Source organism: Manacus candei, unplaced genomic scaffold (genome assembly GCF_025592945.1).
Source record: "Manacus candei isolate 608988 ecotype Guabito, Panama unplaced genomic scaffold, ASM2559294v1 h1tg000002l, whole genome shotgun sequence".
Classification (NCBI taxonomy): domain Eukaryota; kingdom Metazoa; phylum Chordata; class Aves; order Passeriformes; family Pipridae; genus Manacus; species Manacus candei.
Genome location: NW_026138050.1, coordinates 15,286,393 through 15,542,216, shown reverse-complemented (window position 1 = coordinate 15,542,216; position 255,824 = coordinate 15,286,393). Strand labels below are relative to the sequence as shown.

The window sequence follows — 255,824 nt, the reverse complement described above, 5'->3', positions numbered from 1 at the left end:
CTGTGTGGGCAGTTGAGGGGTGCTGAGATAGCCAATGTTCAGGAGACCTGTAGAGATGATGCAGGGACCAAAAGCTGAGTGGAGACCTTTGGCTTCCCTTCATCTCTCTGTAAGATGGAACTGCCAGTCTTATCAACACGTTTATTTGCAGGCAGATCTTTTCCAGAGGCTGCAGAAGCATCTCTGCCTTTGTTCTCCAGGTGGGCCAGGGCAGGGGCAGCCCCACACTGCCCTTGCTCACTGGGGGGATTCCTGGACTGGGGCAGCTGAGGGGCTTGATGCTCCCCCAGTGCCCAGCCTGTGCCTGAGGGAAGCACAGGACAGGTATCCCAGCCCTGCATGGGCAGGTCAGCACCCCAAAATCATGGAATATCCCAAGCTAGAAGGGACTCACAAGGACCACAAGTCCAATTCCTGCACAGGGCACCCCAACCATCCTACCATGGCTGGTGGGGCTCCTCTGCCTATTATGGTGTAAAACGTGTTGGGATCCCCTGGGAAAAGGGGGAAGTTGGGCTTAACAGGATGCACTGGCTCCACCACGGTGGGTGTTTGAGTGAGACCTGTCACCAGCCACACCATGGAGTGTTAGTGTGGGCACTCGGTGACACCTCTGGACACCACGGTGTCCCTGCACTCTGGTGCCAGTGAGGTACCCCAGGGTGGCCACACAGCTCAGCCACAGAGACCTGCTGGGTGATTTCATCCCCGAGCTCTTCAGCCTCACTGAGCAGCAGTTGGATCCTCAGAGCACCCGAAATGCCTCTGCACACCCGTGTGTGGGCAGTTGAGTTCAGCCCCTTCTGTCATGCACAGGATTATTGATGAGTGTGAGCAGTGGGACTGCACAGCCCTGAGGGAAAGGAGAAGGAGGAGGAGGAGGAGGAGGAGGAGGGGAGTCACTGCAGTTTGTGTGGGCTTTGACATCACATCTACAGGGCATGACACAAACAGCTGCTGACACCCAGCTCTGCTGGCAGGATGGGGGAGATCCTGGCTGGAATTATATCACCAGCATGGCCCTGGGTATCTGGAGAATAAATGTAAAAGGTTAACTTTGCCTAGTTGGGAAGTGATTTGATGTAGTAGATGATGTCAGTGTGTCCTGTTAGGAATCACAGTCATGGAATGGTTTGGGCTGGAAGGGATCTTAAAGCCTGTCATGCCATGGGCAGGGACACCTTCCACTAGCCCAGGTTGCTCCAAGCCCCGTCCAACCTGGCCTTGGACACTTCCAGGGATCCAGGGGCAGCCACAGCTTCTCTGGGCAACCTGTGCCAGGGCCTCCCCACCCTCACAGCCAACAATTCCTTCCCAATATCCCATCTAACCCTGCCCTCTGGCAGTGGGAAGCCATTCCCCCTTGGCCTGTCCCAACAGGCCCTTGTCCCCAGTCCCTCTCCAGCTCTCCTGGAGCCCCTTTAAGCCCTGGAAGGGGCTCTCAGGTCTCCCTGGAGCCTTCTCTTCTCCAGGTGAACACCCCCAGCTCTTCCAGCCAGTCAGAAAGTCATTCCTGGGAATGACTGTGCTGTAGAACTGAGAGCCTGGCTGAAGGCGAGGGGAATGTCATCCCTGCTCTGCCCTGAGCAAACTTCATCACAGAAAACAATCATTTTCAGGCACTGTAACTCCACACTGTTTCCCTGCTCCTCCTCCCCCTGCCATGCCTCCTAAAAGGACTCATTCCATGTTTTTTCCTGGAGCTGGCTGGCCTGTGGCTACCTGGGCCATCCTGAGCCTTTTTTGATGATACAAACCTTGCATTCCTCCAGCTGCAAAGATTCTCCACCCATCATGACTTTCCACCATAGAGAGGAGCATCAGCCACTTCTCCAGTGCCTCAGACTTGCACAGCCAGGACCCAACAAGTAAGGCCATGTGGATCCTCGTGGATTATGGATGTGAATCCTCACAGATTGTGGGTGTGAATCCTCATGGATTGCACTGTATGTCAGTGTAGACAGCTCTGTATCTCTGCAGTAAGTGAGCTCGCCTGGCCCTGACTGTGAGCTCTGTGCCATGGGACACCCTGTGGGGTGGGGGAGGCTGGGAGCTGACCTGGAGCACACCCAGCTGGCCAAGCACAGGGACACACACCCAGGGTCGGCAGGGACTGGAGGATGCACAAGGACACTTCCCATTGTGCTCTGGCAGCCAGTGCTGGAGCCAGCAGCTCCTGCCTGAGGCACCTCAGGTGAGAGGGAGGAAAGGTTGGTGTGTTCCACATCCCAAAGGTCTTCCAGTCCTCGTTTCCCAAGACATGAAGCTTGGATGAATGCTTCCCTTCATCCTCATCTCTGCTCCAACTCCACCCTGCCATGGGACTGGCAAGTGGCTCCTTCCTGGTGCCTGCCCTCAACACACCTGTTTTCAGCCTGAGCAGCAAGGAGGTCCTGATGGCTCTCAAAGGGCAGGACAGAAAGTCATATGATCCATCACCTACTTGGGAGGAAGTCTTCCTCCACGAGTCCTTGAGCTGTTGCAATGGAAGGCTTTTTGCAGCAAGGCAGGTGCAAAGAAAGGTAACTCTTGACTAAATATATAATATATATGTATTACATAAGAGTGGTGAGGCCCTGGCACAGGTTGCCCAGAGAAGCTGTGGCTGCTCCTGGATCTTTGGAAGTGTCCAAGGTCAGGTTGGACAGGGCTTGGGGCAACCTGGGCTAGCGGAAGGTGTCTCTGGAGATGATCTTTAAGGTCCCTTCCAACCCAAACCAGTCTGTGACTCTGGGATTATCTATGTGTGTATCTAGAACTGAGCAGTGATATTTTTTTAGCCAGAAGGGACCTCAAAAGGAAGTGGAAGATGTACTGCATGTACCTGTGGGCAGCACAGAGGACATTTGAGGGAACAGTATTGTACAAACCCAGAAGAGTTTTGCTTTCGTTGTCACATTTATCACACATTTAGCACAAGGGAAGTAAGACACAGAATTTGAGAGGAATAGTTTTGCATTGCAGGGGTCCAGCAGCTGTCACCAGCATGGGGTCTCACAGCAGGCAGGTGGTCCTGCTCACTGACTGACCTGTGCTGTCACCTTCAGTGGGACAGGTGAGGTGATGGACATGAATGATCCTGCTGTAACTGTGCCAGGACATGTTCTGTGTCCTCTATTTCCTTTATGGGGGGGTTGGGACACTCAAACCCCTCCCTGTTGGAGGGAGAGGTACTGATCCCCTCTCCTCAGGGAGGATTATCTGATCCAAAACACCAAAGTGATCCTTGAGACTGAGTCTGTGGCCTAGAATGGTCACTTGGGCTCCACACTGTAGGGAAGTGGGGGATCGGGGTGGCTCTGGGGTGCTGGAGCTGTGGGGATGTCCATGGGCCTCTGGGGGTATTAGGAATTCCCTGGAGTCCTGGGGGAATTCTCACTAGAGCAGGAGAGTCGTCAGCACTCCCTGTGAGGAATCTGGGAGCCCTGGGAGTAACAGGGTCTCCTTGGGGGAATCTGGAAGTCCTGGGAGTATCAGGCATCCCTGTGCACGTGGTGTGTGCCCAGGAGGTGTCACAGCCCCCAGTTCCTCCTAAGCACTGCACAGGTGTGCAGGGGCACCTTGGAGTTCTGAGGCAGCCCAGCCAGTCTGTCATCAGTGCCAGGAGACCCCAGGGAGGGGAGGCACCCCCAGGGTCACTCACCTGGGGGGTGGGCTCGCTGATATCCTTGGGCACAGGATGTGTCACTGGGGGCCAGGGGCCACCTCCCTGTCCACAGTGCCACCAGGGTCAGCCAGGCTGAGCAGCAGCAGTTGGTGCAGAAGGGTCACTCCAGCCTGTGGCACTTTGGGGCAGGAGCACTTCTGGGTGGGGGGTGACAGGGACCCCCCAGTCACAGGGCCAGGACCCCAAGGCCATTGGAAGGAAGGACAGGTCTCAGCCCCCTCCACCAATCCCACTGTCCCCCTACTGCCACTGATAACCCTCAAGGGCCCCCATCAACCCCAGTCCCTTCACTGTTTACCTTCCCAGTGACCCCCCAAGCCCTGCTGACTCTCCAGCTCCCCCAGTGCCCCCCAACCTGCCCCAGTGACCCCTCCAGGGCCTCCCAGTGATGACCCACAGGATCCCACTGGTTCCTCACAGCCTATGACTGCCCTGCCACTTTATTCCTCACTTGCTGTCCCACCCCAAGCTGATGTTGACCCGAGGAAAGAGGTGGATGTGGGTTTGGCCAGGGCCTGGGGGCTGAGCCAGGTGCCTGACATGGGGTCTGTGCCTGCCTGATCTCCTCTGACTGCAGGACAGTTTTCCCCTGTGTTTGCCATGGCCCTGTTGGTCAAGTCCCTCCCAGAGCACTTATGAGGGGTCTGGCTGTCCCCAAACAGAGCAGGAGGGCTCTGGCCTGTCCCTCCACCTCACAAACATGGGCTGTACGGGACTCACACAGCTCAGGAGGGGCTTCTGTCCCAGACCCTCCCCTTACCTACCTCAGGGCTGGTTCAACCATTCCTATCCCCAAAGCAGTTACTAAAATACTTCGAATCATAGAATATCTTAGGTTGGAAGGGATCCATAGGGATCACTGACTCCAGCTCCCTGCTCCCAATGGGCCACTCTTCCCAGTACGAAGTGCCCCAGGTACGTGGGGCCAGTGGGGGCTGGAAGAATCCCCCTCAGAAGGGGCTGAAGGCAGAGAAATGAGGGGTAAAAAGGATTTTTGGCAGCAGTGTCTCTTCTGCCACCCTCCCTAGTCAGGGAAGTGGGGTGACACAGACGAAAACTTAATTTTCACTGGAAACCTGTCAGAACTGGTTGGTAGAAGAGTCTGGTAGAGTGGGAGAGGAGAACTGTGTGTGTGAGAGGAGCTCAGTGTGACACCCCTCCTCGGGGCAGCCTGCTCCAAAATCCCTGGGACCCACAGCATGTCTCCTGTCCCTCCAAGGCCACACTGTCCTGCTGCCAGGTCTGTCAGGTCAGATTAAAGGTGGGGAAGGGGCTTGGAGATCACCAGGACCCAGCAATAACACTCACCAAAGGCCAAAGGAACTCCCACAGGAGGAGCACCTGATGTGGACTGAGCAGTAATCAGTAAATGAGAGAAGCTGAGGCAATGCAGAATAAAGACTCTTTTATAGAACAGAGAAAGCAGGTGCAGCCGTGTTTGCTGAAGGAGGAAATCAGCTCCCAGCCATCAGTGGTGCTTGTGGGGATCTTCTTTCAGGGGTGGCATGATTTCTCCAGTCTCTAAAATCCTGTCCCCCTGAGGGATGAGAGCGTGGTGAGCAGTCCCTCCTGCACCCAGCCCCTCCCTACACAGCCCAGCCCTTCAGGGAACCTGCAACTTCCCCACTCCCAGACAAAAATCTCACTGCAGCTCACTCAGAACACTCTCCTCACCCAACAATCCCAGGATACGGGAATAATATCCCAGCCAAACTACCTGAACCTGCACCTGCTTTACCACAGAACAGCAGCCAAACATTTTGAGACTGTCTTGTTTTAAAAATGTATATTGGACTCATAGCACTGCATAACCCCCTTCAGCACAGCACAGGGTTCAGTGAGTCCAAACCCAGGGCCTGGTGACTATGGAGAGACACATAATCCCTAAAAAATCAACCTGCTGCCCAAGTGCTGCCTGTTCCAGCTCCAGGCACTGTCCTGGCCCACTGGGCTGACCTAAATTGACTGAAAAACTAGGCTGAAGACAGAGGACAACAGCCTGACCTTCAGTATGTTGCTACGTGGTTGTTAGGGATGGAACTTGTTAGAACTGCCAAAAATGTGCAGCTGTCAGAAAGGGCAGAGCTGATTTTCTAGGAGAGTGTTTGCCCTCTGACTTGTTACACCAATCAGTAACAGCTCAGAGCAGCCTGAAAAGAAACCAAGCAATATGACCCTCTCTGCTTAAAAAAACTCACCCCAAACTGAGGTGACACAACTCTTTGGGGACCCCTGAGCATGGGGGACCTGCAGGGACACCTGGGACCAAGCCAGAACCAACATTCCCAGTGCTGACAATGAGGAGAAGCAGAACCACTCTGTCATTCCACGTGTTCATAACCACAGAGGCTTTAAACACCCATTCCCAAAGGAAATGTTTGTGTTTTCCTCCCCATGGGCCATGTCAGCCAGGTACTGTCAGCCAGGTACTCCAAAGTCTGCAGCTAGAGAGGAGGTCCCACCGAAACAGGGACTGTCTGCTCCGAGGACAAGATGAGAACTGCCCAAAAACACCGTTCCTGTGCTGCTCCAGGACAGGCTGCCCACAGAACACCCCACAGCCCTCCAGAGTCTCTACTAGGAATTTCTCAGCTGCTGCACAAACTTGCACTTCTCCCCATGGAACCCCTTCCCATCTGCCTGACAAAGCTGGAAGACAAAACAAGTGTTAACAGACTTACTGGGAATATCCGTGGATTTGCCATGACCATTCCATGAGGCTTTTTCTGGAAGTGGGGGGGAGAGAGGGGAAGGGGAAAGAAAAGAGTGTTACTTGGAGGGAGTACAAGTCTTTCCCATTCCCCACACCAGCAGCTGCCCTGGTTATACCCATGGTCACCACTCCTCCAGGAAAGCAACAACTCAGACACAGCTTTCCAGCTCACAGGAGGCAGCACAGGCAAAGCTGGGCACTGCCATAAATCACAGAATCATGGTGTGATTTGGGTTGGAAGGGACCTTAAAGCCCATCTCCTTCCTTCCCCTGCCATAGGCAGGGACACCTTCCACTAGACCAGGTTGCTCCAAAACCCATCCAACCTGGCCTTGGACACTTCCAGGGATCCAGAGGCAGCCACAGCTTCTCTGGGCAACCTGTGCCAGGGCCTCCCCACCCTCACAGCCAACAATTCCTTCCCAATATCCCATCTATCCCTGCCCTCTGGCAGTGGGAAGTCATTCCCCCTTGGCCTGTCCCTCCATCCCTTGTCCCAAGTCCCTCTCCAGCTCTCCTGGAGCCCCTTTAGGCACTGGAAGGGGCTCTCAGGTCTCCCTGGAGCCTTCTCTTCTCCAGGTGAACCCCCCAGCTGTCCCAGCCTGGCTCCAGAGCAGAGGGGCTCCAGCCCTCGGAGCACCTTTGCTCCAACAGCTCCATGTCCTTTGTGTACTGGGAACCCCAGAACTGGAGGCAGCACTGCAGGTGGAGTCTCACCAGAGCGATTTTTTATCATAAAGTATCACCAAAAATACATATATTTGTGCCACCTAAGCAAGGACACACGAGAGGTGGACAGGCCACGGGAGGTCACCTCAGCCTGCAGCCCAGCGTAGGCAGCACGTTCACACCCCCCGTGTGGGATCAGCCCTCACACCACCCCCGAGCTCACTGCGGGGTTTAACCCGCGCCCCCCGCGCCCCCGCGCCCCGCACCATGACGTGGTACTTCACGTAGTAGGTGACGAGCCAGGCGGGGATCAGCACCCGCACCAGGATGAACCCGCCGGTCTGGTAGGCCTTGTACACCTGCGGGGACAGCGGCGGGTCAGGCGGGGACAGCGGGCCCTGGCCGGGACAGGTGGCCCCCGTCCCCCTCACCTGCTGCCGCCAGAGCCCCCCGGGCCGCAGGAAGCGCTCCCAGAACGCGGCCACCGGGCCGAGCTTGCGCGGGGGCAGGACGGGCTCCCGCTCGCTCAGCTCCTGGTCCCGCAGCCACTGGCGCCGCAGGGCCCGGAGCTGCTGCAGCCGCAGCTTCTCATCCTCCGTGTAGCCGCCCATGGCCCGGCCCCGCTCGGCTCGGCGCAGCCCCGGCCCCGCTCGCTGCCCGCCCGGCCGCGGGCGCCCCGTCCTTGTCGGCGGCGCTCGAGTGAGAGCGGGGGCGCAGCGCGATGACGAGCGCGGGGGAGGCGCCGAGCGGAGCGGCGGGAGGGACCGGGGAGTTCTGCGGGGAACTGGGGGAGCTGCGGTTGTGCAGCCTGGGAGAGAGAAGCTTTGGGGTGACCTGCGGGGAACCTGCAGGAAAGATGGGGCAGGACTATGCACAAGAGCACGTATTGACAGGACAAGGGGGAGTGGGTCCAAAATGAAAAAGAACAGGTTTGGATTGGATATTAGGAAGAAATTCTTCCCTGTGAGGGTGGAGAGGCCCTGGCACAGGTTGCCCAGAAAAGCTGTAGCTGCCCCTGGATCCCTGGAAGTGTCCAAGGCCAGGTTGGATGGGGCTTGGAGCAACCTGGGCTCGTGGAAGGTGTCCATGCCCATGGCAGGGGGTGGAACGAGATGGGTCCTTCCAACCCAACCTATCCCCCTGATCCCATTGATCCCACTGATTAATCCCACTGATCAATCCCACTGATCCCACTGATCAGTCCCACTGATCCCATCGATCCCACTGATCAATCCCATCGATCCCACTGATCAATCCCGCTGATCGATCCCATCGATCCCAATGATCGATCCCACTGATCGATCCCGCTGATCGATCCCATCGATCCCAATGCCCCCCCCCACAGTGTCCCCAGGCCCGGGTCGGTCCCGGCGCGGGCGCGGCGGGGCCGTGGCGCCCCCTGCCGGCGGGGGCCGCTCAGCCGGGGCAGCCCCGGGCTGTGACCGGAGGGTCGCGGGTTCGAGGCCCCGCTCGGGCCGTTCCGCTCCTCCCTCCGGCGGCTCCTCCCCCGGGCCCTCCCGCCACGCGAGCCCGGCTCTGCCCGGCCCTGCCCGGCTCTGCGCCGCCGGGGCCATGGCCGGGCCCGAGCCGGGGCTGCGGCTCCGCTTCCAGCGGCGGTTCCTGGCGGCGCGGCCGCTCCGGTCGCTGCCCTGGCCGGTACTGGGGGACGGACCGGGCGGGCGGGGCGGGGGACGCGGCAGCGCTGCTTTGTTGGTTTGCTTATTTATTTATCCCGATTTAGGAGCTGGAACAAAACCTGCGGGCTGCGCCGGACTCGCCCCTGCTCCGGGATATCCTGCACCAGGTGGGGACCCCCGGCTGCCGCCGCGTGTGCCCCCAGAGCCGCCGGAGTCGCTCGGAAATGCAGCGATCCGGGCCCGCAGCGCTTCGCTGGGCCCCGCACAGCTGCGGGTTCCCTTCCCTGCCGCCTATTTGGCTGTGCTTGGATCGAAATTGAGACCCGCGTGCCCGAGCGCTGATGTGGTGGATGCCCAGCTGGCCCTGGATGCTCCGGGATACAGGGAATGCTGGTGCCTAAACTGTCCCTGGGGATGGGGAAAAAGCAAATCAGGCAGCAAGCCCAAAAGGAAAGAGGGACGAGAAAAGCAAAAGAAGGAGGGGAGCAAACTGGACTATTCCCATTCAGTTTTGCTCTTTACTCTGAAAGGGAAGATTTTTGCTGCCACAAAAGGTAAGAAATCTGCTGCCCCAGATCTGTAAACTCACAAACCAATCAGAAATCATCAAATTTCAATTTCTGGCTCAGCATCACTTGTACAGACTAAATCCCAATGCATTTCATGGCACCCAGAGCCAATTAATGGTCCTTCTCTGGCCCTCAGTGCCTTTCCTAATCCCTCCCTGGTAACTGGTTTCCGTGGCTGTTCCTGTTTCAGACCATCCTCCACCCTCTGTGTGTGAAATATCCCCCCTCAACAAAGTACAGGAGGTGCTTTCTAACTGAGCTCATCAAAAAGGTACTGCTTGCTTTTCACTCTTCTTTTTTCCCCTGAAAATATCCCATGTAATAACAAACCACAACAGTCAATGTAAATATTAGGGCCAACAATGTATTAAAGGGGACTTAATGTGCAAGTGTTTTTTGTTTTCATGACAATGTGACCCCCAGAGGTGCCCTTTTCTTCCCACAGCACGAATCCACAGCAGCTGAACCCCTGGATGAACTGTATAATACACTGGCAGATGTTTTAAAAGAAGAAGAATCTACTCAGTGTTACAAAAACTACTTACTGGTAAGCATTGATGCTGCACTGTTCTGAATCACATTTAGTAATCTGAACTAAGCAATAATTGGCTTTAAAAATAACCCTTCAGAAGCCTGGAGTGCTTCCTGCCTTTTCCCAGGTGCCAATATTGATTGTGAAGTGTAAACCTGTTGTCTGTGCTGATCCATCTTTGCCTTCTTGTGTGTCCTCCAGCCCACAGGAGACTGTGTGACCCTTTCTGAGAGCACAGCCATGATCTCTGGGGGCACCACGGGGCTCGTCACGTGGGAGGCTGCCCTGCACCTCGCCGGGTGGGCAGGGGGGAACCCCGAGGTGTTCAGGGCCAGGTAATGGCACAGCACGGGTGGGAAGGGGGAAAAATCCATACAGAATCATGGCACGGGTTGGGGTGGAAGGGACCTTAAAAATTGTCTCATTCTGTTCTTCTGCCACGGGCAGGGACACCTTCCACTAGCCCAGGTTGCTCCAAACCCCGTCCAGCCTGGCCTTGGACACTTCCAGGGATCCAGGGGCAGCCACAGCTTCTCTGGGCAACCTGTGCCAGGGCCTCCCCACCCTCACAGGGAAGAATTTCCTCCCAGTATCTCATCTAACCCTGCCCTCTGGCAGTGGGAAGCCATTCCCCCTTGGTCTGTCCCTCCATCCCTTGTCCCAAGTCCCTCTCCAGCTCTCCTGGAGCCCCTTTAGGCACTGGAAGGTGCTCTCAGCTCTCCCTGGAGCCTTCTCTTCTCCAGGTGAACATCCCCAGCTCTCCCAGCCTGGCTCCAGAGCAGAGGGGCTCCAGCCCCCTGTTACTGTGAGCTATGAAACTATAGTTTAATACTAGACAATATTTATAATAGTAATATTTAATTATAGGCAATATATGCACCCAAAATAAGTGAAATCACACCCTTTTGCTGCTGGGTAACTGCTGCTCTTGTGTGTTCTGCAAGTCAAGCTGTAACTCAGGACCTTGTAGTTCTGTCAGGACAGGGGTTAAGATCAAAACCCTGGCACTGTGCAGCCTGACTTGTTTTGAAATTCAGCTGTTCAGTTTTCAGTAATTTAACTGATGCACTTCACTCCTTGCTGGGATCCATCTCACCAGTGTTAGAGGATCCATGTGCAGGTCTGATCACACGTCTGGGCTTTATTTATAAACAGGCGAGAGGAACAAGCACTTTTGAGGAAAGATAATTTAAAATACTGACTCCCAGAGGAACTGTGCTGCCCAGTGTCTCTTTCTCTGTCCTGACTATGAAAAGAGCCAGTTCAGGGGGAGGCAGATGCAGATGGCTAAAACCAGGTGGGAATGTCTCTCATCCCCACGCTGGGAATGCTTTGTACCATATGCAAAAGCAGCACTTCAGGTAATTAATTTATGCTGACCCTCAGCATTTCCCAGCTCTCCAGTTGTTTGAGATAAAGGTTAGGTTGTGAATGGTTTACTCAAAAATTATTGAAATTATCTGCAGCTCATTTTACCTTTAATTTTACTTTCAGTATTTTGATTTCCAACTTAATGTAGAGCCCTAATAGTACTTCTTTTACTCTGTTTTCCCTCAGGACAGTCTTGGAATTAGGAAGTGGGATTGGCTTCACTGGAATTGCCATCTGTAAGACCTGCCAACCCAAGACATACATATTTAGTGACTGCCACCCCTGTGTTCTCAGACAGCTGGGAGAGAACATCCGTCTCAATGGCTTCGAAGTGACCTGGTGTATCCAAACAGAGCCCCAAGGGCAGGAGGTGGAAGCAAAGAACTGCCAAAGCCCAGAACTGATGGTTGCAGAACTTGACTGGGGCTCAGTGACAGAGGAGCAGCTGGTGGGTCTCCAGCCTGACGTCGTCATCGCAGCAGGTTCGTCACCCCCGCGCCGGGGGTGGGACCCTGCAGGAGGGAGCAGAGTGGAGGGACAGGGGTGCAGAACTCAGAGCCCTGGCAGGCTCTCGAGGGATGACATCATAAAAAAAACCCCAAAAAAACAACCACAGCCCTGTTTTGGACTTGCCCATATATAAATCTGGAGGGTTTATAGAAAATCTGATCTTGGAAAATCGAGTGATAGTAAAATGTCTCAGCTGTAGCTACAGGGTTTTACTCCCTGATTTGGAGCTTGGCAAAGCAAAAATTACCTGAGAGTCCAGGTGAGCAAATGACTTTGTCATCCAAGGTATAACAAGGTGTGAATGTGAATTCTGTAAGATGAAGCCACTGTGTGTTACCCAATGCCAACAGCACTGTTCAGTGCCCAAACCAGCCCAGGCTGGACTCTGAAGACAAGAACTAAGGGAGATTTAGATCTATCTACTCTTTGCTGTCACTCATTACTGCACTAGGAGATTTAGTACTGCATGTTGGATCACAAGTAAGTGCTGTGTCTGTCAGTGGTACAGACACCTCAACACTTCCACACAGCAACCTCTGGGGATCAGCATTTCGTACCCCTTGGTGCCCACTCTCACCTCCCATCACTATTTCTGCTCTCCAGGAAATGACTCAGGATTCAAATTGCTGCAAGTCCTCTGCCATCAGCCTCTAAAACACCCATTTTTAATAAGGCAGGTTTGTTTTGCCAAGGGCAGTAGCAACAGCACCAACACTCAGTGTTCCTGCTGTCTCCCTTAGGATGGGCCTAAATAAAATATCTGACAATCCATTTACAAAAAGGAGCACGGATTTTTAGTGATTTTGGAGTGATAGTAGGGATGAGGGCATAGCACATAAACCAGAGGCATTTCTGAAGATCTCTCCTTGGGAATTTTTAACCCACGAATAAAAAAAAAACATATTCTCCTGCACTGTGAATATTTTATATTTTTGGTTTGCAGTTCTCATTCTGCTTTTTGCTCAATCCTCAATAAATATTGTATGCTTCCCCCCCCCTTTTTTTTTTCAGATGTGGTGTATGATCCAGAGATAATTTTAGCCCTCATTGGGATGCTACAGAAACTCTCCACCTCGAGAGCAGACAGAAAAGCTCCCGAGGTCTTCATTGCCTTCACACTCCGTAACCCAGACACGTACCACCTGTTCCAGGCTCAGCTGGGTAGGGGCCTCTTTCATCAAGTGTTCAATAGTTTTGCCTCTTTCCCCATCACTTATTCTGTGGTAGAGATGAACAGGAGCGTTTTTTGGTGAGGAGCATTGTCCAGTAGTGGGATTGTTATCCTAGAGCTGGATTTAAGTGCTTTTCCTCATGGATTTGATCAGGAGATTGGAACTTACCTTTAGGTACATCCTGGCTATCACAGCTCACATCTGTAAGGGATGAATTGCAAGTGTGGTGGGCTCAAAAGGGAGGAAACTAAACAGGGTTAAGCTTAAAGGAGGGAAACCATCTGTGCTGCTCTGTCACAGTGATAAATAACAGGGATGCAGCCTAAACCCTTCACCTTATCTTACCATTCTTGGAGGGTTAAAAGCCAACTAGAGATTAAATAAAATGGGATTTCTCTTCATGTACTCTTCTATCTTTTGCAGTCTGTCATCTGCTCAGCAACTGGTTAATTCACAAAATGATGCTGAGAGAGGCATTACTGGTATCTTTTAAAAACACTCAAAGCATTTGCCTGTAGCTTTCTTTCACAGCATGGTAAAGATCTCTTCCTACAGAACTTGTCATGCAACTTGTGCTCTTCATTTTATTAAGCCTAAATATGATTCCCAGTGTTTCTCTTCACAGATAAAGTCGGGATCAGGTGGCAGATTATTCCAGCCCACGGCAGCAGTAATTTTCTCTATGATGTGCAGCCAAATGTAACTATTCTCCAGCTATTTATATAGGCTTGGCAAATAGAATTGGAATTTTGAGACCAACAGGAGCTATGTCATCCTTGCAACAAGATTATCCTGAGTTCTGGAAGCACACACCAGAGGTGCTGGACTGTACACACGGGCTGTTGTCTCTTCCTGTAATTTCCAGCATGTCTGCAAAGAAGCTGCTGCCCCTGAAAAGTGAGTGAACCTCAAACAATACAAAAAAATTTAAGCCCTAATCATACTGCACTTTAATTCTGTAGAAGACAACAGAATTCAAGTGTATTTTTTTAACTGTGTTTTGGTTTGTTAACACTGGAGGCAAACCTGCAGGATCATGGGATCAGGATCTCCCATGGACAAGGGAGCAAGACAATGGTTCAGAGTAAAAAATATTTTTAAATATTAAAATCAGCTGTAATTGTCTACTCTGGTTTTTTTATACTTGTTTGCATATACTGGCAGTGTGGTCAGTCTTAAAAATGAACCAGTAAACGAGCAGTGACTGATACCTCCAGAGCTGTGGGATGTCCCAGGCTCACACACTGCTGTAAGAGCAGGGGTCAGGCTCTGCTGGAAATCAGGGGCATCTTTACCCTGCAGTGATGACAAAAATCACAACTGAGGTACATTCCTCTCACTTAAGAGCTGCCACTTTCACTCCTGGCTGCTGGGACCTTCCTGTCAGGCTGGCCAGGAAATAAAAAAGGAATCATACTGCACAGCAATGCTCCAGGGATCCTGCAAGGAGGAAACACTGAGCTCACCTGCTCAGAAACCTTCCAGTGTCCATTCATCATTCTCCTCTTGGTCCTGAAGCAGAAGATCAAATGCTGCTCATTCTCCTCTTTAGACTTTCTTTTTCTCTATCTGGTTTTAAAAGCTACTTACAGGAAAATGAACAAAAACTTCAGCCTCCTCCTTCCGTAGCAATGGAGAGAAAATGGGTGGTAGGTAACTTGAAACCTGAAGAATCATCTTAATTCTTCAAGCTGAAAGAAGCCACAACTGCTGGGATTAAGCAGAAGTTACCCCAGCCCAGGTTTTAGCTCCCTGTCCCCAAAAAGGAAGAACTCAAAGGTATTATTTCTAGAGGAAAGGCAAACTGGCAGCCCAGACAGGAGCTCCCTTTCACAAAATTCAAGTCACTCCAAGGTTCTGTACAGATGGCTCATTTTACATCTAAAATTTTTATTACAGGAAGATGAAACCTCTCTGAAGCTTTTGGCATTACTGTTTAATTAGAGAAGTGCCTTATTTATCTCCACGTGCACAGGATTGGCTAAAGGGGAACAGCAAAACCCCCAGACAGGATTTTGACTGAAAACAGTAGGAAAGATACATTAAAATATTGGCAAATAAATCTTTATGAACCATTCTTCAGTCAAGAAGCTGGAGGTTTTGCCAAACTCCTGCAGTAAAGCAACTCGACTCTTTTATTTTCACCTTCTTCCTTCTGAAAAAAGCAGATTTTTGATGATTACTCAGTCAGAGGGTTTAAAAATGCTGGTGCAGAACCCACTGTCACCACCTCCCACCCCTGAACTGGGAGCTTTGAGGAGCAGTAACCACATGATAAAACCAAGCACTTCTGTTCCTTAAATGACTGACATCTATTTTATAGCCAAAAAGGTGATGAAAAAAACTTGGAACCATTCAGTCTGCATATACTGATCTTAACAATAAAAAGCTGAAGGGTGCACCTGAGTGAGCACTCACAAAGTGCCTTTGATTACATTACACATATATTTGGGGTTTATTTTTCCCTGTTCTATTCATCTGTTCAAAAAGAGATAAATTTGATGTTCTTTCTCAAGGTGAATGGGCACATTCACTTCAGACTACAAGGGGAGCACTCACTGCAAGGTCTGTTTTCCTCTGAGTACCCAGTAAAGCTGTCACACCCCAGCAGCTGCACTTCCACATTCCTGCACACACTGTGAAAAGGAAAACAACTTTGAAACAAAACGGTTCTGTCTCAATAAAATCCTACAAGAGGATATTCAGTGTGTGTCTAGGGAAGACCAGGCAACATTAACTGGTTGAGTAAACAAAACCCCCATGTATCCTCAGTTAAATTTCAGGATAATTTTGATTGGAAAAGACCAAGATCATCAAGTCCAACCTTTGACCAGCTGAAATAAAACAATTCAAATAAAAGGCATTTCCCACTTCGCAAAAAAACCACACCCAATTCACCTACTAAGGTGCTGAGTGTACAGCAGGTAAAAGTGGTAACAGTTTCTATCTGTATTCAAGTATCTTCACCAAAAAGTGACCTCTGAGCAGCACAGGTGGATGTGCAGCTCCAGCTGCCCCTGCAGCTCTGCTCTCACACAGGAAGCTCGAACTGGAAAGGAAGAGGAGTGTGCAGACACGTGTTCCAAGGTGAAGTAGTTAAAAACTACAACTGCAGACAATACAAAGTGTTTATTTACTGTTTATCGAATCTCTGCAGTCCAGGAATGTATCAGCTTTGCCACCCTCCTTCCCCACAGTCACTCCTTGTGCCCCAGCAAGGGCAGCACAGTCTGGTCCCAGCTCTCGTCCCAGCGCAGCTCCTGGGCCGCCCTGAGGTTCTGCCTGAAGCTGTGGAGTTTGCCTTCCAGGGGTGGAAATTCCAAGAAAAGCATCTGTAATATAAAGGGCAAAACCACAAAGATACCATCAGGTTCCATTTCAGGCTCATTGCAGCCTCCCCAGCATTAACCCTCAACTACAAAGCTGCAGTGAGACTGTTCTTGGGTCTGGCCCCAGAAACAGAACAATGACAACATTTTCAGTGCTTTTGCCAGCTTCAGATTCACATTTAAACACAAGAGAGGCAAATAATGTTCACCAGGCCAAGCAGTGCCTTCTGAGAAAGCAAAAAATGCAGACAGTCAGCTGTGAAAGGGCTGCCCACGTGGTGGCACCTTTGGGGTCATACCTGGGGGCAGAAATGAGTCAAAGCCTTTACCTTCAGTTGTTCTGCGAGTTCACTCGAGTCCCTGAATATCAGACCATTTTCATTGTGTTTCACAAGTTCATGTAAACTGTGAAAAGAAGTCACAGAAGGAAATAATGAGACAAAAAGCAGCAAGTGGGACACTTAAAATGTTGTACAGTGACAGCCAAAGGGGCCACCCCAGGATATCTGTAACACTATCACTGATATGAGCCCCACACCTGACATAATGGGATGGAGAAGGCAGTTTAAAATCTTTTAATTTAAAGACTGTTTCTCCTTTCTGTGTCAGACTAAATCTACCACAACTGTACCAAAGGGCCCTCACTGTGTGCCACTCAACTGGACATACATGAAAAATCAGGGCAATAATCTACTTTAAAACTAACCCACAAGGAAAATTTTTCCATGATCCATCATGAAATGTTCACAGAGAAGTTACCTTCCTTTATAAAGCTACTGTTTTCCCAAAGGACCATGAATTCCAAGACTGCCTATGCATACACTCACCCCTTCACTGAACAGAAGGAAGCTTTTTTAAAATTAAATATTTGGAAACGAAGGATAACAGGGATTTTTTAAGGCAAGTGGTTGCATGACATGCTCTGACCTTTGGAGAAACTAGTGTCATTCTTAAAAATTTATAACAACCTTGATTTTTAACTTACTGAATTTAAAAAAATGGCATAATACAGCAATCTCATTTGACTCCTGCAGTAGCTGCTGAACTCGTGCTTTGTAAGAGTATTTTTTATGTGAATCACTTGATCTGTAACAGAACAAGGTCTTACCATTCAAAATATATTGCACACACAGGTAAACAGCAGCCAAACATATCCACCACCTTCATGGGTAAATCCAAACCACTGGATGATTTATGGAGACACACCCCCAGGTCTGCTGAGCCTGAAAAGCAAACAAAACAGTCTGAATTCTCTGAGAGCAGCTCTTCTGTCCTGCTGCAAACCTTTATTTCTGTGCTGCTTTGGGTGGTGCAGGGTAAACCCAAGCCCCCTCCAGCCACCCAGACTGACTCTGTTTCAAGCACTCAGGGGAAAAAAAAAAGCACAATGTATTTTGTGATTAAAATTAGTCAGGTTTTAGAAACATAATAAGTGAGTGCATATTAAATTAAAGGAGATTTTAAAGTTTCATGCATCTTAAAACAGCCTTTCTACCTCTTAATCTGCTAAGAATGGATAAGTGAAGGAAAACTCCAGCACAAACCAGACAGGATATGCTACTTGGCTCACTGGTGACCTCTCCCAGTTCAAGTCATCTCAAAATAGAGAAATTACAGTGTGATTTTATACTCATTATGTTCATTATTTGAAAAGGACCAAATAAACACAGTGTTTTAAAGCCATATAAATTGTCAGGCTCTAATCCTGCAGAATGGAGATCAAGTTAAACATGTGTTTTACTACTTTATTACTCCCACTTTATGCTGTTACAATGAACATGCTGAGGGAATAACATTCCAATGACAAGTTAATTAAAAATTTCAGCTACTTTTGGTTGCTTAGTGAAAAGCTTTTTTGATTTCATTTACAGGAGTGACCCTGAAAATAATCTGGAACGTGCACAGGCAGCTGTATTTCAGCACAGAAGAAACAAAGAGTGCAAAGAACAGGCTAAAACAGCAACAGGTACCAAGCCAACTTTTTGGGATAACAGTGAATAGCCAGAGAAATTCAACATTTCTGCTGGAATGAGTCAAAGCCACGAGTCTCCTGTCACCAACCAAGCACTCACTGCTATATTCTACCAGGTTCTGTGCACAATCTGTATCAGTTCTCTGCCCCTGTGCCAAGTTGGTTTTCACACATTCTCCAGCCTGTTTCATCACCCACTATTTACCAAGCAAAAGAGGGTAATCCTCAGCTTCCAGCCACGGGGTACAGATCTGGATATGTTTAAAGTGCAGTTTCTCTATCAGTCCATTGTAGTAGTCTTTTAGAGGTCCTTTACCTGTTTAAAACAGAAAAGAAAAATATTTAGTAGTTTTTCATCAAGCTGACTGAAAACAGTGTGGTCTGTGAATTTTATTGCACAGCTGCTGAGCTCCTGTTGCATCAGGTACGTCCAAAAGGACACCACACATGATCCTCCAAAAGACACAGAAACATCCAAGTCCCTTTCAAAGTGATGTGTACCTAGAGTTTAAACTGTTCTGAACATGGAGTAGTGCAGAACTGTAGTAGGGACAGGGAGTAGAGAGGGAGGTCAAGAGCTTCTCCTCTGAAAATGTGCCATGATTACATCGTGTGAGTTCAGCTATAAATTCAACTATAAATTACCATTCTTATAACCAGACCTAAAGACAACAGTCTCTTCTCAACATCAGAAGAGTCAGCACAGAACAAAAGTGAAAATGAATGTTCTGTATGAGCACTGAAAGAACTGCAACACAAACAGCCCCCTTACCTGTTATCACACACACCAGAGCTGGAAGCTTGGCTCCCTCATCAATAAACCTCTCGTAGTCTGGAGAAGATAAAACACTGCTTGGAGGCCACAAATACACAGATGGTTGGTTTAACAGTGGTCACAGTGTATTAATTATTTAGCTTCCTACTGCAAGTAATTTCTTTACAGGCATGTACTTAGTAAAACAGTAGTAAATTCAGCAATGTTAAAATTTACAAACTTGTACAGAAATAAATCATGCTCTGTTTATGCAGCAAGCATTTGTTCAACTGCCCCACAATCAGCTGCTTCAATAGATCAATTTACAATTGCCAGCTGCAAAGCCTACAAAATAAGACAAAGTATTCCCTTCCTTCCTATTAGCAGATGCCTATGGAGAGTATCTGTAATAGCTCAAGAAATAAAACTGCAATTTAGAAGCTAGTTAGAGATTTAATTCTCCCTGACAACTCCTCCAATTGAATCCAGATGTTGCCCTTCTGTATTTCAATTACTACTCTTAAACCAGTGCTACTTAATCAAATACAGCTGCATTTTCACCTGAATAGGGTTTAGCAAAACCCTTTTTAAGTGTCCAGAAAACAACCCTTGGAAAAATGAGATTAATTCCTTCATACCCACCTTCTAAAGCTTTTAAAAGGACAGAGAAGTCTTCATCCTCTGAAAGAGAAGGCTTTATTAGTGACATCCATATTTGTATCGTTTATGATGAATTACTGTCTTTAAATAACAACAATCAGACTCATCTCACCAACATGATTTACTACAGACCATGCTTTTCCTTTTAAAATCTGCTAATTTGTTTTCATAAACAGAAGTCTATAACCACAGACACTGTTTATTTGCTTCCCGTGCTGGCAATGTGGCAGACAGACCACTCACATCTTCAAAGCTATCAAGTTACAATTTTCTAGTTTCTAAAACTAAAGAATTGAGTTTTAAAAACTGCCCTGACAATTCAAAGATAAAGACAATTCTGCCAATTCTGCCCCTGGTTACTAGCAATGGAATTTTTTTGCCTCTGTATGAAGAAGGGAACAGAAAATGGAAACAAGTGACATAATGATGTAACACACATTATCAGAAATCATGGAATCACAGACTGGTTTGGGTTGGAAGGGACTTTAAAACTCATCTTGTCCCAAGCCCTACCATGGGCAGGAATGCCTTCCATTAGACCAGGGTGCTCAATAAGGAGTAAATATTTTAATTTCTTAAACTATTTTATGCCACCCTGCAAGATTGTATGTCTAGAATGAAAGCAAAAGAAGAAGTAGGAAATCTCTTCTAACCATCCTTAAAGCTGAGCCTCTAGACTGTAGCTCTATAATTAAAATATAACTTTAAAAAATCATTGATTTTTAGCATTCTATATGTTATACCACATTTAGTTGTGTATGATACAACACTTAGTTGAATCATATACACCTTGTCTTCCATTTTTTCCTGGCAAGTGAAGGAAAAACATAACTTCAGATGTGAGGAAGTACAAACAGCCTTAGTTTTAGATGAAAAATGCAGTGTTTCCCCACCTGTCCAGCTGGTGCTGCTGATGAGAAGAGCTGGCCGGCCCCTGGACTCCACCACACGTCCATCCCTGCCAGCCCTCTCTGTGAAGGCACATCTCTCAGCACTGGGATCCACAGGCTCTGCACTATGGAGACACAACTTCCTGAGGATGGGCTACGCACACGGCCAACAGCAGCAGCAAACTCTGCTTCAGTGGCAGGAATTTCCAAACATTTTGTTTCAGATTTGCTGCTCAACTTCTCTAGAAACGGAGGCATCCCAGTACAGAGCTATGGAGAAATACCAGACCAGGAGAGGCCATTTTTCCTGCCTCCTACTGCTACAGACACGATTCCATCTTCCAGCAGAGTGTTTTCCCTAACAAGCTGAGCAAACAGCCAGCCTCCCTTTCCAGCTCTGTCTCACAGCACAGAGCATGGAGGCCAACAGCACATTTATTGCATTCAACTCAGACCCTCCACACTCTGAGATGGGCATTTCAAAAACACCCTCTACACACTATGGATTTCACTTCTTTTTCAAGCATTAGTTTGCTAAAGTAACTCCCTGGTCAATCTGCTACAGGTGACACCCTGCACACGGGCAGAGGGGAACATGCAGCACTCAAACCAAGACCCTGAAGGCTCTCACAGTAAGTAAGGAAGAGGTGCCATTAAGGAAGCATCCAACCACTGTCATTTAGGTCCATTTGAACCAGACAACTGCTGAGTTCCACCCTAGAGATACTCTGTCACAGATTGCCTCAGTGCTTGTGCCAACTTCTTTAGAAACAAAACACTTCTACTTCACACACCAAGTCTTGTGTCAGCACAGTTCAGTGATTTCACATCTGACCCTGTGACCCTGAGCCAACCTGCACAGCACTGGCTGCTCCGAGCCCACTGTGCCTCTGGGGCTCAGAGCCTGGGCCCCCACACAAGTGCCCGTGGTCACCACGTGCCCCAGGTCCCTGGCACTGCGGGAGGGACTGGCAGCACAGCTGCACTCCCAGCCCACAGCTGCACTCCCAGCCCACAGCTGCACTCCCACCTACCCTGCTCGGAAGGGCTCGTAGTCCTGGGCAAGTTTCATGTACAGACGGTGCCGGAGGTCCAGCGGTGTTTCCTTGAAGTAAGAAGCTGGTCTGTCATACAGAGTTACTGCCCTGTGAGGAGACATGGGAACAGCTTAAACAGGATACAGACACAACAACATGTACCTGGCTCAGTGACAGGCTGAACGTGGAATGCAGAAAGTAATTAAGTAAATCAATACTGCAAAGTAATTCGGTTTTTGACTCTTACATCTGTCTGTATGCCTGAAGTTTGCTGGAATACCCCAGGGTGGACACAACCATCCTGTAACAGAGCCCCTTTCATGGTGCCTATTCTAGGGGTGAAATGCACCTGTACAAACTGCAGACATCACTGTCCTGAATTTCAAACTTACTCTGTAACTGCCCCTGAGCAACCCTGATCTTAAAGCCCCCTGACTGCAAATGTAAAGCTGTCAGGGCAGACTAATCATTAAAAATCCCAGTGATTATTCCCATTCTATTGGCAGCCTGGCAGCAAACCTCCCTGACACCTGGACTGCCACCTCCCAGTCAACTGGGTGTTAATTAAGAAGGGTAATGAAGACTCCTGAATGCCCACACTCCACTGGCTCATTACAAAACAGAGCTAATAAGTTTCAGTGGAGTTGCTTTTGTAGGATCCCCCTGAATCCTGAATCCTCAGGGATCTGTTTTCATTTCACTTTGCACACACAGAGTAATTTGTGACTTACTTTATGTTGCAATTCATCCAGAGATCTTCTCTCATTGCATCAGTGACACACAAGTTATAGTCAGACAGGCGCCCAAAAAGCTTTTCATACCTGACAAAAATTAAAAGTCAGTTAGAAACCACAGGCAGGCAATTGCTTTAACTGCCCAGTGTCCATGACAAGTGAAAGCCAAAGAAAACCAAAAAAAACCCAACTGCCCCCAAAACTGAAATTTAATTACCAATTATTCCCAGTTATTGATGGACTCCTGGTGCTGAAGCAATATCAGTTTATGAGAAGGGCTACAGCAGGACTCCAACACCCACACTAGAAAGCCTTTAAAGCTTTTAACTGCACACAACCAATTAGATTCAGCAAGAAGCAGCTTTTTAAGGGAGAGCTGGAGTGTAAAGCAGCATTAGAGAATAAAAACCTCAGTACCTATAAAGAAATCTAATAACAAGATCAAAGTTTGCATATGCACATAAAAGCAACCCGCCTACTTCAAACCACCCCCTACGTGTCCAACAAAGGCAATTTCAAAACATGTGTTCTGAAATAGCAACCAGTTCAGCACAGCAAAGCCCAGCAATCCCTCTCACAAACAACCCTTTGCCAATTACATTCTCCCCACTGGTTTCCATTCTGAATCCCACCCAGGTATGTAATTTGAAGGAGGAGAAGTGGCTGTACAAACCATTTTGCAATCTGCACTAGCGGGTGGTTCCTCCCATGACTCAGGCTCATTATGGTGTATCCATAGTTGTGCCAATCAATTATCAGTTTGCTCCTCCAGAACAGACCTGCCACCCAGGCAACAGCTATACTGGGTAAGCCCGGGGGATTCTGCTCAAAAATAAACCAGAAACAGCACAAGAGCGTGGTCAAGTGACAAACACAAAGCAACTACCAGAAAAAAATCCAATTATTGAAATTACATTGCTTTAAAGGAGCTTAATGACCAGAGACTATTTGTATTCACCTATTAAGACTGGTAGGCCCTTCGAATTTCACCTTGGATCAGGATCAAAATCCCCCTCCAATAAACACAGCAACATTTCTAGTGAGATTTATTCTTTACTACTGCCCATGCCAATGAAGTTTAAAAGCCCATCAATTAACAGGAAGAGCAAACCTGAGTCGCTAACAAGAAAATCAAGGTTTGGAGGCAAAAAACCACTTTGATATGGGTTTACACCATTGGTGAAGCCAGTTCAGCTCTCAAATAACTAGAACAATGTCTGAGACTTCTAAAAATGCCTTGTGAAGTAGCACTATTTGTTTTTATTAAAATTAGTCCCCCACAAAACATACCTGAAGAAGAATATAGGAGGGCTGATCTATCCTCAGCAGTGTATACAGTAACTGCACCGACTGCACAAGGACCTTTACGACATACTGGAAAAGCTTTGGACCCACTGCAAAATGACAGGAAAACTGGTAAGAATAGTACAGCTCTCCCCACAGAAATGTGTGCATTAAACAGAGCCAGCCAGCTCTGCAGAGAAAGGGTTAAAATAAAGGTATTCTGTAAAAATGGAAACATGTTTAATATCTTTATCCATGAACTGCATTAACTGATTGAGCAACCCCTCAGCAAGTCTGGAGATGGCACAAGGTTGAGTGAGAGTGTTGATCTGCTTAATGGTTGGAAAGCTCTGCTGAGGGATCTGGGCAGGATGGACCATGAGAGGAAAGACTTTGAGGAATTGGAGCGTGTCCAGGGAAGGGAACGGAGCTGGGAAGGGGCTGGAGCAGCAGGAGGGGCTGAGGGAGCTGGGGGGGCTCAGCCTGGAGAAAAGGAGGCTCAGGGGGGACCTTCTGGCTCTGCAACCCCCTGACAGAAGGGGGGAGCTGGGGGGGGGTCGGGCTCTGCTCCCAGGGAACAAGGGACAGGAGGAGAGGAAACAGCCTCAAGTTGTGCCAGGGGAGGTTTAGATTGAATATTGGGAAAATTCCTTCACGGAAAGGGCTGTCAGGCCCTGGCACAGCTGCTCAGGGCAGTGGTGGAGTCATTGCCCCCGGAAGGATTTAAAAGCCGTATAGATGTGGCACTTGGGGACATGAGTTAGTGGTGGCTTTGGGAATGCTGGGGGAAGAATTGGACTCGATGATCTTAGAGGGTTTTTCCAACCTACAGAGTTTTTTGATTCTGTTCTATGATCATTACAAACCTAAGTAAATACAAATGGGAATTTACAGGGACCATGAGGTATTTTGTATAGAAAGAAGTCATAGAATCTCAGAACGGTTTAGTTGGAGGGACCTTAAAGTTCATCCAGTGCCAGCCCCTGCCATGGGCAGGGACACCTTCCACTAGCCCAGGTTGCTCCAAGCCCCGTCCAGCCTGGCCTTGGACACTTCCAGGGATGGGGCAGCCACAGCTTCTCTGGGCAACAGTGATAAACACGCAAGCTGGGAGGGGAAAAGGGAAAACAAAAGCATTTCCACATTTCGCTCTGCATCCGAACGGCACCAAGTGCCCCGCTACCAGCAGGTGTTTAATTTCTAGCGGGAGATGGAGAGGAGGGAGATTAGGGTGTGCAGCTCTGAGCGCGGCGGGGCTGGACCCGCACACGCTCCGGCCGCTCCGGGGGGTTTAGTGTTCCACCCAAAGCTCGTTCCTCGCTCGCTCCGCTCCCCCCGCACACCCCCGGCCCCTCACGCACCTCGCAGCCCGCGCAGCTCGGCCACGGGCACCAGGCGGATGTGGGCGCTCCGCAGCACGTCCCGATGCGGCCGGCTCTCTGCGGGGGGACAGCGCGGTCAGCGGCGCGGTCAGCGGCGCGGCCCCCCCGGCCGGCTCTCTGCGGGGGGACAGCGCGGTCACCAGCGCGGTCAGCGGCGCGGCCCCCCGACCCGCCTGGCCCCGCCGCCCCCCACTCACGGAGGTAGCCCAGCAGCGAGACCTCGCGCCCGTGCCGGGCCAGCGCCAGCGCGTGGTACTGCATCCGCGGGCTGCGGCCCACGTCCCCCAGCACCGCCACGCACACTCGGCCCGCGCCGCCCGCCCGCCGCCGCCACAGCAGCGGCAGCAGCAGCAGAGCCGCCGCTGCCGCCGCGCCCGTCACCCCCGGCCACAGCCACGGGCCCAGCGCCGCCATCTTGGGCACCGGCACCCGCGGGGAGGGCGGGAATGGCGCGGGGAGGGCGCCCCCTGGCGGCGCGGAGGCGCCGCGCTCTGAGGGCCCCGCGCTGGGGCGGCGGGAGCCACGGGCGGGTTAATTAGAGAGTTACAGACGGGGGTTAACTCATTACAGCGAGGTCTAATTAATTACAGCGATACCGGACAGCCCTCCGCAACGTGGGGTTTCCCAGCAAATTTTAGATCATCCCGCAGTCGGGGGTGATTTCAGCACAGCTCCATCACTATTCAAAGTGTGTGTTTTCTGTAGCTCAAATTCAGCTAAACCCTAAAGAGATCTTCACTGGATCTGAGTCACTTCCCTCAGTTTGTTGTCTCAAGCCCTGATCCTACCAGTAAAGTAGTGCCAGTACCTACCAGGTACTAAATCCCTGCATCCCACTGGGTTTTCATACATGTAGGTAATAAGCATTTTCCAGCTGTTTTCAGTTTGCTGATCCCTGTCTTCTGGTGGAAATACAGATCCCAAGAGCAAACAGAAGCCTCCTGACGGAAACATTTGCTCCATTATCTTACCAAGGCCCCGTGGAAGTGACTGAACTCCACGGTGAAAAATCGTTAAGTTGTGCATAAGTTTAAAACTAAGTCAGTTGTAGTGGCCAGGGATCCAATACAACGTGTCGCACAAGGCAGAGAACAAATGGTATTTCTTCATTACAAATAAATTTAAAGACACAAATGAAGGATGCTGGTGAGCAGTGACAGGACCCAGGGAACAGCTGGAGCTGTGTCAGGGCAGGGTCAGGTTGGATCTCAGGAAAAGGTTCTTCCCCCAGAGGGTGGTTGGCACTGACCAGGCTCCCCAGGGCAGTGGGCACAGCCCCAGGGCTGCCAGAGCTCAAGGAGTGTTTGGACATTGCTCTGAGGGCCAGGGTGGGATTGTTGGGGTGTCTGTGCAGGGTCAGGAGTTGGATTGGATGATCCTTGTGGGTCCCTACCAGCTCAGCATATTCCATGATTCTATGACTCTCTCTGCCTTCCCTCATGGCCACCCATCTGAATGGTATCGTGCTATTCCAGTTATGCTTCTTCGACCCCTTTGACAAAACCAGCTGTTCGATGTTACATTTCCACTGTAACTCCCCCTTATTGTCAACCAGCAAGTACATGGTAACAATGAAACCACTGTTCCCTCTTAAAGCAAGAACTAATCACAAGTGTGGGCAGACTGGTTCCACAAGATAGCAAAGACTGGAATATTTGCTCGAGGATCCTGTTCAGAATGCATCTGTTTCTAACTGAGAAAGCATAGGATCATGGACTCTCCTGAGTTGGAAGGGACCCACAAGGATCACTAGTCCAACTCCTGGCCCTGCACAGACACCCCAACAATCCCACCCCGTCCCTGAGAGTGTTGACCAAACACTCCTTGAGCTCTGGCAGGTTTGGGGCTGTGACAACTGCCCTGGGGAGCCTGGTCAGCTCCTTGAGCTCTGTCAGGTTTGGGGCTGTAAAAAAGCCTCACTGTCCCATGCTCTCTCACATTTTAACACCATTTTAATGCAAAATGCAAATTACTTTTCTCTTTACTTCCTTGAATAAAGTGCAAATATCCTGTCCTGTGATGGAATGAGGGACTGGATTCCTGCAGGCTGTCAGGCACAACAGCCCCAGTTCCATACAGCCCTATTTCCTGGCAGGTTATCAAACTACTTAAAATCACAAATGTATGAGCTTTCTGAATACAGTGACTTGAGTTTATGAAGGTACAGTGCAATAAAAGTCCTTTTGGCCTACCTAATCTTCAGAGCACTTAGCTGGAGAAAGATAAATATTTCGAGTACAGTCATCTCTTCTGGCTGAGGCTCTGGAAACACGAATGCACTTATGAGAAAGACATTTTGAGAGAGAACTGATTTTTGCCTGTAAAATTTTTCCTATTTGTTGAATAACAGTTGTGTTTTTCAAAAGAATTTCCTGTCTTTTCTTCCTGTAACATTTCAGAATGTTTTGCAGTCTACCCTAGAAATAGCCTATTTAAGCTCCATTCCCAGTCCTCCTCCACTTGATGGACTGCTGTGAGTGCAATAGAGACAGAGCAGCCAAAATCCCTCTGACTGGTGGAACTTCATTCATTCCAGGAGTCTCCAACTCAAATGTCTTAAGCAAACCTCACAAAAACCCGCTGCTCCTTTGCTACTTCTATTGACATGTAATATATGTAGTACAAACCTTTTTAAAAATTGCATTTTCTGAATTTGCACTGAAAAGATTAACACAGAACATCTCATTAATAAATATTTGCACCAATCACAGCTGCACTGTGAGAGTATGGATTAACAGTGCTCACAAACACAACCAGGGTTCAGAGCACAGAAACTGTGCTGTATCATCATGAGATAAATTATTGCCATTTTTAACAGCAAGGTAATTTACTTCTTGTGTTTGTTCTCCTGTTTTCTCAAGTTATAAAGTGTAACTCCTGCTACAACAGAGACGAAAGGAGCTTGTTGCAGAATAGCCTCAATTTGGAAGCAATTGTAGGTGGCCTGAAATGCCAGTGCAGGTAGCCCAGTGCTGAGCCCACAGCCTGTTTTGGTGCTGCCGAGACTCTCCTGGGCCTTGTTCACTGCCCTGAAGATGAAAAGCCTGTGGTGTTTCACAGGTAGGACTGGCCCTGATGTTCCTCTAATGACCACCATGCTCCAAAATATGAAATTCATTTTATTCTCTTCAGTACCTGCTGGTATTAGTATCAGGTGATGGCTTTAGAGCCTGACTTAGACTAAGACCTACATTAGGTTTAGGGCTGCGTTTTCATACCAAAGCTCAGGACAGCTCAGCTGCTGAGATTCTTTCAGCCCAGTGTGGTCACAAGGTGTTTGCGCAGCACCTGCACATACTTGTACTTTAGACCCTGTATTTTGGGGAGGTGAATGTGCAATGCTTGAAATGGAGACTTGTTATTTTTAATGACAGGTAGTTATTTCCATCAGTGACGAAATCATGTGTCACCTCAAACAAACACTGAAATTCTGGCAATGCCACCCTTCCCTCTTCGAAAAGCTCTGCAAAAACAAGTCACTCATACTCCACTTACACTTAATATTAGTGAAGTGGAAGGAGCTGCTTTAGAGAGGAAATTAACTGCAAAGTAAATTCACTATATGGAGAGGAAAGACTATTGAGTTTTCAAATACTGCTTTGTTTTCACTCCACTTTGCAAGAAGTTTCTGTTCCCTGTGGATTTCAAAGGCAGCTTTTGGCCTGTGGGTTCTACACCCCATGTTGTGATCTTGACCTCTCTTGAAAGCTGCAGAAAAGACAGGGTGAGTTTGGGAATGGGGTGAAGCCTCCTGCTGGAACCCTTAGTTCCCTGCGAAAAGTTGAAGGCCAAGCATGATCCTGAGTGAACTCCTGCAGTACTCTACTCATGCATTACACAGAGCTGAGTTTAGACCATGGAAACCACATGTAGTCCACCCTGGAGTTCCACGGGACAGCTCGTTCGCAGCTGGAAACACGAGCATGACACCTGCAGCTCTCCACAGCTGAATGAAAGTGGAGGCATAGTAACCCATTTGCTAAGACATCAATTCAGTGGCTTGTGCTATGGGAGTTTCGTGGTTAATTTGTGAAATAAAAGTACATTTTTCCACCTGCAAGGTACCTGAGACAGCAGCAAGCTTACCTGTACCAGGTACAGTTACCCTGAGAGAGCTGAGGCATTATTCCCCTTTTGGCACTGGCCATGGAAATATCAGCTTCTCCACCTGGAATACGACCTCGGGCTTGTGGCTCCACTGCCCTGCCCCCCCAGGCACAGGGGTGATACCTGCCTTTGGAGCACAACATCTACAGAATCAAGCACCTGAAGAAAGCTGGAGAGGGAATTTTGATGAGGTGACAGGACAAGGGGGAATGGCTTCCCACTGCCAGAGGGCTGGGCTAGATGGGATATTGGGGAAAAATTCCTCCCTGTGAGGGTGGTGAGGCCCTGGCACAGGTTGCCCAGAGAAGCTGTGGCTGCCCCATCCCTGGAGTGTCCAAGGCCAGGTTGGACGGGGCTTGGAGCAACCTGGGCTGGTGGAACGAGGTAGGCTTTAAGGTTCCTTCCAATCCAAACCATCCCATAATTCTAAGATTTGCTTTTTTTAATCATGTATTTGACTCAGACATTTACTGAAAGAGAAAAATCCCAGGTTTGTAAACTACTGCTCATTTTCATGCTAACTCTGTCAATGTGTACCACAGGATCTAGCCACTGAAGTTACAGTAGGAAAACCCATATCTGCCCAAACCATCCCCTTGGTGTAGTTGTTTTTCCCCTCTGGAAAATAGACAGTATCCTAATCCTCTGAACGAGGACGATGGAACTGCAGTGGCTGTAAGGGCCGTATGTGCTGTGTTGTGTGTGAGACACGGGAGTGTCAGAGCTGGTGGGGACAAAGAGCCAGACCCTCGGAGTGCTGTCCCAGTCTGTCTCCCTCAGGGATCTCTATCCTGGTCCGTGTCCCTCAGGGGTCTCTCTATCCCGGACCATCTCTCTCAGGGGTCTCTGTCCCGGTCCGTGTCCCTCAGGGGTCTCTCTATCCCGGTCCGTGTCCCTCAGGGGTCTCTGTCCTGGTCCGTGTCCCTCAGGGGTCTCTATCCCGGACCATCTCCCTCAGGGGTCTCTGTCCTGGTCCGTGTCCCTCAGGGGTCTCTCTATCCCAGACCATCTCCCTCAGGGGTCTCTATCCCGGACCATCTCCCTCAGGGATCTCTATCCCAGACCATCTCCCTCAGGGGTCTCTATCCCGGACCATCTCCCTCAGGGATCTCTGTCCCGGTCCGTGTCCCTCAGGGGTCTCTATCCCGGTCCGTGTCCCTCAGGGATCTGTCTCTATCCCGGACCATCTCCCTCAGGGGTCTCTGTCCCGGTCCGTGTCCCTCAGGGGTCTCTCTATCCCGGACCATCTCCCTCAGGGGTCTCTCTATCCCGGACCATCTCCCTCAGGGGTCTCTATCCCGGACCATCTCCCTCAGGGATCAATGTCCCGACCCTGCACCGACCCCCGCCCGTTCCCGCCGCCCGCCAGGGGGCGCTGCCGGCGCCGCCCGCCGAGCGCCCGCCAAGATGGCGGCGTGTGGGGCGGCGGGGGCCGCGGGCGGGGGGCCCGGGCGGGCGGCGGGGCCGGCGGAGGCCGGGCCTGGCCTGGCCCCGGGCCGGGGGTCGGGCCGGGCGGGGGTCGGTGCGGTCCTGGCGCTGGCGGTGCTCGGCTGGCTGCAGGTGGCCCGCGGCGCCGGGTGAGTGTCCGGGCGCCGCCTGCCCCGGGGCGGGGCCTTCCCCGGCTCCCGAGGCCGGGCTGGTGGTGCGGTGCTGAGCGGGACAGACCCCCCGAACCGCGGTGATCACCCCGGGGACACGGGGGAAGCACGGCCGGGATGTCAGCGGGGCCGTGCCCCCTCCGAGCCGCTCCCGTCCCCCCCGCTCGCAGCTTTGGCAGCCGCGTGTTCTCGTTGCAGGAGCCCCCCCGGCGACCCCGCGCTCCAGCCCTACTCCCCGGGCCGGCACGGCCCCCGGCACGGCCACCGGCACGTCCGGGACTGCCAGCCCCGCAGGTACGGCAATGTCACACACGAGGCGTGGCCCGGCGACAACAGCACGGCCGGCCCGGTGGCCGCCACCAGGACGTTCGTCTCGTACTTCCCCCCCGAGGGCAGCGGCCGCAAGGCGCTCTACGGGCACTTCACGTTCGTGAGGAACCCCCTGCGGACCCTCTCGGTGCTGGAGCCGGGCGGCGCCGGCGGCTGCCGGGAGCAGCGCAGAGCCACCGTGCAGGAGACAGCCCAGCTCGGGAACTGTCTGGTGGCCCAGAACGGCGGGTACTTCAACATGGAAACCGGAGAGTGCCTGGGGAACGTTGTGAGCGATGGGAAGCTGGTGAGGAACTCTGGAGGGCTACAGAACGCTCAGTTTGGCATCCGGAAGGATGGCACCATGGTGTTCGGGTAAGAGCTGGGGCTGTGTGGAGAGCGCTCTCCACGCTGAAGGCTTTTGGGCATCACTGGGGCATGAAGTTCATCCCAGGCACTGCCTCCTTGGCCTCTCCCAGCTGCAGTAGAAGCACACTTTGAATGCTGAAGTTAGGGATGTTTTACCTGTACCCCATGCAGCTATCTCTCCTAGAATGAAAGGAAGCTGGATAAGTTACTGTGATGATCTCTAACTGGTTAGGTTCCAGTGTCTCCTCTCCCAACATACAGCAAGGACACTTGATGGTGATTGAAGTGGGGGCACTCTGTCCTCCCCAAGAGAAGAGACAGAGTGGACTCTGAGTCTGCTCTGGCTGCAGCACAGAAAGGCTGGGCTTGGAAAGAACCTCAGGAGGAGCCCCATCCAGCACAGGTTGGCTGGAGCAGGCTGCTCAGGCCGTGTCCAGTTGGGTTTTGAACATCTCTGAGGATGGAGATTCCACATCCTCTCTGGGCAAATCTGTTTTCTGAACACTTCAGGGATGGTGACTCCACCACTGCCCTGGGCAGCTGTGCCAGGGCCTGACCACCCTTTTCATGAAGTTTTCCCAATATCCATCTAAACCTGCGCTGGCACAACTTGAGGCCGTTTCCTCTCCTCCTGTCCCTTGTTCCCTGGGAGCAGAGCCTGACACCCCCCCGGCCCCATCTCCCCCCTCCTGTCAGGGAGTTGCAGAGGACAGGAAGGTCCCCCCTGAGCCTCCTTTTCTCCAGGTTGAGCCCCCCCAGCTCCCTCAGCTGCTCCTGCTGCTCCAGCCCCTTCCCCAGCTCCGTTCCCTTCCCTGCACACGCTCCAGCCCCTGTGTCTGTCCTGTCTGTGGGTCCCAGAACTGCCCCCGGGGCTGGAGGTGCCTCAGCAGTGCCAGCACAGGGATGGGCACTGCCCTGGGCCTGCTGGTTCAGCCACACTGTGGCTGGTACAAGGTAGGTGCCAGTGGCTTTGTTGCCCACCTTGTGTGTGACACTCCCCAAGCAGCTGGAGACAGAACCCTCAGAAGAGGAACAGCTGGCAAAGGAACTGTAGTGCTCCCTGGAATGAAAGGCCCCAGGAGCTGCAGCAAGCCTAAAGGGCCCAGAAGGGCTCCCAGGGTCCTTCTGATGGTCTCAGAAGATGGAGCAGCAGCCTGGAAGCTGCTGCAGCTGCTGGCTGCATTCCCCACCCTTCTGGCAGCTCCCACCCAGGCCTCAGCGAGGGTCCCTGCAAAGCCAAACTGACTGTGCCAAGCCAGGGCTTTATCCTGCAGCTGTTCTCTGAGAGCCCTGAGCACCAAGGCCTTCACTTCTGTGGCACAGGGGCTGCCTGAGGTGGTGACATGTCTTCAGTGAGGGGGCTTCTGCTGAGGGGACCAACAACAACTGCAAGGTCGCTGTTGGTCCTTAACCTCAGCTCTGCCCTGCTCTCTCCTGCTCTGGCAGAGTGTCCCTGTTAGTGGTGCTTTGTGGCTCCCAAACCATGACCCCAGAAATAGTTTGAGTGTAAATAATTTGGGCTGTCAGGGCAGTGGGGAAAGTAATTCACCCTTCAGTCTTTCACTGCATCGTGACCAGCAGGATGGAGCACAGGGCACACTGTTACCCCCACCCTGCAGAGCTGCTGCCCCTTTCTGGGCTGATGGGGGTTTTCAGGCTTTAAAATGCCCAAGCTGTTGTGTGGTTTGATCCATTTTCAGCCGTGTTCATGTTGTCTTTGTGTTCCTTTCTCATGGGGAGAGGGAGTTCTTTTTGCATGTTTTTCATTCAGGTATTTGCAATTACACTTTTTTACAAAGCAAAAAGCTTTGTTTGCCCACAGTCATGGATACTAAACAATTAAAAGTTGAGCATCCAGTTCCCACAGGACATCAAAAGAGTCAGTTTTAAACCCAAAAGCACAGGCAGAGCTTACAGCCAGAGCTCAGCTGTCCAGCCACAGCCCCTCCTCCTGTCTCTCCTGTTACAAACATCACCCAGCACCAGGCTCTGGTGAGGCAGGTGTTACTCATCACCCTGATCCTTGAGAGAGGAATATCCCTTGGGAAGCACCCCATGGTGACACACAACACCCGAGCGTGGAAGTGGCAGCGGGACAGTGCTTTCACTGCCTGGCTGGTCGGTGACAGGATTTGCTTCTGGAGGAGCAGAGGGAGCTCTTCCCAGATGGAGGGGAGCAGGTAGCACCCAGCTGAGTCTTCTCCTCCGTGCAGCTGCAGGAGGCTGGATGCTGTAGCTCCAAATCCTCTGCAGAGCTGTTTGGTGTCACAGTTGTGGAGGATGGAAGCTGACAGGCAGCAAGATGTTACAGCTGCTTCCACAGATCCCTGAGTCTTTGGCAGTGGCTCTGGCCTTGTGTTCTGCCAGATGCTTTCTGCCCTTGTTATCCTGGCTCAGGTCCACTGGCTGCATTGCTGGCAGGAGTTGTTTCAGGCACAGTGGCCTGGGACCATCATGAGCTGTGGGTTTGTGCAGAAGAGCAGAGAACAGAGGCCACTTTGGCTGCTAAAGTGATGTTTCACACTTCTTGGCCTCTGGTTTTGGATGTATCTACCCTTCATTCCAACACCTTCTCCCCCTCTCCCTGCTGCTGGCAACAGGAGAGGCTTTTACATGACACTGCTGTGACCGTGGGTAACCCCTCCTGCTCTCTCTTTCCTAGTTACCTGTCTGAGGAGGATGTCTTGGATCAAACAAACCCTTTTGTGCAGCTTGTGAGTGGGGTGGTTTGGCTCCTCAGAGATGGAGAAGTTTACATCAATGAGAGCCGGGACGCCGAGTGTGGGGACACTCAAACCACAGGTAAACCCTGGGGAGCCTGGCCATGGACTGTCCTTCCCACGGGGCTCTTGGAAGGAGGGGTACTTTCATGGAATCATGGAATGGTTTGGGTTGGAAGAGACCTTAGAGACCATCTTGTTCCAGCCTCCCTTCCAATATGCTGGGATTCTCCAAGCCCTGTCCAACCTGGCCTTGGACACTTCCAGGGATGGGGCAGCCACAGCTTCTCTGGGCAACCTGTGCCAGGGCCTCACCACCCTCACAGGGAAGAATTTCTTCCTATTATCCAATCTAACCTGTGAAGAGAAACTCAGAGAAGTTGCCTCTTACAGGAGTTTAAAACTGAGGGCTGGTGAATCCCTTGCTTTGTGCCAGACAAAAGCTCAATCAAGAGCACTTCTCTGGGGCTTGGATGAACAGGAGGAGCCCAGGCTGTGCTCTCACTGGTTCAGTTCAGATGAGCCCCTTGCTGGGAGCTGTTTTGCAGACAGAGGTGTGTGACCAGCCCATTCTGGCCCAGCTGGGGTGTGAATTGTTCCATCTCCTGCACAGGCACCTTCGACAAGTTCATCAGCGTGATCTCAGCCAGGACTGCGGTGGGACACGACCGCCAGGGCCGGCTGGTCCTGGTCCATGTGGATGGACAGACAGAATCCAGGGGGTAAGGGCTTGGGGAAGGTCTGAAATGCCTGAACTGGAGTGAGTCTGCAGCTGCCAGGGATATGTTTTAAGGTAGAGACTCACAGAGCTCAAGGGAGCCAGGGAGGGCTCACACAGCCCCCAGACAGCGAGTCAAGGGGGCTGGGATGGGAGAGCTGCTCCTTCCACCGAGGAGAGGGACAGACTTCTACCACAGCAGCTTCATTGAAGTCAATCAACAAATCACCTTTGCTTTGCAGGGTCAACTTGTGGGAAATGGCAGAATTCCTGAAGCAGCAGGGAGTCATCAATGCCATCAACCTGGATGGTGGAGGCTCTGCCACGCTGGTCTTGAACGGGACCCTCGCCAACTACCCCTCTGAGCACTGGTAGGTGCTGGTGGCTCGTTCCCAGGGCTGCACAGGTGGCCCTGCAGCTCCTGGTGGGATGCAGAGCCCAGTCCTGCCCCCAGCTCAACCAGGAGGGCACAGCAAAGGCAGGTGACAGGATCTGGGGGAGAGAGAGGCTCTAAAGTTTTAGGCAATTGAGTGACTCCATATTTTTTGCACTCAGTCATCCAGGATTAAAGCTGAGCTGGTTTCAGACAGGCAGCAAAGCTGTGACTGAGTGGCCTGATGTGGGAATCGGATAAGGCAGCAGCTCTTAGACTGGAGATCCAGAGCTGCACTTTCATGGGAATTAGCAAAGATCTGTCAGCAGCTTATGGAAGAGAACCACTACCTTGGAGACCCTGCCGTGCCTCAGGGCAGAACCTAAAGAACATTTTACTTTAAATTCAGCTTTTTAGTCATCTCTGACTGTAAACATGGAGGGATTTAACACTCAGTTACCATAACTGCAATGATATAATTTATATCAAAACAAATAACATCCAGGGAAGGCGTGCTGGATGCCAAAACTGGGGAAGCTGAGACCGCTTAAAGGGAGATTTTGTTTGTTGCTTCTGTAAATCCATGTTTGAAATTACTCCTATCCAATGGGGATTTAATGGTTAGTTAAAACACCAGCTCAAATCTAGTTTTGTGTTTGTATTTTCCTGTTGTTAACATTCTTGTTGGCCAGTGTGAACGGGGCTGCCACCTGTGGGTTATATCCCCGGTTCTGGGCGGGGCTGGGGCAGCACAGTGTGTGCACAGCTCACCTGTCCCCTCCTGTCCCCAGCTCCTTTGACAGCACGTGGCGCTGCCCCCGGCGCGTCTCCACCGTGGTGTGTGTGCACCAGCCGGGCTGTGCCCCCCCCGACTGCAGCGGGCACGGGCTGTGCCAGGCCGGGCACTGCCGCTGCTCCGGGCCCTTCTGGACGGGCCCTGCCTGCGACAGCCTGGACTGCGGCCCTGCCAACTGCAGCCTGCACGGCCTCTGCACCCCCTGTGAGTCTGGGGCAGGGGCTGTGGGTGCTGCCCCGGGCGCTGGGAATGTCCTGGGCCTGGCTGGGGGTTGGGGCTGCCCTCCCCCTGCCCTGCAGTGGCTGGAGCAGCAGTGGGGATAAGCAGAACATGTTGCCTTCAGGAGCCAGCAGGGCTGGGCTGGGCTCAGGCCTGGGAACTGGGCCTGAAATAAGCCTTGATGTCAAGCTCTGGGCCTCAGTTTCCCTTCCTGCCCCGGAGTTGCTTCAGGTGTTTTTAAGGCAGGGCAGTGTATTATGGTGTGTGGCAGCAGTTCGTCCTACCCTGTCTCTTTACTGTTCCTACTTTACTTGTCTCTCCCACTTCATGATTTTTATCACTGTGCCATTGCCACTTCTTCATAAATTCATTTCAAAGCCAGGGACTGCTGAAATGTCCACCCTCCCCTCTGTGCTGCTCAGTCCCGTTCTCCTCTCCCTGTGCTCTGGTTCAGCTCTCATTCAGGTGTGCACCAGTGCAGTGACTGGGCAGAGCTTGGTGGGTGCAGGGCTGCAGCAGCTGACCTAGAGTTGATCCCAGGGACTCCCCTCAGCAGGGATTCTGCTGCCTTTGACAGCTGCAGTGGGTGAACCCACCCTGGGTGTGAGTGCAGGGTTCCTCTTCTGGGCATCTCCTGGCAGGGGTAAGGGGGCACCTCGAGAGGCAGAGGCTCCTAATTTTGGGTCCCTGCTGTTTCCAAGTGGTTTTTTGTTGTCATTAATGGCTGTTCCATGTGTTTGCACAGCTGGATGCCTGTGTGACCCCGGCTGGACTGGCAGCAACTGCACAGAAGGTAAACACTCAGTGCTGCTGCACTCTGCTCCTCACAGCCAGGGAGAGGGGACTGGGGCTACTCCCCAAGAGGGAGCAGGGAAGGGAGAGGCCAAACACACCCCAAGCTGTGGCTGTGCTGGGGTGTGTCACTGTGTAGGGAGGGCCCTGATGACGTCCCTGCTTGTCTCTGCAGCCTGTGCTCCTGGTTTCTATGGGGAATCTTGCAGCCAGAAGTGCCAGTGCCAGCACGGTGGCTCCTGTGACCCTGTGCACGGAGCCTGTTCCTGCCCCCCTGGGTTCTATGGCACCAGCTGTGAGCATGGTAAGGGCTGCTCTGAAGGGCCACCTGGGCTGGGAGAGGGTTTTATGTCACTTCTGAGCCACCTCTTGCATGCAAAACAAGAGAGAGGTCTGCCAGGGGGGCTCAGGCCTGAATGTCACAGCTGGAGTGTCACCAGCTGGCTCCCAGCTCTTCCTATCCTACCCAAGTGGGCTAAAAAGGAAAGCAAGGAGCAGAGAGGAAGGAGGAGTTTCCTTCATCAACAGAAAATTGTGGATTTCTGTTTAGTCTCAGCCCCAAAGCTCCCGAGTGTAGAACAGGATCATCCACTGCTCCAGGGTGTTGCACCAGGCCCTGCCTGTAGCCCAGGCTTCAGGTGATCCAGGTCAGTGCCTGTGGAGTGCTCCAGAGGCTGTTGTGCCATCCCACCTTCCCAGTGTGGCTGTCCCTGTGCCAGTGCTGACAGGGCTGGTGCTGTTCTCCCTTGTGTCACCACTCCAGCTTCTCTGAGGCACTTGGGGCCCTGTGGATCCCAGTGAACAAGTTAATTACAGCAGAGTGTAAACTCCACGTGTGCCTCATTCCATGAGGGATGGTGTTCCAGCCTGGGAATGCTCAAGCAGCTCCATCCCAGAGGAGTTGCCCAGAGAAGCTGTGGCTGCCCCATCCCTGGGAGTGTCCAAGGCCAGGTTGGACGGGGCTTGGAGCAACTTAGTGGAAGGTGTCCCTGCCCATGGCAGGGGGTGGGACAAGATGAGCTTTAAGGTCTCTCCCAGCCCAGACCATTCTAGGATTCTGTGATCCCTGAAACTTCCCCCTGACACACAAAATGGCAGCAGAGAACTCCCAGCGTGGTGCTCCCAGGCTGCTGCAGGCTCAGCTGAGCTGGAGGAGCTGCAGCCACAGCCTGGATGGTTCCAGAGCAAGTGGAGCTTTGGCAATGACCAACCTCTTCGTGTCAACTCCCCAGAGTGTCCCCTGGGCTGGTTTGGGCCCAACTGCCAGAGCCAGTGTGTGTGTGAGCACTCGTGTCCCTGCGACCCTCGGACCGGCAGCTGCAACACCACCCACGACAGGGCACTGCAGGAGGAGCTGCTCAGAGGTACCTGCAGGGCCTGGGGGTTGTCAAAAACAGTTGAAAGAACAGCCTTAGTGCATAACATTGGTTTAATCACCAGCTCTGCTTAAGCTTGCTCTTTTTTCAGTGGAATTTTACACCCTCCTCCCCAACACTGCCTTTCTTCCCTCTTTGTTTTCCAGCTGGACAGTGTGTGGCTTCCCAGAATAAGGAAAGGAGCAAAGAAAGATTCTCTCTGTCAGAGTAAGTGGGTGGTACACACTGTGTGCCTCAGAGGCTGTCACAGAGCACGGGAGGGGCTCAGCCTGGAGAAAAGGAGGCTCAGGGGGGACCTTCTGGCTCTGCAACTCCCTGACAGGAGGGGGGAGCTGGGGGGGGTCGGGCTCTGCTCCCAGGGAACAAGGGACAGGAGGAGAGGGAATGGCCTCAAGTTGTGCCAGTGGAGATTTGGATATTGGGGAAATTTCTTCATGGAATGGGTGGTGACAGCTGCCCAGAGCAGTCACCATCTCTGGAGAGGGATTTAAAAGCCTGTGGCTGTAACAGTTGGGAACATGGGTTAGTGGTGGCCTTGGCAGCACCAGGGGACTTGATTATCTTAGAGGGCTTTTCCAACCTAAAGGATTCCCTGATTTTCTCCTGCCTGAGAGCAGGACCACAAACTTGGGAAGGCAGAGAAGGGAGGACAGTTCTTGACAAATCCTTTGCACCCTGGGAACACGTGACACAGGCCGAGATGTTGCCTATGTGGGTTTTTCTTGTCCCCCAGGAGCACGTGGCTGTCCCTGAGCTGTGGCCTGGCCCTGCTGCTGGCACTCAGCGCCCTGGGGAACGTGGGGCTGGTGCTGAGGGCGCGGTGGGAGCGGCAGCGCGGGGACTATCGGTACCACCCCCTGAGGGACATCAACGGGGAGGCCACACCCCCCCCCAGTGCTGCTGCCTGGGAGCCAGAGGACACTCGGGAGCCAGAGGACACTCAGGACTCACTTTAGAGTCCCGGATGGGAAGAGAGGAGGTGCTTCACTGTGCCCCCTGCACAGCCCCTCCGCACTGACAGGGGCACTGTGCCTGAGGTGACCCAGCTCAGCCACGGCTCCCTCTCCTCTGCTGCTCCAGCCCCAGCCCCCAGGGCTGCATCCCCAGTGGCCCTGATGGGATGCAGGGCACTGGGTAAGGGAATCAATCCCACGGTGGCAGCAGGAAAGGATATGGGCTGGTTCCTTCCTAACCCTGAGGGACACGGGTGAGCAGTGCCAGCCACAGGCACCTCAGGAAGGTCCCTGCCCACCTGGGCAGTGCTGAGTGTTTTTAAGACTCAGCAAGGTAAACTGCCTCTAGCACAAAACTGGGTTAAGGAAGCTGGTGCCTAAGGGTGTTAGAGTCTATGTCTGCCCTTCCCTGGTGAGCTCAGATTTTAATCAGAAAAGTGACAAAACATTTTAAAGTGCTGAAGCAGGTGCAGTGCCCAGTGAAACCAGAGCCCTCCTCCTGGCCCAGAAGTGTGTGATGGGTGCTGCATTTTGGGGAGGCTCTTGCAGCTCAGCAACAGGAAAAGCCTTGTCAGGTCACAAGTTCCATTGGTGCATCTCTTGTAGCCCCAGCAGCTGATGGGCTCTGGGGGCTCAGGGAGTGTCACCAGCCAGGGAAGGGGACAGACAGGGACAGCCTGGCATGGCTGGCTGGACATGGCCTGGGCTGCTCTGCCCCAGCTGGACTCTCCTCAGAGGGACCACAACCAGCAAGTTCTTCAAGCCCTCCCAGATCCCAAACACCTCCTCTGGAAATCCAGAACCCCTTCTTGCACAATTAAACTGAAACAGTGTTAGAGTTTGCTTCCACTGAGGGAAAGCCAGCCTTTAACGTGCCCCTTGGATGCTGCAGAGGGGTTAGAGCCTGTCTGAGCCCCAACACTCACAGTTTTATGCACTCACTCCCTTTTTACCTCTCCATGTAAAGGATGTGTAATTTCTGTGCCACTGTTGGCATCAGATCAGCCTGTAACCAGAAGACTCTATTTTTCTATGATTTACAGAAGATTATTTGAAAATGAATAAAGTCTATTAGTGCTACCTGCCTGAAACTCAGATTCCTGATGTCCAGCTGCAGAAGGAGCCGTGATCCTTTCCCAGTTAACCTCAGCCTCCCATTGCAACCCTGGGGCCTTTTATTTTAAATAACAGCCACACTGCAGGATGTGCTGTCCCAGCCCACTCTGGGCTAGGAAACTAAACAACAATGCTGGTTCTGCAGGCAAAAAGTGACCATTTTAGTTCAAGAGCAGGAATAAGTGACCACAAGCCAGCCTTACCTCTGCTTCTGGGGGAAAGAGCAGCACTCAGGCTTAAATTTTCAGTTTCCCCCAGTCTGAACAATTGCATCAAACAATTCCACGTGTTCTTAGAGATGCTGTTTTATTTCCAACATACCCAAAGGTACAGCTCTAGTGGGACCCACAGACAGTCACTGAAGTACATTTGTTGTCAGGGAACACGTTACAGGGCCCTGCAGTTTGCAGAGGGCTCTTAAAGGAGGTTTGGCTGAGAAAAATGAGGATTTCAGTAAATAAAACCAAAGCCAGCTGCAAGGGAGAGAAAGTAAGTAAAATAATTAATGCCCATTTAACTTACACATGTCACTAAGAACTTGGAAGTGGGTGTGGGTGTCACTAAAAGCCTGTGCATGTGACACAATTCCAATTTTGCCTTCCAAGAGAGAAATAATCGGGTGTGAGGATCGTGACAAAGGTGTTGGAGGAATATTAAAGCTGAATCCATGCAGGAATCTTTGAGAAGTGCTGTCAGTTAAGAGTCTAATAGCTGCTCCTTGCATTAATTGCTCACAGTATAAACATCTGGGATATGAAGCAGTGTGTGCCTTTTGAAAGGAGGGATTCCCTGCCTGGAGCTCGGCTGGCCTGGCCCTCAGCACTTCCCACCTCAGCAGGGTGGACAGCCGGGCTCAGCACTTCCCACCGGGAATTCCAAGCTCAGGAAGTGGTACAGATTTGGGACGAGCGGATTATGACTTTTTTCAAACCAAACTGGGATTAGAAATTCTTATTCCAAGTTGGTTTTTCCCTGTTCCTGAAAGGGAACTGGTTGGACGCGGCAGCAAACGCTCCCAGCGGCACTCCGGGCTCCCTCCCCTGGGCACGGCTGGGAATTCCCTTTCCCAAGAGCAGTGAGCGAGTCCAGGAGCTGAGGAGCTAGAGAGGAGCCCTCGGTGCCGGGTCCCAGCTCTCCCGGGCCCCGGGAAGCGCCGGAGCCGCCCCTGGAGCCCCGGAGGCTCCTCCTCTGCTGCAGCCCTTCTCACACCCGAGAGGCAGCGAAGGTTCAGTCAGAATGGCCCAGGACTGCAGTCCCACCGTGCCCTGAGCGATCCAACATCCATCCCCGTGCTCCATGTCTGCCTTTCCCAGTCGTGCTGGGACAGACACCAGGAAAAGGGGCGGACCTGGAGGAATCACTGAGAACAAAAGGTTTCACCTCTGGCCATATTTAACTGTAAACTATGGCCCAGCCCTCTGCACCCCAGCACAGGAGACACGGCAGCAGCTCTGAGGTAGGTGTTGTGTTTGCATATGGAACATCTGAAACAGGGAGGCCCCGATTTACTGGGGGCTGGTTTTTAATTACCTGAACACGGCCCAAGCTCACTGGCTTTGCTGCTGGGGAGGGAGCAGGGAGGGCCTTGCTGCATCTCCAGTCAGCACCCAAACCAGGCTATTTCCCAAGGTTTTGCCTTAGGAGAGGATCCAGAGGATCCAGAACTCCTCCCAGCCTCAACTCACAGGAAGCTGCTGTGAAGAAAACTCTGATTTTCTAAAGCACACTGATGTCATTTGAGGGGAAAAAGGTGATGCAGAAGAATTCCATCTCTGGCATTGGCAGTTCACAAGGTCAGGTTTAAAAAGCACAGCACAGCACCAGCCACAACATCCAGGCTGTTGCTCCCTTTCTCCTGTTAACGTTCAGGAAAAAAATATTGGATTATTCAAATTGGTTTCAAAGTAAATGGGTAGGTGGGATAACCCAGGCAGCTTTGCCAAGGGAGAGGTCACAAGCTGCTTCCCAAACACACCTGTGCCGTGATCTCATGGACAGAGAAGCAGCACTGACAAGGAACACGAGGAAAAACTAGGATTGGGATGTCCCTGGAGCCAGGAAGACTCCGTGGGACCAGCCCTTCAGGCCTCCCTGGCTCCTCCAGAGACCTGCCAGAGGTGCCAAGTTCCAGGTGCCTCACTGACAAGAGTTAAACACCCAAAACTTGTAGCGTGGGGAGAAAACAGCACATCCCACATTTCAAAATAAAATTTAAAAATATCCCAGTGCAAAGGAAGAGATTCTTAACCAGAGGAAACCACAGGAAACAGGAAGGTTGCCACCGTGGGACGTGAGCAACAATGTAAAAACTGAGCCCCAAGAAGGTGAAATCCTGAACCAGCACAGGGAGGATGGGCTGGGTTTGCTCCTGGGCTTTGGGGGTTGGTTTAAACTCTGTTTCTAGCATCAGAATGAATTATGGATAAAGGATTTTCCATGAGGGATACACACATGCACTTTTACTGTCAAAACTCCTGATTTTCCAGAGGAAAGGTGATACTTGTCCCACTCTCTCAGACTCCATTTATGCTGAAATGCTGGAGACAGAAGTTTCACTTGTGTGGGACAAATGCTAAAAGTCCACGGAACAACTGGGGAATCCTTGGAAATCAGAACTTCCCTGAGCCCTGCAAGGTGGGAGAGTGATTCCCTTGGCTCCAATCCTTTAAAAAAAGAAAATCACCAAACAACTCAAACACATCAAGTTCTCACCTCCAACTGTTCAGAATATTTGGGCTCCTTTGGCAGCACCTGGTGCTTCCAACCCAGGAATTAAACCAGCAGGGTGGGAAGGAAGGACTGCCCAGATTCCATCAGTGTGAACAAGAACTTGGGGAGTATTTGATGCCTGTTCTCATCCTGTGGCCACGGGAACAAGAACAGGGATAACTTCACTCCCCAGCCCGACCACGCGAACCACCAGTGGAGACGAGGGACAAACACGGGATTTTTGGGGTGCAGGAAGACAGTGAATCTTCATGACAACTCCTGAACTCAATCCTGGCTTCTTAATCCTAAGAAACAGTCCAAAAAGCACTGGAGTCTCCCTTTCCCTTGCAGGGAAGGTGACACAGCCCTCACCCCAGTGTTCTGCACGGTGCAGCCCTTTTTGCAAGAACATCCAGGGATCACAAAGATTGGGATTTAAGTAGAAAGACTTCTTGGGATTGAAGACAACCAGTTATTCCTTTCTAAAATCAAAGTTCATCCCATTAAAAAAGGTGGCTGGATTTAATAAATAGTCATTTCTGACATTATAAATAAGTTAAAAATTAATTTAAAATAAGCTAGCATTGAATAAATAGGCTTCAGTAAGTGCTTACATACATACAGGCCTCTTTGAAAGGTTTCAAGTGAGCTCATGTTTTAAAGAAGCAAGTTCTGCAGGAACTGTAAGCAAGTTACTGCCAGAAAATCTTGTGCCTTCAGGAAATCAAATATTGCTTTGCTTAGCCCTTTAGAATTGGATTCAGTTCCCATCCACTCAGGGATGGGACAGACCTACTCATTATTGCTGTAAACCTGAGGAGAAAGAACAATAGTTTACCTTTAGGAAGATGCCACTTGCTGGAGGCAGATTCCCTGCCTGGACTTTCCAGAAAACTGTTTTGACTTTGTCTCAGCAGGGTTACAAAAATCCACCACATTTCCCAGTAACATCCTGCCAGACCAGGAGAGGTTTTTGGTTCGACCTGGAAGTGATTTCTGAACTCTCCTACCTGTACCAAGGTGTCCTTCCAAGGCCCGGCCCCTGGAATGCCCAACTCGAGTGTCTGGTGGAGCCCTGTGGGCACCCAGGAAACTCCAGGAGTTTTGCTACCCAGGAATAACCAAAAGGTCCAACAGGTAAGGCAACATCAGCCTCCTCTGCCACACATGGGAAGGACCGATGGGAGAAGCCCTTTGGAGCGATCCCTGCCAACTGACATCCAGCCAAAATCCATCCAAGAGACCCCTGAGGAGCAGCAGCTGCTCCAGAACTCCAAACCCACCACTGGAATTCCAGGTCCTGTGGTTTAAGCAGCTCCCAGAGGCCTCTCTGTGTCCAAATGGCTGCGACACAACTGCCCCAAGGCTCAGCCCTGGAGCTCTTTGGTTTGGGGCTCAGAGCAGCTCCGGGGGCAGGAAGGCCCAGGAGGTCTTTCCCTGCAGCCTTGGCTCTGCTATCTGGAAAGGTGGGAGCTGCTCTGGGACTGGCTGGAAGATGTCGTGACTCCACTCAGCTGGGAAAAGCCGCTGTTGCAAGATTCCAGGCTCGACATGGATCCCCTGGGATGGGACAAAGCAGATGGGCTGTTAGGAAGGCAGCAATTAATGGAGAACTATTCCCCTGACAGATCAGCTTACCCTCTATAGTGCTTGCACAAGTGCTTTTTGTCCCATCATTTTCCACTTGCTCTCTAAGAATCTCCGTGTCATCATGAAAAATTCATTAGAGATATTTTTTCCCAGTTACAGATATTATTCCTTGTCCCTGGGTGTTGTTCTGGGGAAGGGGACAGAGCTGGAGCCTCTGCAGAGCTGTTTTTGCTGCCCCTGAGCAGAAAGGAAAACTCCAGTGCATCCCAAATGCAGCAGCCACTGTGAGCCCAAGGACTGCAGGCTGCTGAACACCAGAGTCCCAACTCCAGAGTGCCCAGCCATTGTTGCCAGCTCCTGCCAAAAGCAGGCTGGGCTCAGTTAATGCAGGAAGAGCACCAAGGAACATGTTTGCATGACTGGAGGGAGGTGTTTGCTGCTGCTCTGACTCCACAGGATCTGGCCAGGTCACCACCTGCAAGTCTGCTCTGCCCAACATTTCCTCCAGCTCCAGGGAAAGGTCAAGGACTCGCAAAGAATTCAGATTAACAGGTGACTGGGAAGTGCTTTCAGCACTAAAGGAGGAGGCCAAGCACAGTGTCCCAAGGCTGACTGTTCACCTGCTCAGAAGTGCTCTCTGAGTCACTGCAGACATCCTTCTCTGCCAGACAGAATATCTGGGGAATACCCAGCTGATATCTGAGTTACTCCAAAAGTAACTTCTCAAAATCTTCCCAACTAAGATAAACCTCCTGAGTCAAAAACCTCCTGCTCTTCTGGCAGCTGCAAGCAAGACCTGAAGCACAAATTCCTCAGGTGGACACACAGCCAAGGGGGCCCTTAATACCTACAGCACTAAAGGAGATTGATTGTGCAAAATGCCACCGAGTTTGTGTCAAAGTTATCCCCAGTGACACGCACCCAGCGGAGGTCACGGGGATCCAAACGTTTAACTCACACACAGCCCTCTCATTTGGCTTCTCCAGTGCAACTCATGTAGTAAATACCCCCTAAATGTCCCACCTGAAGTCCTTGGAGGCCAACACCTCGTAGTAGTAGATGAGTTTGCACTTGTGGCCGGAGCCCTGCAGGGAGGCCAGGACATCGTCCACGCGGGGCAGGCTGGAGCTGGAGCAGGGAGGGGGGCCGTGCATCTTCCACTGCAGGATGTAAAACCCTGGCCAGCGCGTCACGTGGGACCCCTGGAGAGAGGGAGGGACACCAGTGACCACGGGGAGTCCTGGGAAATGGCTGAATGACCCAGTGAAGTCAAAGAACCCCGATGGAGCTGATGGCTCTGGGCACAGGTGTCACCACTTTTACCTGCCTGAGACACTCCCCTGCAGTGCCAGCAAAAAAAGGTTCTTTTCCATTAGGTTTTTATCGTGGAGTCTCTTTCCAATGGTTCACTCTAAAGCAGCCCTGGGACAGCAGCCACTTTCACAAGGAACCCAGAGAATGATCACAGAATCATGGAATGGTTTGGGCTGAAAGGACCTTAAAGCTCATCCAGTGTCAGCCCCTGCCATGGACAGGGACACCTTCCACTAGCCCAGGTTGCTCCAAGCCCTGTCCAACCTGGCCTTGGACACTTCCAGGGATCCAGAGGCAGCCACAGCTTCTGTGGGCAACCTGTGCCAGGGCCTCACAGCCAAGAATTTCTTCCCAATATCCCATCTAACCCTGCCCTCTGGCAGTGGGAAGCGATTGTCCCTTGTCTTGTCCTTCCAAGCCCTTGTCCAAAGTCTCTCTCCAGCTGTCCTGGAGCCCCTTTAGGCACTGGAAGGGGTTCTCAGGTCATCAATTCCTTCCCCACCAGCAGCTCATTTTGGAGTTTGCAGGACTGTGAGATCCTTGCCAGCCCCCAGACCCCTCTGACCTGGATGCTCTCCCCAGACCCCTCTGACCTGGATGCTCTCCCCAGACCCTCTGACCTGGATGCTCTCCCCAGACCCTCTGACCTGGATGCTCTCCCCAGACCCTCTGACCTGGATGCTCTCCCCAGACCCTCTGACCTGGATGCTCTCCCCAGACCCTCTGACCTGGATGCTCTCCCCAGACCCTCTGACCTGGATGCTCTCCCCAGACCCTCTGACCTGGATGCTCTCCCCAGACCCCTCTGACCTGGATGCTCTCCCCCTCCCGGCAGACCAGCGGTGACTCCACACGGCTGAAATCCACGCCCAGCACCCAGGTCCTGTCGATGAGCTGCACGTTGTCCCCAGCACAGGGACCTGGTAACGTGGATTCTTTGTGACTTGGCTCAGGAGCTCGTTTGGAGTGGAAGAGGCTGAACACCACGTCCCCCTTCAGGATGTCGAAGTCCCAGGTGATGACAGATTCCCCTTCCAGAATCTCCACGACTATCTAAAGCAGGGAGCAGAACAAGCCCATTGCAGAGCCAATGTGCTCCTCCCCACCCCGTGGAGCACACACAGTCCTTCAGCTGGCTGATGGCCTCGATTCCCAAGGAGGATACAGACCATTCCCATTCCCAGTCTCCTACCACAGTACATCTGCTCAAGCGTTTTCACCCTGTCTCTTCCCATATTAGAGTTCCTTGTAAATCAGTTACTAGTTCTAGGAAAACCTCTGTGGAAAAGAGGCATAGGACACAGCAAAGAGCCAAATCAGACTCACTGCCCATCAGTGAGAACAGAGGCCTGATTTGACACTCAGGTGGCTCCTTTTTGGGACATTCTGTTCCTGCTGAATCTCATCAGGCTGTTCCCAGTGCACACCTTCTTATATTGCCCCCATTGCCCTCCCAGCCACACTGCTGAGACCTGAACTGCCACAAGGGAAATGGAGGGACCTTTAATTCTCCCAGGAGGAGGAGAAAGAGAGTGTATCTTACAGAAGATCAGGCCATAGCAAAGACAAGTGACACTGCTTCTTAAAGTGCTGTTCTTAACTCCCACACTTACAGCTAACACCCCTAACATCATCCTTCCAGGAACAGCACTGCTGCCCAGCCACCTCCTGCTCACCCTGGGGGAGCCTCACAGAAGGAACCTACCCCTGTCCCAGTTCAGCACCTTCTGAGCCCAGGAATTGGGGTCTGTACCTCGTGTGGAGCTCCTCTGAGGACACTTGCAGAATGGTAGATGGTTTCTGTCCACAGCCGGATGTGATCAGAGTTCTCTGGCTCGTCCTCGGTTTGGTACAGTGACTTGGGGACAAGGCCACCTTCTGGGACAGTGCACTGGGTAGAGGACACACAGACAGGAGGGTTCATGGTATTCCAGCTGGAAAGTACAAGTCACCTGTCCCAGGAACACTTGCCATGTGTCAGACACAGAATAACACCCTCAGCTGGGCTGGGACTGCACAGGGGGACTGAGTTTACTGGAACTATCCAGGTTTATCTCAGCCCCATTTACAGTTGACCTCTAATCCCCTTCTCCAGGACAGCATGCCCAGGGCAGCACCACCACTTCAGGGTGGTCTCCTGGGCCCAAATTACCTGCCCTGTGCCCAGAGCAGGGGTATCCCAGCCAGCACAGAGGTTTAACCCCTTCCAGAAGGCAGTGGAAGGCCAGGGTGGTGAGGAAGAGGGAATCAACTCCAGATTTCACCTGCACAGCAGCAAAGAACACTCACCATGCAGTCTCCTCCCAGGAAGTCTGGGATCACCTCTTTATCCACATAGTCCACCAGCCCTCCTGAGCCCTGGTAGTTATTCCCACTGTAAATGAGGAACTTCTGCCGTGTGTTCTCATTGATAAAGGGACTGACCTGAAAGAAAAAGAGGACAGAAGACATCACTGCCACTGAGGGAAGTCAGAAAGAACGTTTGCACCATCTCATAAGGATGCTTTAGGCTCTAGACTGGAAGGTCTCAGCAGCAGGAATGCAGTCCAACAGGAGCTCTGAAATGCTAAAGTACTTCCCCAAAGAAAGGGGTACCAAATGGGAAGTGAACTCTAACTGGGGCATATTGGGATATACTGTCATCTCACAACATTTTCTACTTCATGTAAAATAAGTTTGCTGTCACTGCCTCACACACAAACCTCACGAGGAATTTAATGACCATGTTCTCACATTACAGCAGGCACCAGGCAGAACCATATTGATTATTTACTGCTGATTACTCTTCAGTGTCCTCCAGCATGAGATTAAAAAACATCCATCTTCCCATCCATATGACAACCCACCAAGTCTGAGCTCCCACTGCGTGAAGGGTTGCAATTTAGGTCTGACACCCTGTCCTGACAGATGACAATCACTGGGACCAAGTGAGCTCCAGGCACACCAGGCTGGGCTCTGCAGCAACACTGTGGCCTCTTCAGGAGTTCAGCCTGGAGCTACCTGGAGGCTTTTCCCTCCCTGACTCTGGCTGGTTTAGCTATTTGTACATGCACAGCCCTTTATGACCCTGCAGCCCAGCTTTCACCCACCAGGGTCCAGAGCACAGGGAACACCCGGGGGGCTCTCACGATGAGGAGCCTCCCCAGGGTTTCGGGGTAATTGTCCTCCACCACCTCGATGATCCTGAGCAGGGCCTTCACCCCGGGCCGCCAGAGGTGCCGCATGTTGAGCCCTTCCAAGTCCACCAGGCATGTCCAGGATCTAAAACAAACCCACAGGAAAAGGCCTGTCAGAACTGCAGCCAACAGTGGCTGCTCAGTTCAGGATCCACAGAGCACCAGTAACATCATAGCCCGTGCAGGATCCAGGGGAGCCCACGGGGGAGACCAGCAGTTCCAACAAAAAGCAGATCAACACCCAGGCAGGAGACACCTGAATCCAGGTGAGCTTCAGGTAAAACAGACACCCAGACTTAAGTGCAAGAACATACAATGTCACTCTAGAAGGGGTGAAAGTGTGCAGGCCTATTGCTAAAAATAATTTTAAAATGTATTTTAAATGGAAGTGAAATATGGCAGACAAGTTCCTATATAGAAAAAACACTATAATTACAAAGATATGGATTAAAATCACCAAGACAGGAAGATTAAATTTATCTGAAATGGGATATAAAAAGATATAAGGAAGGACTAATTCTTGCTTTCATATGAAACTGTAGAATTTGTCTGCATTTTAGTCATATAAATATATATATATACACACATAGTGTTCCCCAAAGAGCCTGTAACAGACACACTCACTGTGTGTCTGCACTTCAACCCTAAGGACATCAATCCCAGTCATCCCAAACCTCCACACATTCTTCACCATGTCAGTGAACCTCTGTAAGGGATTCAGCAAAACCACCAATACTGACGTGATGGGGCGGCCAAAGATATTGGTGTTTTCCTCACATCTCTTCTGTCCTTCCTCGTTAATGGACAGAACCTGGAATCAAGGACAGCACAGACAAGGATTAGCCCGAGTATGGCTGAGGAACCAGGATAGCCTGGAGATCTTATTTTAAAAAACACAGAACCCAGAAGTACAGCAGAGGGCAGGGTTAGATGGGATATTGGGAAGAAATTCAGGGTGGTGAGGCCCTGGCACAGGTTGCCCACAGAAGCTGTGGCTGCCCCATCCCTGAGAGTGTCCAAGGCCAGGTTGGATGGGGTTTGGAGCAACCTGGTCTAGTGGAAGGTGTCCCTGCCCATGGCAGGGGGTGGGAGTGAGATGAGCTTTGAGGTCCCTTCCAACCCAAACCATTCCATGATTCTGCTCCACTATGACAGGACTTTTAACCCCCCGAGGGACACAGAGCTCCTCAGGTGAGACATGAAGGCACAACTCACGTGTCTCAGCAGTGACTCCTCTCCCAGAGCTTTCACCAAACCCTTCGTGTCCATCTGGCCAAGCCGAAGGATGTAGAGTGGCCGCCCATCTTCAAAACAAACAGGGGGGTTTCAAGAGGGAAGCACCCCAGTCTCCAGTCTATCTATCACTCTAGAACCTTTTATAAAAGCCCCTTTGAATATTTTAGAAGGATAAAAAAAATCAGATTCAAGGCAGCTTTATCAAAGAGATGCTGCTTTGCACTGACCAGTCTGCCTGAACTGAGCCAAGAAAATAAAATTACAGCAAACCAGAGTGGCTGTTTACAGGCACTGAGCTGCTTTGGTAACTATTGAAGTGTCAACACAACTTTCTCCAAACCCCCAGGTTACTGGTGAGGTCCCATCACCAGACCGTGCTGCAGTATCAGCGTCAGCTCCTCACCTTTGTCCTGGTAGTGCCACCCCCCCGTGTAGTACTCCTGCAGGAGGGCAGGGGGCCTCCAGGACTGCAGGATATAATCCACCTGGTACTGCTTGCGCCAGGACAGCGACTGGCAGAGCATCTCCCGGGCCTTGTCGATGTTGAAGTCCCGAGCCCGCAGGAAGCGCAGGATGTGCTCATCCTTGGGGATCTGGGGGAGGAGAAAGGCCCAGGGTGAGGACTGGCGTGTTCCATGGGCCCTGCAGAGGAGGCTGCAGAGTGCACACCACTTTTTAATCTCTTAAAACTGAGGCATTAAAGCAAACACACCCACATTCCTTCTCCCTCCTAAACTAACCCAGCTGAGAGCAGCAGAGGTGCCAGGAGCACAAGGGAAGGGACTGACTCTCTGTCTGTGGGAAGCCTTTCCCTGATCCAATTCCCAGAAGCCCCAGCAAACCCCAGGCTGGCTGATGTTTGCCTCGGCTGTTTATCCACAAGGACAACCACAATGCCACGTGAAAGTCAGGGAGCTGCACTTCACCTGCCCAGGGCAAACCAGCACAGGATGGCAGCCAGTCACAGGTAACACACTGACCACACCAAGCACGGGCTGTTTGGAGGGGGATCAGACTGTGCAGTCTGAATGATCCCACCAGCACCAATTCCAGCTCCTGTGCAGGCCCTGCAGCTGGTGTTTGAACTGGAAAGCTGCCAAATGCTTCCCAAGGCTTCCCCGCCCCACCACACCACACTCTTGCTCCAAATCAACCAAACTACAATACCCCCTCTCTTTATCACTCATCCCAACACTATCAGTAATTGTGGCATCACAGGCACAAAAGCTTTCCCAAAGCAAGCCTCTAGAATGGCTTATTCCAACCTCTTCCCGGATCTCCCATGTTCCCTTTAGCTGAAAAATCAAGGGAAACTTGCCAGTAAAGCCAAGCAGCAGGAATTACAGTGACCCTGATGGATTCCACAGAAGCACCAGATCTCACTAACAGCCTGTCAGCTGCAATCCCAGCTGGATTAGAGCTCCATGTGCTGCTGGATTCTCAGTTGCTCCCCCAGCTCCCCCAAAAGTTTCCATTAAAAATTCAAGCTCTGTGGATTAGGGACTGTCTCCTCCAGAGCACCCACACTGCTTAACACAACACAAGCACTCCAAGCCCTGCTGTAACACAACATAGCATGTTCAGGAGTCAAAGCTCCTTTGTTTGCCCACTGCCACGCTCAGGAAAACAGAAATCAGGACAGAAGGAAGGCTGGCAGCAGTGTCAGGCAGGAGCCATCCTGGTTTCACAAGCTAAGAACTGACTCACCCAAAGAATGGGGCAGAGTTCAGGCAGCCTAAACTAAACCCAAAGCACCTAAGGAGCAGGTGGGAGATTAACACTGTTCAGCAGGTTCTAACACTGCATCTGTCTGGCATGGAAAGGGAAGGGCAGCCTTCCCAAACAGGATCTCAGGAGTATTTAGAGGAATGCCCCCAACATTTTTTCTGCATCGCAGCAAGATTAAAGACAGCAGTTTTCATCAGATGATTTATGTCTGTGTTCCTGCTGCTCAGAGGCACCTGTTACTCAGCACACATCAGCCCAAACACCCACAACAGCCCCTGCATCTCCTGCAGGGCCCAGGAGAGGGGATGGCTGGGGGAAGGTTTGTTACTTTTCATGTTTCAAACCTCCTCTGTTCGTTCACAGCTTCAGGCAGGAGGCAAATCCAGTGCTTCTGTTTGGACCAAAGGCAGGAAGCTCTGAGGGGACTTATTCCACAGTGGAATTAGTCTTTTATCCTTGTCCAAGCAAAGCAGTAACTCCCACATGCAAGAAAATGAAGTTTTAATTTCAGCCTGGTGTGAAACTATGGGCACTGTTCTACATGGTGCAAAGCCATGATTAGGAGCTTTAAGGAGCTGCAATTTTAACACCATTTCAGTTTGTTCCTTCAGCTCCTCAAATTCTTAAAGCAATAATAAATCTGATTCTAAAGGTAATGCCTGCTTTGGAAGGAGCAGGGAAGGGAGAGTGAAATAGGACAGAAAGGACAAAAATAAGAAGGGCCATTTTCCAAGAAACAGGAGATCTATTTTTTGATATTTTTTGACAGAGGAATAAGGACATCCCTGCTCTGAATTAAAGGAACAGACTGTCACAGCAAGGTAACAGCCTCTCCAGGGAAAACCCAAGGCTTGGCAAACCAAGCTCCTGGTTTTGTACTGTTCTGACAGGGAATCAGGGGAAGCAAACAGGGCAGCAGTGTGAGGGGGTTGAGGATGAATTTTCAATAGCCAGCACCTTCCTTCCTACATGCTCAAGCTCCCCTGGGGACAGAGCTCCCAAAGCCCACCCGAGGGTATGAGAGCTCAGCAATCAGCTGTACCTGGCCCAGGCTCCCTGCACAGCACATCCCACCCAGCTCCAAGCACCCCAAGGGGCAGCTGTTCCACACTCTCCTCATGTGCCCTCACTTTTTGCTTCTCCAGCTTCCACTCCCCAGCCTTTGACACGGAGGGGAAAAAACAACCCAGAGAACAAAACAGGCCCATGTTTGGATGGTGCCTGTTCCAGCTGAAAGCAGGATCCTTGCAGATCCCAGGGATGGATAAAGCCTCCCTGTCCTGCTCCCATCTAGGGCTCGTTTTCAGTGGATACCCAGTAGGTGAGATATCTCCTACCACACCACAGCCCACACTGTTTTACTGGACAGGTCTCCATGGACCTGAAAAGCCTCATGTCCTGTATTTCAGAGCACAGTTATACCTGGGGACTGATCCCTGCCTGCCCCTTGTTTAGTGTCCACTTGTCAAGCACCTTTTATCTGTCAAGAGGCTGAATCAGGGGAGACACAGATCACAACCAATATTCAGCAGAGGCCCTTTTATTAGTGAAGCTGTTATTGTGTTTACTCCCAGGCAGAATATCACACTACCATGACAGCAGCTTGCAGGGAGGTGTTACAGTGCTTCAAGGGGCCCTTTGCTCCATCAGGTGTGTGTATATATATACATACATATAAATATGTATGTAGTCTCTACCTGCCCCCAGCAGCCACCATGCTCCTGGACATGATCCCCCTTATACAACATGTTATTGATGTTCCTGGACACCAGTGGCCTTGGAGAGCTTTGGAAGATGTTTTGTGTTCTGAATTTGTCAGCTTTTACAGATTCAACAGTGTTGTTGATGTCTGGACCTTATCAGCTGCTGGGAGACTCTCACACTGCCTCAACACCGACTGTTCTCTCCACCCCGAGGTTTTCTGGGAGATGTTTCTCCATCCACCATTCCCCACACACTCACACACAAGGGAACTTCCTCATGAGTCAAACAGCAACAGAACTGCAGAACCAAGTCTTTGTTACATTTTAGTTCTACATGGGTGATACATGTTAATTTTTCCAAGCAGAAACAGGGCTTTATAACTGATGTTCAAACTCCCTCTACTCACTGAGACACGATCTCTCTCAGCTCTGAGACAGATACAGCACATCATGCAGAAGGGACTGGCAAAGCTCCTCCAGCTGGACTCTGCTTTCCAGGGGGATGTTCCAACCATCTTTCTCCTGTTTTCTCTTCTTCCTAAGCACCATTTATCTACTCATCCCACCCAGTTACTCTCCCTGTTGCCATCCTTTGTTCTTCCCTTCCAATCTCTCTCCCTCAGGAAATCTGGGGTTAGATCTCTCTTGAGGCATTCAAGCTGCCCCAGATCTTCTCTTTTCTCAGCCACACACCAGTTACCCTCTCAGCCTGAGACAGAGACCCTCCTTCAACCAGGAGGAGCCCAGGCAGCTTCTGAACATCCCAGCAGAGCACAGGCACCTATCCCTCAGTGCCTGTGCTGCTTTCCAGGGAAAAATCATGAGTTGGAAGGGGCCCACAGGAATCGTAAGTCCAACTCCTGGCCCTGCACAGGACACCCCAACAATCCCACCATGTGCCTGAGAGCATTGTCCAAACCCTCCTTGAGCTCTGGCAGCCTTGGTGCTGTGCCCACTGCCCTGGGGAGCCTGGTCAGTGCCCAACCACCCTCTGGGGGAAGAACCTTTTCCTGAGATCCAACCTGACCCTGCCCTGACACAGCTCCAGCCATTCCCTGGGTCCTGTCACTGCTCACAGGGAGCAGAGCTCAGAGCTGTCCCTCATGGGGAAGCTGCAGACCTTGATGAGGTCTGTGCTCCATCTCCTCCAGCTGAACAATCCAAGTGCTCTCAGCTGCTCCTCATGTGGTCCCTCCAGACCTTTCCCCATCCTCGTGTTCCTCCTTTGGACACTCTCCAACAGCTTTAGATCCTTCTGATACTGTGGTGCCCAAAACTGCCCCCAGGGCTGGAGGTGAGGCAACACCAGAGAGGGACAATCCCCTCCCTGGATGCCCCCCGGGACACAGTGGCCCTTTGGGCTGCCAGGGCATTGCTGACTCGTGTTCAACTTGCCATCCACCAGGACCCCCAGACCCCTCTCCACGGCACTGCTCTCCAGCCTCTCATTCCCCAGGGTGTGTTGCCCCAGCCCAGGTGCAGAACCACTGGGTGCCCCTGGGTGCCCCTGCCCCACCTTGCCCTTGTGTGTCTCCTGCAGCCACTGGCGCAGGCGGATCAGGCAGCTCTCCTGCAGCGGCGTCAGCTGGCCCAGGTAGCGCTCGATGTACTCGGCGTCCAGTTTGTCAGCTGGGGGGAAAGGGAACAGTTCAGAGGAGCCTTGGCACAGCCACAGGGAGATGGGCAGTTGTTCCTACACAGAGGGTTCCTCAGGATTTACACAGGCATTGCTCAGAAGCCTCATTTCATCTGCCTGGGGGAGGGAGGGAGGGAGGGAGGGAGGGAAGGTGTCACAGTGACCGGAGCGTGAGGCCACGGACAGCACGGACCAGATCCAAACTGGATCCCTCCACCTGTCTCTTACAACACCAATATTCCATTCAGCCTGAGCTGCTCCAGCAGGAGCTTTAGAAGATATACCATGAGCTCTAGCACTCAGCTCACTAACCACTCCAAGACCTGGGCACTTCAGTCCCCAGTGTCCTAAAGTCTCATGCACAATTCCAATAACAAGAAGCTAAAAAGCAGCTCACTGGAAAACCAAACTGTTACTCTGCTCAGGGACAGCAGAGGGAAGGGGAGAATAACACCATATTTCAGACAGCAAGGGGGGGTTTAGCAGGGGGAGAAGTCCTGTGCACACCAACAGCTCAGAGACAAAGGACAAGGGGTTGGTGACTGCCAGCACTGAGGGCCAGATGTGCCACCCAGGGCTGGGTGTGCAGTGCCAGTGAGCACTCACTGGGTGTGAGTGCTCCCAGGGGAGCAGCTGTGCTGGGGCACACGTGGGGCAGGGCTGGGGACACCTCAGAGCTGCTCTTTGTCAGGCACAAGGGCTTGCACCAGATGCCATTGCCTACAAACAAGGCCTGGACACCCACAGGATAGGCAGGATAATACAGAAAATGTATCTGGAAGTGCTACACCTGGAATCCATGAGCTGGGGAGCAGGCCCAGAGAAGCTAATCCCTTCCTAAACAGGAATACAGGTAGAAAAATAAGAGTTACTCTCCTCTTCTGATAGATGGGATCCACCACTCTGAGGTTAACTTTCATATCAAATATTTCTCATAGCCAGCTCCTCTGTGGATCTCCATCTTTTTCCAAATGGATTCCAGGACAGAAAAGCTACCAGAGAAGGTCAGGTGGGAGCAGAACTGTTGACATTTCCAAATTCCAAGCTTTTTCCCTAGTTACCCTCAGCAAAACAAGTGCTGTCTTTTCTTCTGAGAAATGACAACAACTGTTTCTAATACCACAACTCTAAATTAAAAGGTGCCTCCTACTTCAGAGAAGTATTTTATTTAGTCTACAAGACATCAGACCAACACAAGGCATGATAAACTTTGGTTCAGGTATTTTCTGGGAGAAATGCATTAGGCAACATTTTGCAAGTTTGTCTTGGCCTGATATAGGGGCAAAAGCCATCCAAACTGGTCCCCAAGAATATTAATTTTGAAACAGACAAAATATTTCATTATAATTCAATTCTAGCATACTCAAGACACCTTTAAGCTTCTCCAGTTTAAAGCAGAAAACACCTTAAAGGGCAGATCAATTTGTTTTCTAAGCTCAAAAACATCCTGCTTGTGCAGTTTTTCTTAGCCTATCAGTTTTAGGGGAAAAAAAAAAAAAGAAAAAGGTCCATTGTTTGTTTTTCTTGAAAAAAAAAAGAAAACAACTTTCCTTCCTCCTCACCCACAATCCAGAAGAAAAACCTGATGCCAAAAGAAATAAAAATAAACTCCTTAGTCAGCGCTACTCGAGGGTTGTGAGCAGCTGCTGCTGCTTGGGCACTACGTACCATCGGGGCTGGCAGCCTCTGCAGAGGGGCAGGGGGAGCCAGGAGCCCCGGGATCCAGTGGGATGTCACCAGGCTCGTGTCCCACAGCCGGGCTTGGCTCACCCCGCCCGCTCCCGGCCGGAGGGGTCCAGCGCGGGATGAAGGTGATCCCCTGGGAGATCAGCTCCTTCAGGTAGTGCTCAATCACCTCCTTGCCCTGCAGGGGAAAACTCCCGTTAGGAAAAGCAGCCTCCAGAGCCAGCAAGGTGTAGGATTTCCCTCGGGGCAGATGACTAACACTGCTGGAGACCAACAGCAGGGAAATGTTGTCCCCTTCCCTCGGCATCACTTCCCCATCCCTCCCCATCCCTTCAGCATTCCCTGCTGAAAACCCTCCTGTAGGAAAGGCCCATATCAATGGGGAATTACAACACTGGCCAGGCAAATTCCAGTGCTGTGGATGCAGCTGCCCTTAAAACACTTATCTCCTTCTGCTCCCAAACCATCAATCAGTTGCCCTGTTCCTCTGCAGCCACTGAAAGGAAGTGGCTCTGCCCAAGAGACACAGGGTGCTGGTTTTCACCCCGAACTTTCCCTTCCTGCACGAGAACAGTGTCCCCACTGTCCAAGGAGCCTGGCACCCACAGCATCCACTGCAACCCTCCTCTGGCACAGCCTGCTCCATCCCTGAACAGCCACATTCCAGCCAGCAGATTGTTTTCTGCTCGTTGCACACTGGCTTTTTTTCTTCCTTTGCCCAACAGAGGGATTTCAGAGCCATAACAAGGGGTGTAAAACCACACTGGGTCTATTCCAGAAAGGAAAATTGGAGCACTCAGAGCAGGTGTGGGATCTGGGCTCGTGGCACCCATCTTACCCGTTTGATGTTGGAGGTGTACTGCTTCATGGCAATTTTCTCCACCGTGCTCTCGAAGCCAAAGAATGACTTGATGTCGAGAGACGCCGACTGCTCAAAGCACGTCCACTCCTCGTTCTCAGGGTGAACCTACACCCAAAGGACACGTGGGGTTGGCACATCCTCGTGGAATGACAGGGCCCTCATCCCTGGCACCACACTGGCAAATCTCCAGAGCTACAGAGTGAGGGGGCAGAGGAAGCACTGACTGTACTTAACAGGTTAATTCTCCCAGAGTAACAGAAACTCATCACAAACTGGGCATATGAATGTTTTTTAACCCAACACCCTTCACACGCACGAGGAAGGGAAGGTTAAACCCCACCTCTGCCCCAGCAGACCTGAAAGGTAACAGTAGTAGCAAAAGTTGCACTTAAAATAGGAGTGAAACTACCCACTTGAAACCATCATGTCAAGAGCTCCTTATGGAAAGACAAGGGATGGCCTTGTGGGACATGTAATTAAAACTTCTATAGCTGCAATGAAGAAAAATGCAAAACAGGGGGTTTTTTTTCTAGTTTTGGATGGGAAACTCAGCCACTAATGTCAGCCTTCCCCCCAAAACACTGGAGACGTGGCAGAGCAGGGAATTTTCCTACTCAGTTTAAAACACACCTTTCCTTTCTAGTCATTTCCCCTCAGTTACTCTATATATGGTAAAAAAATATATAATCTTTTCCTCTTTTAAACTTAACCCTTTCCTGAGAAGGCTCTGCCTTCTCTCTGTAGGTGCTGCTGTTCACAAACTGACATGAAGGAACAACAGTTCCAGCCTCCACACAGAGATACAATAATGGACAGATTCCTCAGGGACACATTTAATAACTGCAGGAGCAGGATCATATTTCTCCAAGTTGCCTTAGAGAACCCTGCAAGAAAGGAAAGATGAGAATAAACCTGCTTCCGGTGCACTCTGGCAGGGAAAAGGGAACTGGTAAAAATAGAGCAGGGAACCATCTTGAGGATGCAGCCAGGAGCTCCCACCCTGTTCCCCTCAAAGCCCAGATGCTGACGTTTCCTTCCGAAGGACACAGGACACAGCCAAAATCAGCAAGTGTAACAATGTCTGAGAGGTCCCAGGGATGACCTGCGAGCGTTTCAGACCCATCAGCGCCTTTGACAATGATGGAAGTTTGATTTACTGCAGCTTTTAGGACACCCCATGCAGCCACCAAGTGATCTCTGGCTCAGGAACCCCCTCACCATCCAAAATGCTGACAGCTTTTCAGCTCCTCCGCCTGCCTGGAGCTGCTCACAGCTTGCTGACTCCCAAGAAGCTGAGCTGTTGTCCAGCTGCCAAAAGGGCAGGCAGGTAACAGGATCTGGACTTTTGTTTAAGGAACAAAAAGCAGTATCTGATTGCTTCCAGAAACAGCTGAAGCTATTAAACAGTGACCGAGCCCTAAGAGCACAATTACAGGGAAATGGCACCCTGTGCTGAAGATGAAGCACAGAGACAGCCCAGGCCACAAATAAGGCTCAAGACCTTTCTCCAAATCTTCAGAGCATGAAGATCATGACAAGGTGCTAAAACTTTGACTCAGTTGTGGGCAAAATTAATTGCCAGACTTCCCTCAGGCTTTCATCATAAAAAATATTAAGGGTTCCATTCTAAACATCCAGACACATACTGAAGATCCAGATGCTTTTATTAACTTGAATTTCAACCAAAAAGAAACTTAGGGAATACCAGCAGCCCTGGAGCACCACCTCTGTTTTCTACTCTCACTCTAATCAGAGAATCCCAATCAACCCAAAGGAGTTTCTCAAACCCTACAAAATCACAGAATCCCAGACTGGTTTGGGTTGGAAGGGACCTTAAAGACCATCTAGTTCTACCCACCCCTGCCATGGGCAGGGACACCTTCCACTAGCCCAGGTTGCTCCAAGCCCTGTCCAACCTGGCCTTGGACATTCCCAGGGATGGGACTGCCACAGCTTCTCTGGGCAACCCGTGCCAGGGCCTCACCACCCTCACAGACAAGAACTCCTTCCCAATATCCCATCTCACCCTGCCCTCTGGCAGTGGGAAGCCATTCCCTGTGCCCTCCAGGCCCTTGTCCAAAGCCCCTCTCCGAAGCAAAAGAACTGTATCTGATCACAAAACGCTGCTGTCCAGTGCTGCAGAAGTGCCCAAATCCCTCCGAGCACCTTCCCCCTGTAACTAGTGCACAATTCCCATGGCTGCCGTGGCTGCCCAGCAAACCAGGGCACTCACGGAGTAGCTGCAGGTCTCCCGGACCACGACGCGGTTGGCGAAGGTCTCGTTGTGGGCCTCGATGCGCAGGGTGCGCTCCCTCCAGTTCACAGTGTTCCTCTGGATGAAGAACACATACTCCACCCCTGCCATCTGAGGAGGTGAAGAGCCAAAAGAGGGGGAAAAAGAGACAGAGGAAGAAAGAGCAACTTCAGGACCCCTCCTGAGGAGCCAACAAAGCCCGGGTCTCTCTGTGCCCCAGGCTCCACCTGCCTTCTTCAGCAGCCTGGGAGCGTCCACGTTCAGTTTGCAGCTCCGCTCAATGACGTGGATAGCCCCGTCCTCACTCCTGGATTCGTGCAGGATTTCACTCCCCAGAAACACTGGGATCTCTGGACAGGTAGGAAAGCGCTTCTCGTACGCCTGGAAGTGAAAACAAAGCAAGTTCAGCTTCTGGGTAGATCAGCTTTAACTCTTCCTGAATTAATTAGCTCCCTTACAGTAAAACTCCAACAAAACAGAGGCCCCTCAGCCCATGTGTTGGCTCCACTTCTCTCAGAGGTGAAGCTAAAGCAAAATAGTTACAAGCAGAGACAGGACCAAGTCAGTCATCAGCCAAACATGTCTTAACATCATTTTTCTATCACACATGAAGCAGAAAAAAAATCCTGTTGTTAGAGTACTAGGAAGGGACTCATCATCAGGAACCTCATGGTAAAAGTAAGCACAGCTCTGCTGATTTCTGCTGGCTAAAGACTTGAATTTCATTTTCTTTGGGTCAAGTCAATATTGTCTGTATGAAGAAGCTATAAAAAATATTTAACACTCCTGTACCTTAAAATGTGATGTGTCAAACAGTTCTAGTGGCCCTAAACTATCAAGGGTAAGACCATAAATTATTGGCTGCTCACTTTGCCTTGCTTTATCCATTTCTGAAACAATTCTGTCCTGGTTCTGAAATCTTCCTTATTTTAATTAGCACATCCCTCTGAAAAGCCCTTTATCAGCTCCAACAGAAATCCAGTTTTCCATGGCACTTGCAGCAAATTAACTTGTATGAACCATACCTACTGTTGCTCCTCTTTTCCTAAGAGGAGCATCTCTTATTATACGCCCTTCTCCATCTCTTACTATATTCTGAGATGTTTGCAGGATAGAATGTTTTCCCTGGATTTCTGACAAATGTCTTGCATGTTGTGATTCTGTTGTGGATATGTGACTGCTGCACAAGCTGCCTAGAATTCCACTAGAGCTGTTCCAGGAGAATCTGTGCTCTCCTTCCATTCTACTCTCAGAGCTCCACATTTGGGCTTTAAGATTTTTTTGCCACCATTCCAAGGCCAACCCTAACCTCTAGGAAGTGCTGCCATCTTCCCATCTTCCATAAGACACAACCATTTTATCTAGTGCATAAAAACATAGCTACTCAGGAGAGAAGTCTCCACCACAAAGGAAACATTAATGGGATAATTCTCGAGCTCAGACGGGCTCTCAGTGTGCCCAGAGCAGCCCCATTCCCTCTTCCCACAGCAAAGTAAAGGCTGGTTGCCCCTGCATGGATTCATGGCCCCTGCTCCTAAAATAGCCCAGGCACTTAAGGACACATTCCAGATCTCCTGCTCCTGGAGCTCTGGACGGGAAAGGAGTTATTTCAGATTATCGTGTTGCTCAGTATCAGAAGGGAAGTGCAGGAAGTGCCAGCTGGAATTCTGGACATAACAGAGCACACAGGGCTTTAAATCCTGCTCTCCAAGGCACTGAGCAGTGTCCTGCTTGCTCTGCCACATTTCTGGGAGAACCTCTACCTATGCTTTTCAGTCTTATCCCAGGGAAAACTAAACCAGTGCAGATAAATACAAAGCTTCCCACGGTAAGTGACCGTTCCCAACACCGATCCACGTGGCTCCAGCCAGCAAAAGCACATGCACTGCTTTAAGAAGCTTAATTTGTTGTGATGGGAATTCATGGATAGATGTCAGGCATTGTCACAGGACACTTGCAGGGGGACACCTCTCCAGACTCCAACTATCATCCAGTGCTATCCCGAGGCCAAAGCCTTTGCCTTGCTGCTCTTCCCTGTTCCAGCACAGACCAGCCAGTGCCTCCAGGCCACCCACTCTCAGTTACTGCAGTCCCAGCAGCCAGACAGTGAAAGCTGAGAACACCTTTGTAGGCCACTGGGATAACAGAATATTTAGCAACTATTTTTCAGCTGTTTGCCCCGTGTCACTCCTTCCATGTGCCCTTAACACACTTGCAAAAAGTGTCACTGAAAGCCCTACCCTGAGAGAAGGCTGCCCCAGCTGACACCACAACAAGGGTGAACAGTTTGATAGCACAGAGGTGAATGGTCTTTAAAAGAAGAGAGATTTAGGTGGGATATTGGGAAAAAATTCTTCCCTGTGAGGGTGGTGAGGCCCTGGCACAGGTTTCCCAGAGAAGCTGTGGCTGCTCCATCCCTGGAAGTGTCCAAGGCCAGGTTGGACGGGGTTTGGAGCAACGTGGGCTAGTGGAAGGTGTCCCTGCCCATGGCAGGGGGTGGAATGAGGTGGGCTTTAAGGTCCCCTCCAACCCAAACCAGTCTGTGATTCTACTCCTTCAGGGGTGCAGCTGTGCCAGAAACATTTGAGGGAGTTTGCAGAGGAACAAGAGCTGCTCTGCTGGGACCAGGACCCTCCAAAGGCCTCAGTGAAAACCTTCACCAGGAGCACTGAGCTCTAAGTGCCCCCTCATCCCTGAAAGGCCACAATGGCCAGTGTGAACCCACCCACATCACCACTGGATCCAGGTGCTTCTGGCTCCCACTTGAAGACAAAGCCCCTGGATCTCAACACATCACTCACTCCTTCCCCACTAAGGATGCACTTGACCCAGCTGCAGACAGGCTCCCTAATAAACTGGCATTAATTCCTGCAAAACCAAGACCAGGACTAAGGGAGTGCAGCCACTACTTCAGAGAGCTAAACCACATCTGGAGAAGCAGGAAAGGCCAGGGAGAGGCACATATCAATGCACAGCCCTGGTGACAGAGCTACGACAGCGCCCAAACCCATCACCTAAAGAGGGAGAACATTGCCATATTTGAGAAAGAATCCATATCCACACTGATATTAAGTCCTTTGCTAATCTTCTTTGCACAACAGCTCTAAAAATACAGCAGGGAAGATGCCTGAGATCACATGAAGGACAGCTGAGGCCCCGCGCTGCAGGCACAACAAAGCTGCTCCCTGAGCACCCAGACCTTCCATCCCTGCAGACACAGCTGAGTGGGACAGCAGCCCATCTTTGCACCCTCTTATCAAAATCAGGATCCATATGCAACAGCCTATTTCTGCTCCCACACTGAGGGGAGTTATAAAGCCAGAGAAATGTTTAATTTTTTTTCAAACCCTTGCCAGCCTAGCTGGGATTTCTGCTCGTCTGTGACTCTGCAGAGCACAAGCTGAACCACAGACAAATGAAAGGCACAGAGTATTTGTTAACTTGTTTTAATGCTCTGGCTGCCTGCACTGGCTCTTTCAGCTCCCTGCTGCAGGAACTCTGAACTGGCTAATACATAGGAGCTATGATTTGCCTCTGCCTTCTCTGCCCTCATCCCATAAGGAATAACAGCAGTTATTGTGCCACCACTGGGGGTTAAACAGTACTGTGGGTCAGACAAGCACCTTGATGATTGAAATTTTCAACAGATCAAATATATATATAAGGGATGGCTCCATGAAGCCACTCCCTCTCTTTCTCTAAATCCCACTGGGATTAACCTGGACTGGCAGAACCAGCTCACACTTGAGCACTTTACAACAACTATTTTCTTAAAGGTTCAGATTAACGTGCTCTCTTCATACCCAAACCAACCATTTCACAAGAGCTGGTGGCCAAGACCCACTAGTGTCCTTCCCTACATCAACCTGGTTCCCTCTAGATTTCTTACACAAAATAATTATTGCAAAAATCAAAACATTTTGTCGTGACCAACAAGTCCAAAGTGTCATTTAAATCTTTGCAGTCCCGAAACTGAAATTACACATTAAATTTCACAGGAGGGCTGAGTGAAGACAGAGGGATTTGGGATCTGTTTGTATTCTTTGAGATAGTTTGCTTAGAACTAAAACTAATTATTTTTGGGTGCCTCCAAATGTAAAGAACATATAATAATTTAAATGCAGCTGGCAGCCTGTTGAAATGAAAAAATTCAACAACAAAGAAATTAAATGAAAGAAACATTACAAGTGAAACAATTTCTAGCTAAAAAAAGTTAAAATTCACAGGAAAGTTGAAGATCTCAAGGTCTCAGTGGTGTCAGATCTTCCTTTCACACTGCAGGGAACCCAAACTAGGACAAGGATATTTCCAACTTACAGTGATCTCTGCACCCCAGCAAAGACCCCTCAGTGCCACTGAGGCTGACAAATGATTAATCACATTGAGCAACAATCAATTAATAGTGAGATGGCTGACTGTGAAATCAGTAGAGTGCTCTGACCAAGGTTTTGCCCTCTGATCTCCTGGGAAACGTGTCCCAGTGGTTGTACCTGTGCTGGCCAAACTATGGGACCAACACTGAGAGATGAACATCAGGTTGTGAGAAGAGAGTTTGAGAACAACAGAAGAAGCCACGCTTGAAAGTGTCCTCAGCTGCTGGCCAAACACACAGTAACCCCACAGCCGTGGGGAGAGATCACCCTGAGGATCAGCCAGATGCCAAACAGAGCAAATGATACAAAAACACGTGTGTCAAAACGGAAAAGTGACATTCTAAAGCCTCACAGCCACAGAGAAAGGGGGAAATCAGCCTCCTCTACAACCTCCTGCTTCACCTGCTTAACCCCTTCTGCTCCAGAGCAGAGGCTCCTGTCCAGCCCTGCACCTTCCCAGTCCCCAGGTGACAGTGCAGGTGTGTTCCTGCCCCTCCTGTCTAACAGCTGTGCCTCTGCTCTTCCCACAGGACCCACAGCACACGGCTGGCAGGCAGGATCCTTTCTGACAGCTCCTCCTGTTTCTCCTCCCTGGGTTTCAACATCCTTTTCTTGCAAGTGACCTCCAGAGCAATTACACAACAGAGGCCTCAGGAATCAAAACAACAGGGATGTGAAACCACTGATTTACTGCCTGAAACAAAACACCTCACCAACCAACCCCCCCACACACCTCCAGGCAGCTTCTTCCAGCCCAGGCTCTGCTGGGCCCAGAGTGGTTCCCGTGTGCTTCAAGGGGCAGCTTTTGGTTGATGATTTAGTTGTACCTTAATGACTTATTAATTAATACCTAAATAAAAAAGAGGGAAAAACTACGCACTGACTCCTGTATGATGGTGAGACAAATTTGAGAGGGACCTTCAGAAGTGCAATTGGGGAGAAATTATATTGTGTAGAGCACAAAGGAACTAAACTGTGATGCACCTGATGTAGACAGAAACTTGTAGTCAATATTATATGAATATGTTACAAGGATAAGTGTTTCATCCTTGTGGCTAAAACACTTCAAACTTTCATGATCAACCACAGTTTAAATCTGTATTAATTAACAAGATTCCTCGAGGTCATGTTACAGCCACGTGCAGATTGCCAGGAAAAAGGAACATCTGTGCTCAGAGGAATGGGAAATGAGGAGGAGATCTGACTCCAGGTTTTGTGCTAAAGATGCCCAGACCATCATTCCTTTGAGAAGAGATGATGAGAAGCAAGAGAAAGACCCCTCATCACTTTGAAGTAGGAAGTGGATGGATTTGGATCAGCTTTTGAGCAGCTCTAATGACACAGAAATACTCCTCTGCAGATTCAGGTGTTTTCAGATGATGGCCTTCCAGGAAAAAGGAATTCCACCTTGCAGTTCCTCCCACTGCTTGGTGCTGAAGGGAACCAGTCTGCACCCACATTCACCAGACACAACAATCCCCATGCTTTGAACAGAACAGAGACCAAATTCTCACTGTGCAAAATAAAATACACAGGGAACAATGTGGGAGGGATCAAATGGATATCTGGGGTACAGAAATGCCCTAGAGTCAGGGGAAAGGGAACTTCATTTTAAGGAGGTGCAGGGCATCCACAGTAAAACTCTTTGGGGCCTGAGGGGAAAAAAAGAAACTTTTGCTGGCAAGAGGAAAATGATTTTCCAGTGAGAAGTCCACTGGACAACAGCACTCAGGCTACAAACATTGACCCACTGTTATCTCTGCCTGGACTACAGCCAAGGATTTGCCTCATTTCTTCAGCTTTTGGTGAAAGAAACAATTCAGGGAGCAGCAGTGCCTATCACAACACAGGCACATCTGAGGGCCACAGAAGCCTCCTGAAACGAGCCCTGCAGCTGCACAAAGCTACCCCAGGAAACCAGCACCGTGTCTGAGCAGGGACAACAACAAAGCCTTTACAGAAAGCTATGGAGGGGACACCTTATCCCTGAAGCACTGCTCCTGAGTGGACAGGTTTGCCACAGCCCAGTGTGGAAGGAGAGAACCAAAACTGGAAGGCAGGGAGGGAATCAGACAGCTCAGGTAACACCTGACAGAGAAAAACACAGCAAGCCAGTGGCCAGCACACACTTAGTGTTCTAAGTGACTCCAGAATCAAAAAGTGGCTCACAAAGCTTATAAATGGCTCCTTGGAAGGACAATCTGTCATTGCCAGAAGCTGCTGTGAGAATTTCTACAGACTGGCCATGATTCAGGGTCAGACTTGGGCTTAGTAGTTAAAACAAATCCATCCTGGCTGAGATGTAACAATTGGTGATGACTCTAAATTTTATCACTGCTTTTAATCCCTGCTGAAGAGTTTATTATTTGTCTTCTGCACCTACACATTCAGTGGACAAGAGAAGAGTCTTTTAATCACTGCTGGAACACAAAATAATGGTGATACCTCCAGCTGTGTTGTGTCTCCTTGCACTGGGCTGCTGTGCCATTGAACTGGAGCTCACTTCAGAGCTCATCTATCCCTCTACTGATCAGATTAAGTTTGAGACACAATTTATCCTTCAAGGAAATAAGCCTGGTTTTAGCTGGAGAAGGGACTATCCTGCACAGACTCTGAATTAGTGTAAATCTCCTCCAAGCCACACATGGTGCCAGCACCATCCTCTCCTAAACCACTCTTGCCCAGAAAATGGGGTCTTAGCAGTGTCAAAACAAAGCTCTCAGAGACCTGTGTGATCCCCACAGACAGGCCAGATGTGCAGATGTTGCCAGCAGTTCTCCAGAACTCTGAATGAATAAGCAGTTCCTCCATCAGCTTCTTCCCCACAGCAGCCCTTACACCATCCAGCAGCCGTGACAAACAGCACTCACCAAACACTCTCCACCCCAAAACCTCCCACCCCAAAAATCTCAGGGGCACTGTCAGCTCTGCTCAGCCTGACTCCTGCTCACCCTGAACGTGCTGGGTGCCAGGGGGAGGTGGTGGCAGGCCCAGGGCTGCACACACAGAGCAGCTGTGCAGAGCCAGCCCAGCTGACACACAGAGCAGCACTCTCAGAGCTCTGGTGCTTCTCAGCAGTGAGCTGAGGGGATATTTATAGTGTGTCTTGACAGCAAGGTTTCAAGCCATCAAGTCACGCTGGAGCATCATGTCTTGAGTCAACACTAGATTCTCTCTAAGTTCATAAAATGTTAACTCAATAGCTTCTGACAGTCACAGCAAACTCACCTTCAAAACACAGCAAAAAGAAGGGAAAGGGAAGGTGCCTTCTTTAAAGGCACAGAACATGGCTGCAGACAGATCACCTGCATCCAGAGAGGACTTGTCAGGAGGCAAGTTCTACAGACCTAACAGTCTATGACATCCATAACAAATCTGTAACATCTACATCCAAAATCTATAACAATTGGTAACAGAGAGAGCAGATCCTGTTTGGCAGGGAAGTATCTATTTCTTAACTACTGCTTAGATTGTTATCAGGACATTCTGTGTCACAGAATCCTTAAGCTTGGAAAAGACCTGCAGGATCACTGAGTGCTGTTAACCCAGCACTGCCATGTGCCATGACGTGGACAGAACACCAAGAATAACTGTTTTGAAGCATTTTCCCCCCTTGCACATTGATTCTCTCCTGATCTCCAGGGCACTGCCACCCAGCAACACCACTGCAGACAGCATCTAAAGGCCATTATCCACACCACAGCAGCTCCAGAGGAGCTTCCAAGCACTGGGCACGCTGGATACACACTGCAAAGCTCTACCCTGTGTCATCTGCAGCTACCCAGGGACACAGAGGCCACTGCAGGAACTCCTCCCCTCACACTCCTGCAGCTGCTGCACTGAGAGCTCCACTCCAAGCTCCTTGGCAGCTCCTTGGCTGCTCCACACAGCCCTCTGTGCCATCACTGCTGCTTCTAAGGGATTCCAGCTGCCAGCAACTCATCCATTCCCCTGCAGCAAGTGCTCTCTTGGTTCCAGAGCTCACATTTGACAGCAGAGGCTGTGAGCCAGCATCAAATGTTTTAAGCTAACATTCTGCTTTTCTTTACTTAAAACCAGCCTGTGATGATACCAGAATAGTGGCAACAACTTGGAGCTCCAGATGGGGATATCCCAATCTGGAATTAAAATTCAGGGAGCTCCCAGTTATCCTGTGGTGCATCTGTGCTGTGGGCACTGCAGCTGACCCAGACACTCAATGTGCACAGTTTATGCAGACAGAGCAGCCTTGGAGACCTGGCTGTGCTGTGAACACACACATTGAACTGTCACTCTAAACAAACCCATGGCACTGACTGATCCTCGCTAGACATGGTTGTGTTTGTACCTTATCCTGCTCTCACACCCCATTTATGTTACCAATGTGTGCTGCAAGCTTTTTGAGCACACGGGGGTGTTAAATAGCAAAGGGGACTCACAGGTTCTGTTGCAAAAGCATCACCACATCAGCCAGTGCAACATCAAGCTCTGTAAGACAGCATTAGGGAGGAGGACACACCCAACTTATCAGGATTTAAGTAGTCTCTTCATACACTCAATCTGCTGAAGGCAACAGGAAGAAGTGATTAAATAAAGCTACTTCAAATCTAACCTCTTTAACACAAGGCATGTTGATGCTGAAATGGCACAAATATAAAAATAAATTTGAAAAAAGTGTGTGGAAAGCAATTCTGGCTGTCAGCACCTGAACTCCAGCATCCAGAGTTTCTTCTCCTGCAGCTAAACCAGCAAGGAGCTGTTTTCAATTAGTCTGCATCTCCAAGCCTCCTAACACTGGTGACACAAAAGAATGTCGGGATGATTGGGAAATCAGCAATGCATTTTGATTTTAGCTGTACTGGATGGTTGACTCCTGTGTGTGACCCTGGGCCAGATCCTCAGCTGCTGTAAGGGAGCAAAACTCCAGTGTCTGCAAAGCAGCTCTGCCAGTGTGCAAACAGCCAGGGTAGTGAAGGCTGATTATTCAGGGGCAGGAGTCAAAAGCCAGTTTGTCCACTGCCAGATCCAGGGACAATCATCAGCACTGCTTCAGCAGGGTTGGGCATGAGAGAAAGACATCTCACATCAGGATCATGGATGTTTGCTTTTGATGGGCCATGACCCTGTGTACAGGATGAGAGAGTAAAGATGATGGAGAAGGAGTATTTCTGCTGCCTACTCAATGAGAAATAATTTCTGATTCTAAATAAACCTGCAATGGTTGTAGTCTGAATTAAATTTGCCATTCAGCTTGTTAGAACTCCCAACACTCAAACTGTACTGAGCTAAAACAGATGTAGATACCATTAATTTCCTGTCAAATAAAGAACTCCAGATCAACTAAATGTAAAGAACACTGGAGGTTTACAAGAGAGCTGGAGAGGGAGTTTGGACAAGGGATGGAGATACAGGCCAAGGGACAGTGGCTTCCCACTGCCAGAGGGCAGGGTTAGGTGGGATATTAGGAAGGAATTTTTGGCTGTGAGGGTGGGGAGGCCCTGGCACAGGTTGCCCAGAGAAGCTGTGGCTGCCCCATCCCTGGAAGTGTCCAAGGCCAGGCTGGACAGGGTTTGGAGCAACCTGGGCTAGTGGAAGGTGTCCCTGCCCATGGCAAGGGGTGGCACTGGATGGTCTCTAAGGTCCCTTCCAACCCAGACTATTCTGGGATTCTGTGAACACTGAACTGCCACTAAAACCAGAAAAAGAGTCCTGGAGCTGCTTGGAAGTGCAGGCAGCAGGTCATGACCTCAGATGACCAAACTTTCACTTGCAGACCCAGGCAGGGAAATCGTGGGCTGCCACAGATGTATTAGGGAGCCTGAGAGCCCCCCAGAACAGCCACCCCCACCCCAACCAACGCTGCAGCAGCAGGAACCCCCCAGCCCGAGGGGCACCACTCCCCCAGCACAGCAAACACTCCCCAGCCCTGTTCATGTGTGTGCTCAGGACACCCAGCTCCCCGTGCTCAGATATGTGTCAGCACATGCCGTGGGCAGCCAAGAAAGGAGGTCAAGCAGAAAGCAGCACTGACTCACAGCAGGCACATGTGGGGCTGCACAGCAGCTCGCCCTGAGCACGGAGCACAGCTGCACACACAGCGGGAGCTGCGGCCCCTGCGAACTCCCCAACGCCTCATCTGGGCTCTGGCTTCTCAAAGCCAGGACATATTTTTTAGGTAACAGTGCAGAAAGGCCCTTCTCTTGCAGCACAAACCATGAACTGCTCTTAGCAGCAGTTAGAGCTGAACATGAAGTGCACTGTAAACGTGGCAAGAGGAGCAAACCATTGCCAAGCGCTGGGAGGGATTTCTCTTTTACACCACCAGTGCAGCAATTCAAATTATCCATCACGTACAGAAGACCCTGTAAGGTCCCTGGGGGGCTATTCCAGACCTGTAGCTTCCATCCTAAGCAATTTTAGTGAATCCTATAAAGTGTGTGAAAATGGCAGATGTCAACTGTAAGCTTGAAGGGCTGAGGCACTCCTAAAAATAACAGGAACACAACTCCCTACTACTTTCAAAGCTAAAACCCTCCAGCTAAAGCTCTCTCATCTAGCCTAATAATTGACTGCAAATAACATTAAATATGCAATCTCTCTCTGAGCTCTGTTTCCTACACAACTGTGCATGTAGGACTTGCTCCCCCAAACCAAATTCTCATCCCCACACATCAGAGAAGGCTCACAAATATTTACATCAGAGGAAGTTTTCACTCATGGGTTATGTGGCAGAGGTACCTCTACTTCTGGATTTTTCCCCATCACTGTAACGTTTTAGTATAAAAAACCCTTTCAGCTTTCTAACTACAACTGCTACACAAAGAAAATTATAAGTAAGTTTATACTTGGGGATTTTCTGGCTCTAAGATAAAATCAGAAGACGTGCAACGTCAAACCTGCTGATCTAACTGAAGGGAAGACAAGATCAGGCCCAGAGAGGCATGGACAATCCACTGGAAGGAACAGCTCCATTTAAAAGGAGACACACAAAAAAAGAGATAAAATGGAAAGGAAGAACATGACAGGATAACAAAGCATAACAGAAGTCAAGTTTCTTTTCAAGTATAAAGGATAAAGGTGTCAGGCACTGGTTCTAATTTGAAGAGCATAGTATTTTTGATCCTTTAATGTGAGTCCAAGTTAGGAACAAAGTAGATGAAAAGTGACTACTATGAACTTGAACAGGTGTGGGAAAACCACTCTTTATTTAAATCTTTTTTTGGAAGGGAGGACAAGAAAAAAAGAAAAAAATTCAGAACTCCCAAGTGACCAGAAAAAAACTGCTAAGCTGATTCCTCTGTACTGCCTCAGATGCACAGGACTGGCAAAGGCAGCAAGAAGGGGAATGTCCTTCCAAGGACTTGGAACTCACATCAAATCTCCTGCCTGCAAACACCCAAACAAAGCTGCAGGAGCATTAGTGAAGAGCAGAGTGTGAATCCAGAGACAGTCACCCTGACACAGGGGCTCATCTGTGGAGCACAGCCCCGAGCTGTGCAGAGGATGAGCTCACACACATCCCTCTGCACAAGTCCAAGGAGGATAAACCACGTTCCTGATTCCAGGGCACAACAAAGGGCATGAGAAACCCCGTGTGTGTGAGCCAGGCCAGGAAGCAGGGAATTGTTTGCCTCATTTGGCTGTGACAACCCTATTTCTCAGACACATATGTAAGCAAAGCTCATGTGTGAGCAAAGCACACACACTGTTTTCTATAGTATGGTCCAAACATTTGAAGTTCTGAGGGAAAAATACTTTTCCTAACTTACTTCCTGTGGTCTGTTCAGGCTGGCATGAGGTATGGCCCTCCCCATTATACAGAGGAGGAACTAAGCACAAATGTGTCAGGCTGAAGGGTGCCTAGAGATCTGTAAAACTAGGGGTGTCTTGAGGTCACCCTGTGACCTCTGCTTTCCTACCACAGCCTGAGACCTCAGCACTCCAAAGGTTCCCACAAAGCAGTTGAGGGGAAAAGATGAAAGCAGCTGAATGTCAGGTTCCCAGTGCTGAGGAAGCTGCTGTCAGATTTATGGTGAAGCAGATTAACAGCAATGCCACGTGCTGAGGAGCAAAACAGCTTCACTACACACGCCCACTCTCCCTGCAAAACTTCCAGCAACTGCCAGCTGGTACCTGACAGCTCTGCCAGATCCTCGCTGCCTCCACACGAGCGGGAGCTCCTTTGAACACACCAACTGTGGGAGCAAAGCCTGCACCCAGCTCAGCCTGCACAGACCACCACCAGGCTGAAATGCTGCTTTCCAGTACCAGGGCCTGCTGTGAACACATGATTTTCACAGGACATCAGGGTGGGACTAAGGGGTCTACATTCACCTCGCTGCTCCACTGCACAGTCCTCTGGGTCACCCTGGACACGGAACTTCTTCATAAGGAGGAGGACTAACAACTTTGCTAAGGTTTGCTGAACAACTAAAGGATGGCATTCACAAACCCAGCCCTGAAATCCCAGGGAACTTTATCCTGTTATGTTGAAAAACTGAAAGCAAATAAAACTAACCCACTTGAAAACTAACCCCACGAGCCCCTGGCCTTCAGGCATGTGCTAACAAGCTTAGAGAGGATTTGTCTCGAGGCAGCCCTCCTATATTAGCAGCCAATCAATTGAGGAGCATCTGGTGGTAGGTTTATCCTGCTAATAGAGACAACAGGAATGTGGGGAGGTGTGCATGGAGCAAAGGCTACCAGTACCTTCATCACAAGTACTGTGTCTTATTCTCACACAGGGTGCACTGGGAGAGCAAAGAACACAGCCAGGAAAGCTTCACCACCACAAACACCAGCCCCAGACTGGTCAGGGCACTTCATGGCATGTTACTGTTAAACAGATGTGGCAAATCCCAGTAAGACTGGGGGGAAAAATGGAGATGGGGGTGTGGATTTGGGAGGGACTGTCACCAAAAGAAGTGTTGATTGGGATGAGCAGAGCGTGAACAGGAACCACTGAGCTGCTGCTCCCTTTGGGGTCTGTTATTCACACCGAGGAACAAACAATGTCTCCCCCAGCTTTAACTATTGAAATAGAAGACTGGAGGCTCTTCTGGATAAAACAGATCCTATGGCATGTATTTCCCAGGAAACTAGAAGAGGAAACACTGCCAAGAAGAACACAATATAGGCTCTCCCTTCCATTCATGGGAATTTCAGCTGCCTGCAATGGCTGTAGTTTTCCATCTTCATTCTTGGGCCCTAATAGGCTAAAGAAATCAAGTCTCAGGGACTGAAATGCCCAACAGATTACAGAGCAAAGCCTTGCAAGACTCCATAAGCATCTCTGGGCAACGCCCAAATGCTCAGGGCTGCCCTTGAAATGCAAGCAACAAACCTTTCAGAAGGGTATTTGACTCACACCCAGTTGTGACCAAGTCCAGAAAATCACTTAAGGTATCTGCCATGGTCACAACAACTGTCTGCATCACCACTGAATGACCTTCAATGACAGCTCTGAAGCCCCTTGTGGAAATCACAAAACTTGGAGAGAGATCTCCCAGCAATTCAGCCATGGAGTGGATAGGGAAGAAAAATACAGAATTTTTTCAAAAGATTTCCAGCTTTTAACCAAATCCAAAAGATCAGTATCATTCAGAATCCAGTTCTAGATACACCCATCCTACAGTGCTGATTGGGATCACATCTGGAGAGATTCTGAACCAAGGGGCATTTGGTGAGAAGGCAGACACGGTGTCTGGCCACAAACTGACCCTTCCTAACTGAATGTCACAATCTTTTTCCTTCCTTGTCAAAGAATAATTACAGAAGGTTTTGTTGGATTTTTTTTTTCCCTTCTAACGACTAAGCTGCCTCTCTCAAAATACTGAGATATCGATTCTTATTTTTCATGGAAAATGGAAGGAGAGCTGAGCCTCTGTTCCTGCACTGTACCCACAGGGCTGCCACAGAGATCCAGCCACAGCCACAGTCCCCCCCCTCCCACTGGCCCGAGGCTGCACCCTGAGCAGCTGGAGCAGGAGACGTGCTGAGTGTTACTCACTGCCATGACGAGCTCAAAGGGATATTTGTAGACTCGAACTGGGGACTGGTATTTCTGCACCATTTTTACCACACACCTGGAACAGACAGAAATTGGAAAATTTTAGATCCAGACAGCGCAATACATTCTAAGCAATTTTGACAGACCTTACTAGAAGCCTTAACTCTTTTTACAAATAGAGAGGAGATATATATTAGAATATCTTGTTTAGTAAGTGGTAGAGACAGAAGAGACTAGTCTCTGCAGTCCCAGTCCAGGGCTGTGTCCAGCACACAGCAGCACCCTGTGCAGCTTCCCAACAACTTAGAGCTCCAACAACTCACAACAATTAAAGCACAAAACAGAGATGTAAAGCCAGAATCAATCACACTCTGGAGAAGAAACCCGACTTAGGAGCCTTACAAAGCTTACAGGGTGATTCTTCCCTGTACCCCTCTTTCTTACATTACATTTGTAGTCATTAGGCAAAGTCCTCCCCATTAAAAGCTTCCACAGCTTCCCGAATCTTGGTGTTAAAATGCTTTTGTGCACAAAGTAGCCTTGAGTTGTTTTAGCCCACTGAAAGGAAGGAAGAGGAAACAGCCTGCTGAAAGAACATGCCTGATGCTAAGCTGGCAATCACATCCCACTGCCTGGATGCCCACTGTTCCAGCTGAACTGAGGCAAGAGCTGCAGGCAAGGGGAACAATTCAGCCCTCAGCATTTCGCTGCTCCCAACCACCTCTCACTGTTCTCATCAGGATTCCTCCCTCACACTCTCTTGCCAGGGTTTTAACCCTCAAATATGCATCAGTAACCAGCATCTCAAGGAAGCACATGAACCATTAAAAAAAAGGTTATTAGGCTGCTTTCTGCAATTCCTTTAGGAATTCCTTTGTATTGCTCCCTCTAACACCATCTGTGAACATCAGGAGCACAAAAGGCTGGATGGCTGGTTGGAGACTGTGCTGATTCCACCCCACTCAAATTCCACTGCTAAGCAGACACAGCCCTCGGCAACATGACAGTGTAGCACTGAACTCAAACGTCAGAGCAGTAAGACAACTTATCCCTGACATTTTGAGCCCAAAACCTGAGCTGAAACATGAATTAAAATGCAAACAGCAATAGATTCTCCCTCAAAGTCTGCTGCAAAATGCCATTACACGGTGCAATCTAAGCAAAGGAGAGGGGAAAAGGACTTGAAAAAGTTTGAGTACCTGAGAACCGGGAATGTCTGTAGAAATGGGGTGGCACAATCGTCTGCAGAGGATCACATCATCCAAGGAGCAAAGCCCAGGACTCTCTGGATCTCTAAGTGTGACTGGTACTAAAAGCCAGTCCAGTGGTGCTGAGCCAGTCAGTGCAGAGAGAACCCAAGAGCAGAGCATCCAGCCCCGAGTGCAGCGCGCGGGGCAGGGCCCAGCACACCCCTGGCAGCGATCGGGTATCGGACACCCGAGCCAGGGGGCACCGGGCACCTTGGAGGGCAACGCTGTAACATGACTAGGGCAGGAACCGTCCCACCCCCTGCACACAGAGCACGAGGAGCTGGGATCGTGCTCCCTGTTCTGACCTCGCTGTCACACCAGGAGCTCCTGCACCTCTGCAGGAGAGGGTCAGGGACCTCCACAGCAGGAAGCCTCAGGACAGAGCAGCCAGTCTGGAATCCCCCACAGCCCAGAAATGAAGTCACAGAACAACAGGACAGCACAAGCAGTGGCTCAGCAGCCTTCACGATGCTGCTTGGACAGATCCCCTGCTCCCTGGCAGCAGCTGGACCCGACTGCCACAGGTTTATTGCCTCTACTCCAGCTGAGGGAACGTTGAGAAAAAGAGCCAGTGACTATTACATCCACAGGGAGCTGTGGAAAAAAGACAGCTGATAACTCACACCTGCCCTAGAAACCTTTCATACCTCGGGAGAGTGCAGTGGCAGCAGACCTTCTATGCCCTCTCCTCAAAACAGAGCTGCGAGACCGTCATCCTGCTTCTCAAAGCACGAGGGACTCCTGCCATAATTCCTGGGGAAAAAAGGAAAAAAAGTCAGAAAAGGCAGTAAAAGGTGGGTACTCTGCACACCAAGCTACAGGTGATGACCAGCACTGATAAGGACAAAGACTCCCAGGTGTTACCACTGGGCAGCTGAGCTGTATTAGCTCAAGACCTGCATCCTCCCAGGGCTTTTACACCAAAGAGACGTGTTTTAAAGTCATCTCATGTGTTCCACCCAAATTATAAACAGATATGTTCAACTCTCTTGTAAAGAAAACCAGAAAGAAATGACACAACCACAGAGTGTGTCTGTTCCTTAAATATCCATCCAACTCCAGCTCTGCAGCAGCCCAGGCTTCCTGCTCGACTTCCTATTTGCATCTGGCTAAAAAACAATATTAGGAAACACAGCTCAAGTGAAGAGCAGTGACCCACTAAACTGCAGCATGACCACTTAGAAACCCTAACCCATAGCTGGAGGCACAGCTGGAGCATCCACAGGGTAACACCAGGGAAGAGCTCGATTCCAGCTGGGCAAGCCCAGAGCAGCCGGTAAAAATTCAGAGGTTGGAGCTGTCAATACATTGAAGCAACAGATCTAGCTAATAATAACCATTGCAGTAATGACAACCTTAACCATCCCAACAGATATTAAAAATATTTCCATTATTGCACCCCTGAACACAGGAAACAGCAGCAGTGACACACTGACAGCAGTGCCAACAGCAGAGCCCCAACAGCCTCGGCTCCCCATGGCCCCTTTTGCTGCAGCCCACACAGTAACTCCCCCACGAACCAAGAGATTATAGATTAAACACACATAAAGCCCCAGATCAAAGCCCTCCACCCCTGCTTCTCATTCCAGGCATAGAACTCGGCTCATTCCACACTGGAGCTGCCTGTAGGATGGGGGAGCTGGGCAGCAAGTGACTTCAGGAACTTCTCCCACCTGTGGTGGCTGCTTTTCAGCTGGAGGAGAAGAACCGAGCAGGTTTTTGCGGGTTTTTTGTTTTGTTTTTGACAAAGAACTGCTGAAAATAGCAGAATTCCAGACTTCCTCAAATAAACACGTGAAAGCCAGCTGTGGCACCCAGCTAAGCTGATATTTCCACTTAGAAAAGAGAGACTCCACAGGGTTGTAGTCCTTCCTCCCCCCTTCTGGAGAAAGGTGGAGAGAAAAGTGTGTGACATTTCCTCTGCCTGAAATGCCTTTCACTTAGTGACTGATGAGTCAGAAATTGATGCTTTATACACATAATAATGAGATGGTACCAAGCTGTGGGATATTTATTAGGGCTTTTTCACCTAAGAACTTAAGAACAAGTCTTTTGAAGCTTGATACAAGGAAGCCTCAAGGTGGAAGGGTGCCAGAATAAGCCTTTACCATCTTTTAGAAGCAGATACCTGTTCAGGCAGGACTTGATCTCACCCCCTAAGGAACACCTCTGGTGCAGGGGTGAGCAGTGGAGCCTGGGCACTGCTCTGTACACCTGGCAGAGGTGCCTGGAGTCCTGCTGTGGGTCATAATCAACAACGAGCAACAGGAACATTCAAACAACACCCACACACTCTTTACCACACAATGAGGTCTTTCTGGCTGAGGGGAAGAAGAAATCAGAACAGTGTCCAGCACTCTGCCCTCAAAGCCCGATAAAGCTGTTTCTCTTCCATGGATGTTTCAAAACAAGCTCCATGCCTAATACTGCCACACCTTCATCTCTTAATTTCTTCATCTCTTCACCAAAGAATCACCACAGAACTTTTATGCACAGCAACACATTAAATCCCTGACATCTGCCAGCCCTCAGCAGGAGATAAGCATTCCTGAAGGAAAGCCACTCATTCCTCACCTTGCTGTTCCATAGGAAGCCACACCACACCATTTTATCCATCCACACTGTAGGCAACAGTTCAATACTCAAATACAAATTAAGAAAGGAGACAAAGAATCACAGTCTGTGTTGGGTTGGAGGGACCTTAAAGCTCATCCTGTTCCACCCCCTGCCATGGGCAGGGACACCTTCCACTAGCCCAGGTGAATCCAAGCCCCATCCAACCTGGCCTTGGACACTTCCAGGGATGGGGCAGCCACAGCTTCTCTGGGCAACCTGTGCCAGGGCCTCACCACTCTCACAGCCAACAATTCCTTCCCAATATCACATCCAACCCTGCCCTCTGGCAGTGGGAAGCCATTCCCCCTTGGCCTGTCCCTCCATCCCTTATCCAAAGCCCCTCTCCAGCCCCTTTAGGCACTGGAAGCCTCCCTGGAGCCTTCTCTTCTCCAGGTGAACCCCCCCAGCTCTCCCAGCCTGGCTCCAGAGCAGAGGGGCTCCAGCCCTCGGAGCATCTCCGTGGCCTCCTCTGGACTCTCTCCAGCAGGTTCACATCTTTCCTATGCTGAGGACCCCATGCTTCTGTTTAACACATAAAACCAGAGTAGATCCAGGCAGGAGGTCACTTGACAGTGCAGCAAAGCACCAGCATCAAACTGTTTCAGCCTGCCTTGAGTGAAGTTCGCAGCTGTATTTTCTTTGAACACAGGCTCTCATTATCCCAACCAGATCAGTAGTGCCATCAACATAAACCCCTTCTCACAATCTACAAGCCGATTTTACTGCTTGGAGGAATTAAGCCAAATGACCCAGAGAACATATCTGGTTTACCTGGAAGCTGACCTGAAAACATACAGTCACAGACTGCTTTGGAAGGGGCCTTAAAGTTCATCCCATTCCACCCCCTGCCATGGGCAGGGACACCTTCCACTAGCCCAGGTTGCTCCAAACCCCATCCAACCTGGCCTCGGACACTTCCAGGGATCCAGGGGCAGCCACAGCTTCTCTGGGCAACCTGTTAAATCTGTCACTGCATTTAAAAGCCATTTACCAGGGTCACCCTTTGAGTTCACAAATACTTCAGGGCTAGTTTTTGGGTAGATTTTTCGAGCCCCAAGCCCTGTGGGGAGCTCAGCAGGCACCGTTCCCACTCACAGCCCCCTCCCCGGCTCAGCCCACCCTGAGCCAGCGTCCACCCGACCCCTCCGAGCAGGACACGAACCTGACAACTTTCAAACTGGGGCATCTTTTCAGCAGACCCGAAGAGACCCCCTGGCAGCCCGAGCCCACCGCCCAGCTCCTCACCGGCTCCCTCCCTGATCCCAAAGGATTATGGCTAAAATTTCCCTGTTGGCTTCCCGTATCTGAGGGACAGTGGCTCCCGGCACCCCCTCACCCACCCACCCGCCCAGCGCCCCACGGGGGTCCGGGCACACGGGCCGGGACGAGCCTCAGCCCCCTCCGGCCTCCCTCCGCCACGGGGGACCCCGCAGGACACTGCCCACCGGGGCGCCTCCCACACTCCACACGCTGTATCCCATACCCCATATCCCACAACCCACACCCTATATCCCATATCCCATACTCCACACGCTATATTCCATACCCCATATCCCACATCCTATATCCCACACCCTATATCCCACACCCTATATCCCACACCCTATATCCCATACCCCATATCCCACACCCCATATCCCACACCCCATACCCCACACCCCACACTCCACATCCATTCCCATCTCCCATACCCCACATCCATGCCGCACATCCCGTACCTCCCTCCTCGCCCGGTCCCGCTCCCTCACGGCGGTGCCGCCCCAGCCCGGCCGGTCCCGCTCCCGCGGCTCCCTCGGCCCCGCCCCCCGCAGGCCCCGCCCCCGGCCCCGCCCCCGCCGGGCGCTGTCCATTGTGCTGCGGGGGGGGCGCGGGGAGGCCCCGCCCCCGCGCACGTGCGCGCCCCGCCCCCGCCCCCCCCCGCCTTGCCCGTGAGGCGCGGGCGGGTCCGGCCGTGAGGGGGGAGCGGGGACCCTGTGCCAGGGGAGAATTCCTTCCCAATATCCCATCTAACCCTGCCCTCGGGCAGTAGGAAGCCATTCCCCCTTGGCCTGTCCCTCCATCCCTTGTCCCCAGTCCCTCTCCAGTTCTCCTGGAGCCCCTTTAGGCCCTGGAAGGGGCTCTCAGGTCTCCCTGGAGCCTTCTCTTCTCCAGGAGAACCCCCCCAGCTCTCCCAGCCCGGCTCCAGGTGCTCCAGCCCTGGCAGCATCTCCGTGAGCTCCTCTGGACTCGCTCCAGCAGCTTCCTGTGCTGAGGACCCCAGACCTGGACATGTCTCCAAGTGGGGTCTTGTAAGAGCAGAGAGGAAGAATAACGAGGGGGGGTGTGATGAGCTCACCCCATCCTGCAGAGTGGTCAAGGCCCCAAGGCTGCCAGAGCTCAAGGAGCACTTAGATCATGCTTTCACAGACAGGGCGGGATTGTTGGAGTGTCCTGGGCAGGCCCAGAGGTTGGATCCTTGTGGGTCCCTTCCAACTCGGCATTTTCCATGACTCTGTGGTTCTTCCCAGACTGGCACCTACCCTTGAGGAGGAACCTGCTCAGGTCAGGGCTGGAGGAGGCAGAGCCACAGCTCCCAGACAGGACCTAATCCCACTAACCACAATCAGCCCTTCATGAACAAAGATGCTGCTCACCTCAGCCCTTAATGCCATCAGTGCAGTGTATTGTTTGATTTATTATGTGACTATAAACTCACACTTTCTGCAAAGATTCCCATAACTCAAATCTCCAACGAGGTACAAGGGGGAGGGATGTAGAGAAGGACACTGGGATGTATCCTCACTTCTCAGCCTCATCCTCTCCCACCATCTCTGAAAATCTGTACGTTGGCTCATGAGCCTTGGGGACATTGTCCTTGCCCTGTGCTTGGGGGCACGTGGTGAGTGGGCCCTGTTGGTCAAGGCATGTGCTGGGGAAAGAGGCTGTGGCAGAGAGTTGTTACCATCCAGGGATGGCCCTTAAGGACATGGCTCTGTGGAGGAAACGACGCCCAGGCTGGAGAACTTTGGGGTGGCAGAGAGAGCTGCTGGGCAGGCACAGGAGGGGCATGTGGCACTAAGAGTGGGGAAGGAGAGGGAGACCAGTTTGTGTGTGTTTTGTACCTTCAAAGCCTCCTTTCAAGATCTCCCTAGGAACCAGGTGCTACTTTGCCTGATGTTATTGAAGTAAATTGCATTTACTGCTGCTTTGTCTTTTCCTATCTCCTTATCACTTCCAGCTGTAGAGCATCCCCTTATTTGGGGGCATTTCAGGAAGCTGCGGTTCTATTTCTGATCAGCAGCATTTCCTGAAATGTTCTGCTATCTCAGAGCGAGGAGCCTAGCCCTGACACTGCTCTGAAAACAATGAACTCACAGACCGTCAAAGCTCCCAAAGCTGCAGTCTGTGGACTCAGAGCACTTTTCCTAAAGGCCTTTGCACAACAGCTGGGCATTAAAAACCACAAAGTTACCCCAGACCTGCAACATCTACATTTACTTTATACATAAACATTCTGAATATATAAATATATTTATTGATAAATATTCTGAATTTCCCATTCAGAATGGAACTTTTTTTTCCCAAAGATGATATATTTCTCTCCTGTTTCTTTTTCATTGTAAATTTTCTCAGAGAAAATAGGAGGAACCCCCCCCATTATTTCCATCCTCTTGCTCCAAAACTTACACCAACCCATAACCACTTTGTACCTTAGTTGTGGTAGTTTTCCTTTTGTTCTAGTCATAAAAACTGGATGAGATTTTGATGAGTCCCATCCTGTCCTTTTCTCTGCTGGGCAGCCCTAACTGTAATTCCCATTTTCCAACATTTATTTTCTCCTGCTGCCAAAAGGTCACCTTGGCATCTTCCAGTGTCAGTCACCTTTTTCCCTGATGCAAAGCCAACTTTCCACAGCATTCCCAAGGGCTTTGAAGTCTCTGGCTGTCCTTCCCCCTACCAGGACTGGGTTCTTGCCTCAAGGGCTGGCACTGACCCTCAGTATTTCTCATGGGAGCTGCTCAGAAAGAAGTTCTCACCCCACAGCAGCCCAGCCCAGGAACTGCTGCCAGTCCTGCAGTTAGAAAGGAGAAGGTCTTCCAGGAAGGACATCTGGTCTGGAGATATCATTCAGTCTTCACTTCCCCCATTACCAAGGGCTTTTCACCACAAACTCTCTTTGTCTAAGCATTTATACCTCATCTGTTGGCATAAATTTAAAAAATTCAAGCAAGTCGGTACATCACATGCAGAGAAAACTTGTAGGGATTGTTCATGGTGTTGTAATTCCTAATTATATTATTATGAAAACCCTGGAAGAAGCTGCAAAGGAGGTTTGGGGCAACGCTGCAGTCAGTGAGGCCAGAAAACTGTGGTCTGTCATGGAGGTGCTGGGGCAGACTCGGCCCTGAGCAGGAGAAAGAGCCCCCCGACCCCTGAGGAAAAGCAGAAGAGGAAAGGCAGTATCACACCACCAGCCCGGCCCTTCCTGCATCATCACACTGAGGAGGTGCTTTCCAGCCCCCTTTCCCACGTGTTCAACAACCCTGAGAAAATCAGCACTGTTAAATCATTAAAGAGTCTCTTTAAAAATTCAGCAGCTGAGTTCACCTGCTTTTTAGAGCCATCTTTAAAGCAGCGTGGAAGTGGATTCCCACTCTCTAAAGCTGGGCTTCAGTCCAGGTGTCACTGAGTGGAGCTGGGAGAAAGAGGAGACTCTGGAGCTCCAGCACTGGGAGTACACACACCAGCCCACTCCACTGCAGTGTTCAGGGATGGATTTCACCTTCACACCTCTCTAGGAAACCTTTAGCACTTAACTTCGCTCTGTTTCACCAAAGCTAAGCAAAAGTTGGATCTGTTGTTTTGAGAACCAGCAAAAGTTGAAATATTGAGGCTTTCTTCACTTTCTTCTCTGAAAACACAGATCAGCAGTACTTGATCCCACACCACTCACAGATCCTCTTGTGCCTCTTGTCCCCTCACATCCTATGGGTCCCCAGGGCTTTGTCTTCCCCTGATACTCTCAGTCCCATTTATTTTCTGATGCAAAACAGGGCTGAAGTGAACTGCCCAAGGTCACACAGTGAGATGGCAGAGATCACTGTCAGGGATGAAACTGGAGACCTAAGGAGCTCAAGCCCAGCACATTTAGAGCAGATTGGGTTACCTTGCCCACGGGACTGCAGATAAACAGTGTGTTAATGGCCCTCTGCTACATTCACCTTTCAACACCATCCTGAGGTGACTCCCTGCTCCTCCTTCACTGCTTTTGCAGCTGTTAAAACAGATACTCGAATCTTGTTTTGGTTTATTCTGTGAGGAAGAGAGGTCCCCCAACCTGCAACCCACCAATAGTTAAGAACTGAATTTCTCTTTGCATAAGAAAAATACAAAATAAACCCATCACATCACTGATGGTTAACCCCCAAATCTTCCAGCTCAACATCTGACCCTGCTGATGCTCTTTAAATGTATCTTTATGAGTTTATCACATGGGATGTGTTGAACATGCTTGGTTATTTCTGTTTACGGGGACTCTGCATTTTCTCACATAGATCATAAAATATTTGCCATTTTCCATCTTATCATAGAGTCCCAGAATTGTTTGTGTTGGAAGGGACCTTAAAGATCATCCAGTTCCACCCCCTGCCATGGGCAGGGACACCTTCCACTAGCCCAGGTTGCTCCAAGCCCTGTCCAACCTGGCCTTGGACACTCCCAGGGATCCAGGGGCAGCCACAGCTTCTCAGGGCAACCTGTGCCAGGGCCTCACCACCCTCACAGGGAAGAATTTCTTCCCAATATCCCACCTAACCCTTCTCTCTTTCAGTTTTAATCCATTCCCCCTTGTCCGGTCACTACATCCTCTTGTGAAAAATCCCTCTGCATCTTTCCTGTAGGCTCCCTTCAGGTACTGGGAGGCCACTCAGGATGATCTGATACCATGCAGGACTCGTTTTTATCACAAATACTCCTCCTCATTTCTGTGCAGTCACGCTGGGACCCTCTGAGACAGATACTCTGAGACAAACACAGCACACTGTGACAGCAGCACATCTCCACAGCCTTACGAGCAAGCTAAAATATTGCAAATGAATTCAGAATTCGGGTCCCTTGCAGTGCTAGACAGGCCCTGCGTAAATAAAACACATCCTGTTCAATGACGTGACCTGTGACTGCTCCTCGCGTGCTGTTTGTTCCTTTAGCGTTTCCCCTTTTGCCTCTCGGTAGCTCTGTGAGGAGATGTCAGCCCTGAGTTCTGCCTGATTCCACTTGCCTGCGAGTAAAGCATGACACAGGTTTGTTATTCTGGGTCACTGGAATCAGCATCACCTCCAGGAGCAGAGTGCTCAGCAGAGCTTAGCTCTGAGCGTTGCTCTGCGAAGGTAGTGGTTGGTAACAACGCTATTAATAGAGAGCAGAAAGTTTTCTGTGCTCGAAGCAAAGGCAAAAGGAACATGATAAATTCAAAGAAAATATTGGAAACCAGATAAGAAATATGAAAGCTTTGGAAAGCACACAGTGCTTGATCCTCACTCCACACGAGGGTCTCCAGTGGCTGATGGGAACATGGAGGATTTCTTTTCCAGAGAGCACAGAACTGTCAGGGCTTTTGAAAAGGTTAATTTCTTCCTGGCTCCTTTGCTGACAGACTGCCCAGGAGACCCCAAAGCCAGCGGCCTTGGGGCAGCATCCTGTTGTTTTCACCCCTTGCCAGGTGCCAGCACCACCTGCACGGTGCCTGTCTCATCCAAGCCCTCACCCACTGGGATGCTTTGATACAAAGTCTTTCTTGGGACGTTCAAATGCAGATCACTTGACTATGGAAGCAGCGTCAAGGATATTCTCTTTTGGACCATATAACTGGTCCCTGCTGGGACAGGACTGGGCTGTGCCTTTCCAGCACTCAGGAAGGTGGAGTTCAGTACTTGTATATTGAGAAAATTCCATGATTCTCACAGTTGGTATTAAAATTTCTGTTCATTTCCGCAAGATGTAAGTTCAGCCTGAACAGTTCTGTTTCCCTCAAAACTCCTCCCTCTTCTACCAAGTGTCTCAAGTGCCGTTGGGTGGACGGAATGACACAGCACAGCCCTGCTACATCCCAAAATCTCGTTGGTGCTGTGGCCAGAGACATCTCCCAGGATGCAGCTCCCGGCCAAATGCTTTTGAAGACACACTGCCAGGAGCACATTGGGATCTGCCCCAGGGGAACTCAGGGTGTTTTTCTGGAGTCAGGGTGCACCAAACTGGTGAGACTAGATTTTGCTCTGTGCACCTCTTACCTGTCTGTATAACACAGGGGGTGAGAACAAAGCCATAGGGCCAAACCCACAGGTAACACCAGTATTTACTATCATTCCATCGAAGCAGAGAGCACTGGGGAATGAGTTATTAAACATAAGCTATCCCAGGATGAATATTTTTTGAAAGTATCTTCTCCCTGGGAATATTCCTTGTGAGTGGTCCAAAGAATTATGTGTCCTTTTGAAAGAAGTCCTTTAAATTATATCCCAAGGCATGGATTCACAAGATTTATTTGCTTTAAGCTATGAAATTAAGTTTAACCAACATTTCAGACTGGTTATTTATGGGATATATTCCATCACACACTTACTGGTTTAGCAGTGCAGTAGATACTGGTGAGGGTCATGATTTTTCCTAAGCCTTTAATTTAGGCTATGAAGGATCCACATGCTTTGAACCCCCACAAAGGAGATTTGAAGTAATCTTAACAAATTATTTGTAAAAGCCAGATTGCACCCCATTTCCCTGCAGCTTCTCAATGCATCTCACTAGGAGCTGCCAAAATCAGAGGGAGGAAAAATGGACTCAGGCTGTGTCTTTGTCTCAGAGACTCTGAACACAACCACTGCAATCACAGCCCAGAGAGCAAACACCTTTGAGAAGTGTTTCCATTTTATTTTCCAGACCTTCTGTTCATCTCAGATCTGTGCCCCATTAACTGCCCTCTCACAGCACAGTCTTGCATCATGTGTATCTCATTTCTCAGTGACACCATGGACCTTTACTGAGCTATGTTCACTATGTCCACTATGTCCCCTCTCACATTCCGGGACGGTGTCCGTTGTCACTGGACCGTCCCGCTGGATATCTCTGTGCTCTTGGTCCAACAACTGGCTGAGATGGTGCTTTCCTCTTCAAGCATTGCAGCTGGGATAAGCTATACAAAAAGAATAAAAAGAGCAGTACCTATCCCAAGACAGCTAAGACGCTACAGATTAAGCTGCTTTGATTACAGTCACTAAATAGACTTTGGTTTTCCATCTGAAATACCAAAAGGAGTCTGTTGGAGACCCCTGAGTCCCTCAGGAGAGTTCATGCTCCTCTTACTACCCAGAATACAAGCTCTAAAAGGCTGCCACTGAAATCCAGGCCCCTGGAGCCTCTTGAGAATACTTTTCCTATAAAGCTGCAGAACCGTGAGCAAATAGCCTTGTATGATAACTCGGAGGTAGGCGCGCAGGGGAGGTCGCTGAAAAAGTCTCGGAGAGTGAGGAAGAGTTAATCTCATGTCAGGAAGCTTGTTCTCAGTCTGCTTTGCCTGGAGAGGTGCCCATGGGGTGTCCTTCCCGTCTCCCAGCACAGCAGCACCTGTGGTGTGAGCACGACCAAGCTGTGGGACATTTATGTCGGCTTCTTCGGCAGCTCCGCTGGACTCGGTGGCTGTGGTTCATCACTCTTGGTCTGGCTCGCAGGAGGGGGCCACGTGGTCTTCTGATGGAGGTGGCTGGAGAGGAGAAATAGGGGTTAGGTGGTCTGGCAGGAGGACACAGAGGACAATGTGAAGACAGCACTGGTTACTTGGGAAAGAAGAGGAGGCCACGGATCTTGCCTGGCTAGTGGTCTGTGCTGGCCATCTGTCTTGTCTGAAAATGCTTTTTATAACCTTGAAATTGTGGTTTTCAAATGTCTATTTTGTACCTAACTGAAGAACTGTGCTGGCAAGTCTTCAGTTTGAGCTAAGGTGATCAGCTCAGACAGTAGTAGGAGACATTTAAGTCTTAAAGTGCCCTTTCAGCAGATAACTTTAGGATACAGCTCTGTTAAATATAAGCCATTTAAGAGGTTTTAGGGAAATTTAAGGTTCAAACAAAACCATGTCATCCTGCTCTCCTTGGCCAGGGCTTGACAGCATCCTGATACCACAGCATGAAAGATTAACACATTCAGTGATGATTTTTCCCTTATGCATTACAAAAATGCCAGCTAGACAAGCCACAGAGCCACAAATCCCCATCTGGCCTGAAGGAATAACAACATTTTAGAAAACAAAAGAGAGATCCAGGAATTCACAGCATCCTTCACTGTACAGGGCAGGAAGTCTCTTGCTGTCTAGAAAGGGATGTATTTCTCTGACATGGCATCTGGAGGCCTCTATCTGATTAAAAGTTGTCAAGCAACAGTTTTGATTAAAAAAACTCCAACAAACAAAACAGGAATTTTTAGTATGTGCGTTGTCAAAATTACAGACCAGGGTTCTGACACCTACTCCTTGTAATTTGGGATTCCTTCAGCAGGCAGGCACTGGTCCTTGTCCCATGGCAGAGCTGCAAATGGAAGCACACAGCCAAGTGTAAGTGAAGGGTTAGAAAACATGCCCAATGTGCTGCTACATTATGAACATTATGATAATTCCCCTTTAAATGAGGCAGGAACTTGGAAAATGCTGACACACTCATATGTCAGAGGTGCTCCTGACAGGCTACAATTATTTCCCTGAGAGAAATCCAGTGCTGGGCCATGGCCATGTTGAGTTGGTGAAGAGCATCAAAGAGCAAAGACCTGTTTGGGGCTGTTTGCTCACCTGGTCATGACACAAAGGAGATCAGAAACTCATTTGGTGTGGAAGGAGACAAGTGGGGCCAAATAACTGCTGCCAAGAATTGTTTATGGCTCATGGACTAGCTCAGAGTCCCAGTCTAGGGAAGTTAATCCAGACTCCCATGGAGCTGGATGGCTTTTCTCTGATTTTCTCATCAGTGTGGCTGGTTTGTACGCCAAGGAAATGGGGAGCTGACTGTTCCCTCTGCTCAGCATCGCTGCAGCCAGACCTGGATGGCACAAGGAAGGGCTGGATCCCTAGTTCAAAGCTATTGGAAAACTGGATGGGGTCCAGCAGTGGGAGCCCCAGGGCTCCTTACCTGCAAGGAGAGGCTGGGGAGGGCTGAGGGAGCTGGGTGTGTCTGACCTGGCAAAGAGGAGGCCGAGAGGCCACAGCACTGCCTCTGCAGGGGCAGTGAGAAGGATGCTGGAGCCAAGCTGTTCTTGGCAGTGCAGACACTGTAACTGGGGGCAGTGGCCACATCCTGCCCTGGGGCAGTTCAGGCTGGGTGCTGGGAAAACCTTCCTCAGTGAAGGAACACATCATCCTGGAAGGCTGTGGATCAACACCCTGGGAGGCTGAACTAAAGCTGGCTAAAGCCACTGCAGATCCCATCTAGTGGGGTGGTCCTACCTGGGGCAGAAGATTTGACTCCTGATCTCCAGCAGTCCCTTCCAACCAGCATTTCTATGATTCTGTGAAACCACCCTCCTTCCTGATATTTTTTTTTTCACTTTCCTGTGGGCTTGAGCACAAAGTGGCACCTTTGACTCCTTACCCTGCAAGTCTGCATTTCAGATTCCAAGATGAGTCACATGGATACAGGGAGGGCAATTCCATCTCTGTTTGCATGAGACAATCAGGTACATGTATGGGAGGTATGGCAAAAGTTGTGGAAGGTGGTGCAAACTATCCCTGACACTGACAGACATCCCTGAGACCTGCTTGGATTCAGGTTTCTCCAGTGAATTTAGTGCTTACCATCCTTGCTGGAGAGGATTGGTGCTAACAGTTCTTTAGCTTCTGACAGCAAGAGGTCAACAAGATCTGAAGATGGAAGAGATGTGTCTGAGACTGCATCTGTTTTATCCTCTTCTGTTGCATTGTTGACGCTTATAAATATGGAAAGTGCCATCAATACTTCTGTCATGGAAGGGTCATTGAAAATCCTGGCCAGCCTCTCATGAGGGATGTGCTACATAAATTCTGGATGTTCAAGGGGGATTGCATCTCAACCCCTCGGCAGCATGGGAGACTCTCTGTTAGACAGACTTGCACTGTTTTGTTACAGACAGATATCAAAGTATTCTTTAGAATTTCTCTAAAGTATTTTCCCCTCATTACATTAGAAATAACCATCCTGCACACTTAAAAACTGTTCTCCATCCTTCTTAAAACATGGTTTTTTTAAAGGGGCGGGTCATTATCCATGGGACAGTGAGCTTTCAATGATTTAATCAGTTAAAAACACACAGAGAGTTGTGATACATTTATTCCCACATGGTAGGACATAGGTTCAGGCTGGGGGGAGTCCAGGAGCCTAAGCTCTATTTCTGCAGCCATTCATGCAGTTGAGAGCCATGTGAAGCTCTTTGCTTACACTCATCTACTGTAACTGCTGATAAATAAGGATATATGCTCCTGGAGACAAAACCTGGTTTATGTGTGGAAAAGCAGGTGGGTCAAAATTCTGAAACAACCTTCTTAATGTCTCTGCTAACAAAGCAACTTAACCAGAGCAGTGTTTCAGCAACTCATTCCCCAAAAAATCCTGAACAGAGGCCAACCCCCCCAGCACCAACCCACCAGCAGCCCCCAGATCATCTTTCTCCCATAGTTTCACTTCCAAAGCGTGTTTAGAAACTCTGGGTAGGTTACGTGTGAAGCACCTTCCCCTGAGAAAGGTCAGAAAAGGACATTTCATGTTGCTGTTCACCATTCCCAGGAGCCATCTCCTACCTTTTCTCATCTGGTAAAGGACTGGGTGTGCTCAGGACCTTGTGAACGTTCTGCCATGCAACAACAAAAAAAAAAAAAAAAAAGAAAGAAAAAAAAAAGAAAAAAAAAAGATTTCAAACTTGTAGGACTGAATAATTCCTGAGAACAAACCCCATGGGTTTTTCCTGATGATCAGATTTAATATGACAGTAATCAGCTTCTGCTTATTCATTGCCCTTGAAGGGAATATCTCAAGGCCTTTTGCAGCTCAGGCAACATTTGCAGCCTATGCAAATCCACAGACACATCTGAATCCTGCATTTTAATGCCAGTGCTAAAATACATGAAATGCAACACAAAAATCCTCTTCCAAAGAACATTTTTGCAGGCTATATTTCAGCAAGCCTTGATCACTGCTGCCAGCAATCCCTGGATTCTGGGTTGTACCTGCACGTGTAAGCTCTCATTACATACATGGGTCATGACTTCCCAGACACTACTGAGGGGTGGATGAAAAAGGAAGATATTTTGGTCCAGTGCTCAAAATCCTGTGATGTTTGACCCTGGGGTCAAGTTAAATACATTTCCAAAGTCTGACCCCAAACTGCACAGGCTCCAGCACGTAGTGCTGCCCATCTGGAGGCATTTTAATTCTTCCTTCTCTGGAGCAGAGGACACAGCATCTACATTGCCTTTTGCTCCACTGTTTCCTCTTGATTTGAAGAGCTCTTGGGACAGGCCAGTAGAAGCCACAGCAGATATACTGAGGATTAGAGCCTCTCATACTGGCCAGTTTACTGATTACACACACTGGTATTCCCAATACAGTGAGTGAAGTGGAAGAACAGCCAATTAAAAGACTGAACCAATTGTGTGTGGGATTTTTCAGGAAATCTGGGGTTGGGGGGGAAGCACTGGAAGAACAAAACCACTCTTCAAGTTTGTAGAGAAGCAACGAGCAGCTCTACCCAGGGAAGGTTTGCAGGGATGATTTCAACAGCAGAGCTCCTGGAACAGCCTCAACCAGAACATCCCGGTGGGGCTGGTGAGCCAGGGAGAGCAGAGCCACCAGCAAAACCTGCCCCACGGAGCTGACATGGCTCTTAGGGATGTGAAGATATACGAGTTCATCCCCTGGTTCCTCTCAGCCAACAGACAGTGTCTTTTTAGGGTGAGGTAGGAAAAAAAAAACCCTCTTGCTTATGGAGCAGGAAGTTCATTGGACTTGCAAAGTCCCCCTTAAGGTGGGAGGCTGCAGGATGGCACAGCACCGAGGTGGCTCCACACCTCACCTGCACAAACAGGAGCAGTTTCCTATTGCAGATCTCCAGGCGCTTCCGTGAGACTTCTGATTTCCGTAGCTGGCCATCGGCCAGGGACAGCTGCCTCTTCAGCTCCAGGATGTCCTCCTGACACAGGGACACAGAAGGAAGAGAGAAGTGGTGGTGATGCTGCAGCCTTGGCTTTTGGAAGCACCAATTTATGACATTTGCTACACACAAAAGCAGCGTCCTTTGGGAAGGGACAGTGGGAATGATGCAAATTATAACACGGACCCAGAGAGCATGTTGGCCCTGGGGTCACACACAACAAATGATCTATGTGCTATTTCATTTTCTCCTGTATAAAAAGAAGGAGGGGAACCTTAGTTGTAGCTGCCCCATCCCTGGAAGTGTTCAAGGCGAGGTCTGATGGGGCTCTGAGCAACCTGGTCTTGTGGAAGGTGTCCCTGCCCACGGCAGGGTGGAATGAGATGAGCTTCAAGGCTCCTTCCAGCCCAAACCATTCCATGACTCTCTGAACCCACAGAAGGGTCTGTAAGGTTGTGGGGCTTTCCCAGGCTGGGGGGTTGCATTACCTCTATTTCAGAGACGTGTTTTGCTTTCTTCCCTGCCAGCTGCATCTTCAGTTCTGCAATTTCAGCTTCCAGCAAGTGGATCACTTCCTCGTAGTCCTGCTCGGCGCTGTGGGCCTGTCTCTGCACCACCTCGGCCATCTGCAGCTTGTTGTGCAGCGTCCGGTTCTCGGAGAGGAACCCCAGAGCTTTCTGGAAGCAGTGAGAAGTTCTGGTGAACTCACCACATCCCCCTCAGCTGCCAACCACCAAACTCATCCTAAGGGCCCCAGAAACCCCTTCACTAACCTGGTTCAGCCTCTGAAGCTCATCTTCCATTGACTTCTTGCTGTTCTCCACCTCCTTCAGGAGAGACTACAGCAAATATTTTCACTGGGTTAGCAGCAACAAGTGACAGGATGTTCTCTAGAAAATGCCCTGGTCTTGTAGCCCCTACCCACCAGAATATTATTTTACAGAGGGAGTTCTGTGCACTCTCCCCACCACAGGGAAAGCTTTTTTGGCCTGTGAACTGCAGGTCTGCAGAAACCCCCTTGGACACAAGCATGGTGCTGACAGCCTCACTGGGGATCTGCAGCCAAGAGAGGGTGGGAGCCCAGATGGTTCCTTCTGTTTATCATGAACTTGAATGACTCGTGAGGCACTCTTTGGTATTTTTAAATATATTAACTCTTCTAGGAAGGGACTGCAGACTTTGAGTACAAATAAGGTTTTGTTTGAAGTTGAGAGTGAGAAAGAGGCAATTAAGGAGAGCGGAGGGTGAGAGGCTCCTCTGTGACAAGGAATGCACAGAATGCAAACTGGCGACTCCTCAAGAGGAACAGGCCACACCATTACCCCGTGGACAACCTCAAGAGAAGGCCCCAGCCAGGAAAGCTGCTCCACCTTGAGCCGTCGGACTTCGTGCCGCAGATCCGTCATCTCCAGCTGCAGCTGCTCCAGGTCCTCGTTGCCATTGCAGTTGAGAGAGTCAAAGGTCTGCAAGGAGAGGGACAGACTCATCACACATCCAATCCAAACCACTTCAGGAAGGAGTCAGCCTTTTTATGCAAAAGATAAAAATGCACATTAAATAATTCAACACCAGGGGTTTTTTTTCACACCACAGGATTTCACTCTCTGATCCCTGTCATTGTTCAATAGTTGTCTTACAGTGAATTTTCATTTTGTGAACCAAATGAAATTAGCTAATATTGATTAATTACGGCTATTTTTCCTTCTGCATCACTGCCAAGCTGCTTCCTCATATTATCCCATAGATGTTATTATTTCCTTATTAAAAATGAGTAGTTTGAGGTCTTTTATAGCATTTCCTATAATCAAAATGATTAATGCATAGTTCTGCCTTCTCTTTATAACTCTAGGACAATCAGAAAATGGCAATTTAGCTTTTCCCATCTCAGAATTCCATGGATTTCACAAAGAAGAGCTTTGGACTGACTGACCGGGGAATGAAAAGCTGATGTGTCCAGCAAATTGGCCACTTCGTGCTGTGTGAAGAGCATGGAGTTGGAATCCAGACCAGCCTCGTCCAGCTCCTCCTGCATCAGATCCCTGAGTGCTTGGAGAACATCTGTGAGAAACAAGCAGTTTTTACCAGGCTAAAAGAGAAAAGTGTTTTGTGTTAGGAGAAAATGCCACTGATTTTGGGGCACCACTGATGCCAATCAGAGAGGGTTTGGAGATGCCAAACAGTCCTCTCTAACACTCCCGGGTTCCTCAGCAATCCCATCAAGCTTAAATGAGTTGTTGGCAATCTTTATCAGACTCTTGTTTCTTATCCAATGGAAAAAACCTACTTTTAAAACCCAAAACCCCCAGATATTTTCAGAGGGGAATTTTCATGATTGTGGTTCTGGGAGTTTCAAAACTTTAAGCCAAACCTACATTTCCCTGACCTGCACCTGCCTCCTGCTGCCATTTCTCATGTTGCTGATTTAAACAAAAAGTCAACTTGGTGAGTTCAGCACTTAGAAAAGGTGTTAAATTGACAAGTCTGAAAATCCAGATTCATTTTGCTTTCAGATGTGAAAGAAAGCACGCCAAGAGGGGCTGTGTGGGACAGATGGGAGCCATCAGGGAGGTGGCACCTGAATGCCAGAACCTCCAGTCACAGAATCACAGAATCATGGAATGGCTTGGGCTGGAAGGGACCTTAAAGATCATCCCATTCCACCCCCTGCCATGGGCAGGGACACCTTCCACGGGCAGGGACACCTTCCACTAGCCCAGGTGAATCCAAGCCCCATCCAACCTGGCCTTGGACACTTCCAGGGATGGGGCAGCCACAGCTTCTCTGGGCAACCTGTGCCAGGGCCTCACCACCCTCACAGCCAACAATTCCTTCCCAATATCCCATCTAACCCTCCCCTCTGGCAGTGGGAAGCCATTCCCCCTTGGCCTGTCCCTCCATCCCTTGTTCCCAGTCCCTCTCCAGCTCTCCTGGAGCCCCTTTAGGCCCTGGAAGGGGCTCTCAGGTCTCCCTGGAGCCTTCTCTTCTCCAGGGGAACCCCCCCAGCTGTCCCAGCCTGGCTCCAGAGCAGAGGGGCTCCAGCCCTTGGAGCATCTCCGTGGCCTCCTCTGGACTCTCTCCAACAGCTCCACGTCCTTGTGCTGTTGGTTCCCCCATATCTGGAGGCAGCTCTGCAGGGGGGTCTCACCTGAGGGGGCAGAGGGGCAGAATCCCCCCCTCCCCTGCTGCCCACGCTGTGGGATCAGCCCAGTGCACGGGGGATTTCTGGGTCCCAGCACACACAGCCAGGGCATGTCCAGCCCCTCACCCACCAGCACCCCCAGATCCTTCTCCCAGAACTGCTCTCCATCCGTTCTCTGCCCAGCCTGGATCCATGCTCTGGATTGCCCTGACCCAGGTGCAGAACCTTGCACTTGGCCTTGTTGAACCTCATGAGGTTTGCACAGGCCTCACGTGGTTTTGTGTCCCAGCCCTCGCTCAGCACAAAAACACTGGTCCAAGTTGCCTTGTGTCTGTTCTGTCTGGTGGGGACATTGCTGATCGCTTTGGATTTTTACTAAGAACCTTCTGGGGAGCAGACTTTGTGGGTCAGACATGCTCTGGCAGGTCACAGAAAGCAGAGCTGGCTTTTATTTTCTGTGTGTCCTCTGGTCAGCTTCTCCTAGGAAAGCTGGGATTTTAAGTGAGCCCTTGCAGCAACTTTTATTTTAGTCTGATTTTATATCTGATAGGACAAGGGGAATGGCTTTAAACTGAAAGGTAGGTTTAGATTAGATGTTAAGAAGAAATTCTTCCCTGTGAGGGTGGTGAGGCCCTGGCACAGGCTGCCCAGAGAAGCTGTGGCTGCCCCTGGATCCCTGGAAGTGTCCAAGGCCAGGTTGGACAGGGCTTGGAGCAACCTGGGATAGTGGAAGGTGTCCCTGCCCATGGCAGGGGGTGGAATGAGATGAGCTTTAAGGTCTCTTCCAACCCAAACCACTCTGTGATTCTACCAAATGCCTTTTTTTGTGTTTGTGACTTTTCTTAACTGTTTTGAGGCTCCATCAGTGCCCAGGCAGGGTCTCACCTGCTGCCTCTCTCCTTTCTTATCTGCCAGCAAAGCTCCCCAGACCCAGCCCAGGTCCCACTCACCTCCGTAGGCCACCATCCCCTGCGAGTCCGTGGTCAGGCTCTGCCGCAACTGCCTCTTCTTCTCCTCGGTCACATCCAGGCCAAGGTACCGCAGAACCTTGAGCAGAAACAAGGAGCCTTTAAAAAGAAAAATACTGGAAAAGCAACTCTTTGGAGTAAGCACTGGGAAGACACTTGGTGCTGGGTTTCTCCTGGAGTTGGCTCTCCAGAAGGCATCTCCCAAAGAAGCAGGCTTTGGTTGGGTTTCCAGTCTCTCCTTTCCTACATGTGTACAGAAATGTCTGTTCCTGAAGACAGGGACATGTTCACGTCCTTCCAAGAACGTTCTCTACAGACTGCAGTCAGATTTGCAGCTCTGATGTGCTGTCAGGGCTTTTATTCATAGCCAGTGGAGTTTAGCAAGGCTCATCTGGAAAGAGCTTGGCCTCTCCTCTCCTTTCTCTTGCTGCCTGGGAATTGTGTTTAGGACCAGGAAGATAAAAGCTCTTCTCAGAGTATTTCCCATGGTGAGAGGAGACATTCAAACATTTTGCTTCTCCGCTTCATCTTTTGCCCTCTCATTACTCCTGATGCCCTGACTTCTACTGATATTTATCAGTTGAACCCCAGGGCACCACAGAGAGCAGATAAACCTGTGCAAGCCCCACTTCACTGCGGGCGGCAGCGAACTAAAAGCTTTTAAAGGACGAAGTGGAGCTCAGCAGACCCTGGGAAAGAGCTGGAATGAACCACTGCCCTGTCCAGGCTGCACACACAGCTCCTGCTCAGCTCCTCACACGAGGCCCCCTGGGAAGGGGCGGGCGATGAATCCTCGCTCACGTTTCCATCACGAGCGAGTCCCTGGGACCCGTCTGGTCTCTCACTGCTGCTCCTGTGCCCCCTGTGCAAGGCAGTGCTGCAGGCTCCCAGGCCGGCTCCCACACTTTGGGGTGCTGGGTGGCTTGGCCACCCCAAAACCACCCCAGGTTGTGCCTGTCGGTGCCACCCCCCGACCCTGTCACCGCTGCAGTGCCCGTGTGTAACACGGGCTTTCGAAAGGCGAAACCCGGCGTCCCACTCCTCCTACCCAGAGGAGCTGCTCCGTAGCTACGACGGGCGGGGGTCGCTGCAAAATGCGGGCCTAAATCCCGCTGTAGGAGAATTGGGCGGGCTTAGAGGAGTTCTGCCCTCCCGGGAGGTGGGAGCACCGAGGGCGAGCTCTGGGCCGCCGTCAGGTGGCAGCAGAAGTTCGTCACATCGGGGCCACCGCGGTGTCCCCCGGCACCGAGGGACCCTGCCCGAGGGACCCTGCTCCCGCTGTCCCCCCCGAACCCCAGCAGAACCCGGGGGGACATGCACCCCAAACCAGACAGGGACACGGCCCCCCAGGGCACTCTGCCCTTCACCGGGTCTCGGTGAGCAAGTGGGCAGCTCTGCTCTCTGCCCATAGAGCGGGTTCTCCATAAAATGCTGAAAGAATTAGCAGTTCTAGCTGGATCCCCGATGACATGTCTCCTATCTCAGCCTCTCCTCGCCCCCACCAGGCTGCCCGTGGTCACCCCAGCAGCAACGGCAGCACCAAATATTTGTAGTCCAAGGGAGGTGTGAATGCCAGGAGAAGACTTCTGGAGCCCCCCAGAGCACTGAGAAATAGCCAAGAGGAGACAAGGTGTGTCCAAATTCCCCTTTGGACACAGTCAGGATATTCCACTACTCCTTCTTCCTTTTTACCTTCGGAGGCTGGAGTCAACCTCCAGCACTCTCAGCTGAAGAGAGGAAGGGCTATTTCCTGCATAGCTCACCTTGCTTTGGGAAGAGGGACCCATTCTACTTACCAGTTCCAGTTTCCCATCCTTGAGCCGGATATGGGGATCCAGTGCTACTTTTGGTTTGGTGCCTGAAGCTGCTTTGTGATTAGATGCTGAAGCAGGTGCTGAAAAATCAAAAATAAATGTTAATGGGGGAGCATTTGGTAGAAGAAAGAGATGTCTGCAAAGCAAACTTAGAACTCTGATTATATGAAATATTATGTGTGTGCAGCAGGACAAAAATCAGGATTTACTGAATCCGGTTCTGAAAGGCTGAACTAGGCCACTCTTGGAAAGATAGGATATTGGGGCAAACCCTTCTGAAACTGGGTTTCTGCATGGTTTAAAAAGGGATGTTTCATCCAAGGACCTTGGACTGCAAAAATAGCACTTTGGAAATTTCCAGTCACAGAGTTTTGTGGAGTCTTGGGGCCTGCAGTTGTGGTGAGCTGTGAAAAAAAAAGAATTAAACAAAATCTGCCTGGTTCTCATCTGCTCTAACTGATTAAGCAAAACTGAAGCAATTCATGACACCCATGGGAATGGACAGATTAAAAGCAATGTGGAAAAACACCACTGCAAGATTTTTTCCCTCTTCAAGACTGCAAAAATCCTTTAGCCCTTTTCCCCTCTGTTGGGCAGGCAGAGTGTTTTGGGTAGAAGGAGCCACATGCATGGTGAGGTGGCCACAAAGGGAGAAAGAGGCAGAAAGAGCAGCTGCTGTGCTGGGGAAAAGCTGTTGTGAGTTGGAAGATCCAGCTGGCTCAGCACTGCTGCACAGCTGAAAGGGTCCAGAGCAAAGCCCTGCCCCTCCACCCCTGGAGGGATCCTCACCTTTTCCATTATGATTAGCCCTTGTCTGTGAGGAACCAGGATATGCCCTGGGAAAGCACTGCAGAAGGCATTGCCTGCTGGGGACAACCCACCAGAGTCCAGAAAGGTGCAGGATTGCTGTGCCTGCCCCTGCCCACCCTCAAACCCTCAGCCCAGGTGATAAAATTCCTTCTCATGCCAGTGGCCTGAGATTTGCCCAGGAAGCAATTCCTGCTTCCTGGGATCTGATTTGAGTTTTGCTACCTTGGGCAAACATGGACATAGTTACTACTCGTTGAGTCTGCCTGGGATCTGATTAACACCATGGGAGGCCCCTCTTTGCCAAGTAACTCCACTCCTCTGGAATCTCTGGGTCACTTCTCCCCACACCCCCCGACCATCAGGGCAGGGCCCAGTGCAAGAGGAAGGAGCAGCAGAGGTGCTGCACAAATGTGATCCTCCTGATCCAGGGATCCATGTACTCTGCCAGAGCTGGGAGCAGCAAGAGGTAACAACTGGGTTTGCTGGACTGGCCACCAACACTTCCCTCTCCAAGTTCAAGGGTGGAGCCATCACCCTTCCCAGCTTGGCTAATCAGGATTAGCTCTGGGTGGCTTTGCTGTCAGCCCTGGACATGGAGACATCCAGGGCATCCACCAGGCACCCAGAGACCAGCAGGCACTGGCCCAGGCTCCAAGCCTGACTGCTGCTCTTTCAAAGCCAGTTGTCTGTTTTCATGGGTGGCAACACTGACACGAAGCCTCCTCAGCATTTCACAGTAAAAACCTGGTGGGATCAATCTCCCAGCTAAATCAGGCAGTGATTAGGTCACTGCTTTTGCTGGATTGCTCTGTCCCCATCCCTGGCAGTGCTGGCTCTCCGTGGTGGCCACCTGAGAGCCCACCTGACACCTGCAGGACCCTCAGGGCAAGGAGGACAGAGCAAATCCCTGTCCCAGGGCCTCTCCAGAGGAGCATGGAAGACAGAGCTAGAGCCTGTTGAGTTGCCCAAGGTGGCACAGGCACCCTGGAAGCAGAGCTGGCACACACCCAGCCCAGCACCGGCTGCTCCATCTGCCACCGATCCCAGGTAGGGACTGAACACGATTCGCCTCCAGTGCTTGCTCTCAGCCTTCCAGATGGGAATTACAACAAGGCACAGGGATTTGTAAGCAGAGCCACTGCCCTGGCAGCACGTGGGGAAGGATTTGAGGCTGCAAGAAGGATGGGCAGCACTTGCTGGAGACTCATTGGCAAAGCCTATCTTTGCCTCGGGGCAGGAGAACATTCCTGTCACAGGGATATGGGGTATTTTGGAGGAGGTTGTCTCCCTGGGCTCTGGGTCACAGAGGTTATGGAGGTTTCCTGCCATTCCTAAGGGATCTGGGAAGCTGCAGGGTGATTTGAGTTCACCTCCACTGCTGCCACCCTGTTGGGTGAACAGAGTCGGTCTCTCCACAAAAGGTAAGAGCTCAGTAGACCCAGAGCAGGGAGAAAAAACACAGCATGGAAAATAAGCAAAAAGTGAAGTTTGGATGTAGAGAGGAGTCTGATTTAGCCACATCCAGAAGCCATTTCCCAGTTTGGCCGACTGAGGGCATCCTTACTGCCTGTTCAGCACCAGGGTTGGTGTGTATGTCACCACTGTCACTGACTGCCTGGTGTCACACTGAGTGTCCGAGGACCCCCCATTCCAGTCAGAGGGAATGTGGCCTGTGATGGGACCTGCTGAATGTCTGACATGGGCAAAGGCACTGCTGCAAACGAACCAAAGGCTGAGAGGGGAAGAATTTATGAACTGTGAATACCTCAGTCCTTGAATGCCTTAGTAAAGAGTTTTGCTACTTTGGGCAAACATGGACATAGTTACTACTCGTTGAATAAGCCAAGCTGCTGCCTTCCCTCTCTCTGAGCAGGCTGAGTCTCGTTATCACCCCATTAAATGCCACTACAGCAGTATAAACACTGATAAAAAAATGTAGTGATAGGACAAGAGGGAATGGCTTCCCACTGCCAGAGGACAAGGTTAAATAGGATATTGGAATGGAATTTTTCCCTGTGAGGGTGGTGAGGCCCTGGCACAGGTTGCCAGAGAAGCTGTGGCTGCCCCATCCCTGGGAGTGTCCAAGGTCAGGTTGGACGGGGGTTGGAGCAACCTGGGCTGGTGGAAGGTGTCCCTGCCCATGGCAGGGGGTGGAATGAGATGGGCTTTAAGGTCCCTTCCAACCCAAACCAGTTTGGGATTCTGTGATTTTATAATTTCATCATCCTGAGCTTGAGGAGCCACAGCTGTTTGTCCCCCACACAAGGAGAGTGGTTGAGCAGGACTCTTACCTGAGACCGTAAGCTCTGGTGGGCAAATGTCCGGTGACAAAGAAGGCACAGGAAAAGGATTTTCACGTCTATTCTAGAAAAACAAGACAAAATAGCACAGACAGTCACTAAGAAGAATCTGCTGGTGTTAAAAAGAGCAGAAGATAGAGGTGTTCAAGAGAGAGCCACCCAGCTGGCCCATGAAGGCACCACATGTGCAGATGGGCCAGAAGAGACTCCGGGGGTTTTCTGGGAGCATCTGGTACAGGAATGTTCCTGAGCCATCCCAAGACTTCTGGTCACACACAGACAAATCTGTCCTTAATGTAACTGTGACAGAGAGCTGATGCTGAATTTGGCCTTGTCTGGTTTCTGCACAGAGGTTCTCCCTAAAGCTCTGTGTCCAACCCACCAGTGAGGGCCCGAGTAATCTGACCACAGTAGGTGTAATATTTACCCCAAACACAAAATTACCACAGTGAGCTGTGGGTAAAGGATCCGACCATACCACTCAGCTACAGCTCTAGGGCCTGCTGCTGCTTTTCATAAGCACTTCCCAGCCTGGTGCACCCAAAAGAAACACGCAGATGACATTTGTGCAAGTCTATGTCTCCACAGGGCTGGAAAGAGATGTTTTGTGAATGATCTTGTATGAAAGGAACATCCAGCTGGCCTCTCCCTTTTGCCAAAAAAACCCACTCTTTCCTCACTGTTTGCCTGCTTTTGCATTCAGACTGTACCTGTGAGTAAGAATTGTGTCTCAGATCTATCAAGGCTACAATAAAATGAAATAAAATCAGACTTTCCAAAGGAAGGGTGTGATTGCTGCTTATGTCCACAGGTAGAAAATATTCTGGATTGCAGGAAAACAGGGGATTAAGGAGTTTGGTCCCAGAACTTTAAACTTTTTTCTTTAAAGGGGTTTTGTTATTTTGCTCACAGCCAAACAGACCATGAGGGAAAGGAACTTCTAAAGGAAGCTTCTGAGGGAGAGGGCAGAGGGTACACCTGGCATGGCACCAGCCCAGGAGAGGAGCAACAAATGCACAGAATCCAGACAGAGACCTAAAGAATCGTGAGGATTGTGTGTCCAAGCACACACAGCTGGAGCACTTGTCTCTGCCAACCCAACGTGGAGCTCGGCCTCCCAGGGGGAACGAGCCTGGCTTATCATTAGAGCAGTCAGGAGCAGCAATGGGCTGCGTAGGAACGCTCTGGATCCATCCTCATCAGAGGGCTTGAAGAATAAAGGGTTGTTCCTGCCTTTGGGTAGGAGCCAGCCTAGATCAAACTGACTCCAGAGATCCCTTCCAGCTCTATGACTGGAGTGGAATGAGATGCAGGTTGCTATCCACAGAAGGGTTTTGTTTTTGAAACCCTGAGACTCCTGGAACAGGTCTGAATGCAGGCCCTGGAGATGAAATTCCTCTCATTACCTCCACAGATCCTTCTCTGTCTCAAACCCAAGAGAGAAGAAATTATTTCAAATTTAAAATACCTGCCTGTAAAACAGGGCCACATGTATCAGTATTACAGACTTTCCACTGTCCCAAAATATTGCCAGGGAGTCCCTAAAGATGAATTTTCTGATCAAAGAAAGGTCACAGGATCTGTGCTGTGAGATATGAACTTCAGCCTACCTCTGGGGACCTCACGTGGACCTTGAGCCTGCAGGAGCTCAGGCCGTTTCCCACAGCCTTCGGAGGCGGTGATGGGATGTTGTTGTGCACTGACAGTCCAGGATGTAACCGTCCCCTCCCAGGAATAAAGGCCACTTCTGTGCTTCCCTCGTGTCTTAAACAAACAGCAAATACAGGACATCTTATTAACAAAACAAAAGGGACAAAGCTGCAGAACTTCCATGCCCTGGTTCTGTCTCCAGGGTAATCTCACTTAAGCCCGTGCAGCCTCCACCAGCGCAGCTGGATCTGCACCAGCTCTGTTCCATAGATTCATAGAATCAGGGAATCATTAAGGTTGGAAAACACCTCTAAGATCATCAAGTCCAACCCTTAACCCATCACTGCCAAGGCCACCACTAAACCATGTCCCCACGTGCCACATTTACATGTTTTTTGGACACTGACAGGGATGGTGATTCCACTACTGCCCTGGGCAGCCCTTGCCAGGGCTTTACAACCCTTTCCATGAAGAAATTTTTCCTAATATCCAATCTAAACCTCCCCTGGCACAACTTGAGGCCTTTGTCTCTTTTTCCATCAGCTGTTACTTGGGAGAAGACACCGACACCCACCTGGCTCCACCCTCCTTTACAGATCAACAAGGTCTCTCCTGAGCCTCCTTTTTTATGGTTCTTTGAACTTCAGTTCTGCTGCAGAACTCTGCTGGGCAGTGATAGGAGATATTCACGAGGTCCAGAACATTGGGAAGGTCTGGATTACACTTCAGGATGACCCTCACCTTCAAGATTTCCTTATGTGACCACCTATCAGGACCATCTCGAAGCATCATTTAAGACTAATGATGCTCTTGAAGACAAAGATGACATGAAGGGTTTCTGCCTAAGACTCAACAGCACCCTGATGATGACAACAGGAAATATGTTCTATGCCTACCTGAATTTGGCTTTTTCAATTATTTTTCTGGCCTCTTCATGTGTGCTGCCCACCAAAGAATCTCTATTGATGGCGATTAGTTGGTCACCAGGTCGGAGCCGACCATCCTAAACAAACAGGGAGAAAGACACAGTGTTGGGAAGGAATGTCTCTGCCCAAAGCCTTCTCCTGCAACACAAATCCTCATTAGCCTGTGCAGTGCATTGTCCATTTACTCTTAGAAAAGCTGTTTCAGAACAGCTCCAACCTCCAGGAGAGGTCCCGAGAGGCCACCGAGGGTCTCCACGCTGACTTACCTTATAACAGTCACCATCTGGCAAGAGCTCTTGGACATAAATCATAGGCCCATCAGGCCTGTTAGATCCACCACTGATTGCCAGCCCCAGGCCGGAGGAGTTTGCTATGGAAATGCTCTGGATTCCTGAGTCAATGGAGCAGCTGCAAGGGAGAGACGTTCGCAGGTGACTCCAGGTGAGCCGGGTTATTTTCCCATGTCACTGAACGAACTCTGCCTGGATTTCTTCCTGTGCATGATCCTTCTACCTTCTCCCAACCTTTTCCCTGCATCCTGTCTTCCACCCAGCCTTGGAGAGAGGAGATGAGTTGGAAAGAGGCTCTTGTTCCTTGGCAGACACTGTTCAGCGTTAGAAGGTGACTGGCTCACATAATCCCAAATACCAGGGAATACTCACAGAACCATGGAATATTCTGAGTTGGAAGGGACCCACAAGGATCATCGAGTCCAACTCTTAAATGAATGGCCCATACAGGGGTCAAGCCCACAACCTTGATGTTATCAGCACCATGTTCTGACCAACTGAGCTCATCTCAGGGTTAAAATGGAGAAGAAACTAAAGGTTTAACTAGAATAGGTTTGGCACTCCTGGTTTTTATAGCTAAAAGCACACAAAAGATCAACATGGTTATTGCTTGAATCCAGCTAAATCACCAGACAGCAAGTTACAGATTGGTCAAGTATTAAGCAGCTCTATGGAAACATCCAAGGGAAGCTTGGGATACACAACTGAGTGTGTCTAAACTGAGGTTTGGAACTCAAAATCTTGGAAGATTCCCTAAGGAATGGTCATCCTTTGCAGCAACACCCACTACACTGTGAGTGCTGCTGTGGCAGGGGGAGAGATGGCTCTCCCAGTGAAGGATGTAAAGGGAGCAGCAACCAGGTGGGACCTTTCTCTCCAAGGGTGACCAGACAGGACCCAACAGGCCACCAAGACACGGCCACAGCAGGTCAGGGTTTGGGGGAGCAGAGATTTCACTGACCTCCCATGGGCTGGTGGGCACCACTGCAGCAGGGAGGTTTGGGGAAGGATTTGGCAGGGTCTAAGAGTCAGCAAACAGTTTTCTCCAAATGGGATGGGTGCAGCTGGCTTTTCACCTTTTCCATTTTATTTCCATAGCAGCCAATCCCCGAACAATCTGAACTTTCTGGTCCTGCTGATGTTGTCTCAAAGCTTAAGACACAATGACAGCTGTGCATCCTGTGCCCCACAGTGACACCAGCGTGTCACCACCCTGTGCTCCCCAGTGATGCCATTCCTGGAGGTCAGACACTGCACTGAAAGGGGTGCATGTGCCTTACTCTTATGAAAAAGTGTTTTAAGGTAAAGGATTTTACAAAAATGATGTCATGAAATAACTAACAGCCTTAAAACCTCCACTCAAATCAAAATATCAGACACTGTGGTGACTCTGAACTGTGTCTGAGTCCTGCTGCTCAGTGGGGTGGCAGGGCCTCAGGTGACAGCACAATGAGAGCTCACAGCATTGGACAGCCCGGGCAGAAGGGATGGCAGCCATGGGCATGAAAAGACCCATGGCCCAAATTACACCTCTCAGCTGACCACCAACACTCAGCTGCAATCAGTGGTCTGTGATTCCAGAAGACCACTGGCATGGAGACAAGCAGAACAAGGCACAGCAGGGCAGTGCTGAGCGAGGAGGCCACCAAAGCAGGTCCTCTCTAGCCTATGTGCCCATTTCCCTGCTCGTTGCAGGGTGGTTGGAATGAGATGATCTTTAAGGTGCCTTCCAACCCAAGCCATTCTGGGCTTCTGTATCTCAGCCTGGGGTGGGTTAACAGCACAGGAAGGATGGTTTGTCCAAACCAACTGCCAAGTAGATAATCTGGCCTCTCCTCCGTGTGGGTCTCTCACTCCATGCAAGCAGCTTAAACCTCTGGTGCCAAATATTTGTCCTCTACAAATCCCTAATAAGCTGGTATTTAGCAAGAGGATTTACTGGTTCTGCAGTGAGGGCTGATTCTCTTTACCAGCAACTTGGCTTGTTTACGCTGGCAGAGGGAGGGAAGCTGCAAGCCCTGGGCACAAGTGGTCCCCATTCCACGACTGTGAACACCCTCCGAGCTGTCCCTCTGGAGAAGGACAACCCTGAGTGCCCCGGAGATGAGACTGTGCAGAAAAACAAGCTCTGCCTGTCCAAACCTCTGCCCTGTGGAATGTGAAAGGGACAGATGACCACATGAAAACACACGCTCCAGGAGATGCTCTGGAGACCAAAGGAGGTGGTGACTCTTGGCAACTGCTGTTGACCCCAAAGCAAAGGGCATCAGGAATGTTTGTATGGAGAGGTGCTTGTGCTCTTGGTACACAGGGTCAACATGCCAGAAGCAGAGCAATAGGAAACAAGATCCCAAAACACCTCCTGAAAGCACCACTGGCCTTGCAGGAACACTCTGCTCATGGCATGTTTTGTAAAGGTGATGTGCAGGGTCCTCTCAGCTGGCTGTAAACCAGCACCTTTCCCTGGGATCTGGAGGGGATGAAGAGGAGCTGTTTCATAGTTAACCATAGTGCAGATATATTGACTGCCTCAACTGGGAAGCTTTTCACTTCTTGGGCACAAACTTCCCAGGAACAGCCAAGGTGCCACCGTGCCATCCAGAAGATGCTGTGATCTCCCAGCCATTGGTGATAGATCAGTGGAGAGGACATAAGGAGGAACAAAGCCATTCTCCAAGCACTGGAATTATTTTGTGGCTCTAAGGCAGTGTCAGACACTCGGTGGTGTCCCCATGGCCCACCAGGGCCGGGCTGTGTGGGGCCAGCCCCGGGACGGGTACGTACTGTGCGTGAGGGGCGTGCGCCGCGTTCCCGAGGCAGGGCCCGTGGGAGTTGGCAGGACTCAGCAGCAGCGGGCTCTGGGAGCGTGAGGAGGAGCCCGAGGATGTGCTTTCCAGGTACCGACCTGAACAGCAAAGTCCGAGTCAGTCCAGGGCACACAAACCCAGCATCACCCTCCTCCCCTGCTCTGCCTCTGAGAGCTGTCACTGTATTCCTGTCTTTTTTAGGAAAATCACGTTTGTTAAAAATGGCTTATGGAGAGGAAACATTCAGCCCCCTCGGCACAGATCCAGAATGTCACCCCACTGGCAGCCCTACATCCCCCTGCCATAGGGAAGGGTTGGCAGCCGGCTGGTGGGATGCCAAGTCAGAGGGACAGCTTCCTTCCCCATGCACACATGGATTTGTGTGCTGGCACCTCGCTTACATCAGCCCTCTTGCACCTCATTAAAAATTTCCCATTTGCAAATAAAAAATAGTGATGGTTGAATGAATTATTGCTGAGATGTTTTGAAATCCAGAGCAAAAAGCTGAAGCTGCCCCTGCAGAGATGGGTCCTGATGGAGTCACCTGCATGACACATCAGTTAAGCAGAGTCTGGGGATCTGGGGAGTGATCACAATCCCAACTCAAGTATCCCTTGTTCCCTCTGAGGAGGTGGCTCGTTGCCTCGCTTCACGCTTGCCCTGTGCTGGCCACCCTGCTCTGCACCTGGGCTTGGAATAAGGACGAGCTTCCTACAAACCTCCACCCAAACACCTGCCCAAATCCAATCCCAACTCCTTCAGAATTACACTGGGACAAAGGAAACTCTCTTTGGTTCCCCCCAAGGACGCCCTGAGTTACTCACTGCCGCCGTGCAGGACCGGCGAGCTCCGCGCCGAGCCCGTGTTGCTCTGGGAGCCGAACTTCTCCAGCAGCTCAGAGAACTCCCTCCTGGAAACAACAACATGGTGAAGTCAACTGCTGCTCAGGATTATCCCCCACCTGATTACCTGGCAATGGTGCCACTGGTGGCAGTGACTTAGTACCAAGTCTGCAGGGCCGTGCCCTCCAGCATGGGGAGCAGACAGGACTGCCCTGTGCACAAGGGGAACACCCTGGTCTCAGGAGCTTGTGCAAGGCTTCAGGTCTGTAATCAATCTCATGGTACAGCAGCTTTCCTGCAATGGGCTGGAGCTTCAGTGTGCTCCTTCCCTGCCCTGGAATGTGTTCAGGGTGAACTTGGGCAAGAGGAGCTGGGAAGGGATTTATTCTTAAAGGTCTTTTCCAGCCTGAATGATTCTGTGATCCTACGGACAGGCTCTGGTGTTGAGGACTGTCATTCCTGAAAGAGGGCAGATGGACACTGGAGCCCTGCCTTGCATCCCACTTGGCACCCCTGCCTTGCACCCAACCTCATGGAGCCTCCCAGGAATCAGGTAAAATATTTTCACCCCCAACTACGGGGCTCAAAATTTTGGAATCACACACCACACAAATTAAACAGACTGTCAGAAGTGACAGTTTGTGACTCTTTCTAGAGTAGTTAAATTAAGATTATTCTCTGGTTTTTACTCCTCCTTCCTGGACAGAAGGCAGATCCTTCTAGTTCTTGCTGGAGTGAGGATAGGATGTGGCTTTCTGTAGCACGTGCAGAAGCAGCTGCCAACTCTCTGAATCCATCCATGGTGATGCCCTCCATGAACATCTCCGATGAAGCTCTTGGAGCATAGCACCTTAACAAAGACCTGCACACAATCTCATCCAGAAAATCCCCTGGAGAGCTGGCTCCATGCTCAGGCACCTCCCTTAGTGCTTTGTTCCCAGTGGAGTTTGACCACCGTGTAACGACCCAAGCCCTCAATGAGCTGTAACATCCTGTACACCACGGGTGAATTGCTTTGTGGCCTTCCCTTTGCCACGTGTGACATCTGGGGTTTGTAAACCCCACTAAGAACCACCATTATCCATGTTTGCCAGCTCCTGCCTCATTTCTGAAACCTTTCTTTGAGCTGCCGTGAGCCTCTCACACCCTTTTGGATGAGGAGACATGGACAGGGGTGACATCATCATGTTGATCTTCATCAGCCTCCTGATCCATCCCAGCCACCTTGGCTCTTTGCTCCCAGGAACATCTGTCCCTCTGCAACGGGGGGGTCCCCTCCTTTCATAACCCAACCTTTATAACCCCACCCTACCTGATCAATCCGACCTTTGGCAGAGAGAAGAGCCTCAAGGATGACTAATTTCTTACACATGCCAATAAATAAGCAGCCAGGCAGTGGGAGAGACCCTGAAAGTGTTGTTTCTGTGGCCACAGCAGCACCATTAGATGTCCTCTTTGAAGGCATGAGGGAATCCCCATGGGAAGGTGCCTTCCTGATGCTATAGCCCCAGGAAAAGCCTGGGTATGAGTGGCTCGCTCTCAGGCTTGACAGTCAGACAAGCTCAAGACATAAACCTGTAGGAAAGCAGCCACAGCAAAGTTCCCTGAGCGAGGAGACAGCTCTCACACACACGCAGACGCTGTGTCATCTGCGTTCCTCACCGGGACACAGGTTATATATTATTGACTAGATTAGAGTCTACAATATTAAATGATGAATGAATCATCAGCTCCTCGGGTTCCTGCTGGAAATGCTCTCAGTAATTTACATCTTCCCAGTAACAACCAGCTCATTAACAGACTTCAAAGACCAGTGCATGCCTTATCTAATATTGCCATCAAATTTATGCCTTATTCATTCCATCTAATGCTAATTTAAAACCCAAGTGTCACACAATACTCAGTGACATCCCTTGGTGAATCCCAATATTTGCATCGACACTATTGCCTGTATCAATTAAAGCCATGACCTTAAAAAAAGACAATTACTTTGTTCAGAACCCCCACCTCCCACAAAGCTGTTTTAGTTTTCACCTCTTGGGCACAAACTTCCTGGGAACAGTCAAGATGCCACCACAGCATCTTCCAGGCTCTGTGGTCTCCAGCCATTGTAGTGATAGAACAGTATAAAGGATATAAGGATGATCAAAGCCATTCTCTAAGCACTGTAATTATTTATTGGATCTACCCCCCAGAAAGTGTTAGACATGTGGTGATGTTTTCATGACCCACCACGTGTTGGGCCAGCCCTGTGTGACCTGTACATACTGTGCTTGAGGGGTGTCAAGTTTCATAAAGTTGGACACCAAAATATATATAAAATATTAGGAAAAAATTCTTCACTGCAAGGATGTCAGGCACTGGAACAGCCCAAGGAAGTGGTGGAGTCACCATCCCTGGAAATGTTCAAAAAATGTGTGGATGTGGCACTTGGGGATGTGGTTTAGTGGTGGCCTTGGCAGTGCTGGGGGAATGGTTGGTCTGGAAGATCTCAGAGAGCTTTTCCAACCTGAATGATTCCACAAGCACTGGGAAAGTGGAAGGACAACTCAGCTCCTACAGCAGTAGGACAGCAGTTGCTGTTCTGTGATTCCCTGGGCTGAGCCTTGGGTGGATCTTACCTTAGCAGAATTTTTCCACTTTCCAGCAAAGCTGCTGTGTTTCTACAGGTGATTCACCCCAGTTTCACTGGTCACTCACTCAGCCATGGCCTTACCCCTCCCTGACCCAGTGCAGGGGCAGGTCAAAGGCGCTGGAATCTGCTGTATTATTTCCAGTGGTTCCCAAGCCTTCAGCAGCTGGGTTGTGTTTTGGGCTGGGTATTTCTGTGGTCACCTATTGTTACATTTTCCTCAGATAATAATCCATCAGAGCACAGAGCAGGTTATGAACCTAAAACAATGGCTAAAATAGTCTTAGTCAATGCAAATGTGACTCGTTCAGCAGCTCTTGTGCTCCTCCAGCCCTGTGAGCCCAGTCAGGGATCTGAGCTGTCCAGCGCTGCTCTGAGCGAGGACATGCACGGCCTGAGCACCCTTTGTTGTTGTTTATTCTGTGCTGTTCAGTTCCTCCACAAAGCAGTATTTAGCATTGTTTGCTCAGGAGCCTGAACAACGAGCTGGGAGCCCAGGGCTGCCCCTTGAGCCCGGGTCCAGCCCAGCATGATGTGACTAAATGCTACGTCACGCGCCACCGTCCCAACCCGGCTTTGTTGGTCCCTGCTGCAAGTGTCAGTTCCAGCAGGGACATAAACACATGACTAACTCGAGGCACACACTTATCCCAGCAGGAAGCAATACACTTTCTGGTGTCAATCTCCTGGGAATTAATTTCGTGCTCAGTGCTGTGTTTGGAGGAGTTTGCAAACAGGCAGACGGTGCCCAAACATTGCTGAGTGATGAACACGCACACTGAGGGAATGCCAGCTCTGTGCTTTCAGACACCAAGACACTTCAGAAGATGTCTTTAATATTTAAAATTTGACCCTTGCTAAAACATGGTGAATTGTCAGGTGCCTGCAGGACTAAAATGCCCAGCTTTATTAAAAAACAACAACCATGGCGTTCTATTAGGTGGAAAGTTCATTTTAACAAGCCTTCTCCAGCTTTTTTCATTAGGATGCAAACATTAGAGGTCTGGAGGATGCCTGTAACAGAACTCTGTCCCACACAGCCTTCAGGATGCCGGGGTCTGCCAGCACAGCCAGCTGGAGGGTGACTTTGCTACAGATTAAGCAGCAGGGGGTCAATCTTCCTGCAGAAGATATTGTTGTTTTATCTCATAATGCCTCTTTGTCCCGCCCTTTTGTTCTTGGGAGAACAAAGGGTGATTCCTACATCAAAGGTTATGAGCACATAGCGTCTGGAAACCTCAGCTGGGAGAGAAAGTGGAGCCTGTGACATCAGAAATTAATAGTTTGCCTCAAAAAAACCAAACCTGCAGGTGAGTGGGAGCCATGAACCCAAAGCACTGCAAAAGCGTCACAAAAGCAGATTTTCTCACATGCAGATCACAGCAACAGTGGGATCAAGGGCACCCTCAGCCAGTTTGGAGCTGACAGAGCTGTGTGTGAGGTCACACACTGCAGGGAAGGGATGGGGCATCCAGAGGGACCTGGACAGGCTGGAGAGGTGGGACTGGGTGAACCTTATGTAGATCCACAAGGCCAAGTGCAAGTTCTGCACCTGGGTCAGGGCAATGCCAAGCACAAATCCAGGCTGGGCAGAGAATGGATGGAGAGCAGCCCTGGGAGAAGGATCTGGGGGTGCTGGTGGGTGAGAGGCTGGACATGCCCTGGCTGTGTGTGCTGGGACCCAGAAACCCCCCGTGCCCTGGGCTGATCCCACAGCGTGGGCAGCAGGGGAGGGGGGGATTCTGCCCCTCTGCCCCCTCAGGTGAGACCCCCCTGCAGAGCTGCCTCCAGATATGGGGGAACCAACAGCACAAGGACGTGGAGCTGTTGGAGAGAGTCCAGAGGAGGCCACAGAGATGCTCCAAGGGCTGGAGCCCCTCTGCTCTGGAGCCAGGCTGGGAGAGCTGGGGGGGTTCACCTGGAGAAGAGAAGGCTCCAGGGAGACCTGAGAGCCCCTTCCAGGGCCTAAAGGGGCTCCAGGAGAGCTGGAGAGGGACTGGGGACAAGGGATGGAGGGACAGGACAAGGGGAATGGCTTCCCACTGCCAGAGGGCAGGGTTAGATGGGATATTGGGAAGGAATTGTTGGCTGTGAGGGTGGGGAAGCCCCGGCACAGGTTGCCCAGAGAAGCTGTGGCTTCTCCATCCCTGGAAGTGTCCAAGGCCAGGTTGGATGGGGCTTGGAGCAACCTGGGCTAGTGGAAGGTGTCCCTGCCCATGGCAGGGGGTGGGAATGGAGTGGTCTTGAAGGTCCCTTCCCACCCAAAGCATTCCATCATTTCCACCACTGGCAGGGTGGGATGGAAGCAGTGACATGCACAGGTGCATCTCAGCTGCTCTGTAAAAGGATGTGTGTTTTTCCCAAAGCACAGCCCATGTCCCCAACACCCCCAGGCTTGCTGGAGTCAGTCCCAGCCCTCCCTGCCAGTTTAGCACCAAGTGGTCAGACCAACAACCCAAAGGCCAACCTCAAGTCTTGTGTCCAATTCTGAGCCCCTCACAACAAGAGAGACACTGAGGGGCTGGAGCATGTCCAGGGAAGGGAACGGAGCTGGGGAAGGGGCTGGAGCAGCAGGAGCAGCTGAGGGAGCTGGGGGGGCTCAGCCTGGAGAAAAGGAGGCTCAGGGGGGACCTTCTGGCTCTGCAAGTCCCTGACAGGAGGGGGAAGTTGGGGGGGGTCGGGCTCTGCTCCCAGGGAACAAGGGACAGGATGAGAGGGAACGGCCTCCAGCTGTGCCAGGGGAGGCTCAGGTTGGACATCAGGAGGAATTTCTTGACTGGAAGATGGTCAAGCATTGGAATGGGCTGCCCAGGGAGGTGATGGAGTCAAGAAATGACTGGATATGGCACTCAGAGCTCTGGTCTGGTTGACAAGATGGAGATAGTCAAAGGCTGGATTTGATGAGCTCGGAGGTCTTTTCCAGCCTTAATGATTCTGTGATTCTGTTCCTGCCTGTTGCTTGGGCACTTGCAGAGAAGCTGCCCACTTTCCTTGCTGCTCCTTGTGGGAGCCCTGTTAATCCCCAGCCCGTGCTCCCTGAGATGACACTGCAGAGACACGATGTATTTAGCATTTTATCATGAAGGACAAGGAGGTGCAGCTCAAACTGTCTTTCTCACAGTGATAAACCTGAAAGACCAGGATGATATCTGTGCAGCACAGAGAAACAGGGACCTATTGTAACTCCCAGGCTGAGAATGAATAAACAATAATTATGTGTATGCAATAAAATTATCCTCATTAGCTGAAGGTGAGCACAGGCAAAAATTGGAGCTAACCATCCCCCAAACCCAGCATGTCCAGCTCCAAATCTGAATGTTCTGCTTTAAGCCCTGGCATTGCTGCCCCTCTGTGCAGCAGGGCTGATGCGACAGGCTGAAAACATGCATCTGATACATGCCAGGCCTGAGTTCCATGAAAAGCACAGGTAATTTGGGCCTATAATTAACTCCAGGGACAAATAATAGCATTTATGAGTCAAATTCACCCCAGGGCAACCACAACAAAATGCTACTCAGCTGAGTCACTGGAAAAATTGGCAGGCAGGTCGGATTGTCATCCAAACCCAGAGCCATGACGTTCCCTCCTCTGTGCACTCTGGGGTTCTGAAGGATCTGAAAATACACTGATTTATGGTCCTCCCTGTGTCCTTCTCAGCTTTCAGGTCTCGTGAGCTGCTTTGCTGGGCAGTGGGAAGGTTTAAGGTTGCACACAACTCATGATGTGGCACCTCCAGAGCTGAGCCCATTTCAACCCGGCTGTCTGCTCACCCACACTCAAGGATAGACTTAGAAGATAACAGGGCATCAATAAAAGACAAAACTAAGGGGGGGAAAAAAGTAGAGAGCAGAAAAATCCTTCCCCCTGTTCCCACAGCCCTTAATCCTGGAGATATGTATTCGTGTATTAAACAGTTTGTGAGATGATTATGTAAGTGAAATCTCTGCAAATCTTTAAAAAAAAAATAAATAAACTGATTACTTTCCCCCCTCTCCCTCTGGCTAACCTTTTGCAGATTTAACAGATAACCAACAGCAAACGGAGGCCAAATAAATTGCTCAAAGTCTCCTTGCCCTGCCGGCCTCCCCCGGCTCCGGGCAGGGCGAGTGGGGACTGCGGCAGCTGCAGGGGGAGCCGGAGCCGCCGGCAGAGCCACGGTGCGTGTGCTCGGAGAACATCTGCTGCAGTTTAGGGGATTAGGAGCCACAGAGAGATGCCCGAACGGCTCAGAACGGAGCAGAAAACCTGCTCGGGGGGCTCTGGCTGAGAAATGAAGTGTTTGCTGCAGCAAGTGCTGCTGCTGAGGGATGGATGCTCCTGCTGGGAGGGGTGGGATCCTGTCCCCCAGAGGCTCCCACTGTCACTTCCCAGGGGAAGTGCTGTGGTACAGAGCTGCATCCTTACTGAGACCAGAGGTGACCTGCCTGCTTCACCCTGCGCTTCCTCAGCAGCTGCTGAAGGACTTGCACTTAATAGAATAATTGGAGATGTTATTTCCAGTGGAAGAGGGTGGGTAAAAAGCAGTCCGTCATTAATAGCAAATAATTCTTCCACCAGTGTATTGCTGTGTCAGAATTAGTCTCACCTCTGTCATTACAGCACTCTCACTCTCCTGTCAAGGCAGGAACTCTCCACAGTGGCTGATGGATAAGGAATGAGTCCATCACCTCCACCCTAATGGGATGTGGGTACATTGAGCAGGTGCCTCTGTAACCTCCAGTCACCCACAGATGGTGCAAAGCCCTGGTCCAGCAGCCTGTGGGCCCACGGCCACGCTCTGCTGAAACCCACCCTCATTTCCATGGCTCCTGGTGCACCTCAGCTTTCCAGACCTGTGTTTCTATTCCAGGGAGAGGATGTGCCACCACATTGTGCCAGATCTTCCAGGCAATGCAAGGAAAGACCCTGCTGATCCTGTATGTTGGTTCCCCTAGCTCTGCCCTCTCTCTTGGGACCATCATTGTCCCACACAGCCTAAATCCAGCGAAGACAAGACTGAACTCTTTCCTTCTCCTTTGGAATCCTCCAAGCCTCTCCAGAAAAAGTAAGGTTTTCCAGGGAGCGGCAAGGGGAGAAGAATCCTCTGGACAAGGAAGACCTTAACGTGTCCAACTGGAAAGGAAAAGGAAGATCCTGCTGCACCTGTATATCTTCATCCAAAGCTCTGAAGGACATGATAAACCACAGGCAGCTCATCACCACACAGCAGAGCTGGGGGAGCTGTGCCACCCTACAGCCAAGGCTGGAGCTGCCCTGGTCCTCCCTGGGAAAAGGCCTGTGGAAATCTGCTCAGCTGTGGAATGTCCCACAGACCCGGCACTGCCAGGGCTGGAGCTGGGAGCCACCAGCTTTGCTTCCCTTCCAATTACAGCCCCATTGTGTTCCCACCAGCACAGAGTTACCAAAGACACTGGGCCATCTCAGTGGCCACCTCAGCCTCCACGCCAGGGCACTCTGGCTGTGGTGCCAGGGAGTGCCACGATGCCCCTGCCCGGTGTGACACCCCCCCCTCACCACCCCTCACCACCCCCTCACCACCCTCTCACCACCCCCTCACCACCCCCTCACCACCCCTCACCCCCCCTCACCCTCCCTCTCCCCCCCTCACCCCCCTCACCTGGCGTCGTCGTCGCGGGCGATGAGAAGGCGCATGTGGCTGGTGGCCGACGCCGTCCTCAGGATGTCCACGGCCCTGGAAAACACGGACACAGCCCGTGGCTGGCTCACAGCACTGCCCCTCCGAGCTCCCCCAGCCTCACAGCAGAGCTTGTGTGAACTGGGCAGAGACCCGTGGCCTGGGCAAGCCCTGTCAGCAGCTGAGTGACCAATTCCAGCTGGATGCCCGTGGAATGGACACGTTCCCTGTTCTGGCTGTGGGACCAGAGAGCAGCCAGCTCACATCCCGATTTTCCCAGTTCTGCAATAAATGAGAAGTCCCTGATAACAAAACTCAGGGGATGCCCATGGTGGTGAGCAAACACCTCCCAGCACACCCATGGCAGGGGCTGGGAGCGAGATGGTCTTTAAGGTCCCTCCCAACTCGAACCATTCCATGATTCTATAATCCCCTCCCTGTGGAAGTTTCCATCTCAGGGACGGCCCCTTTCTGGTTCAAAATACAGGTATTCCCATGGGAGCCAGAGCAGTGTGCTGGGGCCAGGCACAGCCTCCCACAGCCACAGAGGTGTCCTCAGGGACTTCCACCATCAAACCCAGCTGCTCTGGGGCTTTGGGAGCAGGACAAGCTCCTTATGGTGCTTCCCAAGCATCCATCCAGCACACCCTGCAGGCATTTAAGGCAGACAGTGGCCTAGCCCCATGTTTAGTGGGAAAGGGGAGCCCCAAGAGTGTTGTTGCTCCTCTGGAGCCGTTAATTATTTCCTTGGTGGGGAGCTGAGGGGCTGGATTGTGGCTCCACAGGGAATCCCCCACACAGAGCAGCACTGTCAGGCTTAGGCTCCAGCTAATCTTCTGTGCTGGGAGCTGCAGGGCTGGCTGGGAAGCTGGAGCACATGGAGTGGGGGTGCCAGGAGCTGTGTAAAACCCCAGCATTTGGGGGAAATGTCTGAATATCTCACAAATACTGTTTGGGATCACCGGTCTATTTTTATATCAAATCTTTTTGGTCTGAGAATTCCCAACTGGGCTCTTGGGAACAGCACAGACAGAGTGATTCCCTGGTGTCCTCCATGCAACCCGCAGCCTAAGCCACTTCCCAGAATTACACAAAAGCAACAGGAATGCCAAATTTCCATTTGGATATGGTACCTCTCACTTGTAACCCCAATTAGGGAATCTCCATTGACCTCCAGGATCTGGTCTCCTGGCTGCAGGCGCCCTAGAAAAGAAAACTAATGGATAGAAACTCCAGAAAGTACAGCTTGGAGGGACTGGGAGAGGCTGGGCAGATCCTGCCTTTGCCCAGAGACAGGATGAAAAATGCATTGGTCCTTCCGGAGAGGCTCATCCAACCTGTTCTTCAGGATGTCCAGAGATGAAGTTTCTGCAGCCTCCCGGAGCAACCTGTGCCAATGTCCCAGCACTTCCTCTGCTCCAGGAAGTTACGAAAGTAAATTCCAAAAAATGCAATGAAGCTTTTACTTAATTCAGTTTGAGGTCACATAGTTCAGTTGGAGGTCAGGTAGAAAACCATGACTGGCACTTCCACCTGTTCTGGATTTATTTTCCTTTACTGGATGGAAAAATGATGTAACATTTGGGAAAAAAAAATGCATCTTTTTGGCTTAAGTTCTAACAGGTGAACTCTGCAGACCCCTAATACCTACTTATTTGAACATATTCAGAATTAAATCAGCGACCCAGAGCAGAGCTGAATTTGCAAAAGGATCTCAGGTCATTTTGGGGCTACAGGCAGTGAGTGGCAGGTGGGGAAGGACAGGCAGCCAAGTGAAGTTCTGCTGTGGCAGAGATGGGAACAGCTTTAGAGACACGAAGCAATTGTACATGTGCTGAGAAGCCAATCCAAGGCTGCCACTGAGTGTTAGAACAACTGCCACGCTAAAAAAGTACCCCCACTACTGGAAAAACTCTGAGGAAGCACCTGAAATGTCCCACATTTCCCACTGAAATATCTACTATGGCAATGTGTAAAATAAATACACTGGATTGGGGCTATTCCAGGCTCTGTGTGCTCTGCACTGTGTTTAACTCACCATCTGCATAAGCAACACCCCCTGGAAGGATCCTCTTGACATAAACTCCATATTCTTCTCCAGTGAGTTCCTTGATGCCACCAATGACCTTAATACCTGGAGGGAAAGCAGAGTCCATACGAAAGGAGGAGAATCAGTTTCCATGGGCAGTCTCAAAGGGATGCAGCCTCAACCCGAAGTTCACGGAATCATGGAATAGTTTGAGTTGGAAGGGACCTTAAAGATCATCCTGTTCCACCTCCTGCCATGGGCAGGGACATCTTCCACTATCCCAGGTTGCTCCAAAACCCATCCAGGGACACTTCAGGGATTCAGGGGCAGCCACAGCTTCTCTGGGCAACCTGTGCCAGGGCCTCACCACCCTCACAGCCAACAATTTCTCCCCAATATCCCATCTAACCTTCCCCTCTGGCAGTGGGAAGCCATTCCCCCTTGTCCTGTGACTCCATCCCTTGTCTCAAGTCCCTCTCCAGCTCTCCTGGAGCCCCTTTAGGTCCTGGAAGGGGCTCTCAGGTCTCCCTGGAGCCTTCTCTTCTCCAGGTGAACACCCCCAGCTCTCCCAGCCTGGCTCCAGAGCAGAGGGGCTCCAGCCCTTGGAGCATCTCCGTGGCCTCCTCTGGACTCTCTCCAGAAGCTCCAAATCCATCAGTGACAGGAAAGAATCTGCTTCTGCTGTGGGTGCCTCAGCCTGTGCTCATTTCTCTGATAAGAACTGTCATACAAAACATTCCTGGTGACAAGGAGTTTCTGCAGGGGACCCACTTCCAGGTGCAACATCTGGGCAAGCCCCAGGTTCACTGGGGTGGTGGGGACACCCCCACTGCCCACCCTCCTGCCAGGCCCCAGCAGCATCTCCACCACAGTCTTTGGTGCTGCCACCGATGGCAGAGCTGAACATCAGGAGCAGCCACTTTTATCAGTGTTTGGACCCAGAAGGAGCACCAGAGGCAGGAACCTGAGCACAGAGATGACCCTGTTGCTGCTCTGAACCCCCTCATTGCAGCAGCACAGCTCAGGTGCCCTGTGGCACTTTGGCAAAGGGCTCCTGCTCCACACGGCCACCCCTCCAGCCACGGGACCTTTCCCTGCTGGAGAGCATAAGCTGGCTGGCAGGAAAAGGTCCAAGAGACTTATTTATCCAGGGCTCATTAAGTCCTACTTCGAAGATCCAGGCTGTGGACAGAAGGATTAAAAAGCCTGGCTTTAATTAACAAATCTCCCCTGAGAGCCGCCGGTCAGGCACTTTGCTGCTCTGGCCAGGAGGGCAGGCTGGGGACAGGCTGTGCCACGGAGAGAGGCACTGCCAGGGCCAGCCCAGCCTCACCCTCCAGCTGCTGCCCGGGCTGATGGGCTGCCCCGAGCCTTGGCGAGGTCCTGGGTGCACAGAGTGACCCCGTGCAAGAAAGTCCTGCCCCCGGGGAGCAGAGCACAGCTGCTTCCCCAGACAAGAGCCCCCCTGCTGAAAGAGGCAGGAGGGAAGAGGAGCAGACCCTGGGCTGGGATTATTCAGGACACAGAACTATTTCCATCCCTGTTTCCTTTCCTTTTTTAACCCAAGCTCTGCTTTAAAGACCCTCACAGTTTCCATCTGTCTCTAGGGAAAGATCTAGTCTCTTAAATCACCTTTATATTAGAATTAGATTATTACAATTTTTCAGTTCGTTCCTATGTGCACCAATTGCTGCTTTTCCCAGGCTCAAAATCCCAGCTCTGTCTGAGTGCTGAGTTTATTCTCTGGGCTTAATGCATTAACCAGGCACCTGTAAGGAGCTGTTTTACTGATGGAACAGGGAACTCACAGCAGAACACCTCAAGAATAGGCACTAATTTTGTTCTCCATTGCATTTTAAAAGAAATTCACTCAAATTGGAAATATTGCCCAAAAGAAGTATCTCCAAGAAACACAAGCCTCCCCAAGGGAGGGGGAGCAGGTCAGACACCTGTAAACCAGAACAGAGAGGAGATGCTGCAGCCCCAAGGCTCAGGGAAAGAAGGTAAAACCTGCTTATTGCCCAGGATGCTCGGCTGGAAAACTTCTCCCCTCCCAATGGGACCAGAGTGGCTGCTGCTGGGCTTTGCAGAGACACCCTGGCTGCAGGGTCACACTTGGAATGGGTTTGGGAAAGCCCTGGCACTGGGGGTCCTGCAGAGGCAAAGTCCCCTCAGTTTCCCTGGATGGGGAGAACACTGGAAGTCCAGCCTAAGCCAAGGTGAGGACTCAAGAAGTCATCCCACGTCTTTCTTCACATCAGAACACGAAGTAATTGTGAATGATGAGGCACATTGGACAAATTGTGTAAAAAATCTGCATCTGTGGAGGCTCAGCCTGAGCATCTCCCAGCACCCACGGGACCTGCGTGTGAGTGGCACCTCTGCCGAGGCATCAGATCAATAATGACTCATTTTCCTTTTGTGTCTGCAAATCAATTGTAATAATGCCTTAATATAGCTGAAGTATCTACAAATCCTCCTTTATCCCCAACGATGTCATGAGAAAATCCGATCTTGTTATTAAAATCGGCGATTACTCACAGTATTGCTGCAGACACACTCAAACTTTGATGGGGGGAGGGAAAAATCCCTGGGTTTTAACTCCCTTGTTGGGAAAGCAGCTGGGTGCTGCCAAGCTCTGCCCACGCTGCCCTCCCACCCATCACCTCGCCGAGGAGGTGCTGTGGGTGCCAGTCCTGCCCCCTAAAATGCACTGAAGGGTCCCCACCAGGGCAGGAGGTCTCACCCCTTCCAGAGCTCAGACCAAGCCATGGGACAGCCCAGGACTGATGGCAGCAAACCCGAATCATCAGGGATTTTGGTGGCAGCACCCTGAGAGTATATTTTCTTATCCATTTGATTAACACTTACTTCAATCAAAATTTCTGTTTGGGACCCAGTGTAGGTAAATAACGGCTCTCTAATTGTCACAGCATCAAAGTCCTGGTATAATGCTTATTAAGTCATACTTAGGGCCAGATAATCTAGCCTATTTTGGATCCCTCTATTTAATCTTTCCTTTCTGGCAAAGGTCCTGGAGTTGGTGCCCATGTCCCCAGTATTTTCTCTTTTGCAAAATAAAGTTTGACAGGAAAACTCCAGATGAACTTACTGACCGAGGTGGTGTTTTCTTTAGACTCTGAACGATCCTATAAGTTTCTTAAAGACCCTCAAGCTTCTCTGGTGCCTCTAATCCCGCTCCCACTAATGCCATAGTCGCAGTTCTCAGGCTATAATCTCACCTGCTCCCGGCTCCCTATTCCACAGGTCAGGGGGTGTCCTGGCTAATCTGGTTGTTTAGCCCAACTGGGATCATCTCTGGAGCATCCTGACCCCACCGGCTGCTGCATGGAGAGGCCGCTCTGTGCCTAAGCCAGCAATGTTCAATTACATTTCCCTTAATCCCTCTGTTGATCTTGTGGCCCTGGCCAGCTTTTTCTGTCTGGAGGAAGGGACAGATTGGAGGTGAATCACTCACTGCCCTGTCCTAAGAAGATGAAGGTCAAGATAATGGGATCTCAGTGTTTCTGAGAAATGCTTCTTAATCAGCACTTCCCTTTGATGGCTATTCCGTAATTCGAGGTGCAGGTTTTAGGAGCTGCCAGTAACCCCTTTGAACTTCTGCTGAAGTTCACATGTGGGTTTCTACCTAAAGCCACAGAGCAACAGACCCGGGGCCAAACGCTGACCTGCCACGCCAGCACCGAGCGGGTGATGCTGCTCCAGAGGAACTCTGCTGGAACACACCTGCATCTAACCAGGAAACTCATCAATGAGCTTTTCTCCCAAAAAACCCCCATACTCTGAGCAGCTACACCTACAGCAGACATGGGGATCCTGCAAGCACCACTTGGTCCTCAGCAGAGAGTGATGGTTAAGCTGCCAGAGGTCAGGGTTAGATGGGGTACTGGGGAGAAGTTCTTTGCTCAGAGGATGGTGAGGCTCTGGCACAGATTGCCCATCCCTGGAAGTGTCCAAGGCCAGGTTGGACGGGGCTTGGAGCAAGCTGGGCTAGTGGAAGGTGTCCCTGCCCATGGCAGGGGGTGGAACGAGATGAGCTCTAAGTTCCCTTCCAACCAAACCAGTCTGGGATTTCTGGGGGATGATCCCTTGTCTTGGGTGTTTCAAGCCTCACAGAAGAGGATGAAGTCAGGTGATGATGGCATTAGGAAATCCACATTGTTACACCTTCCTGCAGCACATCACAAGATGCTGTAGAGGGTCTGCAAGAGCCTGCAAAGACCCTCTGGCCACAAACTGGGGGAAAGGAGAGCAGTTGGAGCATGTGAAGTGGCTCACAGTGGCTGCCACATCTGTGCACTCCTTCCAGAGGTCAGGCTTTCCTGGCTCTCCTCCTTCAATAAGCTAATCTAACCCAGCAGCTAAAATCTCATCAACTCAACCAAATCCACCTCTGCAGATTAAAATATCATATTCACCGAGAAAAGACATTTTCCTGAGCTCCTGTGAACCTCATGAACCTCATGACCAAGGGAAGAGTCAGCAAAGCCATTTCTCCACGGCAGACAGTCCCGTTAGCCCAGAGCTGGAAACAGCCAATAATTAATCTATCATTAATCTCAGGGCTCAGGAAACCTGAACTTGTTTCTCTGGTGAGTCTGGCTTCTCAGGAAGGGTCCTCAAATGGTCACAGAGACCTCACAGAGGGGCCAGCAGCTGCTCTGCAGGAGGATGGGCTGCACTCACAATTGAGTTATGGGGGAGACTGCAAGGTGGACCCCAAGAAACCCTGATGCAGGATAACAGATTTTTATAAAGCCCATGGCAAAGCACCAGTATTTATGCTGCTGGATATATAGAAGTCAGATGAGATGCTTTGTTGGATCCCTTTGGGCTGAGTGGCAGTCCCTGGGACTTTCTCATGTTCTGCTGGATAGAACCTTCTCTTTTCCTTTCTCTTACATGCTTTGATGTTCAGAGCACTGTGGAAGGACATCTGACTCACTGGGTGCTCATACCCTTAACCTGTGGGCCAAACTTTCCCAAAATAACTCATACAGTCCAGTCCCCAGGAGAGCTACAGCACCTTGCACTGTCCATTGGCGTGATTTCTGGTGGTGGAAAGTCTGCAGCAGGACAGGGGCAGGTGACTGGGAAGTGCTGGGGATTCTGTTTGTTTATTTATATATTTATTTATTTATTTAATATAATTTTTAATTTATTTAATTCAGGAAATCCTGTAAAGCCTTTGCCCCCCGTCCTGCTCAAGGTTGGGGCTCTGGCCCTGGGCTCCTGCACAGCTCTCAGCACTTCAGCTGTTCACCATTAACATGGAACTAATTGGGATTTTGATATGATTTTAACATCCCAGCTGCAAAACGTGCTGTCAGGTGCTTGGCACAGGCAGACACAGGAACCGTAACTTTGGTGAGGTATCAGACTGTCACATGGGGAGGCACATCACAACACAGGGGCCAAGGGGATGCTGGAGCTACCCCAGCCCACCCCAGTGTCCCTGCTGGAGGGTCTGCACTCACCCAGCCCGTTTGCACAGTCATAGAAGTCAAAGCAGTGCACGGTTCGGTCCATCCCGTATGGTCCCATGAGTGTCCTGGGAGAGAGAAGAGGGGCATCTTTCTGTCACAGGCTAAAATAAACAGATGCACAAGCACCCAACCAACACACACAAGCACATCCTCCCCACCACCCCAGACCTGGCCTAACAGCACTGCAGACACGCAGGGTGAGGGCACAGCCCCACATGTTACACCCACGCTGCGGCAAAATCAACCCCCTTCCAGCCCCCCCAGCGTTCACACAGATAAATGAGAGAATATGTGCAGGGCTGGACATCATCCTCCCCACCCAGCAAATCTGATAGACCTGTCTGTGATTCATTACCTCAGATTATCGGGGCTGGACAGCTGTCCAGCTCCCAGAAAATGAGATCAGAGCTCGGACCAATGTTCTGGGAATAAACCAGTTTCACAAATACAGGCAGGCTGGAATGAAGACAGCCAGGCACAATCTGCTCCTGAGGGTTTTTTAATGTGGGCAGGGGGTCTGGAAAAGGGGGATGCAAGATCTGCTGAGCCGCTTCAAGTCCCTGCCTGGCTGAGTGCAGGGTGGGAGCTTCTCATCACAAGCCAGAGATCGTACACCTGAGATTCCCCTGAGCCAAGAAACTCTCCCAAACACCCCACAGTCTCCCCCTAAACACCATCAGGCAAGGGGGGTGTCCCAAATGAATGACCCCAAAACCAACCAGTCCCACTCTGCCCCAACTGGGGATGTCAGACTCCAAACCCAGGACCACTGATGCTTCTCCTCCTTGGGTGGCCCGTGGTGGTCACCCCCATGAGGATGGTGAGCTTTGACCTGAGAAACCCAGAGCCAGACAAGCCAGGTGGGAAACCAGGGCTGAGTGGCTCCCAGAACACTCCCTGGGGTTTAAGTTGCAAGAGAAAAGGTGGTTCCAAATGAATATCAGGTCCCAGATCTGAACACAGATGAGGAGGAACAACGCCATGGGAAACAACAGCTCCTCCGAGTCCAGCGGGATGCAGGATAAGAATCAACTGTGAGGACTTTTCTTCTCAGGAATCCAAAATAAATCCCAAAGTATCAAGCTATTCTGTAAAGCCAGTAACGCCCACTTCTAAGATTCGGACTGGAAGCTTTTTCTCCCTGTTAAAACAATGCCCCTCCTTGATATTCTTGCACTGTTTCATGTATTCAAGACCGAACAAACCACTGGACACATCTGGCTGTCAGAAAATGGAGCTTGAAGACATCCCAGGAAGCCAGAGCAGCCCTGGGCCCAGGCTGGTTCAAGTAACCACCCAGGATTTTCAGAGTACTTTGAGTAAATCACGGAGGAAATTCCACCGGGGGCGAACAGAAATAGCTCAAACGGGGCTGGGACGCGACACACGGGCAGCAGTTCGGCGGAGCAGATGCCTCCTTGATACGATCAACTCTTATCCCCGACGGGTGCGCGGACAGGGAGCAGCAGCAGCAGCTTTGCTAATGCCAGAGACGCACAGACCCAACCCCAGGGGCTGGGGACAGCGCCCTGGGCTCCTTCTGCTGCGCACACGCCACCCCTGCCGCCCCACCCTGCTCCTGGGGAGCCACAGCAGAGGAACCTTGGCTAGAGGTGGCCACGGGCCCCCCAGGGCGGCCACTCCCTCCCCACTCCTGCCCCGGCTGGGGGGATTACCTGCTGATGATGATGGCTCCCTTGTAAAGGACAGAGACCGCGGGCATCTTGCTGGCGGCACAGCCCGGCCCTGCCAGGCACCAGCCGCTCGGATTTGGCAGGAATCCGTTAAAGTGATGGGGAAAAAAAATGGGAAAAAAAGGGGGAGGTCGGAGGGGGTCACGTGGTCTCCCCGTATGCATGTTAATTCCACCCAACATTAACACAGATCAGCTAAAAACATCCCCAACTTTAGATTAAAGCTTACGCAAGCCAAAGCCACTGCGGCCCATCGTGAGCGCCTTCCCACAGCGGGGCAGGAGCTCGGCCGCCCCCCCAGCAGGGCTGGCCCCTTCCTCGTTAGCACAACGGGCTAATTATTGGGGTGCATTGGATGGAACGCCCCCCCCAGGGATGGAGGGCAGCATTCGGTGCAGGACGTGTGTGCCCAGCATCCCTAAAGGATTAAAATCCGTAGCAAAGCTTTGGAAGTAATAACAGAATGTAGCACTTAGGGGTTTAGGGTTGTTGTTGATTTTTTTTTTTTAGCATCTTTTCCAGCCCACAGCATTTCCTTCTTGCTGCAAAGCAAGTTCAGCTGTTCCACTGTCTGCTGGGAGGTCAGAATCGTGATTTGCCTTTGAACAGCCTCTTCTACCTCGATCCTGATGCACATCATCCAGGTAGAGAAGCAGGACCCCCACTTTGTGGGATGTGGGGATGGAGGGATGAAAAAAGACTATTCAAGGTTGGCCAGCGAGCAAGGATGGACCTACAACAATCCACCTCAGGGCTTGGCAGGAGCAGGGCTGTGATCTTGGTGGAAAAGATCTGGTGATCTTTCCTGAGAAGAGAAATCATCTGGAAACATGCTCCCCTGGAGCTGCAGGAGGACACGGATCCTGCATCCCAACCAGCTCTGGGGGACATCTGAGGTCACAGGAAAGCTCTCAGCCCTGACTCCATCAACAGTGTCCTCCTTGTGCTGTTCCCACACCATCTCCGCAGGCTCCTGGCCAGGCCCCATTAGTGGCACTTGACCTCGTTAGCTGAGCATCATCAGATGTGGACGTGCTTGCTTGGGACTGCAGACCCTTTGCCAAACAATTCCTTGACTCTGATGCTGTTGGATGGTACTTTTCCCGTGTGTGAACAACCAATTTTATCAGCAGGAGCCCCCCCGATGGTCGTGTGAAGCCTCACAAGTGCAAGGTGCTTCAAAAGAGTGATAAGTGGGAAAAGTTCTCCTCCTCCACTTTAATTAAATGCCATTTTTTTAAAAATGGCATTCAGATGAAATATTAAAAATCTGAGCAGATTAAACCTTTAGATGACCGAAACTTACCTAAAAAAATTATGTCAACTAGACATCAAACATAGACACGTCTGGCAATACATTACACATCACACCCCACCACAGCAAGACGTGGCCACACCTAGTCCATGTCCACATCGAGGCTTTGGCCAAACCAGGCTAAGCCTGGGGCCATGTCCCAGATTGTTGGTTCAGCCTTCACTGCACCAAGAGCCTCAAAACCTGCTCGTCCTCACAGTGACCCAAGGTCAGGGAGATGCTCTTTCTCCTGCCATCCTGTAGACAATGACCGGGACATGGAGAGCCAAAAATTAAGGCAGGAGAGTCCAACACCTACTGACCTCCAGTTCTGGAGAAAATGACTCGTTCAAGGCTCACCAGGAGGTTTTGAGCCAGAACACAGACACCAATTCAACCCTGGGGTGTGGTGACCTTCCATCCGTGCCTGTTCTGCAGGGAGCTGCTCCACACCAGGGCACAGCTCCTCAAGGGGCAGGAGTGTCCTGGCACCACACCCAACTTGGAGTGACCTTTTTGGGCAGCTAAGCTGTGAATGGATGCCCAAGCAGCCCTCACCCACCAGCCTCCAGCCACTTACACTAATGATCACACTCCAGATCCCTAATGCACCAATAACCACCCTGGTCACAGTAAGAGACAATTTCCATCCCATGACCAAAATACAACGTACAGCCTTCTGAGGTCCTTTGAGGCTCTCCTGATGCATGGTCACATAATTATGCCTTTGATTCATGAGCCAGAGCCTTGGCTGGAATAAATCAGGGCTGCTGAAGGCAAGGGATAACACAAGCCCTGGCACAGGTTGCTCAGAGAAGCTGTGGCTGCCCCATCCCTGGAAGTGTCCAAGGCCAGGTTGGACGGGGCTTGGAGCAACCTGGTCCAGTGGCCCATGGCAGGGGGTGGAACTGGTTGGGCTTTAAGGTCCCTCCCAACCAAACCATTCTGTGATAAGGTGACCTCTTTGCCCAGCCTCAGAGGTGCTGCAGGAGAGCTGACTGGAGCCAGGCCAGCCCAACCCAAAACATGCAGGAAAATGGGAAAATTTCCCTGCCTGGCAATTCAGTAATTCACCCACCATGGTTTCTGCATCTCAGGGAACAATTTCCACACTCAGCATCAAGCAGATGTGTCTGACTGGGGTTTGGGTGCTCAGCACCTTCCACATCAAGTCCCTCAGCAGACCAACCACGGGCTTCCTCACCCTTCCCATGTGCCAGTGCTTCACACCATCCGGGCAGGATCTTCCAACAAACCACAGGTTCGACCATGAGGTGGTAAAGTAAATGAAAATGGAATCCAAGAGGCCCTCAGGGAAGAGGAGCAGTGCTCAGTGTCCAAGTTTATCTCCAAACACACAGATCCTCGACTGCTTCCTCCAAAACACAGTCTGACCCCAAAAGCATCAGATGCTGGTGCTGCTCCTGCTGATCAATGTCTGTCTTACTAGAGAAAGTTTCAGCAAAAATGTTTCAGAAGATTTTCAGAGTTTTAAAACCCGGAATCACATTCAGAAGGGGTTTATAACCTGCCCAAGGGTCCCAGTCCTGCTCTGTATAACCAGTGTTGAAGGCAAACGTCCCTCTGGCAAAGGGGATGTGTCACCTGCTCAAGCTCTTTATGGAGCTGGGACCCAGCTGAGTGACTCAGGGAATCCAGGATTCTAACTCAGGAAACCACCAATGTGAGACTTCACATTTTTGAATAAATGAGAGAATGGAAGGACTATGAATTAAGGACAAACTAACCCCATGGGGCTGGACAACAAATAAGCATGTACTCTACTTGTGTGTCCACTTTTTCATTGACTGATAGAAAAATTAGGAAAACTCATTGAACCCATTGAAAAATGGATTTTTTTTCCCAATGGAAAAGTTATTTTTGCTAGAAAAATATATTTTTAATAGACAAAGTTGAGAGAAACTGTGTCAGTCAGCTTTACTTAACACTACCATGTATAAGCAGAGCTGGGAAACTGTAAGTGGAATCAAAACAAGGCTTAGAGCAGAAGCAGAGTTTAAAAATGCTGACAGCAGAACATAGCACAAGTCAGGTGCATTTCCAATACGTTTTTCTGAGAGACCATAAAGGGCAAAGTGTGGGAGAGTGAAACTGGGAGCGCTGGGGAGAGGCACAGGAACCACTGCCATGAGGAAGCTGGTGGAGAAGGTGGTGGTGATGTATTTGGCTTCCAGAGAGAAAAGAGTTGAAGAGGATGGCTGAAATGAGCACAACCAATAGTAAAGTTGTTTCTTCTCATAATTCAAGTCCCCCTTTGTCCTTCCTACACAGATGAGAAGCAAACAGTGCTGGGAACAGCTGGACTGTGAGGGGAGGTGATGGGTTTAAAATCATTGCAAGTGTTGGCATCACATGATCAACATGTGCAGCAGACAAGGCAGAATTATGTGGGAGGATGTCACTCGAGGCTCGTCTCTTGTGCAACGTACTTCCATTTGAAATTCAGGGGTTCCCTGAGTGCTCTCCCCAGCCAAACAGCCCTTTGCATCCTGTCTGCTCAGGTGGGGTCACCTCCAGGTCATGTTAAGGCCATACAAGCAAGGAACAGAGCCATGAGTCTCCTCAGTTATTCCAGCCCCAACATCCAGGCTAAAACCCAGGAACCAGCTGTGGGGAGCAGCCGAGCCCAGGTATGGCCAGACCCCGTGGGGGTGCCCAGCCTGGCCAGGTCCCACAGGGAGCACCCCTGAGTGGACCAGGTGATTAGGCCAGGACCAAATCACCCCAAACAGAGGGTGGATCCCGGGCAGGATCCTGAGCTCGGTGAAGCAGCAGCACAAGGGTGTCAGGACGGGGTGGGAAGGATGTGCTGACAGCAGCATCAGCGAGCCCACAGGGAGCCTCAGAGCACGGCTGAGCAGGGGAACGGGGTCCAAGTAGGTTTGCGTGGGAGGGCATTAGAGGTGGAAAGATCCTGCAGTGGCAGCGAGGTCTGTCTGAGGGCTTTCGGCTCCGGAAAGCGGCATTAAGAAGGTTGGGGGTGGGAGGGTTCACCTCGGCAGGGCACTGTGTCACAGTCTCTGCCCACGTCCCACCAGGAGCTACAGAGGGAGCCAAGGGCTGCCCAGGCAGCGTGGGGAACATTGGATCGTTATTAAGTAAGTTCATTTCGTGACAAAACAAAATTAGCGTGGGGTGCAGAGGCATTTCCACCCGATTAGAAGAGAGAAAAATGCAACTGTGCTGCTTGCAAGATCAGCTACAGAGCATTGGGAATAAATCAAAAAATAAATCAGCTGCTCTGGAGCTGGGAAGGAGTCGGAGTCACAGTGCACCCACACAGTGTTTCCACAATTCTACCCGTGGAGTCACTTCAGATGAGCTCTTGAGATCAGAGACGTTCACAAACAAGTCTGAACAGAAGAGAGAACAAACAATAAGGTTGGAAGGAACCTCAGGGAGCATCTGGTCCAACCTTTCTTGTCAAAAGCATGTCTAGATAAGACAGCCCAGCACCCTGCCCAGCTAAATCTTGAAAGTATCCAGTGTTGGGGGATCCACCACTTCCCTGGGGAGATGATTCCAATGGCTTATTGTTTGCACTGTGACAAGTTTGCCTCTTGCATCCAACTGTAATCTCCCCAGGAATCACCTGTACCCAAACAAAACCATGCTGCTGAAATTCCTGGTGAAGGCAGCAGGCAGGTCCTGTGGGGAGCACCCAAGGATAGGCAGCTCCATGCTCCCATCCCTGCCCTCAGCATCAGCTGAGGTGGGCAGAGGGGTGGCAGCAGGTGAAGTGATGCTGCCAGCCCTGGGTGGGCCACACTGCTCCTCCAAGCCTGGGGTCTTTCCTCAGGAAACCTCGTGTGGTGAAACCTCAGCCCCAGGAGCAGGGCTGCCAACAGTCCCACCTCGATGTCCACACACCCGACAGGCACCTTCCTCCTCCATCCAGACCCCGGTTCTCCTTCAGTCCCTTCCTCTGAGCCCCCTCCAGCTGCAGAGGTCAGACAGTGGCTTCTGGAAGCATTTTTCCCTCCCCACTCCTTCTGGTGGGGGATCACCCCTCACTCCCACCTGAGCCAAGCTCATTAGTTTGAAGATGGAGAGATGAGGAGGTTTTAATGCCGAGGCAGTTTTCCAGTGCTCGCTCCCTTCTCCTGCTGAAGGAAGACGTCTCCACCTGAGGCTGGATGTATCTCCTCACTCCTCAGAATGGAAGGCCCCTTCTCCCAGACATCTGCCCCATGAACCAGCACCACCAGGCCACCAAGACCATGGAGATGCCATCTCTCACTGCTGGCCAGGTTTTTCCATTCTTCTACCCCTTTTATCATCCTCCTCTAAACTTTATCCCCAATATCCTTCTCAGACAGTGGATTTATTCAGCATGAGGGATTCATCCCAATGAACCTTCGCTGTCTGAAAGTCAGGTCTTTGCTGCCCATCACCTACACCCTGTTGGGGACAGGGGCTCTTCCCACCTGAAAATTTTGCATCAAGTCAACAGAGGTGGAGCACTTTCTGGAGGTGCTTCTTGCCCAGGATGAAGACAGTCAATCCATGAGCACCTGCCTGGCAGAGCTGCTCTCCAAGACTTCTGGGGCTTGGAGAGGTTAAACCACAACAAGGGGTTACAGGTATTTTCCCGTGAACATCCACATGCTTCCTGTGCTGCTCCAAAAGGTTTTGGTTGAGGAAAAGGCAAAAAGGACCTCTTCAATTAGCCTGTCTCACAGTAATTAGGAAGAGAGGCTGTTTCAAGTGGAAGAGAGGTCAGGTTTGGTCTGCCAGAGGTCTTTGGCAAAGGTGTTTATTCCAGAGGCCTGTATGTAGCCAAGATAAGTGTCCCCCATCCAGCCCAGCCCTCGGATGTACCCACTTGAGATGGGGATTAACACAATTTAAATACAATCACGTGGGAAAGCTCACACAGGGTCCTTCATTTTCACCCCAGGAAGACCAAAGTGTTGTCACATCTCTCACACAAGGAAGCCTTCCTCCCTCCTCCTCCTCCTCCTCCTCCTCCTCCTCACCCTCCCATGAGGCAGCCAATCTGCTGCTCTGCTTGGGGCTGGTGCTGTGGCTCCAGTTTAGGTGTCAACTGCAGTGAAGGGTTAACAGGATTATAAACCTCCCTGCGTTCCTAAATCCCCTGGGCTGTGGGATTGGACTGGTTATAAACTTATTAACAGGGGATGGTGGCTGGTGGGGGCTGTGGAACCTGCTCTGCAGGGTGGGCCACTGGTCTGTCCACCCCAGATTAATTGGGGAAAACATGGGAATGATGGCAGGAAACTCATCCAAGTGAATCCATAAAAATAAAGATGGAAAGAAAGAGGTAGGGGAAATGGCTGGGTACAGAAAGATGGGAAAACAACATAATTTGGGGAAAGATTTCAGAACGTGCTGCCGAGGTGGGAGCACAGCTCTTGAGAAGAGCTTTGACCCATCTTTGAGCTGCAAACATCCCCGTGCTCAAATCCAGACCCTGGTACAAGCCATAAACATGCAGCAATAACAATGCCAAGAGGACTGGGGGAAGTGCCAGGCCAGTCTTGCACTCAGCCATGCCTGGTGAGGGGCTGGCACCAGATCCACACCCACCTGGGGCACACACATCGTGGTGCAGCCGTGAGACCTGCCCAGCACCCATGGGCACCCTTGGGGCTGTTTTACTTCCTTCTGGGTCTGGCAAAGCTCCTGCACAAAAGCCACCACTACAAAACTTGCTTAGAGCCTCCAGCTCCTCTTCTCTGAAGGAGAGAAGCTGCACAGGAAAGCCCTGTGGGGACACACAGGCATCACCACTGGAGAAAACTGGGGATGAGGGATGAGCCGCTGGTCCAGTCGTGCGCTGATGCTGCCGGGTGAGGTCCTGCTGATGGCTCATGTTTATTTATTAAATTCCTATTTCAAACTCCAAAATTAATCTTTTAATCAGCGGCAGAGTGGGGTTGTGCTTATCGGAGTGCTGGGAGGTGTTATCTCCCCTCCATCTGCTCACCACCCTGCGCCGTGTCCCGACGGAGCCGGCAGACGGCCGGTGCATCTGGCAGCCACCACATGTGGGGGCTGGTCCTCCGGCACAAAGCTGACCATCCCCCTCCATCCTCACAGAGCACATCCCAGCAGACAAAGCTGAGGGAGGGTTCAAGGCAAAACTCCAGTGTTTGAGCAGATTTTTGAGGTAGAAAACAGGTTTTGAAAGGGCAGGGCAGTGGAGTTTAGCAGCCCCGTGGAGCCAGGGATGCCCAGGGGACCCCAATGAGGTGACAGTGCTGCTGGGCAGGGGTGTAGCTCTGTCTGCTCCCATACACACACCACAGCCCCATAACACCAGCACCCACGTGGCAGCACTCCCCAAAACACAGCCCACGAGGTCACGCCTGTCCTGCACTACCTCCTTCTGACCAGCAACACATTCTGCCTTTTCTGCACCCAAAAGCAGCAGGGAAGCATCAACACGGCAAATCAAACCACCCTCTCTGTGAAGGCAGGTGTCACCCTGGGGTGCTGCTCTCCCCAGCCTCCCTGCACCCCCGTGGGGTGCAGCCGCCCCGCAGCCCCCCCTGCCCTCGCTCCATTGACCTACTTCAGCCTGAGACGGATCATGTCCCAGCAGCATTCACGGTCCCTGGTGTCCGGACGGTGCTCTGGCTTCTTGGTCTCTGCTGAGGAGAAGCCCAGGCTCGCCAGCCCAAGAGAGCCTCTGCCAAACCTCGGGGTGGTCCCCAAATCCCGCGGGGGCCCACGCCCGATCCGGATCCGGCCCACTGACCCCCCGTTAATCGGCTAAAGCCGCACGCTCTGAACCCTGGCCCGGGCACGGCCGTGCTCCCGCCGCTCTCCCTGCCCTACATAGACATCTGCGGCCGCCCAGCACCCGCCGTCACCTCCCGTCCCCTCCGCCGTGCCCGCCGCCCTCCCGCACCCAGCGGGGCCCTGCTCCGCACCCAGCGGGGCCCTGCTCCGCACCCACCCGCTCCGCGGGCGCTGCCGTGGGGTGGACACGGTCCCTCCGGGGAGGTTTGATCAAATGGGAGAGTCCAGCACTAGGGCTGCAGCAGGAGCACCCACAGCTGCTCCCAGAGGCTTTGGGTGCTTCCCCAGCTGTTACCTGCAAAATAAACCCCCTTCCCCACCCCTGGCTGGCGCCGGCCTCACCCACGCGCTGCCCTTCCCAGGGGGATGAAGGTGCTGTGGGACCCCCATCAGACCCTGCCCTCCGGAGAAGGGCCATCAAAATAAATTGAATTAACACCCCCCCCGAAAGCCACTGAATGCATCCTCCCTCACACCCTTCCTGAAGAGTGGATCCAGGACCCGAGCGATGCCCATCCCCGGTGCAGCAGCGTCCTGCCCTGCTTACCAGTAAATGAGGGAAAGCCCATCGAAGCGCTCCAGGGGGCGGCCAGGGGGCTGGAGGTAGGACATCATCCGGGGGCAGCGGTCCCGGCCGAGCCCCCAGGGCCGGCTCCTGCTGCCCGTGGCCGCGGGCTCGGAGTGCCGGCGGCTGGCGGGGCTCGCCGGCACGGCTCCCTGGCACGGCTCCCCGCAGCAGCCGGCTACACCTAATCCCAGGCGGGCAAGCATGTGATCGCCCCTCTGCCGGCTCCCCCCAGCTAAGCCCTGCCGGTGTCTCCGGTTCCGCGTGGACGGCGGGCCCGGGATGCTCCGCTGTGGCAAATTCCAGCCACCAGGTCTGAGTCCCGTCTGGGATCGGAGCCACGGCGAGAGCCTTCACCGCGGGACCCCCATGGCACCCGGAGTGCCGTCCCCCATGTGCCACCACCCTAGGTGGGGCACATCCACCACATCCCCTGGTTTGATAAACCGAGCAGTTAATTTGGCACAGTGACCCCTTCACCCCCCTAGCAGGGAGCCCCCCCTCACCCTGCATTTGCAGTGGCTGTTAACGATGGTTACAATCATTAATGATGGTTATAATCCATGGTTAACCTGCCACCACAAACTATTTAAAGCCAATTGTAGGCGTCTCTGACCTGCACTAAATCCAGGCTGCAGTGCCACACACAGTTCCCTTCCTCTCTGGCCACTGCCAGGATAATATTGCATATTTATAGAATATATATTATTACTAGAATATGTATAAAAATACATTATTTATTTAATTGGAAGCACAATTCTTGCATTTGGGTATTTTTCCCCCCCCACTGAAGGTTGTCTGGTCATATCCCAGCATCCAAATGATCCTTTATACTACTAGGAAGGCCCCGGGGGTGAGCACTGGTGGGCAGATGGAAACTGTTTGAAGTGGGGTATTATCCCAAAATGTGAATTATCCCAGAGCAGTGAGGTCACAGCTGGTCCTGTCATACTCATCCACATCCAGCTGTGGGTAGGATGGACAGACAGCAGGACAGACAGATGGGTCCCTAATCCAGGGCAATGGAAAAGTCACAAATGAGCACCAACTCACTGCATGATGAGTGTTTTATTTCTGCCTCTCCCCATCATGCACAATCCCAGGGCAGCAGCCTGGGGTGGCTGGGACCTGGGGATTAGGTGAGTCCTGGGGATTATGAAATGCATCTGTCTGTCTCTGCCCTGCATGGCCTGGGAAAGTCTCTGGCCCCACCAGGGCCAAGTCCTGTGCTCAAAGCTCCCCCCAGCTCCAGATAATGCTGGGACATAGGGTCATGGAATATCCTGAGTGGGAAGGAACCCACAAAGATCATGAGTCCAACTCCTGGCCCTGCACAGGACACCCCAACAATCCCACCCTGTTCCCAAGAGCGTTGTCCAAATGCTCCTGGAGCTCTGGCAGCCTTGGTGCTGTGCCCACTGCCCTGGGAGCCTGGTCAGTGCCCAACCACCCTCTGGGGGAAGAACCTTTTTCTAATGTCCAGCCTAACCCTGCCCTGAGACAGTTTGCTCAGGATGGGACACTTGGGGACTAGCTCAGCAGAATGGCAGAGATGGTGGCAATCTGTCTGTCCAGCCACTGCTCCCCAGCCCCAAGCTGAGGCCTCCCATAGGTGTTGGGCATGGCAGGGCTTTAGGGACTCGGTGGTGGCTGGTGACACCTCCAGCCAGGGCATGAGCGCCCACGGGACATGAATCGGGACGGCTCGATGTCTGGGGTGAGTGAGGCACCCCGGCCCTGCCACCCACGCTGTGACGAGGAGGAGGAGGGAGGGCCCGGGGCGGGCGGGCGGGGAGCCCCGCGGCACCGGCAGCCGCCCGGGAGGATGTGCCTGTGCCCGGGGTGACAGACCGCGGGCGCTCCTGCGGGAGAAGGGGGTGAATTAAGGCCGATCCCGCTCGGCATCCTTTCCGAGTGACTGTGCAGGATGTGCCGGTGCCAAAATCCTTTCCGCCTGTCGCCTCCCAGGCCGGTGACACGTCCCCTGACACAGTCCTCCACCCAGGACAGTCACTGCCTTGTCCCTACCCCCCTTCAGGGGTGCAGCTCTGCTTTAGACCCTGCCCCGAGCCAGCCCCCTGCAGTGCATCCCTGGCCAGGAGCCCCATCCACCGGAGCATCCCGTGGGGCCTTGGGGGTGCACGAACACCCACCCCAGTGACCCCTGCCGAGGGGGCTGGTGGGGGACAGCCTCCAGCTCCCGGGACTGTCGCAACCCGGGCCGGGCGGTGCTGGGTGTGAGCCCCGGGACCGGTTTGTGCCGCCGGGGGAGGACGGGCAGCTGGGTTTGCCGAAACCGCCGGGAGCGGGCGGGCGCGGGGTGCCGGTGCCGCGGCCGGAGCAGGGCTGGGCCGGCCTCTCCCAGTCTCACCGGTCGGGATTGTCAGAGGCAGTGTCACCCCGCTCCGGGGCAGGACAGCACCCAGCAGCCACGGGGATGGCGAGGCCACCCTGAGCCTGCCCTGGTGCCGGCGGTCCAGCTCTGCCGAGGCACCACGTGCACCGGGGCATCATTTCCAGCGTCCTCCTCGCATCTGCCGGGAGCCTGCAGAACACCCCATGGGCGTGGGTCCCCCTTGTCCCCAGCCCCGGGGGTCACAGCATCCCCCGAGGCGGCTCGGGGGGTGAATCACGGCGGCGTGCTGCGGAGCCAGGCCCTGCCTTGCCCTTTCCCCCGAGAGTTCCGTGCTGGAGGAAGCAGGGCATTATCTCCCTCGCCCATCGGAGGCAGCTGCCCCTGGGTGCGCTCCAGCTGCATATTTATGCCGATGCAAACATTACACCCCGGAAATTCCCAATCTTTACATCACGGGCCAAAGTTTGCACTGAAGCCCTGACATTTTCTCCCTCTGGATGTGTTCTGGGGAGCCTGTGACAGTGGTCCTGGCCATGGGACAGCCCAGCCAGGATCAGGGTTCCTGCATGGATGCCCAGGGCTGCAGCACTGTGCCACTGTGGAGGCAGAGGGGTCACCTGAGAAGCTGTGGACACCCCTGGAAGTGTTCACGGCCAGGCTGGACAGGGTTTGGAGCAACCTGGTCTAGTGGAAGGTGTCCCTGCCTATGGGAGGGGGGTACTAGATGAGCTTTAAGTCATTTCCAACCCAAACCACTCTATGATGATTTGATGATGATGATGATGATGATGATGACATCCCCACTGGGGATCCAGGACTCCCCCACACCTTCCCCATCCCTTCAGAAGACAGGGGAATAAGGACCAGAAGCAGCTGCTGCTGCCTCAGATGCAGAGAGCACAGTGTGATCTTAAAATCCTGGCACCACCAGCACCATCAGTGCCTTTCCAAAAGCCATGGCTGGGGACACAGGACAGGGACCTTCTGTCTGTACCCCCCCCCAGTTTGGTTCCCCCACCCCTCCTCGATGCCTGCTGTGTGCACCAGTTCCCCAAAGCCACCACAGCACCGGTGACAACAGGGCCCTTCTGCTCCATATCGTGCCCAGAGGATGGGGAAGAGCCAAAGTTAATTTATTCCATGCTGCATTTTCATGCCAAGTGAGTCAGAGCACCGGCCTCTCTCAGCCTTTGTTTTGCTTGGCTGCCTGCACCCGCTTTCGTTTGGTGTTTGTTCAATATTTAACTCTCTTGATGGCACTTGGGCTCAAACCAGCAAGTGCAGCAGAAAAAGCCACTTCCCTGCTGGGACGGGAGTTCTCCCATCCTTCAGCTCCACTTGGGAGCGATGCACTTGTTTTATTCTATTTATTTCTCACAACTTGAGGAACCCCGAGCTTGGTCTTTCAAGCCACCACATCCCACAGGACCCATCTAAAGCCAGCGGGGCTCCGGGGGACTGCGGGATGGGGCCAGAGCAGCCAGGCTGGCTGCTGATTTCAGAGCACAGCCGGCCCTAAACGGAGCTGAGGGAGGTTTCGCCCGGCACAGGAGCAGCCAGGAACGAGCAGGGCCACATTCCTGCGCACGGGGGAGCCGCGAGGAGGAAGCGGCAGCGCGGAGGTGTTTCGGTGCCCTCCTTTCCTGCACCGCCTGGAAGCGGGAACTCCCTTCCCACCCCAAACCCCTGCCACGGGCATGAGCAGCTCAGCTGGGCCCTCCAAGGACTGTCAAAAAGTCCCACCCAGAAAATAAATGAGGTTTTGGCTAATCTACTGTTGTTTGTGTTCCACTGAGCTCTTGGAAGAAATTTCCAAACTGTTTTGCCTCTACGTCCCGTCCCCACCCCCCCCCCCCAAAGCTAAATCCAAAATGTCTTCATTGAGAAACACCTCTGAATAGCCATCAGGGCTGGGCATCCCCATGCCTGGCTTCTCTGCTGTGATGGGTCCCCAAAGCCCCTCAGCACTGCCATGGTGCCTTTTGGGACATGCAGGGAGGGGGATGCTCCTGCTTCACCCACCAAGCCTTGATCCATCCCAAATTAGGACGGGCTGTGTGGCGTGGGACAGTGGGATGCAGTGGGATGCCAAGCCCATGGCACAGGAGCAAGACCCCAGCAGCTGGTGCTCATCCTGCCCCCTCAGCAGTGGGGTTGGCCTCGGCCAGGATGGTGGGGCTGGTACAGGGTGGAGCAGGGTGTGGGATGCCGGAGAAGGGCTTGCCAGGAAAATGTCATCTCTTGCACAAAACGTGCTCCTCTCCTGTTCCCCTCCCGCAGCAGCAGCTCAAGAGCTTCTTACTCAGGTTAAGTCAATATTACCCCATCTGTTGAGGTGCTCAGCCCCGTGCAAGGAGTTCGATGGGTGTTTTAAGGGCTGGAAAGGAGCCAAGGGAACACACCTGGGGTCCCTGTGGGCTGCAGCACCCTGGGGTGCAGCATCCTCCCACGAGCCCCCGCTGCCCCACAGTGGGGTCCAGCCCTGCCAGGAGCTCCCCGGGCACAACGGGACCAAAGCCCTCCCCAGCACGGGCTCCTGGCTGGCAGGACATCCCTACTTCTCCATGCTCAAGAGCCTTCAGAGGACCTGGTGGCACCAGGTCTGGATACCAGCACGGGGTGTGCCAGGCCCGGCAGCAGCAGGAGCTGGGGGGGCACAGAGCACAGGAGGGACCGACTGCACCAGTAAAGCCACCAAAAGCTGCATTTGCAAAATAAATACTGCAAAAACAACCCCTGCAGACCCCAGCTGAGGAGGAAACCTCAGCATGGGGTGTGTGGTGCTCTGGGCAGGCACTGGAGCTCATACAAGAGCTGCCAGCACCCCCAAACCACAGGCCCCCAGGTCCCCAAAAGCACCCTGTGTACAGTGGCTTTGCAGGGTGCCTCTGATCCCAAGCCAAAGCAAAGGTGAAATACCTGGGCAGTTTACATAAGACATAGTTTTCCACTACGCCGGAGTTTCTCTCTGCCTGCTGTTTCACCCAGCAGCTGCAATTTTGCTGCTCTCAAGGGCATTTGCACACAAAAATGAGCCACGCCAGAGATGTGGGGAGATTAGGAGGATTAAGGCTGCAGAGCTGGCGCAGGAGGAGATGTAACAGAAACCCCTCCGGTAGGAAAAGGCATCTCATCCCTAAACCTCTGCTCACCTCCACGCAGGGCTTGAGAAGGAGGGGGGCTCTGGGATGTGTACAGGGGTTCCAGAAGCTGGAAAAGGAGCAACTGGTCCTCTGTGCATCCAGAAAGCGTTACTGCTAGAGATGGGGGGCGTACAAAAGCACAAAAACCAAGAATTGTTTCTAGAGAACACTCAGAACTTCATGCAGTGAAATAAAAGTAGTTGGGCTGAGTTTCTCCCTCCTCACCTGCCCTTGTGTCGGGATTGGAGCCGGGTGTGGGGAGGATGAGGGATCAGGTGCTGCCCCGGCAGGTTGCATGGGGATGCTCACAGCCTCTGAACAAACCACAGCAACCCCATAAATCCTCCTCCCCCAAAAAAATAGGGGAAGCCTTGTCTGCTCCTCGGCATGGGCAGGATCCTGGTATGGATACAGGGCCGTGGCAGGGAGTGTGCCAGCCTCGTGGTAGTGCCAGCCCCCAGGGATCAATGGGTACTGGGGTCAGATTAATAGTTCCTACCAAGGCAATTCTCACAATCTACTTGGAAGCAAACATGGAAGCTGGGTGCCCTGAAGACAAATCTGTAACCTCAGGTATAATTAAACAGAGTCACCACGGCCAGTAACTGATAGAGCCCAGAAAGTCAGCCCCAGCCTGTGCAGGGTCAGGCCCAGCCCCAATTCCGGCTGTCTGGGGGCTGTGTGGAAGTGCTGTCGCTGTCAGGCTGCTCCAGCCTCACCCCATCACCCCCTGGCAGCGGACGGGATCCGAGTCTCCTTGCACTTACATCCCATGGGACTTGCTATCTTGGCAGGACCCCACCACCCCCACCAGCACCAGATCCACCTTCGGCACAGCCTCGGGCTCCTGAGAGTGTTGAATGTGTCCCTGCTCACCAAAGGCTCAGAGGTGCTTGGCTGGATGAGGCTGGATGAGGCCACAGACACCCAGAGTGCTGCTGCTTTGGGTGACCCCGGCCCCGAGCGGGCTCACGGCTCCATCAGCTGTGGGTTTCAGCCTCATAACTGAGCTTGTTCCCGATCCCTAATTCGCCACGAGAGGGGAACAGCAAAGCTGTACAGCGTGGCTGGGCCACCCCAGTGCCACAGAGCCTTCAGCACGCCCAAAAGTAGCCCAGGAGGACAACCCACACCAAACTGGGATGGAGGAGACTCCCCTGCGAACACACATGAACACACAGACACAGACACGGACACACACACGGACACAGACACGGACACACACACTGACATGGACACGGACACAGACACTGACATGGACACGGACATGGACACGGACATGGACACAGACATGGACACACACACGGACACGGACACGGACACGGACACAGACACAGACACACACTTGCCTTGTGCTGTCGCTGCCAAGACCCGCAGCCTCCCAGCAGCCGGGGCAGGAGCAGCCGGAGCCAGGCGGGAATGTCCGGCTGGCCGGAGGGCTCTGCCCTCTTTAAGGGCTCCCCGGAACAGAGAGATCTGACACACGCAGGGGATCGGGATCAATAGGTCACAGCGTGCACTGACTTGCCCCCAGAATGAAAATCAGCAGAGGATTTGGGGCTGGTGGGGAAGCTACAATCAGGGCTTTAATCTCACATGGGCACAAAATCCCAGGATAAAAAGGCCAGGGCTGGTCCTAATTGCTGACTGCTGTGTGCATGTGTGAGCAAAACCTCTTAGGCTGCGGGGGGTCTGGGGGAGGCACCTCATTGCCTTACGGAGTCATTTAGCTTAGAACAGACATCTAAGATCATCAAATCCAACTTTTAACCCGGCACTGCCAAGGCCATCACTAAACTATGTCCCCAAGTGCCACATCCACACTTCAGGGATGGTGACTCCATCCTCGGCCCTGGGCTGCTGTGTCAATGCCTGACCACCCTTTCAGTGAAGAAATTTTCCCAATATCCATCTAAACCTTTCCTGGCACAACTTGAGGCTGTTTCCTCTCCTCCTGTCCCTTGTTCCCTGGGAGCAGAGCCCGACCCCTCCCCCGGCTCCCCCCTCCTGTCAGGGAATTGCAGAGGACAGGAAGGTCCCCCCTGAGCCTCCTTTTCTCCAGGCTGAGCCCCCCTAGCTCCCTCAGCCCCTCCTGCTGCTCCAGCCCCTTCCCCAGCTCCATTCCCTTCTCTGGACACGCTCCAGCCCCTCAATGTCTTTCTTGCCATGAGGGGCCCAGCACTGCCTGCAGGATCGGAGCTGCCCCGGGAGCGCCGATGCCCCTGGAAGGATGCTCGGGGCACTGGTCATTCCTAACGACAGGGACCACCCGCGAGGAGCCGCAGCCTCGCCCGTGCCTGCCCCTCTGTGCCCATCATCCCTCAAGCTGCTCCCCAGCTACGCCCTGACTCCGGGGGGTGTCAGGTTGACTTTGCACATCTGGGGGGGTCCAACCCTGCCGGGACCCCTTTGGGGCAGGGCTGGAACCGGGAGCCGGCGCTCCACCAAAGCAGGGGGAGGAGGATGCTGCGGGGCGGGGGGGCCGCGGCACGCAGGAGGCAGGAGGCAGGAGGCAGGAGGAGGCAGGAGGCAGGAGGAGGAGGCAGGAGGAGGCAGGAGGCAGGAGGAGGAGGCAGGAGGAGGCAGAGGCGGTGCAGCCCCGTCCCGCCTCCCGCGGGGCCCGGCCCGGTGGCGGCGCAGAGGCTTCGGGCGGCGGCGGGGACGGGCAGGCGGAGCGCGGCGGGCGCCGTGCGGGGACGCGATGCACTCGCTCTTCAGGAAACGCAACAAAGGGAAATACAGCCCCTCCGTGCAGAAGAAAAGGTGAGTGACCCGGCTCCGGGTAGCCCCGCGCACCCCGAGACGAGCTGCGCCGAAATCCCCGGGGATTCCGCACCGGGACTTGGCGGAGCCGGGCCCCCTTCGATGTGGGAACCCTCAGGTGAGGGCACCCACAGGTGTGGGAACCCTCCCGAGGTGTGGGAAACCCTCAAGTGTGGGAACCCGTCGAGGTGTGGAACCCCGAAGTGTCGGCACCCCCGAGCTATGGGCAACCTCGGAGGTGTGGACTCGCCTAAGGACTGGAAACCCTGGGGTGTGGGAACCCTCCTGAGGTGTGGACACCCGCGAATGAGGGCACCCTCCGAGGTGTGGGAACCCCCCGAGGAGTGGGCATTCCCGAGGTGTGGGAACCCCGATGTTTGCCCCCCTCCCGAAGTGTCAGCTCCTCTCCAAGACGGGTCCATACCTCCTGTGCCAGGTGGGGGCACAGAGATGGTTTCCCCCCGTTCCCTTCCCATCACAGAACAGCAGCTCCAGGGAGCAGGTTCCTTCGCTTCCCAGATGTGTGCTGGGTCTTAGGGAAAAGTAGTCTGGTTGTCCTGCGCCTTCATCCCCCTGTTCCCTCGGGACCAAGTATTCAGTCCATCGGTCCATTGTTGTTTCCTTGCTCTCTCTGATGAGGTGAGGGCGCATTTCGGTTGTTCTGGGTGTAAAAAAAACAGGAGTAGCTTGTTGAATGTGCCCTGTGAAAAGTCGCTGATAAAAGGGAAAAGGTGTCAAAATCCCTCCCAGGGAAGGCTCGACCCCGCTCGGGGCTGGATGGTGGGCAGTCCCCTGCCTGCACCGAGGATGTTTTTCCAAAGAGGTGGATGTTGGGATTAATTCAGAAGCTTGTCCTGTGTTTCCCAGAGGAGTTGCAGGGGCTCTGGAGCATGTGGAGCGTTCCAGGATTGTGAACGATTCAAGGATTCATGATTCAAGCCCGTGGCTTGTTCACCCCTTTCCATCCCTGTCCATCGGCACCTGTCCTGGCTGGTGGGCTCGGAACAGCCGCCCTGTTCCCAAAAATCCTCCTTTTTGAAGGAAACTGGGGAACTGGTACAGGAGCTGAGGTGCCTTCGAGGATCCAGACAGGGACCAGTCAGCCCAGAAGGCGCCGACATCTTCCAAGCTGGGGAGCCCCTGGCTGCTCCCTGCCCACGGGAGTGGGGCTGTGGCGCGTAGGAGGGTGTTCCCCGCGAGGGGAGGGTGCTGCCCTGCACAGGGGATTTGCTGAGCTGCCTCTGGTCGGGCTGGGGCTCCGGCTCCAGCCCCGGGGACGGGCTCCCCCGGCAGCCCGGCTGGCTCAGCAGGGCCGCCCAGGCTCCGGCTCCCAAAGCCCGGGGCACACTCTGCTGCCAGATCTGCCCTGGGGAGCGCAGGCAGGAGGAGACGGGGGTGGCACAGAGCCCTCTGAGCCCTGATGGTCCCGGCGTTCCCATGAGTGAAGGGTGGTGTAAACACCCAGTCGCATTTCTGGTCTTCAGGGGCTGGAAAATGAGAAACCCCCACCCGGGCTTGGCACCTGGGCAGCTCAGCGCTCCGAGAGCATCAGGATGCTGCGAGGCAGGAGGGGACAGACCTGCTCTGTGCTGGTTGATTACTCAGCACAGCACTGGGACTGGGGACAGGGTCCCTACCCTGCGCTCTGAGCCCTGCCAGTGCTGGGTAGGGCACTGAGCACTGCCCGTGCTCCCATCATCAGACCCTGGGGTGCCCACTCTGGGGCTGGGGCTGGGGTTCCTATGCTGTGCTCTGAGCCCTGTCAGCACTGGGTACCCCGTGCTCACCTCACCCGCCGATGGATGGGCTCAGGAAGGAAGACAATCTTCTCTCCACCGCCCTGCCTGGAGCCCAGCAGCCCTGGGCAGGTGCCAAAGCACCTCTGAAGTCTGCGGGCCAGGCTGAAATCTCTGCTTTTCTGGCTGGTGGTGGCTCAGGAAGCAGCGCAGGGCTGTGGCCCGGGGCCACCATCCCTCCCTGCGCCCCGGCTGTCCCCGCACACCTCGGGGAGGGCTGTGCTTATTAGCCCCAATTTGTTAATTCCTGCCTTGGAGTTTACAAACATCTGGGAATCCAGGGAACACTCCCACCGTGTGGAAACAGCCCCACCATGAAGATGGGGAAGCCGGTGCCTGACCGGTTGAACAACTCGCTGAAGGAGGATTGCGAAGAAGTGAGGAGCTGCTGCGCCCCGGCCCCTGCTCCAGGCACTGCCCGGCTCCCGGCCGGCTCCCGCCCAGCTCTGCGCCAGAAAAACACGGCAACGCTCCGAAAATCCACCGCCCGCCCCCGCCGTCAACAGGGACCGAGATTTCGACACCGCCCGAGCCCGGCCTCATCCTGCGCCTGCCGGGACACGGGGGCTGCTCCTCGGGCAGGGTTCGGTGCCAAGGGGCTGCGGTGACAGAGCTGTCACAGCACAGTGACAGGGCACTAACCCGGCACCGGTTTGGCGACTGTCCTGCCAGCACAGGGAGCCGGGGCTACGAGCACAGCTCAGTTGGGCAGGGGCTGCCCGGGAAACATCGTCCTGCAGCAGGTCAGAGCCTGATGAGGAGCCATGGGAGTCTCAGTGGCTTCTTTAGTCTTGGGTGAGCCCTTCCCATGCTGGGAACATCTTGATGAGCAGCACTGGCAAGTCAAGATCCCCGTGAGTCTGTGCAGCCCAAGGCAGGCACTGCAATCTCTCTGTGAACAACACTCTTTGTCCCCCTGGATGTGACAGCCACCCTGCCCCAAGCCCAAACTGGCCCTCAGCCTCCCATCCAGCAGGACCTGGGTCCAAGTCTCTCCCTAGCATATCTGCTGCAGCTCTGGCCTGGGTGTGTGGTCTCCAGACTCGGTCAGTGGCCATCCCCATCCAGCCCTGGGCACGAGTGAGCATCTCCCTGCCTTGGCTGGGGAACCCCAATGATGGTGACATTCTTGGTGGCTTTATGCCCTTCTTGCTTCCCCCATCCCAGTATCATTCAGCTGGGAATCACGACCACTGTATTGTTGCACAGATGTGTGTCCCTGGAAGGGAAGTCAGAGGCCTTGGATGGGGATGTAGTGGGGGGGAAATTCATCAACCTCTTTCCACATTATCTTCCTCAAACTCTTGCCATGCTTAGAACACAGGACATTGGCTTCTCTCTTGGAAAGGCAAGGCTTGGGAGGAAGAAAACAGTGAGGGTGGTGAGGCCCTGGCACAGGTTGCCCAGAGAAGCTGTGGCTGCCCCATCCCTGGAAGTGTCCAAGGCCAGGTTGGATGGGGCTTGAAGCAACCTGGGCTAGTGGAAGGTGTCTCTGCCCATGGCACGGGGTGGGATGACATAGTCTTTAATGTCCCTTCCAACCCAAACTGTTCCATGATTCTGTGATCCTGGTGGAAGAGGTCAGCTATGCTCCCATATGGAAGAGAAAGGGTGTTTAAAGGTCCCTTCTAACTGAAACCATTTGATAATTTTATGCTAAGAAACTGTTCAGCCTTCAGAGTTGGTGATGAAACTCTCCCTCCTGCAGCAGGAAAGCTGTTCATCCTTGGGATCCCCTGGTGAAAGCATCCACCCAGGAGGGCTCCCAGCTCTGGAGCCCCTTGACAGTGTCAGGAGACCCACTCCCCATCTGAGAGGGGGTGCAGGCAGCTGGGACAGCTCTGCCTGCAGGGCTGGCACCCATTTCCAGAGGCTGTTTGGAAGGGCTGGAGTGAGCACAGAGCCCAGACAGCAGGTGAGTCAGGAGCTGCTCTGTACTTAGGGCAGAGTGAGCCCTACCATCGCCCGCCCCATTCCTGCTCTCATTTCCATGCCCATTACAATAATATATCACCATTCCTACGAGGGAAGATAAATGTAATTGAAGCAAGCTGGGCTGAGCACAGCAGCCCTGCTGTCCAGCTACGCCCTGCCGTGGGCAGCCTGACAGACAGCACACTGCTCCCGAGTTTTCAGCCAGATCTTAATCTCTCCCAAACCTGAATTACCGTAGCCAGAGCCCAGCCCTCGTGTCCTGTGCTCTGCCACAGTTTCACTCCAGTGTCCTTAGAGGCAGCACAAGGGAATTCTGTGCAGTGGGAGCTGTGGCTCCAGGAGCTTTAAGGACACTTACAGCTCTGTGCTGTGGCCTTCTGGAGTTCTAGTCCTTCCTAAAGTCTGGCCTCCAGCAGCAGTGCTGATATGGGTGTGTTTTTTTATGAAATCTGGATAAATGGACAAAGGGGGATGGAACTGAGAGCAGCAGTGGGTGGTCACTGCCTGCTGCACCAACTCTCCATCCCAGTGGTGGGATGCAGGAAGCAGGACCAGGATCCGTGCTCAGACCTCAAGTTCAACCAACTCACCTGTCCCTGGCCGAGCTGTCCCAGCAGGAGAAGCTTCTGTTGTGGGAAGGTTTCCCAACAGGAGGGCATGATCAGCATCACTGAGCAGGGCAGAGCCCTTCCCATTAACCCTCCCAGATTCACGGGACAAGCTCCCAGCAGGAGCATTCCCAGCTAGAGTGGTCAAAACTCCAAGAATATCTATTTAAACATCCTCCCCTGACAAGGATTAGGGCAATAACCTCCTTGTTTGGAAAAAATGGAAACTGAGTAATCAAAGGGATTTTCTGCCACCAGCCAGCAAGCACAAAACCTTTGGACACCCTGGAGATACTGATATTAGGAAGGTTTGCTCCAAAAAGTGCTCTTGTCAGTGAGGGTGCAACCTAGTGAGCAATTCATTAGCCTCTTTCCACAAAAAACAGAAAAAAAAACATGAATAGAGGAAAAAAAGTCCAGATTTTAGCAGCAAAGTTTCTGTAGCACAATAATTATCATCATATTTGTCTGTTGAGAACCTCTCTTAATAAAAAACAAACCCAACAAATCACAACTAAAACACTAAGAAAAACACCAAAACCCTAAGAAAACCCAAAAAAACCCCCCACTTAACTCTAAGAAAACCCTCTAAACCCTCAGGAATACCCAAGCCCCTCTAAAACAGAGCATCACCTGAGGTCAGAATTGGGGTACATGGAGGGAATGGTGTCTACCATGGAGCAGCTGCCTCCTCCTGGCCCCCTAGCTGGGAGAAATCCAAAAAACCCCTCCCATTCCTCATAGGAATGACCTGGGATCCTTCACCCCAGTCAGGCAATGCACCAGTTGCTCAAGGCAGCATTGACAAGAAACTCTTCTGCCGAGCACAGCTTTCAATGAGAGAGATCATTTTTTCCTTTTAAAGTTTTCCAGAAATGGCAAAGCCAGTTTTTCCAGGCCTTTTTTTTTTTTCTTTCCCTGTTTTCATCTCTCAAACAAAGCCTTATCTATTTCAGCAGAGCAGCTTTGCATTTCCCTTCCCTCTGCCTCAGCCTCGCAGGGGCCATGCCCTGGGCACCTTTGATCCTGGCTCTGCTCAGTCCCCCGTGTGCTGCCCTTCCCAGCTGGGCTGGGGCCAAATCCTGCCCTTCTCCCTCCCCAGCTCTGCTCCATGCTCTGACCAGCCCCTCCTGCCTGTTTTTTGGCCCTGGCTTCCCTTTGCCTTACCCTGCCAGCAGCTCTGCTCCAAAGCCTGGATGCATCCCCTGCTCTTCCCAGCAGCTTCCCAAAAGAGCCATGTCCTGCAAATCCCATCCACACACCTGTCCCAGGATGGCTGAGGCTTCCTGACTGGTTTGCCCATCACCTTGTGCTTCTCCTGCATGGAATTCTGGAATGGCTTAGTTTGGAAGGGACCTTAAAGATCATCTCATTCCACCCCCTTCCACCAGCCCAGGTTGCTCCAAGCCCCGTCCAGCCTTGGACACTTCCAGGGATGGGGCAGCCACAGCTTCTCTGGCCAACCTGTGCCAGGACCTCCCCACCCTCACAGCCAAAAATTCCTTCCCAATATCCCATCTAACCCTCCCCTCTGGCAGTGGGAAGCCATTCCCCCTTGTCCTGGCGCTCCAGCATCTTCCCCCCTCACAGCAGAGGAAGGGCATAGGCAAGCCAACCCCTTCCATCCCCTGGCATAGAGATTTCAGCCAGGCTTCAGCTTTCCCAGCCCCTGCTTGGCATCCAGATGGATGCAGGGACCACACTCACCCTTGTGATTTATCAACATAGACCCAGCTGTGGAGGGCACAGGAGGTGATTAACAGGGCTGATGTTCTCACATCAGTAATGTCTAAGTTGGGTGATGAAGTGGCACAGAAGTGATAACTCTGGAGAAATAAATACAGAAATAAGAGAGATTTTACAAGAGAGGTTCCCATTCTCTCCTATCTCTGTATTTGTTCCTGCATGCTTGTTATTCCTGCACTTCCAGCAGCAGTGGGATGAGTGGGAGCTCACACCCCCCTCCCTGCTCAGGGCTCTGTGCTGTGCTCAGAGCTGGGGGGCAGAGGAGCAGCTCCCCATGCTGCAGTTTGAGATCCAGCTGCCCTGGGAGGTTTTATGAGAGTTCCCTGTCCCACAGCCTCAGCTGGTGACTCTCACATAAATCTCAGAGGTGGAGGGAGCAAACAGCTCTTCTGCTGTGCGTCAGGAGAGCCGAGCCATGCCCACAGCCGAGCATGTCCTTGCTTGCTCCAGGTGAGCTCTGCCTTTTCTTTTCCCTGGTCACCCAGGTGCTGCCCATGGGAGCAGCAGTTTCTGGATTACCAAGCAAACCATCCCCTCCCTCACAGGGAATGCCATCCTCTGCCCCCAGCCCCGACACCCGCTCCCACTCCCTGCAGGGGTGGAGAAGGGGTGTTGCCCACCCTGGGGTGCTGTGGGGCCAGAGTGTGGCTCTGCCCTGGCACGGTTCCCTGAGCCATGGGGAGGGTGGGAGGGATGTCCAGGGGCAGCACCCCCAGGTTGGGAAGCAGCTGGCAGGGCACAGGCAGCCCCAGGGGTGAGTAACGGGGGTGAGGAGAGCTCATGGCTCAGACCCAGGGGAAGAGCAGGGACAAGGGGATGGGGGCACATCCCTGCCTGGACACGTCATCCCCATCCCAGACCGGCCTGGCAAAGCCAGACCTGAGTAAGAGGGTCAGGGCCTGGGTGCTGCACTTGCTGGTTCCCGGCCCCTGGGATCAGTTTTGCTGCTGGAAAGCGAGCACAAAGGCCAGGCCAAGGCTCCAGGCTCAGTTCTGCCAGACCAGATCAGCAGCAGCAGCTTGGGAAGCCGTGGCTGAACCGCAGCATTGCCACAGATCCCAGAAAATCCCTGGCTTAGTGTTATTTCCTTCCTACAATTTAGAAGCTTCAGTCAAAGCCGGAACTAGAAAAGCCCCAGACCTCTTCTGATTTTTGGGATGGTTTTTCCATCCAAACTGTAGATAAACTGATACCCTGAAGATCCATCCTTGAGCTTGCCAGAAACACGGAGATCAAGGTAGGGAATGTGGAGAGGAGCTGGCAAGTGCTTCCAGCTCTTCCCCAGCCCCACTCAGTGCTGCTCCAGCTCCCGGCTGTCACAGCAAAGTATGCCAAGCTCCCAGCTGGATAATGAGCCTCTCCCAGTGCCAGTCCAGCTCCTGGCTCTTGCAGTGAAGCATCCCAAGCTCCCACCTGGATAACGAGCCTCTCCCACCCTCAATGCTCAGGTGGCCTCCGGTTCATCAGTGGGAGATGAGGAAGGTTCCTTGGTGGCTTCAAGCTTCGAGCTCTCCTGGGATGCAGGGGGTGCCAGGTCTGAGCAACCATCACCTGAAGACACCCAAACACATGCAGCACGTTTCAGTCGCCCACTTCAAACCACCTTCTCTCCACTGATTTCATCTGATGCTTTCCCTGGTTTATGTGGGATGATGAGGGTTGGAAGAAACCCCAAAATGGGTTTTGAGGAGCTGCTTCTACCACTGCAGCAGGATCCAGCCACTCACATCCTGGTGCAGCCCTGCAACCCTCCAGCTGGGATTGTTGAACAGAGAATGAGAATCGCCCTTGGAATTGTTGCAACCACAACTTCCAAGGACCCCTTCCTTGGCTCTTTTGCTCAGGAATGCCCACAGGGTTCAGTGCTGATGCAAGGCAATCCCTTGGCTCATCAGGAGGTGCCAGGCAGGAGCAGCCACAGTGACAGGCACAAACCTCTGAGTACCATCCTGATGATGCAGCTTCTATAAAAAGAAAAAAATCAGTGTAAATACAGAGATAAAAAATCAGTGCCCACGCCAGAACTTCCCAGGGAAATGTGAACTTTCCTGGAGCTGTCAGATGCTACGAGGCTCCTGCAGCCTGGGCAGGCTCTGAGGTGGGGAGGAACAAGCCCAGAGCTGGGTTTTGGTTTGTTCTGCTGAACTGAAGCACCAGCACACGGGGCAGGTGGGAACGTGCCCTGGAGCTCAGCACGAGAGTCCCTTGGGAGGTACCTCCAGTCCAGGAAAGACTTTGAGGTGCTGGAGCATGTCCAGGGAAGGGAACGGAGCTGGGGAAGGGGCTGGAGCAGCAGGAGGGGCTGAGGGAGCTGGGGGGGCTCAGCCTGGAGAAAAGGAGGCTCAGGGGGGACCTTCTGGCTCTGCAACCCCCTGACAGGAGGGGGGAGCCGGGGGGGGTCGGGCTCTGCTCCCAGGGAACAAGGGATAGGGTGAGAGGGAATGGCCTCAAGATGTGCCAGGGGAGGTTTAGATTGAATATTGGAGAAATTTCTTCATGGAAGGGGTTGTCCAGCCCTGGCACAGCTGCCCAGGGCAGAGGTGGAGTCCCCATCCCTGGAGGGATTTAAAAGCCGTATGGATGTGACACCTGGGGACATGGGTTAGTGGTGGCCTGGGCAGTGCTGGGGGAATGGTTGGGTTTGATAATCTTCCAGGGCATTTCCAACGTAAATGGTTCCATGATTGTACCTGGGGACACAGGAGCCTTCCATGCCATGATCCAGCTGAGCTGGGATGCTGGTGCTCCACCAGCCAGCCCTGCTCTCCCCAGCCTGCCCCACTGCCCTCAGTGTTAACAGCAGTTAACACTTCCAAGGTCCATATAACATTAATTCTGCCACCACATAACGAGGTCATTAAGACTCATTATCTCCACTCTGTAGGTGGTTGGGATTGGACTGAGCCAAGCCTTGGCTTAAGCCCACATGACAAAGCAGCACAGCTGGGACACAAGTGCCAGCCTTGCCTTCCCTGTGCACTCTCCAGCTGCAGGGATTTGGGGAGCACCCCCTGCTCTCTGCCTGGTCTGTGGGCAGTGCCTGGCACACGGTCCCTGGAGCTGCAGCCTCCCCTCCCAGCCAAAGCAACAGCAAGGAGATGAGATGTTTAAAATAACCCCAGCAATGCAAAAGCTGCGTCACGGGTTGTTCTGCCTCTGCTCCAGCTCAGCCCTCCCTGCTCTCGGATGGGAATATTTGGGCTGGGCCTGCTCTCTGCCAGCCCAGCTGTGAACAGAGAGGCTCAGGCCAGGGTCACTCTGGGAGAAAAAACAGTGCCCAGCAAGGGAGAAAGCACTGAAAGAGGTGCAGGGTGCGTGATCCCACCTCTTTATCTGGTTTAGATTGTGAGTAACTCCCCGCAGAGGAGGAAGCCTTGACCGTGGCAGGGAGGGGCACAGCAGGGTGTGGGCAGGGGTGCCCAGGGGACAGGCATCAGCCTCAAAAGAGCCACCTCACCTGTCTGCATGGGGACCCAGGGCCTCCTACTGCTCAGGCTCCATCATCTCCTTCTCACATGGTGGGATGGTTGGGGTGTCTGTGCAGGGCCAGGACTGAATAATCCTGTGGGTCCCTTCCAACTGAGGATATTCCATGATTCTCTCCCTGTCCCCTGCAAACAGCTCTTCTCTTTCTTGCCCCAAAGCTGAGGGAGGCTCAGGCTCACCTACAGCATCGCTCCCATTCCCACATCCCCCACCCGTCCCCCCCTCCTGGCACAGCAGGAGTATTTTGGAAAGTGTTGGAGAGGCAGCAGTGAGTCACTCACAGCTGCAGGGGCTGGCAGGCTGGGCTGGCCCCCGGCCACCCCCGGGGTCACGGCACGCTGTGGGCATCCCCGGGAGCAGCTCAGGGCTGGGGCTGGGTCTGTGGGGTGACAGGACCCCCTTTTTCTCCCCAGCATCTCCAGCAAAGAGCTGACCGAGCTCATAGAGCGCCTGCAGAAAAATGCTGACCAGGTGGAGAAAAACATCGTGGAGACCGACTCCCGAATGCAAAATGTAAGCCAGCCATGGTCCCCCACACAGGGCCTCCTCTGAGCAGCCCCCTCTGCCCTCCCCCTCCTGCCCCAGCCCCTCCCAGATCCCGGGTCTCATCTCCTCTCCTATGGCACATGTGGGTGGCTCCCCATCCCTGCAGGTACCCGGTGATGGTCTGTAACTGAGGGGTGCTGGGGGCTTATGGAAAGAGAGTGGAAGGGTGTAACAGGCAACTGGGCCCCGAAATTCCCTCCTCCCCATGGCTGGGTAGCACTGCAGAGTGGGGATGTGCAACCCTGGATGTGCATCCCAGCAGGCAGGATGGAGGCAGAGGGGCCTGAGCCATCCTCCTCTTCCAAAGGGTGTGGTGCATCTGGAGGTGATGCAGCCCCTGGCCCTTCCTCAGGAGGCCACGTTGGATGGGGCTTGGAGCAACCTGGTCTAGTGGAAGGTGTCCCTGCCCATGGCAGGGGGTTGGAACTGGATGGTCTTTAACATCACTTCCAACCCAAACCATTCCATGATTCTGTGACAGGTGAGGGGAAAGCAAAACACATCACGGGAGGATGGGGGACAGCAGAGGCCCTGCCCACCTCCAGTGCCCAGGGTGGGATGACCCCTTGGATAGCGCTTGTTTGCCCCTGGTGACCCTTCCCGTGCCCTCCCCAGGACCTGCACAAGATCAAGGCGGGGCAGCTGGGTCAGTACAAGGACCTGACGGCGCAGAGGCTCTCGGAGTCCGACAAGCTGCTCTACGTGCTGGACGGGGACGCGGCCATCGCCCGGCACATGAAACATCCCCAGGGGGACATGATCACAGAGGAGTGAGTACACCAGGGACAGCTGTCCCCAGAGCCCTTCAGGGGACACACACTTCTCCAGGGGCTCTGCTCTGCCCCTGCCAGCAGTGGTGGGGTCACTACAGGCTCCTCTGCATCCCAGTTCCCATTAAAGTGTGTATCCCACAGCCATCCTTGGGCACATGTAAAGTGAGGAGGCTGCCCCTGCTGATGGTGGAGTGATACCTGTCCACTGTGCCCCTGCCCTGAGCCCACACCATGTGAGCAGAGGATGGGAGCACAGGAATCTCTGCCCTCTCCCTCCCCAGCCATTGCACAGCGTGGCTGCTGCCAGCCTGCCTGGGCTCTCTGGGGTTCCCTAAGGAGAGCCCCTCCTCTATGGAGGCCTGGGAGAGGATGCACCAATGGTAATGCCAGCCCATGCCCACATCCTGCATCCCACCCTCATCTTTCCCTTCCTGCAGCATCCGGCAGCTGAAGGAACGAGTGACAAACCTGCGTGTGAAACATGACCAAATCTACAACTTCCCCCTGCAGCACATTGAGCCCCAGGTCAACTGGTCAACAGTGATCGAGGAGAAACAGGTACCAACGGGACCACCAGGGCCACTGCCCGGCCAGTAGCACCAGCTGGGCAGGACCTGGTGCAGCTCCCCGTGGAGAAACAGGCTCTTGGAAAACTTCTGGGCAGCTTTTATGCTGGGAGCAGCAAAGAGCATGGGAAGGAGGCAGGGGAGGGGCACAGGTGATGGGACAAGGCCAGGTGCTGTGGCACCAGGAATCAGTGCTCGAGGTGGCCTTGCCTCAGTGTCTCCAGTCACCACCTGCTTTGGGCTCTACCCCTCAGCCCTTATTTATCATTTTATCCCACTCCCCACATCCTTCCAGCCAGAACAGGGTTAAACTCCCAAACTGGCTTTCCCATGGCTGCCCTTTGGCACAGCTGATTTCACCCATGTGCTCCTGGGCACCTGCCCTGGAGCCCATCCAAGCCCAGCTCCGTGGCCACCTCCAAGAGGAGTTCCCAGGCCTTGGCCCCCTCACCCTGTCCCCACGGCTGACCCCAACTCCTCTGTGCCACAGGACCTGTTAAGCAGCAAAGGCTTCGGGACCGACCTGCCGCTGGTCAACAGCCAAGTGGAAGAGCACAACATCTTCCACAACGAGGTCATGGCCATCGGGCCACACATGGCCAAGGACGGCAGCAAGGTCAGCTCTCCTGCCCCTTCCCTGCTGCCCCACAGGGTCATCCCTTTCCTGAGCCGTGGATGAAGGGGGGGCATCCCACCATCTGAGCTGCCTCAGCCCGGAGCAGGTTGGGTGGGTGCCCAGATCCAGCCCTGCCTCAGAACCCACCAGCTCCAGCTTTACAATGGGACAAACCCCATAAAGTCACATCCTGCTCCATCATAAAACCACATTCCCCTCCACCCTCGAGCCCCCGCCAGACCACCGCTCTCCAGAGACCACTCCTAACCCTTGCCTAACTCCCAACCCTTGCCTAACTCCTAAACCTTGCCTAACTCCTAAACCTTGCCTTGCTTCTCCTCTGTTACCAGGAATACCTGAATGATTTCCAAGCCAAATACCAGAAGTTGCTGGTAAGAGACTGAGATCCTGGGGGCAGAACCCTCTTGCAGGGGGTCCCTTGCTGGGGTGTCCAGGCAGCCCTGGGGGACCCACGGAGAGGAGCTTTGTGCTGAGCTCTCCCCTCTGCCCTCTCCCAGGCTGGCTCCCAGCAGCGGCAGCAGGATCTGACCTCACTGCAGGATTACATGCAGCGCTGCACCAACAAGCTCTACTGGCTGGATCAGCAGGCCAAGGACAGGACCCACTACGACTGGAGTGACCACAACCTGGACTACCCCAGCCGGCGCCGCCAGTACGAGGTCCGTGCACTGGCTGTGAGCAAGGGGAGTGGGCACGGCACCAGGGGAAAGGGCAGGCTTGGATGGGGGCAAGAAATGTCCCTTCCCCCGGTGCCTCAGTTTCCCCCAGTGCATCATGAAGCACTTTTGAGATGTCCAGCTGATAGCACATGGATGGTAAGGTTAATCCTCACCTCTGCCAAAGATAACACGACGAGGAAGCGTAGCAGCTTCCTCGTCCTCCTCTGCCTTATCTCAGCATTGGCTTGGCAAAAGTCACATATTCAGCAACATCTGCAAGGGAGGGAAAAGTGAGAGCTGCAGTGGGGGAACATCACACTTCACTTTGTGGGGCTGTTTGAGCCCTTTCAGAGTCACTCAGTCCCAGGACATAGCCAGGGTCCCCTCTTTGCATAGGGATCAATATTTCACTTCTCCCCATCCAGAACTTCATCCACCGGAAGCTGGAGGAGAAGGAGGAGGCCATCAACAAGCTGCATGCAGATGGAGATCAGCTGCTGGCCCAGAATCACCCCGGGAAGAATGCCATCGAGGTGAGCACCAGGGAGGGGGCACAGCTCCCCCCCAGCCCTTCTCCAGAGTGGGACTTGCTGCCAATGCGACTCGTGACTTTAGTTCCTGAGATGCCAAGTGGGAAAAAGCCTCCTTCACCTGCAAGTGTGTAAACAGCATTGGAGGAGCAAAGATAAACCTAAGGAGCTCTTCCATCTTCCTCATTCCTGTGGCAATTACCCTGTGCCCACCCACAAAAGATAAATTATTCTTTATTTGATGGGAAGATGGACACAGGGATTTGCCTCCTTCCCCCCAGCCCCACGTTTCCATTGGAGCATCCCAGCTTTGGATATTGCCATCCTAGCTTTGACCTGAGAGCATCTGGGTGGCTCCAGAGGCTGCCAAGGAGCTGTTCACTCAGGATGGCAACTGGTACTTTCGGGTGGGCAGCTGAGGCTCTCCCCTGCCATGAGGGTCCCACTAACATCCCCTCCCACCCCGTGTTGCAGGCTCACATCGAGGCCGTGCACGCCGACTGGAAGGAGTACCTCAACCTGCTGATCTGCGAGGAGAGCCACCTGAAGTTCATGGAGGACTTCCACAAGGTACCAGCTCCCTGGGGGCAGCGAGTTGTTGGAGCCTGGAGAGCAAGTGCTGGGTTGTGGGAGATCACAGAAAACAAAAACTCCTGCAATTCTGGAAACAGGAGAAGAGCCAGAGTCCTCTAAAAACAGGGCTTTTAAGGCCAGGAGAGCACCTTGAGCTGATAGAACACAAGTCACAATTGCTCAGGCACCACAGGTCAGTGATTTCTTGGCCAAAGCATGACTTGCAGAAAGTTTCCACTCCCAACACTGAGGTTCGTGAGCCACAGTCTGGTGTTGGCATCTTTGTCTGCAGAACAGCTGAGGTACCTCACCCCCAAAACTAGGCATGGGGAGACCTTGCATGCTCCACTGGGAAGCAGAACAGGCCCATGTGAGGAAATGACACCTGCCAAAGGCAGAGCTGCCCCCGGGGAGCCCTGCACAAGGGCTGAGCACCCCGGCTGAGCTGGGCAGACAGATGTCTGCTGGATAAATGGCATCTGACAGCCAGGGAGGCTCTGCAGGGGAGCAGGTCAGGCTGGATTCCTCTCCCACAGCCTGGGCGTGTTCACGATGTGAGGAGTCTCTTGCCAAAGCTGAACCCTGGTGCCCAGCCCAGGCAGTGCCTTTCATGGGGATCTGCCAGAATAACTGCCCCAGGGGGTGGTTTGTGTGTGGAAGGGCTTGGCTCTGCCTTCTCCTGCGCTGGCAGTGGAGACACCACACACCGTTGTGATGCTGTCCCAGTGAGACAAACTGAGGGCAGGCAAAGGTGGGACTTAACTCTGCCAGAGAGGACCCTGGAATAAACTGCTCCTTGTTGTTTTTTCCCTCACTCTGTCCTGAGCATGGGAAACAGTGATTCCTTGCCTTTCTCTGAGTATTCTGGGTGTCCAGGTGCCCAGCAGAGCTCCTGGTGTCTGTGTGAGGACCATGGTGCTGGGGTGGGTCTGCTCCATGTTCCAGCAAGACCCTCCCTCACAAGACACTTTCCCTTTGTGCAGTTTCAGAAGGACAGTAAGGATGCCCAGGAGCTCTTGAAGAAGGTGGACACAGACCTGGACCAAAAATTCAGCCCAGAGTTCAAGGACAGATACCAGCTGGAGTCCCTGCTGCGGGAGCTGGATGTGAGTGTTGGTGCAGGCAGGACTGCAGGGGAGGCAGGAGCAGGAGCCAGTGTCCCCATGGCACCGGGGGAGGGACATCCCTGCCCGTGTGGGCACCTGGCCCAGCTTTCTCCATGGACCTGCTGCTGCTCCCTCTTCCTGGCCTTCCCCCGGCTCTTCCTTCCCCTCTGGCTAGAGATTGCCTCTCCCCTGGCAACGTAATTGCTCACTGGGCTGGTTTTTATTTGTTCTTTCATGGAGTTACTGCTCGTTAAGGGCAGGAGCATAATTAGACCTGCTGCCAGAGGAGGTTGTGGAACTTGCTGTGCTGCCGGGAGCCGGGCTGGAGATCCGCCCACTCGGGAAGGGCTGTGCTGAGCCCAAGCCCAAGCCCAAGCCCAAACCCAAGCCCAAGCATGCTGCAGCAGGCCCAGCTGATGCACGTGTGCCGGCACAGCTGATAGCTCTTCCCTGAGAGCTGTCCCTCTCCTCCTGTGTGCTCCATCCCACTCAGCATTTTGGGATACATCCACAGCTAGAAACAGAGCAACTGCCGGAGAGCCTTGTCCCAGGGCTGTGATCAGGGCTGGGAACGGGGCTCTCCACCAACACACAGCCATACAGACATGGGCCATGCCCAGGGAACCCTGTCACTGCCTGGGTAGTGCCCAGGCGTGGCAACTCATGGGCACAGTCCCAGTGCTCAGCCTGGCTGCGGGAGGCAGGAGAGTGCAGGAGCACTCGGGGCAGGAACACACGGCAGGACCTGAAGCTGCAGTGTCTGTCCTGAGCGCGTTGGTCTGAGCTCCTCCCCGGCCGGGAGAGCCCAGGAGTTCGTTCCCATGTTTCCTCACTGGTTTGGGTTGTTGCCCTGTGCCAGGACCAGGAGAAGGCCTTGGAGAAGTACGAGGCGGTGGTGAAGTCCCTGCAGGAGCGCAGCCAGCAGGTCCTGCCCCTGCGGTACCGCCGTGAGCCGCCGCCCCAGCCCGTCCCCGTGGAGGCTCTGTGCGAGTACGAAGGCGAGCAGGTAACACCGCCCGACCCCCCGGGCGGGGCAGGGGGGCTGCTGGGGGACACTGGGGATGGAAGAGGCTCTGGGAAGGAAGCAGTGATATCTCCCACAGTGGGAACAAGGCAAAGGTCGCGCTCACCCCAGTGGGAGAGCAGGTTTTGCAGCTGAGGACCAGGGCAGGAGGGGGCTGGAGAAAACGAAACCTCTGTGCCTATCACACACCCTGAGGAGGTTGCGACAGCCCAGCTCTGCCACATTCCCACGCTCCTCGTGCTGGGACAGTGCAGATGTCCCGGCATGTTTCTGATCAAAGAAACACCCCCTACCACCAGCCATTCCCAGTCCACATCCCCTCAACCCACCATCACGGAGTAGTTGGCCAAAGGGATGGGACAGTGGAGCCAGCAGACACCACGGGAGTGGCAGGGGCTGGGACAGGAGCCAGCAGCTCCAGCTGACTCAGCTCCCGGCCTCTCGGAAAAGGAAAGCCAGAGCACTGCCATGGAAACGCCTCCTCATCTCTGCCCGAGTGGGAATTTGCTCGCCGTGGCTGTTGCAAGAGCAGAGGAGAAGGCACATGAGCTTCTGGCGAGCGGCAGACTCTGGGAGAAGTCGGGAGAAGGGAGTGGGGTTTGTGCCGGTCCTGCCTCCAGCGAGCGCTGCCGGCGTGGGGCAGAGCGGGGGTGGCATTTCCTGACGTGCCGCTGTGACCGGTTCCTGTCCCCCAGGGCCAGATCAGCCGAGGAGCCCAGTACACCCTGCACAGGAACAGCGGAGACGTTTGGGAAGTGGCCGACAGCGCAGGAGACAGGATCAGCGCCCCGGGGGTCTGCTTCATGATCCCCCCGCCCGACCCCGAGGCAATAGCACTGGCAGACCAGTACGTGCCCCCCAGCCTGTGTGCTGGACCCCCCAGCCTTTGTCCTTGCCTTCACCAGCCCCAGGCCACGCCACAAACGCTGCACCCCCCGTCTGGCACCCCCAGGGGCTCTGCCCCAATTCCCACAGTGAAGCTGTGCCATCTCAAAGCCTCAGGCTTCCTTCAGGAGGGAACAACCTTCCTGCTTGTTCACAAGATCCCACCTGGCAAAGCAGGACCAGCTGAGAGCCATCCGGGTCCCCCCTCCCCTGGGGGCCATTATGGCAGGGGGAGCTGCCCACTCCTCCCTCAGCAGGCAGGTACCTGCCTTTGCTGCCTCTCCCCTGCTCTGATGAAGACACTGCTCTAAACTTTGCCAGCATGGGGTGAAGGTGCCTCTTCCCCACTTGCTCCTTCCTGGAGCAGCACTGGGATGGGTGGTGGGTGATGGAAGGGCTGAGGGCCTGTCTGACCTCCCGCTGCCCTGCTTTGCAGGATTGCCAAGCACTACATGGCCGTGAAGGAGAAGACAAACAACTGCAAGAACATCCTCCAGCAGCGCTACGAGGGGCTGAAGGCAGACAGCATCGGAGGTGTGGATCAAGGGAGCAGCTTGGGGCTTGCTCCTTCCAGGCACTGAAAGGCTGGGGGAACATCTTAGGGGCGTGTTCCCATCTCCTAAGTGTCCTGGGAACAAGAGTGCTGGGATGGGTGCAGGGGCAGAGCAGGAGGCTGTGGGCACAGCAGCCCGTGCTCAGGGAGGGCAGTGAGATATGGGTTTGGCACTCAAGGGTGGGACTGAGCCCAGAACCAGCTTCCCAGCCAGCTCTAACCTGGTCTCCCCTCATCATCCAGACGCTGCTTCGGTTCGGGGCCGCCAGCTCCTGGCAGGGCTGGAGAAAGTCAACAGTGACCTGGACAAGCAGGAGAAAGCAATAACAGCAAACCTCCGCCCGCCGCTGGAGCAGAGCCGGGCGGTGCAGGACAGCACCGAGCGCTCCAAGGACCTGAAGGTACGGGGTGTGGAGGCAGAGGGATGGTGCCATACAGGGGCTGTGCTCCAAAGGGTCTCCAGAGTGGTCCTCAGTATGCTGGGTGCTGAGAGCTCTCCCTGAACCCGGGAGTAGGGATGGAGTGATGCTCACAGCTGGCTGCTTCCTCCAGTGGAGATGGGGAGCAGCCCTTTGAGGAGCCTCAGAAGCCAAAAACCTTTGCCTTGCTCCTGGTCCAGCTCAGCTGAATGGCAAAAAGGTGATGGCTGCAGGTGATGGCTGTGAGGAAGAAGGGAGCCCTCAGGCTTTGCCACCACCATCACCAGCTCAGAGAGGAGCAGGAAAACACCTCTGGTCCAGGGCACTGTTTCTCCTTGTGGACCTGCTCCTCTAGGCTCCGGTGCCATAGCATCCGGCTTCTTTCCTCTCCTCCAGACCCCTAATTAAGCCAGGCTCTGTGCCACAAACCTCCCTTGGTTTAGGAGGAAGTTCAGGTCCTGGTTACATCATCTGCCAAGGGCTGTGGCAGAATCCAAGATCCACCGCAAGTGAAAGCAAATTGCTCCAACTGCCTGCAGCACTTCACTGTCCAGGCAAGGATTCATCCGTCAGAGACCAGCAGTCCACATGGATCCAGCATGTTGCTGTCAGAGCTGGAGCTGCTGGGAACCACTCCCCAGCCGGAGTTTCCTTGCTAAGGCAGTTTCCTTGCCCCAGGAGAGACAAGTCAACAAAAAGTCACCGAAAAACATCCTTCTGTGCCTTGCAGGGCTGAAAGGCACCTTCCATCTAACACAAGCCCTCAGCCCTGACCTTCCTCTTCACCCTGGACAGCCAAGGGCCAGCTCCTTTGTAGCCATCAGGTCCTAGTTCAGCTGCTCTAAAGGCTTTGTTCCTCCTGCAGAACATCACCAACGAGGTCCGGCGCATCGAACCTGAGAAAACGAGGAAGATCCAGGAGTGTGAGGCCTTCATCGAGTCCGTGCCCAACACCGGCAGCGCTACCCTGGTCAAGAACAAGGTGGAAAACACCAACAAGAAGTACGACCGTGTGGTGCAGCTGCTCAGCGCTGCCCAGGAGAAGTAAGTCATGGCTTAAATCGTGGCTTGAGCCAGAGATAATGGAGGATCCTGCAGGAGACCTCATTGTGGTCTTCAGCATCCTCATGAGGGGAAGCAGAGGGGCAGCTCTGATCTCTTCATTCTTGTGACCCGAGTCACAGGACCCAGGGAAGGGCTGGAGCTGTGTCAGGGGAGGGTTGGGCTGGATCTCAGGAAAAGGTTCTTCCCCCAGAGGGTGGTTGGGCACTGACCAGGCTCCCCAGGGCAGTGGGCACGGCCCCAAGGCTGCCAGAGCTCCAGGGGTGTTTGGAAAACGCTCTGAGGGACAGGGTGGAATTGTTGGGGTGTCTGTGCAGGGCCAGGAGTTGGATTGGATGATCCTTGTCAGTCCCTTCCAGCTCAGCATGTTCTGTGATTCTATGAGACAGGTGCAGATGTGCTTAAACACCTTCCTCTCGTGTCTGCACAGAGTTGAGGTGGCCACAAACCTCGAGAGGAGCCTCCAACAAGGCCGAGACCTGCTGTCCACCTACGAGAACAGACTGGTCACGGATGACACGGTGCCGGAGGACTTGCGGGTGGTGGACCGGAAGAAAGAAGAGCTGCTGGTGAGAGTTCTGCCCTATTGACATGCTCCCCATACAGAACCAATTCCCAAAATCTGGGGAAATTGCTGCTCAACTTGAATCAGTTGGTAAAAGTGTGGCCTCCCCCAGTGGGGGTGAGAGCTCACCTCGACTGCAGGGGTCCCAACTCCTTCAAATGCAAACCCTTCCCATCCCCAAATCAAATCAAATGCCAGTGGAATTCTTGTGATTTGACAAAAGGACTAATGGAGAGTAATTCCCTCTCTACTCTGCCCTCGTGAGACCCCACCCACAGTGCTATGTCCAGCTCTGGGGTCCTCAGCACAAGAAAGGCTGGAACCTGTTTGAGCTGGTCCAGAGGAGGCTGTGAAGATGCTCCAAGGGCTGGAGCCCCTCTGCTCTGGAGCCAGGCTGAGAGAGCTGGGAATGTTCAGCCTGGACAAGAGATGGCTCCAGGGAGCCCTGAGAGCCCCTTCCAGGGCCTAAAGGGGAGTTTAAAAAAGAGAGACTTTTGACACAGGCAGAGAGCGATAGGACAACAGGAATGGTTTTAAACTAAGAAAGAAGAGATTTAGATTAGATATTGAGAAGAAATTCTTGGCTGTGAGGGTGGTGAGGTCCTGGCACAGGTTGCCCAGAGAAGCTGTGGCTGCCCCTGGATCCCTGGAAGTGTCCAAGGCCAGGTTGGACGGGGCTTGGAGCAACCTGGGCTAGTGGAAGGTGTCCCTGCCCATGGCAGGGGGTGGAACGAGATGGGCTTTGAAGGTCCCTTCCAACCTTCTGTGATTCCTTGAGAAGTGAAGGATAAAATGGTCTGGGAAAAGCAATGCAGTGGTCTGATACTGGAAAAAGATGGACCTGGCAAGGCTTTGAGGACACATTGCTAGGAAAAGCTACCAACCCAAACTGGAATTTCCTTCTGCTATAGAAAGGTCAAGAATTGGCTAGGCCAGAACTTTCTCTGCTCCTCCAGCTTTTCCATCAATTCTCTGAGTTCAGACTAGTGTGCAAATGCTGTCACAGCTCCTGCTGGAGTTGCTGCACTGGCAGGAGCAGTGTTTAATCCTTGCTTGAGGAGCACCAGACATTTTGCACGTAATGTGGCTGATTTTGAAGGTTAGCAGGCAGAGAAGAGAGCAGGAGGTAGCTTTCTCCCCTCAGATTTACAAGATAATTCTGGTTACCTTGCAAGCCTTGAACTTGCTTCTGTCCACACCTGGGCAGCTCAGTCATTCCTCATCCTCTGCAGAGGATGTTCCAGTAGAAGTGGAACAGCGACAAAAGCCTGGCATTTGTGCAACCCAAGAGAATCCCTCTCTCCTGCTTTTTCCACAGGCCATGGGCAACGAGCTCCAGTCCAAAAAGTTCCTGCTCAACGAAGCCGAGCAGAACCTGCAGAGGACCAAGACGTGCTCCAACACCCTGGCCAGCAAGTTCCAGGAGCACTGCCCCGACATCGAGCGGCAGGAGGCCGAGCTCTACAAACTCAACCAGCGCTTCAACAACCTCAGCAAGCAGATCGACCACAGGTGAGACTCCAGGGCGGCCTGGAGAGCTGGGAGAGTTACTGCTGGAACCACACTGAACCTGGAAGAGCCACAACACCGTCCTGGGAATGAGGAGTTGCAGAAGGGCTTCCAGGGAGGTCTAAGGAGGAAGAGGGAGTGGTTGCACCCGTGCACTGGCTGGGTAGTTCTGGGAAAACTCTAGGATTAAGTGCTCTCGCAACAGAGATGGGGACTTTGCCAAGAGAACAACTCTGGCTCAAATCCATGTCTTCAGGGAGCAGGGGAAGTGGTGAAGAGGTGTTTGCAGAAGACACAGGAGATGTGACAGGACTGAAGCTGAGCTGTTTTCCCCCCCAGGACGCAGACCCTGCAGAAAGCAAAGAGTGCCTATTCCAACTACCGCACCAACTACGACAAGGTGAACCAGTTCCTGTCCAACATCCCCAACTATGAGCCACAGGAGACAGACAACATCCAGCAAGTGGAAATGAAGCTGAAGAACCAAGCGGTAATTCCGAGAGCAGCCTGGGCCCCACAGGGAGAGGAGAGGGAACAATGTTAAAACAACAGAACTTAGATAACTCCTGAACATAAAATAGAAAAACATAAATGTTAGCTTTATTTTTATAAAGTTCTATGCATTTTTATAAAGCTCTAAGCTCCCACTGTCCTCCTGTGCCTTGTTTACACAGAGCAGAGTAGCTTGAGTAGGTTGTGATTCTCAGTGTTGTGATTTTAATGACAGCCCTCAAAAAGGCTGAATGATGAATTTGTGTCTGCTTTGTGTGTCTCTGTTCCTGCCAGGCTCTCCTCAGTGACATTGCCAGCAAGGAACAGGAGGTGCAGAAGGTCTCTGCCACAGCTCAGCAGTACCAGCAGGCAGTGAAGGTAAGGACTGCAGTTCTGCCTGTGGGAGAACTTAGAGCAGTTTGGGTTAGAAGGGACCTTATAGACCACCTCATTCCACCCTCCTGCCATGGGCAGGGACACCTTCCACTAGCCCAGGTTGCTCCAAGCCCCGTCCAACCTGGCCTTGGACACTTCCAGGGATGGGGCAGCCACAGCTTCTCTGGGCAACCTGTGCCAGGGCCTCACCATCCTCACAGTGAACAATTCCTTCCCAATATCCCATCTAACCCTGCCCTATGGCAGTGGAAAGCCTTTCCCCCTTGTCCTGTCCCTTCAGGCCCTCATCCTAAGTCCCTCTCCAGCTCTCCTGGAGCCCCTTTAGGCCCTGGAAGGGGCTCTCAGGTCTCCCAGAGCCTTCTCTTCTCCAGGATGAACACCCCCAGCTCTCCCAGCCTGGCTCCAGAGCAGAAGTTGGGGTTTCGTGGCATCCTCTTGACCAGCTCCAACAGGTCCCAGTCTTTCTGGTACTGAGGACCCCAGAGCTGGGTGCAGTACCCCAGCTGGGGTCTCACCAGAATGTCACAGAGGGGCAGAACCAACTACATCCTACAAGGAGCCACCTAAAGAAAGCCAGTGCCCTTTGCTCAGTCAACTGATGAGCTTAAACCATGTTGTATCTACCCCAATATTGACATCATGTGGCCATGAGCCTGGCAGCTGGCTTTACTGCCTGGGAGAGGAGAGTTTCCACCCCAAACCCAGCAGGACAAGTCAGGACACACCTACAGCTGGGCTGTTGCAGTGACCCAGCTCAGAACCTACCGGCAGCTCCTGCCAACAGCTCTGGTCCCACCAACCTCAGCAACTCCCCAAAAAACGGCTCAAGGGAAGAAACTGTTAAAGCCAGGGCTTAGGAGGAGCCTGTGCATGAAGGGGACCCAGTAATCTCACATTCTTCCTGGGCATGTCTTCCCACAGGACTATGAGTTGGAAGCTGAGAAGCTGCGGTCCATCCTGGACCTGGAGAACAGCCGGAACGGGTACATGAGCAAGAAGCCCAGGCTGCAGTCTCCAGCTGCCAAAGTGAAGGAGGAGGTAAGGGGCAGCCAGCAGAGAGCTCGAGCAGCTCATGGGACCTGTGGGGGTTTGCAAATACTTATATTTACTGTCGGGGCCCTTGGTCCCAGAGGGGACTGCGAGGAAGGGCAGGGAATCAGGAGGAAGGGATTCCTCGTTATTCTTAGCCCATCAGATTTTGGGGCTGGTCTGGCCAGAATTAGAGAGGCGAAATGCTGGATTTAACACTTCTTGAAAGAGGGGAAGAAAAGCCAAAAACCTGAAAGTTTTTCCCCTCTCCAGACTTTCAAACAGAAAGTGAGATTTCACCACCAAAGGTAGAAATACTTGGAGCGAGATCAGGCCACAAGCTACTTATTTATGCAGGATACGTTTGCTACCTGCCTCAAACTCCTCCTGCCTGTGGAGGCAGACAGAAGTGTCCACCTGGTTCTCCCTCAGCTACACCTCTCTTTGCTTGTCTGGACTGGGAAACTCACAGTTTGACCACGACCATGAGTGTGCAGAAGAATTGCTCTTCCTGCCCCCAAGCTTGGCAGGTCACCGCTGGTTTTTAGAGGAGCACCCAGAGTTACCTCCTTAGGGCCTGTTATTTCTAGTCTTTTCAACCTCTTCCCAACATGTTTTTTGTTCTGTAGGAAGCTGTTCTGGCAGCCAAATACACCGAAGTAAACGCTGTGAACAAGCAGAGGCTGCAGAACCTGGAGTTCGCTCAGAGCCTCCTGCGGCAGGTAAGGGCTCACCTGGAGCAACGGGACACTGAAGTGTGAGTGACACACACCTGGGGCTCTGCTATCACAAGCTGAACTGGGAACAAGCCTAGCTGGTGTTTTGTCCCCCTAAATCATTAATCAGCAGACACTTATGACAGACAGACCATCCCTCTGTGTGTCCCAGTCCCATTTCCCGCTCACCCTAGGAAGCTCCGCATCATTTTCAACACTTTTTGCCACTCCATGCCAGAATTAGTGTCCCTTGTGGGCAAAAGCTTTGTTCTGACAGCAGCAGGCATTGCAGAAAGCATTTCTCAGGTTGAGAACCTGCAGGGAAGTCTGTTTGCAAATACTCCCTGCTCAGAGTTTGCCAGAGCTCAACACCCTCCTGTTGCTTTGTCACAGGAGGCACCAATATCTGTGGCAGCAGGGGCAGGGCAGTGATTGTCCCCCTGTACTTGGCACTGCTGAGGCACCTCAGGTGCTGTGTCCAGCTCTGGGTCCCTCGTGACAAGAAGGACATTGAGGGGCTGGAGTGTGTCCAAGGAAGGGAACGGAGCTGGGAAGGGGCTGGAGCAGCAGGAGCAGCTGAGGGAGCTGGGGGGGCTCAGCCTGGAGAAAAGGAGGCTCAGGGGGGACCTTCTGGCTCTGCAACCCCCTGACAGGAGGGGGGAGCCGGGGGGGGTCGGGCTCTGCTCCCAGGGAACAAGGGACAGGAGGAGAGGGAACAGCCTCAAGTTGTGCCAGGAAAGGTTTAGATGGATACTGGGAAAATTTCTTTACTGAAAGGGTGGTCAGGCATTGGAAGGGGCTGCCCAGGGCAGTGGTGGAATCACCATCCCTGGAGGTGTCCAAGGAATGACTGGACATGGCACTCAGAGCTCTGGGCTGGGTGACAAGGTGGGGATCGGGCACAGGTTGGACTTGATGATCTTGGAGGTCTTTTCCAACCTAAATGGTTCTGTGATTGTATGGTAAGCACCAAAAGTATGATTAATTGGGGGTTTTTAACTACACATTCTTTTTCCACCAACAGCAACCAGAGGTTCAGGTGACACAAGACTTTGCCCAGACCAAATCATCCGTGAGGCCCGTGGAAGAAGTGTGGAAGCTGAAGAAAGAGCTCGAGGATGAGACTCAGCGTCGGCAACAGCTCGAAGCAGAGATCCAAGCCATTCAGAACAACATTGTCCACCTGCAAAACCAGAAGCCCCAAGAAACTGTGCTTAAGAAAGAACTGGTGAAGAAGGTGCCTGACCCTCAGCTGGAGGAGAGCTTCCACAGGCTGCAGCAAAACCTGGCAGAGGAGCAGCGCAAGAACCAGGTGCTTCAGGATGAGCTGGAGGCTCTTAAAATCCGGCTGCGTGTTCTGGAGCATGAGAAGAGGGAGGGAGGGCAGGAGTACATAGTGAAAGAGGTGCTGAGGATTGAACAAGATAAGGCTCAAGCTGATGAAATCCTGAAGCTCAAAGAAGAATTGGAAGAGCTCAGGAGGCAGGAAGGGACCAGGGAGAATGAAGTCATCCTCCTGCGCCAACAAATTGCTGTGCTGTCCAGCGAGAAGAACAAACAGCAGGAGAAGGTAACGGAGAAGGAGGTGCTGAAGCTGCAGAACGACCCCCAGCTGGAGATGGAATTCCGGATGTTGCAAGAGAACAAGGAGAGGGAGAGTGCCCTTCGGCAGAAGCACGAGGAAGAGCTCAGCTTCCTCCAGGACAAGCTCAAACGTCTTGAGAAGGAACGGGCCATCGCCGAGGGCAAAATCACCGTCAAGGAGGTGCTGAAGGTAGAGAAGGACTTGGCCATTGAGAGGGAGGTGAACGAGCTCCGGCGCCAGTACGAAGATGAGAAGTCCAAGGGTCGTTCCAACGAGCGGGAAAAGGCTGAGCTGCTCAGGAAGATCCAGCTGCTGGAGGAAGAGAACTCCAAGGTGGTTGTTCAGGAGAAAGTGCGTGAGATTGTGCGCCCGGATCCCAAGGCTGAAAATGAAGTTGCCAACCTTCGCTTGGAGCTGGTGGAGCAGGAGAGGAGATACCGCGGCGGTGATGAACAGCTGAAGAGCTGCCAGAATGAGCTGGCTGCTCTGAAGAACAGAGGGCCACTGGTAGAAGTCAAAGAAGTCATTAAGGAGGTCATTAAGTACAAAAATGATCCAGAAACCGAAAAGGAGCTACAGCGGCTCCGTGAGGAAATCATAGAGAGGACTGGAGCTATCGAAAGAGCTGACCTGGAGATCTACCAGCTGAAACAAGAGATACAAGCTTTGAAAGATACCAAACCTCAAGTGCAAATGAAGGAAGTTGTTCAAGAAATTCTGCAGTTTCGAGAAGACCCCAAGACCAGGGAGGAGGTGGAGTCACTGAGAGTGCAGCTGGCAGATGAACAGATGAAACATATCGACCTGGAGAGGGAGCGGCTTCTCCAAGAAGAAAAAGTGAGACAGAAGGAGGAAGAGCTTTCCCAGGTGAAGGAGAAAGTCGTCCAGCAGGAAGTAGTGAAGTATGAGCAAGATCCTGCCTTGAAAGCTGAAGTCAACTCCTTCTCCCAGAGCATTGAGAGCGAGCTGAAGCAGATCGACGGCCTCCGCGAGGAGCTGCGCAAGCTGCAGAGGAGACGCTCCGAGCTGGAGCGGCAGCTCGAGGAGCTGGAGAAGGAGAGACAGGCCCGCAGGGAGGCCGAGCTGGAGGTGCAGAGGCTGAGGATCCGCTTGAACGAGCTGGAAGAACAGGAGAGGGAGACGACAGAACGAGTGACTGTGAAGCAGAAAGTGATCCTTCAGCAAGATCCCCAGCAGGAGAAGGAGCACTCCCTCCTCAAGCTGGAGTTAGAAGAAGAGAAGCACCGGAGACAAGTCTTGCAAACAGAACTAGAAGCCCTGCGAAAGAAGCTCCTTTCTTTGGAAAAGATGGAGGTCAAAGAGAAAGTGGTCTTTTCAGAGAGTGTCCAAGTGGACAAAGGAGACACGGAGTACGAGATTCAAAAGCTGAAGAACAATCTGGAGGAAGAAAGTAGGCGCAAGAGGGAGCTGGATGCAGATATCAACCGCCTGGAAACCAGGCTGTCCGAGGTAGAATTCAACAACTCCAAGTCATCAAAGGAACTAGACTTATTACGGGAGGAAAACCACAAACTACACCTCGAGAAACAGAACCTGCTGATGGAAACAAGGAGGCTGCAGTCAGAGATTGAACTCACAGCTACAGAAGCTCAGGATTTAAGAAACATGACCCACGTGGACAGTGGAATAAACCTGGACTCCAGGTTCCAAGCTTTGGAAAGAGAGTTAGAGGACCTGAAACAGTTGTCCAGAGAAAAAGATGCAGAGATCGAGCAGCTCCAGAATCGCCTCAAGACAGTGGCTATCAAGAGGGAGCAAAGGGAGAACCACCTGAGGCGCTCCATCGTGGTCATTGACCCTGACACGGGGAAAGAGATGTCTCCAGAGGAAGCCCATGTGTTTGGCCTCATTGAGTGGAGCCTGTTTGTCAAACTGAAGAGTCAGGAATGTGACTGGGAGGAGATCTCAATAAAGGGTCCCAACGGGGAGTCGTCCGTGATCCTGGACAGGAAGTCTGGTCGGGAGTTCTCGATTGAGGATGCCCTGAAGAGCGGGAGGCTCACCATGGCCCAGTACGACAGTTACCTCAACAAGGAGATGTCCATCCAGGAGCTGGCAGTCCTGGTGTCCGGAACTAACTACACAGCGCTCCCTCCACTTTAGAAACTATCCTTAAGAGCAGCAAGTCAGAGCTGCAGCACTTGTTAGACAACCAGATCACTGCAAATCCTTGCCCTCCTTCGCCTCTTCCAAAATGCTTCCAAAATGCCTCTGCCCCAGCCATGCTGCGAAGCCACACTGCTTGCTGTCAAACACCGCAGAAAAGCACCACCAGCAGTGGAAAACACGTCTGTCAGGACTACAGCAAAACCTTCTCCCCCTCTTCAGCCCTGCCCAACAGAAAACAAGACAGAAAGCCTTAGGACAGTGAAGTGCCTGAAGTCCAGAACTCAGTAGAACCTGCAGTTTCCTCAACATATCCTCACGTAGTCGCTCCTGAAACTGCGTCCGGCTGTCAGGAGAGAGACTGAAGGTCCAGGTGACTCCGAGGTGACCAGCAGGAGCTGGTTACATCAGCTGCATGTTGATAAGCCAGACAGTTCCACCGTGGACAACTGATCAATGATGGGCTCGTCCTGTGAGAAAACCAGCTCTGTAAAACCCCAGGTGTGCTGCACATCTCAGTCCAGAATCACCACGTGGATACCCAACACCATCATTTGCTCACCTACGTGCCTGTGCTGCTGGAGAAGAGTGGAGATGTGCTTTGATGGCTCCAGCCATCGATCCAGGAGGAGCATTCACATACCAGAGGTCAAGGAAAGGATGTGAAGAGATGGCAGAATGGGCCAACACCAGGGGCAGTGCTCAGCATGCAACGGAACCCACCGCAGAGTGCCTTCCACACACAGCTCCCTTACCTCGTGGGTACAAGCTGGTAGGGCTGGTGTTTTCCTGGATGGAGTTACATGCAGCTACATGTTTCATTTACCTGTGTAAGGGAATGGGAAATAGAGGGGAATTCTATTTATAGTACAAAATAAAAACGCAGTGGTTCCAATCAGAGGGTGGTTGGTCTTTATTAATTCCGGAAGCCTCTTGATCTTTGGCTTTACAAGAAGTTGCCATTTGAGAGTCAGAATTAAGGCACTAAGATTATTAAATTTAGCTGTTGACTCTTTTCCAAGGCGGAAATTGCTGGAGCAGCATTAAAGCCGGGACTAATTATCAGCATTAGATGGGAGTGAAGTGCACTAACGAATGGCACTGCAGCTGCAGGAAGACACTAGATTACACTGGGATGGGATCAGGGCCTTCCACACCCAGAGCCCAGTCGCTTCCTTCTTCCCAAATTTCAGGTAATACCTGAACCCCAGTAAACTCTGATGTCGATGCAATAACCATTCACTCCTAGCTTTGGACAGCACTATTTTACCTTTGTGAATGAAAGGATTGGGCAGGATCACATCGTTGCTCCAGGGTCTGACCTCCACACATCCTTTCCAGCAGACATCTACTTCAGGCACGAACAGGAGCACATGGAATCAGATGCATTTCCATGCCCAAAACAGCTACAACAGAGCTGCAACTCACTCACCACATAGGAGAGCTTAGTTCAAACAGTCAGTAATTCATTACTCACTCAACAAACAAATAATGATCCAAGCTGCAACACAAACTCTTGGAAACAAAGTCAGGAAACTAGAGGTAAGGAGATGGAAAAAAAAAAAAAGGCATTTTGGAAAGTTTGAAACAATTTATTCAGTTGTTCTGTACAAGATTAACAGTTTTCATACCACCCCCACCATCTTCAGCAAGACAGTCCCAACTCACACAAAAAAAAAAATAGAATAGTAAACCACAGCTCTTACACCCAAAAGGAACTGCCATTCCCAGTAAGTGCCATGGGAGCCTTTCCTCCCCATCCCATCACGGAAGCGCTGCAGGGCCTCGCCCAGGCAGAGATGCCAGACTGGCTCCCCCTCAGCTGCAGGGTCTCTGCGTGGTCCTGCCTTGCTGCAGCTCTGCTCCACACCATTCACTCACTCATTATAGCACGTAAAGAAAAAATATCCGGCAGAATTCCCACCAAATAAACATTTCCCTGAGGCAAGAGGCTTTGCTAAATTCCTAGAAGGAGGGCGTTCTGCTCCGGCCACACTTCCCAGCAGGAGCGTTCAAGTGAAAGCAAAGAGAGGGAGGAGAACCAGTACCTCGAGTCACTCACTGAGACCCCCAGTCCTGCAAGTGCCCCAACGCTCCTTCAGCTCCCAGGGGAAGCTGAAGGTGCAAAGCACCTCTCAGGATCAACGGGAACCATGTGACATCCACTGCTCAGAGTCCACCAACAACTGCTGGGCTTCGTTCCAACAACACGAGTTCTGTCTTTGGCTCTTTTGCTACAACCCAGGTATTTGCTGTAAACAGACTGGAAATCTGAGCTGAAGTATTTTTTTAAATACAATTCATTGATCTTGGGAAATTGGGTATCAGCTCAAACTTAAAACAGTCTCTCTTGGATCTTCATAAAACAGGGAAAACTGAAGTAGAGATTTGCTGGTATACTCGGGGTCAGCATCCTTCCCCAAAGCTCAAGGAGGAAGCTGCAAGCTTTTGCCTGAAATACCAGTAAATTCTACATGGATCAGCATGATTCCAGCATGGCTGTGGGGGCCTGAGAGAAGGCAGAGCAGGGGAGAGCAGGAAATCAAACCTCAGGAAGCTCAGGTGGAACCACAACCTGCATGGTCTGAAAGGGGGGGCTCAGGGGAAGTATTTAGGTCTAAAAGTTAAAAATATAACAAGAAAAGATAGCCCCCAGTTGTAGCTGGTCCCTGTTCCTGCAGCTGTGCTGGGCACATGATCCTAGTGCAGAAATCATGGAGGAGAGCAATCTTTTCCTCTGGAATTCCTTTGATTAGTAGTGACCTTGGTTCATCTCCATCATTCCCTCTGCCCACCAAAGAGATCCCAACCCACGACCCTAGGAAAGAATGGCTTTAGGGGAGGGCCTGGAACCCGCCTGCACATACTGGGATGAGAACTGGTGCTCTTGCTGGATGTGGGACTGTGCTCAGTCACCAGGACACCACTGAAGTCCAGACAGTGCAGCTTTTTTTCTTTTTTTGATGTGCAACCATAAAAAGCTCTATTAAATAAACCAGAATACGTTTTAAATACAGAATGATTAAAAAAGGGTTGAGGAGCACACGAAATAGGGCTGAAATGTGTGTCACTAGTCCATTCTTGCTCCACCATAAAAGGCACTGGAATTATGTCTTCCGATCCATGTGACATGCCGAGAAGTGTCCCATCCGATCCAATGCATTCGATGGTAATGAGGATAAAACTGAGCAGGAAAAAAGCATCCCTTCAGATGGAAAAAAATCCAGAAACTCAAAAGAAGTAGAATTCTCAAAGTCCATGACAGCATCTAAAAATGTCTCTCTAAATCCTCGAGGGGAACATCAGGTGGTTCCTTGGATTCACCACACAGGAAAATGTTAAGTCCTCCAATTAACTGTAGCACAGTTTTATAGTACAATTGGGAAGTTCCTCAAATGTCTTTGGGAAAGCACTGGCAGTGCTAGAATTACCCAAGTAAATCCAAAGCAGAAGAAAGAAGCACCTTTCATACCCTCCACGGGGAGACCAAGGAGGTAACTGGACTTGGAGGTACTTGGCAGCTGCAGACACAGGCGGGTGGGAATCACGGGGAACACCCGAGTGTCCCTGCGAGTTCCAGCTCCTGCCAGTGCCAGGGAATGCGTGAAGGGCAGCAGCAATAAAACAGTGCTACAAAATGCTTCTCTCATCGGGGCATGGCTCAAGGTGGCCCCTCGTGCGGGGCTCAGCTCTGGAAGCCTCCAAGCAGATGCACCAACGAGCTCCTCATCGCAGTTCAGTCTCTCCAGTTGTCGTACGAAAAAAAGAAACAGAAGACCAAAGAAAGGAAATGAAAAGACACAGCTGGTATCCAAAGTCCATGACCTGTCCCTCTTGGTTTTATCCCATGGGTGCTCTCGCTCCCCTCCTGGCAGGCGTCACAACTTGCGCTGCTGTGCATTGGACCCTTTGCCATGAAGCTGAGAAGCATCTGAAAGAAAGTAAAACCAAGTGGGAAGAGGGTTCGGCATCACCCCCATGGAGCTGGGACAGCCAAGCCTCTCTGCAAAGAGAGAAAGACCTACTCTGCCCTTGCAGCACCAAGGAGTGAGAGGGAAAGGATGTTACTGGAGACATCTCCCGACTGGGAGCAGCCCAGGCTCTGAGTGAGGGACACGGGGAGCACTGAGGGTCTCCTGTGGCCTCCCCCAAAAAGCACCACGGCCCAGATCCCAATTGCTGGGGGACTTGTCAGCCTATGTCCTTCTCTAAAGCCACCCTGGCACATCTCCCCAGTCCAGGAAACCAGAAATACGTGGTGGGGCTGCCTTGCACCTAAAGGTGGTTGGAAATAACCCATTACTGCACCTTCACTGTTGGAATCACAGAACCATTGAGGTGGGCAAAGACCTCCAAGATCATCAAGTCCAACCCGATCCCCACCTTGTCACCCAGCCCACAGCACTGAATGCCATGTCCTGTGATTTCTTGAACACTTCCAGGGATGAGGACTCCACCACCTCCCTGGGGAGCCCCTTCCAATGCCTGACCACCCTTTCCTTGAAGAAATTCCTCCTGATGTCCAACCTGAACCTCCCCTGGCACAGCTTGAGGCTGTTCCCTCTTGTCCTGTTACCTTGGAGAGGAGATCAACTCCCACCTTGCTACATACAACCTCCTGTCAGGGTGGGCTTTAGGCTCTTTATTAATGAATTGATTATTTTATTGGGTGCTTTTTTAATGAAGGCTTTAGGTGCCCACTGATAGTGACAGGAACCACAGGAATGCAACCACTGATGGAACAGAAGGGAGCGGGTGTGGAGGGAAAAGAGTAAAAACATTAAAGAGAGAAAAAGGAAGGAACTTCAGGAAGCAGAAGTTTTCCAGGAGCAATTAAAACTCCAATCAGACCAGGATGAACATCTCAGGCAGTACTGAGATGTGGAGTTCAGCAGCAGAGGCACCGAGCAGCACAGCAACAGCCCCTTCTCCAGGACAAGGAGAAGCTCATTCCATGCAAGAGCTCAGCCCAGCATGTCCCGTTTCTGCAGCGAGAGGCAGAACCAGCCCCAGCCCCAGAACAGCACAAAGGCACCTCCACCAGCAGCAGCAGCACTGACAGCACACAAGCAAGCACTGGATGCTCCTTGCTCAGGGGTTTGTGGATGAACACTGGTATAAAAGCACTTTCATTAAGACATCAGCATTTGCAGCAAACTGCCCCACACCAGAGTCCTCTCAGCTTTCACACACAGCAATACAGCTGTGGCCAGATGTTCACACAGCCAACCACAGTTTGTGCCACAGCACACATTAATTCATTGTAAGGTTATGGGGGGTCACTTAAATATCTACTGTGTTCTACAGAACACCAAGGTTGGGAATATTCTCAGAGATGGCAGCACTAGGCTCAGCCTCTAATCTTTATGTGAAAACACCAAGTGAGAAAGCAAGTCCTTGCTGAAGTTGTATCCGTGGTCAGTTTTCCTTCACTTATTCCCAGTGACCTTTTGTCTGCTCACAGCTCCTGGCACTGCATCCTGCTGTAGAGTCCATCAAAAATTCTTGTTATAACCCCTATAAGCAACAGTGAAGGAACCACTCTAAATTCCCTCAACTAATGGGGCAAAGAACTCTTCCTCAGTGACACAGAACACATTCCACGACCCACGTTCAAATCACACTCATCTCACTCTCAGTAATGTGAATTTACAAACAGGAAGGAAGGGTTGTCACACCAGTGATCACCACTAGAGCCTTCTTCAACCTCACCACACTGGAGTGGCACAACAACCCACCTCAAACTTCAGGAAAAGAAGCAAAGACAACCAATTCTTTGCATTTTCAGCGCACAACACACTCTTCTTTCTTCAGCAAACAAACACCACGCTCAGCAGTCAAGGGCATTTTATTCCATGACTGCTCCAGGAGGCCACAGGTGGCCTGACAGCCATAGGATTAGGCAAACACCCACTCCTAAATCAGGCTCAGTTGCCCAGGAAGACAATCCCAGCAGGAGCAGGTAGTAAGAGACTGAACTGCACTGAAGTGCTAAAGAACACGACTGGGAACGCAGAAATAGCAATTACCAGTGGGATAAGCAACTCCCCAAAGCAGGTAAGCCCGACCTGCTGGCCCTGACTTTCAATTTTCCTTACTACTCTCCTTCTTTGGAAAACTCTTGTTTTATGCATCACTTCTGCAGGCATCAGCTGGGGCAGGAACAGGCTCAACTGCCAGATCATCATGTTGTCACCAGCAAGTCTCTGCATTTACACTACAAACTTGTTGTGAAGGAGATGCCAATTAGCTCAGAGCACAGACACAAGACATTCTGGTCTGACACATCTTATGTAGGTCACCAGGAACAAAACTCCACAAAGCCGGAATATTCATTCCAGGGCAGTCCTGGCAGGCTGTGCACAAACAGGCACAGCTTTTATCCTGGCAGGATAATTCTGAGTATCTCCAGGAACCAACACTTGCTATAAACACTAAGGGCTCATCATTCCAGAAGTCACAGAATCATGGAATGGTTTGGGGTGGAAGGGACTGTAAAGCACATTTTGTTCCACCCCCTTCCCTGGGCAGGGGCACCTTCCTCTATCCCAGGTTGCTCCAAACCCTGTCCAACCTGGCCTTGGACACTCCCAGGGATGGGGCAGCCACAGCTTCTCTGGGCAACCTGTGCCAGGGCCTCACCACCCTCACAGGGAAGAATTTCTCCCTAAGCACAGAGTCATGGAATGGTTTGGGTTGGAAGGGACATTAAAGATCATCTAGTCCAACCCCCTGCCATGGGCAGGAACACCTTCCACCAGACCTCTCTGGTCTGAGCCCCTCTGTGCCTCAGGGAGGCTGAGGGCTTTAGCAACAACCCCACCAGCTGGAAAACACAGACAAGCTTGGTTTGAGCCCTAAAGGAAGGACCTGCTGAGATAGAGGACGACTCACGAGGCAGAAGACAAACACTGACAAGTTACCTGGCAAACTCTGTGGTAAATGAGTGGACAGGGCAGAGTGTGGGAGTGGCGCTGCATGGTGGGGGCTGGAGTGCAAACCAGCCAGAAGACCTAGAGAGAAAAACAAAGAAAGGAGAGGGAAAAAGGAACAAATACACATCGAAGGCAGAAACAAGCAGAGGAGCTGCAGCAATTAGCTTAGAGCTATTGGGACTTCTGGGCTAGCTCTAGGGACGTGCTCAAGGTTCTCCAAATGTAACTGCTGGGGATGTAAAAGCAGGGACTACAGCACGAAGCAGCAGCCAGAGAGATGGGTGGGTCTGCAGCGGGTCAGCAGAGCAGAGCATGGCAGTTGTGATCTGCCAGCACAGGCACGGGGAACACCAGTGTGCCCAGGGGATACTCACTGTGCCCAAGGCCGTGGTGGAACGTCCCTGGAGCGGGTCCCGTGACTATGGCATCCTTTGACACTCCTGCTTTTGGGGAGGAGTCGGAGCTGAAGGAGATGACATGGAGAGGGAAGGAATGAATAGGAGAGATAATACCTAACGGGGTGGAGCTCAGGGCAGCCGGCAGCTTTGGGTTGCTCGACTTGTAGGATGGAGCCAGTACACTTAGGGAGGAAGAACTGGTTAGCAGCACAGCTCCACTAGTTCCTTTCTGAAAAGCAATGGAAAAGGTCAGTCAGGAGTGGGAAAACCAAGGCAGAGCATTATTCATACTTATAAATCTGCAAAAAATGGGAGTGCTCAAGAATCCCTCCTCACAAGGAGCACCCTCCCAGTCAGGGCCCAAGAGCTGCCAACATCTGAGGCCATCAGGACGTGCTCAGGACACTGGCAATCCAGCTCTTCTAAGTGTGGCCACGCTGGATTTGCCTCCATTACTTCCTTGCTCTAGAACTGTGCAGAGAAAAAGCTTCCACACTGCCTGTGCTTCCACACTGCATTCCAGGGGGGATGCTTCCTACTCCATTTTGGCAGCACATCACTCCTGACAACTCAAGGCACCAAGGTTTGGCACCCAAGGCACCAGGAGTGTTATCTGGGATCTCTCCCATGGAGACAGGCACCACTGGGAATGCTTCCCAGTAACAGAAAACACACAGGGGCTGAGCAGGACATGGTTTCAAGGCCCATTTAAATACACTTATTGAATTGTCCAGCTCTTCCCACGTGCCCAAAGGAAGGCAGAGATGAGCAGCCAACTACAAATGAATACGACAGCATTAGGAACTATTACTTTTTTCCCATAGATAAAAATTAAGGGCCTTATACTATTAAGTAATACAATATTACAATAATTAAAGTCTGCATAGGTAACCTGGGAGTCCCTTATGAGATACTGTATCCCAACAAACTCAGACCCTGAATTCCTCAGTGTGCCACTGAACTCCATTCCAAAAACATCACTTCAGCAGCTTTAGAAATAACTGGGAAGGAACAGAAAGTGGGCAGAGAGAAGCACCAAAGCAGGTGGGGAGGCATTTGGAGCTTAGAGCTCAGAATCAGAGCCCACTGCAAGACAGACAGAGGGGTTGGAATGAGTCCAGGGAAGGGAATGGAGCTGGGGAAGGGGCTGGAGCAGCAGGAGCAGCTGAGGGAGCTGGGGGGGCTCAGCCTGGAGAAAAGGAGGCTCAGGGGGGACCTTCTGGCTCTGCAACCCCCTGACAGGAGGGGGGAGCCAGGGAGGGTCGGGCTCTGCTCCCAGGGAACAAAGAACAGGATGAGAGGGAACGGCCTCAAGTTGTGCCAGGGAAGGTTTAAATGGATATTGAAGAAATTCCTTCATGGAAAGGGTGGTCAGGCACTGGCACAGCTGCCCAGGGTATGGTGGAGTCCCCATCCCTGGAGGGACTTAAAAGCCACGTGGATGTGGCACTTGGGGACACGGTCTAGTGGTTGGCAGTGCTGGGGGATGGTTGGACTCGATCTTGGAGGGCTTTTCCAACCTTAATGACTCCAGGATCCTATCACAGGTTATGTATGAGCCAGTTGTTAAAAAAGTGGCAATAATACTAAAATGACTTGCAGTAACTTAAGGGAGGCCAAGTTTGTAGATGTAACTAATAACAAATTGATGATTATACTTTTAGTTCACACAATGACTTTTAGCTCTTGTGTTAAACTACTTTACTGCACTTTCTCTTAATCCAAATGGGAGCCCTACTGTCCCCATAACCCCCAAATCCAAGGCAGGAACATGACACAGCCTGTGCAAAAACTGCAGTTTGGAAGGTACCAAAGAATTCTGCTTAGTTGTTCTTTTAAGCTGAAAATGAAAGCTTGAACTGGGGAGTGCAAGCCCCTGGCAAAGGCTGCGACTTCCAAGCTAAGCAACTGAAATCCAGACAGTCATCCAAGAACTTCAGGAAATGCTTTAGAAATCTCCCCTATGGCAGGTCTGACCAGAGCAGGAGCTGGCCAGCCCCAGGCCATGTTTTCTCCTGGCTGGCACAGCCCCCTTACCGGCACAGAGGTAGAGGCTGCGGTGCTGCTGACCACCGCTGGCTTTAGGGACGAGGTCAGCAGCTTGGCCACCCCCTGGGTGCCCCCGCTGGAATCTCCGTTGGAGCCCCCGGGAGGTGCCACCAGAGTGAGCTTCTGGGACACAGGAGGCTTCTTCAGCGAGGAGCTGGAGGCCGGGCGGGCGGACACAGCCGGGGCAGGGGCTGGGCCGGGCAGCAGCGCCCCAGAGGAGCTGCCCTGGTTTGCAGAAGCTCCAGAGGAGGAGCTGCTGGAAGAAGCCCCGTGCTTGGAGAGGGACCCAGCAACAAAAGGCGATTTGTAGGATTGTCCTGAAGAGCTGGAGCCGCTCGAGTGCTTCCCGCTGTAGCTGAGAGATGCTGAGGATGAGCCCTGGCTCTTGTGGGAGCCGCTGGGGTTGGGAGCACTGCCTGGTGACGCAGAGGAATGGAAGCTCTGAGCTTTGGTTGATGACTTGACCTGCTGGAGGAGGGAGCGTTGGGGCAGGGGCGAGGAGGACTTGGGGCTCTGCAGTTTGACAAAGGGAGCTGGGGAGGTGAAGGTTTTCTGGAGCTGAGTGCTGGGGTGAAACACCTTCACCTGGGAGCCGGGCACCGGCGCGGGGGCCTGGGGGCCGTGGCTGGGCCGCACCAGGCTGTGGTGCTTCTGCTTAGCCTGGTGGGCATCAGCAAGGATTTTGCTGGGGGAGGCTTGGCAGGAATGCTCTTTGTAATTAGAGTTCTCTGTCTTCTTGTCTTGAGAAGACTGGCCCAACGCCAGGGCCTGCTCAGCCAGGAAATTTAGAGGAGACTGGAGGGAACCAGAGGAAGATGTAGGGGAAGGGTTGGACTTTGGAAATGTCCTCTTCTCCTCTGAGGATGCAAGAGTTGGGATCTTCTCTGGTGGAGCTTTTGGAGGTGCAGGAAGAGTAAAGTCAGGGCTCCCTCCCGCTCTGCTGTTCAGCACAGCCAGTTCCTTAGAGACTGCTTCCAGGGAGGAGGTGGGATTGTGAATTAGGTCCTCATCCAAGGAGTCATCCTTGAAGGTAGCAGGAGTGCCACTGCTGGCTGCCTGGGCTGTCCCAAGGGACAAGAGTTCTCTGGTTTGGGCACTGATGCCCAGAGCTCCTCCCTGGGGCTCTGAAGACATGGCCGAGGTGCTGCTCGAGTGCACTGAAGGAACAGACACCGACAGCTTTTTATCTGCCTTGCAGGAAGATTCCTGGAACAAAATCACAAGAGAAGGCACAGTCAGAACAGAGACAGGGTTTACTGCTGAAAAGGGAAGGGAAGGTTCCCACTTTGGGGATGAAAGGCAGAATACACGTTCTGTGCCTGTTGACCTCCCTCCCGGCTGCCACTGCCATCAGTTTTAGCTGCTGTTCTACTTGTTTGTTGAACCCCCATACTGAGTAAAGCCATTTCACAGTACCTAATGTACAGACACGAGGCTCAAACACAGGATTTGAGGTGGCAGTCATTTGACTCTTGGCATATGCCAACCACGAGAACCAGAAAACAGAACTCACCTTCACTTTCACCTTAGTAGGAGCCATAACTTTTTTCTTCGCCCTGTTTTGAGGGAGACAAAAGAAACACAACTCACTGAATGCCCATAGGGAAGGATCCAAGGAGGGAGAACACCTGGGCCCTGTTAGTGATGATCCATTGAGCCTTTTGCCAAGACCCAAGGGAACAGAGGCAGCATCTCGGGTTGCTAGGATTCAAAACCACATGATATCTGGTTGCTGCTCTAGGAAGCCCCAACTCCCACACAGGGGATGAATTAGGAAGTGGAGCAGTCTTGGAATGGCAGCAGAGCAGTGAAACACTCACAGGCACGTCCTGCACCACCACTGCTGCCCTCACTACAGCAACACCCCGAGAGAGACTGGCACAGACACTGTTGTGGAGAAGGTACACAGTTATTTTAGGTTCCCAGAAGAAGTTAAGGATGCAAAAGCATCTGCCAAATCCACAGAGAATAGACCATTTGGCCTGGTCAGATGCAATCTCTGGTACAAGACATCCCTGAGCTGCTGGAATGGTTGGCTGAGGGAAGGATGACTCTACACTCCATTTCATACTCTTCCTCACACTTCCCCTCGCTCATCCAACGCCAAGAACAGGATTGTGTGTCAAAAAGACATGAGCCTAAATCTGTGGCATCATCTATTATCCACTGCCAGCAAGATCCATGAGACCCTTTGGCATTAAAGCCCCTGTCCAACTGGATATTTGGGTTTTGCCACCCACTTTCACTGGTTTGAGCTCCTTTAACCAGGCAACAAGAAAGAGGGAATCCAGACTGCAGGAAGGACCAACTGAACAGGCAGCAACAATCCCAGTGCTACCATCACACTCCGTGTCACCTCCATCTGCCAACCAGGGCCTGGCACAGAGGCTGCTGAACAAGGCCAGGAGGCAGCCTGGCTTCAAAGGCTAAAGCACCTCAGGAAGGTGGAGCTGGGAGATATCACACACAAACTGCTCTCCCTAGACCTCCCCAAATGAAGCAGTGCTGAACTATCTGTGGGGAGCCAAGCTCAGGTGCTCCTGCATGATCCACCCAGGCCCCAGGGAACGGACTGCACCAGTTCTCACTCCAAAGGAATGCTGGGATACTCACAGGACTGATGTGAGGTGTCCGTGTACACGCCTGCTCTCCTTAAACAGTGTCCTAAGAAGGGAAGAGAGCAATGAGAAGTGATATCCAGCAAGACCCAGTAGAGCAGCTGGGATCACTGGAGACAGAGCTGCTCAGTACAGCAGGGGACTTAGTGATTACATCACAGAGAGCAAATATATTCATCCCTTTTCCAGGAAGATCCTCCTGAACTCCCAACACAATTCCCTCTCGGGGGAGCTATGCTTGTAGGCACTGGAAAGGCCATTAAGGCAGTTGTTGGACAGTAACTAAGGAAAAAGCTCTGCCAGTTTAAAAATCCAACTGGAGAGGCAGAACCACCACTCAGGCGGGTTGCTACTGCTCACAGATCATCCAAGAGCTCTTCACCAACTTCCAGGGAGAAAGGTTCCCTTCCCCTGCCTCACACAGCAAGAAGGGTGAGAAGCCTTCACTTTGTGTCTGTGTTGCCAGCAAAGAGCTGAGGGGAGTTCTTACATCAGCACAGGCTGATGAACAACTGACTGAGCACAACTGAGGCTGAGCTTCATCCCAACCCTGCACTACTGAGGCTCAGGAAACCAGAATCTCACGTGAGTCCTATTTCACCCAAACCAGCTGCCCTCAGCTGCATTCTCACATAAGTTATAAACACACCTTCAGTACTGGAATGGAATACAATTCCTGTCTGATATTAACAGATTTTTGTCATCCTTTTTCTTTAAAAAGCAAGCTTATTTTAACCTCATATTCCATTAATCCTCTCTGAGTGTTAACAGAGGAAACAGACTCATGGCAGGGCCTCTCTAAAATCTTACACAAAATTGCTACTCTGTCCACCTTCAAGTTCCTCTTAAAGATGAGCTTCTGTGATCATGAAGACAGTGAATCAAGCTGACTTATTCAGAAAACTGTTACAGTTCTAGAGTCACCAACTGCCCCCTTCTGTGTGGCTGTCGCTCCATCCTCTGTCTTTAAACCACAAAGTCATAGAATATCTCAAGTTGAAAGGGGCCCAGAGAGATCATCAAGTCCAACTCCAAGTCCCAGCAGGAGAAACCACTGTCCTTGAGCCATTGGAAAGCAACCAGAAAATCCACTTTTACTGAGTCATTCTGTAGTTAACTCCACTGGAAGAGCCTCCTACACCGAGTCTTAGGTGAACACCTGAATGCCTGACAACAGTTTCACTGACAAACAAGGGGTGAAAGGTTTTATTTTCCTTTTATTCAACGAAAAGAGATTTTAAAACTTGGAAAACTAAGACCTGATAATATCCTCATTAACTAAGTAGGAATCTTCACCCACCTCCTAATGCCTTGTTTCAGCTCCTGTACCACCACGCTACAACCATGCGCAGTCCTGTGCTTCATGTGCACAATCAACTGCAATAAACAGCCATGGACTTTTCCAAGTGGATCTGTGCTGTGCTACTCATACTTACTGCTCTTAAGAGCTGGTACCTACTTCCTTTATCCCCCAGGAAACCCAAAAAGCAAATGCAGTAGAGAGAAGACAGCACTGCCCAGCTCGTTAACTGCAAAGAGACAGAGACCATGGAATGGCTTGGGTTGGGAGGAACCTTAAAGATTCCAGCAGTAAAACTGTTCAGCTGTCCTTTCTTTAAAAGCATTGAGCAAAAAAAAGCAGGCCAGGAGATGATGACAGTGCCAGAAAATGACTCTCTGCCATTTGTGTGGCTCTCTGCCACTGCCAGCTCAATGGCAGGGATGGTGGAGGGTGGGAAGGAGCAGGAAACAGCAGTGAGGACCCCAGAAAGGGTAAAGAAACCACACCAAGTTCCTATTTACACTGCTGACTCCCTGATAAGCCCCTAAAACTTTCTGCTTTGCCTTTTTTGGGAATACTCCAGGGAAGACTTCCCAAAATGCCTGAAAAATGTATCCTTTGTGATTACAAAGTGATCCTTTGGAATACAGAGTCAAGAAACCACAGCCAGGCCAGTCAGCCTCATCTCAGTGCCAGCTCTACCTGCCAGTGGCATCCATCAGAGGTCAAAACAAGGCCAAAGCTACTCACTGTTGTAACTTACAACCTGACCTGCACTCTCAGCAAGTTTGGGGGTGATGTGAAAAGGGAGGAGGGGGGAGAATATGCTGGAGGGCAGGGCTGCCATTCACAGGGCCTTTCCCAGGCTGGATAAAGGGGCCAACACAAACCTTGTGAAGGTCAAGGAAGACCAGCACAAAGTCCTGCAGCTGAGATGGGACAACCCCAGGCAGTACCATGGGGTACCCAGGAAACGGTCTGGGGGTCCTGGTGGGCAAGTTGAGCCACTGCTGCAAAGGTGTCCTGGCAAACTGTACCCTGGGGGTGTGAGCACTCCCCTTGTTTAGCACCTGTGAGGGCACATCTGGACACAGCACCCCGTTTCAGGGTCCCCACAGTACAAGAGAGATGTTAATAAACTGGAGCCATCCCAAGGAACATGTGACAGCCAAAGAGAGGTGGAGGGAACTGGGTTGGCTCAGCTTGGAAAAGGAGAAGCCCGAGGAGGAACCTAACAGCACTTTTCCACTGCCTAAAGAGTAGTAGGGACAGGGAGACATGGAGAAGACAGAGACTGACCTTTCTCAAAGGTGTACAGTAAAGAGCAAAAAGAGGGAGTATTCAGTTCAGTGCAAAAAGGGGAATTCTGATTGGAAATAAAGAGAAAAGATTTCATGAAGAGTGATTAAGGACTGGAACAGGAGCCCAGAGATGCTGTGGTGATCTCCATCCTTGGAGACCCCCAAAACTCCACAGGCCAAGGCCCTGAGCACTCTGACCTAACTCTGAATCCAGCCATTCCTGAGCAGGGGTAAAACTAACGACCTTCCCAGGTCCCTTAGGACAAGGAATCCCTGCAGCACAACTTGATTCTTGCTCACCTGGCCTGCATCCAGCCTTTTGGCCAAAGGGGCTTCACCTCTCCTTCTAGGAAGGTCTTCACATAATCCTCTAGAGACTGAGCTTTATTCTTGTCAAGGTCATAACCATCCAACTTAATCTTCACCAAGTGGCAAAGCAGCTCCCTGAAGAACAGGAAGATTGCAAATACAGTTACGCAGATTAACTTTTCCCACTTGGAGCTCGTTCTCTTTATCCAGGGCTGGATAAATACACCAAGACACACCTGGCCCTGCACAACACCTTCCTAAAACAACTGACCCTGCACTGCCTTCCCAAGAAAGGGGAAGGGAAAGGCTCCTTGCTCTGTCTATGCACACACATTGATCCACCAGGGAGAAAAGTCTTGTTCCCCCTTCCCATTTTATTCTCCTGAAACAGCTGAGGCAGCAAATCAGTGCCAGAATCACTGGCACCATTAATAACCACAGAACTGAACCTCCCAGCAAGGAGAAGGCAGGAAGAGAAGTTGGCTTTGCCCTAAACCAATCAGCACCTCAATTTGTTCCAGAGTAAGACGAAAAAGACAGCAGGATTGATTCTCCTTTTACCCTTTGTCATGTCCCCTCCTCCAAACACTCCCTTCTCTGTCAGACCCTGGTGCCAGGCAGCAATCCCCTACAGCTTTAACTGCTTCCACAACCACAACCTGGTTGCACTAAGAGTCTTGGCTGCAGGATTTCAGCAATTCAGCTGAGTTCCTTCTGTTCCCAAAGATCCCTCACTCTCTTTTGGACTCTGCACAGTCTTAGCACCTCTCTCAGAGTTGGCCTGTGCCTGGAATCAGCTTCAGGGTGACATTTATTAAATGCAATAGTGGCTTCCATAAATAGCACCGTGTGCCACAAACCTCCAGGCTGATTGTTCTTACAGGTGATCAGCTCTGAAAACAAGGTACAGATGCCAAAACGCTTCACTTCCAACTGCAAACAGTAAGACAAGTCAAGGGTTTGCTTAATATCTAAACTATTCAGACCTGATTTCGTCATTCCATTGGAATTTCTTCCGCGGCCCCGCGAGGCGCTTCCCTCCCTTCTCCTCATCCTCCTCCTCGTCAGAACAAACTCGATCTCGCTGCTCCTTGTCCTTTTCCTCCTCCAGCATCCTAAAATGGAGACAGAAAATGTGGAAGTCAAGAGGCACAAGGAGAGGATTAAATATGTCTGACCAGCACTGGTCAGAGGTCCCAGCAGTCAGCGATCTCTGGCTTAGGGTGCAAGCTGAGCTGAGGGCTCAAGGTTAGGAAATCTCCCAATATTTTGTAATAGAGACCATGGGACTAATCCAGCCTGGCTGTTCCCAGGCTGCCACGTTCTCAAAGACACGCCTGCACACGTGGAACACTTCTGTCAAGCTCTGGTCCCATCAGTGCTGCTGTAGCTGGCACTGCCACAGACAGCACAGAGAACATACACAGCTTAATTAGGCCAACCAATGCCCATCAGCAATTTTTGCCTACAGAACAAAAAGAGGAGGTAAATAAACTTCAGGAGAGCAGCCTTCAGGCCACAGGGAGCCTGCTGGAAAAAGCTACAGGTGCAGAAGGAGCAAACAAGGAGCTTACTTGGCAAACTTGGCCTGAGTGTGGGCTTGGCACTCCTCCTGGTACTTGGCAACCTGCTCTGGCATGGCCCTGCCAATGGCTTCCTTGAGCTTCTGCAGGGGCTCCCTCAACCGGCCGCCCTAGAGCAAGCACAGAACACACTGAGGCTCCACTGGGGTGTTCCAGCCACGACCCCCAAACCTGGCAGGGCGAGCCCTGGCCAGGCCTGAACACACCCCTGTGCCTGAGCCGTGCTCAGGGCAGGACACCACCAGGTCAGGGGACAGCAGCTGAGCCCTGGAGCTCAGGGATAACACACACACACACACAGAGGAGACAGGGCTGTGCTGCCCATCCCTCACCTGCTCATAGAGATAAAGCTTCCGGGCCCTCTTGACCAGGGTGTCCTTGCTGCAGGGGAAGAAGGCAGCCAGGTGTGCATACACCCCTGACCTCACCTGGCTGCTCAGCTCCCGGGTCTGCAGCTCTATGCTGAGGGAAAAAACAAACACAGTGATCACCAGGAATCTGGCAGGGATTCCCTAAGCAACATCCACAACACTCTGAGGCAACCCAGGGAGCTGGGAGAGAGGGACACGGGACAAGCCAAACTGCATGGAGGCTCGTTATGTTCTAGAATCAACAGACTCAGGCATTTTATCCCAAGCTGTACCTTTCACTCTGGTCTCAGAGCAGAAAAGGAACAACAGGATGTCAGCATTCTCACTTGTCCTGCAGCTCTCCCTGGCAGTTGAAGTGAAGGAGTGTCAGGCAATGTGCAGAACTACACACTGGTTATGTCAGTGCTATGGCAGTTTAATTCAGGACAATATGGAATCAAACCCCATCCCTTGGGTTTCAATTTACTTCCCAGAGAGTAGATTAGAGAGGTCAGTGTGTGCCAAACCCATCTACACAGTTACACATAACTTGAGAGACTGGCTTTTTAAGCCACTTCTCAGTGTCAATAATAAATGTAAAAAAACCCCAGCTGATTCACCATTCCCATCATCATCATCATCACAGGATGGTTTGGGTTGGAACCACCTCATCCCACCCCTTGCCATGGGCAGGAACACCTTTCTCTAGCCCAGGTTGCTCCAAGTCCTGTCCAACCCAGCCTTGGACACTTCCAGGGATCCAGGGGCAGCCACAGCTTCTCTGGGCACCCTGTGCCAGGGCCTCACCACCCTCACAGGGAAGAATTTCTAATATAAATCTCTCCTCTTTCAGTTTATAACCATTTCCCCTTGTCCTATCACTATCTGCCTGTGTAAAAAGTCACTCTGCCTCTCTTTTAAGCTACCTTTAGGTATTGCAAGGCCAGAAGAAGTTCTCCCCAGAGCTCTTCTCCAGGTGAACCCCCCAGCTGTCCCAGCCTGGCTCCAGAGCAGAGGGGCTCCAGCCCTTGGAGCATCTCCATGGCCTCCTCTGGACTCTCTCCAACAGCTCCACGTCCTTGTGCTGTTGGTTCCCCCATATCTGGAGGCAGCTCTGCAGGGGGGTCTCACCTGAGGGGGCAGAGGGGCAGAATCCCCCCCTCCCCTGCTGCCCAGGCTGTGGGATCAGCCCAGGGCACGGGGGGTTTCTGGGTCCCAGCACACACAGCCAGGGCATGTCCAGCCCCTCACCCACCAGCACCCCCAGATCCTTCTCCCAGGACTGCTCTCAATGAGTTCTCTCAGCTTATATTCATGTCTGGGATTGTCCTGACCCCAATTCTACAGCAAAGTCATACAAACCCATCTAAACCTCCTCTGACTGTGGCTGAAGTGATCAGTTTGACATCAGACCAGGACTGTGTGCAGCCAGCACTGGAACGCTGGAAGGTGGGAATCGCCCCTCGAAATGAGAGTCCCAAACCTCCCTCCAGCAGTTCACTGCAAGTGCCTTGATAAACCTTAATGAAATTAAAGCCTGTGTGTTAGTATTATTACACTGATCACAAAGCCCTGTGCACTCAGCAGCCTTCTCCAGGCACCTGCAGAAGAATGAAGCCATTATCTATCTACCAGCAGCTGCCTGAGCAACGCTGGCATTCTGTAATTTGGGGCCTCAAAAACACAGAGCAGGAATGGAGCTCCTCCAGTCTGCCCAGAGAGCCAGAACACAGAAGCCTTATCCCAGTTATAAAATATTCTATACTGCATATAACTTACATAGCAAAGAACATGGTTGATATTTCTGACAGGGAAAAATTTGCTGTTCTTGCATCCAGCTACACTCGCAAGTCAAGTGACCAAATTCAGGCACACAAATATCAAGCATCATCTTGAGAACAGGAAGCCTGGATATATCCCCTCCAACATTCTCCTACCTCAGCATATTTCAGCTGAAAGCCATTTCCAAGCGATTTTCCTGTCTTCCTAGGCATGTTCTGCCTGGAAGACCTGTACAAGGACAAGATCTCCTGCTAAACCTGCTCCTGAATTTACCAAAATTCTCCTTTCCCACCCTTCCATGCTGGCAGCACTTACTCCAGTATGATGTTGTTGATATCCTGAGTGAAGAATCTCTGTTTGCCTTCTCCCTCGGCAGCCCTGGCAGCCTGGAAGTTGGTAAATAAAACAAGTCAGCAGCAGTTCACAGATGGCACAAGCAACTGAGTGTTTTCTAAACCACCACAGAAACAATGCAAAACAAAGCACAGTTTTATTCCATACACTCTGCACCACCCAAAAGCTGCCACAACTGACAGGAGAAGGGAGATCGTGCCCTGTCCTCTTACAACTCCCCAGTTCAAGTCCAACCCTGACCTGGTAACACCAGGTCCTACCACAGACCTTCCCATTCTGGCTTCTCCCCTCTAGATGCACTGGATTTACTACTCTGGAGTGAAGATTCCTCCTTTTAATGGGACAAAGGAGATGGCTTGGGAGCAACTGGCTTCTTCAGCAAACTTCCCATGGGAAGAACAACAGTTTCAGGGCATGGCTTTAACTTCACAGCAGAGCTGTTGGATTGAGCAATGTGAGCACAGAGCTTGTCCCTGGAACAGGAAAAATCATCCTAAGCACATTTAATGAGGGTTGACGGGACTCATCACCAGGTTTTCTAGATCAATCTGGAAACTAAGCCAAGAAACCAACAGAAAGAGTCAGAGCCACAGGGGATGTGTTATTCCCAGTTAACACCATGGAAACCACAAGAAAAAGTCCTGGTCAGGAAGCTTCCTGAGCTATGACTGCAGCTCACACAGTGCTGCCCAAAAAAATCACACCCATGAAAAATATGTCCAGCAGGAAAATAATTCCAAGAGATGAATGAGATAGTAGCAAATTGCCAAGAGATTTCAGTCTCTTCTGAGTGGGGATATAAACAAAACTGGGATTCATCACGAGGCACCACATCCAGAAAGTGAAAAGGAGACCAGGAGAGGGCATGATTTTGAAATCCCCTGATTTGCCATTCCAAGGTTGGCAAACAATTAATTTATGCCCAGAAGGTGCACATTCCTCTCTGCCAGCAGCAGGTCACAGACAGCTGGTGATACCAAAGGAAAAGGCTCAATGCTAAGGAGAATCCTCAACAGGAAAACTATCTTAGGAAGAGAAGAGAGAGTTAAAGTGGAATCAGTTCAAATAGAAGAGGAAATGCCTGGAAGCTCCATTTAACTCAGGAGATGCTCCCACCTGCTGGGAAGAGACTTGGCTCTCAGACAGAGGCACAGCACCTCTTCATTCCCACCTGCAACACAGTCCACGTCCCAAAATCCCAACTGACACAGAGATTGTTAAATCTTATCTCTTCCTTGGTGTCTTTTCCTAACATACACAGTCCAGCAACAAAAAATCTAAGCAGGAAAATGTGGCTAATCAGCTATTACACTGTCTTGAAACACAATAACAATTAACCCGATATCATGGGAGCCTCCAAAACATTCTCCTTTAACTCAGATATATTTAGAAAGAGTTGTTTTGGCACTTTCTGAAATAGAAACATCCATGAAGAGCCTGTTCTTATTATCAGCTGTGGCAATACTTTCTTCAATTCCTCCTTCCCCTCTATCTACTCACCCCCACTGTGTAATTTCTCAGCAGAACAGTTCTCTAACAGCAGCTTATCTTCAGTAACAGGAGTTATTCAGTATCTCTTACTTAGTAAGAGGTGCTCTAAACTGATGTGCCCCAGAGGGCAAAACATACACCACTACAGAGGTCCAAGAGCAAGTTTATGACTTAAAATCAACGTTCAAAAACACATCAGTAGCAGGAGCAAAACATCTCAGCACTTGTTGACAGGCTGGTGGTGTCAGCCCTCACACCAGAGAAGCCCCACAAATCTGAAAGCACACTCTGACATGCCAGGAGAGGGATCCCTGACCAGCACACAATGTTTTCCTTCTCCAAAACAGACTGGAGCACCTCAGAGCACAGCACATTTGGGAGAAGATGAGTCCCACAGGAGTCCAGCTGCAGGAGGAACTACTGGTGAACAGACAGAGGATCACCTTTCTAGAAATTAATATATTCCACTCCTTAAATGGTACCTCAACCTCGAAATGGTAAGGTGGGTAAAGGACTCCAGTTGCCAGTGGAGCAGCTCCAATGTGGGAGATGTCAAATGGTGCCCTGTGAAGGCATCTGCCTGTGTGTGACATGGGAAACAGCTTCAGCAAACCCTCAAGCCCCATCTACAGGGCTTTCCAGGCCTTCTCACGCTGTAGAACTGGTGATGCTTTCCAGCTGCATCCTCTTCTTTTACCTACAGAGCACTGTGCAGCACTTTGCTGTCCTGAGCAGCACAGCATATTAAAGATATTATGGTGGAATTTGTCCTTGTCATGGTTTAACCCCAGCCTGCAACTCAGCCCCACAGAGCCACTCACTTCCCTTTCAAGGGATGGGGAAAAGAACCAGAAGGGTAAAAGTGAGAAAACTCGTGGGTTTATCTAAAAAGTTTATAGGGAAAGCAAAAGCCACATAAGCAAAGCAAAACAAGGAATTCATTCCCCCTTGCCCTCAGCAGGCAGGTTTTCAGCCATCCCCATGAGAGCAGGGCTACATCACATGTAACAGTGACCTGGGAAAACAAACATTCCCCCTCCTCCTTCCCCCAGCTCTGTACACTGAGCATGACCCCATGTTTCTGGGATATCCCTGTGCTCAGTTGGGATCAGCTGTCCTGGCTGTGTCCCCTCCCAGCTCCTTGGGCACCCCCAGCCCCCTCACTGGCAGTGCTGGGTGAGGAGCAGCACTGTGTAAGCACTCACTGCTCAGCAATAATAAAAACATCCCTGGGTTATCAACACTGTTTTCAGCAAAAATCCAAACCAGCCCCATACAGAATCACAGAATGTGCTGAGTTGAAAGAGACCCACAAGGACCATCAAGCCCAATCCTGTTCCTGTTCAGGACCATCCTCAAGAGTCACACCATGTGCCTAAGAGGATCATCCAAATGCTCCTTGAGCTCTGTCAGCCTTGGTGCTGTGCCCACTGCCCTGGAGAGCCTGTTCAGTGCCCAACCACCTTGTGGAGGAAGAACCCTTTTCTAATATCCAGCCTAAAGCTCCCCTGCCACAATTCAGGCCATTCCCTCAAGTCCTGTCACTGGTTCCCACAGAGAAGAGATCAGTGCCTGCCCACCAGCTACCATAGAGAAAATTAACTCCACCTCAGCCCAAAACAGTCCTCCAGCCCCACTAGTGCACATTTAGGTTCATTCATGTTAAACTGACTTTGGAAATTACCTCTTGCATCAGGTCCATACTTTGCCAAGAGAGATAAAGAAGGAATCCTGACAGGTGTGGTACATTCAGTAGACAACAAAGCCCAGACTTTGACACCCCCTGACATCTGGGCCTTCAAGAAAGTACCTTAGAGTGTGACACAAAGGGGTGACCCCAGTGGCACTGCAAAACTGCCCCAGTGGAATGTTCTCTGTCCCTGCCACACAAACCCAGCAGAGCTGTCCCCTCTCCAATGACCAGCAGTGCCAGTGTCCCTCCCTGCCATACCTGAGCCAGCTCTTTGATGCGTTTCTCCAGCGGGGGTGGGAGGCCCTCAGGGAGGGATGGCTGCTGCTTGAAATCCTGCTCCAAGCCTGTGCCCCCAGGATCGCTCCCATCCTCCACATCAGGGAAGGGGCTGCCCTCTGGGGACTCGCTGAGGAGCCTCTCCAGGTCCAGGTCACTGAGGGAGTCCATGGCTGTGGCTGCCTGGAGCAGGTCGGTGTCACTGGCGTGGCCGAAGAGCGAGAGCAGAGGGTCCGGCATCGCCTCTGCCTCCCTCGGGCCCGCAGGGTCTGCTGGGGAAGGAGCCACCACTTTCTGCTCTTCATCTTTTTTCTTCTGAGCATCCTTCTCCTTCTGAAACTTCTTCAGCATCTCCTTGACACTGAGAGCTCCAGAGTATTTTTTCTTCTTCTTCTCCTTACTTGCATTTAATGCTGTGAAGCTGCAAACAAAGTATGGAGGAGGAAAGGGAACTGAACACAAGACCAAGGAGCAGAACGATACCTTCACCCCATTTCACCAATTCCCTGGAAAGTCTTAGCCTCTCAACCAGTTACACCAGGAAAAGTGTTCTACAGCCTCTTAAGGTCACGCTGCCTGTTCATCTCTGAGAAGGGAAGGCTGTCCTGCCTCACTGCAGAGAGGTGCTGGGGTTTAAACCACCTCCACCAAAAATAAACTTTTATTTAGTTACATGTATTATTCCAGCAGGGAAGATTGGGAAATGCACGAGCCACTAGTGCAGAGGAAACTGAAGCAAGAGAATTTCGTGAAGCTTTTTGCTTATTAAGACCAGGAGAGCAAATTCCTTTTCCTTGCTCGCTATGAAAGAATCACACCCTGGAGGTACCATGTCACACATGGTTTGGTGTTGCCCAAAAGCAGATCCATGCAGGGAAAAAGAAATCACAAAGAACAGTTACAGGAAGAAGGAAAAGAAACAGGAGGAAAATGCAGGAAAATAGTCAAAAGCAACATACAGACAATGAAACAGAAAGGCTGGGCAGACAAAAGCAAGGACAGAGCAACAGCACAAGATGACTTAGAACAAAATGAAAACTCACTCATTTTACAGCCCAAAAGCTGCAAAAAAGCTGAGCACTCATCCAAGTGCTCATCCAAGAAATACTTTGGGCAGGAGTGCAAATGCCCAGCAACAGCAGCAACACAGCCTTCTAACCTCTCCCTCCCTGCCAGCCTGGCACTTGTATGGCCCCGAGTCCAAGCCCTTCCCACCTGCCTTTCCCCTCACAACTTTTTCCCAACAGTTGCTGTCTTTCTCTCCACTCTCAGTTCCCACCCTCAGTATCTAAACAGACTCCATCAAACATCAACACTGCAGCCAGCTGTGCCTGTCTGTGCTTGGATACTCCTGCTGTGGAGCTGTGCTCCTTCCCTGATCATCACCTGCCTTTCTTTCCCACTTTGGAAGCAATGGGGGTTTTCCTGCCAGGGTTTGTGCAAAGTGCATTCAGGCCACCCCACACTGCAACAGGTCCTACTGAGCCACCCTGAAGCAAGGTGTCAAGCAGCAAGAATTCCCTCCTCCGCCTCCTTACCCAGCTTTTGGAAACTTGGACTTTTTGGATTTCTTTTCCTTGTCGTAAGAATCATCTTTTTTCTTCTTCTTCATTTTTTCACCTCCATCTTTCAACTTCCGCTTCTGCAGAGGGTTAAAGCCAAGTCACAATCAGAGTCTCCCACAACACTACCAGCACTCCCAGTGACACTTTGGGACCTTTCCCAAGAATTTCAAAGCACTGGACACATTAACCCAAGCCCCCTACATCTATCACCACAGTTCTGGCCTTTGACAGCACACCCAGCTTCTACTCTTCACCACCACCATGCCAAGTGACTTCCAGGGTGACAGGGAGCTGCTGCCACCTCTGCTCTAGGAACCAGGCAACTCCACCAGAGTTTCATCCATGCCACACCAGACATGCTTCATTTTACTATGAAATATAGGGACACAATGGGATTTCAAGCGCTCATCCCTATTTTGGACACACCAAGTCACAAATCTCTCCCAGTCTGAATATCAACACACTCATGCAGGGAGCTCTAACAGAGGAAATAATTGAGAAAGCTGCCCTGCTGACCTTGGGACATTTCTTCTTCTTCTCTTTGACATAGTCATCTTCAGACTCAGATGCCTGACGGAACTGCAGCGTCCCTGAGTTGATGTAAAACCCTCCATACTTCGTAGTAAGAGAAGCAGGAACAAGCTCATCGTACTGGAAACAACAGAGAACAGTTTATTGGCACTAGAAGTTTTGTTACTTTATCCCATAGCTGAACTGTTTGGAAAATGGAGTGGGATTCATAGAATCACAGAATATCCTGAGTTGGAATGGACCCACAGGGATCATCAGTCCAACTCCTGACCCTGCCCAGGACACTCCAACAACCCCACCTTGTCCCTCAGAGTGTTGTCCAAACCCTCCTGGAGCTCTGGCAGCCTTGGTGCTGTGCCCACTGCCCTGGGAGCCTGGTCAGTGCCCAACCACCCTCAGGGGGAAGAACCTTTTCCTGATATCCAGCCTAACCCTCCCCTGACTCAGCTTCATGCCATTCCCTCCAGTCCTGTCACTGCTCATGAGAGTGAAGAGATGGTGCTCCCCCAAGACCCGACAAGGCTGTGGAATGCTCACCAGCATCCTCCTGCCCCAGAATCTCTCCTTCCTCAGTGCTGGCACACTCCTGGCTGACCCTGAGGTGCCAGCTCAGCGCCCAGGCTGTCCCTTTTCCCCACCCTCACACCCACCCCAGCACTCACGGCTTCCGAGTTATCGATGAAGGAGTCGGACTCGTCGTAGCCGTACCCCATATCAATCAGGTCCTGAATCCGGTCCTTCCTGCGTCTCTTCCCCCCCTAAACAAGCAAAGACTGACACTGTGATCATCTCCCTTTTGCAGCTACCACAGGGACAGCCCCAGTACAGGACACAGACACTGGCTCCAGGACAGGAAAGAGAATGAGCTGCAGCAGAACCAAAGCAGGGTTAACACATCCCACTGGACTCTCAGGATGTGGTAAATCCAGTTTTAGGTTTTTCCATACAGAATCAAAACAGTGCAGCCAAATTAAACAAATCACTGCCTGCCAAGCTGACTTAGTGCCAGCAGGCTTCATGCTGAACTGGGTCTGCACCCCTTCAGCATTCCTGCCAGGGCTCTTCCCTATGGACTGCTCTTATATAGCTGCTACACAGTGAGTACAGACTGGGTACTGCAGGCACCACACACACACAGAGTGTGTTAGGGTGACCCAGGGGTCAAACCTGGATCACGAGACAACGTACAACTCGCTACTCAAAAGTGCCAGTTGTAAAACACAATGTGGTTTTATTGCAAAAGTGAGAGGAAGAACAGAAAGAAGCAGGTAAGGCAGCACTGCCCTGAGGGCAGTGGATTCACCACAGCCCTGTGCTCACAGACTTGGCAGATTCCATTCTGCCACAGCAACAAGGCCTAGAAATGAATTTTTGCTCAAGGAAATTAAATTTTATCAATTACAGTAAGTGATTTGCCACTCACTTTAATTCATGTCATTCGCTTTAATCAGGCACATCTGACTTAAGAACGAATCTGAACTATTTTTGCAGCCCTGAGACAGAAAAGGAACATAAAAATCAGCACGTGCCAGCCAGGATAAAGGACTGGGGGAGAAAAGGAACCTGAGAGCCAGGAGCATTAACCAGCACTGCCCACCCCCAGGAATAACAGCAGAGAAAGAACAAACACCTACATATTTTTCTTCAAACTTCCTTGCAAGAGCCTCCACTTTATGTCTTTCCTTTTCCTCATCATTAAAAGGATCGGTTGGGTCTTTCTTCTGTAAAAATAAAAGACACAAAACCATCAGAATCAATGCTGCTACCAAAACACCATGAATTAAACCCATCCCGACTGGAGCACCAGTCAAATCAGCCTTTGGGACAGGCTTTGGTGCAGTGCTGTCCCATGTCTTCCTCAGGGACATGGATGGGGGGAGCACAACCCTCAGTGTGTCTGGAGATGGCACCAAGCTGTGTGTTCACTCACCTGAAGGGTGGGATGGGACACCCAGAGGGACCTGGACAGGCTGGAGAAGTGGGACCATGGGAACCTCATGAGTCCTGGGAGAAGGATCTGGGGGTGCTGGTGGGTGAGGGGCTGGACATGCCCTGGCTGTGTGTGCTGGGACCCAGAAACCCCCCGGGCCCTGGGCTGATCCCACAGCGTGGGCAGCAGGGGAGGGGGGGATTCTGCCCCTCTGCCCCCTCAGGTGAGACCCCCCCTGCAGAGCTGCCTCCAGATATGGGGGAACCAACAGCACAAGGACGTGGAGCTGTTGGAGAGAGTCCAGAGGAGGCCACGGAGATGCTCCAAGGGCTGGAGCCCCTCTGCTCTGGAGCCAGGCTGGGACAGCTGGGGGGGTTCCCCTGGAGAAGAGAAGGCTCCAGGGAGACCTGAGAGCCCCTTCCAGGGCCTAAAGGGGCTCCAGGAGAGCTGGAGAGGGACTTGGGACAAGGGCCTGGAGGGACAAGCCAAGGGGGAATGGCTTCCCACTGTCAGAGGGCAGGGTTAGATGGGATATTGGGAAGGAATTCTTCCCTGTGAGGGTGGGGAGGCCCTGGCACAGGTTGCCCAGAGAAGCTGTGGCTGCCCCATCCCTGGAAGTGTCCAAGGCCAGGTTGGACGGGGCTTGGAGCAACCTGGGCTAGTGGAAGGTGTCCCTGCCCATGGCAGGGGGTGGAACAAGATGGGTTTGAAGGTCCAACACAAAACGCTCTGTAATTCTGAGAGTGTCTCTGTTTTGGGTGCTCTCTCAACTAGTTCTGTACCTGTCTGTTTATCCCAACTACCAAAAAACCTCTAAAAATAAGCAGCATTAAACCCTACCTGACTGTAATCAGTTCTGAAGAGCAGCAGTAAAAATTAGTAGAATCCAGTAAGTTTCTTTCCATAGAAAACAACTCATAATACAAAGTTTAGATTCTGCAGGAGTGTGCATGTCATTGTTTCCTGAGAAATGGCTTTTGACAGCAAAGAGAACTGTCAGGTAACACCTGAAAGCACCACATCCCCCACCCATAAGGAGATACCAAGGACTGAAGTGTGAATATTGATGTGCAGCAGAGCACAGTCCTCAAAAAGATACTCCAGAAACACCCCTCCTCTGGTCCTCTTCGGAGAAGAGCAGGCCAGGTACCAAACCCCACTTCAGATCAGTCCTTTCTAAACTAAACAGGCTTTACATCCCACAGCCTGCCAGCAACACAACACCTTTCCAACACAAAATTCCAGCCAAGGCAAAGGAGTGACACAGCGTGGCCTGACAAGGAATCCTGTCTGGACATCAGTTCTCCTGCCTGTGGGATGCTCGAGTACCCTCCTCCCCCCCCCAGCAAACACAGAACCAGCTCCCAAAGCAGCAACGCTGAGACAGGCACGGCACAGGTTCCCAGAGGCCAGGAGGGCACTCACCTTGTCACCTGAGGAGCTCCCTTTGACCTTCCCCCGGCAGCTCTTGAGCAGGTCTGGGTAGAAGAACTCGGGGCAGCGCTTGTGGTCGGGCTCGAAGAGGGTCAGTGTGATCCGCACGGCCGTGGCCGTCGGCTCGGGCTCCGGGGGCTGCTCCCCGTCCTCCCTGCGGGACCTCTTGAGGAAGCTGCTGCTCAGGGGGCCGTGCAGGGTGGTGAACGACACCCTGTGGGGCTCTGTCATGGCTCTGGCCAGGGCTCACCAGCCCTCACGGCATCGTTCCCTCTGCATCGGGGAAGGGCTGTCCGGCCGCACGGAGGGACCGCACCGCTGGCTGAGGATGGCGGGGGTTGTTGGCAGCAGGACAAGTCCTTTGGTTTGGGAGTTTTCCTGGGAAATGACAGAGGGCTGTGCTGCCAGCGCCTGCTGCAATTGTTAGAGAGAAAGAAAGAGTAAGTCAGTCCTTGCACCAGAATTCCCTCCAGCGCTGGCAGCCTCCCATTGCCCCTCCTGTCCATCCACAGGTCTCCCTCCTCACACCACACCGCTCCATGCGTAAGGGCTGAAGGAAATCCAGCAGCCAGGGAACCCAAACGTCCCCGCCAGACGGTCTGTGACAGGGCCCAGCATCCCCGGGCACAAACACCGGCCTGGGGCTGCACCTCCCGGGGCCGGGGCTGCGCTCGGGCCGCCTGTTCTCCCGCTGCAGGGAGGGCCGGACACCCCGGTGAGCGGGCGGGGGCTGAGCGGGCCCCGGGCTGGCGGTGCCGGTGCCGGTGCCGGGTCGGGTCGGTGCCCCCGCCCCCCCCTCACTCACCCGCCGCTCGCGGCCGCCCCGGCCCCGCTCCAGCCCCGCGCCCGCGTCACGTGGGCGGCGCTGCCCTCGCGCCGGGGCCGCGCGCGCCGCGGCCAATCAGCGGCCACCACCGCGGCCACGCCTCACGCGAAGGGGCCGCCCCGGGACACGTGATCAGGGAGGACCAATCCGCGCCGCCGGCACCGCCCCGTCCCGGCAGCCCCCGCCCGGCCTGGGAGGGAGGGCCGGCAACATGGCGGCCATGGCGGCCCGGGGCCCTCAGGGAGCGGCTGAGGCACCGCCGGAGCTGAGCGGGGCCGGACCCGCTGGGCACCCGCGCCCGGCGCTGCGGGGCTGAATCGGGAGGGGTGTGAGGCGGCGGCAGCAGCGGCTGTTCAGGGCTCTCGGAGCCGCTGCCCGCGTCCCCGTCACTCACCGAGCAGCGCTCGGTGCAGCCCAATAGAAGTCGTTCGCGTGAAGCCTCTAGGAAGCCGCGTTCGTCCTCAGAGCCCCTCATGTGCCAGGAGCACTTAAACAAGCTCAGGTTCATTCCGTAGGAGGAAATACAGCTTAGGGAATGTGTAACTATAAGGGGAAACAGCTATACAATACATCCAAAGAGGGGATGTTGTGGACAAGGCTGGAGGCACTGGGATCCCCGGAGTGCTGTGCTGGAAGACCCCGACTGCGGGATGACAAACTCCCAGCGGACCCTGAACCAGTCTGGGACTGGTTGCTCCAGCTGGGTGTGCTGGGACACGATGGGATCCATGCCAGGGTACTGATGGAGCCGCTGATGCCATCGTGGGACTGCTCTGGTATTTTGCAGTGGTTTGGGGAGTCTGGAGAGATCTCTGTTGACTGGAAGCTGACAAATGTCCCAGATTTCAAGCAGGAAAACAGGAAGACCCTGGAACCTCCAGGCCTGTCAGTCTCCCTTCAGTGCCTGGTAAAATTATGGAGATGGTTATGCAGGGAGTTACTGAAAAACACCTGAAAGACAAGGCAGTCATCAGTCACAGCCAGGGTGGGTCAGGCTGGAAGGGACCACAGTGGGTCATCTGGTCTCAACTCCTTGCTCCAGTAGGGTCACCCCACAGCACATGGCACCAGATTGTGTCCAGGAGGTTCTGGAATATCCCCAGTGAGGAGCACTTCACCCCCTCCCTGGGCAGGCTGTTCAGTGCTCGATCACTGCACAGCAAACAAGTTCTTCTTCATGTCCAGGTGGAGCTTCCTGGGCACTTCCTCCAGCTTTGTGTCAAAGCCATCGAGGGCAGACAGTAGATGTGGTGGTTTGGGGTTTTAGTAAAGCTTTTGGTACCATTTCTCCCAGTCTCCTGGATAAACTGTCCCCCACAGCTCCACAAGTGTGGGTGAGCAGCTGGCTGAGCTCAAAGGGTCACAGGAAATGGGGTCACATTGGGGCAGTCACCAGTGGGCTCCCCAGGGCTCAGTTTGAGGACTGCTGCCACTGAGTGTTTTATAAATCATCCAGATGCAGGAATTCAATGTACATTAAGTAGGTTTGACAACAATACTAAACTGGGAGGAGCTGTGGGGTCCTTCAGGGTAGAGGGCCCTTACAGAGACCTGGGCAGTCACCCCCTGTGTGTTGTTTAGGAGGAGCAAGTGCTGGGTTCCACACCTGGGACAGGTCACACACAAGTTTGGGGGATGAGAGGCTGGAGAGCAGCCCAGCAAACAGACCTGGGGGTTTGGGTCAGTTGAATCAGGGTCAGCAGTGGCAGCCAAAAGGGCCAAGTGTATCCTGGGGTTCAGCTGGTCAAGGGAGGGGATTGTCCTGCTCCACACTGCAGCTGGAGCTTTGTGTTCTGTCAATCCACTAACAGTGCTGGGAGGAACCATGGAGAGAACAGGTTAAAAGCCATTTCCCATCCCATAATTTCAGCCCTCTTCCACTTTCCAGTACCCTGTATTGCTTGGCTGATGGCACCAGCTCAGGCCCAAATCCTCAGCAAACACACTGCTCAAAATCCAGGGCAAAGCCCCAGGAGCAGAAGCCAGGGGCTGATCACAGGACCTGCAGGGACTGGCAGTGGGTTGGCATCCAGTCAAGAGGCTGGTACACGACTTTTTTTGATGGTGCCCAGCGACAGGATGAAGAGCAACAGCCAGAAACTAAACCACAAGAAATTCCATCTCAACATGAGGCAGAACTTCTCTCCATGGAGGTGGCAGAGCTCTGGAACAGCTGCCCAGGGAGGGTGTGGGGTTTCCCTCTCTGGGGACATTCCAAACCCACCTGGACATGTTCCTGTGTCACTTGCTCCAGGTGACCCTGCATGGGCAGGGGGGTTGAACTGGGTGATCTCCAGAAGTCCCTTCCAACCCCAACTATTCTGTGATTCCCTGAGTCCTGCAGGAGCACAGAGCCCTCTGGCTCTGCTGCCACAAGCACACGGTGCTGCAGCATCGGTCTGGCTCCACTGGGGATCATCCCAGCCAGGCTGCTGGTTCAGGGGGAAGCACTGGAGCCCTGCACAGGGCAGAGACAAGGGGATCACTGCCTTCACCTCCTCCAGCTCTGACACAACTGCTGCCTCCAGCTGTTGGCTGGGCTGGCCTGGCTATTTTTGCCAAGCACCTGCGGGCTCCTGCCTTCAAGAGCCCTGAGAGGATCCACAGACAGTTTCTACTTTTATTGTTACAGTTTAACAGAGTCTTGGACAGAGGAGAAGCAGCAGGAACCAACATGCAAAGCAATTAAAGTCACAGGGGCTGGAGGAACCCCCAGCCCAGCCCCGTCCCCGCTCACACAGCGGTGCCTCTGGGACCCTTTCCCTGCACTGGGGCTGCTCCCTCGGGCCCAGAGAGGGACGAGTTCATGGCAGACACCAAACTACACACAGGGAGGAGGAGAGGGCTGGCCTTGACTGTGCCTTGAGGAGTCAGGGCTGTTATATGACTGGGATCCAGTGTGCTTTGAAACTGGGAGGGCACCTTAAATCTCATCTGTGCCAACAGAAGAGGGATCCCTCGGGAAAAGGCAATGGCAAGAGGTGATGCTCAGGGATTTGGCCAGTTTACCTGTGTCACAGAACTGGCACCTCTTGGAGCTAACAGCTTTTTTCCATACATCTATTAAACAACAAATGAAATATTCCTCCTGCTCTCTTCACACCTCAGTCTTTACTTTGCCAGTGTCTCCTGCAGCCAGACTCTGGGCTCAGCCAAATGGAGGAGTTCCAGGAACAAATGGGATCTATCAGGTATTCAGAGCTGTAAGCAAGCTCCTCAAAAAGGCCAAGGCAGGAGGAGCCAGGCTGAGGCAGTTGGGCAGCTGAGGGAAGGGAAGGGAGGCCCCACTGGAGGGAGATCCCTAGCCCAGAGTGGGAGTGGAGTGAGTTCTCTCTGCCCCCAGAGAGCTGCCCTCGTCCCCCAGAAGCTACAGAGCTGGGGAGCCAGAGGCAGAGCGGAACAGGCCCCAAAGGCACAGGTAAAACCCTACACACAGGAAAGCCCCAGGGGATCTGGTTCCCTGGGTTTAACTGTGTCCCTGTTCGATGGCAGGATGCCATGTCACTGTCCCTGTCCTTACACTCCAGACCCAGCACAGCTCTGAGGAGCTGGGTGGCCCACTGAGAGCTCACAGGGGGTGTCCAGCCCATTACAAACTGGGTCTCCAGATATCCTCCCAGCAGGGAAGCTCCACCATCAGACAAAAAAAATCTCAGGATCTCCCAGAGCTCAGTGCCAGGACTCCACAGCCTGCACTGTGCACAAGAGAGGACTAAATAATCCTCCTAGTCCTTCCTGAGCCCCAAACCCACAAATCCTTCCCTGCCTCACTCTCCCCCTTCTATTCCTTGGCTGCCCCAGTGCTGCAGCTTCACCAGCCTGTGTCAGTCCCCAGGCAGGGTCAGCGTGGGACTGAGGATGTGGGGTCAGGCCAGGGCTGTGCAGCCCCAGAGAACCAGAGCACAGCTGGAGAAGCTGCTTCCCTGCTCCCAGTTCAGGAACTGGAGCCAGAGAAACTGTGCATTTAACAGCCTTTGGAGAAACTTTTCCATGGACTCACTGATCATGTCAGAAGCCGGGTGGGGTTGTGCCAACCCCAGCACATGAAGCTCCCACCAAGGGAGAGGGATCGTTCCATCCTTCATTCCTTGTTTTGGAATGCACTCTTACCCCAAGGGAGAATTTTCCCCCACACCCCACAGAAGCCCAGTTCTTTAAAAGCCTTTGGTGAAAAGCCTTCTAGAAATGCAGGTAAATTCTATCAATCCCATCACCTTGTCGTGACCAGCACCTCTCCCAGCACCAAGGAACACACGTTCTCCTGCACCAGGCAGGGCTGGGAACACTCAGGGACGGGCCCAGAGTCCAGGACATACTTCAGTAAATCAGCTTGAGCTACTTGGGATTTAAGATACTGCAGCAAACAGAGCAATACTTACTAGAGCAGAGAGAAAAAAAGAAACAGTTACTCTTGGCAGGAGCTGAAGCACATTGTTCCAGACACAGCCCAGCTCCCAGGACCCCACAGGCAGAACAGGAATCCCATAGCAGGATCCACAGCCATGCAATGGATGGAAATGTCCTGTGTCCCCTCAGGAAGGTGTCCTTCCCTCACTCGTAGATCCAGTGCTGGGCCGTGTCCTCCCAGCACGTGAGCTCCTCGGGGCGGAACCACAGGGAGATCTCCTGCTGGGCACTCTCCACTGAGTCACTGCCATGGATCACATTCCTGGGGGGAGGAGACAGGGATCAGCTGGCACTCAGCACAGGAAGGTGGAAGAGGATGCTGGAAAATTTCCCCTTGACCAATTTAATTAAAGCAATGGAGCCAGTCCTATCCCACAATATTCTTTCCTACCACCCCCCCCCTTCTTCCAGCTCAGGGTGTGGGACATGGATGTGCAGGAGCTGCCCATTCCCAGAACTCCTTCCTCCTATGATGAGGAGCCATTTGTTTGCTCCAGGAGGAGCTGCAAGTGGTTTGCTTGTTTTTATGTCAGTAATTCCAGCTGTGCCTCCAGAGTTCCCCCCTCCCTTCTGTCAAAGGTGGTTTGGTATTGGACACCCAGGAACAGAAACCTCAGCCAGCAGGGTTCAGTGTGAGCCGTGCCTACCACAAGCCAGGTTGTGGCCACCCAAGGTCACCACCCATGAACCTTCACCTACTCCCAGGCTGAGAGGGCTCCTCCCTTCCTCTTCTCAGCTGATTCCCAGAGGAAAACACAGGCAAACCCCATCTGCTTTCAACAGAGGCCTCAGGAAGAGGGAAGCACACAAACCCAGACTCCTCCTCTTGCCAAAGCCAAGCCTGGGAGGCAGAGCTCAGCTCTGCTGTGAGCACAGAAAAGAGCAGCTCTGCTCGGGCGTGCAGGCTCACGTGGCTCAGGCAGGCCTGGCACATGAGTGTCTGGACAAGATGCCCTGAAACGCTGAGGGAAGAAGAAACCAAAGCTCTCACTTGCTGACTTCGACACAGAAGTCCCCTCGGATGGTGCCAGGCCTGGACTCGGCCGGGTTCGTCTCCCCGATCATCGTGCGAACCGTCCTCACCACGTCCAGGCCCTGCCATACCTACAGGAGAACAGGACCAGGATCAGCCCCCACAGTGCCCCAGCACATCACATCTGTCCTCTGAATCCCTCTGATCCACCTGGGTGAGAGACAGGAAAGGGTGTCTCCAAATAGCCTTCAAAAGTTGATTTTGGAAAAGAATCAGAATTGTCTGCGGATTTCTCCACATCCCTAGAAGTGCTCAAGGCCAGGCTGGACAGGCCTTGGAGAAATTTGAGATAGTAGAAGGTGTCCCTGCCCATGGCAGGGGATGGAACGAGATGGGCTTTAAGGTCCCTTCCAACCCAAACCAGTCAGTGATGCTACAATTTAATTTACCACAGAAAACATCCCTACAGGACAGTACAGCTTCAAGAGACCCTCTGAGGAAAGAAGCCACCTTGTTTCCATCATGCCAACAGCCAGTGCTGCTCAAACCTTGTCCTTCCTCCCTGTCCCCTGGTGCAGAGGACATGGCCACACTCACCATGGCCACCACTGGCCCGGAGCTCATGTACTTCACCAGGCGGCCGTAGAAGGGCCGGTCCCGCAGGGCCACGTAGTGCTCCCTCAGCAGCTCCTCTGAGGCCTGCAGAGAGCACAGAGCTTAGCTTAGCTACCTGAGGGATGCAGGGAAACCTGGACTCTGTGTGTTACAGTCCAGCTCCTGCACAGGTGCTCAGTTCCAGGAGGGAACCAGCAGCAGCCTGACACAGAGGGAAGTTTCCACGTGCCAGCACTGGAGCATGGACACAGCCAGGGACAGCTGTGCTCCCCATAGCGGGCATCACCCTCGAGAGGCAGTTCAGGCACCTGTGTGCCAACACCCCTGTGCCCTGGGAGGGTTTGGTGCTGGTGCTGTGCAAGCCGGGTGACAGCAGAACCCCTGCAGTTACCAACACAGCCGGGGCCTGGGGGGCTCCTTGGCTCCAGGGACCCCCCGGGCAGGCCCGGCCACTCACCTGCAACAGCTTCATCCCCACGAGCTGCAGCCCCTTCCTCTCGAAGCGCCGGATGATCTCCCCCACCAGGTGCCGCTGGACCCCGTCGGGTTTGATGGCCACGAAGGTGCGTTCATTGACCCCGCCGAGGGCTGCGGGGACAGGGCACAGCGGTGAGGGGGAGAAGGAGACCCCCGGGCCTGCAGCCAAGGGGGCACAGGGAGGTCCCAGGATCCCAGTGCTGGGGCAGGCGGGCAGGGGGAGCCAGGCCCCGGGCACGGGGACAAGGGGAGGTCCTGGGGTCTCAGGTGCGGGGGCACAAGGGCAGGGAGTGTGCCAGGATCCCGGGAGGAAAAGGAAAGGGTCCTCGGGCGCGGGGGCACAGGGTCAGGAGGGGGGTCCCAGGGACAAAGGGGCACAGGGCGGACCCCAGGATTTCGGACGCTGAAGGACATGGGCAGGGGGCCCCTGGCCCGCGGGTGCGGGGACACAGAGGCAGGGGTGGGGGTCCTAGTCCCTGAGGCGCGGGGGCAGAGGACAAGGAAGGTCCCGGGCCCTCAGGCAAACGGGCAGAGGGGATCCCGGGCCCGCGGGGTCGGGGGGGTCCCAGCCGACGGGGGCACAGGGTCGGGGGGTCCCGGTGCCGCCCGTCCCGCACCGCTATGGAAGAGCCCGGCGAAGAGCCCCAGCACCAGGCAGATCATGGCGGCGCCGCTCTTAAAGGCGCCGCGCTCCCCTCGCGCCGCCGCCGCCCCCTGCGGAACCATCGCGCCGGGGACGCGGAGCGGCGGGGCCGAGACACGGGGACACCGGGCACGGGCCGTTCCCATGGCAACGGGCGGGGCCTGGGCCGCCCGAGCCCCGCGGGGCCGGGGGAACCCGGGGGGTCCCGGGGAACCGGAGCGGCCGATGGAGGCCGCGGGGACCGGGGGACCCGGCTGCACCTGTGCGAGGTGTCCCACCCGGGCCCTCCTGGCTGCCGCCTCTGAGCTCCCCTGCGCCGCTGGCCCGGGGGCCGCGCAGCCCCCCGGCTGTTATGGGGCTGTTTTGCCTTCTCCGTCTCTGTCGTTGCTGTCGTGGCTGCTGAGCAGTCGTGGTTACAGTTATGGGGCAACATCTGCGCTCCCTGAGCACCACGGGGGCCCAGCCCCTCCACTGCGGCCAGGCCAGGCTGGCAGCCCTGGGGAGGAGCCCTGAGCCCTCCAGGAGCAGAAGGGCAGAGCTGCGGCCCCGCAGGGCTCGGGGAGCTCGTGGTGCTGGTTTAGCTTTGGGTGCAAGATCCCAGCTGTCAGTGTGCTCTTATGCTCAGGGGTCGTTATGAAGACACACGAAAACCCCCAGTCCAAGGCTCCATTACCTCCTGTCAGGAACTCACATCTTCGTTCAGCTCCGGGATCAGCCTCTGGAAATACCAGCACCTGAAATACCTTCTCCAGATGCCTCACGGAGGCTGGATCTGCTTCCAAACCTGCTTCCAGTCTCCTCCTCGTGTTCAGAGGCAGTGTCTGCTCGCTCTCCCCCGGTCAGGTCATGGCTGGATTCCCTTGGTTCTCCGGGCTGCAGGGATCCCGCTGCTTCACCCAGCACGGGTTTGGGTCAAGCATTCCCACATTTGCACCCATAAAATAATCAGAGGTTGTATCCTGGGGATCCACAGCATGGCTTTGCCTCAGGAAGGTTGCCCCCGTGTGCTCCAGGACAGTTCGGTTGTGGAGTTTGCTGCGGAGTCGTGGGTACAGCTCGGGAGGCGGGGGCGGTTCCAGAGGCTGTCCCTGCTCTTTCTGGGAGCTCGGTGCCGGCAGAGGGAGCTCAAGGAGCGCGGAGGAGCGCTCTGCCTTTCACCCGAACCTCGGCACTGCGAGATCCACCCTGCCGGGGGCTGGGCCGAACAGTCCCGCTGCCAACGCGCCCTCCTAAAACAAGGCCTTGATGCTTTTAAGGTGGACAAGCAGCACGTCGTCAGCCCTCCCTCGTGTTCTTCGAGACAGCTGGGCTATTTTGTTGGAAAATCTCAAACAAATCCCGCCTGGAGCGGGTGTCTGTGAAAGGAAACAGCCCCCACGTGCTTTGCAAAGGTTCAGATTGCTGTGAGGAAGGTGCTCAGTGGATGGTGTCAACCTTCATTAGCTACTCACAGAGCCACTAATGAAGAGCATGTTTTCCGTGGGGTCCTGGTGACATCCATGTGTGTCCAGGCCAGCACAGGGATGGTGGGAATGGAGCTGAAGTGAGCGTGAAGGGAGGTGTGTCAGGGCTGGTGAAACCCCACTGCCCAGCTCCTCCTTCAGCCTGGTGGCCAATCTCTGGCTTCTTTCACAGCTATTTCACAGATAATGATGTTTCTGTACATTTAATAAGATTTATTCCAGGACAGTTTTCAAGGTGCCTGCAGAGCTGTCACTAACTCAGTTCACAGCCCAGCCAACACACGTGCCCTGGAGGCAGCCAGACTCCCCAGGCTGGCAGAATCCCTCATTTCACCCTTGGTTTATTTTTGTGGTTTATTAATGCTGATGAAATACCTCTTTTTCTCACGCCAGGATTGTTCTGTCCTTCTCCACAGATGTCTTTAAAGATCCCAGCTCAGACATTTGGGTGAAGGTTTTAATTTCCTTGGACTGTAAATATTCTTTTGAGTGTCAGGCAGTTCCCTGCAGCAAAACCTGGAGGACAAACATGCCAGACACTGTCCACTCTGGTGAGTCCTTCTCATCCTCTTTGGCAATGATGTGCTGTGGGGAGAAAGCTTTGAGTTCCCTCTCTAGGCCAGGCTTAGGAACCCCAGAAACGCTGATTACTGGTGACCAATTAGTTTGGGGAGTGGAGCTGGGCCTGATTCCCACACAGATTATTCCAAAGTATTATTAGGCACAAGTTTAGGCAGGTGTGCCTTTAGGCTGAGCTCAGGAACCTGCAGTAATCAAGAATGAGACCACAAGTCCTTCATACAGAGGTCTCACTTGGGTTCTCAGCATTCCCAGCCCAGAGGTGTGCATGGAATGCTGCCACAGCCAACAGCTGCACATCTGGAGAAGGGTGGACAGATTTGCTGCCTCCTTTGGAAAGCCCAGTGATTGCTTCCTAAAGCCCTCCCTGGGAACCTGAAAGGGCAGGTGGTCCCTTCTGGTCCCCAATAACCTCCCAGTTCAGTTTGGTTCCGTGGCAGGGGAGGCTGAGGGGGCTGTTCCTGTGCCTACCCCCACTGCAGGAATTCCAGGCAGAGCCACAACTCTATTTGTGCTCTTGCTGGATAAAACATTGCAGATACTGTGGTTATATAAGAGACTCCAGATCATGTAGGTGCAGATAACGTGGTCACCTACATCTGTGCAGTGCAGACAAAGGCCTTTTGTGTCCTTTCACTGTACTTAGCAACTTCTGCAGTTATCACTGCCTTTCTTCTCAGGCTCTTTTTGTACCTTTTTGCTTGTTTGGGGAGGATTTTTACCTTTCAGTTCAGCCATAGTCTTTTACCAGCATAGCATTGACCTAGCCTGGAGTGTGGGTGCCTCTTACAGCTTGGGCTCTGCACAGGTGCAGACCTGCTGTCTGCTTTCCTGCTGGACCCCTGATCCTGTTGGAAATTATTTCATCTTCTGTGGGATAAGGAGGTGTTGGTAAAGCCAGATTTCCTTAAGCACCTTTTCCCTGACTGAGGTGAGCCAGGTCTCAGAGCCAGACCTACACAAAGTGCTCTACAGCAGAGTCAGTTGGCCAAGTGAACGTGGGACAGACAAGAGGATTCATTCAAAGCTGCCATTGCTCCATCCTGAAACAGAGCTGTGACACAGAAGGGCAGTTGGAAAGGAGAGGACCTGCAGGGGGGAGCTGTCTCTGAGTACAGCAGGAGGTGTCCAGGCACATCTATCCCTGGGACAGGTGCTGCTGCCCCAGAGGGAACTGGCCAGGCCCTTCCTTGCATTTGGCTATTCCATTCTGAGAGAGTCCATTAAAGATTTGTTTGAAAGAAACATTCAGAGTACACAGCCTGGGAAACACTTGCATTTTGGAGCAGAGATTTGGGTTAGTTTTCACTTCTGTGCAGTCCCTACAATGTTTTATTTAAGCCTGTGCTTCTTCCCTGAGAAATTCTTAGTCCATCCATCCCCCAGTCCAAGACTAGACAATGACAGGCTGGAAAAGGCAGTGCCAGTGAGGAGATCAGTGCTGATGCTCTGGGGACAAAGGTGAGCCAGGAGGGCAGCAGAGCTGCTGTTCAGTGCCCTCTGAGATGTTCAGGGCCTGGAGCCCTTTTCTTGTCCCCTGAATGTGTCATTGTTGTGCTGTTCCCAGTGCCTGGGTCCTTCCTGTCCTGGAACACGCACAGCAGAAGAATCTCCTCTGTGCTGATGGTGTGATCACATCCCAAATCCCCTGCATAGATGCAGCTACAGTAGCTTGTCTGTCCTGTCTGGAATATTTCACAGAAGGGTTTGGATGGAAGGGACCTAAAGAGCATCTCATCCCACCCCCTGCCATGGCTTGGATCAGGTTGCACCCACTTGCATCCTCCTTCACCTTGGCTGGCAATGGGATTGAGGGACTTCAAACTCGAGGCACCATTTGGACCCCCCTGTTCTTAAGTCCCTGTTCAGGGGGGCTCAGACCCAGCCTGCCCTCCCCCAGCCCAGCACCCACTGCCCAGCTGTGAAAGGGCTTCTCAGTTCTTGCTCAGGTCTCTGCCTTGCAGACTCTGTGTCCCTTTGTGCCCCCAGCACTGCTCCTTGTGATGTCACGGCACTCATAAACTAGGTCAAACACCACCTAAACCCCGGCTTGATATCCCTTGCACTAAATTCCTGCCCTGCCGGAGTGTGATCTAAAAGGGGTTAGACTTGTGGCTTACGGGGAGCTAAGAAGGATGAGCGGCTTTGCTGCGGCTGAGCAAATAGAGCCGCTGCCGCGGGCAGCCCAGCCCCCTCCCGCCGGGCAGCCCGGCCCGCCCAGGGCTGTGTCCCGCCCCTGTGCTCATTCACGGAATCATTAAGGTTGGAAAATACCTCCAAGGTCATCAAGTCCAACCTTTGACGATCACCCTGTCCACTAAACATGTCCCCAAGTGCCACATCCACTCGTTTTTTGAGCGCTCCCAGGGCTGGTGACTCCAGCACTGCCCTGCTGCTCTCCCCAGGTGCCTGTGGTGGCCAGGGCTGACACCAGTGCTGCTGGCCCAGGGGTGAGGGGTGTGAGGGCCTCGGGGTGTCCTGGCTCACCTGAGCCTGTCCTTGGCCTCTTGCTTGGTGTGTTATGTGTCTCACCTCTTGCTTCTCCTGTCACTTCTCCTCCAGGTGCTGCAGCCATGGGGTGACACTGAATTTCTGTCCCTAGACACAGGCAGGAATTTGGCCTGATAAAGGCAGTAAGAAAACACCTGTACTGAGTCATGCTGGACTCATCACATCCCAAGCCCAGAGCTTTGGGAAGCCTCAGTGGAAGTTACAGGAACTTCCATCAGTGGAAGGGCCCAGCCCACATCATTTTGAGTCTCTGCTGATGAAAATCTGCTCTCCATGGTGAATGCTCAGTGGTGGCTCAGCACTAGGAAAGGAGGGAAAAAAGCCTTAGGAAGATCTTTTCACCTCAGTGTTCTGGAGATTTCTGGGGAAGGAAAGAAAACTGAGGGGGAAAAAGTGTTAGGCTTTGGCAGAAAGAGATTTTAGAAGCCCACAGCTTAATGCCAGGGAAGGCTGCAGGGTCTGCTGGGCTGTGCTCTGTGAACACACCAGCTTCAGCCTCGCTCCAGCTGGAGTTGCAGGATTTTCCTTTCAGCCTTTCCAGGGCCTGGGCCAGGGGATGCAGGTGGAGAAGGACAGCACAGGACTCTGGCAAGTGTGGAAGAGACAATTCCAGCAGTTGGACAGAGCCAGCCCTGCAGCAGCAGCTCCAATGGAAGCAATCCCTTCCCAAGCCCCTGTGACAGGTGAGCCCTCAAACCCATGTGTTAAAGCTTGGAGGACAAAGGCAGAGGGGGCTGCCATGGCCTTCCTCACTTCAAGGTCTTTGCTGATGGAGCAAATAAGCCCTGAGGGTGGAATCAGTTCTCCAGAGGCAAGGCTTGTCTCTGGGTGTGATTAAACCAGAGCCTCGTTTCAACAGGAGCTGCTCACCCCCCTGTTGGCCCTCCCAGGCCTCTCCCTGCCCTGGTCTCACCTCTCAGGACCCGGTAGAAGCATCTTTGCACGTTCCCCTGTTGATACCTTTGGTTACCACCCCAGCCAGGAGGGTTGGGTGCATCCACTGCCTCCTCCAACACGGTCTGTTTGATGTCAGCTGGGTGGTGTCTCAGGTGGCTGCTGCTCCATCCCCCTCAGGCAGAGAATGTGTCACCCCTACTGTGTGGCATTTCCACAGGACACCCCAGCTCTCTTGGCTGTGTACCCCACACTTGCTTTGCTCTTCTGCTGTCTGATCCTTCAGGGAGTTGATTTAGCTCCCCGAGTTCTCCCTCTCCCCACCCCCTTCAGCTTTCTGCTGGTTCATGAGTTAGAGTGGCACAGTGAGGTGTGTGGGGAGCAGGGTTAGGCTGGGATGCCATCTGACCCTTCTGGCAGCTCAGCCAATGGGTGAAAAGATGTTTTTATCAGTGCTTGTTTTTGTGAACATTAATCATCCATTAGATGAGGAACTGTGACGAATTGTATCTTTTTTTGTCTCATGTCATCAAATACTCTCCTTTTCCTCCCCCTGGAGCTTTGATCTCTGTCCCAAGCACAGCCTCTTCAGAAGAAGATGGGTTTAATGCCTTCCTGCTGCCAGAGGGCAGGGATAGATGGAACATTGGGAAGAAATTCCTCCCTGTGAGGGTGGTGAGGCCCTGGCACGGGTTGCCCAGAGAAGCTGTGGCTGCCCCATCCCTGGAAGTGTCCAAGGCCAGGTTGGACGGGGCTTGGAGCAACCTGGGCTAGTGGAAGGTGTCCCTGCCCATGGCAGGGGGTGGAACAAGATGAGCTTTATGGTCCCTCCCACCCAAACCATTCTGGACCCCACCAGCTCTCTCTGGAGGGGTAGCACAGAACTGAGTGTGTGTGAGGTCTTTTCCAGTTGACAGAGCTTGTTTCTTCTGAGATTTATCCCCCATTCTGGTATGTTTGGATGAAGGCTGAGTCATGGATCCTCGCTGTAGCTGTGGGATTGAGCCCTGCAGGGAAGGTCTCCTAGAACATTTGTGCTGCTTCCTTCTCTCGTATGCTCAAAGGCCTGTGGAGAATGCAGCACAGAAGGTGAAAAACTTCTGCTGAGTGACATCCCTGTGACATGGGGCACCAGTGGAAAGACCAGACTTATGCTACCACATCTACCTTGTGCTGGCATCCACCAACCCAACCTTGTCCTGGACCTGTCCTGGACCCCACAGGGGACTGTGGGCCGTGTTGGTCACTCCTTGTTTTACCTGCCCATGCTCAGCAGTGCCTGAGCTGCAGCTGGGAGCCCAGCCAGGGGAAGCAGCTGATTCTCTTTCAGAACAGAGACTTGCACATCAATAAATGCCTTGTTACAGATGTTTTCTTCACCCTCTTGGCTCTCATTTCCTCTTTCAGCTGCCCCAGCTTTCTATTCTGGTGGCTGAAAACTGGGTCTCCTATGAGAGCTGAGGAACGGTTGGAGCAGGGGCTGGATGTGGGTTTGTCTCACAGCCTTTTAGGTGAGTTGTTCAACAAGCATTGTGTTTTTGGCAACATGTCTTGACTTTTCATGTCCTGCTCTGGCTCTTTGTGGGGATTGGACCTGTTACTGTAGGTCCTGCTTGTGGCTGCCGTGGGCAGGTGGGTCCTGTTTGAATTACTTTGGAAACATTCACCAACTGTCAGAACCACCTGGCCAGAGAAACCCCATCCTTGGGGTGACAGAGCTCAGGGCAGGGGAGGGGAGTTTGATAACTGAATTCCCAACAAAAGGAAATGCCAGATAAGGTCCAGAAAACTCCATGGGAAGTGGTGGGTTAGGATGGAATTCTCTTTCCCCAAAGCAAACACTGTTTTTTACTCAGAAATAGTTGCAGCCAGGACAGTGGGGGTCAGGGGCCCCCCCAGTGCCTGCTGAGGTTTGGGATTGCTCACTGGGGCCTTCCCCAGCGACACAGAACCCCTGAACTTCCTCCCAAAGCCTTGCTGGCTCAGAGCAGTGGCAGCTGGACCCACAGGAATGGGAAAGCCCCTCCAAACCAGGTTCCTCCTTGCCAGGGACTCCTCTGCCTCCATCTGCTGATGCTTGAAGCGGGTCCTGGGGAAGAGCAGCCCAGCAGTGTGGCTTGGCTGGAGCACTGATCCAGAGGGATCGGCAGAGCCTGACCTGCTGGAGTCAGCTTCTCATTCAAAGTGTGTTCCCAGAGAAAGGAGAGCTGTCTGCACTTCAGGGCTTGGGATGTGGGAAGGAAGGGCATGGATGTGGGAGGCTCAATGGGGAATAAGTGCACATGGTACCATAGGGTACCTGACCCTGTGGGTGTCTGTAATGGGAGCAGAGGAAAAGGCAGTGGCTGGAACTTGCTGGGAGGAAACCCATGGAGAGAACTGGTTAAAGCCACTTCCCATCCATATTTCAGTCCTGTCCCACTTTCCCTTTGCAAGGCTGACAGCACCAGCTCAGCTCTGAATCCTAAGCAAAGGTGCTGCCCACCAGAGGAGGGCTCACAGGCTGGGGAAAAGCCCCCCAGGCTGCCCACAGGTCCCACAGGGACTGGCCAGGCACTGGCACCATTCCTGAAGGAGCACAGAGCCTGTTGTCTGGCAGTGGCACCACTACAGAACTAGTCACTTGTCCAGGCCCTAATCCAGCATTTCCCTCAGCACGACCAAGAAGGCTGGGCAGGGGCTGCTCCGAGCCCCAGGCTCTGGGATGAGGATTTGGGGGGTCTGTCCCAGCGTGTCCTGGCACTATAAACCCTTCCACTGCTCAGCCAGGGCATCGGTCTGGCTCCACTGGGGATCATCCCAGCCAGGCTGCTGGTTCAGGGGGAAGCACTGGAGCCCTGCACAGGGCAGAGACAAGGGGATCACTGCCTTCACCTCCTCCAGCTCTGACACAACTGCTGCCTCCAGCTGTTGGCTGGGCTGGCCTGGCTATTTTTGCCAAGCACCTGCGGGCTCCTGCCTTCAAGAGCCCTGAGAGGATCCACAGACAGTTTCTACTTTTATTGTTACAGTTTAACAGAGTCTTGGACAGAGGAGAAGCAGCAGGAACCAACATGCAAAGCAATTAAAGTCACAGGGGCTGGAGGAACCCCCAGCCCAGCCCCGTCCCCGCTCACACAGCGGTGCCTCTGGGACCCTTTCCCTGCACTGGGGCTGCTCCCTCGGGCCCAGAGAGGGACGAGTTCATGGCAGACACCAAACTACACACAGGGAGGAGGAGAGGGCTGGCCTTGACAAGTCAGGGCCGTTACTTGACTGGAATCCAGTACACTTTAAAACTGTGAGTCTGCCTTAATCATCACAGAATATCCTGAGCTGGAAGGGAGCCACAAGGATCATCGAGTCCAACTCCTGTCATCGAGTCCAACTTGTTAAATCCTCTCTGTGCCAACAGGGAGAAGAAGGATCCTTCAGGAAGAGGCGCTGGCTTCGACAGCACGTCAGGAGATGAAGCTCAGATATTTGACTGTTGTTTTCCTGTGTCAGAGCTGGCACCTCTTGGAGCCAAGAGCTCTTCTCAATGCCTGTGATGGATGTCGAGGCCAAAGATTTCCACAGCGTAAGGGAAATCTTTGCCAACAAGTAGCAGTGGATGTCCCCATGAAGGAAGAGGTACATCAGGCCCAGAGGGGGAACAAACCCCCACCCCCAGAGACATTATGTCCTCCTGCACCTCTTCCTCTGACAGGCCTCAGCATCCGAGCAGGAGCTGTCCGAGTCACTCCCTGAGGAGGAGGAGGATGAAGGCTTCGACGTGCTATAGTTCATGCTCAGGACCCACCCCAGTTTGTTGTGCAGCACCTGCTTGAGTCCCGGGGGCAGGGGCAGCACGTCCAGCGTGTCCACGTAGTCGGGCAGGAGCTGGCGCAGGCGGAAGCAGCACAGGTACTGCAGGGACGTGCAGCTGGCGCAGGACCGGATCACCTTCATGCTGCTCTTGGCCGCCGTCGAGCAAACCATGGGGTAAAACTTCTTGTTCTGCAGCTTCGTGGCTGCAACCCCTGCCAGGGCACAGCACCCATGAGTTTAGACAAGGGCATCTTGCTCCTCCCACCTACCCTGAACCCACTGGAAAAAGCCTTCCAAAATCCCGACCTATTAAACAGCAAATGTAACCTTCCTCCCACTCACTTCACATCTTAGTCTTCTGCTTTGCCAGTGTTTTCTGCCGCAGACAGACTCGGAGTTCCCCCACTCCACCCCCTGCCTGAGCCACTGCTCTTACCGATGCACTTGCGGTTCTTGAAGAACGTGAGCGTCCCGTGCCACGTGTCCAAATGCACCCCAATAATGGAGCCCTGGCCAAACCTCGAAGAGAAGTTTGTTTTGTCTCCCTTGTGATGCAGCAGACCTTAAAACACACAAAAAGAATGGCATTCTGTGGAAAACCTGTGCTCCGTGAATTCCCCCCAGCTCCAGTGCTCTGAGTTCCTGCTGGTACAGCCTCACTCACAGTCTGAAACATCCACCCCATCCCAGGGTGGCCAATGGAAAGGGGAAAGTTGAGGTTTTGTAACTCCAGAGCACAACCCCAAACTGGTGATGGGACAGTGGCACCCAGGTGCCCTGGAGGGTCCCACACCGGGTCTAAGGGCTCTGCAAAACACGACCAGGACTGATGTTCCAAGAGCTACCAGGAGCCACTCTGGGTGCCCTTAACAAAGGGACTCACATCTCTGCTGTCTCTTTGGCCTCGACCTCCTGAGGAACCTCTTGTGGCACTGCTGCCTGTCCATGTTACCTGTGTAGGACAGTCCCCAGCTGTCCTCGTCCTTGCCCAGAAGGCTGCAGAACGTGTGGCGGTACTTGTCCAGATTCACATCCGACGTCCCAATTCCCACCATCTGGGAGCAAGGCCAGGAAGAAGAATGCAGGCTTAATGTCTTTTCAAGGAACAAAATACAATCAAGACTCCACTTCTGGCTCTCCCCTCCTCTTCTTGGTTCAGCCCAAAACACCCAGAGGGTTTGGTGAAGCCAAGTCATAGGTTTCAGGATGGAGCTAAAGGCTCCCAGCTCCCATTTCCCTTCCTAAGTAAGGAGGCCCAACTGAAGAGCTGGAGAAGGTCAATGTCCTGTTCACAGAATCCCAGACTGGTTTGAGTTGGAAGGGACCTTAAAGCCCATCTTGTTCCACCCCCTGCCATGGGCAGGGACACCTTCCACTAGCCCAGGTTGCTCCAAGCCCTGTCCAGCCTGGCCTTGGACACTTCCAGGGATGGGGCAGCCACAGCTTCTCTGGGCAACCTGTGCCAGGGCCTCACCACCCTCACAGCCAACACTTTCTCCCCAATATCCCATCTAACCCTGCCCTCTGGCAGTGGGAAGTCATTCCCCCTTGCCCTGTCCCTCCAGGCACTTGTCCCAGGTCCCTCTCCAGCTCTCCTGGAGCCCCTTTAGGCCCTGGAAGGGGCTCTCAGGTCTCCCTGGAGCCTTCTCTTCTCCAGGTGAACACCCCCAGCTCTCCCAGCCTGGCTCCAGAGCAGAGGGGCTCCAGCCCTTGGAGCATCTCCGGGGCCTCCTCTGGACTCTCTCCAACAGCTCCACGTCCTTGTGCTGTTGGTTCCCCCATATCTGGAGGCAGCTCTGCAGGGGGGTCTCACCTGAGGGGGCAGAGGGGCAGAATCCCCCCCTCCCCTGCTGCCCACGCTGTGGGATCAGCCCAGGGCACGGGGGGTTTCTGGGTCCCAGCACACACAGCCAGGGCATGTCCAACCCCTCACCCCCCAGCCCCACGTACCATGTCAGTGCCATACACTGGGGAGGTCATCTTGATCTCCCAGAAGTGCTGCCCGTCCGCCAGCTCCTTGTTGCCGCGGATGGCGGCGGTGCCACAGCTGTACTCCATGTGGAAGTTCACCTTGCGGTTGTCACACGTCAGCAGGGTGGCCGTCGACTTGTTCAGGTCATCCCACACCCAGTCAAAATCTGTTGAGGATCACAGAGAGCACAGGGATGGGTAAAGATCCTCAGGGAGTGATCCCCAAGCCAAAGCACAGCGGGACATTGTTTTGAAGGCTTTTTGGGGTCTTCATTTGTAATTTTTTTACTGTTTAAGAGGGTAAATCTTAAGCTGTGAGCTGTTTGAGGCCTGAACAGTGTCCCACCAGGGATGGTTCAGTGCTCCCAAACTGTCAGCATCCTCCAGTCCCCATTCTGGCTCAGCAGACCCAGCAGAGCCGCCCTTCTCCCTTCACTCCCCGTGGGCACAGGGGGTGGCTCTGCCATGCCATGGCTCTCTCAGCCAGCCCAAGTCCACCCTGTGCTCCAAGCACGCTGTGCCAGGCATCCTGCCAGCATTCCAGGGATCAGGAGAGCCCTAAGCACCGGGGCCTGTTTCACTGGTGGCCTAAGCCGGATCGGAAATCAGGTCCCCAGAGGTGAAACTCTGACGCCTTTAACAGGTTCAGCTCTGAGCCCTGGGAACACGACATCAGGCACAGGCTGTAATCCTCCTCCATGGCCTGGGGATGTAAACAAAGGAGCAGCACTGTGGGACAGGGACAGGAGCCATGCTGGGGTGCAGCCCCTGCCCCCGAGGGAGCACAGAGGGCACAGGCAGCCCTTACACTCGTCCTCCTCCCCGCAGCGGCAGTCGCGGACACGGTGCAGGGCGTGCAGGCTGGAGCAGAACGGGGCCTCACTCTGGCTCTCACAGTTGCAGAAGGACTCTCCTGTCACAGGGATGGCGCTGGGGATGGAGGGAGACAGGGACGAGAACTCCGGCTCCGAGTCTGAGTCGCTGTGCTGCTGGGAGAACAGGGAATGGTCACTGGGAGAACAGGGAATGGTCACTGGGAGAACAGGGAATGGTCAGTGGAGAACAGGGAATGGTCAGTGGAGAACAGGGAATGGTCACTGGGAGAACAGGGAATGGTCACTGGGAGAACAGGGAATGGTCAGTGGGGAGAACAGGGAACGGTCACTGGGAGAACAGGGAATGGTCACTGGGAGAACAGGGAATGGTCAGTGGGAGAACAGGGAATGGTCAGTGGGAGAACAGGGAATGGTCAGTGGAGAACAGGGAATGGTCAGAGGGAGAACAGGGAATGGTCAGTGGAGAACAGAGAATGGTCACTGGGAGAACATGGAACGGTCAGTGGGGAGAACAGGGAATGGTCAGTGGAGAGGACAGGGAATGGTCACGGGGGAGAATAGGGAATGGTCAGTGAAGAACGGAATGGTCAGTGGGGAGGACAGGGAATGGTCAGTGGGGAGGACAGGGAACGGTCACTGGGAGAACAGGGAACGGTCAGTGGGGAGGACAGGGAATGGTCAGTGGGGAGGACAGGGAATGGTCAGGGGGGAGGACAGGGAATGGTCAGGGGGGAGGACAGGGAATGGTCAGTGGGACAACAGGGAATGGTCAGTGGGACAACAGGGAACTGTCACTGCTGGGTGTCCCCAGCACAGGGAGCTGGGCTGGCACTGCTCTGCTTTGCCCAGGGGGTGTGGGGACCTCTCCAGGCTTGTGCCACATCACAGGGAGGCTGTGCCCATGGAATTACCCTGCTCTGGGACATGGATAGTGTCTGCTGAGCTGCTGGGACCTCTCAGCACTTATACCATGTGTATGTTCTTTGTGCTTCCAGGGGCAGGAGCTCTCACAGCAGGGTCACAGCCCAAGTCTGTGACACATGTTTTTAAGCAAACTCTGTGCTAAGGCTTTGGCTTTCGGTGGCAGGTTCCAGACAGCTGGAGACCAGCTGAGCACCCAGCTGAGCACTGCCTGGAGAGCCTGGGGGCTGAGAGGAGCCAGGGAAGCACAAAAGCCAAGGAGGAAAAGGGAGAGGAGGGCAGAACAAAGGGGAGCCAGTTCAGCTCCTCAGGCCAGTGCTGCAGACAGGCCCACAGGGAACCTACAGCAACATTAAAGGGCTTTTGTTTACTTTCATCCATGAACACAAAAATTTGATTTACTGTTCCCCAATGCCAGGAGACCAAAGTGTCCCTGCACTGGACACTGTGGGAGCCACAGCCCCATCTTGCTCCTGTGTTATGGGAGGTTTGGTGTTGCCTCTTACCACTACAGCAGCAAGTTACTCTGGGTTTACACACTGCTCAGGTGCACCTGCTCGTTATTCACCCCCATGGCAGACTTCGTAAGGGGTATTTAACAACAAAAATCCTTTAAACTCACATTCTTGTAGCTGTGTAAGACAGAGGGAATTGAAATCAGGCTTACACATGTCCTGCCCAGCCCTCCTCCTCTGGCTTGGAGACTCAAGAGCATGAGTTCTGTCTTTGCTAACTTCTAACTTCCCTAACTACTGAAATCCAGTGGTTCCTGTGACTGCAAGAACTGAAAACTGCTCTGACTGCAGAGAAAATGCTCATTTTCTGTGAGCACAGGGTCTGGATTTGGACACTGTGCTCCGGCAGTGGCCTCATGGCTTCAGCCTGGCTCTGAAGCTCCTGGAACAGCTCCTTGTATCCCCACCTCTGCACAGGGAACTCAACTCACACTCAGAAATTAGGGAAAAGAGTGAAGGATGGCAGAGATTAATCAAAGTCCCTCTTCACAGTGTTTCACTGACTGCTTTTGCTGCTGTGTTCCCATCCCCAGCACACCTGGATATGCATGTTACAGAGCAGGAAATGTAAGGGAACTTCAATCTGAAGATACCTGAGCCTGTAACTTCACAGGCTGAAGCTGCCCTGCTCCCTCCCAGCCCCACACAGCCCAGGAGGGAGCAGCCAGCTGGACTGGGGAACTGATCCACTTCAAACAGAAGTAGAGCTCTACTTTCAAAAGGATATTTAAGAACATTGTATGTACTTTATGTATGACAGACACATTCTATGCTTAAAAAAGCATTTAGCTTACACAGAGCCACAGAATGTGCTGAGTTAGAAGGAACCACAGGGATCATCAAGTCCAATCCTGGCCCTGCACAGGACCATCCCAAGAGTCACACCCTGTGCCCCAGAGGATCATCCAAACCCTCCCTGAGCTCTGGCAGCCTTGGTGCTGTGCCCACTGCCCTGGGGAGCCTGGGCAGTGCCCAAACACCCTCTGGGGGAAGAACCTTTTCCTGAGATCCAACCTGACCCTGCCCTGACACAGCTCCAGCCATTCCCTGGGTGCTGTCCCTGGTCCCCCCAGAGCAGAGCTCAGTCCCTGCCCCTCCTCTGCCCCTCCCCAGGCAGTTGGAACTGCAGTGAGGTCTCCCCTCAGTCTCCTCCAGCTGAACACACCAAGTGCCCTCAGTGTCCTCACACGGCTTCAAATCAGGGCCCTTCACCATCTTCGTTGCCTTCCTTTAGACCCTCTCTAATGACTTCAGATCTTTCCTACATTGTGGTGCCCCAAACTGCCCCAATATTGCAGGTGAGCAGAGCGGGACAATCACACTGAATATTCCTAAACCTCTCGTGCTTTGGGCCAGTTCTGCTGCTCAGTTACAGAGACCCTGAGCCAGTGTCAGGCAGAGACCTTGCCCGTGTCAGGCAGCAGAGCCCTCCCCGCGAGCCCCCAGCGGTCCTACCTGCCCGTCGGAGTCGTACCCCCAGCCGCGTGTGCCGGCCCTGCCGTCGGCCTCTCGCCGCACCCCGCTCAGGACGAAGTGCCAGGCGCGGCTGCTGCGCGGGCGCCGTGCCATGGTGCTGCCAGACAGGTAGGCTGGGGAGAGGGACAGGGTCACACAGGGCTGCCAGGCCCACGGCCACCCCCAGGCTGTGCCACCCCCGTCACCAGCCACATCTGCACGGCCTCAGCTGATCCAAAGGAGGCTCCGGCCCCATCAGGAGCCTCTGCAAACCTCAGCCTGCTGCTCTGGGCAGGGGCAACTTCCCCCTCCCCCGAGTGTTCAAATGGCCCCCCAGAAACGCTCCCGAGAGCCGGCAGTGGCAGCAGCTGCCCCTCTGCAGGGTGTGGATCTGGCACCCACGGATCCAGCTCCCCCTCTCCTGGGGAGCCTCAGGGATGTCAGAACCACAGAAGGGTTTGGGTTGGAGGGACCGTAAAGCTCATCTCGTTCCACCCCCTGCCATGGGCAGGGACACCTTCCATCGGAGCAGGCTGCTCCATGACACAGCCCGTGACCCTCCTGGCTCTGTGCCCCTGCAGAGCCCCGGCCCCCCACGGCCCCCGTGTGGGTCTGTCTGCGGGAAGTGTTTGTCTGCCTGCAGCTGGGGAGGGAACACTCTGCTCTCAGCGTTTCGGGCAGGGGAGAAACCACTTTCCTTCTCACTGGAGGGAACCCAGCCTTGTCACAGACCTGTCCAGACTTGCCTCAAGGGAACAGACAGAAGGGAAGATGCTGATCAGATTTCCAAAGGCCCTTTCCCTGTGCACATCCTGACAGCTCACACCAGTCCCAGCCACCACACAGGAGCATTGCCCTGGATGTGACAGGGAAACCTCAGCTTCCAATCTCATTTCCCTGAAGTTTATCTTTGCAGGGATCAACTCCCCACTAAGAGGCACCCAGGGGTGTAACCCCCTATCCATCCCCTGAACCTGCTCCCTCAGCTCAGCCCCTGGGGCTGCAGATCCTGTGGACCTGCAGTGGGTCAGCCCCGAGCCAGGGCTGCCATAAAGCTCCTGTCCCTGCTCTTCCTGCGCCTCAGTCCTGACTTGGGCCAACAGCTCCTGGAAAAGCAGGACAGGCCGAGCCATGGCCAGTTGTGCAGGTGCCCTTGGATGCTCTGAAGGGCCCTGGGCATCCCACCTGCCGAAATCAGAGGGCTTACACCCCTGCCAAGCACAGCCTTGGGGGAAGCACCTACAGCCACACCAGAAACTCTCTCCAGCTCTGAACAGCACCCACGACAGCCCAACAGCACGCTCTGCTCCCCCAGCCCCTTGCTAAGGTTGGGGCTCCCTGACAGGGCCTGACCACTCTTTCAGGGAAGAAATTTTCCCAATATTCATCTAAACCTCCTCTGGCATAGCTTGAGGCTGTTCCCTCTCCTCCTGTCCCTTGTTCCCCGGGAGTAGAGCCCGACCCCTCCCCCGGCTCCCCCCTCCTGTCAGGGGGTTGCAGAGCCAGAAGGTCCCCCCTGAGCCTCCTTTTCTCCAGGCTGAGCCCCTCCAGCTCCCTCAGCCACTCCTGCTGCTCCAGCCCCTTCCCCAGCTCCGTTTCCCTCTCTGGACACGCTCCAACCCCTCCATGGCTTTCTTGTTATGAGGGGCCCAGCACTGCCCCCAGAGCTGGAGGTGCCTCAGCAGCGCCAGCACAGGGACGGGCGCTGCCCTGGGCCTGCTGCCGCAACAGCGCCAATACACCAAAACACCCCTCACCCCTGAGGGGCCCCGGGCCCGCCGAGGCCTCTCCGTGGGCCGGAACCGGGACCGCACGGCGCCCGCTCCCCGCCCAGCGCTTCCCCACGCCCGGCCCGGCCCCCTGACCGCGGGGCAGCCGCTCCGCTGGGGGCGGCACCGTAGCCCGGACTGTGCCGGCACCTGAGGCGCGGCCGGGCCGGGCCAGGCCAGGCCACCGCGCTCGGGCCGCACAGCCCCGGCCTGGCCTGGGCCCAACCCCGGCCCTCGGCTCCCCCCCGGCCCCGATCCTCGACCTCGACCCTCGATCCCAGCCGCGATCCCGACCCCGATCCCCAATAGCCAATCCTCGATCCCAATCCCGATCCCGGCTCACCCTCCCGGCCGGTCCCGGCGCCGCTCTGACCCACTTTCTCCTCTCGGGACATAAACAATCCCCTCCCGGCACCGCCCCCCCGGCGCCCATTGGCTGCGGCCGCGCCGCACCCCCCTGCCATTAGCTGAGCGCCCCGTCACTCACAACCGGAGGAGGAAGGAGGGGCGGTGTCTGAGGGGAGCCCCACACTATTGGCTGTGCTGTGTGTCAATCATCAGCGAGCAGCACCATTGGGAGGCCACCAGCGAAGGAAAGCAGTAAGCCCATTGGCCGGCGGGGGAGGAGCCAGAGAGATGGATTGGCTGCGAAGCTCTGGGGGCGGGTTCACCGGTGAGAGCGAGATCTGCGATTGGGCACGGAGTCTGCCAATCTGGGGGGGCGGGGCTTGGAGCCGGCGGAAGGCGGAAGCAGGCGGGGCGGGTCGGCGGCATGGACGGGCCGGGCGGTGAGCGGGGCCCGGGGGCGAACGGGAGCAGGGAGGGAACCGGCACCGCGGGGCAGAACCGGCCCTCGGCAGGGAGCGGGGCCCCGGGGCTCCGGGCCTTGCGGGGGCTGACCGGGCCCAACGCGGGGTCAGGACCCGCTGCCGGGGACCTCCGCGGTGCTCGGGCCGGGCCGATGCCGCAGTGCTGGGCTCGGGTCCCGGTGCCGGGAGCCCCGGCCAGGGCCTCGCCGGGGGCCCAGGCCTGGCTCCCGCTGGGGCAGCGCCGAGGAACTACAGAGTAACCGCTGCTGCTGGCAGCTCTGGGATGCCGAGAGCGCCGCGGGGCCCCGGCCCCTCCCCGGCCCCCTTTTCCCCCCTCCCCGTCCTGGCCCCAGGGCCGTTACCGTCGGCGGAGGCGCGGATGAGCTCGGCCATGGTGCGGGCGGGCTCCATGCCCCGGGCCCGGCGCGGGCAGTCGGTGCCGGTGGGACGCGGGCCCGTGGGTTGGTGGCAGGAGCCCCGGTTTGACCTCCTGCCCCGAGCGCTGCCCGTCCCGGCCTCGCGCTGGTCGGACGCGGGCTCTGAGCCCACAGCGGAGCCCCGGGAGCTCTGACAGCACACAGGGAACGGCTGGGAGGCAGGACAGGAGCGTGGGACTGGCAGGAAGCGACTGGTGTGACACTAGAGGAAGGAAACGCCAAGGGCCTGAGCTCACCCCGGCCCAGGGCCGAGCCTGACCAGCCCCCGGCGGTGTTCAGTGCTTTGCTGCCCAGATGCTGCTGAGGTCATCTGGACAAGCCGATTCCTCATGGAATATTTACTGCCACTGTCTTATTGTCCCTTTTCTAATGGCAGAAGGGCTGTGGCACATACAGCTCTTCTTTCCCTCTCCCTTACACTGAGGACAGAGCTCAGGAGGGCTGCATCTTCCCCAGAGGGGCAGCACCGACCTCTGCTCTGTGTGACATGGGAATGCCTGGAGCTGTGTCAGGGCAGGGTCAGGTTGGATCTCAGGAAAAGGTTCTTCCCCCAGAGGGTGGTTGGCACTGACCAGGCTCCCCAGGGCAGTGGGCACAGCCCCAAGGCTGCCAGAGCTCCAGGAGGGTTTGAACAATGCTCTTGGGGACAGGGTGGGACTGTTGGGGTGTCTGTGCAGGGCCAGGGACTGGACTGGATGATCCTTGTGGATCCCTCCAGCTCAGGATATTCCATGATTGCATGATACACTTGAAGCAGACTTGCTGGGGCAGTGACAGCCACTGTCACCTCAGCAGAGCCTGTGGCAGGGGCTGCTGTCTCTCAGCAGAAGAAACTCTGATGTCTTTCCTGCCAGAGAGAAGCACCAACCTGCTGGGGGTGAGGCACATCCTGCTGGTGCTGTCGGGGAAGGGCGGCGTGGGCAAGAGCACCCTGAGCACCGAGCTGGCCCTGGCACTGCGGCACCGCGGGCACAGGGTGAGTGGGGTGGGGGACTCTGCCTTCCCCTTCCCAGCCCCCAGCTGGGCTGGGCTGGGCTCTGCCTGTGGTGTGTGTGTCCTGTGTGGGCTGCCTGTGCCTTTTCTGTTTGTGAGAGTGCTTCGAGTGATTCTTCTGCGCTTGCAGGTAACTGGGTCAGGTAAGTGAGTTCATTTCTCTTGTACCCAAGAGACTAAACTCACCCAATATTTACTGTTGGGTTTGAAGCTGAGGCACTGAGAGATTACATTGCTGGTTTGTAAACACCCACTCCCTCTGGGAGCTGAAGTGGGTGAGCTGAAGGACACTGTGACAATGGGGACAAAAGGGAACTGTGTGTGCAGGAGACAGGCTGAATTCCCTGAGGGTCTTTTTAAAGGCTCTGTGCAGCCAGTGCCACTTGGATTCTGGCATAAAGTGCTTGGAAACACCCAGGAGATGTTCCTGGGGGGAAGGAGGCCAGGAGTGCAGTCAGTTCTAAAGCAGTTCTTTGAAACTGTGTTTCAGATCTGGCTGTGAGCAGCCCAGCTTTGGGGGCTGCCTCCCCCTGCCAGGGAAGGAGCCTGGGAGCTCTGAGCCCACCCTGGCTGAAGGGCTGTGCTGGTCCCACAGGTGGGGATCCTGGACGTGGACCTGTGTGGGCCCAGCATCCCCCGCATGCTGAGGGTGCAGGACAGGGCTGTGCACCAGTGTGACAGTGGCTGGGTGCCCGTGTTCGTGGGCCAGGACAGGGCTGTCGCCCTCATGTCCATCGGCTTCCTGCTGGAGCGGCCGGACGACGCTGTGGTGTGGAGAGGACCCAAGAAAAACGGTAATGGTGGGGTTTGGGGCTGGGGAAACCTTCCCTGAAACCTTCTGAGAACCCTCCTGGAGGTGCTGATGCCTCCTGGTCGTGTCATTCCTTGTGGCAATGAGGCTCCTGTTCTGCAGGAGTGGGTTCAGCTCACTCGGATGCGGAGAGTGCAGCGTGTCTTGTGCTGACAGATCACCCTGCCCCCCTCCCTGTGTCCTTGTCACCCAGGGTGCTTCCCAAGCCCTGTCCCATGGCACCTGTTGTGTGGGTTTTTATCTGCCCCTTTTATTTCATAGCTTTGATCAAACAGTTTGTCACTGATGTGGCCTGGGGGGACCTGGATTTCCTCATCGTGGACACCCCGCCGGGCACCTCTGACGAGCACATCTCCACCGTGGAGGCCTTGAGGCCCCACAGGCTGCTTGGAGCAATCCTGGTCACAACACCCCAGGTAGGACAGGGGGCTGGAGTTCCTGAGTGGGCACCTGCTTCTGGGAGTGATTTGGGGGGGAATATACCCCCCAGGTGGGTGTTTGCACAGCCGGTGGCTGCTTGTTCTACACATCCGCCTCCCTCTTGGTTTCCACTGCTCTGGACCCCCAGCTGTGGTGGGCAGAGGGCCACCCCCGTTCCCGTTGCTCCCCCAGGCCGTGTCCGTGGGGGACGTGAGGCGGGAGCTGACGTTCTGTAAGAAGACGGGGCTGCGGGTCCTGGGCGTCGTGGAGAACATGAGCGGCTTCGTGTGCCCCCACTGCTCCGTGAGCTTCCTCACCTTACTGGGGCCCTGGGGCTGCTGGGGCCCTTCCTGGGGGTGGGGTGTCCTGGCAAATGCCACGAGGGTGATGCTGTGCACCTGGGAGGGGAGGTGCTGCCAGGTCTGTGTGCCAGCTTTGGGAAAAGCCACTGGCTCTGCTCTCCTGAGGAAGAACTGGCACAGGCCCTGAGGGTGGAGGGTGGGGAGGAGCTGGCTCTGCTCAGGTGATGCAGCACCTCCTCTGTCACACAGGGCTCTGGAATTCATGACTCCCTGCTGTTCTTCCTCCTCCAGGAGTGCACAAACATCTTCTCCAAAGGCGGAGGGGAGGAGCTGGCCAAGCACGCTGGGGTGCCCTTCCTGGGTGAGTGGCCTCTGGAGCAGAGCTCTGCTCAGGGGTGATCTGGTGATGCTGTGGGATGGTGGAGTGCAGAGAAGCAGCATCCTGGGGCAGGTGGGCTGGACTCCAGTCCCCATGAGCCCCAGGCAGAGCTGGGGTGTGGGTCGTGCTTTGCTCCTCTGCCATCCAAACTGCTCCCTGTGGGCACCTGGCTGGGGCAGAGGGGGTGGTGCCAGCAGCCTACTGTGGCTGCTGACATCATGGTGACAGGGTAAACAAGCTTGGAGCTGCCCAAGAACCATGTTGGGGTGTCCTGGAGCCTCCCTGAGAAATGGGGGCTGAGGGCTGAACCCTACCCCTGGAAGGGCTGGGATCGGGGGGGAAAGCACCTGTCCTGAAGCACTGGGGTGTGGTGGGGTCTTGGACCCAGAGGAAGCAGTTGCAGGTGACATTTAGCTCCTGGAGAGCTGTATCCTACTGATTCTCCTGGAGTTGATTCTGGCAGTGTGTTTCTTTAACCCTGACTCCAGACCTTTGCTGTACAAGGAGCAAGCACTCACTCTCCCACTCGTGTCCCACAGGCTGTGTTCCTCTGGACCCCCAGCTCAGCCAGAGCTTGGAAGAAGGCAGAGACTTCATCCAAGAGTTTCCCAAAAGTTCTGCCTTCCCTGCCTTGGCTCACATCGCCCAGCAGATCTTGGATACATCACAGCAGAGCTCCTGAGAAGGTTGTGGAGCTGAACTGTTTCTGGCTGAGCCCTGGGCCAGCTGGGACGGGGGATGCAGGAGCTGGTTAAGGCTGAAACTGTCTCACTGAGGGCTGAGGGAGGGAGGGGAAGCACAGGTTCCTGCTGTTCATGGCAGTTCCAAAAGGGAAGTACTGCTCCATCCCCCTTGGATCCAAAGAGACTCTGGAGCTGCAGTGGCAAGTGGCTGTTCTTCCCTCAGTGAACCCGCATGACACCGATGATCCAGATCGTGGCTCCGTGTGCTGCTGCCTCCCCCTGCTCTCCCCATGGGATGGATTCCACAGTACTTGGTTCAGTGATGGATTACAGGTTCTTGGTTCAGTGCCTGAGTCATGCTGGATGCTCCATGTGGACCCAAGCCAGGCCCCTGTGCTCGCTGGTTCGTGATGAGGGCACGGCGTGTGCTACACGTGAGGGAACGTCTCCAGGAGCTCTCCCACCTGTGAGATCTGCATCCCATCATGCTGGAAACAAGGCCTTGGGTCTGTTGGGGGTTATATGGCTCAGGAATATCTTTGAAGATTCCAGGCAGTAAACACTTTTCTTAAATCCAAGTCTGTGACTCCTGCTTTTCCATGGCTTCGGACCTCGCTGTAGGTCTGAGTCTTGGCATTGCAAACACTTCATGTACATCCAGGTACTTCCTGCTTTTCCCTGGTTTTCTTGCTGGAATTCAGCTAAATCCCTTCTTCTGTAACAGCTTCAGGATCCAGCCTGTCCCTTGTCTCGCTGTGGGCTGGCCCTGGCAGTCCTTCTTGGGATCATTTGCCATGGGTGTTCTCCACCCCCCTGCCACACGTGGGGCTCCTCCGTGTCCCCAGGTGGTTTCTGCTTCATTGCTCCGAGTGTCCTGTTCCCTCTGGAACCTCTCCATGGGCTGCTGCTCCCCTGGGACCTGCCCTCCTCATGCAGGCTTGAGTTAAGCTGGGAAAGCAAATGGAGGTGGTGGCCTTGCATCTTATCTCCCTCTCTCCTGGACTCTGAGCCCCTCCTGCCTGCCTCCCTCTCCATGTCTGGGACTCGCCCTCACAGTGAAGTCCCAGGCAGACAGGGAAATGTTGTATTCCCACTAACCAGACTGGATCATAGCAGGCAGCCATTGCTTGGAGGAGAGCAGGAGCACCATCCCCCCCTGCTCCCACTGTGCCTGTGGGACCCACACCTGACCAGGTTTCCCCATGTGCAATTTTCCAGGAAAATTTTACCTGACCTTTGAACACTTCTCTGGGATTTGAAGAGCCAGGAGCAGCGCTGGAGTCTGACAGGGCTGTTGGCTTCTGGGGGATGGCCAGGCACCTCTTGCTCCCTCTCTGGGCGTGTGTCACCCACCCAGAGCTTGTGGGAAACACTGTGAGCTCCTGACCCCCACCCAGGATCTGCCCCCCTCACCCTGAGCGGGCTCTGGGGAGAAACCCCAGCTGGGGGTCATGAGCTGTGGAACAAACGACCTTCCAAGAGGGGTTGCAATAGCTCCAAAGGTTTATTTGTCTGCTGCCATTTATCAGGTGAGTGACGTGTGGCTCTCTGCTGCTGCAGGGAATCATTCAAGCAAGTCCTCTGCCCCCTTCCCTGAGCTCGGGGGGGCTTTTAGGATTTCTCCACAGCTCCGTGGCAGGAAGATGCTTTGTTTTGTCCCACACAAGTCCTGGCCCGGTCAGGGATGCCCCTTGTGGGGTGGGGCAGCATTCCCCCATCCTGGAGGCTTAGAGATGTTCCCACTGGGAACAACTGGGGGCTGCTATTTAAATATTAAAGGGCTGAAATATTCAGTTTGAAGCCCAGGAGCTGCTTCCCATCCAGCATTGCCTGGGCTTGACTCTCCTTGTGGTGGCAGCTGGAGGTGGTGGCAAAGCTGGGCTTGTCTGGGGTGGCCACAGAGCCCCAGCTCCTGCTGCTGCCCCGGGACAGGGCAGGGAGGTGGCAGGGGAGGATCCCTCATCGGAAGGGCTCATCCCCTGGGAGGGGCCAGCCCAGCTCAGCAGTGAGCAAAGCTGTCCTCGGTGGTGTCCCGCAGGTCCAGCCCTGCCAGGGCCGGGGGGTGCAGGCAGGTGAGGTTGTTGTAGGTGTACACGGGCTCCTGGGTGTCGTCCCCCTCAGCCACCGACTGCACGAAGCGCAGCACCACCGCCGGGTGCTGCAGGGAGAAGTCCCGCAGCTCCTTCAGGGAGCAGTTGCAGTGCCAGTTGTTGCCCCCCAGCCACAGCTGCTCCAGGGTGAAGGGGGGGCACAGGAAGCCCACAGAGAAGGTCTCCAGGGAGTTGTTCCTCAGGCTGAGGTACCGCAGGTTGGCCAGGGGGGAGATGACGGCGTTGTCCAGTGTCTGCAGCTGGTTGTGGGAAAGGTCAAGCCAGAAGAGTCTCTGGAGCGGGCTGAAGGTGTCCTGGGAGATGTCCAGGAGCTGGTTGGAGGACAGGAAGAGGTACTCCAGGTTGCTCAGACCCACGAAGAGCCGGGGCGAGAGGTGGCTCAGCCTGTTGTGCTTCAGGTCGAGCTCCAGGAGCTCGTGCAGTTCACTGAAGCTCTGGTCCTCGATGAGGGAGATGCTGTTGTGCTGCAGGAAGAGCCGCCTGAGGCTGGACAGCCCGGAGAAGGTGTTTGCTCGGATCCTGCCCATGCAGCTGTGCTCCAGGTGGAGGCTGTGCAGCTTGGTGACCCCCTTGAAGACAAAGTCAGGGAGGACCTTGACGCAGTTGTCAGACAAGTGCATGACTGCCACATTGTACAGCCCCAGGAAGGCCCCAGCCCTGATGTCCTGCAGCTGGTTGTTGTTGAGGCTGAGAACCTCCAGCTGGCCCAGCCCCTCAAAGGTCCTTTCCACCAGGCTCCGGATCCTGTTGTGCCCCAGCTGCAGCTCCTCCAGGAACTGGAGGTCTTTGAAGGTCCTGGGCCTCAGGCTGGTGATGGAGTTGGTGGACAGGCGTAGGACGTGCAGGCTCAGGAGGCCCAGGAAGGTGTCCTCGTACAGCGAGACGAGGCGGTTGTGGGACAGGTCCAGCCACCGCAGGGCCTTCATGCCCATGAAGGCGCGGGGGGCGATGGCGTTGATCTGGTTGTGGTTCAGGTACAGCTTCTGCAGCTTCTGCAGCTTGACAAAGATGTTGATCTTGATGCCCTTGAGCGCGTTCCCGCTCAGGTCCAGCTCCTTCAGCTCGGTGAGGCTGCAGAAGAGCTGGTGCTGGAGGTAGGGGAGCTTGTTCCCGGCCAGGATCAGCTCCCTCAAGTTGGGCAAGTCATGGAACACCTTGTCAGGCAGGACCACCAGCGAGTTCCAGCCCAGGTTCAGGTACCAGAGGTTGGAGAGCCCCGCAAACAGCCCTTCCTCCACCTTGCTGAAGAGGTTGTTGTTGAGGCTGAGGGAGACGAGGTTCTGGGTGTGCAGGAAGGTGTGCGGGGCCAGGTGCCGCAGGCGGTTGCGCTCCAGGTGCAGGTGGTAGAGGCTCCTCAGCCCGTGGAAGGCGTGCTGCTCCACGCCGGCCAGCTGGCTGCTCTGCAGGTCCAGGAAGTCCAGGGCTGACAGGTTCCTGAAGGCAGCAGCCGGCAGGAGGGTGAAGTTGTTGCCGTCCAGCCACAGGGCCTTGGCGTTGGGGGGCACATCCTCGGGCAGGCGGGTCAGGTTGCGGGCGCTGCAGAACACGTTGAGCTCCTCGCTGTAGTCGTCCAGGCTGCAGGCACAGGGGCTGGGGCAGCGGGGCGGGTCCGTGTCCCCCTGCTCCTTCGGGGGGTCCCCCCCGGGGGGCTGGGAGGCGGCGGCCAGCAGCAGGGCCAGGGGGAGCAGGAGGGGGATGCCTGCTGTGGGGTGTGAGGAAAGGGGCCTCGGTCAGTGTGGGGACACGGCTGCTCCAGGGGACCCCTTTGGGACCCCCCTGCCGGCTGCCTGCACTGCTGGAGTTGGGGGTGGAGGGGTCAGTCCCAGCCCTTTGCACACGCAGGACAGCTGCAGCAGTTTGCAGAGGTTGGATCCCTTGGGAGAGGGTGTGGGATCACCCCCCACTCCTGCCACGGCTCAGAGTTCGAGCATGGACCCCCAGAACTCATCTCTATATTGCAGTGGCTGCAGCAGCTTCTGCCTTTCATAGGGAAAGGCCCCCCAGTACCCTCTCCTCCTTCCTCCCCAGCTGCTTCCCCTTAACTTGCTGTTCCTTGGAGCCAGGGGGTCTCTGTGCTGCAGTCCCTGCCCACCCCTGCAGCCCCCAGCCAGGTTTGTGCTCTGCCCTACAGTGCCTGCAAGCCCCCCCGGCAGCTCGGGGGCCCCCAGAATGTATAATCAGCAGTGGAGGAGGAGAAGAGCGAAGGGTGACTGAAGCCCCAGCAGAGTTTGAGGGTGTCCCCCCAGCCCAAGCTCGGCCCAGGGGCAGGTTCCCCAGCCTCACCTTTGCCTGCGCTCATGGCGACGGGCAGGGCAGCTCCTGCTCCCGCTCCCGCTCCGCTCTCGGCCCCGCCGCCCGCAGGGATGGATGGAGCAACCACCTTGACGCCTGTCCAGCCGCCGGCCGGCCGGGCTTAACCCCACTGCTGCTGGGCCGGGCTTAACCCCACTGCTGCTGGGCCGGGCTTAACCCCACTGCTGCTGGGCCGGGCTGGGCTGAGCCCCCGGGACAGCCTGGCCGCGTTCCTGGCACCGGGCCGGGCTCCTCGCTGCTCCCCCTGCTCTGTAACTGCCTTTAGGGCAGCTCGGGAAAAGGGGGTGGAGTGAGATATCCAGGAATCTGATGGAGTGATGGGGATCCTGCCGGAGATGGGGTTTGAGTGGGCAGTGAGGGTGGAGGGAGGGATGGGGCAACCTCACAGGGTGTCCCATGACCCTGTCCTGAGCTCCTGGAGGGTCCTGAACACTGACCCTTCCTTGGGTGCCTGCCCTCCTCTGCCAGGGATGCCCTGGGATAAGCCCTGGCAGTGGGTCCTCATGCTGCATCAGGACCCAATCTCCCGCTGGTGAAATGGTGGCTGTGAGGGTCTCCTGGACAGTGGGGTGATGTGGATGGTGCTCCAGGGCTGGCAGATCACACGCTGCCCCTGGCAGCTCCTCAAAACCACGCTGGGGAGGCTGGTGACCTCATCCTGTGTCCCTGGGCATTTCCCCACCAGCCTCCAACACAGGTTCTGTGGAATCTTTTACCACTTTCCAGGGCAGAAAGAGAAAGCCCCGGCAAGAGGAGCCTCATGGCCAGTGGCTGCTGGATGGAAAAGCCACAGCCAACCCTTCCCCATGTCCTGGTAGCCCTGTTCTTCCCTGAAGATGAAGTTTGGCATCATTCACATCATTCACCTCCAGGAACAGGTATCTCCCACCAGTGTTGTTCTTCCCAGCCCTGGTTCCCCCCCTGCTGCAAGTGGAGCAGGGATGCTCTCCCCCACCATCCATCAGAGCCTGGCATCTCCCCCAGCTCCAGTTCCCACCAGGCTGCTCTGGGAGGTGGAGATGGAACAGGGAAGCTGTCCACCACCAGTCCCACACCATGGCTGTCCCCACCATGCCCATTCCCATGGGAGCCTGGCATGTCCCCCCAGCTCCACAGGCCACATCTCAGCTCTTCATCACTGAACTCGGGCAGTTCCATGACCATGGGAAGACGTGTTGGAGAGAGACATCCAGGCTCCAGCCTTGCAACACAACTTTCCCACAGGCACTGCTTTCTCCCTTCCCTTTTGGCCCTGAGTGCCATTCTCCTCCCCCTCTATTTTAATCCTCTCTTCTGGGAATTTATAGATCAGAAGGGAGAAACACGGGATGGGGGTACACACACACACTAATAGGCACTGAGCACATATTGACACAAGGTGTAATCAATCTGGAAGCTAAAAAGAGCTGAGCCAGCACAGCTCAGCCAGCCAAAACCCACAAACCTCTTTGGGAAGTTTAAATGAGCCCTGCCTGTGGCTGGGAGCAGGTTTATCCCTGCCTTCAGCAGCCCATTCTGGGAAAATGTCAAATGAGATGTGATGGGAGAGTAAAGAGAGTCAATAAGCAAATCCCTTCCCAGTGTGGCTGCGGTGCAGGGAGGAGCTGGACCCATCTCCACCTTTAAAGGTCCTTGAGGCATCTCTTCTAGACCTGTCTCCACCTTTAAACCTCCCTGAGGGCATCTCCTCCAGATGTGTCCCATCACCTGTGGCTGGAACCCCGTGAATGTTGATCCCTTCAGCATCACCATGAGCCCACCTCGAACACCTGGACCTCCACCTGCCCAGTGTACCACGGCTCCACAGCCACCCTGGGGACCTCATTTAGGTCCCCACCATGGATGTCCTCCTCCCACCGTGTCCCTGGCCACTGTGGACCTCCCCACTTGGTCCCCCCATCTCTTCAGCTTTGACAGATAATCTCCCTGGCTGGGACCAAAGTCTGAGCTGCCTCCCCTGGTTGCCATGGAGAAGGCTGTAATGGAATTAGGAAAAGCAGCAAAATCATAAAAAAGTAGTTTTCAAACCTATTTAAACTCTAAGGAATCATTTACCTTCTCCAGCAGCCCTCCCGTGCCTGCAGGTCCCTCCCCAGGGAGCTTCCCAGTCCCCGTGTGTGGGAAATGCCACCAGCTGCCCCTGGCTCCCTGTTCTGGCTGAACTGGGGAGGGACTGGTGCTGGTGGCCCTGCCAGGTCTGCTGTGGGACCCCAGGAGCTCTCTGGTCCATCCCCACCCACCAGGGTGAGTGACCAGAGACAGCTCTGGACACCAGCAGGGACAGCACCAAGCCAGGCTGAGCCCTGAGGGGAGGAGGGATGTGACACACGTGGTGTTGTCACAGCTGAGTTAGGGAGTATTTTTAGCAAATTTTTCCAAATATTGTTGCTGTCTGGAGGAGACCATCTCTCATTGCCAGGGCAACCAGCACTCCTGCTCCCCATCCCCAACCAAAACTGTGCCAGCTGCTTGAGAGAGCTGGGATGGGTGACACCAGCACCCCAGAGCTTGTGCCACTCCCGGGGACACCAGCAGGGACCAGGCCCCAGGAGTGGGGCTTGGCCTGGAGCTCAGTGGCCACCCACGTTTCTGGCCACACCTGGGAGTGGGGGCACAGGGGCCTGGCAGCTGCTGGCAAAGGTCCCCATGGGCATCACCAAGTGTTCCTGCCCTGCCACGGGTGCTGGGAAAGTTGGGAAAGGTGGTGGATACGCCAGAGGCTCTCGGGGAAGCCAATTACAGCCCTGGTGGCCACGTGAAACCTCACCACCAGCCCAGCCTGGCTGGACTGGTTGGACTGGGAGAGGTGAGGACATCCCCAAGGCATGACTCAGGGTGGCCAGGCTGTTGCTGGAGACACAGATGGGAAAATTCCCAAACATTGAGGTTTGTGGAAAAGAAGAAGCCCGGGGAGCAGGAGGTTGGAGATGTGTGGGGACAGGAGAGCCTGTCCCAGCAGTGGCTGCCAGGTCAAAGCTGGATTTGGGGAGTGAACAGAGGGATGGGAGACAGCCACCTTGCTTAACTCACCTTGATGACAGTGCTGGTGTGCCAGGAAGGGGGGAGGGATCCGTGTCCCAGGTCAGCTCTCCAGACCTGGTGGGTTCTGTGCCAGCCCTACAGCAGCTGCTGGGTGGAGGGGTCAACCTGGTCCTCAGGGTGCCTGGTTGGGGAGAATGGGCCATACATCCTCCCCCTGTCTGGAATTGCATGGCCACAACCCCCCCACTGCCTCCTGTCACCTCCGTGCCTGCCCCATCCCAGCCCTCCTTCTCAGCCCCGTGGAGATGCCAGGGGGGTGACAAAAGGGACATGAGGCAGCAGTGGGTGCTGGCAGTCCATCAAACCCAACACCTCCTGGGCTGCAGCACAAGCAGCTTGTTCAGCAGGGCCAAGGAGATGATTCTCCCTCCTGACACCCCTGGAACTCCCCCCCATCCAGCGTCGGGATCCCAGCACAGGGAACACCCCGATGGGTCAGGGCAGCTCCGGGGGGGACCATGGGAAGGGAGAGCTGAGAGAGCTGCTCCAGCTCCCTCCTCTTCCTTCCCCAGGCTGGGATGGCTGGGGCTGTCCAGCTGGAGAAGGCCTTGTGGCAGCCTGGCAATGCATGAGGGGCCTTGGAAAGAGCAATGGAGAGAAGCTTTTCCTCAAGAGCCGTCAAGACAGGAGAAGGGGTGATGGTTTTAAACTGAGAGACAGTAGATTTAGGTCGGATATAAAAAGAAAATGGGTTGGGGGGGATCAGTGGGAGCCTGGCCTGGGGGTGCCCCGGCTGGGCACCTCTGTGCCTCCAGGCAGGTGACACTGTGGGCTGCTCCCACCACACCGGGCATTCCCGGTGCTCCCCCCGCCTCCCAGCAGGGACCCGCTGCATCCAGGAGCGAACGCAAATTCCCTTTGCTGGCGCTGGAAGCCAGATGGAGCCAGTCACTGCGCTAACGCTGTGCCGGGCCCTGCGGAAGGCTCCGGGCAAGGGGGGGCTGCTCCCTGCCGAGGGCTGGAGGGGAGGTGACAACAAACAGCGGCATCGGCCCGGTGGGCTGCGGGCTGCAAATATTGCACCTGCTTCCCCTTGAACTCCCGTGGATTTGGGAGCGTTTCTCCATCTTTGTGCTGCATCCCAGGGGAGAGGTTGGCACCTTGGGGCACGAGGGTGACCCAGCCGCCACAGCTGCTGTGGTTAAGGGGTCCTTGACAGGAGGAGTGACAAGCCCTCGGTACAGAGCTGGCCTTTGGTGGGGTTAACAAAACACAGACTTTCTGTTTGGTTTCACTCTGGAGCAGGGATGGAGATTCGGGGCTGCAGTGACACCCTAAAAACTCATTTCTCAGCCCAAAATTGCTTTTTGTGGTGTGGACCAGGGCAAAATTTGCTTCATATTCCCAAACCATGGGGAAAGTGGGCACTGTCATTCCTGGTGCCCATAGGACACCTGCCACCAAGGTGGGTTTGCATAACTAATGCCATATTTATGGATGTTAATTGTCCTCTGCCATGTGAAATGGGCACCCTGAGGATCAGGAAGAACCTGGCTGTGCCACCGTGGTGGCACGGGCTGTTTGCCCTCCTAAATTAGGTGTCCTGGGGTCTGGGACAGCCTGAGTGCCCATCCTTGGGGTGTCCCTGTGGGGCTGAGACCCCTCAGGACGCAGCATGTGCCCGGGGAGTGGAGCTGCTGCTCAGCTCCCCCATGTGCTGAGCCCCCTCCTCTGTGGGCAGGGTGTGAATTTGGCTTTCAGCTCCTGGGTGGGTGTGAAGAGACTGTGAATTCTCATCAGCACTTTCATTACCTTAATAAAATTACTTCAGGTCTGTTAAGTTCTTTCGCAGAAAAATAAGCCCTAATTGGACGTTCTGTTGGCTTCTCCTTCCCCAAAGCCCCTGGAATGTTCAGTCCCTGGGTATCACATCCATGGACCTTCATTCAACCCCCTCGTGGGGCTTCTCCAGCAGCCTGGACCAGGTGAGGAGTTTTGCCTGGCATGGAGCTTCTGCCAGGATGGCCCCTCTCCCTCTCCTCCTCTTGGCTCTGACAGATGCAGAAGAGTTATTCAGAGCTGTGGTCTTTTTTGAACATTAATTGTCAAAGCTTTTCTTCTTTAAAAGACAGATAAACTCACCCACTCTACAGAAATAGCAGCGATAATAAGCCTGAAATGAGGAGATTAAGAACTGGAATTCATTTTAGAATCATAGAATCATCGACTAGTTTGAGTTGGAAAGGACCTTTAAAGGTCATCTAGTCCATCTAGTTTTACCCCTGTTCAGGGTTTTCCAGCACTATCCACCATGCCCCACACTCCCTTTTACCCTCACTCTTACCTTGGAGACTCTTCAAGTGCTTTTAGCTTTGCACACATTTGGGATTTGTCCTATTCCAGCCTAGCTGGTCCCAGTTTGGGGCCAGCAGCACTGTGTAGACCAGCACAACCCAGTTTTTGCACTGTCTGGGCTAATCTGGGCTGGTTTCAGTGCATGCTTTGCTTTGAAGATTAGATTTTGTCCACACAGTATCTCTGATGTGAAGGGGTAAACTGGGAAAGGTCTTTTCTGTCACCAGCTTCAGCTTGATCACAGCTCTGAGATCCTGGGACCTTTTGGGTGATTCACTGACACGAGAGGTACAAGGACTGCAGAGATCAAGAGAAAGTTGCCCAGAAGCAAGTTAGATGCTCCTGGATGGTTTGGAGCAGATGGTAGTGTTAATGGGTTAATTAATGGGTTAATCAGATCACAGAGTCATGGAATGGTTTGGGTTGGAAGGGACCTTAAAGATCATCTCATTCCACCCCCTGCCATGGGCAGGGACACCTTCCACTAGCCCAGGTTACTCCAGTTCCCATCCAACCTGGCCTTGGACACTTCCAGGGATGGGGCAGCCACAGCTTCTCTGGGCAACCTGTGCCAGGGCCTCCCCACCCTCACAGGGAAGGATTTCTCCCCAGTATCCCATCTAACCCTGCCCTCTGGCAGAGGGAAGCCATTCCCCCTTGTCCTGGCACAATCTGTCCATGGAAAAAATTGCTCTCCCTCTTTTTTTGTCAGCCCCCTTTAAGTACTGGAAGATCCCTGCCCTAGAGATGGAGGCCACCCGTACAGCCAGGTTTGGGAATGGTCCATAACAGCGTGGTACCTCCAAAATGTCAATATTGCTTCGCTGGGGGTGTTTCCTGAGCTGCTTATTCCAGTATCTGTTGTGAGCTGACTTGGAAATACAAAAGCCTCCCCAGAAGTTTCATTTCCTTCCCTCTAACAGCTCCCGGGGTGCCTGGAATTATTGGTTCCACCTTAAAATCGAGGTGGATGCCACACCCTCCAGTAACCAAAGTTGATAGCAACAGTGCTGGACCTCCAGGGAGAAGTTCCTTAGAGATCCTTAGATCCTTCCTTTGCTTTTCAGTTGCTGCCTGCCCCACACCGTGCTGAGATCTCGGCCTCTGAGCACATGGATCTTGGAATTGTTGCAGAGAATGAGAAGGTGAGTGCTGTGACAGAGCATGTGCAGCACCTTGCTAATGAAAAATGTGAGGGTGAAGGTCTGCAGCCCCTTCCCGGGTGATGGAAGAGGCTCTGCCAAGGAAATCCTCACCACAGGAGGAAAATGGCAGCTGAAAATCCCATCTAGAATCTGTTCAGGCTCTGAAAAGCTGAGCGCTTCCAGCAGCATGTGGTGGGCGAGTGGCAGGGGGAGGAGGGCTCGGCTGGCACCCGCTGTGGGAGCTGCTCTGTGTCTCCAGGTGCAGCTGCAGGATGGGAACGATGGGAGGTACCAGCTTGGAGACTCCCAGGAGGGGATGGGGAAGCTGGCTAGCTCCAAGACAGATATCCCAGCCAGGGTGCTCTTCAGTGAAGAGGAAAAACTGAAGGTAAAACTTTGAGAGTTGGTGAGAACTGAGCTGTGAGGCTGTAAGAGGTCTGTAGATCCACAGCAGGAAATCTGGGGGGGAATTCCTCCTTCTAGAGGGATGTGTGTTGTGCTTAAACATCATGTTGGCCTCAGAATCCATCCATGGCTTTAATTAGGTCCTTCCTTCTCCTAGATTTCCAAGGACCTCGTCGATCTCCAGATAGAGACCAACAAAATGAAGGAGCAGTACGAGACGGAGAACTTTGAACTGAAAAATATGGTATCCAGAAGTTTGGAATAGCTGATTTCTGCCCTGCCAATGCCTTTATCTGGCAGTCCAGCTCCTTATACACCCACCTTTGCTTTGCTTGGCATATTCTCTTGGCTCTGCCTAGAGCTACATTCCCCCCTGACATCCCAGATATCATGAAACTCCCATGGAACTCATCTCCCTCTGACTGCTCCTGGTCTCTGCCACAGCCTAATCCTGCTGACTTCACCCTGCAGATCCTGGCCCTGGAGAACCGTGTGCGGGAGCTGGAGCTGTGCAGTGAGAAGGTGACGGGGGAGCGAGATTCCCTGCGGGAGCGCCTGCGAGCCCTGGAGAGCGCTCGGAAGGAGCTGGCACAGGAGTACATCATTCTGAAAAGCAACTACCTGGCCCTTGGGAAAGAGCTGGACCAGGAGGTGAGGCAGACTCCAGCGCTCGTCCCGGTGTTCCCGGCTCCGTCTCACATTCCTCTGATGTACAGGCAGCTTGGTGGCTTTGGGTTGTGTATTCCTGTCACAGCTCAGCTCCAGTGAGGCTTGTTTACAGAATTAGGGATGGCTTGAGCTGAAGGGGCCTCTTAAAGGCCACCCAACTCTCCCCCCCACCATGGGCAGAGACACCTTCCACTAGCCCAGGTTGCTCCAAGCCCCGTCCAGCCTGGCCTTGGACACTTCCAGGGATCCAGGGGCAGCCACAGCTTCTCTGGGCAACCTGTGCCAGGGCCTCACCACCCTCACAGGGAAGAATTCCTTCCCAATATCCCATCTAACCCTGCCCTCTGGCAGAGGGAAGCCATTCCCCCTTGTCCTGTCCCTCCATCCCTTGTCCCAAGTCCCTCTCCAGCTCTCCTGGAGCTCCTTTAGGCCCTGGAAGGGGCTCTCAGGTCTCCCTGGAGCTTTCTCTTCTCCAGGTGAACCCCCCCAGCTCTCCCAGCCTGGCTCCAGAGTAGAGGGGCTCCAGCCCTTGGAGCATCTCCGTGGCCTCCTCTGGACTCTCTCCAACAGCTCCATGTCCTTGTGCTGTTGGTTCCCCCATATCTGGAGGCAGCTCTGCAGGGGGGTCTCACCTGAGGGGGCAGAGGGGCAGAATCCCCCCCTCCCCTGCTGCCCAGGCTGTGGGATCAGCCCCTCAGCGGTGACAGGCCCTGGGTTTGTTTGCAGACCAGGGGTTTGCTGTCACAGCTCCCCCTCCCCGCGGGGTCTGTGGGACCCGCTCCGCGCAGCGGGGTGGGCGCTGAGCCCACGCTGACCCGAGTGATCCCGGCCCCGCTGGCACAGCCTCCCGCTCCGGGCCGGCCCCATCCCTGTCCCGGGGGTCACGGCGGGGCTGGCCCGGGCACACGGGCCGCTCCCCCCGCGCTGCCAGCGCGCTTTGTTTCCCTTTTTTCTGCTTGGCTTGCGCGGGCTGCACGGGAACGGATTGGAGCCGCTCCCTTTTCGGGCGGCGGCGGGAAGGGGCCTGGGAGCTTTCAGGCAGACAGCTTCATAAAAACACTGAACTCAAGCAAGTTTCTGATGGTTCCTTAAAAGATAGTCACCTTCCCGGTGACTGTTAGCTTAGCAATTATTAACCAGAGTCTTTCGGACCTGGATTTGTGTATTTCTTTGGCAAGAACAGCTACTTCAACAGCCCTTCCTCTCTCCCCTTCCTCTCCTCTCTCCTGCTTCTTCTCCTTTTTAAATTGGATGGAATGACTGACACCCTCCTGCCTCCCTCCCTCCCTCCCCCAGCAGATAGTTTCGCTGGTTCAGCTAAATGACCTGGTTTTCCATGCCGGGCTGTGGTGGGAAGATGTGGAGCTGGGACCAGGCACGTTTGTTTGGTCTGGTCTGTCTGGATGGTCTGCAAAGCTCTGGTGGAGGAGGATACAGGATCATGATCATGCCGTGGGTTAGTGACCCCTGCGAGCTGATCATCTGTCTTCCATAAGCTGAGAAATGGGAATTTCTTACAAGGAGGCAAGCTCAGCTCTCAGAGAGGGGTGAAGCCACCCTGTCATTCCACTGGATGGGGGAGGCAGAGCTGCTCTGCTCCCTCCTCGTGGAGGAATAGCTCCATGTTCACTTTCAGCTGCTCCTTGTCCCCAAGGGGGTGCAGTATGTTTATCAAAAATTGGATTTTCAGGCAGCTGACATCTCTAAATGATGGGTTTAGCGAGTTAGAGGTAATAACACACTGTTTTCACATGGATCCTGGAATGTTTCAGAGGGTGAAAACACGTGGACTCAGTTCTGTGCCTGGATAGCATCCTGAAGAATTATAGAATCATGGAATGGCCTGGGTTGGAAGGGACCTTAAAGCCCATCTTGTTCTACCCTTTGCCATGGGCAGGGGCACTTTCACTAGACCAGGTCGTTCCCAGAAGCAGTGGAGCATGGCCCAGAAGCCAGAGGTGAATTCCTTGGATGTAATCCATACGCTGAGGGGTTTACCCTCAGCTTGGCTCTGACTACCAGATATCCCTGCCTGAAGCCAGAAAGGCTCCGACTTGGCAGGCTGGGACTTGTCGCGACATGGGCCTCTTGCTCATTATTTTCCCAGTGTGGACTTTCCCAAAGGAAATGGGAAAAGCAGCCTGCGGTTCTGTCCCCTCCCCTTCCCCGGCGCTCTTCTGGGGAGACAATGAACCTTTTACACATTCCCAATTACAAGTGCTACTTGTGACCTTGCCAATATGTTGTCATGGCTGCTTGGCGCAGAAGCAGCTCCGCGAACTCATTCACGGCCCCTTGGCCGGGAACAGTTGGAGCCGCTGAATTGTCGGGCGCCCTTTGTGCTGGATTCACACACCGCCCCGGGGCTGTCCCGGCCGCAGAGCCGGCCTTGCCCAGCCCTTGGGAAGCGCCTTGCAGAAGGTGCCAGTCAGGCACTTGGTGCCTGTTTTCTGACTCGCTGTAAATTCTTCCTTTTCAAGGCTCTGACCTTTCCTAGCTCCCAGTTTCCTTCTCCCTTTGTCCCGCGGCTGCGGCAGCGCTCGGCGGAGGGGACCCAGTGCCTGCGAGCCGGGTTCCACGCCGGGGCTTTCTCTGGAGCCGGGCCAGGCTCGGGAGCTCAGCGAAGCCCAGCTCAAACCCGGGACTGCCTCTTTTTTTTTTTGCTAAACCGGTAGCTGTGCCCCCTTTCCGACCGAATTGTCGGGGCTGACAGCTGCAGATGGATCGCTCTGGGCTGGGGAACAAGCGGGCTGGCTCTGCGGAGCTGTCAGGTTTCACAGCTGTATATCTCACCTCTTTGTCAGCCTCTTTTCTCCTCGCTCTCCCCCAGCCCACCCTGTGCTATCTTTTGATAAGCTATTCTCTCCACGGATGACTCAGATGACCTCTGCCTCCCATCCTCCCGATTCACTGCCATGGTAACAATTACTCAAGCTTGTCCCCAGTCATAAACCCCATCAAAGCTTTGTTATCTACACAGAAACCCTCCCGGGAGACATGAATTCCCCCAGTGTTCCTTCCAGATCACCTGTAACAGAGCTTTTCTCATTCAGATCCTCTTTATCTTTTGGAAATGTGTCACTTCACACCAGCACTGCTTTGAATCTTGCTGCCTACACGGAGCTGTGGGCTGGCTGCTGCTGGGGGATGCATCCCAACCAAACTGGGATTGTGGCAGCAGGGAAGGACAGAAGGATGGAGATTTGGCCCTTCTCTTGTATTATGGAGTCCAGCACTGTTCAAAGCTCTTCAACGGGGAAAGACATTCCAGAGGTGTTGGGAAGCTGATGGAGGGTGCAGGGTTGGAGTGAGGAGAGAGCTGGAGGCCAGGAGAGGTGGTGGCAGAGCTGTGCCCAGGGCTGGCACTGGGATCTGGATCTGAATGTGAGAGAGAGACAGGCAGAGGGATAAGGTTCCATGGGAATAACCCTGCTGCCTGGAAATGCATTTCCATGAGAACTAGAAAATCACTCGTATCTTTGGACCGGTGGAGATAAGACCATAGGAGAGAGAACTAAAATTAAAACTTGCTTTTGGGAGGGTACAGGGGTGCCTGCCTTGTGCACACACCAGGAGCAGCAGGTGAGGAGGATTTTCTTTCCTTCTTGTTTGACCTGGCAGGTCAGGAGGAATGAAGAGCTCACCCAAGAGCTCCTCAACCTGGCCAAAGGCAGGAACACCCTTCCTGGCACAGAGAGCACCCACCCGCCTGCCACGGCCCATCAATCCTCTGCAGAGCTGGAAAGAGTGAGGGGGAAGGTAAGGAACTCTCTGCCCTTCCACCAGCTCCTTGGACAACAAGGATCTAACAGGCCCTTCTGTGTCTCCTAAAACCAGCCTGAAGATGTAGTTGCCTCTGGACACGAGCGGCAGGAGCTGGAGAGAAATGTGAGCGTGTGGGGTCTGCTGCTGGATCCTTGGGAAACAGAGGGGGGGACTGATTCCAACTGTGGCTGGCACCCCCTTGTGCTAACTTGAGTTTTGTGGATCAGCTGATGCCTTGATTAATTTTAAATTATTTTTTAAGCTGTGCAGTTGCCAAATGAGGCTGGGGTAACTCCAGATGTGCAGGCAGAGCTGAGGGAGGGCACAGGTGGTGCCCTCGGTCCGTGCCCTGTCAGGTGAACATAGGCAGGAGTTTAAAATCCAACAAGTGCAGAGGACACTTATTTTCTTCTTGCTCACACTTGAGAAAGCTGGGGGTGATGAAGCACCCGAAACTGAGAGCAGGGAGACGCTCTCAGCCTCCTCCCCATCTGCAGTCCCTGCAAAACCGCCACCAGCTCCTGCTGGGAATGTGGCTCTCAACGTGAGAATTTCCCTTGGGAGAGCGACACGTGTGCACCTCCACGTGCCCTGTCTGCAGATCAGACTCCATTTCTGGTGTGCTACAGGGCACCAGTCCCTTCCAGTTAAACCAGTCCTTTCCCCAGCATGTCACCGCTCACTGGAGCCTCTCCTCACTTCATCCTCTCTTTGCTCAGCCTTCTGCCTCATCTTCCTCTTTGTTTGTCCCTCAGTTGCTTGGAAACCAGGATCACATAAAAGTGGAGCTTGAAAAACTGAAGAAAACCCACGACTGGCAGCAGAAGCTGGAGGAGCGAGTGTAAGTGTTGGGGGCACCTTCTGCTTGGCTGGGCATTTATGGGCTTCACTGCAGCTGGATTTGATCCATGGGAGCAGGAGAAGGAGGCAGGCTGTCTCTGGTGGGGTACAAGGTGGGAATGATGATTCACCCTTGGAAGAAGTGAGACCTGGAAGGAAAACCTGATGTTTTCAAGGCTCTTCAAAGAGTCAGCTGCCTGCTTAAAGTTGGTGGTGTTTAGGGACACCTTGAAAATCCACATTCTGTAAAACACAGCAAATGTGTGACAGCCCAGAGATGAATCCAGCCCCAGCCCTTACCCCCACAGCGGGTCTTCCATTGTCATGGGATGTGGCTGATGTCCTGGGAAAGGCTGCCCCAGCTGGGATGCTGCAGGAGTAGACCCTGTGCCTGGGGAAGACATTCACCTTTGATGGGGAGAGTTCTGTGGTGCTGGTTGATGCACATCTGGGGGATGGCAGCTGCTGCTGGGAGATTTCTGTCATCCCAGTGATTTCCTTCCCCAAGCTGGCTGTGTTGGACCTACAGAGACTCCCAGAGTGGTTTGGGTTGGAAGGGACCTTAAACATCATCTCATTCCACCCCCTTGCCACCTTCCACTAGACCAGGTTGCTCCCAGCCCCATCCAACCTGGCCTTGAACACTTGCAGGGATGGGGCAGAAGTTTGGGGGGGTTAAAATATAACACATTTTCTTCCTGTGTGCCCAGGCTGGGGCTGGGGAAGGAGCTGCAGGAGGCAAAGGGAGCGATCGGGGACACGCAGCGCAGGCTGGTGGAGCAGTCAGCGGTGAGGACAGGCTTCCTTCCCCTGCTCTTCCTTCAAGCCATGTGCTATTCCTGAGCTTCCAGGGGGGCATGCCTTGTATCCAGGTACTCTGACACCTCTTCCTCTCCAGGGAGCTTTTCCCACCAAGGTTCTCCTCCCCGTGCAGTTTCCTTCCGCACGTGGTGGAAGGTGCTGCTTGCTCAGGTGGTGGGAGGAATTTTGTTCACTGATTTTTAGAAAGAGTTGGTGGAATCACCGGGGTGGGGAGGTGGCAAATGACAGAAGGTAGCAGGGGAATTGAGGCTATAAACATTTCCATTGGACTTCTCTGAAAACTCAGGACCTTCCCAGCTCTAGCGAAGCTGAGTATCTGGAAAGGAAATCTCCAGTGTATTATGGAGCTTCTCAGTTCCCCCTCCTTGGCTGGAGGGCAGCAGTTTCTTTGTTTGTTGTGCCCAGGTGCTGCTCACGTCCCAGAGCCAGCTGCAGGAGGTGGAGGCAGAGAACTCCCTGCTGCAGCTCCGGCTGAAGGAGCTGAACGAGGAATATCGCTCCCGGCTGGCGCGGTACATCAGGGACGTGGCGGTGGGTACCCCCAGCCCCGGGGGCTCTGCTGGCCTGGGGAGAATCACAGAATCATGGAACATCCTGAGCTGGAAGGGACCCATAAGGATCATGAGTCAACTCCTGGTCCTGCCCAGGACACCCCAACAATCCCACCCTGTCCCTGAGAGTGTTGTCCAAACGCTCCTGGAGCTCTGGCAGCCCTGGGGCTGTGCCCACTGCCCTGGGGAGCCTGGTCAGTGCCCAACCACCCTCTGGGGGAAGAACCTTTTCCTGAGATCCAGCCTAACCCTGCCCTGACGCAGCTCCAGCTGTTCCCTCAGATCTCTCCATGCTGGCTGCCCTCCTCTTGCAGGCTGCTGCAAATAAATAAGACTAAATAAGTGAATAAGAGGATCTTTCAATCCCGTTATCTGGCCAAGAAAAATCCCAGCAGAAACTCACAGATCATTTTGCAGGGCTATACAGGAAAACTGGGTGCAGAGGGAGGCTGGCTTAGAGTCATAGAATGGGTTAGGTTGGAAGGGACCTTAAAGATCATCTCATTCCACCTCCTGCCATGGGCAGGGACACCTTCCACTAGCCCAGGTTGCTCCAAGCCCTGTCCAACCTGGCCTTGGACACTCCCAGGGATGGGGCAGCCACAGCTTCTCTGCCCAACCTGTGCCAGGGCCTCACCACCCCCACAGGGAAGAATTCTTTCCCAGTATCCCACCCAACCCTGCCCTCTGGCAGCAGGAAACCATTCCCCCTCGATTCCTCTGCCTGTGCATTTACAGAACTACATGGATAGCAAATCCAGCCACGTGACAGGACACAGCAAAGCCCCAGCTGATCATGCTGCCATGAAGCACTTTGTGGACAACATGCTGAAGGATATCCGGGCTTCCTACAAGTCTCGGGAGGAGCAGCTGGCACGGGCAGCACGGGGGTACAAGAAACGCATGAAGGACCTGGTGAAGAAGCATGAGAACCTGCTGATTGCCTATGGGTAAGGCTCAGACAGGCTCTGGGCCACCTCTGCCTTCAGGACCAAGTGAAGTGCCCCACAGCACCCACCCCACTGTCCTAGAGAGAGGCGAATGGGGCTCCCAGGGGGAGCAGGGGACGTGGAGTGCACGTTCTCCCTGCTCCTGACAATCCAGGATCGAGGTGCCTCCAGCTGCACGTCAGGGTGCTCTGGACATCATGGAGCTGCTTTGCACATATGTTTCTCCCACATAAAATTCAGGGTGAGAGATGGATCCCACGCTGGATGGTGTGGAAATGCAGAGGTACCACAAATAGCTCCACCTCCCAGCCCATCCCTGCAGTGCTTTCAGCTCCACTCCACAGCTCTCTCAGCAGCTTGGGCTGTGGGAAGCAGCAGAAATACTTGTGGTATAAAAGCTACAAATAGCTCTAGGACAAGCTCCCCTCAGAAACTCTCCCAGGAATGCTCCCACTTATCCTTTGCAGGTGGCCAGAAACCAGCAGGTCCCAAGGGAGTGGTACCTCCAGGAGCAGCAGAACTGCTCAGTGTTGTCACCCAAAAAAACAACCAGGGACTGACCCCTCTGGCACATTACAGGCTCCAGCGAGAGCAGATCCGGTCCCTGGGGAGCAGTGCTATGGACTGTGGCCCTGCTGAGCTCCACTTCTCCATCTCAGACCCAGAGCTGCTCACAAACACCACCCGGGAGCTGAACTGGCTGCGGGAGGAGAAGGCAAAGCTGGAGATGCAGCTCCAGGAACTGCAAAAGGTGGAGGCTGGGCAGGGAAACTGGGGGGTGGTGGGGAGAGTCTAAAGGTGACACTGAGCCCCTTTCTTAGGTGTTCACAGGATTGTTTAGGTTGGGAAAGCCCTGCAAAATCATCAAGTTCAGCCGTTCCCCCAGCACTGCCAAGGCTACCACCAAACCATGTTACTGGGTGCCACATCCACCCTCTCCCTGAGGATTTGCTGTGCCCGTGGCACAGGCAGGGAATATTCCAATCATCTCCCAGTCACAGAACCATGGAATTCCAGAATGGCTTGGGTTGGAAAAGACCTTAAAAGCTCATCTTGTTCCACCTTCCCATCATGGGCAGGGACACCTTCCACTAGCCCAGGTTGCTCCAAGCCCCATCCAACCTGGCCTTGGACACTTCCAGGGATGGGAGGAACACCTCTTAATTTGCATGGGATGCATTTATTTAAAAATTCAGAGGATGGGAGACCTAAAACCTTAAGATTCTACAGCACATCATTTCCTTGCCAGGGCATTGGTGGCTGTGGGAGTGCTGGGGTACACTGTACCCCTTCAAAGGGGGCTTACAAAAAGGGGGGAGAGTGACTTTTACGGGGCAGAGATTGATAGGACAAGAGGAACAGATTTAAACTAAAAGAGAAGAGATTTAGATTGGATGTTAGGAAGAAATCCTTCCCTGTGAGGGTGGTGAGGCCCTGGCACAGGTTGTCCAGAGAAGCTGTGGCTGCCCCATCCCTGGGAGTGTCCAAGGCCAGGTTGGATGGGGCTTGGAACAACTTGGTCTAGTGGAAGGTGTCCCTGCCCATGGCAGGAGGTAGAACAAGATGAACTTTGAGGTCCCTTGGAACACAGCCCGTTCCATGACATGGTTTCTACGAAGGTGGCAGGATCTGGGATTGCAGTGGTTGAATGCTTACAGGAATCCTGCTCTTCTTTTGCCTCCAGAAAAGACTGAAAGAAGCCTCTGCCTTTCCACTGCCTCCAGAGCAGTAAGTGCTGTTTGTTTCAGAGGATATCTGTCATTCCAAATTCTCCTTAATGTGTGCATTGAGGAATCTCTTTTGCTTACTTGGAGACAACAATAAATAGGGAGAAAGGGAGCTTTTGGGCCCACTCTGGGAAGAACAGCTGGCTGTCCCCTCAGCACAGCCCTTCCCGGGGGGAGGAGAGTTGGTCATTTGGGCCTTGATCCAAGAAAGCTCTTAAGCATATATTTAATCCTGTTTATAGTCCCACTGACCTCCTTAGAAGCTGAAATTAAGCATATGCCCAAGTGCTTTGGTGGATCACAACCTGAGAAAGGGCTATGGAACACCACCAGTTTGGGATGGTCCTGTTTCTCCTCCCTCCCAGGCTGGAACCCTTCGGTGCCACTGTGCTGATGCCTCTCTGGCTTTCCAACAAGCTCTGGGTTTGCTCATTTTTGATGAGTCTTTTCCCCCTGCTCTGTTTTTCTGCTGAAACTCGAACAGCTATAGCTGTGGAGAGCTGGAACAAAGTGTAAGAGAAACCTAAGCTGGGATTTTTCAGCCTTTTAAGATGTGGTCACCCAGAAAACGTGTCAGGTATTCCATTAGCTGGGTGCCAGCACCAAGGAGTGGGTCAGTGCCAGAGCCCCTGGGCTCTGGAAGGGTCTCAGGCACAAGCTTGAGATTCAAACAGCCTCTGCCATGCTTTCCACACTGAAAATAGAAGCAGTCCTTGAGTAGATGCATTAATTTTATCAGACTCACCACAGGAGTAAGACATGGAAAATTCAGAGTCTGAATTTTAGTGATGCATCTTTAGGTTTTTTAACTGTCAAGAGACCAAACTTCAAAGTGTGATGGGTTTATCCACGCTGTTACCTTGCCCCTCCAGCTAGTGACATGAATCCCAGTGTTCCCACAGCACTTCAGCCCTAGTTCCTGCTTCTTGCTTTTATCATTAAATCACAGAATAGTTGGGGTTGGAAGGGACCTTAAAGACCATCTCATTCCACCCCCCCACGCCATGGAGGCTTATCAGCTGCATGGACTCCCTGTTTATTGTCCCCTTCTCTTCTTGCTCCCGTGGAATCCCAGCCGGGATCTCCCTGGGCTGCTGGGAGCACAATGCATTCCTCCCCTCACACAGCCCAAATTCCCCGAGCATCAGATGTGACCTGTTATTTTCCTCCCTCAGGCTGGGAGGCAGTGGGAAGGGCTTTCCCACGGGCTGAGCAGACAGCTCACCTATGGTGCTCGCTGAGCAGCACGGGCCGTGCTCCTGTGCCAGCCTGGGGCACTGAGGGCTCTGTTCCCACCAAACCCAGCCCTGCAGTGCCGGGTTCTGGGCTCTTTCTGCACAGAGGCCTCTGACGTGCGAGTGATGATGTGATTTGGAACAGACCCAGCTGCCCTGGTGGGCAATCCCAGGCTGGCAGAAGGGCTGTGACTCCCGTGCCTGGGCATGGGATGGTGCCACATACCCTGAAGAGGTTTGGGCACTGGGAGAGGAAAGGTTCAAGCACTGGGGTTCATGGTGGGATGGGCATGAGTTGTGTGGAGCTGTGTGACCCGTGGGTGGGCTGGATTTGATATCTGGGTGTGATCCAAATATGCTCTTCTCTCGTAGGCAGCTGGATGAGGAGGGCTGGGCAGAGGTCAGGAAGCAGCTCCAGGAATTCACACACAACACCCAGGTAAAAGTCTGGAACAGCCTGTTGGAGTAAAAGCTTATCCCTCACCCACGTGGCAAAGATGTGCTGCCCTGGGGCCGATGTGCTGCTCCAGGCTGGAGGGGGGAAACTTTCACAGAATCACAGAATATCTCGAGTTGGAAGGGATCCACAAGGATCATCCAGTCCAACTCCTGGCCCTACACAGACACCCCAGCAATCCCACCCTGTCCCTGAGAGCATTGTCCAAACAGTCCTTGAGGTCTGGCAGCCTTGGGGCCGTGATGACCACTGCCCTGGGGACCACCTTCCATGGAGCCTTGCTGTGGCTTTGGCCTCAGCCCATCAAGTGATGCTGACAGGTCCCAGCGGGTGATGTCTCAAGGCTCTTCTGTCCCTGCTGCCAAAGGAAGGAGAGCAGCCCCTCATGGCTCCTGCCTATGTTTCAGAACAAGCCTCTTGGCATCTCTATAACCAACTGGGGGTGCCCGTCCCCTGTGCTGGCACTGCTGAGGCACCTCCAATCCTGGGGGCAGTTTTAGGCCCTGCATGACAAAAAGGACATTGAGGGGCTGGAGTGTGTCCAGAGAAGGGAAGGGGCTGGAGCAGCAGGAGGGGCTGAGGGAGCTGGGGGGGCTCAGCCTGGAGAAAAGGAGGCTCAGGGGGGACCTTCTGGCTCTGCAACTCCCTGACAGGAGGGGGGAGCTGGGGGGGGTCGGGCTCTGCTCCCAGGGAACAAGAGATGGGATGAGAGGAAACAGCCTCAAGTTGTGCCAGGGGAGGTTTAGATGGATATTGGGAAAATTTCTTCACTGAAAGGGTGGTCAGGCCCTGGCACAGCTGCCCAGGGCAGAGGTGGAGTCCCAATTCCTAGAAGGATTTAAAAGCCATATGGATGTGGCACTTGGAGATGTGGGTTAGTGGTGGCCTTGGCAGTGCTGGGGAAGTGGTTGGATTTGATGATTTTAGAGGGCTTTTCCAACCTACATGATTCTGTTGATTCCATGATTCTGTTTGACCTGGTTCAAGCCTAGGCTGAATCTGAATCAGCTTCCCAGTCTGGTTCCCCCTGGGTGCAAAGATATTTGCTTTCATGTCGTGCCTTTCCCTGTCCACAGTGACCTGAGGAAGGGCTCCACCATTACCTGGGGATGTTGAAAGCCAAACACCTACATTGGGTGTATTTTGTGGCCAAAAAACCAGAGCTGCCGTGGCTGAGAGGCCAGAGCGACGGGGAAGTGGTTGGAAGGGCCTGGCAGAGAGGGACTGAGCAACTTCATTCCAATCTCACAGACCTCCCTGTCTTCTCCATGTTTTCTCCACGTTTCTTTGCCCCTCCAGGAGGATCTGGAGCAGGAGAGGAGCCAGCTGCTGACTCGGGCTGTCGTGGCAGAGGAGCAGGTGTTGGAGCTGCAGGAGTACATAGATCAGCATCTTGCCAGGTGAGACAGTGGGATCCCCCTGCTCTGCCCTGTGCTCCCAGTTTATCTCCAGGCTCATTGCCAGGGACATTATGGTGCCCACCACGCTGTCAGTGTCCACTGCTGGCACTGCCACAGCACTGCCAGCACGGCTGATGTCCTGCTGCACCTCCAGCTGTGCAGGCAGCTGCCACCAGCCCTTGTTCCACAGAGCAGGGACACACACATGCCCAGCCACGTCTCCTTCCTTCCCTGCTCACCCACCCTTTGGAGGAATCATAGAATCATGGAATGGTTTGGATTGGAAGGGACCTTAAAACCCATCCAGTTCCACCTTCCTGCCACCGCAGGGACACCTTCCACTAGCCCAGGTTGCTCCAAGCCCCATCCAACCTGGCCTTGGACACTTCCAGGGATGGGGCAGCCACAGCTTCTCTGGGCAACCTGTGCCAGGGCCTCACCACCCTCACAGAGAAGAATTCCTTCCCAATATCCCACCCAACCCTGCCCTCTGGCAGTGGGAAGCCATTGCCCCTTGTCCTGTCATTCTAGGCCCTTGTTCAAAGTCCCTCTCCAGTTCCCTTGGAGCCCCTTTAGGCACTGGGAGGGGCTCTAAGGTCTCCTCGGAGCCTTCACAAGGGGCTAAGAGGGGGTTGCCTAAAATATGAAGCCTCCCAGCAGCCCCTGATCCATGTTCCTCTCTCCCTGGCTCATCCTGCCCCGGAGCAGGAGAGGAGCTGCTGGGGCAGGGAAGGGTGAGGACAAGCAGGGCCTGTCTGTCAGACCATGATCCACCTTTCCTGCCGTGACTCCCCACCTGGGAACTCAGGTCAGGCTCTGCAGAGCCCACAAACACCTTTGAAATGAAAGGCTGTGGGTTCCTGCTTGCCAGGCACAGCTCCTGGCATGGCTCAGTGCCCGGGGACTGTGCCTGCACTGTGCTGCTTCCCACTGCAGGTACAAGCAGGAGATCCTGCGGCTCAGGAACGCTGAGGGCAGCGAGGGGCCACGTGTGCTCGGTGCCAGGGCAGCTGCTGCTCCCCCCCTGCCCAGAGCCAGCACTGTCAGCCATGATCCATAGCACTCCGTGAGGAGCAGCACCAGCACAGGGAAGAGCAGGATTCAAAGCAGGAGGTTTGTGTTCCATGGACTGCCAGGCCGGGAGCTGGGAGCAGCGAGGGAGAGCACGTGGGTGTTCCCCGTCTCGAGTTCACAGGACTAAAATGAGACAAGGCAACTGTGTCTCGTCTTTCCCCGTCTGTCCCCGGGCTGCAGGAATTCTGCTGTTCCCTGAGCACATCACGGACACGGGGTCAGGTTCCCAGGCAGCTCTTTAATGCCGGGCTGCAGGGACAGGTTCCTGTTCCTGCTGTAACATTTCTGCTGGGTGAGACCTGGACCAGAGCCCAAGGGCTGCTCCTGCCTCGCTCCCCTCCCCTCCCTCCCAGCTCCCGTGAGACAGAGCCAAGTCTGGCTCAAGGCACTCTGAGGTTGGACAAAGGGATGAGCTGCTCTTTACTTGTGAGGGTGGTGAGGCCCTGGCACAGGTTACCCAGAGAAGCTGTGGCTGCCCCATCCCTGGAAGTGTCCAAGGCCAGGTTGGACGGGGCTTGGAGCAACCTGGGCTAGTGGAAGGTGTCCCTGCCCATGGCAGGGGGTGGAAGGAGATGAACTTTGAGGTGCCTTCCCACCCAAACCATTGTATGATCCTAAGATTCTGTGGTGGGAAAACCCTTTTTTTCTCTGTGTTTGAGTGGAAAACGGAATGTCACACAGATGAGAGGGCCAAGCTGATCCTTCAGGGAGGTGAGCTGGACACACTCTCTCCTGTGTTACCTTCAAAGGGACAGTGGAGCAAAGCCAGAGTCCAGGACCGATGCATGCTCTGGTTCCAGGACTGTCCTGCAGCTCAAAGGCAAACCAAAAACCTCAAAGGAACAACCAACTAAATATTTATTTTGAAAAATTAAATAAAGTAGTAAACATACAGAGGCACTGGAGCTTTAGTCCTTAAATCTTGTGTTAATCCCAGGATTTCTAGGTCTGATTTTCTCCTCCCTTGCTTCTCCCAAACTCTTTGGAAAACTGAGTGACTGCCACCCTGCCAACTCCCCAGGACAAATCCTGGCCAAGCACTGCTGTCCTGAGCTGAGCCTAGGGCTGGAGAGGCTCTGACCCTTAATGCCAGGCTTAATGAGGCTGGTGTTAGACTGAGCTTAACAAGGCTGCTGTCAGACTGGGCTCCCCTGGGCGCTGCTCTGCGCTGCTCGACGCACCTCCTTCATGTCATAGGCCCAGACCTGCTCCAGCCCCTGCCCCAGGGTGCTGCTGGGAGTCCAGGACGGGAAGGGGAAGCGTCCAGACACCACCCGGGCCCCGTCGGGGAGTTCTGCCAGGAGCTTCGTGGCCAAGGGAGGTTTCTGGGGAGAGAAGAGCCAGGGCCAGGCAACCTTAGGACACGGTCATGTAGTGGCAGTGCCACCAGGGATCACAGGGCAGCTTCTGGTGGGACCCAAGCAGGGGCATCAAGCATTCAAAACACAGGGCTGGTACTGGCCCTGTGTAAGGCTGGGACTAGGAGTAAGTGATGAGCAACAGGACAAGAAGAAACAGCCTCAATTTGTGCCAGGGGAGGTTTAGATTGGATATTGAGAACATTTCTTCATGGAAAGGGTGGTCAGGCCCTGGCACGGCTGCCCAGGGCAGGGGTGGGGTCAACATCCCTGGAGCAGCCACGTGGATGTGGCATTTGGGGACATGGGTCAGTGGTGGCCTTGGCAGTGCTGGGGGAATGGTTGGATTGATGATCTCAGAGGGCTTTTCCAACCTTAACAATTCCATGGTTTTATAAATCCTGCTGCTGCTGAGCACCAAATCACTCGCTCACAGAAATGCCCACTTGGCCTTATTCTGTCCCAGATCCTCTCTCTATTCCAAGAAAAGCCTCCTCGAGCTCCCCCTGAACAACTCAGGATGTGAGGGACCAACTTACCACGCTGGGGGCCAGGAACACGATCACATTGCTGCAGTCAGAAAGATCCACCTTGAAAGGGAAGGAAAAGGGGAATGAAAGAAGCAACAGGCACAGGGAGAACAGGCGGAACCATCTAAGTGTCCAAGCCTTGTGGGTGATCTTCTTCTGAACCTCGGAGGGTGCAAAGATGCCCCAAAACATGTGGGATGGGGACATGTGGGTGTGAAAGCAGCACTTGTTGGGAAACACCTGCCTCCAGCACCATCCCAGAAACACATTCCCTGAGGGATTCTCTCCAGTTAGGCTGTGGGTACCTGATGTTAGCCTTAGAAGCTCGTCACCGTGTCAGCGGCACACAGACCTCTCCTCAAAGCTGCTCCACGAAGGAGCTCTGCCATTCCCCTGGAAAGGAGGGTGGTTTTCCACTTCCCTGGAGCACGTGGGATGGGGAAGCAGTAAGCAGCCACCAGCAAAGCCAGCCTGGAGACGCAGACAGAACCCTGGCCCTGCCCTGGCACAGCCAGACCCTCAGGACACTGTTACCTTCCAGAGATCTTCCTTCAAGAAGGAGACCTTCCCGTGGTACCCGGCCCTCCAGGCGCGGTAGTTGGCGAGACACAGCAGCCAGGGATTGAGCTCATAGCCCAGGGCTGGCCTCAGGCCCTGCTTGTAAGCCTCGACCACCTGGAGAGGGAAGAGAGGTGAAACCAAAGGATCTCAGTGTTGAGTCTGGGGGGCGATCCGAGGGGACAGGGGCTGTTGCCCAGCTCCACTCCCTCCCTCCAGCTGGCTCACAGGTAGGCTGACCTTGGTTCTCAGCACCTTCCAGAGCATGCATTCCCACCCTGCTCCCTGCATGTGATGTCTTCTAGGGCTGTCTAGGACCACATACAGCTATGTAGGGTCACCTAGGACCACCTAAGGCCACCTAGGGCCATCTAGGACTATCTAGGACCACTTAGGACAGTCTAGGACTATATAGGCGTATTTAGGACCACCTAGAGCTGTCTATGGCCATTTAGGACCATGTAGGGTCATCTAGGACCACCTAGGACCATTTAGGACCACCTAGTTCTGTCTTGGGACCATCCAGAACCACCCAGGACCCTCTGGAACCCCCTATAATTGTCCCATACCACAGCCAGGAGGACCACCCAGACCCACAGCCAGAAGTGGGGCAGCAGATGTGTGTAGGTCTCCCACCCACCCTCCCGGTGAGCACAGACCCCCCTCCCTGCCCTCTTGCCCACCCTGAGCACCCCAAAGCCCCCTGACCCCCCCCCCCCGTGCCAGCCCTTACGAGCCGTCCATCTCCCGATCCCAGATCCACCGTCTTCCCCGCGCGTCCCCGCAGCAGTGCCAGGGCGTTGGCCACTTGCCGGGGGCTGGAGGGCTGGTAGGGCACCTGGGGGGCACAGGGGGGTCAGGGCGGGGGTCGGGGCGGGAGTCGGTGATGGGGCCCGGGGGGTGCCGGGGTACCTGCAGCCGCAGGGGGACGCGGCGAAAGCCGGGCATCAGCACGAGCGCCCAGGTGGCCCAGGCGGCCGCCCCGCTGGCCACGGCCAGGGCCAGCAGCCCCCGCCCGCCCAGGGCCGGCCCGCCCCGCGCCCAGCCCGGCTCCCAGCCCGGCTCCCAGCCCGGCTCCCAGCCCGGCTCCCAGCCCGGCTCCCCCGGCTCCATGGCCGCCGGAAGGGGAGGGCAGCCCGGCCGGGCCTTCCGCCGGGAGCGGCACCGGGAGCGGGGGGAGCGGGGCCTGCGGGGGGAGCGGGGGGAGCGGGGCCTGCGAGTGCGGGGGGAGCGGGGGGAGCGGGGGGAGCGGCGGCGTCACCCCCGCGGGGCTCGGGGGGCACAGAGAGGGCAGCGCCGTGTGCGGAGTGAGCGGAGTGCGGATGGTGCGGGGGCGGTGTGTGTGTGTGTGTGTGTGTGTGTGTGTGACAGTGTGTGTGTGTGTGTGTCTGTGTCTGTGTCTGTGTGTGTCTGTCTCTGTGTGTGTGTGTGAGTGTATCTGTCTGTGTGTCTGTGTGTGTGTGTCTGTCTGTGTCTGTCTGTCTGTGTGTGTCTCTGTGTGTGTGACTCTGTGTGTGTGTTTGAGTGTGTCTGTGTGAGTGTGTGTCTCTGTGTGTCTGTGTGTGTGTGTGTGTTAGCATGGCTGTGTGTGCACAGCTGTGTGTGCACAGCTCTCTGTGTCTGTGCAGAGTTGTATGCGTGTTTGTGCACAGCTCTGTGTGTTTGTGGAGAGCTGTGGGTGTGTTTGTGCATAGCTGGCTGTGTTTGGGCACAGCTCCGTGCACAGCTCTGTGTGTGTTTGTGCAGAGCTTTGTGTGTGTGCAGAGCTGTGTGAGTGCACAGCTGTGTTTGGGTGTGACTGTGTGTGTGTGCAGAGCTCTGTGTGTGTGCACAGCTGTGTTTGGGTGTGACTGTGTGTGTTTGCACAGGTCTGTGTGTGTTTGTGCACAGCTGTGGGTGCTCGAGTGCAGCTGTGCATGGTTGTAAAGATGGTTGTGTGAAGTTGTGAATCATGAATGGGTGTGCACCATTGTGTGTGCAGTTGTGTACAGCTGTGTGTGTGACTGTGCACAGCTGTGGGACTGTGCATGGCTGTGTGGGACTGCACAGTTTTGTGCAGCTGTGCATGGTCGTGCAGGGCTGTTTGCAGTTGTACTCGGGTGAGCACAGTTGTGTGAACATGAGCCAGTGTGTGCCCAGGTGGGCAAGAAGGGCAATGGATCCTGGCCTGGCTCAGGAACAGTGTGGCAGCAGGAGCAGGGAAGTGATTCTTGCCCTGGACTCAGTGCTGGTGAGGCCACCCCTGGAGTGCTGTGTCCAGTTCTGGGCCCTCAGCTCAGGAAGGACATGGAGGGGCTGGAGCAGGTCCAGAGGAGAGCAACAAGGCTGGGGAAGGGACTGGAGCACAAGTGCTGTGAGG

The 255,824-nt window shown here is 53.2% G+C and overlaps 14 protein-coding genes and 2 long non-coding RNA genes across 41 annotated transcripts; 7 read left to right on the top strand and 9 right to left on the bottom strand.

Annotated features, from left to right (window-relative positions):
• Nucleotides 1-5,057: 5,057 nt before the first annotated feature.
• Nucleotides 5,058-7,773, bottom strand: NDUFB6 (NADH:ubiquinone oxidoreductase subunit B6). 3 transcript variants are annotated; one of them, XM_051781595.1, is made up of 4 exons: nucleotides 7,481-7,773; nucleotides 7,329-7,408; nucleotides 6,349-6,393; nucleotides 5,058-5,204 (listed from the first exon to the last, which is right to left on the bottom strand). In XM_051781595.1, the coding sequence occupies exons 1-4, from the start codon at nucleotides 7,658-7,660 to the stop codon at nucleotides 5,189-5,191; spliced, it is 321 nt and encodes a 106-aa protein (XP_051637555.1). In that variant the 5' UTR covers nucleotides 7,661-7,773; the 3' UTR covers nucleotides 5,058-5,188. The 3 variants fall into 3 exon arrangements, with proteins under 3 accessions (XP_051637555.1, XP_051637544.1, XP_051637560.1); XM_051781584.1 differs by having other exon boundaries at nucleotides 7,316-7,408; nucleotides 7,481-7,768; XM_051781600.1 differs by lacking the exon at nucleotides 7,329-7,408 and having other exon boundaries at nucleotides 7,481-7,772.
• Nucleotides 7,774-8,582: 809 nt separating this feature from the next.
• On the top strand, nucleotides 8,583-18,339 carry EEF2KMT (eukaryotic elongation factor 2 lysine methyltransferase). 2 transcript variants are annotated; one of them, XR_007903531.1, is made up of 9 exons: nucleotides 8,583-8,705; nucleotides 8,791-8,853; nucleotides 9,446-9,526; nucleotides 9,701-9,802; nucleotides 9,989-10,122; nucleotides 11,345-11,640; nucleotides 12,680-12,829; nucleotides 13,466-13,737; nucleotides 18,041-18,339. XR_007903531.1 is itself a non-coding variant. In XM_051781392.1 (8 exons), exons 1-8 carry the CDS (start codon nucleotides 8,622-8,624, stop codon nucleotides 13,564-13,566), a joined length of 1,011 nt encoding a protein of 336 aa, XP_051637352.1. In that variant the 5' UTR covers nucleotides 8,583-8,621; the 3' UTR covers nucleotides 13,567-15,726. The 2 variants fall into 2 exon arrangements, 1 of the variants encoding a protein (XP_051637352.1); XM_051781392.1 differs by lacking the exon at nucleotides 18,041-18,339 and having other exon boundaries at nucleotides 13,466-15,726.
• Nucleotides 15,955-25,385, bottom strand: ALG1 (ALG1 chitobiosyldiphosphodolichol beta-mannosyltransferase). The gene is made up of 13 exons (XM_051781141.1): nucleotides 25,080-25,385; nucleotides 24,862-24,939; nucleotides 23,507-23,610; nucleotides 22,890-23,038; nucleotides 22,214-22,303; nucleotides 21,480-21,590; nucleotides 20,449-20,570; nucleotides 19,538-19,576; nucleotides 18,914-18,973; nucleotides 18,347-18,457; nucleotides 17,278-17,392; nucleotides 16,499-16,574; nucleotides 15,955-16,172 (listed from the first exon to the last, which is right to left on the bottom strand). Exons 1-13 carry the CDS (start codon nucleotides 25,294-25,296, stop codon nucleotides 16,038-16,040), a joined length of 1,407 nt encoding a protein of 468 aa, XP_051637101.1. The 5' UTR covers nucleotides 25,297-25,385; the 3' UTR covers nucleotides 15,955-16,037.
• A 5,011-nt stretch (nucleotides 25,386-30,396) lies between these two features.
• NAGPA (N-acetylglucosamine-1-phosphodiester alpha-N-acetylglucosaminidase) lies at nucleotides 30,397-40,292 on the top strand. The gene is made up of 11 exons (XM_051780830.1): nucleotides 30,397-30,566; nucleotides 30,786-31,271; nucleotides 33,928-34,067; nucleotides 34,599-34,707; nucleotides 34,946-35,074; nucleotides 35,868-36,076; nucleotides 36,837-36,884; nucleotides 37,059-37,187; nucleotides 38,116-38,247; nucleotides 38,406-38,466; nucleotides 38,993-40,292. Exons 1-11 carry the CDS (start codon nucleotides 30,397-30,399, stop codon nucleotides 39,213-39,215), a joined length of 1,836 nt encoding a protein of 611 aa, XP_051636790.1. The 3' UTR covers nucleotides 39,216-40,292.
• A 325-nt stretch (nucleotides 40,293-40,617) lies between these two features.
• Nucleotides 40,618-80,246, bottom strand: SEC14L5 (SEC14 like lipid binding 5). Of its 4 annotated transcripts, XM_051780649.1 has the most exons (19): nucleotides 80,168-80,246; nucleotides 76,481-76,586; nucleotides 75,028-75,141; nucleotides 74,584-74,659; nucleotides 60,454-60,603; nucleotides 60,202-60,333; nucleotides 57,945-58,073; nucleotides 57,089-57,284; nucleotides 55,301-55,413; nucleotides 50,757-50,946; nucleotides 50,333-50,421; nucleotides 49,858-49,928; nucleotides 49,031-49,202; nucleotides 48,231-48,365; nucleotides 47,695-47,832; nucleotides 46,752-46,994; nucleotides 46,535-46,561; nucleotides 45,651-45,829; nucleotides 40,618-44,597 (listed from the first exon to the last, which is right to left on the bottom strand). In XM_051780649.1, the coding sequence occupies exons 3-19, from the start codon at nucleotides 75,042-75,044 to the stop codon at nucleotides 44,492-44,494; spliced, it is 2,163 nt and encodes a 720-aa protein (XP_051636609.1). In that variant the 5' UTR covers nucleotides 75,045-75,141; nucleotides 76,481-76,586; nucleotides 80,168-80,246; the 3' UTR covers nucleotides 40,618-44,491. The 4 variants fall into 4 exon arrangements, with proteins under 4 accessions (XP_051636609.1, XP_051636619.1, XP_051636630.1 ...); XM_051780659.1 differs by lacking the exon at nucleotides 46,535-46,561; XM_051780670.1 differs by lacking the exons at nucleotides 46,535-46,561; nucleotides 75,028-75,141 and adding an exon at nucleotides 46,670-46,696.
• Nucleotides 80,247-86,065: 5,819 nt separating this feature from the next.
• LOC127467917 (syntaxin-binding protein 4-like) lies at nucleotides 86,066-133,485 on the bottom strand. 2 transcript variants are annotated; one of them, XM_051780527.1, is made up of 22 exons: nucleotides 133,257-133,485; nucleotides 122,924-122,997; nucleotides 117,435-117,530; nucleotides 116,530-116,599; nucleotides 115,379-115,453; nucleotides 107,112-107,197; nucleotides 106,265-106,385; nucleotides 103,457-103,598; nucleotides 103,161-103,267; nucleotides 102,225-102,378; nucleotides 100,606-100,678; nucleotides 97,487-97,584; nucleotides 95,673-95,769; nucleotides 93,514-93,641; nucleotides 92,954-93,046; nucleotides 92,357-92,422; nucleotides 92,072-92,260; nucleotides 91,506-91,622; nucleotides 90,235-90,284; nucleotides 89,257-89,387; nucleotides 87,943-88,000; nucleotides 86,066-87,180 (listed from the first exon to the last, which is right to left on the bottom strand). In XM_051780527.1, exons 1-22 carry the CDS (start codon nucleotides 133,478-133,480, stop codon nucleotides 87,078-87,080), a joined length of 2,352 nt encoding a protein of 783 aa, XP_051636487.1. In that variant the 5' UTR covers nucleotides 133,481-133,485; the 3' UTR covers nucleotides 86,066-87,077. The 2 variants fall into 2 exon arrangements, with proteins under 2 accessions (XP_051636487.1, XP_051636493.1); XM_051780533.1 differs by lacking the exon at nucleotides 133,257-133,485 and adding an exon at nucleotides 124,609-124,736.
• Nucleotides 133,486-141,404: 7,919 nt separating this feature from the next.
• Nucleotides 141,405-169,754, top strand: PPL (periplakin). Its single transcript, XM_051779856.1, has 22 exons — nucleotides 141,405-141,536; nucleotides 151,521-151,620; nucleotides 152,269-152,423; nucleotides 152,864-152,984; nucleotides 153,483-153,608; nucleotides 153,959-154,000; nucleotides 154,127-154,288; nucleotides 154,714-154,821; nucleotides 155,293-155,388; nucleotides 156,375-156,497; nucleotides 157,357-157,503; nucleotides 158,217-158,368; nucleotides 158,843-158,940; nucleotides 159,203-159,360; nucleotides 160,244-160,422; nucleotides 160,871-161,009; nucleotides 162,324-162,517; nucleotides 162,854-163,004; nucleotides 163,301-163,384; nucleotides 164,324-164,440; nucleotides 165,061-165,153; nucleotides 166,172-169,754. The coding sequence occupies exons 1-22, from the start codon at nucleotides 141,475-141,477 to the stop codon at nucleotides 168,854-168,856; spliced, it is 5,292 nt and encodes a 1,763-aa protein (XP_051635816.1). The 5' UTR covers nucleotides 141,405-141,474; the 3' UTR covers nucleotides 168,857-169,754.
• Nucleotides 169,755-170,435: 681 nt separating this feature from the next.
• Nucleotides 170,436-197,625, bottom strand: UBN1 (ubinuclein 1). 7 transcript variants are annotated; one of them, XM_051780256.1, is made up of 19 exons: nucleotides 197,546-197,625; nucleotides 196,732-197,154; nucleotides 195,011-195,097; nucleotides 194,039-194,134; nucleotides 193,362-193,496; nucleotides 192,819-192,922; nucleotides 191,572-191,701; nucleotides 191,263-191,463; nucleotides 187,782-187,852; nucleotides 185,667-185,796; nucleotides 185,326-185,444; nucleotides 184,738-184,866; nucleotides 183,743-183,886; nucleotides 180,855-180,905; nucleotides 179,755-179,797; nucleotides 178,230-179,447; nucleotides 176,169-176,421; nucleotides 175,783-175,872; nucleotides 170,436-172,790 (listed from the first exon to the last, which is right to left on the bottom strand). In XM_051780256.1, exons 2-19 carry the CDS (start codon nucleotides 196,969-196,971, stop codon nucleotides 172,738-172,740), a joined length of 3,294 nt encoding a protein of 1,097 aa, XP_051636216.1. In that variant the 5' UTR covers nucleotides 196,972-197,154; nucleotides 197,546-197,625; the 3' UTR covers nucleotides 170,436-172,737. The 7 variants fall into 7 exon arrangements, with proteins under 7 accessions (XP_051636216.1, XP_051636181.1, XP_051636211.1 ...); XM_051780221.1 differs by having other exon boundaries at nucleotides 191,263-191,701; nucleotides 197,546-197,624; XM_051780251.1 differs by lacking the exon at nucleotides 175,783-175,872 and having other exon boundaries at nucleotides 191,263-191,701.
• Nucleotides 197,626-201,891: 4,266 nt separating this feature from the next.
• On the bottom strand, nucleotides 201,892-204,798 carry LOC127468505 (nucleoside diphosphate kinase 3-like). Its single transcript, XM_051781751.1, has 5 exons — nucleotides 204,656-204,798; nucleotides 204,019-204,149; nucleotides 203,544-203,645; nucleotides 202,965-203,077; nucleotides 201,892-202,235 (listed from the first exon to the last, which is right to left on the bottom strand). Exons 1-5 carry the CDS (start codon nucleotides 204,762-204,764, stop codon nucleotides 202,118-202,120), a joined length of 573 nt encoding a protein of 190 aa, XP_051637711.1. The 5' UTR covers nucleotides 204,765-204,798; the 3' UTR covers nucleotides 201,892-202,117.
• A 799-nt stretch (nucleotides 204,799-205,597) lies between these two features.
• On the top strand, nucleotides 205,598-211,640 carry LOC127468623 (uncharacterized). 2 transcript variants are annotated; one of them, XR_007903619.1, is made up of 4 exons: nucleotides 205,598-206,240; nucleotides 206,561-206,695; nucleotides 209,767-209,917; nucleotides 211,536-211,640. It is a non-coding gene; the product is annotated as an uncharacterized LOC127468623 (long non-coding RNA). The 2 variants fall into 2 exon arrangements; XR_007903618.1 differs by having other exon boundaries at nucleotides 205,598-206,695.
• A 1,469-nt stretch (nucleotides 211,641-213,109) lies between these two features.
• SPSB3 (splA/ryanodine receptor domain and SOCS box containing 3) lies at nucleotides 213,110-221,781 on the bottom strand. 3 transcript variants are annotated; one of them, XM_051781256.1, is made up of 7 exons: nucleotides 221,728-221,781; nucleotides 219,616-219,749; nucleotides 216,697-216,877; nucleotides 215,868-216,055; nucleotides 214,870-214,972; nucleotides 214,354-214,479; nucleotides 213,110-214,129 (listed from the first exon to the last, which is right to left on the bottom strand). In XM_051781256.1, exons 1-7 carry the CDS (start codon nucleotides 221,777-221,779, stop codon nucleotides 213,786-213,788), a joined length of 1,128 nt encoding a protein of 375 aa, XP_051637216.1. In that variant the 5' UTR covers nucleotides 221,780-221,781; the 3' UTR covers nucleotides 213,110-213,785. The 3 variants fall into 3 exon arrangements, with proteins under 3 accessions (XP_051637216.1, XP_051637224.1, XP_051637232.1); XM_051781264.1 differs by having other exon boundaries at nucleotides 216,697-216,874; XM_051781272.1 differs by lacking the exons at nucleotides 219,616-219,749; nucleotides 221,728-221,781 and adding an exon at nucleotides 217,076-217,159 and having other exon boundaries at nucleotides 216,697-216,921.
• On the top strand, nucleotides 216,879-218,027 carry LOC127468630 (uncharacterized). Of its 2 annotated transcripts, none has more exons than XR_007903624.1 (3): nucleotides 216,879-216,964; nucleotides 217,031-217,140; nucleotides 217,453-218,027. It is a non-coding gene; the product is annotated as an uncharacterized LOC127468630 (long non-coding RNA). The 2 variants fall into 2 exon arrangements; XR_007903625.1 differs by having other exon boundaries at nucleotides 217,031-217,183.
• Nucleotides 221,782-222,112: 331 nt separating the features above from the next.
• Nucleotides 222,113-226,796, top strand: NUBP2 (NUBP iron-sulfur cluster assembly factor 2, cytosolic). Of its 6 annotated transcripts, XM_051781616.1 has the most exons (8): nucleotides 222,113-222,172; nucleotides 223,485-223,606; nucleotides 224,219-224,417; nucleotides 224,696-224,850; nucleotides 225,047-225,157; nucleotides 225,406-225,517; nucleotides 226,075-226,221; nucleotides 226,442-226,796. In XM_051781616.1, the coding sequence occupies exons 1-7, from the start codon at nucleotides 222,157-222,159 to the stop codon at nucleotides 226,215-226,217; spliced, it is 858 nt and encodes a 285-aa protein (XP_051637576.1). In that variant the 5' UTR covers nucleotides 222,113-222,156; the 3' UTR covers nucleotides 226,218-226,221; nucleotides 226,442-226,796. The 6 variants fall into 6 exon arrangements, with proteins under 6 accessions (XP_051637576.1, XP_051637587.1, XP_051637566.1 ...); XM_051781627.1 differs by having other exon boundaries at nucleotides 225,448-225,517; nucleotides 226,075-226,796; XM_051781606.1 differs by having other exon boundaries at nucleotides 226,075-226,796.
• Nucleotides 226,797-227,740: 944 nt separating this feature from the next.
• Nucleotides 227,741-230,672, bottom strand: IGFALS (insulin like growth factor binding protein acid labile subunit). The gene is made up of 2 exons (XM_051780843.1): nucleotides 230,613-230,672; nucleotides 227,741-230,028 (listed from the first exon to the last, which is right to left on the bottom strand). Exons 1-2 carry the CDS (start codon nucleotides 230,626-230,628, stop codon nucleotides 228,218-228,220), a joined length of 1,827 nt encoding a protein of 608 aa, XP_051636803.1. The 5' UTR covers nucleotides 230,629-230,672; the 3' UTR covers nucleotides 227,741-228,217.
• A 5,555-nt stretch (nucleotides 230,673-236,227) lies between these two features.
• CCDC78 (coiled-coil domain containing 78) lies at nucleotides 236,228-251,719 on the top strand. 4 transcript variants are annotated; one of them, XM_051780798.1, is made up of 15 exons: nucleotides 236,230-236,342; nucleotides 237,047-237,512; nucleotides 237,687-237,773; nucleotides 238,001-238,180; nucleotides 241,820-241,957; nucleotides 242,036-242,086; nucleotides 242,719-242,804; nucleotides 243,514-243,592; nucleotides 244,031-244,156; nucleotides 244,915-245,126; nucleotides 245,706-245,877; nucleotides 246,811-246,854; nucleotides 248,461-248,527; nucleotides 249,845-249,945; nucleotides 250,882-251,719. In XM_051780798.1, the coding sequence occupies exons 2-15, from the start codon at nucleotides 237,144-237,146 to the stop codon at nucleotides 251,003-251,005; spliced, it is 1,836 nt and encodes a 611-aa protein (XP_051636758.1). In that variant the 5' UTR covers nucleotides 236,230-236,342; nucleotides 237,047-237,143; the 3' UTR covers nucleotides 251,006-251,719. The 4 variants fall into 4 exon arrangements, with proteins under 4 accessions (XP_051636776.1, XP_051636758.1, XP_051636748.1 ...); XM_051780788.1 differs by having other exon boundaries at nucleotides 250,100-250,995; XM_051780816.1 differs by lacking the exon at nucleotides 237,687-237,773 and having other exon boundaries at nucleotides 236,228-236,342; nucleotides 250,100-250,995.
• Nucleotides 251,720-251,859: 140 nt separating this feature from the next.
• ANTKMT (adenine nucleotide translocase lysine methyltransferase) lies at nucleotides 251,860-254,578 on the bottom strand. The gene is made up of 5 exons (XM_051777021.1): nucleotides 254,378-254,578; nucleotides 254,199-254,303; nucleotides 253,442-253,582; nucleotides 252,917-252,967; nucleotides 251,860-252,344 (listed from the first exon to the last, which is right to left on the bottom strand). The coding sequence occupies exons 1-5, from the start codon at nucleotides 254,576-254,578 to the stop codon at nucleotides 252,156-252,158; spliced, it is 687 nt and encodes a 228-aa protein (XP_051632981.1). The 3' UTR covers nucleotides 251,860-252,155.
• Nucleotides 254,579-255,824: the final 1,246 nt, after the last annotated feature.

What these genes read in the sequence shown, in the direction of transcription:
- NDUFB6 (XM_051781584.1), bottom strand. Translation starts at nt 7,660, where the DNA reads ATGGGCGGCTACACGGAGGATGAGAAGCTGCGGCTGCAGCAGCTCCGG. An exon ending in GGGGGCTCTGGCGGCAGCAG is followed by an intron (nt 7,409 to 7,480) that starts GTGAGGGGGACG and finishes CTGTCCCCGCAG; the next exon opens with GTGTACAAGGCCTACCAGAC. An exon ending in CAAATCCACGGATATTCCCA is followed by an intron (nt 5,205 to 6,348) that starts GTAAGTCTGTTA and finishes CTCATCCCTCAG; the next exon opens with GGGGACAGGATTTTAGAGAC.
- LOC127467917 (XM_051780527.1), bottom strand. Translation starts at nt 133,480, where the DNA reads ATGCTTGCCCGCCTGGGATTAGGTGTAGCCGGCTGCTGCGGGGAGCCG. An exon ending in ACGAAGTCCGACGGCTCAAG is followed by an intron (nt 92,423 to 92,953) that starts GTGGAGCAGCTT and finishes TATTTGCTGTAG; the next exon opens with TCTCTCCTGAAGGAGGTGGA. An exon ending in GGAATCCCAAATTACAAGGA is followed by an intron (nt 87,181 to 87,942) that starts GTAGGTGTCAGA and finishes TCTCCTCTCCAG; the next exon opens with CCACCTCCATCAGAAGACCA.
- SPSB3 (XM_051781256.1), bottom strand. Translation starts at nt 221,779, where the DNA reads ATGTCCCGAGAGGAGAAAGTGGGTCAGAGCGGCGCCGGGACCGGCCGG. An exon ending in CAGTGTATGGCACTGACATG is followed by an intron (nt 214,973 to 215,867) that starts GTACGTGGGGCT and finishes CCTTGCTCCCAG; the next exon opens with ATGGTGGGAATTGGGACGTC. An exon ending in CAAGAACCGCAAGTGCATCG is followed by an intron (nt 214,130 to 214,353) that starts GTAAGAGCAGTG and finishes GTGCCCTGGCAG; the next exon opens with GGGTTGCAGCCACGAAGCTG.
- NUBP2 (XM_051781616.1), top strand. An exon ending in TGCGGCACCGCGGGCACAGG is followed by an intron (nt 223,607 to 224,218) that starts GTGAGTGGGGTG and finishes CTGGTCCCACAG; the next exon opens with GTGGGGATCCTGGACGTGGA. An exon ending in TCCTGGTCACAACACCCCAG is followed by an intron (nt 224,851 to 225,046) that starts GTAGGACAGGGG and finishes TTGCTCCCCCAG; the next exon opens with GCCGTGTCCGTGGGGGACGT.
- NAGPA (XM_051780830.1), top strand. Translation starts at nt 30,397, where the DNA reads ATGGCGGCGTGTGGGGCGGCGGGGGCCGCGGGCGGGGGGCCCGGGCGG. An exon ending in GATGGCACCATGGTGTTCGG is followed by an intron (nt 31,272 to 33,927) that starts GTAAGAGCTGGG and finishes TCTCTTTCCTAG; the next exon opens with TTACCTGTCTGAGGAGGATG. An exon ending in GAAAGATTCTCTCTGTCAGA is followed by an intron (nt 38,467 to 38,992) that starts GTAAGTGGGTGG and finishes CTTGTCCCCCAG; the next exon opens with GAGCACGTGGCTGTCCCTGA.
- ALG1 (XM_051781141.1), bottom strand. Translation starts at nt 25,296, where the DNA reads ATGGCGGCGCTGGGCCCGTGGCTGTGGCCGGGGGTGACGGGCGCGGCG. An exon ending in CTAGTGCAGATTGCAAAATG is followed by an intron (nt 22,304 to 22,889) that starts GTTTGTACAGCC and finishes AATTTTTGTCAG; the next exon opens with GTATGAAAAGCTTTTTGGGC. An exon ending in GGATTACCCTCTTTTGCTTG is followed by an intron (nt 17,393 to 18,346) that starts GTAAATAGTGGG and finishes TTTGCTTTTCAG; the next exon opens with GCTCAGCAGACCTGGGGGTG.
- CCDC78 (XM_051780788.1), top strand. Translation starts at nt 237,144, where the DNA reads ATGTGCAGCACCTTGCTAATGAAAAATGTGAGGGTGAAGGTCTGCAGC. An exon ending in TGGAAAGAGTGAGGGGGAAG is followed by an intron (nt 241,958 to 242,035) that starts GTAAGGAACTCT and finishes TCCTAAAACCAG; the next exon opens with CCTGAAGATGTAGTTGCCTC. An exon ending in TTTCCACTGCCTCCAGAGCA is followed by an intron (nt 246,855 to 248,460) that starts GTAAGTGCTGTT and finishes CTTCTCTCGTAG; the next exon opens with GCAGCTGGATGAGGAGGGCT.
- SEC14L5 (XM_051780649.1), bottom strand. An exon ending in AGGAGACACACAAGGGCAAG is followed by an intron (nt 50,947 to 55,300) that starts GTGGGGCAGGGG and finishes CTCCTCCCCCAG; the next exon opens with ATCCCCAAGGATGAGCACAT. An exon ending in TCCCTGTGCTCTGGACCCTG is followed by an intron (nt 48,366 to 49,030) that starts GTGGGTGAAAGC and finishes TTTTTCTTTCAG; the next exon opens with GTCAGTCCCTTTATCAATGA.
- PPL (XM_051779856.1), top strand. Translation starts at nt 141,475, where the DNA reads ATGCACTCGCTCTTCAGGAAACGCAACAAAGGGAAATACAGCCCCTCC. An exon ending in CAGTGATCGAGGAGAAACAG is followed by an intron (nt 152,985 to 153,482) that starts GTACCAACGGGA and finishes TCTGTGCCACAG; the next exon opens with GACCTGTTAAGCAGCAAAGG. An exon ending in TGAAGCTGAAGAACCAAGCG is followed by an intron (nt 163,005 to 163,300) that starts GTAATTCCGAGA and finishes TGTTCCTGCCAG; the next exon opens with GCTCTCCTCAGTGACATTGC.
- EEF2KMT (XM_051781392.1), top strand. Translation starts at nt 8,622, where the DNA reads ATGGCCGGGCCCGAGCCGGGGCTGCGGCTCCGCTTCCAGCGGCGGTTC. An exon ending in GTTACAAAAACTACTTACTG is followed by an intron (nt 9,803 to 9,988) that starts GTAAGCATTGAT and finishes TGTGTCCTCCAG; the next exon opens with CCCACAGGAGACTGTGTGAC. An exon ending in CCTGTTCCAGGCTCAGCTGG is followed by an intron (nt 12,830 to 13,465) that starts GTAGGGGCCTCT and finishes TTCTCTTCACAG; the next exon opens with ATAAAGTCGGGATCAGGTGG.
- UBN1 (XM_051780221.1), bottom strand. Translation starts at nt 196,971, where the DNA reads ATGACAGAGCCCCACAGGGTGTCGTTCACCACCCTGCACGGCCCCCTG. An exon ending in TCCAAGTTTCCAAAAGCTGG is followed by an intron (nt 191,702 to 192,818) that starts GTAAGGAGGCGG and finishes CTTTGTTTGCAG; the next exon opens with CTTCACAGCATTAAATGCAA. An exon ending in GCATCAAAGAGCTGGCTCAG is followed by an intron (nt 187,853 to 191,262) that starts GTATGGCAGGGA and finishes ACCAACTTCCAG; the next exon opens with GCTGCCAGGGCTGCCGAGGG.
- LOC127468505 (XM_051781751.1), bottom strand. Translation starts at nt 204,764, where the DNA reads ATGGTTCCGCAGGGGGCGGCGGCGGCGCGAGGGGAGCGCGGCGCCTTT. An exon ending in TGGGGATGAAGCTGTTGCAG is followed by an intron (nt 203,646 to 204,018) that starts GTGAGTGGCCGG and finishes TGCTCTCTGCAG; the next exon opens with GCCTCAGAGGAGCTGCTGAG. An exon ending in TTCTGTGTCGAAGTCAGCAA is followed by an intron (nt 202,236 to 202,964) that starts GTGAGAGCTTTG and finishes TCCTCCCCCCAG; the next exon opens with GAATGTGATCCATGGCAGTG.
- ANTKMT (XM_051777021.1), bottom strand. Translation starts at nt 254,578, where the DNA reads ATGGAGCCGGGGGAGCCGGGCTGGGAGCCGGGCTGGGAGCCGGGCTGG. An exon ending in GATCGGGAGATGGACGGCTC is followed by an intron (nt 253,583 to 254,198) that starts GTAAGGGCTGGC and finishes TTCCCTCTCCAG; the next exon opens with GTGGTCGAGGCTTACAAGCA. An exon ending in TGAAGGAAGATCTCTGGAAG is followed by an intron (nt 252,968 to 253,441) that starts GTAACAGTGTCC and finishes TTCCCTTTCAAG; the next exon opens with GTGGATCTTTCTGACTGCAG.